Source organism: Orcinus orca, chromosome 18, assembly GCF_937001465.1.
Source record: "Orcinus orca chromosome 18, mOrcOrc1.1, whole genome shotgun sequence".
NCBI lineage: Eukaryota > Metazoa > Chordata > Mammalia > Artiodactyla > Delphinidae > Orcinus > Orcinus orca.
The window spans coordinates 29,453,988-29,742,345 of record NC_064576.1 but is presented as its reverse complement, the minus strand read 5'-3'; the positions used below and the strand labels follow the sequence as shown (position 1 = coordinate 29,742,345).

At 39.8% G+C, this 288,358-nt stretch overlaps 1 protein-coding gene and 2 pseudogenes across 8 annotated transcripts; 2 read left to right on the top strand and 1 right to left on the bottom strand.

Annotated features, from left to right (window-relative positions):
* Positions 1-34,545: 34,545 nt before the first annotated feature.
* LOC125961995 (protein FAM204A-like) lies at positions 34,546-35,107 on the bottom strand (annotated as a pseudogene).
* An 18,985-nt stretch (positions 35,108-54,092) lies between these two features.
* Positions 54,093-189,511, top strand: LMO7 (LIM domain 7). 8 transcript variants are annotated; one of them, XM_049700959.1, is made up of 32 exons: positions 54,093-54,163; positions 67,987-68,056; positions 92,972-93,078; positions 128,358-128,388; positions 129,175-129,288; positions 133,406-133,604; positions 137,856-138,108; positions 138,501-138,743; positions 139,078-139,356; positions 139,628-139,828; positions 140,680-141,399; positions 142,376-142,405; positions 150,504-150,621; positions 152,713-152,855; positions 154,155-154,581; positions 156,228-156,536; positions 165,633-165,747; positions 166,806-166,967; positions 167,747-167,934; positions 169,172-169,232; positions 170,912-170,968; positions 172,821-172,846; positions 173,740-173,844; positions 174,818-174,910; positions 175,324-175,577; positions 176,488-176,553; positions 178,653-178,705; positions 180,823-181,036; positions 183,886-184,164; positions 186,073-186,181; positions 187,292-187,394; positions 188,751-189,511. In XM_049700959.1, the coding sequence occupies exons 7-32, from the start codon at positions 137,894-137,896 to the stop codon at positions 188,771-188,773; spliced, it is 4,593 nt and encodes a 1,530-aa protein (XP_049556916.1). In that variant the 5' UTR covers positions 54,093-54,163; positions 67,987-68,056; positions 92,972-93,078; positions 128,358-128,388; positions 129,175-129,288; positions 133,406-133,604; positions 137,856-137,893; the 3' UTR covers positions 188,774-189,511. The 8 variants fall into 8 exon arrangements, with proteins under 8 accessions (XP_049556916.1, XP_033269920.2, XP_012393894.3 ...); XM_033414029.2 differs by lacking the exon at positions 139,628-139,828 and having other exon boundaries at positions 138,498-138,743; XM_012538440.3 differs by lacking the exons at positions 138,501-138,743; positions 139,628-139,828 and having other exon boundaries at positions 167,828-167,934.
* Positions 189,512-194,976: 5,465 nt separating this feature from the next.
* Positions 194,977-202,222, top strand: LOC125961891 (WD repeat and SOCS box-containing protein 1-like; annotated as a pseudogene).
* The last annotated feature ends 86,136 nt before the right edge of the window (positions 202,223-288,358 follow it).

Here is a 288,358-nt window from a genome sequence, read left to right as displayed (position 1 = left end):
CATAAAGCCGAGAAGCGCAGGTTTCCAAAAGAGCATCATTCAGAAATGAGGGGAAAAGGGAAGCTGAAACTTTTTGTCTTTTTTTATGCAAGCGATTTTCTCTTAATGTGATTTAAAAAAATTATTCCTGGGCTTCCCTGGTGGTGCAGTGGTGAGAGTCCGCCTGCCGATGCAGGGGACGCGGGTTCGTGCCCGGTCCGGGAGGATCCCACATGCCGCGGAGTGGCTGGGCCCGTGAGCCATGGCCGCCGAGCCTGCGTGTCCGGAGCCTGTGCTCCGCAACGGGAGAGGCCAGAACAGTGAGAGGCCTGCGTACCGCAAAAAAAAAAAAAAAAAAAAAAAAAAAAAAAGTTAAAAAATTATTCCTCCTAGCTGTCATATGGATTAAGTGATAGCTCTCTTTTCATAAATAGAATTTTTTATTCTGTAAGTTTCAGGTGGACAGCATTATAATTCGACATCTGTATACACTGCAAAGTGATCGGCAGCACAAGTCTAGTTACCATCTGTTAAATATAATTTCTTTACAGATGAGAAAAGAGCAGCTCAGAGAAGTAGAGTTTCTTTCCCAGCACTGCTGATACTGTTAGAACAAGTGTTTGAAGTTATATTTTTCTATCAGAAGAACTCAAGCTCTCAACCATTTCATTCACCTTCCTCTGTTTCTCTTCCTCTTTTATGACTGTACCTGCTTTTTTGGCACATACACGCTGTGTTGTACTGTTCCATATGTCTGCCTCTGTCTCTCTTTTTTTCTTATTTCACAATTAAAAAGCATAAGAAAGTGCTTAGACTTACTATAAGTGTGATGTAAATTCACACTAAGATGTAAGTAGATACTGTTGAATAACTTCCTGCCGTTGGGATGAGACGGGCCTAGAGACAGCATGTGTGTGTGCGTGTGTGTGTATTGAGGAAGGGGAGGCTTGGGCACGGGCTTTGGTGGTTCTTCCTGGGGCTCGTCCTGGCAGGGAAGAGACAGTCCCAGGGCAGCATGGGGATAAGTGTGAACGTGTTGGAGAGCATATCTCTGGGGAGATGGGAGAAGCATTTGGAGGCTCTTAGAGAAGGTCCTTCTGGAGCTGGACCAGAAAGATGATGGAACACAGTGTGCAGGGCACTTGAGTTGGGTAGCGGTGTCACTGGCATGAGCAAGGGCCTCTTGGATTGCTCTGTTGGCAGGACAGAGAAGCTCATAGTCTACTTAGCGTGGAAGGTGCTTATTTGAAGGTAGTGAGAATTTCAAGCCCAAATTGTGGATAAAGAAGTTAATTTTTTTTTTTCCTGTGAATGTCATGTCAGGTGATGTTGGAACCCATGGGACAGAATGGGACGGTAGAGGGGAAAGACCATATCACCTAGAAGATCAAGGTGCTTGCCTTGGGAGTCAGTGTCTTTTGTTAAGAGGAAAGGAAGAGCAAAGAGAAGTTGTGGTCCAAATGTAAGGCAGAAAACTAGGAGGATGTTAGGGACCCTAAGGGAAGTGTTGGTTCCGTGAAAGGTAGAAAGGAAGAGGATGGTCAGCAGTGTTCAGTACTAAAAGAAGTGATCAAGGGAAAAGAAAATGGAAAAAGGCCATTGAATTTGGCAAGAGACGTCTCTCACTTGTTGAAAATAGAGCTTTGGCTTGTTAGTGTGAGAGCCAAACGAAGCCTCAGGAAATCCTGCTGGGAAGTCTCAGTATAGGCGTGCGAGTGCCCTGAGAGAAGAGGTAAGGAGAGCTATTCAAGAAATCTAGATTCTCTTTACTTGTGTTAACAAACGCACTCCTTACCCCCAGCTTACATATACTAAATGTTCAAACCGTTCATACTTACGGGCAGTACACTCTAGGACAACAGGTCCGAAGGCATCATTGTCTCTACATGAAGTACTAAAGTTGAAGCATACTGTTCTCTTTTGGACATCTGTGCCCTTCACGTGATGAAGATCATTTTAATCTCCTGAATTTATTTCCTGTTTCCTTAGCAGGGAAAATGTCTCTTTTGTCCTGAGGGTTTTTAGCTGATGATAACTTGGTAAAGTTACTTTGTTTACGGTATTTAGAATAAGTATATCTTTTTTTTTTAACATCTTTATTGGAGTATAATTGCTTTACAATGGTGTGTTAGTTGCTGCTGTATAGCACATATATCCCCATACCCCCTCCCTCTTGTGTCTCCCTCCCACACTCCCTATCCCACCCCTCTAGGTGGTCACAAAGCACTGAGCTGATCTCCTTGTGCAATGCGGCTGCTTCCCACTAGCTATCTGTTTTACATTTGGTAGTAAATGTAAAATAGATATTTGGTAGTTATTTTGGTAGATATTTGGTAGATATTTTACATTTGGTAGTGTATATATATCCATGCCACTCTCTCACTTCGTCCCAGCTTACCTTTCCCGCTCCCTGTGTCCTCAAGTCCATTCTCTACATCTGCGTCTTTTATTCCTGTCCTGCCCCTAGGTTCATGAGAACCTTTTTTATTAAAATTTTTAGATTCCATAAATATGTGTTAGCATACGGTATTTGTTTCTGTCTTTCTGACTTACTTCACTTTGTATGACAGTCTCTAGGTCCATTCACCTCACTGCAAATAACTCTATTTCGTTTCTTTTTATGGATGAGTAATATTCCATTGTATATATGTGCCACATCTTCTTTATCCATAGAATAAATATAAATAGTTTTGATTTAGTGACTCTAAGAAGCTTAAGGTCATATTAACCAGAAAACAGATGGTAATAAAACGTTTAAAACTTTTAAATATCGATACACATCGTTGCCATGAAGGTGTACATTTTTGGCCTGTTGGGTCTGTTTCTTTTCTGTGTTTAGCGTGGTATAGTGGCGAGAGTGGCAGGGTTTGAGGTAGTACTTCATAGGCATAGCTCGTACATGGCAGGTCCCAGAGTAAAAGGTGTGACATGGACAAGACACGTAGCATCCCTAGGCCTAAATTCTCACTGTAAAGTGAGGGTTGCAAGGTGGTGATAAGGTTTAAAAAGAAAAGAAATTTGGGAGACGTGTAGGTTACTCAACAAAGTGTCCATGTTAGTAGTAGTATTCTACTTGCATCTGTATACAATCAGAAAACAGATGATTAATTGATGACTTTTTTGGTTTTCCCTAGAATGGCTAATTTTTATGGATGTGTGTGTACGTGAGCGCATGTGTGCCTGTGTGTGTGTGAATCTCAAAATGCACTTAGATAACTTGCTGTGTATTCTAACCTCTGGTTTTCAAACATGGGTCTTTATTAAGTTCCTCTGTATTGTTCTTAAGCTGTGATAAAAAATCCTTTCATTTATAAGGACTTGAAGTTAGAATGAACAACTGCCTTATGAGTAGTGAATTCTGTTTCTTTTTTTTGTTTGTTTTTACTTTTTTTTTTTGGCTGTGCTGCACAGCCTGCGGGATCCCAGTTCCCCACCTAGGGATCGAACCCTGGTGGGTTTGGCAGTGAAAGTACAGAGTCCCAACCACTGGACCACAGAGAATTCCCTGAATTCTCTTTCTTGATGATACTTCTGTCATCATCATCTCTCTAGGGACCCTCAAGTTCATTTTAGCACATCTTTGCTATTGATTCTTTCCTGTCAATGGACCTACAGTATAAATCTAAGGGTAGTCGACCTGCCTGAGACCTTTTAAGTTGAAGGAAGAGAATTCCATATTTTTTTTTTTTTGAGAATTCCATATTTATTGCACTGTTGAAAACACTGCCATATATTCTGTCCTCACTGCTGCCTTCCGTTCAGCTACTAGTTTCAGATCAGAGAGAAGGGTATGTAGATTATGTGCGTTAAGATTCTTTTCACATAAATTGTTTTTTTTCCAAGTCTCTATGCATTACTGTTATTTCAGTTATTCTTTGTTCTTCATGCGTCTTTTTTATCCTTTAAGTTACTTTTCATGTTTTGTGTGTGTCTTTGAATCATCTCATTAATTTCGCTTTTCTGCTGTATTCAGTTTGGAAGAGGCAATTGTAAGATCCTTCCAATAAAGACACTTTTTGATGTCATCCTAAAAATGAGCCTAATGAGCTATTTTAGAAAAGAGAAGCTTTTACCGTTTCCACGAAGAAAGGAAATGCATTTTTAGGTGTTTTATTCAAAGGATAACATTATACAACTGCTTGTTTTTAAGCCAATTTGCAAACATATTTAGACTTGGAAAATGCTTGCAAGTCCTGAAAGGTATCACTTGCCAAATAGCTGATCCTTTTGAAATTTGGCCTTACTTCTGGGAAAAGAATGTGGTTGACAGCACACTGCAATGTGCAGTAATCCTTTTTGTGTAAGGAAATGAATCTTCTTGGCTTGATAAACTCCAGATGAGTTTCTGGCTCTTTGATTATTACCAAGTCATTTAAAATTAAGGTTTCATTATTCAGTTTAGGTACAGCCACCGTCTCTGTGCTTGTAATGGCCAATGTGATGTTAAAATCCTTTGCACAACTGAAGCATTTTGGGGAGAAATTACATTTGGGTGGGCCATTTTGGGGCACAAGCTTATGATGTGCCTTAAGGAGATCGAGTTGAAGACCCATAGGAAGTTCTGCTGGTGTCATAAAGGAGAATTTTCTTGGAAGCCCACCTAAATGTTTCTACTTAACTTTTCATCAGTCAACCTTTTCTGCAAAATAGTCTGAAAAATGTAGCTGGACACGTAACTGCTCCCAACAATATGGCGGTTTCATTACTAAGGAGGAAGAGGTTGACAATGAAATCTCTGCCATACTTATTTTCTGATTGTTCCTTTTTTTGTACCATTTTGCTTTATTATGATTGAAATCTAGTGTCTTAGCTCTTTGAAGATATTATAATTTTTTTTTCCCCTTTACTCCCTGCATTGTCTGTGTCTTCCAAGCTCCTTTTCTGTTTTTTCCCTTTTGGCTTTGGTCTCTTTTAAATTGGAAGTTTCTCTTAAACCTCTGATGATCATTGTCTAACTGCTCTTTAGGTTTTCTGTCAGTTTCTGTATATGGGGCCATGTTCCTCACTACCCTCCCTACCCGGAGGACCCGTTGCCTCTAGACTCTGATTCTTTTCTGGAGGAACTTGCCTGCTTTGGTTCTGCACTATGCCTTTGCATGTCCTGAAGTTGGAATTTCCTCCATTCTGTTTGGTTGGGTACCACTCCTCCATCTACTTTCCACGTCCAAATGTTTGTTCACAGTTTTCTTCTACTGTTGTCTCTTTTTGAATTCCCTTTGTCTTTGTGGATTAATGCCTTAAATTTCTGTGCTGTCATTTTGGTGAGGTTTTGGGAGGCAATGGAGAGAAATGTGTAGCCAGTTCATTGTGTTCAAGCAGAAGTCCAGTGTGTGTGTGTGTGTGTGTGTGTGTGTGTGTGTGTGTGTGTGTCTACAATAGAATAAAAGAGTAGAAAAATGTGGGTTGAATGACGGTTATAATTATTGCCTAGGTGAATTTCATACTAGTAAAATAAATGCCACCTTATATAAATTTTTAAAGAATCCTATCTTATTGTAAAATTAAATTGAGGGGGCTTGTATAAATCTTAAATACATACACTGTAATGAGGCAAAATTTAAATCACAAATAAAGGGATAGTGAATGCAGGACAAGCAGAAAATGAGCATAAGAAAGAAACTAAAGCCACAGATGAGTTGCAGTTTCTGCTATGTTTTCTAATACCTGTGCTAGTAATAGGTCATAAACTTCATCTTTGTAGCAGTTAGTTCAGTTCAGAGACAGAATCTTGACCCCATCCGTGCCTTTCACAGCCTGGCTTTTATGCACACTCTTTCACTCACCTCTGAGGAAACTTGGCCCTTCAAGGGAAAAAAAGGAAGTTGACATGAGTATCTAGGTTCTAGTCACTTCAAATAACTGCATCCTACAAAGAAGAGGACAGAAGATCAGAGAGCCTGAGTAACCTGCCCAAGGAAGAGCAAGCCATACCTCCAATCCTGGCTTCAGTCCTGCTGTCCTGTCTGCGACATCACAGTTGCTTCCAGTGACACCCCTTCTGTGAATGTTTCCCTAAATGAGAACGGCACTTCACTTGTTATAATTAGTTGTTTGTCTTTGCTACAAGCTTCTTCCTCTTTTTATACCAAAGATTTAATATTTATTTTATTTGTTCCCAGTTTTTTTTTTTTTTTTTTTTTGCGGTACGCGGGCCTCTCACTGTTGTGGCCTCTCCCATTGCGGAGCACAGGCTCCGGACGCGCAGGCCCAGCGGCCATGGCTCACGGGCCCAGCCACTCCGTGGGTGGGATCCTCCCGGACCGGGGCACGAACCCGTGTCCCCTGCATCGGCAGGCGGACTCCCAACCATTGCGCCACCAGGGAAGCCCTGTTCCTAGTTTTATTGAGATATAATTAACATATAACTTTGTATTACTTTAAAGAGCACAACACAATGATTTAAGTATATTTTATGAAATGATCAACACAGTAAGTTTAGTTAACATCCATCACCTCACATAGGTACAGATATTTTTTCTTGTGCGGAGAACTTTGAGATCTACTGTCTTAGCAACTTTCAAATATACAAAACAGTATTGTTAAGTGTAGTCACCATGCTGTACACTATGCTGCAAGCTTCTTGAGAGGAGTTGCCAAACCACCTAGGGCCCAAGTACAGTACCTGGACCCTTAAGGATGGCTCAGTAGAATTTTCTTGAAAGAAAAAAGTGTTGAATAAATTTAGTGCTTTGCACATAATACTGGTACTATAAATCCTTACTGAATGAGACCTGCGACTTGGTGACTTAGACGTGTAACCTCTGGAGGAAAAATGCTGGGGCAGAGAAGGAAAGCTATCAGTACCACTGGAAACAGTGTGTAATGGTGCTGGTATTTTGTGGTTAAAGGGAGTGTACTCCAAGTCTCTGATGACAGAGCCCAATAAATAGTTTTCTGTTACTCTAGTGAATTTACACCTGTAATTCTGGCATCGTTAGTCAATAAATAATTCACAACTTGACCTGAGGATTATTAGAGATGTTTATAAAATACTCTATAAAACATAAACTTAGATTAGATTTTACTAATCACATAATGCACAGTGATCTTAAAGTTAGCAAATAAATAATTTAAATTCATTTTGTACTTTTTCTTTTCTTTGCAACCATGGTGGGTCTCTCTATGGCGAATGTAATAGAATCATAAGACAACACAGGATCCTGGGGTTTTTTTTTTTTTTCATATGAAAAATACCCCTTTCTCATTTTTATCATTAATACACTATCCTCTACCCTTTCCCCAAAGAAGAAATTTGGAATGTATATCAGGATCCTAAGCAGGAAACAGACCACAACTCACATGATTCAAAGAAGGCAAGGTCTTACAAATGTGTACAAAGAGGTAAGGGAACCAATAAGAAACAAATCTGGGGCCATTGAGGAGGACAGGCAGGTTTGAGTTTTAGTTGTGAAGTTTCTTGAGAGGCAGTGGGAAGGAACAGGGGAAAATAATACCCTGATCGTTCTGTTATTCTTTGTCACCTACATCTGACACTTCTCGTTGGACAAATCCAGTCAGAGGCCAGTTGGCTAAATAACCAAGATGATGCAGTCCTCAGGGGGGACAGGAGGGGGGTGTAATCAGATCGGGGTGGGGGGGAGCTAGAGAATAGATTGGGGTGGAGGTGAGAGCAAACAAACTAACCAGCATAGATTTCACCTATTCCCATCTCTTTCTTTTTGTGTAGCCCAATTTTAGGTCTGGACTGAGAATTTTCCTTGTAGGATTTTGATCTTAAGGGTCCTCGTTGAACATTATTATTATACATTCCAGTCTCATTACTCAGGATCTTGGTCTACCGTTGTTTCTTCTTTTTTCATCTCAAGATCTCTGATACATGCTTAGATACACTTATTTCTCAAATATTTTCCTTAGGTCCTATTTTGGGTAAAAACGTTTCTGAAGCTTTGCATATCTGGAAATGTCTTTCTGTTACCTCATGGATGAATGATTCTTGTCTGGCTAGAGTTTTAGATTGCAGGCTTCATACTTCTGAAGTCTGTAGAGATGTTCCACAGGCCTCTCATTTCTAATGTGGTCGGGGAGAAGTTTTTGTAACTAGTTCTTATCTGGAAGCTTGTTATATTTTTTCGTGTAATATTTTGATCAGAAAATATCAGATTTTATTCAACTCAGTGAAATTTTATTCCATTTGTTTAATTATCACTTCCATCTTTAGTCACCTCCTTTTGTTGGTATTTAGGTCTCCAACAGCTCTCCCAGAAGTCTACTCATGATCTCTGTTTGTAATTTTGCTCTGTGGCAGACATTTCTTTGAGGCCTCTGCTCTTGGGAGTGCTGACGTTTCAATTCACCAGCTAATTTTTTTAGCTCATGGATTATACATTTTTTAGGTTACAAAAAGGATGGTTATTATTTTTTGGTGTTGACTTGAATTTCCTGAAGTGCTCGTTTTTTGCTCAGGTTGTCATCTGAGCCTGGCGGTAGCTCTGTTTCATTAGGAGTTGGGAAGATTTTTCTTGTTTATTCTTCCTTTGGCTGCTGGGCCCCCGTAGATATGTAGTTATTTTGCCTTGTCTCCTCATTGCAGTTCAGGTCCAGCTTCTGGGCTTCCTTGTATGATGGAGGCTTGGTGGTTTCTATCCACGTGGTGGGCAATGAATCTGTTGATGGGTCCTTGGTCTGTCTATCTTGAGACACCAGCAAGAAACTCCTGTGCTCTTACGTGTTTTTATGCTCTTCTACCCTTGTCTGGATACTTCCCTGTCTGCTCTCATCCCGGGGCCTGTGGAAATTGACCGTGTTCCCTTAAGGATTCAGGTCTGTCTGTGGGTCACTTCTCCCTGGGAGCCACTCTGGTCAGAGGTTTACCCTGGGGTCTTCCACTTTTGGTCCCCCAATTCTCTCATGCTGAAGGGGAGACAGTCCTGCAACAACTCCTTGTTTACTTGTTGGGGGCCCGGTATCTTGCCTGGAGCTGTGGGTCCAGGGGAAATGTATGGCTTAGATTTGAAGTTAGGAGAGGGAAAAAGGCTGTACATATTTAATATGCTACCATCTCCACTGTATTTAAAAATCTCTTGAGCTTCCCTGGTGGCGCAGTGGTTGAAAGTCCGCCTGCCGATGCAGGGGACACGGGTTCGTGCCCCGGTCCGGGAAGATCCCACATGCCGCAGAGCGCCTGGGCCCATGAGCCATGGCCGCTGAACCTGTGCGTCCGGAGCCTGTGCTCCGCAACGGGAGAGGCCACAACAGTGAGAGGCCACAACAGTGAGAGGCCCGTGTACGGCCAAAAAAAAAAAAAAAAAAAATCTCTTAGGCTTTCTATAGATACATTATTAATATTTATCATGTTTTTGACCATCTATTCAGCAATTCAGAGTGGTTATTCACCTTTGCAGTATGTTTAAAAGTTTAACTTCAGAGTGTTTTAGTGCATAAAGATGTTTTTGCATTTCAAAATCTGGACTGTAACATTTTCTCTTAAATTATGACTTTGGAGTAAATGCAGGCAGATTTTGTATACTAACTGGTTGTCATAGTTATGGTTTCAGAGATGCCATGTTTAGCCTGTGGTTAGTAGACTTTAGAACGTTTGTAGTCAGTGGAGAGAAATCCTAGACAACAATTTTCATTTGGATGTAAAATCTGTGGCTCTTGGAAAGGTTGCATCAATTCTGTTGGCTATGAAAAAGCTTAGTTCAGGTCTGGCACACTGGCAGCCTTTCTAAGGGCTGCCCTGTGAAGAAGGTTAGACTTTAGGACCCTTCTTTCCCTTCCCTTCTTGAGGGAGATTTGATATGATTGTTTCAAATTACTCTTCTGTCACCTTTTGTGAGAAAAACAAACTCGTCCTGTGCTGATTTCAAATAGTATTGGTAGGCAGGTATAATTTTATATTTAAAAAAAAAAGTAAAATTAACATCCAATTCATAGGAGCTCATCATTGGGGATAGAAATTATTACTAAAGTTTTTGTCACCCACAAGTAACCTTGATTATTAAGTGCCATTTAAAAATAAACATTAGTGAGCTTCAGTTTTGTCTTAAATTTTTCATGGTCATTATATTTTGTTCCTTTAGTACATTTTTCTGTTCTATTTTGAACCATTTAAGAATGGGCCCATTTTAGGGAGGGACTGATTAAAAATTCATTTCTTCTTGCATTTTTTTTTTTTTTTTTTTTTTTTGGTGGTACGCAGGCCTCTCACTGTTGTGGCCTCTCCCGCCTCAGAGCACAGGCTCCGGACGCACAGGCTCAGTGGACATGGCTCACGGGCCTAGCCGCTCCGCCGCATGTGGGATCTTCCCGGACCGGGGCACGAACCCGCATCCCCTGCATCGGCAGGTGGACTCTCAACCACTGCGCCACCAGGGAAGCCCTTGCATTTTATTTTGGCATTTCATAAGTTTCCAGGAGAATCCAGGAATATATCCATTCTCTTTAGATTTTCAAATTGTAGTTAATAGTTTGTAATATTCTTATAAAAAACTTTATGTATTTACTGAAAAAATGTTTATCGAACACTTACTGTGTTCCACGTGATATAATTAATGGGACACAGCAACAAACAAGTAGGTATAAGTCCCTAGCCTCGTGGGGCTTACTTACATTTTGGTGGGGGAGATAAAAAATAAACGAGCTGACGTTGTATTAAAGTTTTGTTTATTGCTCCATTTTAGTCTGTTTTTTGCTCATTGTAGTTTATCCTTTCTAAAAAGAAAATTTTAAATCCCACCACACTATCCAGAGGTATGTGTACCTTATTGATCGTTTTCAAGAACCAATTTTGATTTTATTTACTTCTAATTTTGGTATGCATGCAGGGGATGGGATTCCTATTTCATTGTTTCTGCCCTTCTCTTTAATATCAATCTTACTTCTTGTTTCTTGGCTTTCTTGCTTTTCCAACTTCTTAAATTCCCAGCTCATGGGGCACGGTGCCTTCAGTTATTGCCCTGGGAGACCGAGTGATTGCTGTCTTACCCCTTTTCTAGTCTCAGGGTCTTGTCTTTACTACTTTTGCTTTGCTTCAGAGCTGTCTGCTTGCCAGTGGGAGAGGGGCACCTCGGTCTCCCGAGGTTGTCGAGTTAACCACATGCTGTGCCATGAGGAGAAGGTACCTTTGTTTCCTAAATATTATTCCATTCGTTTGTCATGATTCCTTAGAAACCCATTCCCTGGAGTTTTCGAAATTTTATTTGAGTCTCCCTCCTGAGTAGTAGAAGAGATGCCTTATGCCTCGTCAGGATTTTCAGGTGTGGAGCAGGGTTGGCTGATAACAGGTACTTTGTCAATGGAATTTAGAATGTCAGTAAGGGAGTATGGGGTCTCCAGGAGCGCAGTTAGTTAATAATGCAAGGCCACAGATAGTTTTGCAAACTTGTATTTTGATGTTTAGTCTTCTCACTGTTTACTTCAAATCCCTTATTCTAAGAAGTTTTGATTATTCTCTCCAGCAGTAATTCTTCCTCCTACATGTTATTCTCCTACTTTATTTTTACCTCTAGTGTAGATAGCCATATCTTTTAGCGTTTTTTTAAATTGAGTATAGCAAAATGAGTAAGTTATACATATATATTATATATTCCTATATAATATATATATTCTTTTTCAGATTCTTTTCCCTTATAGGTTATTACAAAAAATTGAGTAGAGTTCCCTGTGCTATATAGTAGGTCCTTGTAGGTTATCTATTTTACATACAGTAGTGTGTATATGTTAATCCCAAACTCCTACTTTATCCCTCCCCCCCACCCCTTTCCCCTTCGGTAACCATAAGTTTGTTTTTTATGTCTGTGAGTCTGTTTTGTACATAAGTTCATTTGTATTTTTTTAAGATTCCACGTGTAACTTATTTCATTTGATATTTGGCTTTCTCTGGCTTAACTTCACTTAGTGTGATAATCTCTAGGTCCAATGGCTGAGTAATATTCCATCGTGTGTGTGTGTGTGTGTGTATATATATATATATATCTATATATCTCACATCTTCTTTATCCATTCATCTGTTGATAGACATATAGGTTGCTTCCATGTCTTGAGATAGCCATCTCTTTTAAAATAGTGATTTTTGCTTGGCTTCCTCTCCCGTCCTAATGTGGGAACACTTGAAGGGCTGAGGCCCTGTTTTTTTCATCTTTGTGTTTCCCATAATACTGTGTGTGTGTGTATATATATACATATATATATAGTATGTGCCAAAAAAAGGCTGAGGTGTTATTAAATTAAATATTGTCACATACTAGTTTTAGACAGAAAAGGTAGCTTCTTGACATTGGATGGCCAAGAATAAAATTCATGTACATGAATTTTACATGTGCTTTGTAAACTGCTAAGTGAGACCATGAGAAAGTGACTGAACTGCTCTGTGCTTTAGTTTTCTTATTGCAAAACGGTAGTCAAACCTGCTTCATGGGGTTTGGAGGATGAAATGACACAAGTACAAAGCTATTTCAACTGGAGTTTTTAAGGAATGCAGAAGACATGGACACCAGAAGTAACGAAAAGGGTCAAATTCCAGAAAAGGTAACTAAGACACTGGGAGCACACAAAGGGATAAACAGTGACTCTGAACCAGGACTGACTTCCAACCCCTGCCTCCTGTTTCTAGTTTCCCTTTGTCCGCTTGCTGGGGAGTCCAGGAGGCATGAAAGATGCCCCTGTGCCAGCACTGTCACGTTCAGAGTGCGTCTGTGCCCTGTCTCCTTCTGTGCTTTATTTTTATTTTATTTATATTTTAGCAACTTTATTGAGCTATAATTTACATCCCATAAAATCCTGTGCTTTATTAAAGATTCTTAAGCATCCCCCCTACCCTATGAAATTGTTGTCACTACATAGGGTTACCTTTACAGCTGAACAATCTTTTTTTTTTTTTAAATGGGTGTGCTTTACTACTAGAAATTGTAAATTACAAATGTTTTGTATGTGGAATTTATAACCTTAGATTCTCATTTACCTGCCAATTTAAATTTTCTTCTTTGGGTTTTCAAATTCTTTTTTTACGTGACAAGTAATGCGTTTAACTGAATGGCTACTCAAGCCTGACCTTAACTCACCCTTAATCATGTGTTAAACTAAATTTCTTAATGTTCCCAGAGTTCCTCTCTGTGGTACTCATGGAATTTTTAGAAACTGATCATTTCACAAGGACTGTAATTTTCAGCTGCTTTTTGGCTTTCTCATTTATCTTTACATACTTGAAGTATTAGACAGTTTTTTACAGTTACCCCGAGGAGGTAATGATTAACCCCTGAAGGAGGACTGTGTGAGCAAAGATGTTGATTTCAGTGTCCCAGGTTCTCATCTCTCATATTGATGCTAGGGAAGAGTGGCAGATGAAGTTCCCATTTTACAGGTGAGAAAACTGAAGCACACTTAAGAACTTAATACACAGCTTCCAAATGGTGGAACTGAGGGCCTCTGATTTTAATCCTAATATCATTTGTGGATTGAGAATATTTTCCTGTGGATTATTCTAGTTAATTAAAAGTAGAAGTAAAGTTTTTAAATATTCAATTTTAACTCACTGAGTATTGTTGATTTCCTGGTATGTGCCTAGGAAAAAGAAGACCAATACATCCCTATGAGGAAAGCAGCTGGCCTTGGGGAATAAAACCAAGCCCTGACCCTGTTCACAGAGGAGGGGACCTCTTATTAATTCCCTTTAATTATCCCACCAAACTTTTATTCCTTTTGGACGTTTTCTGACTTTGATTAATGCTGAGAGTTTAAAGGAGCACTTGTAGCATCCTTAAGCTAAATAATGTCTTTGAAGGGACCAACACACTGAGTTTCTCATTTGCTTTTAAGGCTGATGGTAACTGAGATGACTTGTTATGTAGGGGACAAGAATATTGATGATTGCTAGTGAGCTTTTGAGATGTCCTTCATGACTGTGTATATAATTTACCTGATCATAGCAAAGGTAATAAATCTGTTTTAATCGCTAAGTATAAGACTTCTATATCTAAGGATTTTCTCTGAGATATCTGTATTTTAAATTTAGATTTGTAAAATATTTAGTCATACTTTTTTTAAAAGTTCAGGCATAATTTTTTTTTTTTGCGGTACACGGGCCTCTCACTGCTGTGGCCTCTCCCGTTGCGGAGCACAGGCTTCGGATGCGCAAGGCTCAGTAGCCATGGCTCACGGGCCCAGCCGCTCCGCGGCATGTGGGATCTTCCCGGACCGGGGCACGAACCCGTGTCCCCTGCATCGGCAGGTGGACTCTCAACCACTGCGCCACCAGGAAAGCCCTCTGGCATAATTTTTATTCCTTTTCATATCACATGCTTCTTTAATCCATATAATTTTAAATAAAATTTTGAATTAAGATTTTGAAGTTTTAATATGTTTTAAGCTATCAGTTTAAGAAATATGAATTTAAAACAGTATACATAATAATACTGAAGTTACTAAAATAAAGTGCTGATGTTTTTATTTACCTCCCTGGGTTAATGTTTTAGTAGGGCTAGTCCTACCAGTTTTAGCATGGTTGGGGTCAAATGCTAACTGTAAAGTAAAATGGGTTTAGATTTACCTTTAATTGTCTTTAAGCTAATCATTTACAAATTGTTATGCTGAGGAACACAGGATAAAGACATTGCATTCTGTTGAAAGGTAAAAACAACAACAAAAATTCTTCTTCCTGGGGTGTAATGCAAAAAAGTAACATAAAATTCATTGTACTACAACTTTAGTTATTGCTTATTTTGTCTTTAAGAATCAAAATAGTACTTCTAAATGCTTAAATAAAACCTTCTTAAGTTTCAAAATCTTGTGATGAATCAGTACTGATGGTGAATACTGGTATATTTTAGTTTGGGGGCCATTTCTGGTTTTTATGTCCGATGTTTAAGATACAAAACACTTATGTATTGCTTCTCATAAAATTAGAAACATTTACGTGAATATGATTTTTTATATAAAATAAGTCAAGTAATATAATGACTAGGGAATAATTAATATTAGTAATTAATATCTTTGTCTTCATGTATTCCATCTAGAACTTAACATTTACCAAATGAAAAGTTTGATTTTCTTTTTACCAACTGCAAGGTACATGTGGAATCCAATGACAGGGTTGATTTTAATTTAGATAACTCCTGGTCCTTGAAAGGATATTTCTAAATATCTTTGGAAGGCAACAATAGATATATGTGTTTCTGCTCATAGTTTTTTGGGAAAAAAAATTTATGTTTCATGGTTGAAATTGATAGCTGAAAAATTTTGTTTTCAATTAGAAAAAGCATTTATGTACTGCTTTTGTGTTTAGTTATTTTAAAAATCTGAAAGTAATTGATGATTTAATTCTTACTGAATTATATACAACTGATAGATAAAATGTGGTTTATCTCCTTTGAAAATATACGTCTGTTCTTTAGGTTTGACTATTTCCTACACATTTTTAAAAATCTAGTCTTCTTTCTAGAAATTCCCTTGATTTTCTTCCCTATGTCAAGATGCTTTTATCAGTGCTTTTTTTCTGTGATATTTTCTCTTTGCTCTGCAGTGGTGACTCTGATTTTTTTCTCGGTTTTTATATTTGGTAAATGGGATTTGGGGATAGACAAAGGTGAATGTAGGAAGTCTGTCGATAAATATTCTTTTTTTTTTTGATGTTGGGGGTAGGAGTTTATTAATTAATTAATTAATTTTTGCTGTGTTGGGTCTTCGTTTCTGTGAGAGGGCTTTCTCTAGTTGTGGAGAGCCGGGGCCGCTCTTCATCGCGGTGCGCGGGCCTCTCACTATCGCGGTCTCTCTTGTTGCGGAGCACAGGCTTCAGACGCACAGGCTTCAGACGCGCAGGCTCAGTAGTTGTGGCTCACGGGCCTAGTTGCTCTGCGGCATGTGGGATCCTCCCAGACCAGCGCTCGAACCCGTGTCCCCTGCATTAGCAGGCAGATTCTCAACCACTGCGTCACCAGGGAAGCCCCGATAAATATTCTTAAATATTGCTTTTAAATCTAAAATATTGCTTCAATTTAAACTTTACTATTCCAGTTGGCTAAGAGAACACAGGAATGTGACCTCTTCTCAAGCTGGGCTTCTTGCTCACCGTGGACATAACAAAGAAATGTTTTCTAGTCCTTTAAGTACACTTTTATATATATCCAAACATTCAGAAATATGTTACATGGATTATGCCTTTCTTGATCTCATCATCGCCGTTTTTTACACATTCTGCATTCATAGTACAAAATCTGTAGCCAACATGGTAAGTCTTTCTGTAGCCAACATGGTAAGTCTTATTTACATGACTATTCTTTGGGGCCCTAAAGCTGGTAAAAATGAACTTTCTCTTGCTGAATTTAAATTAGCACAATGGCAGAGGGTCAGATATGTGTATGGAATAAAATTGTTTTAGTATTTTTTACTTTTTTTTTTTTTTTTTTTTTTGCGGTACGCGGGCTTCTCACTGTTGTGGCCTCTCCCGTTGTGGAGCACAGGCTCTGGACGTGCAGGCTCAGCGGCCGTGTCTCACGGGCCCAGCCGCTCCGCGGCATGTGGGATCTTCCCAGACCGGGGCACGAACCCGTGCCCCCTGCATCGGCAGGCAGACTCTCAACAACTGCGCCACCAGGGAAGCCCGTATTTTTTACTTTTGAGGAAATAAAATGGCTACTCTGAATTATACTAAATGCTTCATAGTAGTTTAAAATTTTCTTTCATGCTCTTATCCTTCAGTGGAATAACCTATTAGATATTTTAGTAATTTCTTTAGAAATTTACAGCTTTCAGAAAACTTTCAATTTTTTGATTGAGGTAAATTTTAGAAGCAATTAGAGTTCAGAAAGAAATATGTTCTGATAGTTTCCTTTTTTCTGTAGTATAATAATTGTTTTTTTTAAATATATTCTGCATGTTTAGAAGTAGTCATTTATTTTATAAACTTTATATGAGAAAAGATCAGATTTACTTTTGGATTCTTATTTTGTAAGTTAATAGAATTTTAGTCTGAGTGGAGTAATTAACTTGATAGATTTCTAATTCAAGGGGCAATTTGTATCTACTTGGCCTACATTTTATATGTTTTGTAACTATTCATTGTTGAAGGCTAATGTTGTTAATAAAGTAGGGATTTTTACAAGCTTTGGTAGTTACTCAATTAAATGTATATTTTCTATTTAAGATCCTATTTTCTGCGTTATGAAAAGAAAATTGTGAGAGGATAGTTAAATGATATATCATAAAGTATTAGGATTTTTTCCCAATAATTTTTGGTGTAAGAATATTCTAGTGTGTTTCTGATATCAGTTGGAGTCAAAGCAAGCTTTTGTTTTTAATTTGGTAATGTCTTGGGGGGTTATTTGTATTGATATAAACCATGCTTACAACTTACACCGAAATGCCTTTTAAAAATTGACAATAAACTGGTTTCTATTTGGCAGACGGATATTATGGTGACTGTTTAATTTTGTAATTGTAATCTTTTTTTGAAAATGAAGTTTTCCCATTTCTTAATTCTTTGTGTCAGGATTTTGAAACTTTAAAAAGTGGAAATCTTCCTAAAGTGTTTTCATTACTGCTCCATTAGCTCTAGGATGAGGCATTTAATATTCTTGATCACTTAGAATGGTGTAGAGTTGCTGCTGCCCTGGGACCTTACTGTGTTCCTAAGGCTATTCCAGCCTTCTGCAGGGATGGAAAGGCAGCACACTGGTGCTTTCATTCTCTCCCTGTATTCACATCCATTCATATCCAGTAAGTAGTCCTAGGCTGGTAAGAGAGGACTCACGTGTAGGCTGTTTAACTTACCAGGTCTGGGGACTGTTCCCCTCTGCGTCTGCCCTCCTTGACAAGCAAGAGTGTGATACAGATTGGTTCCAGCACCGCAGGCCCCCATACCCAAATCCACGCACGCTCAAGGCCCTTGTATAAAGCGGCCTGGTACGATTAGCCCTTTGTGACCTGACTTGTCACTCTGCTGCTGGTCCCTCCCATTTTCTTCCTTCTTCAGTATTTCTCACTGTTTACTTTGTAAACTTAATCTGAAAAACATAGCCAATCAGAGTGCTTTTTCATTTCTCTATGAGAGCTAGACCATCTTAGCTCTTCGCCTGTCATCTTAGAATTTTTTCCTGGTCACCCAACATGGTTACTGGGTATTTTGAATGTTATTTCTCCACCATCAGAAATGATTCCTGTCACCCATCACATCTGTCCCCAAATTCCTTTTCTTCACTTTATTTGAATGTTGAGAGGTCTGAAATACTTAGGTAATTGAGATTCTACTATAAAGGAGAACCTCCTAATAATTTTGATGTTGGGAAGTAGGATGAATAACTTGCTTATATCCTAGTAGGCCAGGTTGTCAACCCATGTGTTGATATTTCTAACTGGGAGAATGATTGAATTTACTTCATTAGATTAGTATCTATTAAGGAGTGTGTGTGTGTGTGTGTGTGTGTGTGTGTGTGTGTGTGTGTGTGTGTGTGTGTGTGTATTCAGTGCATGAGTGAAATTCTGGGCCTTATTCTGGGGATACAGAAATGAGTAGCCTACATTATATTTCTTGGTTTAGTTGTCTGATAAGTGTCATCAGGCAGATAGGCAGAGGGAGCTATGGGGGAGGATAGAGCACACCAGAATCAGACTGTAGGGGAAAGATTAGGAAATGCTTTCCAAAGAGGCAATACTTAATCAGAGTTGTGGCCATGGGTAGGTGTTAGCTGGAATACGTGAAACTGAAAGGCTTTTCTTCTAAGGAGAGGGAACAGGGTGTGCAGCACATGAGAGAGAGTGGCGTGCTCAGGGAATTCGCTGAAGGTTGGGGTAGCTGGAGCTTCCAGGGGCAGCTGGACTCCAGAGGGAACCATCTAAGGTAGCAGTTTTCAAAGTGTGGGTTGAGACCCCTGTGAGATCCTTTTATTTATAAAACAATACTAAGATTTCATTTGCCCCTTTCACCCTAATTCTCTCAAGAGTATGCTAAGAATTTTCTAGATGCTGCCCTGTGTATGATGATATCATTGTTCTCTTGTTTAACAGGATGTGTGCTTGTGGATTCTTGTGCTTTAAAAAAATTTCTCACTTTAAATTTCTAAAACAGTAAATATTGATAGATAAGCCCACATAAACAAACGTTCTTTGGGGCCTTCAGTAATTTTTAAGAGTGTAAAGGGATCCAAAAATCAGAGAATGCCCTTTTAAAGAGTTTGGATTTTATCTTGAGTGTGGTAGGGAGTCATCAGGTAACTTTTGCAAGAGTGTGACGTGTTCAGTGTTCTTAGAGAGCAGGGGTGCTGATAGAAACACAAAGTGCATAGGGGCCAGCCTGAGGCAGAGAGACTGTTCAACAGCTATTGCTGTCATTCCGGAGAGATGTGAGGGTTTGAGCTACTTTTGGTGGGATAGACATGGTGGTGCAAATGGGGAGACCAAAAAGGGGGTAGAATCAGTGGCTCTGGGAGGGTTTGGCTGTGAGGAAGAAGTTCAGCTCACTCCCAGGTTTTTGATGTGGGATGCTGGCAGCCAGTGGTATGATAAACTGAGTGGACAGGTTTGTTTGTTTTTCTTCTCCCCAGCATTTTATAGGTATGTTCCTCTGTTTTCTGGCTTCTGTTGCCTCTGATGAGAAGTAAGCTGGAATTCAAATCATTGTACTCCTGTAAGCAAAGTGTCACTTTTCTCAACTTGCTTTCAGGATTTTCTGGTTATACTTAGTTTTTAGCAGTTTGATTCTGACGTGTCAAGGAATTATTTTCTTTGAATTTATCCTGCTTGGTATTTGCTTATCTTTTTTTTTTTTTTTTTTTTTTTTTTGCGGTACGCGGGCCTCTCACTGCTGTGGCCTCTCCCGTTGTGGAGCACAGGCTCCGGACGCGCAGGCCTAGCGGCCATGGCCCACGGGCCCAAGCTGCTCCGCGGCATGTGGGATCCTCCCAGACCGGGGCACGAACGCTTGTCCCCTGCATCGGCAGACGGACTCTCAACCACTGCGTCACCAGGGAAGCCCCTGCTTATCTTCTTGAATCACCAAATAGGTTTTCCAATTTTTGAGGAAAGTTTGGCCATTATTTTATCAGATTATGTTTTCCTGCCATTCTTTTTTTCTGGGACATCAATGACAGTTGTTATGCTATTATGTTGGACATTTTAACAGTGTCCCTCATGTCTCTAAGATTCACTTTTTTCAACCCTCTATCTTTCTTTTCTTCAGATTGAGTAATTTGCATTGATCTATCTTCAGCATATCTTCAGTATCTTCAAAGGGTTCGCTGACTCTTTCCTTTATCATCTTCCTTCTGCTGTTAATCTCGTCCAGTGAAGTTTTTATTTCAGAAATTTTATTTTTCACTTCTTGAATTTTAATTTGTTTTTTGTTGCTACTGTTATTCAGTTTTATAGTTTATGTTTCTCTGCTGAGATTGTCTTTCATTATTAGCATTTTTCCTCTCTATACCCGAGTATTGTACCTAAAATGCTTGCTAATTAGAACATCTGAAACATCTTAGGATCTCCCTTGATTGACTTTTCCCTTGGGAATGAGATCCTGTTTCCTGGTTCTTTTATGTCAACTTATTTGGACAGTATCCTGGACGTTATAAATGATGAGTTGTGGGAACTCACAATTCTGTTACATTTTGCCAAGAAGTGGTATTTTTATTTATTTTTTTGGTTTTGTTTTTGGTTAAAGCAGGTACTTCATTTGCCTGGATTCAAACTGTAAATTCTGTTTTACCTGTGGTGGTGGCAGCTTAAGTCTCAGTTCAGCTCTTTTCCCCTTAGTCTGGTGCTTGGAATCTGCCTGCACATCTGTGGTTTGGGGGCCTTCAGAGATCTGGGAGGAGTTTGTTTTGTTTTGTTTTTTTGCGGTACGCGGGCCTCTCACTGCTGTGGCCTCTCCCGTTGCGGAGCACAGGCTCCGGACGCGCAGGCTCAGTGGTCATAGCTCATGGGCCCAGCCGCTCCGCGGCATGTGGGATCTTCCCGGACCGGGGCACGAACCTGTGTCCCCTGCATTGGCAGGCGGACTCTCAACCACTGCGCCACCAGGGAAGCCCTTGCGAGGAGTTTTTATGCTTCCTTTCTCTAACTCTCTCTGGCCTGGAATTTCCCTCTCATCTTCTGGTGACTGTGGTTTTCCTGGGCTCCGTTCTCTAGTTCTGAAGCCCAGTGAGACTGTGAGATTTCTACCAGAATTTTAGCCACTTGCATGGTACAGACTGGGGCCTGTCCTCATCTAGCGTAGTTCGTTCATTCTTTCACATGTCAACTCACCTCCAGGCATTGCTTGTTTTCATTTCTTCCTCCAGGGCCTTCAGAAATTTTCTCTTTTTTTTTTAATATATTAATCCTAGGTTTATAGTTCTTATCTGTGTGAGAGTTGGCCTGATAGGAGTTATTTGGCCGTCCCAGAGGTGGAATTATGGTATTGTATTGGTATTATTTACCAAGAAAGAGAGATTATAGAAAGACAGTCTAATTAAGTGGGAGGTGAGAGGAGCAGGATGGATTTGATTCTGGTCGTGCTGAGTATGATGTTAACCAAAGTAGAGTTACCCACCAAGTGGTAGTTATGGAAGTGTGACACTTAGGGGTGTGGTTTGGGCTGGAGGTACAGATGTAGGACTTCTAAACATGCCAGTGATGACCGAGATCATGAGAGTGGATGAGCAAGGAGGAATGTTTTGAACCAGAGGACTGACCTGAATTCATACCTCTGGGGAACAGCCGTGTTTAAGAGGTAGGAATAGGATGAGGAACCCAGGAAGGAGATTCAAAGTGGAAGTGGAGTACAGTGGACCCTTGAACAACATGAGTTGGAATTGCACGGGTCCACTTATACACGGATTTTTTTTTGTCATCGATTGTGCACTACAGTACTACATGATCCGCCGGCCATTTGTTGAATTCGTGGAACTGTGTATACAGAGGGTCAACTGTAAAGTTATACTCGGATTTTCAACTGCCTGGAGGGCACCCCTAATCCCCTAATTGATCAAAAAGTCAACTGTAATTTGTAAGGGAAAGTTGTTAAAGAAACCAAGCTCGTGATCCGCAGTTCTTAACCTGGGATCTCTTGACCCATTTGGTTCAGGATTAAGTTTCAGGGGGTTTCTGAACTCTCTGCAGCGTGTGTATGTGTAGGATTTTTCTGGAGAAAGGGTTCATACCATTCATCAGATTTCCAGGAAGGTTTGTGACCTACAAATAGTTAAATGTTGAAATAAACAGTATCAAAACAACCCAGTCAAAAAATGGGCAGAAGACCTAGACATTTTTGTAAAGAAGACATACAGGTGACCAAAAAGCACACGAAAAGATGCTCAGCATCGCTAATTGGTAGAGAAATGCAAATCAACACTACCATCTAACTAGTGTGAGGTACCATCTCACACTAGTTAGAATGGCTATCATTAAAAAGTTAACAAATAATAAATGCTGGAGAGGGTGTGGAGAAAAGGGAACCCTTCTACACTGTTGGTGGGAATGTAAGTTGGTGCAGACACTATGGAAAACAGAATGGAGGTTCCTCAGAAAACTAAAAATAGAATTACCATATGATCCAGCAATCCCACTCCTGGGCATATATCCAGACAAAACTATAATTCAAAAATATACATGCACCCCTATGTTCATAGCAACACTATTCACAATAGCCAAGACATGGAAACAACCTAAATGTCCATTGACAGATGAATGGATAAAGAAGATGTGGTGCATATATACAATGGAATATTACTCAGTCATAAAAAAGAACCAAATAATGCCATTTACAGCAACATGGATGGAACTAGAGATTATCATACTAAGCGAAATAAGTCAGAAAGAGAAAGACAAACACCACATGATATCACTTATATGTGGAATCTAAAATATGACACAGATGAACCTATCTATGAAACAGAAACAGACTCACAGTCAGAGAACAGACTTGTGATTGCCAGGGGAGAGGGGGGTGGGGAACAGATGGATTGGGAGTTTGGGGTTAGTAGATGCAAGCTATTACATATAGAATGGATAAGCAACAAAGTCCTACTGTATGGCACAGGGAATTATGTTTAATGTCCTGGGATAAACCATAATGGAAAAGAATATACATAAGAATGTATATATGTGTGTAACTGAATCACTTTGCTGTACAGCAGAAATCAACACAATATTGTAAATCAACTATACTCCAATGAAAAATAAATTAAAAAATAAACAGTGTCAAATTAAAGTTCAGAAAAATGACTGGAGAGTGTCTATTTAATCTACAAATTTGGAGCTCACTAGTGGCTGAGAGCGATTTCAGGGTGCAGGTGGAAGACAAATTAGACTTCACTGAGCAGTGAATCGGAGATGAAGATGCAGAGCTAAGGGCAGGGAGTATAAAATTCTCCTGCAGGAAGTGTGGATGGTAAGCGGAGGAGAGATTGCCTGATAGAGGGGAGTAAGATTAAGAAAAGCCTAGCAATGCCCCGCCTGGCCTCATGTGTCGCAGGGCCCTTGCCACACTATCCCCTTTGTGCTTATGTCCTGAGATTTTTAGTTTGTGAAAGCTGCTCTGCTGTCAAACTCTGGAGACTGCTTGTGTGGGCCGGCATGCCCGCACTCATAGCTTTTGATCCCAAAGATGTTACGAGCGCCATGATGATGACAATTTATTTTTCTCTTTAGTTTGGTGTTCTTCCCCTATAGCACATTTTATTTTACTCTGCATATAGTAAAGGCTTAATGTCAGTGGCGTCAGTTTCAGGATATGGGATAGGGCCATGATCCGGTGGAAACAGTGGTCCCAGTGCCAAGGGTGTAGAGAACATCTCTGGTGCATGGTTTCCCTTACAGCTCTCCATGGATGCTCTCAGGTCTCTGGGGGGATTCCAGGTTGCTATGTATGAAGGTTTCCCTGTCGTAAGCCCTTAGAATAGGGAAAGGCTTTCAAAACGTTGTCCAGGAGAAGTAGGGAAGTATGGAATATATCCCCCCCGCCCATGCTCCTTTCCCCCCACCTTTGGACTTCTTTTCTTAAGAGAGAAGTGTGATTAGATGGGAAGACACTAGGCTGAACTATTATGGGAATCAGAAAAGTAGGCTGAACTAGGGAAACTGAGATTTTGTAGCTTTCTGAACTCATCCTGATATCCTTCAATTAAAGGAAATCTGCAGAATACCTATTGTGGCTCATGCCTATTGCTTGTTGTATTTTCTGTCGCTGAGAAGTAGAACACTTTCCAGCCTGCCTGTGTCCCCTCCTCACCCGAGCCAGCTACCTTAACACCAATTCTTGTTACTTCCAGCCCTAATGAAGCCGTGCAGTGTCACTGTACTTCTAATATCAGATAATGGTGAAAATAATTGATCAAAGATTAGATGAGAGCTAATTCTCCAGCAACATTCAATTCTTTTTTTTTTTAAATTAATTAATTTATTTAGTTAGTTTTTGGCTGTGCTGCAGGGCATGTGGGACCTTAGTTCCCCAACCAGGGATCGAACCTGTGCCCCCTGCCTTGGAAGCGTGGAGTCTTAACCACTGGACCACCAGGGAAGTTTCTCAACATTCAATTCTTATACTAGAAACTTGTTAAGAAATGAATCTATAGTTGGATAAATTTGTGGTAAAGACATTTTGGACCTTGCCCTTCTTAGACTCTTAGATAAAGAATAAAATATATCAAATCAGTTTAGAAGTTCCAGCTCCAGAGCCAACGCACTGCCCTCCTCACCTCTGTGAAAGCTGTGTATCACCTTGAGTTGTCACTGCTTGGTGAGAAAGTGCAGGGCAAGTGCGCACAGAAAGTGGAAAAAGTATTCACAGGGCTTCTGAGAAGCCTGAATGCTTTGGATAATCTGCATATTCTGTTCACTGCTTAATTTCTAAAAGTACAAATGGAAACGTAGTATACACACTATTCCGTTCCATGATTTTGGTACTTAACAGGATAGCTCGACTGCCCTTATATATTGGCACATAAAGGGCTTTAAAATTTTTTTGACAGTTGCAAAATCTAATATTTGTAATTACTGTATTTTATTGAGTGGATGAACTAGAATTTATTTAACCTGTCCCCTTTTGACAGATACTTAATTTTTTTCTGATTTTTATAATTATAAGCAACGCTTTTGCGAATGACATCGGGCATACGTCATTTTGCGTGTGTGCGGTTATAACTGTAGGATGAGTCCCAGCAGCTGAATTGTTGTTTTCCTCTCTAGAGGGTCTGCCAGTTTACACTCCCACCAGCCACGTAGGAGAGGGTCTGTTAACCCCTATTCTTATTCTTTGTCAGAAAGATGAAGATGGTATCTTGTAGTTTTGATTTTGTATTAATCTTATTTATGAGATTGACCATCTCTTAATATGTTTAAGGGTAATTTGTTTCTTTTCTGTTAACTATATTGCTTCCTCCTTTTTGTAAGAGCTCTTTATTTATTAAGGAAATTGGCTCTGTCTAGGATGTGAGCTGCAAGAGTTTTTATTGTGTGTGTGTGTGTGTGTGTGTGTGTGCACGTTGGTTTGTGTTTTGACTGTTTTCCTATGAAGAAACTATCTTAGTACGTAGTTGAGTTTATTAATCTTTTCTTTTGTGGTTTCTGGGTTTTGTATCATAGGGACCTTTCTCATTCCTAGAGTACCAAAATCTCCTAGTTTCTTTAGGTTATTTTGTAGATTCATCTTTTATACTTTAAAATCATTGATCTATCAGGAATTAGCTTACTCTAAGGCATGAGCTATGGATCTAACTTTCTTTTTCCCTCAGATGGCTACCCAGGTGAATTCACCTCTTTTTTTTTTTTAATGTGATCTACCTATGGCAGACATTACAAGTTGTCTATCTGATATCCATTCTTCTCTCGTCACCCTTTGAACAGTGACATTTATGAGAATGTTAGTAAATCCAGATGAAAAGATTTGTCTTCTTAGACACCCTTGTGCTGAGAGTGTCCATGTGTCACAGGTGACTATAGGGTGGAGCTTCCAGGAGAGCTATTGCCTGGGTGACAAAGAGGGACAGGCTGATAGCATAACCCTTTGGTTTTATCCTTTCCCTCTTTTCCTGCCTAGGTGAGGGTAGAAGGTACAGATGGCCAGCATTTGTAGGCCATCAGGGAAATGATCGTGGATTACACTTTGAGGATGGATACTAAGAACTTTACAGAAAAATGTAACTGAAATAAAACACTTGTGGAAAAAATTCCAATCTCTGGCAGCAGAAGTCAGAGTGCTTCTGTGTATGTGTATGTTGGCAAACTCAAAGCAGAGGGTGAGGGCTTACCTGGTGGCGCAGTGGTTCAGAGTCCGCCTGCCGATGCAGGGGACATGGGTTCGTGCCCCAGTCCGGGAAGATCCCACATGCCGCGGAGCAGCTGGGCCCGTGAGCCATGGCCGCTGAGCCTGCGCATCCGGAGCTTGTGCTCCGCAATGGGAGAGGCTCTCACAACAGTGAGAGGCCCGCGTACAGAAAAAAAAAAAAAAAGCAGAGGGTGAAATACAATGGAAGAATGCAACTAAACAGAAGGACCGACTTCTTAGCTTTTATTCATAATATATTGGCCTTCCCCAAATTGGACACAAGAATTGGGGTATTCACAAAACTACAATGAAATATGAAGGCATCTCAAATCAAATGTGTTGTTTTTCTCACTGGGTTGTAGCCTGGTTTTTGAAAGGTAGAGAAAATCTGCTCAAAGGATGTCATCTATTTGGTTTCAGCTTACAGACAATATCCTGATTAGAGTAATGAAATAAATAGTACCCAATATTTAAAAACTAGAGATTGAATTATAAAGGAAATACAAGTAATAATTTATTGAAATTACTGGATCGAATCTGCCAGCAACAGCAAATAGTTGTGGCGAATATATGGTTTCAGAGTCAATTTCAACTCCCCATCCCTGCTGTTTATAATTTTATTTTCAGGTTAGATTATAACAGAAGAATGTTCAAACATATTTGTACCCTGTATTTCCTTTCAGTTAAAGTCTTTTCTAAACCAGATTTGAGTTAGGTTCCACAGTTGTAAAACAAATGTTTTCATGAAACAATGTTTAAACAGATTTATTTAGGAAATTGAGCTTTATTTTTTTTAAGGTTGATACATCCTCCCCCCCCTCAATCTTAGCATTTGTTTCAGTTCCAAAAATAAACTTAAACAGACTTTTTTGGAATACATCCTCTCCTCTATGGTGTTGATGGAAGTCTGAACCAACGAGACAAATCCGGAGACATCTCTGTCGCTAGAGGCAAGCTCTGGAGGCGGTGGGTGAGCTTTCTCAGAGGGAGCTCTGTGTCTAAATGTTACCCAACCACTCATTGCTGGAATGCTATTCTTTAAACAAAGAATGAGTTATTCACTTAGCTGAAGAAGGTGGTCAATGAGACATGATGCTTGTAACAGAAAATTGAAGAACATTTTTTAAAAAAATTTATTTTTGGCTGTGTTTGGTCTTCGTTGCTGTACGCGGTCTTTAGTTGCAGCGAGTGGGTGCTACTCTTCGTTGCGGTGCATGGGTTTCTCATTGCGGTGGCTCATCTTTGTTGTGGAGCATGGGCTCTAGGCGTGCAGGCTTCAGTAGTTGTGGCATGCAGGCTCGGTAGTTGTGGCTCGCAGGCTCTAGAGCACAGGTTCAGTAGTTGTGGCGCGTGGGCTTAGTTGCTCCGCAGCATGTGGGATCTTCCCGGACCAGGGATTGAACCCATGTCCCCTGCATTGGCAGGCAGATTCTTAACCCCTGTGCCACCAGGGAGAACATTTTATCAATTGTCTCCCTCTTCGTAAATGTCTCCTCCTTGTGAAACACACACACACACACACACACACACACACACACACACACACACACACACAGATGTCATTTACACGGTGCCTCTTCGAAGAAGCAAAGTAATAATTAAAATACAGGGGAAAATTTAGAAAGTTTCCCCTGAAACTACATATATTTTTAGAAGATTGCAAATATAAAATGTAGCCACCTTCTTGTTTAAAGCATCCTTAGCATTCTCTGTGGAGCAGAGTAGACCATCCGTAAATGTTAATGGAATGGATGAATAAAATTACGCTGCCAAGTACAGCATATTAATTATGTGACTTTCTCCAGACTGAATATTTGACTGACTTGATGAAACAGTGACTGTGGCTACTCACTGATCTCTGTGATTGCTAACGGAATTATAGTTAACAGAAACAGATTTTTCAGAGCTTACCCTGCTGCATCTAAGTTGTACACAGAGAAGCCAAGCGCTGGAAGCTGGTTTCTTTACATTAATATGGTTACCTTCTCAGTGTCTTTGACTGTAGGGGGGCCGTGAACCTGAGGCAGTGTAGCAGGTAATGTAACACCAGGGCGGGGGAGCAAGAATTTGTGAGGTGTTGATTCTCTTGAATTCCGTGAATGTCCCTCTCTTTGTATCAATCCACACCTGAAGATTAGGTTTGTTCTCCTCTGGATAAAACATTCCTTATTTAATGCATTCCACAGCAGCTACCAACTGAATGTGAAACTTAAACCTTGTTTCACTAGCTAACAAAGATGAGAAGACATTGCATTATTAAAGCTTTTAGCCAATAAGAGGGGTGTTAGGTACGTAAGTTGAAGACAACCTCGCCCCCTTCGTTGTTTTTAAAACAGAAACAACTATTCAGGGGTAATACTCTTCTGTAATAAGGTGGCAATTCTTTGATGATTACACCTAAGGCCTTTTTCAAGGTCTTTTAACCTATGAAGTGTTTAAAATTGTAAATTGAACCTATTACTTTCAGTCTACAATTGAAGCTTTTAATACGAAAGCTATGAAGTTTTACTTTTGGATCAAATTCTGGTAGCTCAGCTTTTATTTTGTGCCCAAGATAAGAGCAACCTATCTTTCTTTTTTAGAGAGGTTTTTAAGGCTTTGTTTATGGTATAGAATGAGCCCAAGTATTTTTTTTTCCTGGATTGTTTTCCATGATTTTGTTTAATTCAGAAGTGACATAGCTATAATCCTACCTACATTAAACACTAATAAAACCTGCATATTTGGAGGAATGGCCTGGACACTGGTGGGAGATATAGACCTCGGCAAGTCCTCTACAAAAATCTACACTAATACTTTTGACTAATTAGAGATTAATTTACTTAATGGTTCTTTAAAATTGCAGTTCTTTTCTGGGAGAATTAACAATTATCATCCAATTTTACCAGTATCTGCAATCAGAGTTTGACTCACTGGGGATATGTTTTGTATTGAAGTGTATAAGCTGCTTTATATTTAGATACTCATTCAATAAATAGGAGTACCTACTATGGGCTAGTGACTTTGTAGGTATTTGGGATATATTAGTGAAGAAACCAGACAAACATACAGAATAACTGTAAGTGTTAAGTTTATTACATAATTCAGCCAAATTTACTGACTTTACTGAAACTCTTATAGTAGAAGTCAGCTAGATTTCTTGAAAGCCTGAGCGAACTTTCTGGCCAACCCAATAGGCTGTGCATTTATCCCTGCAACCTTAGTTTTTAAGGAATATTTTCTAATGGGGCTCCGCAGAGCAGAGTTTCCATGGTGACCTTTGGAAGATGGGGTGGGGATGAGATTTATAGACTAGTGTGTATGGCTCTTCAGTGATGCTCAGAATCTTCTGCCCCCCACACCCCTTTTTTTATTAGACCAGCTCTACGCCTATTCGTTTACACATGGGAATTCAGTATACTATTTCTTTAAAAAGGAGCGATCTACTTTCGGTTATAAATGGAGTGGGTGAGTGTTGGAAAACGGAGAATTATCTTTTTGTTTGAAATTTGCCTTAGACAACAGTGGTTTAGATATTCTATGATTAACCTTTGTTGCCATATTATTCTGTGTTCATCTATGAATTTAACTACTTTCTTGTCTTTCCAGCTTGGTAAAACTGTTCAGGACACTAAACAGATGATTATCTGAAATCCACAGCTCTCTTAGATGAAAGTTTGGAAAAGACCTTATACATAATCTGGCATTTGATCATGTTTTTTCTGCTCACTCCCTCAGATGAAGAAATGATGAGAGGGTATTTGTATCAGCTTTTGCCATGATCATGCTGTGTAACAACTTTAAAGTGTAGTCTTTGGACCACCTGCATCAAAATAATCTAGAATGCTTTTTTTTTTTTTTATAAATTTATTTAGTTATTCTTGGCTGTGTCGGGTCTTCGTTTCTGTGCGCGGGCTTTCTCCAGTTGCAGGGGCCACTCTTCATCGCGGTGCGCAGGCTTCTCATTGCAGTGGCTTCACTTGTTGCGGAGCACAGGCTCTACACGCGCAGGCTCGGTAGTTGTGCCTCACGGGCCTAGCTGCTCCGAGGCATGTGGGATCTTCCCAGACCAGGGCTCGAACGCGTGTCCCCTACATTGGCAGGCAGATTCCTAACCACTGCGCCACCAGGGAAACCCTAGAACGCTTTTTAAAGCTACAGATTCCCAGCTCCCAGCCTGGACCCACTGACTCAAGTTTAAGTATCACTATCTTAAACCTCATTTCATATCAGCTCAGAGAATGGCAACATTTCTGACAGCTGTTTCACATCACGTGTCTCATACCTTTTTTTAAAATTGAGGTATAATTTACAGTGAAATTCACCCTTGGTAGTGAATTGAGATCTGACAAAACGCAGACAGTTGTGTGACTGCCACCTCGATCAAGTTACAGCAGTTTCATCCCCCCGCCCCCCTCCCCCAAATTTCCTTGTGCACCTTTTGTAGAAGATCCTTCCTTTTTTACCCCCTGTCCCTGGCAACCGCTGATCTGTTTTCTGTCCTTGAAGGTCCTTGTGGTTTTGTCATTTTGAGAATATCATATAAATGGAATCATACTATTGTAGCCTTCTTTCACTTAGCGTAATGCATCTGAGACTCATTCATGTTTGTATCAGTACTTCATTCCTTTTCATCACTGAGTGGTATTCCTGGAACAGATGTACCTCAGTTTATCAATTCCCATTTGAAGTATATTTGGGTTGCTTTTAGTTTTGGGCAATTATGAAGCCACTGTGAACATTCATGACAGGCTTTTTATTTCACTTGAGTAAATGGTGAGGCATGGGATTGATGGGTCTTCTTGTAAGTGTCTGTTTAACTTTATCAGAAATGGACAGACTTTTCCACATTGAGTCTTTCTCTTTATTACGCAAGTGATGTTGAGCATTTTTTGTGTGCTTAGTTGCCATTCGTATACCTTCTTTGATGAAGTGTTTGTTCAGATAATTTGCCCATCTTTTAAATTGGGTTATTTGTTTTCTAGAGTTCTGTATTCTGGATGCAAGTGGTTTATCATTGTGTTTTGCAGAAATTCTCCCAGTGGTTTGATTTTTTTTTTAGTGTCTTTCAAAGAGTAGAATTTGTGTCCCAGCACTAATTATTGTCATCCTTATTTAATGCAATCATGTATTTCTGTTTTTCTTCACAGATTCCTATTCAGCTGTGCCATTCTTCTCTAGTACTTTTAAGCCCACAAACATATCAAATATATCCACTGGCAGTATGGCGTAGTGGGAAAGAGTATTTTCTGTGTATCCAAATTTTGTCACTTTGACATTTCATAGTCATTTTTTTCTTTTTACAATTTTTGTCATCCAAGGCAGAAAGTCTTATGGGAAGGGCATAGGAGTTGGCCAAACTTCTTACGAAAATTTGGTTCAGTAAGAGAAAAAAATAGAGGCTTAGCAATTCTGTAACTTAGCTAGAGAGTGTCAGAGCCTGAATGGGGCAGCAGGTGTCTGACCCAAAGCTTGTGCTTGTTACTATGCACTGTCCATTCTTCACTAACCATTTTACTCTTCTTTGTCCGTTTCAGTAAAGAGCCTTAGTTTTTTCCTCTTATGTATTGTGATGTACAGTTTACAGAGAGCTTTGGTTGACAGCTATTGAGTAATCTTAGAGGCCCCTTCAAGGTTGGATCATCTATGACATTGTGATTTATCGGATTAATTCTGGTAAATTCCACCCATCTTCAGCTATTTGTAAGTTATTGCGTAAAAGCAGTGATATTGGAAAATTTAAGCATGTTTTCTGTAACTTTCCAGTTCGTTAGCCCACAGGTAATTTTCCCAGAGCTTGTTAGATTATGAAAAAAGGTTTTGCCTTTGAGTATCCTTTGGTTTAGATTTTCCACGGAATTTGCCTCCATTTCATTTTGCATAGATTTACTAAACGTCCTGTAAATGCAGACTTGAACTTGGAGTAACCTGCGTTTGCAGTTTCTGTGAACCCCGCTGGCCGCTGGGAACTAGGCTGCCACACCACAGATTTATGTTCTTTCCCCCTTCTGGCTAGAGTTGACTCGTGTTTGTGTAAAGTTGAAGGAAACTAAAGCCTCATCCCACGCTATTGTCTTCCAAAAGCACGCCAAAGAAAGAGACCAATTAAAAGAAGAAAGCCTGGCAATGCATTTTAATCTTCTGCCTGTTCTGGGTGGCCTGCAGGCTCTGTGGAGGAGAGGAAGCAGTAGAGCCTGTGGAACATTTACTTGGATTTGTCCTATGGAAACTAACTCAGAACTCAGCTGCTCAGGGTTTGCACCGAAACAGCTCACAAAGAACATGTTGAAATGAAAGCCATGCTTTCCGGCCGACCTTTGAGTGCAAAGCTCTGTGAGGCCTGCAGTGGTGGCTGACAGACACAAACATTCAACAGTGAGAGAAGTTGGAGGAAGCCTGCATACAGAGGAAGTATCTACGGGTTGTGACAAATGACAAAAAAATGATACAATTTAGTAGCAAGTTTGACGGTCCTTTATTCAAGGGAAGATAATTCATGGATGGGGGGGAGTACTGTTTCTGAGGGATTTGGGCAAAAGCGAGTTGACAGAGCCTTCGAGGCAGCAACATGGACATTGCATGATTGACCAGGAGGCCAGGAGTATCCTGGGAAGGCTAACAGGTCTAGCGTTTTCTAGCGTGAGGTGAGCCGAGCTGGAAGATTGGGGTCCGTGTATGTTAGGTGTCCTTGGCAGTTTTCCGTGAGTGTAGGCTGACTTAGGTTTGTGATGTGGGCCGGTCCACTGGAGTGGCCTCCATTTTTTTTTTTTTTTTTTTGCGGTACGCGGGCCTCTCACTGTTGCGGCCTCTCCCGTTGCGGAGCACAGGCTCCGGACGCGTAGGCTCAGCGGCCATGGCTCATGGGCCCAGCCGCTCCGTGGCATGTAGGATCTTCCCAGACCGGGGCACGAATCCGTGTCCCCTGCATCGGCAGGCAGACTCTCAACCACTGCACACCAGGGAAGCCCTTGGCCTCCATTTTTTATCAGCTGTAATTATGTATATGAAATAAGGGGTGATGAAGAGGGAGAAAGTGGCTACTTCAGTTATATCAATTTACTGCGAAAGGAGGCCCCGGCATCCAAGATTTCCCTCTTACCTTTTTTTTTTTTACCCCCTCCCCCCCCCCTTTTTTTTTACAAGGGGTAAAATATGTTGACACTGGCTTTGTGAGAGGGGGCTTAGCTATGACAGACTAATGGAATGTGTGCAGAAGTGTCTCTAGGCAAGGTTTGTGGAAACAACACCCGAAAATAAATCCTTACAGTGAAAAAACTGGCGGAACATTAGGAGAAAGCGGATTACACGTGCAATTGGTCATCCCATGGGGAATGAGAGACCCTCTACAGGGTCTGCCTGCATGAAGGCTGTTCTCCCTGTTCTGGACTTGTTATTAGTGACTCTTTCCAGAATGTGTTTCTATAAAGTGACTACCGGTTATATGGAAGGGCTAAACCATGACTGTATTAGCATTTGTTTGGTCAGAAATATTCGGCTGTCATGTGAGATTGAAGTCTTAAGTCACTGGAATAAAGGATGCGTAACTGTTTGAAGGAAAAGGACTTGGGAAAGGTCCAGAACACAGTACGAGTAATTTGGGAGAAAGCTGTGGTAGGGGATAGCACTTCTGGGCCACCAGAGGGCAGCATGCATTCAACAACTATTTTCTGAAGTCTGCATTTTCAAAGTACCACTGAGGACTGTGTGAAAGGGGGGCAGACCCTGGAGTGAAGTCAACTTTGTACTGATTTTATGCTCATCCCATCCACCTTGGATAACTCCAGCAATATGTCATTTTTTGGTCTCTCCATCTTTTTCTTTCTCCCCAAGCAGAGTTATTCCACAGCTTTCAGTATATATCTCTATGTAGCACTTACTATATTTTTCTTTTTTTACTGAAATATTTTATTTGAAGGAACATAAAAATTAATTGCTTTTACCATGCGATTGTGAAGAATTAACTGCACCTTCCCAATAAAAATTTAATCGTTACTTTTATAACATTGAAGTAATTAAAGTCATTTACAAAGACAATATCAATTGAGACTCATCCAGTTATAACTAATCCGTTATAAACAAATAGCAATCTTAAAATTTCAGAATAAGTATCATTAAACTGAATTCGAATATAGGAAGCTCATTGGCTATGCTATAACAAATAGATGAAAACTAAAATGGATTTTACACTCTAGGGATATATAAGTGTTACACATTCTAATTTCTTATACAGATAACAGAAAACTTCATTTCATTATTGTAAGCTCTCAAAATTTACGCTTATTTTTTCTACTTCTGTCAATTTCCTGACACATTTAACACAAGCATGGAAATCTTTTCAGTAAATTGAGCATGTGCACCTCACACATGTAGTGAAGGTTACTGGCCAAGTGACATATGTCTCATATTGTTCGAGTTTCCGATCTATTCTTTGCTTCAGACCCCCATACAAGTTTATTCTTTTCTCAAGCAACCTGTGAATTTGCAGTATCTTTTTTGGCTTTTACAGAGTTGGGGCTTTCAGCGGCTCTGATAGTTTTACAATAAGCTCTCCTGTGGCCATTTGGTTGCTGAGTTCTCAGCTTTCTCCATTTTGCAGTTGTCCACAGCCTGGTCTATGCTCTTGAAGGCCTGACTTATCATTTCTTTTTCTTTTTTCAAACCTATCCCTGACTCCAAAATACTGAATACGTTCCTTCCACTGGGCTTTATTTAAAGATTGTTTCTGACAAGGTGCCCCTTCATTCTTCGATTTATCTTTTCTGGAGAGTTTCTTTCCACCCCGCTTCCGCTTCCCAGGCTTGAGGTCAGGGTTTCATGTTTGGAATGCTTTTTATGCAATTCTTGAAATTTGTTCCACATATTTAAGGGAATTCCAGAAAGGCACACTTCGTGTGCATTTACATGTGGCTCTGTTTCAGTTTTTGGTCTATCTAAGAGAAATCTGAGATTTGTTTCTCTCATTATCTGACCTTTCTCTTCCTGTGGGTTCAGGCTTCATCGGCAGAGTTCAGTGCAACATCACGTAGGCCAGGAGGAAGCAGCCCACGCCCTGTCTTTTCCTGAAGTTCAAGTCTTTAAGAGAGTAGCTCTTAGAAAGGCACTCCTTCTCCTGCTGGCTGCACACCTGGAAGCCTGCAGGTTCTGGGGCAGAGCCTCACTATAATCCCAATGTGGGAGGAATCCCCTCCTGGGCATAACACTCAACGGCCAGGTCCCAGGTAGGATTTCTAGCCTGTTGACATTTTCATGCACTGTAAGTGTTTTCCAGGATTCACTGATTATAAACATAGTCCATTTTCTCAATGGGAAGCATCCTTACCCCCTCACTTTGGTGGGACAGAAAACCCCTTTCCCACCAAAGAGCTTGGGAAGGTGCTGAGCTGCCCCTTCCAAGGAAAATATGGACCTGGCTGGGGTCTTCTCTGGCCTAATCTGCCCGTGCTGGGCCTCCTGGCAGATCCTCTGGAACTGTCACCAGGAGCCCAAGCCCATATTTAATTTTGTGTTAGGCTTTATGGGCAATGGATCTTTGTTAGGACTGCTCAACTCTCTCTGCCCATTGTAGTGAGAGATCTCATTGCAATCGATTGGAGTTTGGGTTCCAATAAACTTTTATTTATAAAAACAGTTGGCGGGCCTGGGTTTGGCCCATAGGCCCTAGTTTGCCCACCCCTGGTTTAAGATGTGGTTTCCAATAAATTAGGTTAATAAATTATTTTGTCTCCCATGTTGCTTTAACATAGTACCAAGCAAATGCATAAAGTACATTGATTTTGTTGAATATACTCTGATGTACTTTGAACGTTCTTTGTTCAGTGATGAAGAGTTATTTCCAATGGCTGAATAATAATTATAGCTACTTTTTCTGGTAATGCTTCAATGAAGTTCTCAGAAAATACGTAAGGGATCGTCTGTGTGTTGTATTTGTAAATATTTAATTTACAGTTAAAAACTGGAGATTTGATTTTAGTAAATGAAAAATTTTGATAAGTGCCTTTGGAGTGTATAGTCTAAGCAAAACTGAAAGGTTTTCCTAAACCAAACTGTGTCCGAGAAGAATGTTTTTAAAAAGCTTTAAAAAAATTAGTTTTGCTTCAGGTAATGTGAATATAGCCAAAATATCTCTCTGTTTATAGACAAGTGGCTTAATGTTTGAAGTATTATTCATCCCGTCAGTCTCCTGGGTGTGTGTTGAGTAGACGATGTTTTTTCAGTGTAGTTTCAAAATGCAGGATGGTTTATCATAAGAAAAAAATGCAGGATCTGTGTGGTCTTGGCTTGACTTAGAGTCACAGGTTACTGACTGTTAAATGTAATACGGAAATGTTTAAATCACACCGAGGTCTTCCCTGTAGCCGCCTAACCTCTTGTATCCTTACTGTCAGTCAGCCTTTGTCCCACCAAGATGGAAGAGCTTCGGTCATGGTGCTCAACGCTTGGCTTCTTGGTCCAGTGACCTGCTTCCTCCCAGAGCTTTCCACTCTGTCCCCTGGAACAATTTTATGGTGAACACTCCAACATTTACCCCTCCCCTAAACCTTCTCTTTACCTCTTTGCCTTAAGAGAAAGCCAGTCCTCCTTTTTTCCTGTTGCCTTCTCCAGTGGAGTTTGCCATCTCTCGCCCACCTCAGGGCTGGAAGAAGTGACCACTTCCAGAGAGTTAGCCTGAAATGTTCACACAGCAGTATCTATGTCTTAGACCAGTTGGTTAGACTGTCCAATATCCTTCTTCCTCACTGCTTGCTGACCTCTGACCTCTCACTTGCTCCTTTTTATTCAGTGAAGACTTGAGCACCTGACTCATGCATCCCTCCTGCTCTGACCTGCCATCACCCTGGGTAACACAATGTAGACCGGAAGGGTGCATCAGGTTCTCTCACTTCCCAATCCACGATATCCTTTCCTACTCCAGCCACTTTCTTTGACGCCCTAATCCTGGATTTAGTTATTTCCTGGAAGGGCTGCACTTCTGCATTATTAAATCCCAGCATCTGGGCTTCCCGGGTGGTGCAGTGGTTGAGAGTCCGCCTGCCGGTGCAGGGGACACGGGTTTGTGCCCCGGTCCGGGAAGATCCCACATGCCGCGGAGCGGCTGGGCCCATGAACCATGGCTGCTGAGCCTGTGCGTCCGGAGCCTGTGCTCTGCAACGGGAGAGGCCACAACAGTGAGGGGCCCACGTACTGAAAAAAAAAAAAAAAAAAATCGCAGCATCTTACTCAGCAGCTTCAACTAAACATGCTTAGTCAAAGCCCCTTTACTTTCTTTCTTCTTACCAGCTGCCTGTCTCTACTTCCCTCCCTGCTTAGTGTAGTCTGCACGGTCTAACACTAAGCCACTTTCTTGAGATTGTCTTCAAACTGGCTCTCTTGTCCTCTCGCATCTACCTGGGAAAACCCAACTGCTGACGGCCTGCTCAGGTAGTCTTGATCTGCACGAACTCCAGGTTGCCCCGACCCTACTTGTGTGGAGCGGGTCGCAACAGATCCCAGCTAGTTTCAGAATCCTTGGTCTACTCAGTGTCTCTTAATTAAGAGGTTATTTACCCAGGACCTGCAGGAGGGCTGCAGTTCCCTCAGTTCTTTTCTAGTTATCTCCGGATCCTTCACGCATGTGTACAGCTATTCATGTTCCTTCTGGGTTATCCAGTCCAGTTTTAGCTCTTTCAACCTGAAGCATCACTTCATACCAGTTATCAGATGGCTCTGCCTTCTCCCACAGCGTCTTCCTGGAGGTCTAACTCCAGGAAGATTTAACTCATTCCATCAAGACTTTTGTAGAAGGCAGATAAGACCAGTCACCTTCAGTCTTCTTTTATTTTATTTTTTATTTTATTTTATTTTTTTTAACATCTTTATTGGAGTATAATTGCTTTTCAATGGTGTGTTAGTTTCGGCTTTATAACAAAGTGAATCAGTTATACACATACATATGTTCCCATATCTCTTCCCTCTTGCGTCTCCCTCCCTCCCACCCTCCCTATCCTACCCCTCTAGGTGGTCACAAAGCACCGAGCTGATCTCCCTGTGCTATGCGGCTGCTTCCCACTAGCTATCTGTTTTACGTTTGGTAGTGTATATATGTCCATGCCTCTCTCTCGCTTTGTCACAGCTTACCCTTCCCCCTCCCCATATCCTCAAGTCCATTCTCTAGTAGGTCTGTGTCTTTATTCCTGTCTTACCCCTAGGTTCTTCTTGACATTTTTTTTTCTTAAATTCCATATATATGTGTTAGCATACGGTATTTGTCTTTCTCTTTCTGACTTACTTCACTCACCTTCAGTCTTATTTCGACTTTAGACTTTGACTGGATGCAATTCAGAAGCATCTTGCCTTGTGTAGACAGGCTAGAGTTCGTAAGGCACTGTGCATATACTCTTGTGTACATTAGTCTGCTCATTTTGAGGATTAAGAGTATGTTGTTATAGAAGCTGTAACTTGGCTTGATTTCTCACGTTGAGATGTGGGGAAGTGGCATGGAAGTGTATGGTTCTCCCCAGTCCACGACTCTCGTGATCATTTTGGGTCAAGTGTGTGGGTAGGTGTGTGACCTTTTGTTGTAATGCAGTTACCACAGTGGCCTGGAGCATCAGCTTAGGGTTCAAAAAATAACAGCATTCGTGGCATAAACGGTGATCATTGTCACCAGTGAAAGCACTTATTAAACAACCACATTTTGAAAACTGTCCAAATGTAGTTGAATAACGAATGCAGGCGGTTTTAAGTCTTTTTGTTCTGCACTGACGTTTGTTCTATTATTAGCCTCTTTCTGGAATATGGCTTTCGTGGTGTGGCCATTAAGGAATTCATCAAAATTTCATGTGGCCTGCATGGGTCTCCATTGTCTGTGGCTGCCATCTGGCTCTGCTTTAGGTGCGGCGATCATTATTTCATGCGGCACTCAGGGTCCCCGTCCCTGCCGATACCCAATCTGTTTTCCTTCTCCTCCGGCTTTTCTGTCTTCTGACTTCATTCTCTGTTCCAGGATGTAGGACGTCTGTCATTATTCTCTGTTAGGGGAGGAAAATATTAGTTCACGCTGGTTTTCGGCTTTTCCTTTTCCCCCAAGACATTAGTTAGGGCTTTCATGTGCTGCCAGAACCTCTCAGGTGTTTTTCCCCAGTGTAGGTACCATCTGTCTGATCCAGGACTCTTGTTCCTGGATCACGGCCTGAGAGGTAGGGAGGCTGGTTTGCTCTCCCATCCCCTCCCACTTTCTGCTGCTGCCTTTTCTTTTTCTTGAGCTGTGTTCTTTTAGTCTCTGAATCTGAATTAAATCTTCTCTGTATATCTCACACAGCGGTTTCTCTTTTTCTCCTTTTGGTCTTTAGGAGAAGTGAATTAAGTTTTTTTTTTCTTACAGATGTTTGTTGTTGTGTATGTTACGCAGTGGGGGAGGGCAGGAGAAGATGTGTAACCTTGACGGAGGTTCCTGAGCTCCAGAAAGTTTCAGTGTTGGACAGAAGAGCAGACACGGCCACTTGATGGTGACATAAGGCAGAACGGGGTGTCTACTGAACTAGTGGCTCAGAAAATCCGTCTCACAGAAGATGTAGAGGGAGAAGGACTCTTTTGGGGGCAGTGGTGTTCGGGGAAAACAGTGGAGGGGTACACTTTGAGATGTTGAGATGGAGGGGTGAAGGCCCTGGAGGATACTGATTGCTTGTGTTTACACAGAATCAAGGAATCACGTGTGAGAATCCAGGGGTGAAAGACCAGGAGGGAGGGAGGGAAGCCTTACCCTAAGGACAAATGGACCTTTGGAAGATTTTGAGCAGTGGTTTTTGATTTTTAAGGAATGATAGGTAGCCTTTGAAGTACAGAGTAGAAAAGGGAGATTAAGGCAAGGTGATCAGTAGGTTGTTGAAATGTTACATCTGCCAGAGGAGAAGCCGAGAACTGGGGTGGAGAGAATGACGTGGATTTGGAGGGACAGGAAGGTTCATGCTCGTGTTTTGAGTCTGGGCAGCTGGGAGGGTGTTGGTATCATGACTTCAGTAGAGAAGTGGGGTGTGGCGGTTCAGTCCTGGGTGAGAGAGTGAGGCCTGTCTTACCTGTGGGCTCTGTGGTGATGTCTGGGTGCTCAAGAGGAGATGCTCAGCAGGGAGGTGTGAATATGAGGCTGGAGGGGCGCTTCAGGGGAAGGACAAGGGTTGCAAGTTCAGGGCTACCTGCTTGGCGTTTGTAATTGAATGAGCAGAGTTTAGAAGGTGGAGGAAGGCCACTGAGCAGGTGAACTGAAGAATTTGGAGGGCGTGGTTGGCAGGTTAAGCTTCACGGTTTGGAGGAGGGTGAAGTAATTACCCTGGAGAAGTTTTCCGGACTAACCCATACCCTCCTGCCTTGCACAAATTCTGTCACACCCAGCTGCCCTCTGCCAGGGATCCTTCTCGGTTTTGCCTGAACATTCAGACGCATCTTCAGTTTGTTGTGCTTGGTTGCCTGTCCGTATTATCTCCCTTTTAAAGCATAGTTCTAGGCTTGGAGAGCAGAATCCACGTATAAACCTAAGCCTCATAGAACCCAGATCTGTGAGCTTCCCTGATGCTTTACTGGATGAGAGAGAAATCATCCACGGTCCTGAGAGGAATCTTAGAAGTCTCACCCATATGTTCGAACATTTTTTATAACAGGAGTTTACTTTGTGCAAAAATGCAGATCATTCCACATCGGAGAATTTTATTATGGTAGAAAGTTGTTCCATGTAGTTGGGTCCCAGGTCTACCATTTAAACAGACTGTATATCTTAACGTGCAAATTTTCTACAGAAGTCTCAAAATCTATTGTGTGTTTCAAAATCAATTTGGTGGAAACACATCAAAAGCTCTTATAGAATGAATAAAGGAGACAGATTAGTGGTGTTTATATTAATTTTTTTCAGCCGTATTGAGGTATAATTGACAAATCAAACTGTAAGATATTTCTCTTTTTTGTTTTCATCAAATGTTGCTTGGTGATATGTTCTTAAGCTATTTTGTTGAATTTTTTAAAAAATGTACTTGGATCTAGCCGTGAAAACTAGGAAACAGTGATTCCCTAACTGAGGTATTAAACTGCAGCTTATACCTCTGCAGTACCAGGAAGTTGCCAGTAGGTGGTAGCAGAGAGCAGGAACTGATTTCCTGTTCGGTTTCTTTCGATTTCCAATAGAGAACCAAAGAAAGCATTTAGACTTGTGAGCTGTAGTGATGATTTACTCCAAATTCTTTTTCTTATAAGGAAATCAAGACTCACAGAGCTCTAGATACCTAACACTAAAACAGTGTTTATCGGAGACCATTCTTAGCAAAACTCCGTAAGGGTACTTCTGGAAAAGTTGAACTTCAGGTGTCTGTCTAGGCTGTTTGAATCAGGCTCGCTTAGAGAAAGGCCTGGGACCTGTATTGTTTTACAGGCGCCACAAGTGATTCTTTTACACGCTAAATTCTGAGTCAACGAGTGAGAGTCCTTCCTACAGGGCAGGATTTATGCTGGGCCTTCAGAATGCAATGAAAATCCCTGCGGATTTTCAAACTGACATGCCTGCGGGGCCAGCCAGGTGGTGAGCTGGGGCGAGGAAGGGTGGGTGTAGCAGATGGGAGGGTAGGGTCTGTGGCTCTCTGCGGAGTGTGTTCTCCCCAGGGCCGCCCATCACTACCTCAGGGCAGCCAGTTGTGGCTTTTGAGGTAATGCATGCCCAGCGTTGGCAGACCATTTCTTTTCTTAAAGAGAAGCTGGTAACCCAGATCTTTGCTCCCTCTTGCCCAACATTGTGCATGGGCCAAACAAAACGTGTTCAGGTTGGAGTCAACCTGTCGGCTGTGACAGCCCCTTCAAGGACTTAGGCCAGTAGGGGAGCCACGAAGGCGAGTACACATGTGCCTGCGGTGATGTGAATGTCACGGGCAGCCAGGAGTTGAAGGTGCAGAGGGAGAAGAGGGAGCCCTCAGCACTGCATGAGGGGGTCAGGCACACATCCTGACATTGAGCTCTCAAGGTCTGCGATACATATATATATTTTTTTTGGCGGGGGGGAAACAATCTCATCCATTTTGTATGGGCAGAGTCTTCCTTCTGTTATCCTAAGATGGAACATCCATATCAATCTTTTCACATGTCACTATACCAGGATACAGTTGTCCCTTGGTATCTGTGGGGGAATTGGTTCCAGGACCTCTTGGGGACACCAAAATCCGGGGATGCTCATGTCCCTCAAATAAAATGCCCTAGTGCAGTCGGCCCTCCGTATTCGTGGGTTCCACATTCCCAACACTCAGTACAGAGGGCTGACTGTGGTGCTGAAGAAGTTACTCTCAGTCCTTCCGTTTTTATAGTCTTGAAACAAAATTAAAATTATTACTAAATTAAATTATTACTGACATTATTACTAAAAACTAAAATTATTACTCAGCCAAGGATATTTTAAACTAATAATTAGACGTGTTATGGAGCCCTGAACAATATCTACTTTTGAGATAAATAATCTGGAAACTTTGTTGATCTATTAAGGCCCTAGAAAGAACCTAGGGGAAACTTTGTTCCTACAAGTCGTTTGAGGAAAACTGATTTCTGAACGATTCTGTTGTGGGGATGGTAATTAATTCACAACAGGAGCTAATGTGGAGGTGCTATGGCCCTCTGTGTCCCATCTTACCTGTGTTTTCTGTTTTGAGACCATATACGTAAAGTGAGCTATAAAAAAAGGCCATAACTGCACTTGAGAAAACTTAGGGTTGTAGAATTGTTTAGAGATAATGCAAAGATGACACATTTAAAAGTAAAAAGATAGATGCAAGTATATAAAAGGAAATATCATGATTAAAACATTTCTGTATGTGAGGTAGTGGGCTGGAAGTTTCACTTTGCAAATTTAGACCTATTCCTATGAAATTATAAATAAGTTTTTTAGGGGGATAGGCGTTTAGGAGATAGTAAACAAATTAATAGCTTAACATATATTGAACTTCCTTTGTGTATGGGGTATGAGATGGTATTGAACGCCTTTTAAAAAGTCTTCTTTATTGAACTTGAATAAAATGCACAAATTTTTAACTGTGCAATTCATTGAGCTTTTTTAGAACATGTTTATTGAGATACAATTCACAGACCATACAGTTCACCCTTTTGAAGCGTACAGTTCATTGGGCTTTAGTGTATTCGCAGGATTGTGCAACCCTCACCCCAGCCTAATGTCAAAACGTTTTCGTCACGCCCGGAGACACCCTATACCCATTAGCACTCACCCATTCTTCCCTTCCCTTAGTCCCTGGCAACCACTAATCTACTCTCTGTTGCTATGGTTTTGCCTTCTCCGGGCATGTCACAGAAATGAATCATAATATGCAGTCCTCTGTGCCTGGTTTCTTTCACTTAGCCTCATGTTTTCTAGGTTTGTCCATGATGTAGATGTATCAGTACTTCATTCCATTTTATGGCTGAATGATATTCCATTGTATGGTTATACCATCTTCTGTTTATTCATTCATCAGTTGATGGATTGATGGGTTATTTTCAGGTTTTTGGCTAACACAATACTGCTATGAAAACTCATACACAGGTTTTTGTGTGAACATGTGTTTTTATTTCTCTTGGGCATGTACCTAGGAATAGGAGTGTAATTATCTCTTTGCTTCCTAGAAATTCACTGTTGAATGGAAGGAAGGCTGACGACTGTGTACCAGAAGGACGACATTGTTAGCTTGCAGTAGGAATCCATCAAGAATCATTTAGGCAGCTCCTGTGTCACAGGTCGCCTCAAGTTCGTCCCATAATGCCAAGCTTACACTGGAGAGTAAAGCATATCCTAGGGGTGTGACTATCCATTTGAAGTTCATGTAAAATAAGTAGTGACTGTCACCTGTAATACAGATACACTATTTCCCACGATGAATGTTTCCCACAGTGATGACTCTCAGTAATTCACCGGGAGGTAAACAGGTTAATTGCTGAGACTTGCTAATGTGTGTGTGTGACATTTCTGCACGAAACAATGATGTCTCTTGAGAACCAATGATTATATTAAGCATTTGAACTCTACTTAAACTATCCTGATAATGGATATTCACGTCTACATGTGCCTTGTGTGCTATTTGTTTAAAAAAACTCCTTGATCGAGGAGCAAACAATAATTTATGTGCTAGACTAGGCTTTTGGTGGACTTTTTTTCCTTTGCAGTATTTTACCTGTTGTCTGCAGCAGCATAAATTTGGAGTCTGAACTTGTATTTATAGACAACATGTACTTTATACTTTATTCTTTAGAAGTAGTTTTGTGATCCTTCGCAGAACAAAGTATAGCTGTAGAGCTCGAGCACATTTTTGTGTGTGATGTTTCTGGTGAATTTAACTAGCTGCCAGTAGGGTTCAGGTTGTCTTGGATTTCGTATGTAGATGAAACCTGGTACGTACATTGTCAGCCCTGGAGCACATCGTTCTTCCCTTGGTTTTATATAGTTCTTTCCAGATGTGGCTTATTAATAGTTGAGGTTCAGCAAAAATAATCGGAGACTCTAAGCTAAAAGTTAGTATCAGGAAGTGGCCACTTCTTCTGGACCAGAAATTATGTTTAAACTCATTCTTTCCCCCCGCCCCCCAAATATCTGAGTGTAGCTGGCATTTGGCCTAATGATGATTAAGAATTTGGAGGGTTTATAAAGACAGTTGGCTTTTAATTATCCAGAACACACTGGGAGCTGTGTACTTTGCTGTTAGTCTTCCCTTCCCGGCTGCGTGAAGACTTGGGAGCCTTCCCAAGAGAAGGGGAAGTGGGGAGGTGTAATTTACACTAGCCGCTAAGACCAAGGGCTTACCATGGGCAGTGGGGTAGAAAATGTTTAGATTTTTGACCACTATGAGACTTTCGGATTCCATTTAGAATTCAGTGATCTGTGCAATTCTAATACCACGATTTTGGAAGACTGTGCGTTGGCTTTGGGTTTGCTATCAAGTGATATTAGCATTGGCAAAAATAGTCCTGGTATATGCCGGGATATTATGTAGTACAATGCCAAGTCTTAAGAGAGGCCAGTGACTTGAGAATTATGTCACTTAAAGCAATGCTGAGTATACAATATAAGTTAACGAAGAACATGCTGTAATTCAGAGGCTTAACCACATTTTAGAGAGATGCCTAGGCTTAAAATGCCATTTTGACCACATATTTCAAAACAGGGTTATTAGACTTTTAAAGAGGAATTTCCAAGAATTGCTTCGTCTTTTTATATTCCTAGCGCCAAGCACCGTGCCAGGTACGTGCATAGCAATTGCCATTACGTGATTTTTGAATGAGTGAATAACCAAATACTTTCTTAGTATCTTAGTTAAAATTAAGAAAGATTATTTAAATGGAAAATTGAATTCCAATGTATTCTTCGGTCTGGAAAAAATTTATGTAGCAAATCAGTGGTGAAATGCTCTCAACTGAGGTTTTCATCTAAGAATATTCCCTTTTAAAAAGGTATATCACTAGAGTGATATGTTTCCATAGACTCTTGTATGTGTTTGTTCTTGAGCTAGTGACAAGACTAGGGTGAGTGATTTTGGGGAACTGAGGCAGGTTCTTCTTCTAAAACACAACCAATCTCCACCCTCCCTACCCCCCATACACTTGAAATTTAACCAGCAGTTTTGCTTTTTGGGGGGTCTTGTTCTTTCTTGCTTCAAATACTTGTAGTGCAAATATTCATCAGAAGAGTAATTAGATTTAACATAAGTGACAAGTACGTGTAAGCCGTATTTCAACCAATGAGAAGTTGGGTAAGACAGTCCTGCCCTTGAGAGTATGCAGAATAGGCTGGGATGGCTGGGAATAGGTTCCTAATTACATTGTCAAGTTCACTCAGCGCTTCCATAGACACTCTCACTGGATGCTCACTGCCTGTTATGTAGGGACTGACCTAGGTCTCAACTCAAGCAAGCATAGTTTTACTCAGTTTCCTCATGTCTAGATGGGGTAAGAGTATCCACCACACAGGGTTGCTGTGAAGATTAAGGGAGATCGTGCACGAAGTAAACAGAGTAAGGGTTAGCTGTCAATCCTGGAACCCCTTTTCTAGCTGAGAAGACTGAGGCCTGGGGAAATTGGGAGACTTCATTATACAAAGGAGTCTGAGACTCCATCTCAGCTTCTCTGACTTCAAATTTTTATTAGTTTAAAAAGGCCACTACCCAGACTCCCAGGTATTGAAACCAAACTTATGGTTACCAAAGGAGATACGTCGGGGGTGGGGTGGGGGGAGAGCTTGGGATGAACATACACACACTACTATGTATAAAATAGGTAACCAACAAAGACCTACTGTATATAGCACAGGGAACTCTACTCAATATTCTGCAATAACCTATATGGGAAAAATATCTGAAAAAGAATGCATACATGTATTCAATATATGTATACTGAATCACTTTGCTGTACACCTGAAACTAACACAACATTGTAAATCAACTGTACTCCAATAAAATTAAAAAAAATAAGATTAAAAGGATAGAGCCCCACCCTTTTTGGAAGAATTGGTTTCTCTAAAATTGTGAATAACCTTTTCAGTAATTTTACTCTGGGCAAGGAAAGAGCTAGAAGGTAGACTTTTTATATTTAAATTATGTTTAGTTTTTACCTAATATTTTCGACTGTGTGCCACAGTCCTTGCATTATAGGTTTTTAGTATGTGTGACCAATGAGATTTGTCAAAGTTATTGAATCTTGAATAATGTATACGTCTCATGGAATTCATCATAAAAATTGGACCTGTTTTGCGGCATCATGGGATGCTGCAAAAAATGAAGTTTGGTGGAAGAAAGGAGAGAAGGGTGTTTTTAATTCTTTGGTGGCTTCTTAGAGACTGAAAACACGACAGCTCCTTGATGTGTGCCGGCCTGGGGGGGAGTCTCTCTGTGGAAACCATGGCCTATAAGGGCTCTCTCGTTGGAAGGTGGGATATACTAGGTTATGTTTCTGAATGAAAATGTTAAAGCAGACCCATTGTTTGTGAATTGCTTCCTGATGTGGTTCCTGTGTTCCCCAGTGCTTTCTGAGGGCAAATATTCCTTGGGGTTTTTTTTTTTTTTTTTTGGCATGACTTTGGTTGAAGTGATTGGCATGATGATCTCCTGTGTGTATCTTAAATGTCCTGATGAAGTAGCTGATCAGTCAATTAGTAACTTAATTTGGAATCAACTATGAGCCCAGTTGAAGCTCATCATCTAGTTTTTTGGCAGCAAACATCCCTTTCCCTCTTTTTTTTTTTTTTTTTTTTTTTGTGGTACGCGGGCCTCTCACTGTTGTGGCTTCTCCTGTTGCGGAGCACAGGCTCCAGACGCGCAGGCTCAGCGGCCATGGCTCAAGGGCCCAGCCACTCTGCGGCATGTGGGATCTTCCCAGACCGGGGCACGAACCTGTGTCCCTTGCATCAGCAGGCGGACTCCCAACCACTGCGCCACCAGGGAAGCCCCCTTTCCCTCTTTTAAAACAAGCTCAAATGGGCACTGTGTTTTTGCACTGTGATTCACACAGAAGTATGGTGGAGAGTGCTTTTGGGATTCGAAACATCTTTTAAATGGCTGCTTAAAAGGAACTGAAAAATTTAAACGAGATGAGGGCCTGCTGACTTGCATTAGTGAGTGTTTTGCTGATAACAGTCTGGTATAAAGCGGTCTTTGAAAAGTTCCCAGAATGTTTGGGGTTTAGGTCATGTGGTTTCTTGGCCAGAATTGGAGCTGAGATGTGAAGTTTTAGAGAAACTTGTTGCTTAGATTGGTGGGAAATCTCCTCCAGTGAGAGGATTTAAATAAAGCTGTGAACCAAACAGTAAAGGGTATGAAGATAATTCCCATTGATATATTAAGTTAATATATTTCATAACAAAAGAAATGGGTTTTTTTGAAATTTGCCAACTTGGCACTTATTGAGGGTGTATTCGGTTGGTAGGTATTTTATTCCACAACATATGCCCTTTGAAAGCTTTGTATCAAGGGCTTCTTTGGAGGCTGCAGGTGGTAGGACGGGTTTGACGGCAGTGTTTGTGCGGTGTGTACTTTTGGCGCGCTGCTCCGCCCTTAACTTGCTCAGGGGGAGTAATTATAACTTCACAGGAAGCATCTCACCCAAGAGCCTCACACTTGGCCCTGTTGCTTCTTAGCTTCTTTCCAACAAGATGGCTGCTCAGCACGCAGGGACACATGGCTGGAAGATGCAGTGGCCTCGACTACAGTGTGTAGTCTTTTTTTTTTTTTTTACTTTTCTTTTTGAAGATATCAAATATTTTCAAATATCATTTGTGGGCTGTGAAGTAGATATGGCAAATACTTCTTTCCCTTTGAAAATCAGGGGACTGAGCAGTAACTTAATAGAAGTGTGTAGAGTGAGATGGGTCCAGGATCAAACCCCAGATGAAATCTGATGTACATCTTAGGTTATTTCAAGTGGTACTGATTTTATTCAACTGCATTAGGAAAATATGGAAAGGGACAAGGAAGAGGGAAGAAAACAAGTTTTTACAGAAGGCAAGGTGTGGCCGTTTGACGACATAGTGATTACTCCTGTTTGTGTTGACTTTTGATAACTCAGTGGGAAACACGTGGTCTCTATTTAGTTCCTGTGAATCACAGCCTCATTACATAAAATGTATCACACCTCAAATAGCTTGCTAATGAGTGAGGTTGAAAATTATTGAAAATCACAATGAGTAATTGTTAGATTAGAACTACCAAACAATTTTTCTTTCAAAATTCTGGAATTTCTTTTAGCGTACTGAATTCTTCAAATACAGATGCATTCACATTTTAAAGTATGATTTCATTTTTTTGAACAAAACAGCCTTCACTCTATTTTGAGGTCCTTTCTAGATCTCTATAATTTTTTTTTTTTTTTTTTACAGTTTCCAGGATATGGAAGGTAGTCTAGTGGAGTTTTATAATGTAACTCAGTTTCTTCCTTTTAAGTAAAAGATGTTACTTCTGGCAACATGGACTTTCTCTTTGCTAAGATGAAACTTTCATTTTCATTCTACAGAGGGATAGTAATAGCTAATTGTGCTAACATTTGTGAATGCTTTTTCTGAATCAGGCAAGTGCTGAGGGCTTCATATGCAGTATCCCATTTAATACTCTGTGCAGCCCTGTGACGTAGGTACTACATCTCTGTTGCATCCCTGAGAAAACAAAGAGGTTAAGCACCCTGTCCAGGGTTATAGGTAGGAAATAGTGCGGCAGGGATTCACAGGCTCTAGAGCCCCACCCTGGCCTCACCTGGCCATGGTAGGTGCCGTGCTCTGTGTTGCTGTGTGTTTCTTAAGGAACGTGGCCCAGGCAGCTGCTATAGACTGAAAATCCCTGCTATGAATTTATGTTCTCTTTTTAGTTTAAAACTCTTGGGAAAACTTTTTTGTTTTAATTTCTTAGGAGAGGTCTTAGATGAGTTTATATTTATATGGATATATAAATTGCTAATTAAAAATTTTAATTTTTAATTAATCAGATAGTTTTCCTTGTTGAGCTTGAGGTAGATAGTATATACAGTATATATATAGTATATACAGTATGAACTGATAGTATATACAGTATGAACATTTTGTAATGTTCATGAAAATGTCAAGAGAAATGCTGAAACCATTAACAGATGAGTTTTCATTTTATTAGCATTTAGAATGCCACTTTATCACACACACACACACACATACACACACACAGTCATTATGTGTTAAGACACAAGTCTGTTTTTTTTCAGGAACATTGAAAAAAAGTTAATTCAACATTTTTTATTTACAGAGTTACCTTTTTAATACCCTTAACAGTGGAGGATTATTTTTGAAGGCACATTGCATGGTAAAATACATTAATTTAAATTAAAAAAGTCTAAACACAGATGGAAGACAACTTAATTTTTTTTTTTTAGTTTAGAAACACTTTGTGTCTGATGCATTTGAAACATTCTCTTACTGAGTGCTTGTAAAATGCTGTAGGTTTTTGGTATCTGTTCCATGTGGATGATTCTATAACTTTCTAGAAAGTTAAACTTTCTGAACCTCAACCTTCGTACTAGTGAAAGGGGGAATAATAAGGATTATTAAACTTGAGGATGTGTGCATTTCATAGATGAGAAAAATTACCTACATGAAAACTGGTGTCCTTCTCTTCCTTTATCCTTTAAATGTAGGAGACACAGGAAATTGACCTAAATCTGATGAACTATAAATTAAATATATAAAAATATAAATTAATATATTTTAAAAAATATATATTAATATATTTATAATTAATATATTTTTAAAAACATTCAAAAGAAGTCAAAACATTCTTTTGAATGTTTTTAAAAATATATTAATTTATATATCTATTGCACAAGAAACACCTGTGGTTACTACAGAATATACATAAGCAAAAAAATACTAAAATCAGCTATAATTCTACCACTTAGAAATAATTACTGTTAATATAGTTATTCTATATTTATTTATATAATGCATACTTATATATGCATATTTATATAATGCATAGAGTTATAGAAATTGGGATCATACTCCATGTACTTTTTGACAAATTGCTTTATAATTAATATGTTCAGTGTTCTCTACAAGTGATAAATCTACTTTTCTGACATGAATTGTAATTTCATGAAGTTTTCTGTTTTATGGTTATATTATAATTTATCTGATTTCTTATTGTTGAGCATTCAGGGTGTTTTAAGTTGTTGCTATTATGTGTAATGCTGTGAAGCAGTTCTTCTACTGATGTCTCTGAGTTCTTGTCCTGTTGACTTAATATAAATTCCTAGATCTGCACATAGTGTGCCCAAGAGAATGTGTGTTTAAGATGTCAGACACGGGCTTCCCTGGTGGCGCAGTGGTTGAGAGTCTGCCTGCTGATGCAGGGGACACGGGTTCATGCCCTGGTCCGGGAAGATCCCACATGCCACGGAGCAGCTGGGCCCGTGAGCCATGGCCGCTGAGCCTGCGCGTCCGGAGCCTCTGCTCCGCAGCGGGAGAGGCCACAACAGTGAGAGGCCTGCGTACCGGAAAAAAAAAAAAAAAAAAAAAAGAGATGTCAGACACATTTTACAAATTGCCTTCAGCAATGGTAGTGTCATTTTATATTATCTTCAGTAGTGTACAGAGCATGCCAGATTCCCATGTCTTCAAAATATAGACTATCACTTAAGAATCTGTTTAGTTTTTACATTCTGTCTTTGTAAATACAGTATAAATGGAGTCTGGTCTTATATCATCATTATTTAGATTTTGATAAGTGTATAGGTACAAGAGTGCATTCATATTTTGACATATGGAGGGAGGTGGTCTGAAATCCGCTACATACGATGATTTTGCCTTTCTGTAGTCTTTTTGGAGAAATGAACCATTCTGGATAGTTGGGTTTTCTAAATATCTCTCTCTATTCCATTATTTCTACTTTGTTAATATTCTGAATCTAACTCAGCTTTTTTGTCTATATGGTGCAGAGGTATTCTTTTTTTTTTAACTTAAAAAAATATTTATTTATTTTTGGCTGTGTTGAGTCTTCGTTGCTGCGCGTGGGCTTTCTCTAGTTGCAGCGAGCGGGGGCTACTCTTCGTTGCTGTGGGCAGGCTTCTCATTGCGGTGGCTTCTGTTGCAGAGCACGGGCTCTAGGCACACGGGCTTAAGTAGTCGTGGCACACAGGCTCAGTAGTTGTGGCTCATGGGCTCTAGAGCGCAGGCTCAGTAGTTGTGGCGCCTGGGCTTAGTTGCTCCGCGGCATGTGCAACTAAGCAGCCCTTAGTTGCTCCAGGGCTCTAACCCATGTCCCCTGCATTGGCAGGTCGATTCTCAACCACTGCGCCACCAGGGAAGCCCCCAGAGGTATTCTTTTGAGGGCTAATTCTTGTGATGTGTTGTCAGCGTGTTACTTGAAGGTTGATGTGTGTATTGAGGTTAAGCATATACCTCTGCGAGCTACCCTCAGGTACCTGATTGCACTGCATCTTGGCCATTATAAGCTAATAAGTCGGTGATATTTACCCTGTTTCAGATGAGCAGACTGGGGTTCATGGAAGCTATTCAACTTGCTTAAGGTCACACAGCTACTAGATAATGAAAGTGGGATTTGAATATATTTTTGTCTGACTTGCGCCCTTTCTCCTTCCATTTCGTCACTTGCTACACTGCCTCTCAACTGGCCCATCCAGTGCTGTTGACTGTCACTCTTTACTGCTCTCCATGTGTCTGTGGGGTCACAGCCCTTCTTCCTTCTAACTCACTGCTTCTAATCTACCTTGATTTGGGAACGTAATCCCTAGATTGTTTCAGTGGTGGGTAATTGAGTATTGGTGGCTCTGAGTGGCTTTCCTAATGACTAGAGAGAATGGGCTTTGACATCTGCTTTGGCCGTTCCTGGGACTTTTTCATGCTTTTTAGCTTTGGGTAGGAGTTCCCAGATAAATGAGATGCTACTGTGTTTTCACTAGCTGGGATTAGTGCTCACCTTGAGTTTGTTTTGGATTTATTTGGGGAAAATTCAAGAGAGTTTGTGCTGCATAGGTTACCTGGGATAATACATGGGCCACTCAAGGTTATCCCTGAAGGAATATACCATTCCATTTGGATGTTTTACTGAACTCTTAAACTCTGTGTTTTACTTACGTGGCTGTGAGCTCCTTGCATTTTTTTTTTAGATCTACACCCAGTATCCAAGTAAGTGCATGTAACGGAGACACTCAGCAGATGTTTAATTCATGCAGCAACATAGCCCTTCTGTAGATTAATGACCTTTGTAGGAAAGGATCTGCTACTTCTTCCTGCTTTTGAGTGTGTCACCTCCTGACACAGGTTCCTGTCCCTGTTTATAGAACCAGCTTATGAGAAACCAACTTTAATTCTAGAAATAGCCATTGTTTTGTCAGTGACCCATTATTATGTGTACCTGTGGCACTGTTGGGTGTTGTGGAAAAGATGCAGAAGACATACAGGGGCTCTAGGTGGACGGTAAAGGTCAGAGTGGTGAGTAAGGACAGCAGGAGCTTTGTAGCTCACCTAGGGTTTAAGATTAGTGACTTCCCAATCAGGTTTCCGAGATCAGATTTCTCCCTGAAGTGGCAGGTGGAGCAAGGCCTCTGCTTATGGGTGGTGGGTCCATCTCTAGGGCGGCTGCTGTCCCAGCTGTTGTGGTACACCTGTCCACACCCTTGGCTGGGGACTCAGTCCCAGGGTATTCCTGGAGCACCTTTTCCCTACATGGCCTCCATTTTCTCTGCTACTCTTGTCCCTATGGAATCCACTTTCCTCCCAACCACTCCACCGTCAGAAGACAGAGGAAGACAGAACTGGTAGACATTTTTTCAGCAGTTTCACTAAGAACATTGGTGGCGGTAATGGTAGATGGGCTGTTCATATGTAAAAGCCTTAAGTGGGGAATTGTCTGTTTAGAGTGTGTACCATCTTCCCTCTCTGTCTTTTCTCTCTCAATGTCAGGATTTAATCTTTTTCTTCCTATTGCAGTAAATAGCTCTTTACACAAATCAGGGCCATTTCATGAATATGTTTAGGGAGAGTCATGCCCTCTGCTATTTAGCTTTGTAATGAAACTTGAGGAATTTAAGGGTGGAATTGAAATTAATGATGTGCGTATACAGTTGGTATTTCAAGGTTTATATCTTAATCTGGTTTTATTTACTCTTAGTAGAGTAGATTGCCCATAGGGCTTCTTTTTTAAATAGAAAATATGCTCGAAATTAAGCTTCTAACTTTTGTTTACCCTCCATAAAATGGTTGCGTCATAGAAACCACTTGTTGTGGGTTTTTCTGTTTAGATTTGTTCATACTAAAATGGTTAACATTCTCTTTATAACATAGAACAGTGCATAGAATTTCCTGTATGGAACAACTTTTGGTGATACATGCACGTTCTCCAAGTATGATATTAGATGCATGTTAATTAATCTGATACTGGATTTGACTTGTGTATAATCCCTGATTTAGAGAAAACTAATACCCAAATATGTCTTTCAGGCAGTGACAGAGAAGAATTTTGAGACAAAGGATTTTCGAGCCTCCCTGGAGAATGGCGTTCTGTTGTGTGAGTAAGTATTTAAAGCATTAAAAAAATAATTCAAAAGCAAAGGGGCGTGTGTGTGCGTGTGTGCGTGCGCGCGTGTGCGTGCGCGCGCCTGTTATGAGGTGTCTTCATCCACCCCCACCCCACATGGCCACCACAGTCACTGATATGTCTTCTTGGTAACAAGTGAGATTTGATCCCTGCAAATTGACACCCTGACAGTACCAGACAGTAGGAAGGGGTTATCGGTCTCTGTATCTAAAGATAACATTGGTGAAATATATATTATTTTAAATTAGTAAACAAGAAAGATTCTGTTATTGATTGATGGGCCAGTAGGGGTGGGTGGTTGAGAAGCAAGCCCTATCACATAGCACCAGCTCTCACTTGCTGTGGAAATTCTAATGTATGGAGTTGCCTGGTGTAGAAGTTAATATAAAGCTTGTTTCCTTCGTCAGTAAACAGTGATGATTGTAGAACAAATTTAGGCTGTAGCAAGTATTTCTTTGAACCTTTAAGTGGAGTCATTACATTACCACAATCAATTTGAGTCACAGGCCAGCCATTCATTCAATTAATATGATATTACTGAGAATCACATCTGAGGCTTTGGTTATCCTAAGTCAGATAGGCTTGTGCCACGATTGATGGTGTGGGACCTACAGTGTATGTTTAGTGTGATGTTTTGTTCCCCACTGGTTGCAGAGTACAGTTAGCCGGGTGGTGACCTTTGGGGGTGAGGGGCAGACAGTCTATGGAACAGAAGAATGCAGTCCTGGGTGAGGGTCCAGGTTGCAGACGTGAGCAAATAAAGTATAAGAATGTACTTGTGTATGTACCCACATTTTTGAAACCACTTAAGTATTCCAATCTAGACACTTATCACATAAGTATTTATGGAATCTGTCCACAAGCAACCACTGGGAGTGTATGTGCTCATACTTAGATGATTTTGATTATCCTTTTAAAGGAAGGTTGTTTGCAGCAAAGATCCGGAGTCAGAGGGCTTAGGTTTGATTCCTTGCTTCATACTTTTGGACATTTGAGCAAGTGACTTAACATCTGAGCCTTATTTTCTCATCTGTAAAGTGGAGATCAGGGTATCTGATCTGCCTAATTCACAAAGGTGCAAAGTTCTATAATACGTATATTAAGGTTTCCATAAACTATCAAACTTTGTATGAATACAAGTTGTTGCTAGGAAGACGGCCATGAAGATAAGTCTTTATCTCATCCGTTCTGTTGATAGGTGTTCACACTTCTTTGTCTTAGAGCAGTGTTATTAAGTCGAATCATATGAAGTGTTGATATTCAACTACGTGTGACCTACAGAAATGTCAATTTCATGTGATTCTACCAATATGTAGTAGGACAGGCATATGAATAAGGGTCACAAGTAAAGTTTAAGGGATGTTTCTTGTCCTTTTCTGATGCCACGTTCAGAGTTGTTGTTGCCAAATAGTGTTTAAACTAATATTAGTAGGTCACGTGGCTAGCTCAATTGGTCACTGATAGGAAATTATCTTGGTTTGCAAATTATATGTTTTATATAGTCTAATGTGTTCAGAAGATGGGGGGAAAAATGGTTGTTAGACACATGTGATCTGAAAAGAACCTTAGCTATGAGTGTAGACTATTTAGAGCTTTGATGCAAATAACTTTGATGTCAGTTTTAAGTCCCATAAGTCAGGATAGGAGTTAGGTGGGCTTATGTAGGCAGTGGGCCTGTGGAGCACAGAGTTGTTTTTAGACATATGAAAGCATGCAACCCAAATAGGTGATCTTTTTAAGAACTCACTTTGTGGTTATATAGTTCCAGTGATGAACTATTACTCAAAATAGTTGTAGGGATCCCCCTTTTGGGGACATAGCCTCCATAACTAGGTCATTAAACATACTTGAGAGTGACACTTAGTGTTTTATTTAAAACGCAATTTATGCAGCAGCCTAAATTACTTGAGGTGATTTCCAAAAACTATATCCAACCTGAGTATATTGTTACCAGGAGGATATTCAGAGTTGATAAAAAACTGTTTTGATCACAGGCAGTACTGTTAGATTAAATATTATAAGTTCTACCTTAATGGTCACAGCAAACATTTAGATGCATGTTTAGAGATATATTAGTTTTTTTTAAATGTCATTTAAATTCACAACTTCCAGAAGCTCATTCTTAGATTGTTTCCTTATTGAAATAACACCAATTTGGGGTTTTGTGCATTACCACCTAAGTCTAATCAATCTATTTAGTACCCAGTATTCTTTATTTTTAGTTTTTAAATTTATTTATCTTTGGCTGTGTTGGGTCTTTGTCCGCTGCGCGCGGACTTTCTCTAGTTGGGGTGAGTGGGGGCTACTCTTCGTTGCGGTGCGCGGGCTTCTCGTTGCAGAGCACAGGCTCTAGGCGCATGGGCTTCAGTAGTTGTGGCATGCAGGCTCAGTAGTTGTGGTTCACAGGCTCTAAAGCTCAGGCTCAGTAGTTGTGGCGCACGGGCTTAGTTGCTCCGCAGCATGTGGGATCTTCCCGGACCAGGGCTTGAACCCATGTCCTCTGCATCGGCAGGCGAATTCTTAACCACTGCACCACCAGGGAAGTCCACCCAGTATTCTTTAAATGAATGTTTCCCAAAAGTAGTGTCAGTAAATATTAAGCTGTGGTAATCAGTAATTTTAGTTTATTATGGGATCCCAAAGTACCGCATGATGTTTGTATTAAAAAAATTTCTTAATGGTGAATTGCATTATTTTTAGCCACTGGTTAATGAAGGCATTTTAATCTAATAGATGTAGTGTTGGAAAAAAGTCCAGGTAACTATATTCTGTGTAAATTTATAGCTAAAGAAAAGCCTAGCTGGTTGGTCTACAAAATGATTAAGCATCATTGTTTGATCACATATGCCTGAGTAGTTATTATGTCTAAGAGGAAAGCAAAACCTGCTGTTCAGAAGCCTGGTATTGTAAACCCTGACTTTTAAATTAGTGGTAAATATAGTAAGCTGTCTGTCTTCGAGAATATCTTGCCCATCTGAGATCTCAAGTTTTAGCTGACTTATGACTTAAAAATAAATTCAGATTTTATAATATTCTATAGGAAAAGGCTGACTTCTCTTTGGTTCACTGCCATAAAAATGACCAATTCTTGTGAAATATAGGGTCTGCTTATTGCCTTTTAAAAATCTCTAGGCATCCTAGTTCATTATCACCATTAAACAGTTTTCTTATTATTTTATTTAGTAATTTCAGCAGTCTTTTATGCTTTAGTAGGAGTTTATCCTTTTTGAACTGGCATTCTGGAATATCAAAGTCAAGAGTTGGAGGAAATGAGCTGATTATAGCTTTTCCCAACTGGCACTATACTGACATTTCAGATAGTTTAAATTGGGTGTAAACGCACTGAGGTTTCAGACAAGATACACATCTGAATAATGAGGGTAGTTATGTGCATTTATTGCCTTTTAATCTGAAGTTAGTATCTGCTGTAAATCATTTTAGTATCATTTAGTTTGATTGACTGTGGGATCCAATCAGTTGAGGGCTAAAGAATACTCCCCCAGTTAAAGTCTGTTGTAGTAATTATTTTACTGTATACCTTAGACATGCAGTCTCTCTTGGCTTTATTAAACAGTGAAATGTGAACGAAATCTAATTTGGTTTTTTTTTCTAATTAGTAAAAGGATTGACAGGAGTCTATAAGGTGATTTCAACTCCTGGTTATAATTTTCTGTGAATTTTATTAATAGTATTCATTCATCTGTCTCCTATCTTCAGTGTTTATTAGGGTTCCTGAAGACTCCCTTACTATATATTTAAAAATATAAGAGATTTGCCACTACATAAGTATCTGCAGTCCTCTCTTGCTCTGTGGTTCTGCAGAATTATATCTCTTTAAATATATTTAGTTGGAGCATATCCAGCTAGTGATTAGTAATTTCATAGTTACTCATCATATGATAGCAATCTTGGAAATATTTAAATGGAAACATTGTTTATTATCTTTATGAAGTAAGAAGATGTATTTGAAGTTAATCTTATTGGGTGTGTCTCTGGTTAGTCAGTCAGTACTTCCCATCCCTGGAATAATGCCAAGTCTTTGCTCTGTCCCAAGTCAGCCATGCAGACGTTTATGCCTTTTTGAACTCACAGCTCACATTTTTGAGGAAACTCTTCTCACACTGGCACCAGGCCTTCCTTTCCATGGCTTGCAGCTTGGAAAGAGTGGAGCAAATAAACATTCACCTACTGGTTTGAGAAAACCTGTTTCTATTTATATCTGCTATGTGAATACTATACTGTCTTCCTGAAACGACTGTAGTATTTTGTTAAAGGTGCATTCAAAAAAAGAAAAAAATTATTAAAAAATACTCCTGTTAATTTACTATGGGATACTCGAGTGATTGTTTTAAGACATCAGACAAGATAGAGACCTTGCCACTTCTCATTCATGCGAGAGGGCTCTGTCCTTTGTTAGAGTTGGAGACTTTCACACACTGAGTGACAGCGACATCAGTGGATTCTTGGGGCTTCTATGCAGAGCTCCGTGTAAAGCTCAGAGGTCCTTCTGTAAGGATGAAGGCTTTTTTCTTAGAGCTCTTACTGGTTTTGAATTTCCTGAGGACAGGTGCGTTCATACAGCTCACCAGCACTAGCAATTGACCCTGATCCCATATTATAGCCATTTAAAATTTAAGTAATAAGAACTATTTTTCTTCACTTAAAGTGGTACAGACTTTGAAGTTTCTATATTATTTGATAATCCAGTAGTTTGCAAAGATGCACGTGTTCAAGTTCATAGAGATAATTAAAATTTTTAAAACTGCTTTCTCTTCATGGCAGTGTTTTATGGTTGCCATCTGTATGCTGTCTTTTTAACCTTCACAGTCAATTTTTTCTGTAATTTTATATCCACATATAGCAAAACGTCATTTTTTTAAAAGTAGTTTTTCAAGTTGAAGGTCAGCTTGGCAAACATCAATTAAAAAATTCACTTCTGTAATGGTAGTCATGTTATACATACAGACTCATTGCAAATTTTGCAGAGGTTTTTTTTTACATTGTGGCCTCAGACTTGAAGGTAGAAAGCTTTGGTCCTGTCTCATGAACTTGCTGGTACCATCTACAGGGCTTTCTCATCCTAAATATAAATTACTAAGAGGAAGGCACACAACATTTCAGTGCTAGGGTCTCTGAGGAAAAAAAAATGAGAATGATGTTCTACTAAAAATAAATAGGAGTAATGTATGTGCTAAATGTGTGTAATATAAACAATTTATATTAAAGTTGATCAGAAAAAAGTTATTTTTGAAGTAGTTTCTTGATGTCATGAAGCCTCTCAGGTAGGTAATGGAAAACCACGTGTTGGCCAGGAAATGGTGAAAGTATAGGAATTCTAGTCGGTGCAATGAGAATTAAGAAAGGGAAATAAATATTGCAAAAGGACAAATATATAATGATATCACATAAATTAAAAGTAGAGTAATTGCCTTATGAGAGACTTAATCTCTAGAATTTTTACTTACCAACAATCATCAGTCAGAAAGTCAGATGAGATCTAAGGGATAAAAGGCAATAGTGAAAAAGTTTAGAGCACAGTTTACTGTTTACTTGAGAGAAATGTGTGAGACTTATATTTTGTATGTTGAAATGTAATGGTAAACTATATGACTTAAGAAATGGAATGAAAAACTGTATTTCCAATAGTTGTCAATTTGTTTATAATTTTAAGCCAATACCCATGTTAAATCTAGTCAGACTTTTCTTAGAATAAATAGGATTTTAACATTCACAGGGAAGAATAAACAGGTGAGAAGAGGAAAAATCCTAAAATTAAAAATTTCTGTGGAATGATACTGTCTCAATATTAGAACAAATGACAGACTTGAGAAAGCACAGTAATTAAAAAATTATGGATTGCTTTATAAATGTACATATTAATGTAATTGGAAGGTCCAAAATACATTCTTATGCATAGGAAGTTGTGATAAAGGACAGATGAGAGAATGGAGAAGAGATGAGTCACTCGATTATTTGTATTGGGGTACATAATTGGCTAAGAAAATTAATTTACAAACTCAGCATATACCACAACTCAACATCAAAAAAACAAACAACCGGGCTTCCCTGGTGGTGCAGTGGTTGAGAGTCCACCTGCCGATGCAGGGGACACGGGTTCGTGCCCCGGTCCAGGAAGATCCCACAGGCCGTGGAGTGGCTGGGCCCTTGAGCCATGGCCGCTGAGCCTGTGCGTCTGGAGCCTGTACTCCGCAGCGGGAGAGGCCACAACAGTGAGAGGCCCGCGTACCGCAAAAAAACAAAACAAACAAACAAATGAAAACAACAACCTGATAAAAAAATGGACAAAGGACCTGAATAGACATTTTTCCAAAGAAGAGAGGCAGATGGCCAATAGACACATGCTTAACATCACTAATCATCAGCGAAATGCAAATCAAAATCTCAGTAAGATACTATCTCACACCTGTCAGAATGACTATTATCAAAAAGACAACAAATAACAAGCGTTGGCGAGGATGTGGAGAAAAGGGAACCCTCGTGCACTGTTGGGGGGAATGTAAATTGGTGCAGCCACTATGGAGAACAGTATGGAGCTTCCTCTAAAAATTAAGAATAGAATTACCATTTAATCCAGCAATTCCACTTCTGGTTATTTTCCCCAAGAAAACGAAAACACTAATTCAAAAAGATATGTGCACCCCTAAGTTCATTGCATCATTATTTACAGTAGCCAAGATATGGAAGCAACCTAAGCACCCATTAAGAGATGAAGGGATGAAGAGGAGGTGGTATATACGCGCAGTAGAATATGACTCTGCCATAAAAAGAATGAAATCTTGCCATTTGTGACAACATAGGTGGAATTAGAGGGTATTATGCTAAGTGAAATGTCAGACAGAGAAAGACAAATACCATGATTCACGTAAATATGGAATCTAAAAACAAAAACAAGTGAACACATACAAAAAAACCAGAAACACAGTCATAGAGAACAAATAGGTGGTTGCCAGAGCGGGGGGATGGGAAATAAGTGAAATAGATGAGAGAGGTTGAGAGGTACAAACTTCAGTTATAAAATAAATGAATCACGGGAGTATAGTCAATAATATTGTAATATCTTTGTATGGTGACAGATGGTAACTAGATTTATCATGGTGATCATTTTGTAATGTATAGAAATATTGGATCATTATGTTATGTACCTGGAACTAACATAGTGTTGTAGGTCAGTTATGCTTCAGTAAAAAAAAACCCAAACCCAAACCTTACGTATACTAGAATATAGCCTGGATTAAAATAATAAAAAACTGAGAAAATAAAATAGAAGAATTAAAAAAATTTTGGAGGCAGTTTAAGATTCTAAGCTTTGAAGGAATAGAAAAAACCCAGAAAAAATAGACTTGAAGTTTTATGAAATAGATAACTCTGGCAAATAACATTCTGGGAAAAATATTTTAAGCAGAATTGGCTTAAATATTATCTGGAGTTCAAATAAACTGGTAAGGTACACGTTTGAAAATCTCAATAGACAAATGAGCAAAGGATGTGACCAAATACTTCATAAATGAAGAAATACTACTGGAAATAAATAGTAAAATCTCTACCTTCAATAGTAAGAAATAATTATGTTAAAATCAGATACGATTTTTAAATTGAACTAGTAGATAATTTAAAATCTGTTAAAAAAAATGATGGCCGTGTTATGGCAAAGTAGTCTATGATATTCTCAAAATGACCAGTTGAGTATAAGCTGGTACAGTGCTGAACAGCAATTTGGCAGTATCTATCAAGTAATTATATGCTAGTTTATTTATTAATATAAACATATATTTATTTATCATAAAGGTTATAAGACTTTCCCCAATAATTCTTTTGTTTTGGACTCTAAGAAAAGACTACAAAATGGGAAAAAGGTATGCATAAAGCCTCTTCATAGTGGAAAATATTAAAAAGAGCTTAACTATCTAACATGTGATACATAAAACATTGGTAAAATTTTTTATATCCCTTTCAAGCAGTGCTTATAAAGCCTGCAGCACTAGGGAGATCACGCAGTAGGGCTGACAGGCAGAGGGAAACAGTGTCGCTGTTTTATCATACCATGAGGTAGACACAGGAATGATACCAGCTGATGCAAAAGTAAATTGGTTCATATTGCCAGGTTCCTTTCCAGACAAGTACCAAGAGCTTGTCACTGATGGTTTTATTTCTAGAAATAGAATATAAGAAATGATAAGGAGCATGGTTAAAGATATACATATAGACATGCATCCAAGCATTTTTACAGTGGCAAAAGTTGGGAAGAACCTAAGTTCGACTGTGAGAATCCTCTGATTTATATGAAGGGATGGAGCAGAAGTTGCGATGTTACTTAGTAGTAAAGAGCAGAACCAGGACAGGAAACCAGAGTCCTCCTGCTAACACGTATGGCTATCGATGTTGTATTGGGAAATGTCCTGTTACTCAGCAAGATCCATTAGTGCCATAATTGATGTTGCCTAGAATAAGAGGACTCTGCTGTCAGACCACTTGAGCTTTGCTGGACTCACTGGAGGATGCTTCAGGCATAACAGTGAAGCTAAACGGAAAGTCCTATCATCATGAAATGATGATTATCAATGCATTGGTACTGACTTGTTGCCGCTTCACTTACTTTCCCATCTTAGCATGTCTTGTTAACCATTTATTTGTGTTGTATCCTAATTCAGCAGTATTCAAAATTACTGCCACAGGAATTCTAGAAATCAAACTTACATGAATTTTACTACCAGTCTTTAAAAATATCAATACTGAAGTAATCATAAAATTCTGTATTGAATGTTTTTTTTTTAGAAGATGTTGGGGGTAGGAGTTTAGTAATTAATTAATTTAGTTTTGCTGTGTTGCATCTTCGTTTCTGTGCGAGGGCTTTCTCTAGTTGTGGCAAGCGGGGGCCACTCTTCATCGCCATGCGCGGGCCTCTCACTATGGCGGCCTCTCTTGTTGCGGAGCACAGGCCCCAGACGCGCAGGCTCAGTAGTTGTGGCTCACGGGCCTAGTTGCTGCGCGGCATGTGGGATCCTCCCAGACCAGGGCTCGAACCCGTGTCTCCTGCATTAGCAGGCAGATTCTCAACCACTGCGCCACCAGGGAAGCCCCTTGAATGTTTTTAAACTTTAAAATTTTAAATTACATATGCTTATTACTTTTTCCATGGATGTGTGATCACTACTCAAGATGGTTTTTATTTTTAAAATATTACAACTTATGAATTTAGCTGTAGATAATTAATTAAAAATATTAGTAAAACATGTACTTATGATAACCATTCTAAATTAATATATCTGGTAGAGAGCTTACTCTCTCTTTTTTCAAAAAATATTTATTTACTTATTATTTATTTATTTATTTATTTAGGCTGCGCCGGGTCCTTGTTGTGGCCCTTGGGATCTTTGTTGGGGATGCGGGCTTCTTAGTTGCGGCATGCACGCGGGATCTAGTTCCCCGACCAGGCATCGAACCTGGGTCCCCTGCATTGGAAGCGTGGAGTATTACCCACTGGACCACCAGGGAGGTCCCTAGAGAGCTTACTCTCTTGATCAGCATTTGACAATCAAGAGAGAACACTGAAGATTGACTTGTTTGGTAACAAAAAATGACAAAGGGGAATAGCACAAAATCATGTCTAGCATTTGAGTGAAACTAAAAAAGTTCTTCTAAATTTATTTCTACAAAGAAGATAGAGATTTTGAATCATTCACAGAAAAATTTCTGCGTTAGAAGTTAGTGGGTTTATAAAATATTTGATGTGCCAGATCCTTCGATAAGTGCTAGGAGATGTGTTTGGAATGAGAGAACATCCTTGCACTTAGCACCTTCACTGGCTGGTTGCTCTGTGGCTGGTCCCAGTGCAGTGCTCTGTCTTTACTTGACATCTGTTTGTTGAGCAGAGTCTGCATCTCAAAGAAACCTAGACAAATGATTGTGTCGAGTAACAGATAAAACAAGGCATTGCTCCTTAATTTGTAAGGAAATGTGTAATATCTTTAGTATATCTTTTAAACAAATATTTAGCTTACTGACAGGAAAAGTTTGACTAATGTGGGGATATATGTTTAGAAAATGCAGCCGAAAGAAAGATATTAAAAATATGTATGTGTGAATGACTAACCAAATACTTATAGGTGAAAAAGTTCACTCTCATTGCATTGATATACTCTTTGATGTCAGTCTTTGTGGTACATTTGGAAAAAATCTTTGGAAATAGGAAGTCAAAAGATGTCTCTCGATTTTCTACGTCTGCTGAAGAGCTTTCTGATAAAGGGGAAATGAGATTTGGCATTTGGAACTAGTTCCTGGAGACCAAGAGACAGAGCATCACATTCTAGTTCTCATTAAAGCCTTTTATAACTGAGCCAGACGCCATATTGAGCTCTATGTGCAGTTTTCTTGGAGTGTTGCCTCTGACTTATATTTAAAGTCAGGTCACATTCACTGGTGACGAGATTTCTGAACAGAGACAACTTCCTAGCATCTGTTATGTAACTCAACTCCCTTGGAGGGAGGGGCAATACATTTTGGGGAGGAGAAGAAGAGGAAATAGATAAAACTGGAGGAAAGAGATTGGGGGGGGGTTGTAGTCCTTTTTGCGGAAGTGCTCTACCATGGGAGATAGCAAGTGACTAGGTGTTTCCTGTTCTGGTTTTCATCTTACTAAAAGAGCACACCCCTGGTATGCTAGCAAAGCACATGGCCATGAGGGAAAGCTTGGGAGAGTCGAGGTATGATTCTATATAGGATTAGAGGGGTGGGGCAAAGGGATGCAGGCAGATAAAGTGGTCCCTTGACTGCCTCTAGTTCCTTGTGTACAGAGGTATCTGGAAAGTTAGCATGTTATATGGTTCTTAAACAGAGCCAGTGACCTGAAGCCAGTGTTGCCTTTAGGAATTCCACATGTGTAATTGAAGAATACTTATTATGCAAAGAAGTTCCATTTGTAAAAGAGAGTAGTATCTCTCTTGTGTGGCACTTGTATTTTATTTGACATAAGACTATGCCCTATTCCTTTAGATAGACTTAAATTTCACAGAATTTTAGATTTTATGAAACCTGTTTTTCTCCCCAGAAGAAACATCCTAGTCTTTCTTTAATTGTATCTGAAAATAATTACTCATGATTCATAATCAGATTGGATGTTCACTATTTGCCAAAACTATATGAGCATTTTCTCCATATTCTAGTGCTTAGAACTGATACCATTTTAACAGTTGACAAAATAAAACAGCATTTTCCTCTAGTGACACTGCTTTTTTTAGAGGGTAGTTTGCATGTTATCCAGAGTGTTGTTTTTCCTTGTGGTTATTTCCATGTTTGTACACATACGAGGAGGTTCAGGAATGGATGCCAATCCATTGGGTGTATGTTGCTTCTAAGTAATAGCTCTGAAACTTTCTGATGAGGGAGGAGTCCATTAACTCACTATTGGGAGATGTCATTTATCTGTGCTGTTTGCTTTACCTCTATCCCTTGCCTCCTTTGGCTGACTTAATTGAGAGTAGGCTGTGTTATTATCCATTCCAGAAACTGTATTAAAAAAAAATTCTCGGGCTTCCCTGGTGGCGCAGTGGTTGAGAGTCTGCCTGCTGATGCAGGGGACACGGGTTCGTGCCTTGGCCCGGGAAGATCCCACATGCCGCGGAGCGGCTGGGCTCGTGAGCCATGGCCACTGAGCCTGCGCGTCCGGAGGCTGTGCTCCGCAGCGGGAGAGGCCACAACAGTGAGAGGCCCAAGTACCGCAAAAAAAAAAAAAAAAAAATTCTCTATTACTAACGCTGTAGTACAAAAATGGTAAGCGAAGTAAACAGATAAATTGAATGATCTGGCCAAAGTTACCGGTGACTCAAGTGGGTGGAGGCGGAATTTATGACACACTTCCTTTAATAAGGACAACTGATGTCAGATTTCCCTGACATTTTATAAGATGCCCCAGCTCATATTGGTGTCTAACTTTTTTTTTTTTTTTTTTTTTTGCGGTACGCGGGCCCCTCCCGCTGCGGAGCACGGGCCCAGGCGCTCCGCGGCATGTGGGATCCTCCCGGACCGGGGCACGAACCCGTGTCCCCTGCATCGGCAGGCGGACTCTCAACCACTGCGCCACCAGGGAAACCCCTATGTCTAACTTTTAATATCACAGAAAGATTACATTTTAAGGTTCAAGTTCCGTAGGAAAGTCACTGTCAAACTAGTGGTCAACAACTGCTATGAATTTCTTGGTTGACGCTATGTTAGAATTATGTTTCTGTTAAGTAATGTTTCAGTTATTTGTACTATGCGTTGCAAGAAGCCACCAGTAATAGAATTCAAGAAATACTTGCTTAATAGGGAACAACTAGAACAATTAAATTGGAAATGTCATTTCTTATAAACCTGCTCAATTCTTTGCTAGCTCTTCAGCTAGTGCTTAAAGAAAAATATTGTGACCATGAGGGAGAAAGCCTTCCTTCCTACGTGATTTTCAGTGCACAAATAAGAAATTAGGAGTCAAAGAGTAACAGTTCTTGGAAATGCTTAAAGTCGAGGGGTGGTTCTGTCATCTATGTTATCTAAAGATCTTTGTGTGAAGAAACTATGAAAACAGAAAAACAGCTTTTGTTCACCAGACTAAACCTTCATAAGCCACTGTTTGGTAATTTTGAATCCTGTTAACAACATTCTGAAGCTTATTAAATTGAGACTTTTGTCTTCTTTATTTTTAGCACACTCAAGTGTATATATAAATCTCTGGAATGTTGAAGGAGTGACATTCCACAAGTGTCAGATTTTTTTTTTTTTCTGTTGCCCATTGTGAAGGGGAGACCAGTAGATTAAGAATGTTTGATTCTTTCTGCTATATTTGCTTTCCTTTTGGAACTCTGTTACAGAATAAAGAATTGTTTTTTTGTGGAAGCATCACTGAATAGGAAAATCATTGTTTCAAATTATAGTTTTCTGGCAGTGATTAATGATTAATTAATGAGGCTAGCTTTACTAGAAAAACATTATTATAATATTAAATTTCTACATGGCTTGGCACTATTATCAGTGCACAGCAACAAAAATATAGAATTCACCATAATCTAGATTTAGAACCAAAAATTGTACTCTTAAGTTTCAGGTGTCAAAGCTGGGCTCTAAAAGTGTTTTAGAATCTAGAGACTTACAAATATCCTTGCAGATTCTGTAATAACAACATAAACTTTTGTTCAGTGTTAGATTCTGAAGTGACTGTTAGCCTATTTTGGGGAGTTCTGGTGCATTTAAATTTTTACCCCGTCATTCCGCAGTGATAACAAAGCAGTCATAGAGTTGAATGAGTTACCAATGGGAAATAGTTGTTATTTGGATGAGTTCCACTGCACCCTTTAAATATGGCAAAGAAAAAAAATATGGTTTGAATCTACCTTTTTAAAACATGGATCAGTTTGAGAAAAAAAAATCAGTAAAAATGATTAATAGAAAAAAGTATTCTTAGGTTGAAGAGAACTATGTTACAATGAAAGAGATTCTTAAACTAACTGTTGAAACAGAATCAAATATTACCTTACTTTAACAAATGTGGAACTATTTTTAAAGGACATGTCTTTGAATGTAGAAGTGTGTCTGTATGTTCTAAGAGGCCCGTGTCACTGTTGTTGGCATTGCTGGTCTCTGTTTCTTGACTTATTTTCTTAGTTGTTTGCTTTCTGTTGGGCTCTTGGACCTGAAGAAAATATTGGGATGGATGAATGACATGTATGATTTTTGAGGATGTTAAAAAGAACACTAAACTAATATTGGCATTCTTGTAACTGTATATGTTGTTTCTTTATTTACTTTCAGTTTGATTAATAAGCTTAAACCTGGTGTCATTAAGAAGATCAATAGACTGTCCACACCAATAGCAGGTTTGGTAAGTAATAAATTATCTTCAAAATTATACTTGTTTCTGAAATGTAAAAAGATGGGCATAAACACGTTCTCTTATCTGGAATTATCATAGATATTAGGTTTGGGGTCTTTTTTTCTCAAGAAAAGTATTTCTTGTGATCTTGTCCTTATATCTTTAGTTCCTCCTTCTGTTTCCATTCTGCCTAGAGGCTTTTATTCTATTTATTTAATTTTTTGTTTGTTTTGCTTCTTGTGCCCTCAAACTGCCTATATCCCCCCTTTTGGCCCATTTCTTCCACAAATTGCATTTGTTTAGGATCACGGTCTTTCCGAAACTCAGCCCTCCGTGTATTGGTTGCTAGTTGACCACAGTTTATGGAAACTGGCCAAAGCTGATGAGTTGTTACATTTCAGGTGCTTCGTGCTTATACATTGCCCTTGCTCAGCATGCAGGTTTTGGAGTGTATTTGCAACATACTTAAGACCTGTCACCTCTTTTGGTTTCCTACCAACATCCTGTGTGATGTTGGGCAAGTCTCTGTCTTCTACTTTGCCTCAGTAACCTTTTCCATAAGATGACTATGGATGACTCTCTAGATTCATTCTAGCTTTAAATCCGGAGTTTTGTGTATGAAAAACACCCCATACTATCATTATATAGATTCTCTGCTGTATCAAGACCCTAGAGAGATCAATAATAATGTGGGACCATATCTTTGGAAATAAATAATTTATAATTACAAATGATGGATAATTTTCAAAATGTTAGCATTCCCGGGGCTCCCCTGGTGGCGTAGTGGTTGAGAGTCCGCCTGCCGATGCGGGGGACACGGTTCGTGCCCCGGTCTGGGAAGATCCCACATGCCGCAGAGTGGCTGGGCCTGTGAGCCATGGCCGCCGAGCCTGCGCGTCCGGAGCCTGTGCTCCGCAACGGGAGAGGCCACAGCAGTGAGAGGCCCGTGTACCGCAAAAAAAAAAAAAAAAGTTAGCATTCCCTAAGAATCAAGGCTGATGATGGGAGTCAGGTAAAAAATTAATTTTACAAAACACTCAAGTTTAAGACAGCTAATAACTGGAATGTAAATAAAATATTGTTAATATTTTATCTTTGGAATAGTCAAGCTGCTTATAATACATTCAGGAACCTTCTGTTTGGCCATGCATGTGTTTGCAGGTATTAAAGGCATGACGGATTAAAGGTAGCAGTACTAAAATTTCTGGGTTTGCAGCTGGCATGAAGGTGTCATCAGAATTTTGACAGGAATAAGTTGGTGGCAGAGTGTTTATTATTAGAAAATACCTGTCTAGGAGAGGAGGAAAGAAGAGTTTTTACAGTTTTCTCTTTGAAAGATCAGAAAATTACTATTTTCTTTTGAAATATAGAATGCAGTGGACCCTTGAGCAAAGCGAGAGTTAGGAGCACCAACCTCCTGCGCACTTGAAAATCTGTGTGTAACTTCTGACTCCCCCCCCAAACTTAACTGCTAATAGCTTACTATTGACCAGAAGCCTTATTGATAACATAAATAGTCGATTAACCCATATTTTGTATGTTATATGTATTATCAATATATACTGTATTGTTATAATAAAGTAAGTTAGATAAAAGAAAGTGTTAAGAAAATCCTAAGGAAGAGAAAATACATTTACAGTACTGTACTGTATTTATTGAAACCATAAGTTTACATTGTCTGTTTACAAGATGAATCATCTGTCTGTCAATACCAACATCAATATTGTCTCATATGATACAAAACACTATAGCTGTTATACATATTACTGACATTAGTCATAAAATTGAAAAGGTAATGTGAAAAAGAAATTCATATTTATTTAAAGGTATAATGATTCATGCATTGTTAACAAAGAAACAACACTATGATTGCTTCATGGTTACCAAGCCTATACACTAATAAATGAACCATTATATGATTTTTGTGGCGTACAGTATTACAGTCATATTTATAATACAGTATTAGAAACATTGTTACATTGAAAAACCCACTTACCCGTGATGATAGTCCGATATGCAGTTTCTCCAATCATGAGAGAGAGAGAGGCATATTGTACTGTAATGTAATTCCTTGAAAGCAAAGTTATAAAACAGTAAGAAAACTAACAAATAATTTTATATTAAATATCACTCACCTTATGCCTGTGTAAAGGTATCTACATATATTTCATGCATTCACGATATATACTAACTTTTTCTTAATTTTTTCGATATTTCTAGGCTACATGGTTCATCTGTGAGTTTTTTCAAATTGTCACAAATCTCCAAAAAATTTTCCAATATATTTCTTGAAAAAATATCTACGTATAAATGGACCTGTGCAGTTCAAACTTTTATTGTTCAAGGGTCAACTGTCTATATATAAAGTTCCAGAGCAGTTGGGCTCAAATATTAATTCCTTCCTTCTTACCAAGTTACATCTGTTCTATTTCTGTCATGACTAAGCAGCTGACATGATATTTTTATTGGTCTCAAACTTGGTTGGGTAAAAAACTTTCGTATATATGCATGTATTGTAATGTACATATATGTATGAATTACTTCTAGCAATATAGGAGTCAGAGGTGTTATTTAAGGAATAAAGTTAAAGAACTTTTGTTTTTGAAGTCTTCCTAGGAAGAAACATTCAATTTAATAGAATAAATATGTTTTATATGAAAATAACTTTTACGAAATAACTTCTGTGACAATGAAAAGTATGAATTGTATTGAAAGTACTCTGTTTTTTCAGATGGCTTGAGTTATTCTCAGTGTTATAGGTTGAATTGTGTCCTGCCCCTCAAAAAAATGATACAATGCAGGCATACCTCAATTTATTGTGCTTCGCTTTAGTGCACTTTGCAGATACTGCATTTTTTATAAATTGAAGGTTTGTGGCAACCCTGCATCGAACAAGTTTTATCAGTGCCATTTTTCTAACAGCATTTTTTCACCCCATGTCTCTGGGTCATATTTGGGTAATTCTTGCAGTATTTCAAACTTTTTCATTATTATTATATTCGTTGTGGTGATCCATGACCAGTGTTCTCTGATGTTACTTCTATGACTCTCTGAAGGCTCAGATGATGGTTAGTATGTTTTAGCAATACAGTATTTGTTAATTAAGGTATGTGTGTTGCTTTATTAGACATAATGCTACTGCACACTTGATAGACTACAGTTAGTATAAACATAACTTTTATATGCACTGGGTGACAAAAAGAAAATTCACGTGACTTGCTTTATGGCGGTGGTCTGGAACCCAACCCACAGTATCTCTGAGGTATGCCTATATACCGAAGTCCTAAACTGCAGTACCTCAGAATGTGATCTTATTTGGGAAGAGGGTTGTCACATGGAGTATGGGAACAGAGGTCATAATGGAGTATGATCTAATATGATTGGCATCCTTATAAGAAGATGGCCTTATGAAGGCAGGTACACACAGGAAGAAAGCCATGTGACAACTGAGAATTGGCGTGATGCGTCCACAGGCCAAGGAGGAGCAGAGATTGCCAGCAAACCACCAGAAACTGGAAGAGGCAAGGAAGGATTCTTCTACAGGTTTCATGGGAGCATGGCTTTGTGCATACCTTGATGTTGGACTTCTTGTCTCCAGAACTGTGAGACAATACATCTCTGTTGCTTTAAGCCACTTGGTTTGTGGTACTTTGTCATGGCAGCCCTCGGAAACTAATACAGATAGGTAAATGTTTTAGTTAATACTTGCCTTTTAAAAAACTTTTTATTTTGAAATGTAGATTCAGAGGAAGTTGCAAAAAAAGCAGTACACGGAGTTCCTCTGTGCCTTTCACCCCAGTTTCCCGCATTGTAACATCTCGTATAACTCTGGTACAATATTGAAACCAGGAATTCACACTGGTACATTCAAAGACTTTAATCAGATCCACCAGTTTTACATGTAGTTAATGGTAACAAAGAGCAAAGATGCTTTCAAGCTAAGTGAGATGAAGAGTGTTTTATTGTAAGGATTTTCCAGAGGACTCTCGTTAATCTAGTGCTCAGGCATAAACATGGCAGCTGCGTTCAACATGATTACTTTTTTCTGTCCCATTTCTAACAGGAAATGGCATCCCTTAGTTGCATTTCCCAAGAGAGGAATCTGAATGGATCAGATTACCTTTTCTTTTTTTTTTGTTAAATTGGAGTATAGTTGATTTACAATGTTGTGTAATGTTGTGTTAGTTTCAGCTGTACAGCAAAGTGAATCAGTTATACATACACATACATCCACTCCTTTTCAGATTCTTTTCCCATATAGGTTGTTACAGAATATTGAGTAGATTTCCCTGTGCTATACAGTAGGTCCTTATTAGTTATCTATTTTATATATAGTAGGGTATATATGATAATCCCAATCTCCTAATTTATCCCTTCCCCCCAGGTTTCCCCTTTGCTAACCATAAGTTTGATTTTGAGATCTGTGAGTCTGAGATTACCTTTTTCTTTCCAGGCTACAGATCTCGTGGGTCAGTGGCCAGCTAGTAGGTGAGTTCCTTAAGGGAGAGAGTGGTCTTGGCTGACTGGGCTGTGGTCAGGGGTATTCATTTCCTTTAGTTTGTTGAGTTCTGGGGTGTGAGTTGAAGTGGTTTCACGAATGAAGTTTGTGTGGGGTAGATACCAAGTTAGGTCAAATACAGCAATAATTACACAATTTCTGTGTAAGGGTTTGTTAAGCTATGTGAGTGTAATGCTCCAGGCCCCCTCTTGCATTCCTCCCTTTTTTACTCTCTTCTTCAGTGATGACTTTTATCTGTTTCATGTCCACTCCCATGTGTATTTAGCTTTGAAGCCAAGGCTGTGGATTTACCCATGGCAGATGGACCTGTGTGAAACACTTGGAATATCCCCTGAGCAATGACAACACAAAGGGAGATGTTAAGATGATTCAGAAGTATATTGAATGCTTTGTTTAAAACATTCATATGATTATATGATTATTTTTTTCTTTAGGAAGGCAGTAATCATGTTCTCATAGATCTTCTAGAGATACAGCTTTCCTTGCTTGATTGAGTTTTGTAAAGAAATACATTTTCCCCTATCCTTTAAATTCTTTTTGTTCTTTATAAAGCCATGCTTAAAAATTCTAACGCAAGAGTTTGAGTCTTCCAAAAGTTAGCTGGTGTTAAATGTGGGTATGTTCAAATCATTGAAACTCAAAACCAAAACTTTGAGAATTAAAAAACTCAACCTCAAAACAGACCCCTGAGAAACAGGCAAGATATTCTGATGGTGAAAAGAGCCGTTGAACCAGAATATTATTTACCATCTGCATTAATGTGCATGAGATACAATATGTGTAGAAAACATCAAGGAAGTTATTAACCGTAAGACTTATAGTCATCTTGGACCCCTAATGGTCTATTTGTATTTTCTAAAGCAAGGTTTCTCAACCTTGGCACTATTGACATTTTGGACTGGATAATTCTTTGTTGCGGGAGTCTGTCCTGTGCATTGTAGAACGTTGAGGAGCATCCCTGGCCTCTACTCAATAGATGCAAGTAGCACTGTGCCCTCCATCCCCGCCTTGTGACAACTAAAAATGTCTCCTGACATTGCCAATAACCCCTATGGCATAAAATCATCCCTGGTTGAGAACCACTGAGCTAAAGAATCAAGAAAGTAAACCCTACCCTTTTATATGGGCTAGTTTGCTGACTGACTACAGATTTGATTGTTCTCATGCTTGGCATTTCAATTGCGATTTCCCTTTGAAAAGCAATGGTATCCTAGAAAATTTAGTTTGAATCATTTGTTTGTTTGAATGTTTGTGTCTGTCGGTGGGCTTAGTAGAAAAATCCTTGGTATATCCGGACTTGCATGAAAAATATGGGCTCAATTTGAACATCTTTGCTCTAAAGTGTTATTCTTTCAGATTCCTTTAAGAGTGGAATGTGTAAGGTTGACTACAGAGGCTGGGAAAGTTGTCTCCTCATTCAGGAATGCTGTAGAATGCAGGAAATGGGCAAAGATGCCAGCTAGCTTAAGCTGTTAGATGTGTCATTTTCTCCTGCCTTCATAATGGTTATTTTAAGAAATAAAGCAAGTCTATGGGTCTGCCATTTTTCAGAAGGTTATTAGTGGTCAGTGTTCTTGTACCTGTGTAAAATTACTTCTGATTCATTCATCTTCACTCACCTATACACTTGCGTGTCAGCAAAGTAGTGCAACCTAGTCTATGCCAAGGTCACTGTTGAAACATCTAGTTGTTCCCTTCCGCTGTAGTAGAAAATTCACCTGAGGAATCAGCTATAAAATTTAAATATTCTGATACAGGTTTTATCATGCACTTTTCTGAAAACTACTCCTAAGCAATGACTATATTTATCCCATTAAAAATTTTTTTTTAGTAAAATAAGCCCAGGGGTTGGGAGAGGGGAGGTTTGTGAAACGCTGAGTTTGCGAGTTCTTTCTACAAGTAAAATCAAAATGTGAGACCTCAAGACAGACTGTTTTCAGGAGAAAAAAAACTTTCTTCTGTTTCCTTTCTCTTCCAAGTTGAAATAATGTAAGAAGTACAAATATAATTACTAGTTTCATTCAAGGGTGGTACTTTTCTGGGTAAGAGGCAGGAATGAATTTTGTATGGTTGAAGAGAAAGTACTCAAGGAATATTAGAATGTGGCTTGGATGAGCAGCCAGTATGAATATATGCCTTGCTTGAAAGAGTGGTGATTGAGAGTTGCTCTGTACTAGGTCAAACCCAATGTGTGTCTCAGAGGGAATATCTCTCTAGTTGGTAATAAGCAAGATGCATTTGTGAAAATATTTGGATGTTAATATATGCAAAACACTGATAACAAGCTGCGGCATGAGAAGAGAGGGGAAAATGGTGTACAGCTAGTTTAAAATAACCATTTAATGGTAAGATCAGTAGTGTCTATTTTCTGGTCTTTTTTTTTTTTCCGCGGTACGCGGGCCTCTCACTGTTGTGGTCTCTCCCGTTGCGGAGCACAGGCTCCGGACGCGCAGGCTCAACGGCCATGGCTCACGGGCCCAGCCGCTCCGCGGCATGTGGGATCTTCCCGGACCGGGGCAAGAACCCGTGTCCCCTGCATCGGCAGGTGGACTCTCAACCACTGCGCCACCAGGGAAGCCCTATTTTCTGGTCTTGAATTTTATTGCTGACTTCGTAGATTTGTTGAAGGAGATCTTCCACCTAGTAAATTTGGGAGAGGCTTCCACCAAGCAAATTCTTTTTGATTCACTCATCCTTGCCAATTCGATTATTTAGCCAATAAGAGCAGGATTTTCGTACTGAGCTGATTCTGACTGCCCTGCCCCCCATCTTTAGATGGATGGGGGTCAACATGGAGGTCCCCTCCCATAACCCTACTCTTGCCTCAACTCTTAGTTTTCATGTTCTTGATTTCCTCACAGTTGATAAATAACAAAGGCTAAATGTTTCTATAAATTACCATTTCTCACCTCTTACTGTATTGGAATAATTTCATATATGTTGGGTCAGACCTTGGAGTTTTGAGTTAAAAGATTTTTTTCTTTTCTTTCATTTCCTAATGAGACAGTGAAGGTTAAAGTATATCAATACACTTGATTAAAACTGCTCCGTCTTGGTCTCATGATTAAAACTCTATTAAAGAAATGTTTTTATTACAAAGGGAAGGTGAACCACTGTTACAAGCTGTGTAACACTAGCATTTAAACTATTCTTATTTTACTAGCATGCCAATCTCATTATTTTCTTTGAAAACAAAACACCAATAAGACAAATACGGAGTACTTTTTCTTACTTCTTAATAAAGACATAGAAGAGTACTATAATGTTACCAAGTGTACTATTGCACTGGTGTAAGAAATCATAGCATAAAAGTTAGCCAGTACTAAAAAAAAAAGATCACTTTGTGCATTTGAAATGACATTTTCCATGGTTGTATTTTAATGTAAATAACTTTTTTCTAATGTATCTTTTATTGGAATTTCTGTGGATCACCATCTGTACTTTGAAATGGTTTGGGGTTATCCAGTAATCAAGTCTGAGGAAACAGACTGATGTGCATTGGATGTCTTCAAGGTAACAAATATTAGATATTAAATATCCAAATGCCTTAATACCTCCATGTAAATGGCATATAAATAAGTCAATGATGACTGAGTTATTTATATAAAGTATTTTTAGGAGATCTCCTCAAGTTTTCTTGTCACCCTATTTTTCTCCAACTCTCAACTGAAATTAAGTATCACCAAGAGTAGAAACTTAGAAACTTAGTGTCAACGTTGAAATTGGTTACAATGCCCTTATAATGATGCAGCACTGTAAATCAGGAAACTCCGGTTTTATTTCTAGCCATAATCTCTTAGTCATGGCATTGGCACAAGTTTAGGAACACTTCCCTATGGTTTCAAAACTTACTCGTTTTTAAATCTAAGATGAACATTTATGTGCCAACTTTCAGCCTTGAGGGCAACTTTTTTCAAAACATTAATGAGGGCTTCCCTGGTGGCGCAGTGGTTGAGAGTCCACCTGCGGATGCAGGGGACACGGGTTCGTGCCCCGGTCTGGGAAGATCCCACATGCCGCGGAGTGGCTGGGCCCGTGGGCCATGGCCGCTGGGCCTGCGCGTCCGGAGCCTGTGCTCCGCGGCGGGAGAGGCCACAACAGTGAGAGGCCCGCGTACCGCAAAAAAAAAAAAAAAAAAAAAATTGATTCAGAGTAAGATTATGTCATACATGACAGTTTTATTCAGATACAAAGACACTTTGAACAATCTCTCTTTAGGCATCTTTTTGATGTAGAAATTGGAAATGGAAGAGCAGATGACGTTAATATGAAATAGAACCCAGGTGTAAGACTGGTGTCAGGGCATTGGTTGCTTGATGGGGTTTAGGCCCATGACTATCCCTCCTTTCCTAAAAATACTGAACACCTACTCTGTGCCAGGTACTGTTCTAAGAACTTGGGACACAACCACAAGTAAGGCAGAGAACGTTGCTCCCTAATGGAACATAGGCAGTAAGTCGATAATAACCTGTCAGGTGCCAATGATTACTGTGAAGAATCTATAATACCTTGCCAATTACCTTAATTATACTGAAAAAATAAAGTGAATGGGTAGAGAATGATTGAGTGCATGCATGAGAAGTGTTACGGAGAAGGGGCTCAGGAGTATCTTATTTCAGGGGCTGGCGTTTGATCAGGGACCTGAATGAAAGGAAGGAGTGGGAAGATATGAGGATGGGTGGGAGTTTTCCATAGAGAAGGAAAAGAGGGGTGGGGTCAAGGCAGGATCAAACCGGACCATTAAGGAGGACTCTGTGTCTGGAACTGAGTGAGGCAAAGAGGTAGGCCAGCAAGGTTGTATAAGGCTTTGTGGGCTTTGGTGAGTAGACTGCATTTTACCCTAAGCCACTGGGGATGAGAAGCTGTTGGGGACTTTTGAGAGTAATTTAATTTGTCGTTAGAAATTATTGGTTGTCTGTGATAAAGGATGCACATATTTGTGAATACACTGAAACCCATTGATTTGTGCCCTTCGGATGAATTGTATAGTATGTGCATTAATGTCTCAATAAAACTTAAAAAGAGATCATAGATTGGTGTTTGAAGAGTGGACTGAAGGAAACTGAGAAGCAGGAAAGTCAGTTAAGGAACAGCTTCAGTAATTGTGATGATTCATTTTATGTGTCAACCTGTGCTATGGGGTGTCCAGATATTTGGTCAGACATTATTATATTATCCTAGGTGTGTCTGTGAGGGTGTTTTGGATGAGATTAACATTTGAATTGGTAGACTGAGTAAAGCAGATTGCCCTTTCTATTGAGAGTGGGCCTCATCTAATCAGTTGAAGGCCTGCCTAGAACAAAAAGTTCAACCTTCCTGTGAGTAAGAGGAAGCTACTCCTGCCTCAGTGCATGAGCTAGGACATTGGTCTTTTCCTGCCTTCAGACAGACCAGAACTGAAACATTGGCTCTTCTTGAGTTTCAAGGCTGCTAGCTTTTGAACTTGTAGTTATACCATCCCACTGACTCTCCTGGTTCTCAGGCTCTGCCCACGAACTGGAACTATGCCATCAGCTCTCCTGGGTGTCCAGCTTATAGATGGGCAGATTGTGGGACTTAGCCTCCATAACTGTGGACTTAGCCTCCATGATTGTATGAGTCAATTCCTTTTTATAAATCTCCTTTATATATGTATCCTGTTGGTTCTGTTTTTGACTAATACAGTAGTTCAGGCAAGAGAATGTGGTGGCAATATTGGGAATGGTGAGAAGCTGTCAGAGTTTCCAAATGTTTTGATGGAAAAAGTGTGTAGGATTTACTTATGGGTTGATAGAGAAGCCAGGGTTTTTGTATTAGTAGTTTATTGACATAATACATATGGAGCAGAGGGTTGGTGGAGGGGAGGGGAGAATCAAGAGACCCTGTGGAGGATGAGGCGATTTGCATAAGGTGGCAGATTTGCAAATGTCCAAAAAAGTGGTCAATGTTGATTTTAGATGTTATTCCCTAACAACATCATGGAAAAGATGATTAAAGGGATGGTTTGTGATTATTTAACAAGAAGGAAAATAATCACTAGAAGCCAGCCTTGTCCACCACAAATGCTCTAAAGCAACAGATCACTGGGCTGGTCCCATGGAGAGTCCAGGAGACCTACTAGAGGTCATGAAATGGCCCACAATGGATTTTGCTTGACTCACACAGGTTTTGCTTGTCTTCAAAATTTAAATCAACATTTGCATACCCTCATATTTTAGATAAAATCTTCATCTCTAGCTTTGCAATGAATCTGGTAACAGCAGGGCTGTATTCCCCCAAGGCAACCATTATATGGGGTGTCCCATAGACAGGATGGGAGCCTCTGGTTTCTTTGTTCTCTTTTGCCATCTCTTTGACATTATGCCCGTTTTATTCATTTGTATTTGATTTGTTCATATGTCCATCCTTGGCCTTAATTCCTGTAATGTGTCTGTTGTTGTAGCCTTGGTAGTTGAGATGGAAAAGCGGACCAGAATAATGTCTGTAGGCGAAATCTTAAATAATTGAGAAAAAATGCTCAGTTTTAAGGACCTGAATGTAAATCCATGTAAACTTGGAGAGAGGTTTCTGGCAGTTTGCCTTAGGGCTTGTACTTGCCCTAATTTTATTTAAAAAAAAAAAAAAAAGGTGGGATGAAAACATGGGAAATTTACTTAGTCTAGTTTATAGATGTTGGAGCAATCACGCATAGCTCATGTACTGGATATCAAAAACTGAAACTAAAAACGATCCGAATGGGCCTCAGTCTCCAAAAGGATATTCATCAGGAATATATTTCTACTGTATTCTACTGAAAAAAAATCAATCACATGAATTCTGTGATTTTATATTGGCTACAAATGGAATCATGCATTTTATGCCTTTTTCTGTGATACCTCACTAATAGCATCACATGACATTCAATTCAGATTCTTTATATCCACCTTATTTTTATTCTAAATTGGACTAGCTTCCTGGTCTGTTAAAACTAACAGGTCTTCTTCCTATGAACTGTGATGTCAATTCATAGGAGGTGACTACGCCACTGTATGTGAGCTCAGCTGACGGTATAATATAGATGCCACAATACAAAGTACCTGTGGTCTGCAACAAGAGAAGTTGGGTAAATTCTCTCCATTTACTGATTACTTACTATATGCTAGAAACTGTGCCAATCACGTATCTATTTCCTCATTCCATCCTCACAATCACCCCATTATCCTCATTTTACAAGATGACCATTATTAATTACCTTTACAGTGATGGTTTTTTGTGATAATTAACCACACTTGGAGTCCTGTCTTGAGTTACAGATGCTTCACTCTGAGAAGGCAATAGCACACAGGAACCTGTCTTTTTTTTTTTTTTTTGCGGTACGCAGGCCTCTCACTGTTGCGGCCTCTCCCGTTGCGGAGCACAGGCTCCCGATGCGCAGGCTCAGCGGCCATGGCTCATGGGCCCAGCCGCTCCGCGGCATGTGGGATCTTCCCGGACCGGGGCACGAAGCTGTGTCCCCTGCATCGGCAGGCGGACTCTCAACCACTGCGCCACCAGGGAAGCCCCAGGAACCTGTTTTTAAGGAGGCTTGGTAGCTGTAGGCAGAACATCTCCCAAAGATGTTCACACTCTAGCCCATTGAACCTGTGGATATGTTGCAAGGCAAGGGGGGCTTAGGTTGCAGGTGGAATTCGGGTTGGAGGAGAGGAGCCTGGATTAGCCAGGGGGGCCCAGTATAATCACAAGGGTCCTGATAAGTGGAAGAGGGAGCGAGAACCAGATAGATGGTAGTGGAACAGAGACTCAGCCCGATGCTGCTGGTTTTGAAGGTGGAGCGAAAGAAGCCTCAGGAAGGAAGAGAAAATCGATTTTCTTCCAGAGCCTCCAGAAGGAATAAAGCCCTGCCGACGCCTTGATTTTAACCCAGCGAGACTGATGTTGGACTTCTGACCTCCAGAAGTGTAAAATCATAAACTTATCTTGTGTTAAGCCACTAAACTGTAATTTGTGACAGCAGAAATGGGAAATTAATACAGTGGTTAAGAGCACACACTTGAGTTGAACTGTTTGGTTTGAATCCTAGCTTCACTACTTACTGGGTGACCTTAGGCAAGTCACATACCTCTTAGGCCTCAGTTTCACCGTGTGTGAAATGGGAACAGTTAGACTTTGTAAGCTGCTTTTCATGGGAAGTTGAGATTATTGGGAAAATTAGCTATTCTATGGAGAGCCAGTTGGGATAATAAGAGAATGGAAAAATGTCACATGAACGACCAGAGATGTTGAGGAAACCAGGAGAAGCTGTGAGGTGGGGGAAACACATGGAGTGTACGAAGTAGGAAAGCTCAGGGGCTCTCCTGTGGGAGAAAGATGAGATTCATTTTGCATTAAGTAGGCAGGGATAGGATCAATATTTTATAATTACAGTGAGAAGTCTTTGGACTTTTTTTTTTTTAAATTAATTTATTTATTTTTGGCTGTGTTGGGTCTTCATTTCTGTGCAAGGGCTCTCTCTAGTTGCGGGGAGCGGGGCCCACTCTTTATCGCGGTGCGCGGGCCTCTCACTATCGCAGCCTCTCTTGTTGTGGAACACAGGCTCCAGACACGCAGGCTCAGTAGTTGTGGCGCACGGGCCTAGTTGCTCTGCGGCATGTGGGATCCTCCCAGACCAGGGCTCGAACCCGTGTCCCCTGCATTAGCAGGCAGATTCTCAACCACTGCACCACCAGGGAAGCCCCTTTGGACTTTTTTGACATAGAAATGACTAAAAGTGAGTCAGCCTCATAAAGCAAGGAGTCCCTGGGGTTGGAAAGACTTACAAAAGGGCTGATGATCCAGACATATTACCTGTAAAAGAGTCTCTGAAGGGGGTGGGGTGGGGGCACTGAAGGAACACGAATTCCCAACCATCTCCAAAGTTTTACTGTGTAGTTTTCCTTCATTAAACATGCTTTATTGATTCATAAGACATGCATTTTAGCATCATTATGACACGCTGATCTAAGCAATTACATGTTTCACTTTGGAACATACAACATGGATAATTTGAGGACAGAACTTTGTTTTCTTTTCTTCCCATTTTGTCCCGTCCCCCCACCTCTGGCAACCAACCAATCTGTTCTCTGACAGAACTTCTTAAGAATCTATGTTGGCACCTTTTTTTTCTTTTTTTAACAGAGTAGGTAAGTTTTAGAATTACTTCCTTTCTGATGTAAAGTTTAATAGAAATAATATGTAAGACCGTACCTGACTTCATGCTGCAGTTTGACAAAGGCTGTTATGGCTCCTGTGTAGTTAATTGTAACCCGAGTTGATTAAGCATGTCAATAACTAGCCTTTTGTTGTTGTTGTTGTTTTTAACATCTTTATTGGAGTATAATTGCTTTACAATGTTGTGTTAGTTTCTGCTGTATCACTAAGTGAATCAGCTATACGTATACATATATCCCCATATCTCCTCCCCCTTGCGTCTCCCTCCCACCCTCCCTATCCCACCCCTCTAGGTGGTCACAAAGCACCGAGCTGAGCTCCCTGTGCTATGCAGCTGCTTCCCACTAGCTATCAGTTTTACATTTGATAGTGTATATATGTCCATGCCACTCTCTCACTTCATCCTGGAGTGAGGTGGATGGACCTAGAGTCTGTCATACAGAGTGAAGTAAGTCAGAAAGAGGAAGAAAAAAAAAAAAAGGTTCTGAAGAACCTAGGGGCAGGACAGGAAGAAGGAAGCAGGTGTAGAGAATAACTAGCCTTTTACGGGAGCGCTCAGCCCTCCATCCCTCTGACCTGCTGCTGCCCTAACCTGCCAGCTCTCAGTCTCTCTCTCTTGGTCTGGCTTTGCTCTTGCCCCGCCAGACAGTGCTGGGGCAAAATCAAACCGCCAAGCTGCTGGCACAGTTATCATGTATAAGCCCCAGGCCCTCCGTGTCACCTGGCGATTCCTTTTAAGCATTTCTGGTTGGGTCCTATTTTCACATGTGACAGAACTTTACTGCTCTCCTTGTCCTCAATTCCTTTCTTACCGGCAAGTGACCGAGCCTTTTTCTTTGTAGAGAAGTAAGCACCCAAGGACAACTTAAAGACGAGCTGCTTATTTTCTTCACAAATAAGGATGGAAGTCGAATCTCTTGTGTGTTTACCTACATATTAGAATCACAGATTGTAGGTGTGCTACTTCACAGCTTACATTTATTAACTAAGCCGTAAAACAGGATGAACTTTCCAAAACAAAAAGAGCTAGGGCTAGCTGATCAAAACTGTGCCTAAGCTGCTTTCTTAATGGAAATGGTATACTTAAAAGGCAAATTTGGATATATTGTCATTGTTGCTTGGGAGTTGCTTTAAAATCATTTTGAATGACCACAATTAGTGTATCATAAGAATGGAATTCAATTCACTTTTAGTCATGGTCCAATGTGAGCTCTATAATACCTAGGTGTTTCGTGTTTACGCTAACGAGAAATACTGCTTTAGTTCATATTTGGAAAGAGTGTCCTTATTTTGTTATTTGTCAGAGAACTTGTCTACAAAGACTCTAATCACCTGCAGGAGTATCTTAGGATGCGCATTGCGATTCAGTAGGTCTGGGGTGGAGCTGCAGCTTCTGCATTTCTGACAGTTCCCAGGTGATGCCAGTGCTGATGGTGTGTGGACCACACGTTGAGTAGCAAGAGGCTAGGTCAGCTGTTCTCCAGTTTGACCCCCATCAGCATCGCCTGAGCGGCAGTACTGCGTGCCCCTTTGGTCATTCTGATGTGGCTGACAGGAGACTGTCACTCTAAAGCATGGACTTAGTTTCTCCGCCTCCAGCAGTGCTTACACCCTCTTGCTTGCTGGCACGTACCTGCTAACTTTCTGGCACTGTCAATTCCCGAGGCAGAGGAAATAGGGGCCATGTCATTAATAGAAAAGGAGTTGAGGTCACCAAGCCTCTTGGCCTTAGGATAAATTGACCGGCACCATCCTGTCCTCATGTTCAGAGGAATTGGATAACAGGCTCTTTTGAAAATGGAAGAATCTTGCTTAAAGTAGGCATAGAGCTGTACTGGGAAAAAAGGTCAGACTGAGCATGGGAAGATCGCTTGGTTCATTGATGGGAAACACTGCCAAGTGACGCCATTCTGGGAGCTTTGGTTTAAGATGTTGCTGGTATGGCCCTCAGGTCACAGGCCTGAGCACAGCTTCACTCTTCTTTAGAATTAGTTAGGATTTTCATCTTATTCAGGAATTCTGTAATAAATCTCTTTATTAGTCTTGTCTTTATTTAAAGAACCCATTTTTGTGTATGACAGCTCTTGACCCTGTACACTCAGGAAATTTCTGCAGAGGTGGGTCTAACTGGTTTGATCTTAAGAGCAGACAGTTCCCCATCTGTTGTGGCATTAAGGTTTCGTGATTCAAAGTATTCCCTCTACATGTTGGAAGTCATCACACTTGAAATTTTATCATTAATGATACTTAAAGGGGCTTCCCTGGTGGCGCAGTGGTTGAGAGTCCGCCTGCCTATGCAGGGGACAGGGGTTTGTGCCCCGGTCCGGGAAGATCCCACATACCGCGGAGCCGCTGGGCCCGTGAGCTATGGCCGCTGAGCCTGCGCATCCGGAGCCTGTGCTCCTCAACGGGAGAGGCCACAACAGTGAGAGGCCCACGTACTGCAAAAAAAGAAAAAAAAAGATACTTAAATAACAAAAGGTCCTCTAAGTAAGAATAAAAGTGGCTTTGGGCAGGTGAGAGCCTAGGGAGGTGGAGTATACACTTTAATGAGGATTTAGACTTTGTGTAACAAAATGATTCAGCATGTAAGAGAAAATAGTTTGTTGAGAGTAATGCAATAACACATCATTGTATACATACGTGTCAATCCCGATATCCCAATTCATCACACCACCACCACCCCCCCCTGCTGCTTTCCCCCCTTGGTGTCCATATGTTTGTTTCTTTATATCTGTGTCTCAATTTCTGCCCTGCAAACCAGTTCATCTGTACCATTTTTCTAGGTTCCACATATATGCGTTAATATACGATATTTGTTTTTCTCTTTCTGATTTACTTCACTCTGTATGACAGTCTCTAGATCCATCCACGTCTCAACAAATGACCCAATTTCGTTCCTTTGTATGACTAATATTCCATTGTATATATGTACCACACCTGCTTTATCCATTCGTCTGTCAATGGGCATTTAGGTTGCTCCCATGACCTGGCTATTATAAATAGTGCGGCAATGAACATTGGGGTGCATGTGCCTTTTTGAATTATGCTTTTCTCTGGGTATATGCCCAGTAGTGGGATTGCTGGGTCATATGGTAATTCTATTTTTAGTTTTCTAAGGAACCTCCATACTGTTCTCCATAGTGGCTGTATCAATTTACATTCCCACCAACAGTGCAAGAGGGTTCCCTTTTCTCCGCACCCTCTCCAGCATTTGTTGTTTGTAGATTTTCTGATGATGCCCATTCTAACTGGTGTGAGGTGATACCTCATTGTAGTTTTGATTTGCATTTCTCTAATAATTAGTGATGTTGAGCAGCTTTTCATGTGCTTCTTGGCCATCTGTATGTCTTCTTTGGAGAAATGTCTATTTAGGTCTTCTGCCCATTTTTGGATTGGGTTGTTTGAATATTGAGCTGCATGAGCTTTTTATATATTTTGGAGAGTAATCCTTTGTCCGTTGATTCGTTAAGCAAATATTTTCTCCCATTCTGAGGGTTGTCTTTTCGTCTTGTTTATGGTTTCCTTTGCTGTGCAAAAGCTTTGAGGTTTCATTAGGTCCCATTTGTTTATTTTTGTTTTTATTTCCATTACTCTAGGAGGTGGATCAAAAAATATCTTGCTGTGATTTATGTCAAAGAGTGTTCTTCCTATGTTTGACTCTAAGAGTTTTATAGTGTCCGGTCTTACCTTACATATAGGTCACTAATCCATTTTGAATTTATTTTTGTGTATGGTGTTAGGGAGTGTTCTAATTTCATTCTTTTATATGTAGCTGTCCAGTTTTCTCAGCACCACTTATTGAAGAGACTGTCTTTTCTCCATTGTATATCCTTGCCTCCTTTGTCATAGATTAGCTGACCATAGGTGCATGGGTTTATCTCTTGGCTTTCTGTCCTGTTCCATTGATCTATATTTCTGTTTTAGTGCCAGTACCATATTGTCTTGATTACTGTAGCTTTGTAATATAGTCTGAAGTCAGCGAGTCTGATTGCTCCAAGCTCCACTTTTTTCCCTCAAGACTTCTTTGGCTATTCAGGGTCTTTTGTGTCTCCATACAAATTTTAACATTTTTTTGTTCTAGTTCTGTAAAAAATGCCATTGGTAATTTGATAGGGATTGCATTGAATCTGTAGATTGCTTTGGGTAGTAGAGTCATTTTCACAATATTGATTCTTCCAATCCAAGAACATGGTTTATCTCTCCATCTGTTGGTACCATCTTTACTTTCTTTCATCAGTGTCTTATAGTTTTCTGCATACAGGTCTTTTGTCTCCCTAGATAAATTTACTCCTAGGTATTTTATTCTTTTTGTTGCAGTGGTAAATGGGAGTGTTTCCTTAATTTTTCTTTCAGATTTTTCATCATTAGTTTATAAGAATGCTAGAGATTTCTGTGAATTAATTTTGTATCCTGCAACTTTACCAAATTCATTGATTAGCTCTAGTAGTTTTCAGGTGGCATCTTTAGGATTCTCTATGTATAGTATCATGTCATCTGCAAACAGTGACAGTTTTACTTCTTTTCCAATTTGTATTTCTTTTAATTCTTTTTCTTCTCTGATTCCCGTGGCTAGGACTTCCAAAACTATGTTGAATAATAGTGGCGGGAATGGACATCATTGTCTTGTTCCTGATCTTAGAGGAAATGCTTTCAGTTTTTCACCATTAAAAATGATGTTTGCTGTGGGTTTGTCCTATATGGCCTTTATTATGTTGAGGTAAGTTCCCTCTATGCCCACTTTCTGGAGAGTTTTTATCACAAATGGGTGTTGAATTTTGTCAAAAGCTTTTTCTGCATCTATTGAGATGATCATATGGTTTTTCTTCTTCAGTTTGTCAATATGGTGTATCACATTGATTGGTTTGCATATATTGAAGAATCCTTGCATGCCTGGGTTAAATCCCACTTGATCATGATGTATGATCCTTTTAATGTGTTGTTGGATTCTGTATGCTAGTATTTTATTCAGGATTTTTGCATCTATATTCATCAGTGATATTGGCCTGTAATTTTCCTTTTTTGTAGTATCTTTGTCTGGTTTTGGTATCAGGGTGATGGTGGCCTCATAGAATGAGTTGGGGAGTGTTCCTTCCTCTGCAATTTTTTGGAAGAGTTTGAGAAGGATGGGTGTTAGGTCTTCTCTAAATGTTTGATAGAATTCACCTGTGAAGACATCTGGTCCTGGACTTTTGTTTGTTGGAAGATTTTCTTTATTTTTTTTAATTTTTATTTTTTTGTGGTACGTGGACCTCTCGCTGCTGTCGCCTCTCCCGCCGCGGAGCATCCGGACGCTCAGGCTCAGTGGCCATGGCCCATGGGCCCAGCTGCTCCGCGGCATGCGGGATCCTCCCCAACCGGGGCACGAACCTGTGTCCCCTGCATCGGCAGGCGGACTCTCAACCACTGTGCCACCAGGGAAGCCCTGTTGGAAGATTTTTAATCACAGTTTCAGTTTCATTACTTGTGATTGGTCTGTTCATACTTTCTATTTCTTCCTGGTTCAGTTTTGGAAGGTTATACCTTTCTAAGAATATTTCCATTTCTTCCAGGTTGTCCATTTTATTGGCATAGAGTTGTTTGTAGTAGTCCCTTAGGATGCTTTGTATTTCTGCGGTGTCTGTTGTAACTTCTCCTTTTTCATTTTTATTTTTATTGATAATTTTATTGATTTGAGTCCTCTCCCTCTTTTTCTTGGTGAGACTGGCTAATGATTTATCAATTTCGTTTATCTTCTCAAAGAACCAGCTGTTAGTTTTATTGATCTTTGCTATTGTTTTCTTTGTTTCTGTTTCATTCATTTCTGCTCTGATCTTTATGATTTCTTTCCTTCTGCTAACTTTGGGTTTTGTTTGTTCTTCTTTCTCTTGTTCCTTTAGGTGTAAATCTAGATCGTTTATTTGAGATTTTTCTTCTTTCTTGAGGTAGACTTTTATAGTTATAAACTTCCCTCTTACAACTGCTTTTGCTACATCCCATAGGTTTTGGGTTGCCGTGTTTTCATTGTCATTTGTCTCTAGGTGTTTTTTGATTTCCTCTTTGATTTCTTCAGTGATCTCTTAGTTATTTAGTAATGTATTGTTTAGCCTCCATGTGTTTTTGTTTTTTACATTTTTTTCCCTGTCATTGATTTCTAATCTCATAGCATTGTGGTCAGAAAAGATGCTTGATATGATTTCAAGTTTCTTAAATTTACTGAGGCTTGATTTGTGACCCAAAATGTGATCTATCCTGGAGAATGTTCTGGGCACACTTGAGAAGAAAGTGTCATCTGCTGTTTTTGGATGGAATGTTCTATAAATATCAGTTAAATCTGTCTGGTCTATTGTGTCATTTAAAGCTTCTGTTTCCTTATTTATTTTCATTTTGGATGATCTGTCCATTGGTGTAAGTGAGGTGTTAAAGTCCCCTCCTATTATTGTGTTACTATCCATTTCCCCTTTTATATCTGTTAGCAGTTGCCTTATGTATTGAGGTGCTCCTATGTTGGGTGCATATATATTTATAATTGTTACATCTTCTTCTTGGATTGATCCTTGATCATTATGTAATGTCGTTGTCTCTTGTAACATTCTTTATTTTAAAGTCTATTTTATCTGATGTGAGTACTGCTACTGCAGCTTTCTTTTGATTTCCATTTTCATGGAATATCTTTTTCTATCCTCTCACTTTCAGTCTGTATGTGTCCCTAGGTCTGAAGTGGGTCTCTTGTAGACAGCATATATACGGGTCTTGTTTTTGTATCCATTCAGCCAGTCTGTACCTTTTGGTTGGAGCATTTAATCCATTCACTTTTAAGGTAATTATTGATATGTATGTTCCTATGACCATTTTCTTAATTGTTTTGGGTTTGTTTTTGTGGGCCCTTTTTTTCTCTTGTGTTTCCGACTTAGAGAAGTTCCTTTAGCATATGTTGTAGAGCTGGTTTGGTGGTGCTGAATTGTCTTAGCTTTTGCTTGTCTGTAAAGCTTTTGATTTCTCCATCGCATCTGAATGAGATCCTTGCCGGGTAGAGTAATCTTGGCTGTAAGTTCTTCCCTTTCATCGCTTTAAGTATATCATGCCACTCCCTTCTGGCTTGTAGAGTTTCTGCTGAGAAATCAGCTGTTAACCTTATGGGAGTTCCCTTGTATGTTATTTTTCGTTTTTCCCTTGCTGCTTTCAATAATTTTTCTTTGTCTTTAATTTTTGCCAATTTGATTATTATGTGTCTCAGCGTGTTTCTCCTTGGGTTTATCCTGTATGGGGCTCTCTGTGCTTCCTGGACTTGGGTGGCTATTTCCTTTCCCATGTGAGGGAAGTTTTTGACTATAATGTCTTCAAATATTTTGGCAGGTCCTTTCTCTCTCTCTTCTCCTTCTGGGACCCCTATAATGCAAATGTTGTTGAGTTTAATGTCGCAGAGGTCTCTTACGCTCTCTTCATTTCTTCTCATTCTTTTTTCTTTATTCTGTTCAGCAGCAGTGAGTTCCACCATTCTGTCTTCCAGGTCACTTATCCGTTCTTCTGCCTCAGTTATTCTGCTATTGATTCCTTCTAGTGTAGTTTTCATTTCAGTTATTGTATTGTTCATCTCTGTTTGTTCTTTATTTCTTCTAGGTCTTTCTTAAACATTTCTTGCATCTTCTCGATCGTTGCCTCCATTCTTTTTCCAAGGTCCTGGATCATCTTCACTATCATTATTCTGAATTCTTATTCTGGAAGGTTGTCTATCTCCACTTAATTTAGTTGTTTTTCTGGGGTTTTTTTCTTGTTCCTTCATCTGGTACATAGCCCTCTGCCTTTGCATCTTGTCTATCTTTCTGTGAATGTGGTTTTTGTTCCACAGGCTGCAGGATTGTAGTTCTTCTTGCTTCTGCTGTCTGCCCTCTGGTGGATGAGGCTATCTAAGAGGCTTGTGCAAGTTTCCTGATTAGAGGGACTGGTGGTGGGTAGAGCTGGCTGTTGCTCTGGTGGGCAGAGCTCAGTAAAACTTTAATCCTCTTGACTGCTGATGGGTGGGTCTGGGTTCCCTCCCTGTTTGACGTGAGGTGACCCAGCACTGGAGCCTGCAGGCTTTTTGGTGGGACCCATGGCAGGCTCTGGGAGGGCTCAGGCCAATGAGTACCTTCCAGAACTTCTGCCACCAGTGTCCCCCTCCCCACGGTGAGCCACAGCCACCCCCTGCCTCTGCAGGAGACCCTCCAACACCAGCAGGTAGATCTGGTTCAGTCTCCCCTGGGTTCACTGCTGCTTCCCCTGGGTCCCGATGTGCACACTACTTTGTGTGTGCCCTCCAAGAGTGGAGTCTCTGTTTCCCGAAGTCCTGTCAGAGTCCTGCAATCAAATCCCGCTAGCCTTCAAAGTCTGATTCTCTAGGAATTCCTCCTCCCGTTGCCGGACCCCCAGGTTCAGAGGCCTGACGTGGGGCTCAGAACCTTCACTCCAGTGGGTGGACTTCTGTGGTGTAAGTGTTCTCCAGTTTGTGAGTCACCCACCTGGCAGTTATGGGATTTGATTTTATTGTGATTGTGCCCCTCGTACCATCTCATTGTGGCTTCTCCTTTGTCTTTGGATGTGGGGTATCCTTTTTGGTGAGTTCCAGCGTCTTCCTGTCCTTGACTGTTCAGCAGTTAGTTGTGATTCTGGTGTTCTCGCAAGAGGGAGTGAGAGCACGTCCTTCTGCTCCGCCCTCTTGGTTCAGGCTCTGTTCTTTGTTGTACAAGTATTGTAGCCAGCTTCTAAAGTGGTCCCAGTGATTCTCACGTGATAGTCACTCCCTTATACCTATAAATTGTACCTAATTAACTAGATGCTCTAGCTGAAATGATTTCCTGGTGGAGTGTTAATGTGCTTCCTGGCTTCCTCTTGAGGATTATAGTAAAATGCGAAAGGTGAAGTGACAGGTAGAATAGTAAACACAAGGGGTCACAGGAATTGCTGGTTTGGGGAATTATCAGTCTCTTTATGTTAATAAATGATTAATTTTTTTCTGAAAAATATCAAGAGAATTGAGAAATGGGTTTTTGGCAGAGATCAAATTCAGAGCGCTTGCAGGAAAACAAGATGGTCTAACGATGAAGCTGAGGGTGTGGTTGTACAATTGCTTAAGATCTTAGAAAGATACAAAGTGGTACCTTGGAAATCTGTCTGGTCTAGCAATAGGGCTTCTAAGAAGCTTAAGGGTGGTGTCTCTCAGTCTTCTCAGCACATGAAGAGAAGGGCTTGTCTTGAAGGAATTTGTGGTTGTGGCTTTTGTCTAAGGGAGTGAAGTCCAATAAGATTCACAGAAGACATATGGTATTTTTGAGGGAATTGTATTTGCAGAAACTTTGAGGGAATCGTATTTGCAGAAACTTTGTAAACTTAGACTGAAAGGGAAAGAGGATTACAAAATAAAAAGACCTTTAGTCCTCCAAACTTCTTCAGCCAGGAAGCAGACTGAGAAAGGTACACATCTGCAAACACAAGCTACTTTCCAAGGAAATGGAAAGATAATTTTTAAGGCAGAGCCAAGTGTCCGGAGAGTGAAGCAGAAAACCATGAAGGAGGTGTTCCCTGGCCTTGAATCCTAATGAAGGACCTGCCAACCTATGCTTTGCAGGACTTCAGAATCAGTGACCTTTCCTTTCTGCACACATTGAACTGGAGTGTGTCTATTGGTTACCCTACACCTGTCCCACCATTGTATGTCGGGTGTATGGGGCAGGTAACTTGTTGCTTCAGTTCACTGGCACTCAAGTTGAGAGAGCTATTCAAGGGCTGTTTCTAAGGCACCACACCTGAGGAGCCTACTGCTCCTCAGACTGAATGCCTTCCATTGAGCTGTTCAACTTTTGACTTAAGTTCCTTTAATCTTTGACCTCTGTTCAAAATGAATAAAATGAATCATGGATGGCAGCTTTCAGCTAGGTAGTTCGCGCTGCCTTTTACTGATAGTACGTACACTAGACTAACATCCTACTGCTACAAACAGGTTTTCTTTAAATGTCCCTGAGCTCCCTAACAGCATTGTTTTTCTCTGCCATACATTTGCTTCCCCTTTCCCTAAGTCCTCTCACACACCAAGAACCCAAACTGTTGAATTTAGCCTCTTCACCTTACTTCATTTCCCTTTCCATCATTCCCTCCCACGTTGCCATCGCAGCCTGCCTTTTCTTCCTGTGGAGATGAGCTTCCCAGCATGGGAAAAGGGTAACTGCCTCTCTCCACGTGGCAGAGAGGACCCTCGCGGCCACCTGTTAGGGAGTGAGGTGAGGTTTCAGGGGCCCTGAGCCGCTCACCCCTCAGATGTGGCGTTGCCAGCAGGTGTGAGGGGACCAGCCTGTGCTGGCATGTGAGGAGGCCATTCTCTTGCCTGAGAACCTAACAACGTGGAAGGTGAAGAGTCGCATGGCATCTGCACAAGCTCAAGCCCATAAAGGATTTTCTTTTTTGAAGTGGAGTAAAGATAGAAGCTCCAGCTAATTTTGCTCACCCAGTGTGTCTCTACTATTGTCAGTGTTGGTGCAGCTGTTGACGTGAATGAAGAGCCTTGGTTTGTGAATGGAGGATTTGGGTTTTGAAGTTAGACAGGAGGGCAACCTAGATTTTCACGTTGTGGAGGCCCTTCCTGAGGCAGGTGCAGGGCATGAGTAACGACCACACCTCAGCTCTGCGGCTCAGCCAATGATCACTGGGCTTCTCCTGGGTCCTACAGTGTGGTTTCCCTGTCTGTCAGGAGCCGGGTTAGCAACCAAACCCAGATTCCAGGTGTGGTATTCCACAGTCGTTCTGTAATTTGTAATCATAGAAACAGAATGTTCCTCCTCTTCTTTCTTCCCTGCCAACAGTTTCTGGGTGGGTGAATGTCAGTAGCTGGAGTTATTTTTAAAGAGGAGAGGTGAGGCTTGTCGTGCAAAGCTGGGAAGAGGGCGTTTGTTTGCAGAGCAGAGCTGACATCCAAGGGTAGATTACTGCTCAGTGGCCAGGCACTTGTCCTATAACAGGTAATGTTTAACGTGTCAGTCACAAAGATCACAGGAACAGCATATGCCTGGCATAAGAGAGCACTGCCGTTTATGCTCTGGAAAACTGAAAGGCTATACGTGCACATGTATTAATATTATTTTTTTTTACGTACATGAGTGGCTTGGTCTTGCTTCCTCCTTTTTTGCTGGCTGTAATTGGACTTTGAAGCTTGGAAGTTATATCATAAAAATTGGTAACCTTTGTCTGAGAGAGAGCTCGGCTAAGCAATCACTTTCCACTTCTTTTCACAGGATAATATAAACGTGTTTTTGAAAGCTTGTGAACAGATTGGATTGAAAGAAGCCCAGCTTTTCCATCCTGGGGATCTACAGGATTTATCAAATCGAGTCACTGTCAAGTAAGTTTCACTGGTTTGTTACATGTTTTTTTAAACTTAGGGCTTGTGGCTTAAGTGTAAATAATTTCTGAGAGCTCTGATTACAGGAAAATTGTCCCTCCATCTTCCTCTGTTTGCATTCCAAAACAGACCATTTAAGAAATAGTTTAGGGATTGTGAGTGTGAAGCTGTCTGTAACTGAGACCATGGTATCTTATTATTTTAGATTCCTGTATTAGCCAAAATGGTGGTTTATATTTTAATGCTTGTCCAACATCATAGTGTTTGGTTGCTAATGGTGAGGATGCTCATTATATTTATAAAGAAAATGGAGAAGGTTATATTTTAGCTTACAGAGTAAAAATTATTTGATATTAAGACATGATTGCTAACATAAAAATGAGAGTGGGACAGTGATAAAAGAGACTTAATATTTGGAAAGCAGCGGTGCTTGGGACCAACATGTACCGCTAATGACTTTTGTCAACTGGCTGATTTCTAAAAATGAACTGTTTTTCACTCTTTTAATAGTATGGATGAGAAAGTGAAAGTGGGGGGTGTGTGTGAAAACATGTGCGCAGGTGTTTGTGTTGTGTTTTAGATGGAAAATGCTGTTTGTGTTTGAGTATATGGTTTCAGGAAATCTGGTTTTAAACTCTTGTAAGATTTTTCTCTTATAAATCTAAATTTGCTTTCAGTGAATCAGAATAAACTCATGTTACCAGCTCAGTGTGACAGGAAAATGATTTAATTTTGTAATAATGACTTCCTCCTTATCATGGCTCTTAAACATAATTAGCATTTTTCCATTGGAAAAAAATAAACACCTTATTCTATCTATAGAAATAATAGAAATGAAAAAATTAGCTTTTACCAATTCAAAGACTAAGTTTGAAGAGTTAATATCTCTGTTGTAATAGCTTTAAAGTCATTAAAAAATGACTGTAAAATCTTAAATATGGTCAAGATTTTTTTCTAAAGAAGAATAACCCTGTCTATAAATATTTTTTATAGTAAACATTGTCTTTAGCCATATAACCTAAAAACCTGGGTAGGATTAATCTTTTAAAAGCAATGATATATTTTTAAATGAACAAGCCATTTCATATCTATATGCTTCTAGTTCTGTTGAACAAGCATTTCTAAACGACACAGCAGTGATACGTGCATAGCAGGGATGGGTCTGTTAGCATTTCTGATTAATTGGAAGATTGTTGAGAGATGCTAAGTTTCATCACCAAAATGGCATGTTTACTTCTGCAGTATTCGAGGTCATGTTTAATTTCCATGAAAAATAACTATGGATGAATTTATTTTTCCTAATCAGCATTCTCTCATATGACCTATCTGATGGGCAAAGAAATTTTTAACTTTCAAAGTATTTTTCTTCAGTTGTTGCTGTCTATTAAGAAGAAATGTCTTTTCCCCTTAAAATCATACTGTTTTGAAACTCTGTAGCCGATGTTCAAGGAGGTTATGAACTTAATAAAACATGTTTGTTGGCTTCTAATAACAAGAGTGCCCTGAGTGAAACTTGCCTGGAGCCTGTTTCATGAGACACTGGGTCTAAAGTGTTCAGGAAAAATCAGTATCTGGGCTCAGCCTTCAATGAAATTAAGTTAGTGACAAACCGAAACCGGGAAGTCACGTAGTTACAGCCGTAGTAGGAAGTATGCAGAACAACTTGTTTCAGTGGAAACCACAAGTCCATAAAAGCAAGATGTGTCCAAGCAGTCCTAGTGAGAACATCTGCATGAGGACCTCGACACTCTTAATTAAGAGCATCGCCCCGACAGCTCTGTCTTGTTGGACCAAAGAGCACAGGGGTCGATCGTGGGACTGCTGCAAAGGAAGTGGAGGGTGGAGAGTGACAAAGCTGGCAGACAGCTTCTTTAAATGGTTGGCCAGAGCTCCTCTGCCCTGAGATAGCATTTTTTTTTTTTTAAAATTATTTATTTATTTATTTTTGGCTGCATTGGGTCTTCACTGCTGCGCGCAGGCTTTCTCTAGTTGCGGCGAGCAGGGGCTACTCTTCGTTACGGTGCGCAGGCTTCTTATTGCGGTGGTTTCTCTTGTTGCGGAGCACGGGCTGTAGAGCGCGGGCTTCAGTAGTTGTAGCACGTGGGCTTCAGTAGTTGTGGCTTGCGGGCTTCAGTAGTTGTGGCACGCGGGCTTCAGTAGTTGTGGCACGTGGGCTTCAGTAGTTGTGGCTCGCGGGCTCTAGAGCGCAGGCTCAGTAGTTGTGGCGTAGGGGCTTAAGTTGCTCCGCGGCATGTGGGATCTTCCCGGACCAGGGCTCGAACCCGTGTCCCCTGCATTGGTGGGCAGATTCTTAACCACTGCGCCACAGGGAAGCCCTGAGATGGCATTTTTATAGAAGGAAGGGAAAATGTGAAGGAAAGCAAATAATTCCTTACGAAATAGTAATGCATTTCTCTTTAGTTTCAGTTCTTATGTAACGTGGAGGCTTCTGTAGGTCAAAGATCTTGTCCTATATTTATTGTAGATTAAAAGCCTTGGTGTTGGTTAGGCTGGTGGTTCTCAACTGGGGGCATTTGGCAACGTCTGGAGATACTTTTGGTTGTTATAGCTGGGATGGGGGTGCTACCGCCATCCTGGGGGTCAGGGGTGCTGCCAAATACCCTTCAGTTCAAAAGGGTATTTAGTGGCCTCCGTAACAAAGAATTTCTCATCGCAAATATCAGTAGTGCTGAGGTTGAGAGGCCTTGACTTCAAATTTTTAGATTTCCACTCTGCCAGCAAGATAATTGTGTGGAAGGGAGGATACTGACATAAATTTTCAGCTGAAGTGTGACTTTTTACTTACTAATATAATAACATGTATTTCTGTGTTAGTATGTTTGTTCATTTTACAGAAAGGCTCATTGTATTTGGAGCGTGCAGTAAGGTGTGAGTACTTGGACATTACTGTGCCCATCCATGTACATTAAAATTAGTAAAAGTTAAAAAAAAAAAAAAAAAAAAAAAAGCTCAGGGGTCTTCCCTGGTGGCACAGTGGTTGAGAGTCCGCCTGCCGATGCAGGGGACATGGGTTTGTGCCCCGGTCCGGGAAGATCCCACATGCCGCGGAGTGGCTGGGCCCGTGAGCCATGGCCGCGGAGCCTGCGTGGCCGGAGCCTGTGCTCCGCAATGGGAGAGGCCACAACAGTGAGAGGCCTGCATACCGGAAAAAAAAAAAAAATTAGCAGAAGTGTGGCAAACTATTTATTATTTTAAATGCTCTATCAAAATTCAACCCCTAAGATACTGCATTAACAGTTCACAGACCTGTTGTTGGTCTTCCTGCACATGTAATCTAAGATACACGTTTGCAGAACATACTGAGAGCAAAGAACTACATGTTGGCAAATGTGAGGTGTTTTTTTTTGTTAGTGGACGACAGTCCACTATCTATGTTATTAAAAGCATAGATGACACACAGAGCCTAGGAGAGTTGTGTGTGGTGAGAATGAGTGGCAAGAGCAGAAGCAATTAATATAAAGACCCACTGCTGTTGAATCACTTCACTAATCCAGACCCTAAGTACAAATCTTATTTTCCAGTAGTTTGAGATTTACCATTTACTTGGTAACAATTTTCGCTAGTCAAACAAGCTAGGGTACTCTTTATATTTCTGTAATTATACATATTAATTTTCTAACTGAATTATTTTATTTGAAGGAAGTAATAGTTTGAACTTTTCCAAATATGTTTGAATTATTCCACTTATTTTGGGACTACATATATGCAAAAGTCAGTTGATACTTTTAATTTTGACATTCCTGACTTTGATGGACAGGGTGTATCTTTACTCCTTTTCTTCCCGAAAGGGTAGTAAGCAAACTGGGGACTTAGCCTCCATGAATGGTAGATTGAGATTGAACCTATCCTAGTTGAGATGTTTACTGAGGCCATGAAATTTAGCTTCTGCACCAATGATTAACTGCACCGTATTATTAACCATTTACCAAATATCCATACTGAGCTTAGAAACACACACAATCTGCAGAGAAGAGGGGGTATGACTCCCACAGGGCCATCTCTGCACACTTTCTCTAAAAGGCCTGTGGGAGAGCAACCACAGCACACTGCAGAGCTCCTGCAGCAAGTGTCATGGGCTTTGGTGGCATCTGGTCATTAAGAGGCACAGAACAATGACTCGTTGTGGAAAGCAACTCAACAGAGCAGCCCAGACGTCCTGTATTGGAGGATTGAAGTTGACAGAAAGGTAGAGTTGAACATTAAAGGTTTTAATTTTGTGTCTAGCATTTTGACTCAGACTAAGTCCTGCATTTAAACCATTGCTCTAAACCAAATTATATATTGAAATTTTTAAGCTGAGAATTTGAACAGATTATAAACATGTTTTCTCTTTCCACCCCCTTACCATTCCAATCCAGTTTTTCGCACTTCCTTAGATACATTCTGTTCATAATACAATTATAGGATGGCGATGCTTTTGAACACAATATTTGTCATGCAAAGAAAAAGTATTTTTTAGTGTACACTTACTCTTTTGTTATTTACGATATTAATATTTTAGTTCTAAAATGTGACTTGAAATATTATTGACTGAGTTTTTTTAAAAGGTCTGTTTATCAAATGGAGGGTGGAGAAATCAAGAATCTGGTATTTTTACATGTACTAGTTACCAAAGGAACAGTAGTTGGAAGCGAAATTAATGTTCACGTATTTCCCTTGTGAAAATAAAGGAGGCTCAAAATGATATTTTAAGGATTTAGCTGATCTCTAAAGCTTCAAAAGGTGCTTGATTTTGCAGCAATACTGTAAAGTCATGTCTTAGGAATTAAGTTCCCAGATGGCTCTCTTTTACAGTCTGCCAAATTTGACTTGAGATATGAATGTGTATGTGTATTTTTTTAAGGTTGTTATTCATGTAAGTAAAAATATACCTACTTTGAATTGGATAATTTTCAACTTTCTCTCATTTAAACCTGATTATACTACTTTTTTTTTCCAGATGTGTCTTTCAAATGAGTTTCTCAATGTCTTAATCTGTTTAAAAAAAACGAAAAGGAAAAAAGCAACCTTAATGATATCCAAACTTGGATCTGTAACTTGAGTATGGGGAGTTCCACCTGTCAATTCATGTTGCTATTTTAAAATGTTCCCTCCCTTCCTACCAAGTAATTAGAACAGAATAAAAGAGAAAGGAAGTTTACTGCATCACATATATCTCTATCCCATTCATTCTCTGGTGTTAGGTAGTTACTGAAAGGGGGACATTAATTCTTTTGGGTTGCCGAAGTCCTGTTTAAGGCCAGCAGCAAAAATATATGGTCACATCTTTCAAATGATCTTTAATGGCAAAGTTTGAATTTCTAAGAGTCTGCTCAACTGCAGAGAAGGTGGTGGGATATGAGCTGCAGGGACAAACTGTAGAATAACTAGCAGTTTTACCTGGCATTTATTTCTCTCCATTTCTAGTTCTTAATTTATTTCTTCGATAGATCGACACTTTCTGGATGCCAAGTCTCCTTCCTCAGCTCCCCACTCCCTCAAATCCAAAGAGCCATGGGGTCTGATTTTGTCTTGGTTTGCTGGGTGAGACTTCATGTTATAGACTTTTATGGCCAGGATCTTTATCTACAAAAGTAACGCATCCTAAATTCATTGCTCCAAAGAATCTCATCTTGATTAGCAGTTGTCATGAATCAGTTCATGGGAAGGTGGTAGAATTTGCTTCGCCTATCAGATAGCATTTGTTTTATAACGTGGTCCTTCAAAGGGTTAAACCAAAGAGATATTTTTGTTGAAGAGATTCTTTTTTCACCTAATTATCTGTAGGGCTGCCTATCTTGAATTAATCAAACTTTGACAGTTACATGCACTGTAATATCTGTAGTCCTGTCAGTCATTTTTGAAAATGAGAGCTTCACCGGTCGCTGGAGATGTTAAGCATTGTTTTTCCCTGAATTTCATGCTATATTCTGGTCTGATTTAACTGATTGTTTGAGTGAAGGGTGTACATGGGAGGTGCGTGTGCTTACATCTGTTTCTGGAGCTACAGAGTAGAAAGTGGCAGTTAATCCAGCTATGGGGAAATTTTGGTTTCATTCACTTGCCAATCATACAGCAAGCATTGATTCAGCATCTTCTCTGTGGCCGGTACTTATACAGGCATAAAGAAGATGGAGTCCTGCCGTTAGAGGGGTTCACATTATAATTGAGGAAATGTCCTCATAAGTTAAGTTAGAATACGTTGTGTTAAATGCACAGGGCTCTCTGGGACTATAGAGATGAACAGTCATTTCAGCTTTTTAATCAGGAAACACTTCTGATTGAAGGTGACGTTGGTCTCTCTTCTGGGCTTTCAAAGCATTTCTTGTTTTTACCTACATCTAATTTTTCCCTAGACTTGAAGCTATCTGAGGGCAGAGATAATGCATTTAATCTCCTCCTGACACCTTAGGTGTTAAATACTTATTTGAAAATCAGATTTTAATTATGAAGATATGGAAATCTTAAAACCAGGCTTCGAAGATGAGAACTGAATATTTCTTTGCTAAGTGCTCCTATCTTTCTTCCTCATCTTTCAAAATTGCAAAGCAGATCTGGGAAAGCAGTCACTAAACTTTTGGTTTGCTGGGTGAGACTTTTACTTATCATTTCAGAATATTGCAACACAATCTGAAACTTATACAGTTTAAAAGAAGAATGTGTGTTTCCTCTCAGTTGTGTGGGTAAAACTAAAATTGGAATGTTGGGCCATGTACTTTCCAAAGTATTTGGTGGAAGTTTTAATCCTTATGCTGATATCCAATGATAAATGCTAGTATTGTTTTAACTGACATTTGAGGGATGTTTTTCCATGCTTATATTTATATGAAGTTTTAGAAACATTTTAATGTTCTCATACCATCACCAATCTAAATGTATGCTTAAGGCTTGGGTGGAAAGGTATAGTTGTTACGTAGGTAGTTGGAATATCTTGTAGAAGCTCAAGGGCAAGGGACAGAAAATTTTAAAAGCAGGAATCAAGAGTGGAGGTAACTTAACGGGAAGTCATTAAAGTTACTTTAATAAGTTTTACCAACAAGTTTACAGTAAGCCTTGTTTCTTCCAAAGTCAAGCTATCTGCCTTGGTACCTCTTACCTTTGCCTAGCATTAAACACCAAAGCCAATTTGAAAAAAGTCACAAATTGCCTTTGACTTTGGCATGATAAAAACTATTTGAAGAATATGAGCGCACAGAAACATGAAGATTTCTTAGCAGTTCGTTTGAATTGTTTCTAGTATACCCCAGGCTGGGTTTCTTTCTCACCCAGGATGGAATAGAATTTCAGTTGATGTGCATCAATTGTCATGAATAGACGATCATCCTAACAATAGCAGGGACTTTAGGTGCCTGACATGGGTTTAATCCCATCCCATTCAGTCACCTGGTGTCTGAATGGCCTTAGACAGGTTAGTTTTCCTCCCTGTGATCACTTGACTGCTCAGTGAACAAGAGAGATGGAATGGCTAATATCCTGGAGCTTAGCAAATAATACCATTTGGGGGATAGCCCTACCCCGCAAGGATATTGTACGGATTTTCATAAAGTCATGTATGTAAAGTGTATAGTGCTTGACATATAGTAGTGCTCAATAAGTGGTACTGAATTATCAATTGTGATCATTTATTTTATTTTTTTTAACATCTTTATTGGAGTATAATTGCTTTACAATGGTGTGTTAGTTTCTGCTTTATAACAAAGTGAATCAGCTGTACATATACATATGTCCAGATTCTTGACCCTATGAAGTGAAGATATGTGTGCTCTGTAGAAGAACATGGAGGGAAAAATTTGGCCCCCAGCTACTTAAATTGTGATGATTGGCTATAGGCTCTTTGTTTTTTTATGAGAATTTTAGCCATTTTAGACTTATCTCTTCTTTCAATTAGGAGCAGATATTAAAACAGATGTTTTTCTGACATGTATGTTTAGTCAGCTTTTTACAGTGTATCTGTTTCATTAGAATAGCAAAGCTGGAAACCAGAGAACATATATCTAAGTTATTTACTCTTCCTCCTGTTTATGTGGGACCAACATAATTTTATTAACTTTTTGAGACCTCAATTTTCTGTGTATTTTATGAAATGTTAGAAATATTGTAGTTTGATTTGGATTTATTTCCTTAAAAAGTTTCTATTTCCATATTTAAAAAAGCAAAAAAAAAAAAAAGACATGAAACCACAAGCAGTCCACAACACAAATCCAAATTCAAAACTTTACTTTGGTGATTGGTTTAATTCTTTCATCCCATTTTTCCTCTTCTGTGAAAATTCTTATCGTTTTGGTCATTAGGAGAGGAGAGGTGGTTATCCTTTGGATAGGCAAGATCAGATCAGATGCTGTTCTCTAAAAGGCTTTTGTAGGCCTTATGAATTTTTTTTGGGGGGGGGCGGATAGGTGTTCATAATGTTTACAGAATTCAAATGCACACTGCAGCTATGTTGTCCCCCAGACAGAAAACTTAGCTGCTCCTTTTGGATATCTCCCATCTGTGCTGTCCATCAAAAGGCTACTGTACTGATAGCATAAAGGTCTTGATTATATTCTCTAAAATATTTGTAGTTTTAACTCTGGACATGAACAATCATAACTAGCAATAGGCACTGTTTGTGAGGTCATAAGCCTTGGTTCTTATTTACTTCCAGTTGTACGTGGTGAAACACATCAAGAAACTAGGAAGTATACTTTCATGTTGATGCTTTGACATAACATTATAGCTTGGTTCTTTTAAAATGAAGAGACTCGCTATCAAATGTTGAATAGGTATAAAAGTTGTATATTGATCATTTATTGGTTATTTTAAAGAGTCTAGGTTAGTGGAGTAGTTATATTTTAGGGGTAATTGCCCTGGTATAATTTGTCATGCTGAGCAGCCATCCCAGGTGGGATTGGCTGCTGATGGACTGATTCTCCATTTTTCAGAGACATACCTTCTGCGTATCCCTACTGAACTGAGAGGCAGGGTGATGGTCACTTTTTCTTAAGAGCTTAAAAGCATTGCTTCAGATACTACTGACCAAAATATACACAGTAAACTTAAGAAAACATGCTCCAAAAGTGTTACTGAGAAACCTTTAATTTTAAGGAAAAGTGTACACCTGCTGTATAAATTAAGGATACTTGCCACATTAAATGCATATGATAGTGTAATAAAATTCCATTCAAAAATAAGTAGGTTAAAAACATACTTGAATGAACACACTTCAGGTAAGCCAGTTTTTCTTAAGTTAAAAAAGGAAAAAGTGGGGGATCTTGGTGGCCTGGAAAAAGCAGCTGCTTTGAATTAAGCTCTGTTTGCATTAACCACCATAAATTTAAGAAGGGTTTGTGCTGTGTATTTTGAGCACTTTGGGGAGAAATCCCTAGATATCAAGTATCACTGTTATTACATTTCACCATTTCATTACATTATAATAACATTGATGGCTGCTAGACTTTGTAAAATGCTTTTGTTCTGTATTTTTTCTTTCACTTTTACTGAGATAAACGGAAATAATCTTCAAAAGAATCTATGTCTGGGTAGACAATTTGGCTGACATGTTACTAGGCTTCTTTTGACTTAATATTGAGAAGAAAAATTCTCTGCTAAGTGGGGAGCTCAGACTTTATTTTGTGTATAATGTGTATTCATCTCAAAAGTGTGCAGTAGAGCACATACGTGTACACACACTAAGAACATATGTGAAAATTTGTAAAAGGCTTCAAAGAGTGAGGCACCAGACCCTGAGGGTCCCTAGATCCTTTTTTATTTTAGTGAAGAATTCATTTCACCAGAAGGGCTTGGTCCCTGTCTTGGAGGAGAAATAGGAATAGTATGATTAAATATTGGTGTCTAAAGCATGCCCATCCCAGATTAAGAAATAGAGCTCTATGTCCTTTCTCATATTTTTCATTCTCTTTTTCATTCTGCTTACAAGAAAGAGTCAGGGTAAAAAATTCCCGTAAAGACTGATATCCATTGATGTAAGCCTTGAGCTGCTAGAGCCAGAGATTACTGCTGCTGGGGTATCTAGAAGCAGCACAGTCCTGATGGGCTGAAGAGGGAGGGTGGACAGGTACATGAGGCTTAGCCTAGGGGTACTGAGTTCTCTCATCTGTACACCTTTTATCTTGTGGCTTGTCAGCCGCAGCCATTGAATATTTAATATGTGCTGTGTGCAGACCCTGAATCCTGGGTGGGTAGAAGAGAAAAAAAACCTACTCTTTCTCTACCTTGTTCTTAAAACCATAAATGGGGAAGATGAAAAAAGCATTCTTCAGTCTTAATGTTTGCTTTTGTGTCTTAAAGAGCATTGCAGTGATTTACAGTTTACAACTCTAAGGGAACGATGGATTTGGACTGATGAATATCAACTAGGTGAGGGCATCACTGTACTACAGTGTCAGGAATATTTCATAACTACTCCATCAGGTTTAGACACCTGACAGACAGCTAGCTATCTGTCAGGTGTTTTACATTAGTTATTTCTAACCTAGTAACAGCCCAGCCAGCCATTTTGCTTCCAATGCATGAAATGAAGGGAGTCAGAGAGAAGAGTAACTTGTTTAGCTTATCTTGGGCAAATAACAGAGCTAGGATTTAAATTCAGGGGGTGTCTTAGCCTTCAAAGCTTGGATTGCTTCCACTGTATTGTCTAAACAGACTTGAACAGACTTTAAAAACTTGCTAATATTCTTTCTAGTGCTATGGGACTGAAATTGTCTGAGTTGCTGCTTAACCAGGCCAGCTATAGCCCAGATGGATTTGTGTGTATGACTGATATTACCTCATTTGATACATGGCCAATATCTTTATATTATAATTAAAATTTCCCCCTAGTTTGTGAGCTAAGTAACTTCAAATAGATACAATATTACTATGTGCCATTAAATCTAAGATCAGTGCTTTTAAGATCTCCTTATTTTAGAAATGTTAAATAGACACATGTGTACCTTAGAATAGAAGAAGTATGCTACATGTGTGGTCTTTTCTCCCTGTCTAGTAAATAGAGTATTTGGATTTTATTGATATGCACACAAAAAGGCCTTTGTAGGTTTTATGACCTTTACACAGATAGTTATGAATGTTCAGTTGTATTTGCCATTCTAATGGAACATTCCTGTTAGAGGCTGTGGATTGTAAAACCTTACTAATCTAAATTGCTCAGGATCATACTACCACACTTTGACCTTTACAGCATTGGCATGAAACGTATATTTAAAAACAGAACTGGCAGGAAATTATTCTAAATAAGTTATTAATTTACCAATTTTTGATGCTTCATTTTACTTGTTAAAACCAAACCAAAAAACTCTCCAGAAAGTGGGCATAGAGGGAACCTACCTCAACATAATAAAGCCCATATAGGACAAAACCACAGCCAACATTATTCTCAGTGGTGAAGAAATGAAAGCATTTCCTCTAAGATCAGGAACAAGACAAGGATGTCCACTCCCGCCACTATTATTCAACATAGTTTTGGAAGTCCTAGCCATGGCAATCAGAGAAGAAAAAGAATTAAAAGGAATACAAATTGGAAAAGAAGTAAAACTGTCACTGTTTGCAGATGACATGATACTATACATAGAGAATCCTAAAGATGCCACCTGAAAACTACTAGAGCTAATCAATGAATTTGGTAAAGTTGCAGGATACAAATTAATGCACAGAAATCTCTTGCATTCCTATATCCTAATGATGAAAAATCTGAAAGAGAAATTAAGGAAACACTCCCATTTACCATTGCAACAAAAAGAATAAAATACCTAGGAATAAATTTACCTAGGGAGACAAAAGACCTGTATGCAGAAAACTATAAGACACTATGAAAGAAATTAAAGATGGTACCAACAGATGGAGAGATAAACCATGTTCTTGGATTGGAAGAATCAATATTGTGAAAATGACTCTACTACCCAAAGCAATCTACAGATTCAATGCAATCCCTATCAAAGTACCAATGGCATTTTTCACAGAACTAGAACAAAAAATCTTAAAATTTGTTTGGAGACACAAAAGACCCGAATAGCCAAAGCAATCTTGAGGAAAAAAAAAACAGAGCTTGAGGAATCAGACTGCCTGACTTCAGACTATACTACAAAGGTACAGTAATCAAGACAGTATGGTACTGGCACAAAAACAGAAATATAGATCAATGGAACAGGATAGAAAGCCCAGAGATAAACCCACACACCTATGGTCAACTAATCTGTGACAAAGGAGGCAAGGATATACAATGGAGAAAAGACAGTCTCTTCAGTAAGTGGTGCTGGGAAAACTGGACAGCTACATGTAAAAGAATGATATTAGAACACTCCCTAACACCATCCACAAAAGTAAACTCAAAATGGATTAAAGGCCTAAAAGTAAGACCCGACACTATAAAACTCTTAGAGGAAAACATAAGAAGAACACCCTTGGGCATAAATCACAGCAAGATATTTTTTGATCCACCTCCTAGAGTAATGGAAATAAAAACAAAAATAAACAAATGGAAACTAATGAAAGTTAAAAGCTTTTGCACATCAAAGGAAACCATAAACAAGACGAAAAGACAGCCCTCAGAATGGGAGAAAATATTTGCAAATGAATCAATGGACAAAGGATTACTCTCCAATATATATAAACAGCTCAAGCAACTCAATATCAATAAAACAAACAACCCAATCAAAAAATGGGCAGAAGACCTAAATAGACATTTCTCCAAAGAAGACATACAGATGGCCAAAAAACACATGAAAAGCTGCTCAGCATCACTAATTATTAGACAAGTGCAAGTCAAAACTACAATGAGGTATCACCTCTCACCAGTTAGAATGGGCATCATCAGAAAATCTACAAACAACAAATGCTGGAGAGCATGTGGAGAAAAGGGAACCCTCTTGCACTGTTGGGGGGAATATAAATTGATACAGCCACTATGGAGAACAGTATGGAGGTTCCTTAAAAAACTAAAAATAGAATTACCATATGACCCAGCAATCCCACTACTGGGCATATACCCAGAGAAAACCATAATTCAAAAAGACACACGCACCCCAATGTTCATTGCGACACTGTGTACAATAGCCAGGTCATGGAAGCAACCTAAGTGTCCATCGACAGAGGAATGGATAAAGAAGATGTGATACATATACACAATGGCATATTACTCTGCCATAAAAAGGAACGAAATTGGGTCATTTGTAGAGACGTGGATGGACCTAGAGACTGTCATACAGAGTGAAGTAAGTCAGAAAGAGAAAAACAAATATCGTATATTAACGCATATTTTTGGAATCTAGAAAAATGGTACAGAGGAACCGGTTTGCAAGGCAGAAATAGAGACACAGATGTAGAGAATAAGCATATGGACACCAAGGGAGGAAAGGGGGGTGAGATGAATTGGGAGATTGGGATTAACATATATACACTACTATGTATAAAATAGACAACTAATGAGAACCTGCTATATGGCACAGGGAACTCCACTTCACTGTACAGTAGAAACTAGCACAACATTGTAAAAGAACTATACCCCAATAAAAGATAAAATAAAATAAAATACACAGAATCACAAGAGAAACCAATTACATTGAAACATGGTTGTCAAAATAGTTCTGAAACACAAATATGAAATATAATACTGTGTTTTTATTAATGTATTAAATTTTAAAATACAAACAAATTAAAAATAAATTTATCCTTAAAAACTTAAAAAAATTAAAAATTAACTTATCTTAAAAAAAAACGACTAAACCATGACTCCCTCCTCCAAACATCCTTGGCTGGGAATAAATGCTTATAAATTATTTATATATATACATATAATATAAATATATATATATAATATTTTCATTTCAGTTTAGGTTATTGTGTATTAAATCTTATGTAGAACCTTAATGCTTGATAATTTGAAGTCCTGTCTGAAAGCTCAAACTAAAAGCAAGAAGATAAATTATAGTCATATTACCTAGCTTATTGAATTAAAGAAGAAGAATTACTTCAGTACATCACTGCAAGTCCTGCTATCAGTGTAGCCATTGGAGGGTTTGAAACAGGTGGTAAGTACAAAGCACCAAGTGTAACAGTAAATAACACTGTCTAATTTCGGTAAGATGAAACTCCTGGGGGATCAGATAGTGACTCAGAAAAGCAAAGTCCAAGAAATGACTCAAGCACAGAGACACTTTAAGAATTCCTTTACTAAGACTTATGACAAGTGGAGTGATCACTTCTTCTACCAAGTCATTAGAAGTTATTTCTTGCTAGTTGTTGAATGTAAATCTTTCATTCATAGGAAAAAATATTAAACTTTTATGTTGTGAATGTGATGTTTTTAGAAAGCCAAAGATAGTTGAAACTAACAGTAGCCTAAGATACATGTATAAGAGAAGAATACAAAGAAGGAAAAATTTCCTTTTAAATAACTAGTGGGATGGGTTAGATGCAGTAATAGAAAACACTTGTTTTAAGGCTGTTGAATATGTAAAAGGAGGAAAAGTACTGCTTTTGAGAGACGGAGTGGAGGAGAGTGGAAAGAAAGTAACATTTGAATGCTTTGCTTAATGCCTTGTATAATCTTACACCCTCTTTGTTAGAAAGAGTGGCTGCTTGAGTATACAGGTATGGAAGCTGAGAGGTTTGGCCTCTCACTCAAGGTCATGTGCCTAGCACAAGTGGGAACCCTCATTAGGACTCCAAACCCAGTTTCTCTCCATTATAATAATTCTGCTTTCAAGTGTATCCTAACGAAAGACAGGAAGGTCAAACAAAGGAATTTTGAACGTGTATCTGTCAGACACGAGCTCCATGAAGTTGGTTGGATAGGAGGGAAGTTTTGGAGATACAGAAGAATTTGTAATTTCTAGAAGCTGTGGGTGAGAAATTACCCAGACTTTACTGAGAGTGAGAGTGCTTTAAACAAGTGCTTCTCAAACTTCAATGTGCACGTAAAACACCTTGGGCTCTGATTCAAATGCAGATTCTGATTCATTAGGTCTGGACAGGGCTGGGATTCTGTATTTCTAGCAAGCTCCCAGGCTGTGCCAGTGAGCACCACGCTCTGAGTTACATGTATTTAGGCAATTAATGGTAGTGATCGCATACTGGAGTGAGGGTTTAATAAAGATATTGGGGCAGATGTAAGGCTTTAGTGTGGATCTGGAAGGTAAGTTGGATTTGAGTGAGGTGGGAGAATACTACAGGAAGACTGGCACATCCAGAGGCACAGAGGTGAGAAGTTCTAATCAATCATTTTAGAGAGCCCTTTAGATGCAAAGCAATGAGTAAAGTTAAGTAAGATCTCCGCTCTTGAGGCCTGAACTTATTTGCGGAGAAGGGTATGTATGCAAGGCATGAGTTTCTAGTCTAGGTTGGCAGATTAGAGGCAGGATAACAGGTAGGTTGGGACCTGCTTGAGTGGTACCTCGAGTATCCTGGCTGGGGGTGTTTGAGCTATCTCTTAGGTAGTGGGATTACTACCGAAAGCTTGGTTCAGAAGGTTACAATGTTAAAATCAGAGATTTAGAAAGGTGGGGTAATGAAGTGGTATATAAAATGGATTGACTGAGAACTAGCTTGGAGGCTGGGACAGGTGTTGGGAAGTGGTTGCAGTTCATGGGTGTTTTGATAAGGATGCAAACTGAAAGCAGTAAAAATGTAAAAGAGGAGAAGATATTTGAAGTAGACATGATGGGGGTTGATTAGAATGAAAGAGCAAGAAGGGCCAGCTTTTGAGCTTGTGCAACTATTAGCAGAAACGGGAAAGGTAGCCAATTTGGGGGCAAGATAGAAATGAGGTCTTAACACACCGCACTGGATATGACAGTAGAGTATCCAAATGGAAATGTAGGAGTTGTTAATGCATCTAATCAGAAATTATGGTCTTTTTTCCTTCTTTTAAATGCCAACAAAAAGAAGGGATTATTATTTGAGTCCCAAATCTCTTTTCTGTAGCGCCTTCTGGAAGTGTTAGGCCGGATTTCTTGTCCTAGGAACTATGCTTTCGGAGTAAGGGCAGTGGGAATGTCATGCCCTCACAGGAAACACTGTGGGCTTGGCCTCTGGGCTCAGGTGGATATTCAGATCAGTTTAGCGAATCCAACATCACTGTGTGTCCTAGCCTTGGGGTCCTTAAATCATAAATACCCCTGTTTGCGTGGTAGCCACCATCTGGCCAGTGTTGGCCGTACTAACCCCACTCACTTGCTTTGTATTTTCTCCTACAACCTGAGAAAAGTTGTCCCTTGTCTTTCTTGTCAACATCTTTTAAATCTAAACTCTGTGTCTCTTGTCAGCAACTGTTCCAGACAAGAATATGTACAACTCCCCATAGAATAGACCATTTCAACCACATTGTGTCCAAATTCGTACAACAAAATGGACTTATCTCCTTGTTTTTTCTCCCACCCATGAAAACCTTACTCCCAAACAACAGCATTAAAAAACAAAACTATGGAGTCTGCAAAACATCTCATTCAGCCTGACGGAATTTTATAAACCAAAACTGCTTCCACTTCTGTTCATCAAGGTTGGAAAAATAACAGTATTTTAGGGCAGGTGTAACACCAGGGAATTTGATTCAATAACTAGATGGATGGATAAATGAATGAGTTTAACAAATATTTATTGTGTTCTTACTCTGTGCATGGCACTGTTCTAGGGATTGGGGATCCAGTTTTGTGGTGAAAAGGACAAAGCCTTGCCATTCTTAGGCATAAACTCTACTAGGGAGGACAATAATGAATAAAAATATAAAATGTTGGGAGGTGGTGATAGGACTCTGAAACAAAATAAATCAGGGGTGGAGAGAGCACGTCAGGAAGGTTCGTTTTGATATGATATTTTAAGCATAGTTTTAGATAAAATTCTACATTCAGTAGATTTTAAAGGTACTAATAAAACTAGCTATTGGGATTAATGTTACATTTTATTAGAATCATAAAGAGTTTTGGTAAACTTTTCTCCTAAAACAAGCTCACTGATTTGAAGCTTTAGTGTATTTTAAAGTGAAGCATCAGAAAGGAGGCCCATTAACCTCTGAAGGTCGGGCTGCAGGTTGGGGTGCGTCTGCACACGAGGCTTCCCCTCCTCTGCACCTGACTCCCACCTGGCAGCCTGCTGGCTGGCAGGGCTTGTGTCTTTGCATTTAGGTTTCACCCTCGCAAATGAATTAAGGGTTCAGTTTTTGTTTTAAGATTTTATATGGTTTGAATTCAAGGAAGCTTGCTTTGATCAGATAATTAACTACTTATGGTATTTTGACTCCTGCTTTTCATAAAAGATTTCGTATTTTTCTGTTAGTCTCAAGTCTCATGTGTGTACTTGAATCATGTATTCCCACTCATGAGCCCATCGTGGCTCCCACTTACCCACAGGTCAAGTCCAAGCACACTTGAGACTTTAATGGAGTTCTACTGTCTAATCATGTGTGGCTTATTTACTTGCATTTTTATTTCCCTTCTACGCAAGCTTTGTCAACCAGTCGGGCCAGCCTCTTCCCCTGGACAGCCATTCTTACAGGCCAGGCACCATCTTGCCTCATCCAGGAAGCCCTTCCTCCCTCACTAAGAGAGGAAGCCAGATGCCTGGTTATTAGTCCCAGGCGGCCAGTGCTGACTGTGGTCTTTGCTCATTTCCCTTACCCTCTCTGTCCTTCCATTTCTTTACCTGCGAAATAGAGGACAACACTAGTACCTACTGCACAGGGACCATTGTGAGGATTAAATGAGTAAAGGTGAAGAGCTTAGATGCCTGACACATGGCACACATCCATTATACGCTGGCCGTTAACTACTATTGATGCTTTACGTAAAATTTTAGACTACTGTGTTCTCTAAATATGGTGTGTATGATCTACATGATAGCTTTTTTTATTTCCTACTCCATTTTTTTTTTACCTTCATGGTAGATTTTTAAACTCCTAACTTTTAATATATCTCGAGCTAGATTGAATTATAACGTATTTGGTGATTGACGATCAGGTAGGAACAGGAACCCTATGGAGGGAGCAAAGAACACTTAGGGACGGTCCTTGTCTATTGCCCTTGTCTACTTAGAGGAAATGCTCGAGAGGAGGGGATGGACCCAAGGTGCTGAGAGAAAGTACTGCTGAGTTGCTGCCGTTTTTCTTTCTTGACTGTCTTAGATATGAGTTAATTTACAAATTTTCTCATACTAATTTCTTTTTTGTTATGGTAAGAACACTTAACATGAGATCTATCCTCTTGACAGATCATTAGGTACACAAGCCAGTGTTAACTATAGGCATAATGTATCAGCAGATCTCTAGACTTATTCATCTTTTATAGCTGACACTACATACCCACTGAAAAGCAATTCCCAGATTCCCCTTCCCCTGGTCCCTGGCAACCACCATGCTATCGTCTGTCTCTATGTCTGTTGGCTATTCTGGATAATCTCATTTAAGAGGAACCATGTCCTTCTGTGGCTAGCTTATTTCGCTTGGTATAATGTCCTCCAGGTTCATACATGTTGTTGCAGAGGGCAGGATTTCCACTTCCAGGTGTATATCCATAAGAATTGAAGCCAGGATCTTGAGGAGCTCTCTGCACCCCCATGTTCATTGCAGCATTATTCACAATAGTCAAGATATGGAAACAACCTAAATGTTCATCGATGGATGAATAGATAAAGAAAATATGAGACATTACATGCTATGTACAATATTATTCTGTCTCATAGTAATCTTAATTCTGTATGTTTTCCTCAGTTTAAAACCTTAGTCTCCAATGCCCAGTAATATCTCATTTAATAAGATGCAGTAGAGATGACTTTGTGGTTAAAAATTGTAGGTGATTTTTTTTTAAAATAAATTTATTTATTTATTTATTTATTTTTGGCTGTGTTGGGTCTTTGTTTCTGTGTGCCGGCAAGTGGGGGCTACTTTTCATTGCGGTGTGTGGACTTCTCATTGCAGTGGCTTGTCTTTGTTGCGGAGCATGGGCTCTAGGCACATGGGCTCAGTAGTTGTAGCTTGCGGGCTCTAGAGCACAGGCTCTGTAGTTGTGGCGCACGGGCTTAGTTGCTCCGCGGCATGTGGGATCTTCCCGGACCAGGGCTTGAACCTGTGTCCCTTGCATTGCCAGGCAGATTCTTAACCACTGCGCCAGTAGGTGAGTCTTAAGAAAGGATTGTAAGGGTGTGTTTCTTAAATGAACTAAGCAATATGATTTTACCCTTGGGGTAATAAGGCAGAAGGGAAAATAAAGGATCTGTCCATATAAGGAGATAGAGGAGGGAGAAAGAGCTGTGTATATGGAGAAAGGAGAGGTGTGGCAGAGGGACAAGAGTGACTCCCTCTGCCAGAAGAGAAAAGTGTGACCCAGGTGACATTCCTGTAGACTCAGTCTGTGCAACAAACAATAATAGGAAAGGAAGGACCTCTACTCTTACCCTTATGTGTGAAGAGGATAGTTTTTCTTAAGAAATGTAAGACTACAGATCTAGGGATAACTGATGATCTCTCCACAGTCCTTGGATTTTTTTTTTTTTTTGCGATACGCGGGCCTCTCACTGTTGTGGCCTCTCCCGTTGTGGAGCACAGGCTCCGGACGCGCAGGCTCAGCGGCCATGGCTCACGGGCCCAGCCGCTCCGCAGCATGTGGGATCTTCCCGGACCGGGGCACGAACCCGTGTCCCCTGCATCGGCAGGTGGACCCTCAACCACTGCGCCACCAGGGAAGCCCTGTCCTTGGATATTTTGATTACTATGATAACAACTATAAGCAATTGGATTTATTTTATATAAACAGAAAATATCCAACAGTGTTCTTAGGATGAAAAAGTTGAAAGCAAAAATAATTGAATAGCCCACTAACGATTTATTCTTGCTTTAATCTTCTATTATTAGGAATGATTGTTTTTACTCTTTCCTTAAAGACTTATAAGTGGATAATTTGTCCTCTTAATTTGACTAACAGTTGTGTTAAAGAAAACTATGAAAGTAAGAAGGGCATTATCTCACCAAGAAGTTAGTAGTAAATCATTTTGCTAAAGGTCTCAAGTCTTACTAGTTCATTCATAAAACAGAATGATGCAATCAGGAAGAACTTACCTTAGTAAACTTTTACACTTCTATGTATTCATTTCCCTCCCGAATACACTGTTCACGATTCTCTTCATCCTCCCTCACTCCTAAGTAAATAATTTGACAGTCTGGTGTTTGATCCCTTTTTTGTGTTCTATTGAAAGTTTAAGACAAAATTTGGGGTTACATTATTTGAAAGGTTGTTTTTTATCATGTCTGAGAATTGCTTTCAGGGAATGACTTTGAAAACTTATTAATTTTCTGCTATCAATTAACTCACTTGTGGTTTCAAAAGCATTTTTAATTTCATAAGCCTTTAAAAATTGGCATATAGTTATGAGGAGATAAATACTGTATTCAAAAGTTGTCAGCCTTCAACTCTAGAGCACGTTTATCCCACAATCGTAATGAAGGTAATACATGGGAACATTTATTTATATTAGTTCAAAATGCTTAGTCACATCATGCAGTTGATGTGAGTGTTCACTGTTTTATTTGAACTTACCAGAAAAGCTCTCTAGGGAGTCTCTCTGCTGCCTTTTATATCAACTTAAAAATTGTGGTGGGAATATTCCTTTATAAGAGGTAAGAATCAGACTATCGGAGCTGGAAGGTACTAAAGAGACAGCTCCATCCAGTGCAGTCCTCCTTTCACATGAGAGGGAAAATGTGGCCCAGAAGAGGTCAAAATGCTATTCCAAGGCCACTCGTGAGCCAAGACATGTATCCTGACTTAAGTCCCACCTTCTGGTTTGGGTGTAGTTATTTCCCCCCGTGTCTTATGCCCAGCTTAGCCAGGGCAGCAGAAGACTTGAACAAGAATAACATTTAATTTCACCTGGCTTTAACCTTTTCTTATTTCAGTGAGTGACTGTCTATAATATTGATACTTTGTCTACATTTTAGTTTATTATTCTACTTCAGATTTAGTAACTTGAATAAGATAAGGGCTATACTTAAATTTCAAAGGCAACCACCTTCTTTATTCAGTAGACCTGAATATGTTCACATTATTTCACATTTTAGAATATAAAGAAGGAAATTTACCAATGGCAATTTAATTGGTCTGTGCAACCGCTATCCACTTTTCTTTATCCATGTTTTGTACCTGTTTTCAACAAGTTGGTCTGTGTTGGTGTTTGTTAGTGGTGCCTTACAACCCTAATATACACAACTATTTTTATGTAAGCTACTTTGGTGTTATAATTTTGTGTGTAGGATTTTCTGATAACGTGGTCTTAGATTCATGCTCATTTAATCTTTCACCAGATGCATTATTCCAGTGTTACCTAATCCAGACTTTCTTCTTAACTGGGGAAAACAAATTAGAGATTAGGTAATACAAAAATAGGTCTAGGCCAGTTTCTCACCAATTATCCTTTTTCAGAGATATATAACAGGAATGTATGATATTATGAGGAAATTATAAGATGACTGTAACAAAATTAACTTACTTTAACTTTCTGAATAGCATTCATTCCTTTAAAGCTGACAGTGGTTGGCTTTTCAGAAAACTTATAGGAGAAATCATTTCTGTCCTTCTTGAAACATTGTGTTCTGTGGACATGGTAGGTGTGTTTCTATGTTTGGGTGTTCTCTTCTGGATCCCATGGAGTGTTGGTACTTTTGGAGTGTTAAGCAGTGAACTCAGTGATCTTCCCTGTCCTTTAGATCCCTGGACCAAGACATCCTAAGTGACAGCTTAGTGAACAGCGACAGCAGCGAATCGAGTGCATTTTTATGGTGCTCTCTTAAGCCCACGCAAGCCCAGGGAAACACATTGAAGTTTTTCAGTCAACACCTGAAAATCATTGGCAGCAGTTCCAGGCTTTTCACTTAACTCTGAGTTTCTTTGTGCTTTTTATTGTTTGTTTTTAATTCTAGTTGGGTAAGGCTAGAGGAATTATGTTTCAGTTTAACTTCCTTTTTCAGAGAAGTAGCTAAAGGAGTTGAAGCTGTAGCTTCGGTTAAGCTGTAGTTTTAACTTTGGTATGTTTCTAGGGCACTGACTCTCAATCATTTGCATGCATCAGAGTCACCCGGAGGACTCACTAAGACCCAGATTCCTGGACTCCTAACCCCAGAGTTGCTGGTTCAGGAGGTATGGAGTAGGGTCTGAGGGTTTTTATTTCTAACAAGTTCTGTGGTACTGTGGATACTATGGTCTGGAGACCGTGGTTTGAGAACCTCTGTTTTAGGGGATAAATCAATGGGAACTACTCAAAGAGAAGGTATGTGACATTATTATCCTAAGAATATTTTTACTTCATCTTGTATAGATATTCAGCAAAACCCTCAGTACAGTTGACCTTTGAACAACATAGGTTTAAACTTGTGAGGGTCCACTTACACGTGGACTTTGTTCACTAAATACGTACCATGGTATTACATGTTCAGCACTGTTCAAAGGTCAACTGTAAGTGAATAATGTTTGTGGAAAGAAAATAATCCTCAAAGGTCCTTTGGAGGTAGTGAGACAAATACACAAAATGTATTTTATTAACGTCAGTAATGGATATAAGTGGATGAATAATGGTATGGCTCTATATTTGCATGAGTGATTGGGACTCTAAAGGGATGGTGTATCAGGGACTTGGCAATGTCCTATGGGAGTTTCCTGGAAATTGACATTTAAGAGTTAAATGTGTGACAGATTCTGGGCATTTTAGGCTGAAGGAATGGAATATATAGCTCTGGAGTGAGAGTAAACAGGTCCTGTTGTGTTAGACTTGTTTGATTAAAGTCAGAATAGAGTGGGATGCAACAGGAAATGGCTGAAAGACGGAAATGGGAATGTAACTAAAATTAAGTTCAAGATAAAGCATGGGGAGCCCTATGATTTAGTGGGGATGAGAGGGAGTAAATGGCCCCTTAAAAATGATTCTAGATGATTGGTAGCATAGATTTTTAGAAGAGGCTGAAGATTAATCTCTTCTTTCTGGTAATATTTTAGTGCCTATATTTTAAGTACTTAGCCAGAGATGAACAATATTCTGTTTCTAATTCATGGAGTTCACAGTCCAGTGGGAGAGACTAGGAAGATAATTTAATGGAATGCTTTAAAAGCACTCTGTGCGGCGCACCCATGGGCTCCCATGAGAGAGGCCTCTAGAAGGTAGGAAGGCTTCAGAGGCTGGTGACATTTGAGTTTAATCTGAAAGGATGAACAGTTCAAAAGTGGGGGAGAACAGTCAAGAGCCTTCTAGGAAGAGAAAAGTTCCTGTTGTCTCTTATGTGGAGGTGGGAGAGATCAGGGCTGTTGAGAGAGTTCTAGAGCTGTTTTATAGAAAGAGTGTTGGGTTTATGCTGGGGCAGGTCAAGAAACGAGGTGACCGAGAGTGGGCAGATGATGAATGTGAATGCTATGTTTTGAACTTTACTTGAGGGAAATAAACCATAAGAGGTAAGAATGTCAAGATAGGAGACTTGGGGCTTCCCTGGTAGCACAGTGGTTAAGAATCCACCTGCCAATGCAAGGGGACACGGGTTCGAGCCCTGGTCGGGAAGACCCCACATGCCGCGGAGCAACTAAGCCTGTGCACCACAACTACTGAGCCCGTGTGCCACAACTGCTGAAGCCCGCGTGCCTAGAGCCCATGCTCCGCAACAAGAGAAGACACTGCAATGAGAAGCCCCAGCACCACAACGAAGAGTAGCCCCCGCTCACTGCAGCCAGAGAAAGCCCGCGCGCAGCAGCAAAAACCCAACGCGGCCCAAAATAAAAATTAAAAATAAATAAATTTATTAAGAAAAAACGATAGGAGACATGGAGAGGATTCCATTTTAGGACGATTGTTCAGGAATCTCTGGGGAGGAGGAGGACCAGGGGGAAGACCGAAGACAGGAAATACATCTGAAAAAGAAGCAAGGAATTCCAGAGAGATTTAGGGACTAGAATTGATAGGACTTGTTTGGTGGGGAAGTGAGTGTTCGAGGGAGATGTTGTTTGGCTTAGGCCTTAGTTTTCTGACTCTGAAATTTGGGGCCCTTCACCAGTGCAGCGCGTGTGGAAGGATGAACAGGCTCGGGGATTAGACGATGCATGCACTTACGAAGACTTATTCAATTTAAATTCTGAACTGGTGATAGTGGGAATATAAAGGGCATATCTGAGAAAAGTTGCCTGGGAAGTATTATTTGAATTTGGTTTAGATTAAATATGGTGAAGGGGAGAAAGAAGAAGAAAAAACTCATTCGATTCATTAGTCTTGGAAGTTTCAAAAAGGTATTCACAGAAAATGGGAAAATTGAAATCGATTGCAAGAAAGGTAAACTACTCTGAAGGACATCGGGATCGAATGTGTATTGAACTTGAAAGTTAATTGAAGAAGGCGGTGTTATATTAATCTGAATTTGAAAACCAATTATGTTATTCCTTTGAAGCATGTCCATTCTTTCTCAATGACTTATACAGAGTGATTGGTGATACTTTGATAAGATTCTGAAATTTGAAGCATTATATGGAAGGCTAAGAAGGAAGTGGCACATCTATGGAAGGTGGTACATGTAAATGGAGATTTTTAAATGATCCGTGGTGTTAACTCTCTAATGAAAGACAGGCAGCTTTATACAAATTGCAAGGGAGATAAGTCATAGTATGTTTTTAATTTAATAGTTGGTCATTCTTGGAGAGTGAGTCAACTCCTCAGACTTCATTTACTACTCATGAGACTGGTTTTGGTTTCAGCTAATTTTAGGCCCATGGAAACTTGAGTATACTTTATGAAGAGGAATTAATTAAATTCTTAGATCCTCTAAAACAGTGGTTCTCAACATCGGACAATTTTGTGCCCCAGGGGATATTTGGTGACGTCTGGAGACATTTCTGATTGTCTTGACTAGGGTGAGGAGAGGTGTCTAGTGAATAAGGCCAGGAGTCTGTTTAACATCCTGCAATGCACAGGGTAATCCCCCGCAATGAAGAATTGTAAGGTTCAAATGGTAATATTGTCAAGAAACTCTGTTCTAAATATATATTGCCCCTATGAACCTTTGGATTAAATATAGTTGTGAAAAATTTGATGTTTTTTTAAAAAACACTAAGATAAGAGAGGCTAATCTAGAACAGGCAAAATTTAGGACTAAAAATGATTTATGAAAAACTTGGGCTAGGGATTTTTTTGAGGAGGCCGTGGTGCTGATTTTTCCCATGGTGGAATTAAAATTTTGAAACAAGTCTCACTTATAGGCAAGGGAGAATAATGTGCTTAAAAGCAATATGGAGACTTCTGAATGTGTAGCATGAATCAATAGTTTGGTATGCACTACTTTGTCAATACAGCTTTGTACTATTCACACATAGCACATTTAATATAAACTACAGCTAAGGAATTGGTGTAATGATATAATAACTTACTACTAATAATTTACACCTTATGCTTTCATGTTCGTCAGAAAGAAAATAAATATTTACATGCTAGGCACTTTAAATATATTTTGTCTAATTTTCACAAACCTAAAGGTAGATTTAGCTTTCTTTTTTTTTTTTTTAGATTAGAAAATGTACCTTCAGGAGACTAACCAAAATGTTTTCCCAGTTAATCTTGTTTGTGTTTAATTTATAATCTTTTTATTTATATTCGATGGGTACTTGCCTTAAAGAAACTATACTCATAAAGGCTTAGCAGTGATAAGAACAGGTAATCTCTGCCTTGCGTTTCTCTCACTACGAGAATTATTGCGATGTATTTCATTTACTTAGAAGGAAGTCCTTTAAAAAATGCTTTGGCAAGTTTCCATCTGCAGAATCCCATAACGGGTTGTATGTGCAAGATAGTACAGTACAAATCTAAATTTTGCCAGAAAAGGTAGGGGGGAACTTCTGCCATTGTCTTTGGGAGACAGATTTAGGCAGGAAATTATTGTTGCCATAGATAGGTTTTGAACCAACACTTGGAGAGAATGTTGAGAGACATTTATACTTCTCAAGGATATTACAGACAATTATTTTTCAGGATTAAGAAAGAAGTAAATTATTAAAAATATATTAAGGTAGAAAGAGTGACTGCACTAATACTAAAACAGGGTTTTAGTCCATAGCTCTTAGTGTATGGCAAGTACGGATCACATCAAGTCTTAATAGTTTTGTGACCTTGGGGAAGTTTTTAAGCCTTTGGAGTCCCAATTTCCTAATCTGTAAATCATTAGATTGTTGTGTGGATTAAAGGAGATAATAATGCAATACGGTCAACGTAATGATTAATATAAAGTGCTTAATAAAGGTAATTATTATTAATATACATGATACAATTAAGCGTAAAGTGGACTTAAACAGGACGCAATTGGGAAATACTTCATCGATACCAGAATTCCTTAAGATTTTAGTAACTGTTCTGCCAAAAACTATGAGAAAGTGAATTTTTCAAAGTATAAGTAAAACGGATCTCTTGTTGTAGGGCTTTTCACAACTTCAATTTTCTGTTATGTGTTAAGGAGAAAATATGCAACACTTTGTGAAAAGTTTTGACCTTAAGCCCCATTCAATCTGCCAGTTTCTCATGCTTCGTGGTACACAGTTTGACAAATACGGACTTGGAAAATTCCTCACCTGGCACATTATTATTCCAATATCATGATGCTAAAGACTAGAAGATTTATACCTATAGTCGAATTTCTTGTTGGCTTTGCTAAGTGTGGACTCAGAAGTCTGGAAGGGCACCTGAGCCATCTAGCTCAGTATTCTCCCAAATTGTATGTTTAGGAACATCGGTGGTTTTGACGAGATTTTTGTTGATGTTAATACTTCTTTCTTTTTCTTCTTTGAGGAGAAGTAATTAGTAATTGAGTGAGTGTGTATTACATGTGTGTAAGATATTATAAGGGTTAAGAAAAGAATACAGGGCTTCCCTGGTGGCGCAGTGGTTGAGAGTCCGCCTGCTGATGCAAGGGACGCGGGTTCGTGCCCCGGTCCGGGAAGATCCCACATGCCGCGGAGCGGCTGGGCCCGTGAGCCATGGCCACTGAGCCTGTGCGTCCGGAGCCTGTGCTCCGCAACGGGAGAGGCCACAACAGTGAGAGGCCCACGTACAGCAAAAGAAAAAGAAAGAAAGAAAAAAAGAAAAGAATACAGCAGTAATTCCTCAGCGCTCATCCTCATTCCCCTCTAAACAACATTTTTGACTGGTCCCTCCGTCTCGCTCTCCTTCCCTCCGGCGTGCCACTCCCATCACATTGGCTGGTCCTTCTGTGTCTGCCTTGCTGGTTTCTCCTCCACCTCTTAGCCCTTATGTGTTGGGTTTCCCAGCCCTCAATCCCTAGACCTCTTCTCTATCTACACTTATTTTCTAAGGGGGTGTCATGGTAGCTTCATGACTTTACACTTAATCTCTATGCTGACAACTCCCCAGATTATATCTCCAACCTAGATTTCTAGCTTGAACATCCTACTTGTATGTCTAATTACCAGTCACTTCACATTTCTACTTTGTCATGTGTCTCAAACTTCCCACGTCTAAAACCAAGCCCACTCTTCCCATTGCTGCTGCTACCTGGCATTGTTACCTACAGAAGTAAAATGATGGGTAGGCCTGTAATTGACACTCCCTGTAGTCTCTCCCCAGTATATTTTATATAATTGAAGGTCATAACTCCATTTAGTACACGGAGCATATATCATGGATATTAAATTCTGTATTCAGGAATTGTCTGTTTCTGGGTTACCATCTAACAGGGGATATACATGTGTGAGTCTCAAATTGTGAAATCAGTTTTATGTAATAGCAAACATACTCCAAAAAGTAGAAAAGAAGATTTGCAAAAAGTCTGTGGTTGAGAGAGAAACAAAACCCACTTTTCAGCTCCTGCAGCAGCTCCTCAGGTTCATTATTTAAGTGGAACTGTGTGCCGGTGTCTTCGAATGCATGTGGGTTTGTTTTTTCCTTTCTCTTTAAGTGAAACTTAGCTATTCTTAGTACTGTGTGGGTGGGGTGTGAAATTTAATAAGAAATGATTTTTAACGAGAGGGTACTTACTCATTTGTCATGTTTGGAATAAGCATTATGTTCCTAGGGCAAAAACTGTTGAATTTCCAAGAGTTTTGTCTCACATAGGTAAGTACAGAAATCATCGTTTATCAATTTTTGCTCACTAATTATCTCCAGATTTGGTATTATTTTCTCAAGTGCCATTTTTACAATTTCCAGTCAGGTAGAGCTGCATTTTGTAGCAATGGCAGATTAAAAGCTATGAGTCACATGTGTCTCACATTACTGGCAGATTGTCAAATGGAATACAGTTTCATTTTTAGGGATGAAGGTGGGAGGAAAGGAAGAATTTCAACTTCATTTTTTAAAATGCAGCTTACTTTTTGAGTGCAGTATTCCAAGAATTCGTCTTTAACTTTTATCCACACATTTCTTCCTCCTTCTATTTGCCAGTCATTAGAGAAAGGTTTGCTCTATTTTATGTAATGCAATGGAAGAGCTTCCATGAATAATGTCTGTTAATAGAAAAAGGAGCCGTTACCTGATAGATTCCTAAATTCCTTCTTCACTTTCTGCATTTGGAATAAAAACAGGCCCTTCCCTCAGAGACAGTAGCGTCAGAAATTATTATGTCACTATGCTTCTTAAAATTTCACTCAGTATCCTGAGCAACCCTTTCCTCCCATTTGGAGGCAGACTGTCTTGTCTCTTATAGAAAACGATGCCGCGGCTGTAATGAGAAGGGCATCTGCTTTGAATGGTCTCAACCGTCTCCCCTGGCCACACACATGCCTCCTCCCTAACCTCATGCATACCTGACAGATTGAAAGCAGATACGGTCCACACACTTTTTTCTACTGGTGACCGCTTATGAAATCATGATCTAGGACCTCATTTCTTGACATTTTTTAAAAAGTTGTGAACAGGTGGCCAGACTACATAAGCAGCAACTGGAGGGCAGGGATTACTTAGTGGCTTGGAGGAGGACCAAGTATTGTGTGAGCCCAGCTTCTCTAATGTCAACCCAGTTTCCCAAGCAGCACATCCCGGTCAGCTGAAGCCACCCAGGGCAGGGCAGGGCAGGGCAGGGCAGGGCTAGAACTGACTCTGGAAGGGTTGGGTCCATGCTCTACTCTGGAAGTAGCCTCAGGAAGTGGATGCTTGGGGACATAATCACCCAGTGAGTTGCAGTTGTTCTGAGGAACAAAGGTAAAAGCTTATTTGAGACCAAGAAAAGGGGATGATCGGGGCTGTAGGATTAGGGATAGAAAGAGGGGTGAGTGTGTATGGCAGGGAGGAGACCCGGTGGGGTAGGAAGTTATACTTGAGTCTCTTATTGAACTCCAGATTCCTTGTAGCCAGAGAAGCTTGGGATAGTGGCAGGTGGTACCACATGTCTCATCTCTCCTGTTAGAATGTAGGGAGTCTTCCCCCGTGGTATCTGGAGCAAAGATATTCCCACTCTATCAGAAATTCCAGCATGAGTTTTTCATCACACGCTTCCTTGTATGATGCTTCAGTAAGACAACTGTATTTGATCTTAACCGAGGTTGGATTGGGCAGGGTGTGGGCTGGGATTTAGGGAGGAAGGATGATTTTGGAGCATGGAGAATTCAGTGCTAGGGGATTTTGATCTTAGGGCAGAACATGACAAGATTGAGCTTACGGTGCTGTCAGTGAAGAAGTTGGTACCTTGAGGAAAAGGTGTATCAAGATATGGAAGAAGAAGAAAAAAAAAGTGTGGAGGAAGAACATAAAGAGAGAACTGGGAGTCGGTTTCAAGCTCTGTGAAGCTTTATCTTATTGGGGGGGAGTTTTCCTCCAACTCTTTGTCCTTGATCTGCGGGACTGGCTCTGTGAGTGGCTTTAGGTGACTTATATAAGAACATTGGAAGCTGGGCAGCTCTTAGCCAGGCCTGTGGTTGACTCCAGGGGTACAGTCATGAGTCAGGTGTGGTTCCAGCTCTCTGCTGTCCACCAGGAGAGACTCTATGAGAGGCTGAGGTGGGTGCATGCATGTGGGCCCAGGGTTAGCTCTTTGGATAAACAGAACGTTTTTGGAAATATTTTTGATGACGCCCTAGAATACAGCTGGCCGCACCAAGCTATAATAAAACTAGAATCTCATCCTTTAACACTCTGTTCCCAAACTATGCTGTCAGATAGGAGAGAGATAGACTTTGGCAATGTAGGCACATTTTTTTTCTCTCAGATTTTGAGCTTTTGGAAAATTGAAGGGTGTTGGCCTAGGCAGTCCCTGGTAGATAAAGGGTGGGTGAGGAGGGCTGGCTTGGGGCCAACATGGATGTTTGGCCAACAAGGGTCATACCACACTAGTTTGCCTTGCTCTTTGTTTGACCTTATTCTAGAAACAATTTCTTGTTCAAAGCCTTTCAGAGAAAGAGGGAAAGGAAAGAAGGACATGAAAGAGTGTCTTGAATTGTGCTTCACAGAAATGTCTCTTCTAGGGGGAAAATACTATGTGTGGGGAGACTTGCCTGTCCTCTCGCCACTTCCCTTCCACCATACTGTGTGGTTGAGATGGGTAATTGGAGGATAGTCTTGAAGTGTCTCCTTTACTTGATCTGCTTGGGTTCAGTACTTTTCAAATGTCTATCTTAAGCCCAGTGAAATGGGTATGTGGTTTCCAGGTGAGACTGTGGAGGCAAAGAGTTAGATAAGCATTGCCACATTCTCACAGCTCCCAAAAGTGGAGCCAGAAATCACACCCAGGAGGTCTGACTCCAGAGCCTGCCCTCCTAGCCACGCTGCTGCCTTGGGGAAGAATGGGCTCTCCCGATGAGAGCCAGAGCGTCCACATGGATTTTATTTCCCTGGTCCTTTCCTTAGAGATGGTACTCTTTGATGGAGGATTTGTACGAGTATTTTAAAACCGCTTTGAATAAAGAAAGGATCAGACCTAGAGTTTCCTGGCTCTAAGTATACCTTGAAGTTAGGATAAGGTGGTTACTGATGGATCTTGTTCACTGATGGGCTTACTTGAGGGTTTATGGCTCTTTTCTTCCTGGCCTCTGGCAGAAAGTTTAGAGCTCTGTGATGAGCACATGTTTTCTGGTCCTTCGTCAGGTAGTGAAGAATTACCAGAGCTATTCCATTAACAGAGTGGAAGATGATATCTATGTCATACTTGCTATTTCTTGAATATTAATATTTAAATTGGTGTGTAATACACAGAGAAGGCTAGCAACATATTCAACATAGTCATTTTTTCAAACTATTAATGTTTCATCTCTGTCCCTTTTTATGGTAAATTTGGGTTTCAAGGAAGGTTTGGATTCTTTGGACTTTGTCTCTCAGAGCTCTGCTGGGAAGCTTTTTTATCCCAGAGACCATCACTTAATCTTTGTACTCAGCACTTTGAAGCTGCCGTTTGTTTTTGAACCTGTGCCTTTTCTGGGTTATTGATCTATGATTATAAAGAATTCCTTTTATTGCAATTTTAAAGAAAATAGCTTTAAAAAAGAAGCCCAGTTATGAGTATCAATACAGTTGGAGTCAAAACTGGATGTTTTAAGTAAGCTAATGTAATTTAACTGTCCTTTGACGTCACATAGGAATCTCCTGAGCTTTTATCATTTCAGGATTTCTTTTGCTGACTTACATTTCTGTAAGCTAAATAAATGTGTTCAGATTAGTATTGGTGAGCATCTGTGTGCCATGCACTGTGCTAGGCATTTTTTAAAAAAATTATGGAAATAATTAATTTAGAAAACTCCAGGAACTCAGAGGTTTTGTTTTGGTTTTTGTGGCTTTTGGCCACGCTGAGTGGCATGTGATCTTAGTTCCCCGACCAGGGATCGAATCCACGCCCCCTGCGTTGGAAGCATGGAGTCTTAACCACTGGACCACCAGGGAAGTCCCATGTGCTAGGCATTTTTAATAAAATATTTTAACGTACTTGTCAGGTGGTAGACCCTGTCTTAAGACACTTGGGATATGGCAGTAAATAAAATCACAAAAATTCCTTCTGGATTATGAAGAGACAGATAATAAACGAATGCATGCAGTTGATGGTTATAAATACAAAAATAAAGCAGGGATGACAGATGGGGAGTGTCAGGCAGGCTGGTTGCAAGTTAAATATTGGGGTCCAGCATGGCGTCACTAAGAAGCCTGTGTGGGTAGCTTGGTAAAGAAGTTGGGCCCTGCCCTCACATAGCTTACAGTCTAATGATAACTGCTGCTTGGTGAGCACTTACCATGAGGCTAGGGACTCTGCTAAATACCTGTGTACTTTTCTTATGATGTCCTGGAATAAGGGCCATTATTTGCAGTTTCTCCAGAAGGAGATGGAAGCTTCAAGAGTTAAGTAAATTGCCGAAATGAACATAGCTAGTGGGACCTACATCTGACCCAAAGACCATGCTTTTGAACAGGGAATTATACCATGTCAACTGTTGAAATATCTGTTGTAAGGGAATTAGCCTATTTGTAGATCAGACTGTCTTATTTTGGGTTCTGATGGGTTAGGCAATATCTTGGATGGCTCACAGAGAGACTGATGCCATGAGTTTCTCCTCTGCCCTCATGCTTGCTCTATTTGGAAGGCCTTGGGGTTGTGCCCTGTGGCCACAGCAGGGAAAGGAGCCGCCTGGTTACTGACTGGCATACAATGAGATGTGTTTGTTGTGTGTCAGAAGTTGACCTCTATTGACTCCAGCAAATCATTGACTACTTGAATTCCTGGCATTACATTTCAGTGATAGAACAGCAATTTGGCTGGCATGTGTGTCACTGTGTTCAAGAGCATGTTATAAATGCTCATATTCAGAAGGGATTGTGAAATGAGGGAAAGGTTGTAGTGCCAAGGTCACTGCTTATTGTGGGTGTTTATTCCAAAAAGGCCATACCTGGTGTTTACAATTATTGCTTTATCATAATACAAAGTAAATGAGTGTGTTGGATTAGAAACCTTTAGAGAGGGCTGTGGAAAGGAGGTCAGGGGTTCAAGACAGCTCTGTTCCTCTTTCGGCCCTCAGTGTACTTATGAGAAAAGTGGGGTGGTTTGCATTGACTGTTAAGAGTGTGGTGATTTTCAGCCTAATGTATCCTTTTCATTGAGTATTGATGGTTCTTTGTGCTTTGGTTAATGTCTGAAGTGTGTTTGTTGGTCATTAATATAAAAAGAGGCTATATATTTTATCACCTTTTTTTTTTTTTTGCCCATGCTGTGTGACTTGCGGGATCTCAGTTCCCTGACCAGGGATTGAACCCAGGCCATGGCAGTGAAAGTGCTGAATCCTAACCACTAGACCACCAGGGAATTCCCAATATAACTCTTATTTTTTTAAATTGTCAGTTTCTAGTGATTTTTTCCCCCCACTTCTTTGAAAAATGTTGATTTTGTTTTTACAAGATGATTTTCTTTTTTACTTAAGAGATAAGCCATGATTTAAGTACTTGGGCTGTAAAATTTATTTGCTTTTTTGAAGTATGTATCTTTTTCTATATGTGTATTTTAAGTGTACAATTCACAGACTTTAGAGATGGAACTCACTTAAATAGCCAGCTTACAGATCAAAATATAAGAAATTTTCAGCGCCCTAGAAGCCCCTCACCTTTTTCCAGTCACTTCCATCCTCCCCCACCAGGGTGAACAGTATCCTGACTCCTAACATCATATCTTTGTTATGCCTGTTTTTGTTCTCGACTTGAATGAATAAGACAGTCTGTGCTCTGTTTGGCTTCCTTTACTTCCCATTGTTTGTCAGATTGAACCATATAGCTGCAGGTTGTTTGTTCTCATTGCTATGGAATATTGCATTGTGTGGATATTCCATAATTTATCCATTCTACTGTTAAAGACATAGATGTAGCTCCAGTTTATTCTATTATGAATTGTGCTTCTGTAAAGGTTCTCATGTGACTTTTGGTGAGCATCTGTAAGCATTTCTGTTGGGTATATATCGAGGAGTGGAAGTACTAGGTCACAGAATATGCATATACTGTATATTCAGCTTGAATAGTTGCTACCGAATGTATTAAAGTAGTTGTACCAATTTACATTTCCACAGTAGGGTGAGAGTTTGTGGATTTTACTTTTGTTATGCTGTTTTGGGGGTAGGTGAGAGGCAAATGTTCTTAAGTTCATTTCAGTTCATGTTTATCTTATGGGAAGGAATGGTTGTAGCTGTCTTCATGGATTCTTTGAAAGTGAAGTTAAATGTTTGTCTCCGTTTGTGTGCTCATTCTCTCCCCCTTTTCTTTGTCTCCCTGTATATATATGTTATATATGTGTGTTTTATATGTCTTACACACATGATGTGTGTGTATACATATATATTTTCTTATAAAGGTACTACTTATGACTCTTAGACTGAAAAGCGACCTTGGAGGTCATCTAGCTCAGGCTCCTGCATCTCTCTGAATTAGCAATGATCCTGCTTAAGTCTCTGATGGAAAGCACCAATAGTTTAGGGTCATCCATCGCTTTGTTAATTAGCTTATGTTTTTTCGTCTTCAACGTTGCGGTGACATCTGCCTCTTTAACTTTTCCCACAAATGTCATGCCCTTTTACAGGTGGGGGGAAAACCCATGATGCTTATAACAGAGTGAAATCTCTTTAGGCAGAGATTCATGGCTATGTTTTAAACTGCACTTTTCAACATCTGCAGGGTTTGGTCTCTGAGCAATTTTCTCTGGGGAACTTGAGTGAAAAATCCCTCACGCAAAGTGGAAAAGAAAACTCAGGGCAAAATTACTTTTGTTTTTTCCTATTTAAGGTTTTTTTCCCCCATTTCCTGATTTTTTTTTCTGCCGTGAGCACGCATCGATTTTTTCCCCCTTTTGATTGGGTTTAAACATTGTTTAAAATGAAAACTTATAAATGCATATAACACATTTAAAAAATCAGACTGGGGCTTCCCTGGTGGCGCAGTGGTTGAGAGTCCGCCTGCTGATGCAGGGGACACGGGTTCGTGCCCCGGTCCGGGAAGATCCCACATGCCGCGGAGCAGCTGGGCCCGTGAGCCATGGCCGCTGAGCCTGCGCGTCCGGAGCCTGTGATCTGCAACGGGAGAGGCCACAACAGTGAGAGGCCCGCGTACCGCAAAAAAAAAAAAAAAAAAAAAAAAATCAGACTGTAATGAATAAAGTAATGAAAAAAGACAACCTTGCTTTTTATAGAAAACTGATAATTATATTTCATGAAATCAATGAATATGGAAAAATCCTTCTGATGGATAATATACTGACTAAGGTTTCTGAACTTCCAGGTGGTATTAATATTCATAGAAATTTAGAATACAAATGAGTTTTTTCTAGTTAATAATTAACAATTTTAAGGTTCATAGATATTACTAATGGATATTTTCTTTTTTCTTTACAGGCAAGAAGAGACTGATAGGAGAGTGAAAAATGTAAGATATATTTAATGGGACATTATAAATGGTTTTTTACTTACGTGTTCTGTGAAAAGGTAGTGGGACCTAAAAATATCTGATATATTCTCTGTCCTTTTTCTAAGTTTTGCTAGAAACAAATTCTAATTGTGTTTAAATATGGTTGAAATATGTATTTTCTGACCTCATAGTATAAGAAGGTGGGTTAAATCTAGGGAGTGGGTCATTACATGTTAGTAATGTGGTAAAGGCAAATGAATAGGCTATAGGATTTTTAGGAGAGCAAGTCAGAAACCACCAAAATCAGACTTTAAGGAAAAACACTAAATGTTTAAGGACTCTGGGCAATTGCCCAATGTAGGCTTATATCTATAATATTCTGCATATTAGAAGAATTTCTAAAAATGTGACAGCTTTATTGAAAAACATAAGAGCTCAATATCATTATTAGGGAAGCTGAGAATTTTTGATTTTAAGTGTGCAGTCTGTAAGATTGTTGGAAAACTATTACTTTAAACGTTTAATTTATGTTTTCTTACTGTAAATTTTTTCCTTCTTCATGTGTACCGGTAGAGTATAAATACCTGTTGGGGTCTAGGCTTTTGCTCTGAGAATGTGCTCAGAGATGGAAATCTAAGAAGAATTAACATTTTTAGTGACCCTTCTCCTTTACATAATTTAAAAGAAAATCTACTTTTCAACCATAGATACTGTCTTTTATCTAGAGTGCTCACTTGCATTTGAGCTTGCCATTAGTTACTAAATAGACTGATCTTGTTGTTTCATGGAATTTTTTTTTTAAAGGTTTTGATAACTTTGTACTGGCTGGGAAGAAAAGCACAAAGTAACCCCTACTATAATGGTCCCTATCTTAATTTGAAAGCATTTGAGAATCTTTTAGGGCAAGCTCTGACTAAGGTAAGGAAACTCTATCTATATGAGACAACTACTCTAACTAGTACTACTTCTCATCTTCCCCTTTCCCCTTCGTCTCTTTTTTCCACATGCCCTCTGCCTTCTTCTCCTCCCTCTATGATATATGGCGGCTCTGATTGGGATGGGTGGAGAGGATTGTTACTCATTTGCTGGCTTTGTAAGTATTTCAGAGCAGTTTCCAGGGTATATGATCTAGGTATACGTATTTGTTTCTTAATTTTAGGTAACTCAACAAAATACTAATTTACTTTCTTTCTTAGGCACTTTATATAACCTAACTCTTTCTATATTCATTATGAACTTAACCTGTAATAGAGAGGTGCTTCAGGGCTATTAAAATATATGGAAGTTACTCGTTTCTTTATCTTACTGTCTTGCCATGAGTCATTATATCTCAAGTGCCAGCACTGACCAGAGTTGGCCAAATCTTCACTCATAATATTCAGATGGGAAAATTAACTTCACTGTGGGGGTATTTATGCAGGAGAATCTGCTGTGTGCAGAAGAAAATATGTCATCAAAAGAATATATGGTCATCTAATTAATATTAGTTGCTTGCTGGGTCTTGATGATGATTAATCAGGCATTTAACATTAGTCTCTGGCACATTGTAAGGATGTAATAAATGCTAGTTACTATAATTGGAAGATAGAAATTTTAGGATGAAAACGATCACTTTGCCTTGTAACTACTCTGATCTCTAAATAGTTTTGCCTGAACCCAGCCACATACATTATAGGGAGATGGGATTATAGTCTAGAAGGTTAGGGTATTCCTTCTGGATTTTTATTTTCTAATTGTAAAGAGTTGATAATACCCTATTTAAATTCCTTAAAACAGTTAATTCAGATAACAGTTGAGATAATACCATGCACAAGCATTGTACTAGTTGTTGAGAAAACACTCATACAAGGCTGATGACCCTTCCTTACAGCACAACCCTCTGATGTAGACAGATGAACAGGTAGGTCAGTGCAATGGAGGAGGGCAAGGCTCTGAAGGATGAATGTGGCAGGGATTTGAGCAAGGGCAAAGCCTTGCCTTACAGGTATTTCAGCTAAGAAAACAGCCAGTTAAAAATAACATAGGACTTTGGCTCTTGCATTAGTGTTCTCATTACAGCCTTTGGTTCTTTTTATGGCAGTCTGACTCAGGTTGAATCATCCTAGTAGAGTGTTTGTGCTGGGAATGCTTTATTCGAGGCTGCTTCCTATCACCAGTATCAAAATCAGAGTAGATGAAAAAGAATTTTCAGGGACTTCCGTGGTGGCGCAGTGGTTAAGAATCTGCCTGCCAGTGCAGGGGACACGGGTTCGAGCCCTGGTCTGGGAAGATCCTGCATGCTGCAGAGCAACTAAGCCCGTGCGCCACAACTACTGAGCCTGTGCTCTAGAGCCCGTGGGCCACAACTACTGAGCCCGCATGCCACAACTACCGAAGCCCGTGTGCTTAGAGCCCATGCTCTGCAACAAGAGAAGCCACCGCAATGAGAAGCCCATGCACCACAACAAAGAGGAGCCCCCGCTCGCCACAGCTAGAGAAAGCCCACACAGCCATATGACCCATGCAGAAGACCCAATGCAGCCGTAAATAAATAAATTTATAAAAAAAAAAAAATTTTCATAGGTAAAACTATAGTTGTGGTTCCGTTCCATTATTGTGGAGTGTGGAGAGCCATAAGAGGTGCGTGAATATATGAGCTGTTTTGCATCTGTTCTGTTAAAATCAAAATCATTGTGTTCATCAGACTTTTCTCCCTTAACTAGATAACGCTTAATGGCCAATCCAAAATATATATTAAAAAAAATACTTGCAGTAAGCTGTTGACCCTTAGTCATCCTATAAGTTGTAGGTGACTCATTTTAGGTGACTTGTCAGAGTAAAGTCCTTGGTGGGGGTTTGGGGGAGGAACCAGGCAACGGGGCCAAACTTAGGTTCTTTTATAACCACGGTGGCACATCATCATTATCTTTAACACTTACGAGGCCAAAAATCGTCTCCTTGAGTTGAACTCTAAGGCTTCAACAAGTGTGTGTCTAAGAAACCTGGTAAATCTAAAGATTTACTTAGAATTTTAAAACCTATATTTTTTAAGAAGTATTTTGGTGGTACCAGCACTAAGCCCAGCTTCCCTACCCGCTTGGAAATAGGGTACAAAGCAGGCACTTTCATTTTCATGCTAGGATGTCAACTCTAATTCCAGGGTGTGTGTGGCGTCCAAAATATATGAAATCTCACATAAGTCTACTAGACCCTACTGGCACTTAAACATTTGTCAAACAATTCAACCACGAATTAACATCCAGTCTTAGCCAAAAGTATCCCTGAGACAGCTGCTAATTATTCATTGTAAACATTCTTTCTTCAGCTTTTTATGATATCTTGAGAATGTTCCTAATTAAAAGTTGAAAGAATAGTACAACAAATACCCACCTGTGTTCCATCGGATTTAATCATTAAACATGTCCCATATTGGCTTTATTTATGTATCCATCTGTGTTTTAATTAATCATTTCAAGGTAAATTGCAGACAACTCACCCCTAAATACTCAGCATGCATCTCTTAACAGTAAGAATATTCTTCCATATACCTGTGATGTCTACTAGACCAAAGAACAGTCATGAATTCCACATTAGTTAATATCCAGTCTATATTCAGAACATCCCAATTGTCTCCCAACTCTCTTTCATAGCTTTTTTTCTGAATAATGATTTAATGAAAGTTGACATATTACATTTGGTTGTTAAAGAACCTAGGAGTTCCTGGGGCTTCCCTGGTGGTGCAGTGGTTAAGAATCCTCCTGTCAACACAGGGGACACAGGTTCGATCCCTGGTCCGGGAAGATCCCACACGCTGTGGAGCAGCTAAGCCTGCGTGCCGCAACTACTGAGCCCGCGTGCCGCAACTACTGAGCCCGCGTGCTGCAACTACTGGAGCCCGCGTGCTGCAACTACTGGAACCCGCGTGCCTAGAGCCATTGCTCCGCAACAAGAGAAGCCACCACAATAAGAAGCCCGTGCACCTCAACTAGAGAAAGCCCGCACACAGCAACGAAGACCCAAAGCATCCAAAAATAAATAAAATTAAAGGAAAAAAAAAAAGGAAAACCCTCTGCTTTAAAAAAAAAAAAAAAAGAACCTAGGAATTCCTATCTCTGTATTAGTATCATCACCTGAAAGTAACATTTCTGATTTTTACTATAGTAACAAAATTACCTTCACCATATTAAAAAAAATTATAGTTACTAGCTATTCATTGAGTACTATGTATTAGAACTATGCTAAAGGCTTTAAAAATTCTACTTACATGCTAATTTTAAAAAGTCCAGTTGTATTTTGCTATTAACTTTCCTAGAGGAATGTTAGTTAAAAATGCTTATTTTAGTAAGTTCTATATGATTTACAAACCTATGGTTAATAACATTTACATATTTCTATATAGCTGTTATATGAGCTAAACAAGTATTTCATTTAGACCCAGGGAAAATGTTTTATATTCAACAAACAAGTCTACTTTCCTTGGTTCACATCTAGGTTTTGAGTGAAAATAAATGAATTTGTGAAGTGTACGCCTGCTATTCTTGCCCCTCTCTCTTTTAAAACTTTTCTTTCTGTTAAAGAACTTTGTTATGGCTTTTTTGTTTATTTAATAAAAATGAGCCCTAATATTTCCTGGAGGTAGGCTGAATATAATCTTATTAACTTTTCTCCTTTTGGATATCAAAATTAAGGTTGGCTTTTCTCATTGCCTCCTTTCATGTTTATTGCCAGAAAACTGTAGATAATAATTGATTTTAGCCTTTGAATGTTACTCTATTAGCTTTTCTTTTATTAAAATGTTCCCCCTTATTATTACCTTATTAAATAATATTGAATACCTCCATATAGTCACATGAGTGCCAAGTATTAGTTGTGGGAAAACATTTACAGATGTATTTTCTGATTTTTATCAGATTTTTTCTGATATTTAATGGGGCAGTCTCATTGCCTCACCTATCAAATGCAGCACAACTTGAACTATTGCAAATCAATAAGCGATAACTGATTACATTTTTGGAAGTTTATGCTAACTTACAAGTCTTTAAAATATGTTCTTCAGGCACTTGAAGAGTCCAGCTTCCTGAAGAGGAGTGGCAGAGACAGTGGTTACGGTGATATCTGGTGCGCTGAGCGTGGAGAATTTCTTGCTCCTCCAGGCAACTATAAGAGAGAAGATTCATTTGAAAGCTTGGACTCTTTGGGGTCTAGGTCATTCACAAGCTGCTCCTCTGATATCACGTTGAGGGGGGCACGTGAAGGTGAGTTACGTTTTGGACTGGACGGTTTATTTTTATTTCTTTGTGTATTGAGAGAAAGTTGGGAATTGGAGAGAGTAGAAAAATGGAGTGAAACTATTGAGGCAAAAATTTCGTCAAGAAGTATATTTTTGTAGAGATGGAAATATAATTGGGGGTGTCTTTTCTTTCCTTCTTTCCTTCCTCCCTCCCTCCCTCCCTCCCTTCCTTCCTTCTCTCTGTCTCTCTTTCTGTCTCTCTGTCTCTCTTGTTCCTTCCTCACTATATTGCCACTAGAGGGGTGATAGTTTCACTTCTTTTAATCTTCTGTTTTTAGAGGAGTTTGGGGAAGAGACAGTTAACTATGACCTGTTTTATCAGCGATAATCTATCCTAATTCTTTTCTTTCCAGATTCGGGTTTAATAATCTCTGCCTCTGAGGCCTAGTAACTGATATATCTAAACATAAAAAAGAAAGTAAATAAGATTCTATAAAAGTCTGTTCTAGCTCCTGAATAAGCTTTCTTTCCTTTTCTTACTTTTCTGCAAAAGATAAAAAAAAAAAAAAACTTCTAAGAAAAAACAGGAAAATATTTTAATAATTATCTCTACCTAAGAAAAGAAATGATTGATATCTGTCATGATAGAATATTATGCTAAACTTTGATTAAGTAACAACACTGGCATTGTGTTAGAAAACATCTTTTGCGTCTGTCAGGGTCAGAGTAAACCCAGGACAAGTGTGAAAGGAACGTGTTAATGAAAGTTTCTGTTGTGGGAAGGAACTTTCTTTCAAAATCCCAATATTGTGGTCAAATCTGTTATTTAAATGCAGGTCTTTTTCCCCTGGCTATTGGGTGGTGTCAGAAATTTCTGACTGTATGCCTCTAGCAATTCAAATTGACTAGATTGAAACCACAAGTGAAGTTTCTTGAACTATTTCTGTGCTTCCACCATCAGCATGAAAAATTGAGAGTTCTGGTTGTGAGTTTTTGCCAGATTGTTAGAGAGTTTACTTTGCTTGTTTATTTTGATGATTATTCTTTATTTTAAGTGTTTTTCCTAATGTTTTTTTTTTTTTGCGGCCTAATGTTTTTATTATAAAAAATTTCAAACATCAGCAAAGTTGGAAGAATTTTACATGAATACCCATGTGCCTGCCACCTAGTTTTACCATAACATTTTACTGTGCTTGCTTTATCACATACCAAGCTCTCATTCTCTATGCAGTAATTATCCATCTTATTTTCTGAGGCACTTCAGAGAACATTACACTTGTCCTAAATGCTTCAGCATGCAATCATTAGCTAGAATTCAACCTTTATTTGCTGTTGTTCTTTTTTTGTTTTGTTTTGTTTTGTTTTTTGGGGTTTTTTTGCGGTACGTGGGCCTCTCACCGTTGTGGCCTCTCCCGTTGCGGAGCACAGGCTCCGGACGAGCAGGCTCAGCGGCCATGGCTCACGGGTCCCAGCTGCTCCACGGCATGTAGGATCTTCCCGGACCGGGGCACGAACCCGTGTTCCCTATATCAGCAGGCGGACTCTCAACCACTGCGCCACCAGGGAAGCCCTATTTGCTGTTGTTCTTTTAATGTAAATTTACATAAAAGCAATGTACAATGAATTTGTTTTTCAAAAATAGAATGAATCCACAAATATTATAACAAAACCCCAAATTCCTTAGCTTTTTGAGTAGTCGTGGCATTTAAGCGTTTAAAAAGTGAATGGCTATTTGCGTTAACCTTTATAATTACTGCTGTATTTGTTGGCTGTTTGCTGTCTAGCTTTAATGTTTTCATAGCCCAGATGACTCTTATAATAGTTTTAAGGAAGTGAATGAGTTCATAATTCATCTGAGTGATTAAAGCTGTAAAAGCAGAGGTTGAAATTCTCAACCCACTACATTACTTTGTCCTGACTGAAGAACCTAACACATGTGATGTTTGAATTCATATCTGACCAACAGAAATAAAAGGGACCCGTATTGAAGGCATGTGGGAGTATACAGACTCCAGTCAGTTCAAATGCACTGATCCAGTGGTGTGACTTGAAGCACTGTCCTCAGATACTTGTTGGGTTGGGTTCCTGGCCCTTGTGAGGAAAAGCAGAGGGTTACTGTCACGCTGCTTCCTGATCTTGGGAAAGGAGTTGCAGACCATGTTTGAAGAGGGTGGAAGTGAAGACTTGGTAATTACAACTAAGGGAAAAAAAAAAGAAAATCCTGGGGGCCACCAGGATGATAAAACATTTTTGTGATCAGTATGTTGAAATTCTGCTACCTACCAGGTTGTAATCCCAAATTGATGATCAATATAATACTGATGTTAAGATAATATTTTTAGGTTAACAGAATTGCAAAGTCATATTCCTTAGTTTTATATGAAGCCTCTGTTGACTGGAAAAAAAAAAAAAGCAAAAACACAATCTAAAGGTTGAGAATTATGTTTTATTCAGCAGACTTGCTGAGGACTTAAGCCCAGAAGACAGTGTCTCAGATAGTTCTGAGGGACTACTCTGAAGAGGTGAGGGTGGAGCCGGGGTAAATAGGAGTCTTTGTAAAACAAAACAAACAAAAAAACAAACAAAAAACAACTCACTCAGGTAGTCAGAACATCAAAAGATTACTGTTAATTAAAGAAAAGCCAGACATCTCAAGTTAATGAATTTCAAGCTTTCCTATGTATGGAAAGATGAAAGAGTCTGGGCTCACTGAAATCATTCCTTTGACATGCACCTTAACTATATGGGGCGAGTAGCCTGCTTTTCTCCATCCTGAATCCCCTCAGGGTGCACAGTCGGGGACAGGTGCAGTGGCTGCTGGCTGGCTGGCCGCAATATCCTTTGTTTACTGATATGGCTGGTGGCATTTTTCATCCATATCTCTTACCAGATCAAGAATATTTGCCTACTCTGCAGCATACTGTGCTGGACTAAAAAAAAAAAAAAAAAAGTAGCTTTAAAAATTCCGAAGTAGAAGGATCTTTTGTACAAATTTCACATGTACAAGATTTTAGCAAGAATCCTTGACATTTCTCTCTTATTTTCAAAAAATGTACTAATTTAGGAGGCAGTAAAAACAAAGCGCGAGATTATTGACTATTAATCCTTCTGGTCATAGCTGCTATACTTCCTCCTTTCTTTCCATGACTCTCCTTTCCCTGTTCCTATCTCAAGGTCTCCTAGCTGTGTGTTCAACTGCTTCCTGTAGCCTCCTCTCTGTTACTACTGTAGACTCCTGCCAGGCACGGTGGAGGGGACGAGACTGCCTTTGGCTCAGGTTTACCCTGCAGGTGTGCTCCTGCCTAGAGCCCACAGCTCCCAGGTCCTCAGGTACCGTGCACAGCCAGCCTCTGAGAGCTCCGGCGGGAAGCATGCGACATTTGCAAAGTTTCTTAACAAATACACAGAGGCAGGAAGAAAAGGGCAGAATGGGAGGCAGCTGAAGCTTATATCTATCGTATCTATATCGTATCTATTGTGATGTTTTGTACCCTCATTTCTTCCCATGTATTTAAAAGAACAAAGTGACTTTTTTTTTTTTTGAGAACAGATTAGTGTTTGTATCTGTCTGACCTTGAGGTGTATCAAAGTATATTCTTTCAAATTTGTGTGTAAATGATGTTGAGTCAAAATACAAGGTTCCCAATATTTCCGTGACCACCATCAGAAAAAGCCTCGAGTTCTGTGTTCTCTTACTATTTTGGGGGGACATTAGAAGTCATTTGGTCCAACCTCATGTGTAATGTGTGATTCTTGCTCATAGGGGTCTCACAAGGATCTATCAAACTTCTTTGTGCTTTTTGCATCTCTTTCTTTGTCTTCCCTTGTCTCTCGCCTCACAGAAATTTTGGGTGACTGCATGATTTATTTTAAATGACTGAGTTTCCCTCGAACTACATTCAGATCTCGTTTTAGCCACCTTTGACTTGATTGCTAGATTTTATTCACATGTATTCCATCAACAAATTTTATGACAAATCGTTAGGGCAAGGAAGACTGGGAAGAAAAGGGGTTCAGCCATAAACCGGGACTTTTTCTGCTTAGAATGTGCAACAGTGAAAGAATGTACTGCATGCATCTCCAGTATGCAAAGCAAGTTCCTCCTGATGGGTCTTATCACAACTTCATGACAAATTTCTAAAAATATTCCCTGCAGTTAGCAGTAGAGCACTGGGTTTCCAAGGGAAAGACAAAAGCAGGCATGCTGTGTGGGTTTCAGTTGGACGAGTAATCTGGAGAGTAAAGCAAATTCTTGTGCCTTTTTTTTTTTTAATAGGTTGTGAAAGTGACACAGATTCTGAATTTACATTCAAAATGCAGGACCATAATAAAGATGATATGTCATATCGAAGGATTTCGGCTATTGAACCAAAGTCCGCTTTACCATTTAATCGCTTTTTACCCAACAAGGGTAGACAGCCATCCTATGTGCCGGCGCCCTTAAGGAAGAAAAAGCTGGACAAAAATGAGGATAACAGAAGAAGCTGGACAAGCCCAGTCTGCATAGAAGCCGATGGAACATTTCCAAGGTACTGGGATGCGAGCTGATTGTTGAATTTTAAAATTCAGTCTGCTTTGTGAATTTGCCAGGATATTTAAATTTGGTAAAAAGGAATGGTCCTTAAAATGTATTTCACAGATAACATAGAACTTCATTAATGAAGTATTTCTTTTACTTACCTATATTTTTAGTCATCCGTATCTTGAAGAGATTTCTTCCGTTTTAGAATGTCAGCGTATGATTTGCCGGTTCTTTTTTTAGATGCATGCCTTTAGCTCACTGGTTATCTTTCAGCTTCCTGGATGACTTACGTTGTTCATTGTGAGCTCTGCTGTGTTACTTTCTTCCATTATTTTTTTTCTGTGTTGACTGAGCTCAGTGGACACAAAAAGAATCCTTTTATTCCCATCAAATCAGCAGAGCAAAGCATGATTTTTCGAATCCAGATTCCTATCAGAAGGAGGTGTATGGTTCTGAAAGTGGATCAGACTCGGAGGAGGAACGGAGGTTGCCGGATATAGTTTTGGATGACTTAGCCAACCGTAGATTCCAAATGAAAAAGAGGCCCGAGGGTTTCATCTCGAAAAGCATCTCTCCCAAGTCTTGTGCACCAGTCTTTTCTCCTGCTGACCCATTAGCCACTGAGCTATACAGAATGACGAGGTCAGAAAAATTTCTCTTGGATTGGAATGTCTATTATGCTCTTGATTTTTAATATGTAAAGTAACACCCCAGATGGTTTGCAATTTGTCTCTCTCTTTTAACACATTTTGTAGTTGTCTTTGGCCCTTCTGTATCAAGCTCTTCTCTAATTAAAATGAGATGCTATTATAATGCCTTAACTTTGTTGTAGGAGCTGGAATGATGAGACTGATGAGAATGGGAACTAATTGGCTGCATTCACAGTGTAAACTTTGTGAGACAGAAAGCATGCCTCTTGTGTTCTGTGTCACAAATTGCTCACGCGGTGTCTTAACTGGTTGGATGTTTTGAACAGTAACGAGAGGAGAACTTGGGGCACAAACGTGGAGAACTGGCCAACAGTACCAGAAACTTCAGACTCCTCTTGTTATTTGGAAGAGGCAGAAGAAAAGACAAGCATACCCAACACTGTAAGGGATGATCTTTATGTGCGAAAGCTAAGCCCAATCATGCCAAGCCCAGGGAATGCTTTTGATCAGTTTCTTCCCAAATGCTGGATCCCAGAAGATGTGAACTGGAAACGAATAAAAAGGGAAACTTATAAACCATGGTATAAAGAATTTCAGGGCTTCAGGTTTGTCTCTGTGCATGTTTCTTTTATTCTGGTGTCCGCTCAGTACCCTGGCTGGGTACATTCTATGTGTACTTTTCATGAGAGAGGTTAATTTCCCTTCAACATCTGTAGAATTGCTAACTGAAAAAAACTACTGTCTAAATTTAAACTTTAGGATCTGGATCGTAAAAAGTCCTCTCCATAGCCAGAGCTTGACATTATTTTTAGTCGCATCGTTCTCCAATTCTTTGTCTTCTTTTCTCTTTCCTTTCACTATGTCACTCCACGGTAGAGGGAATTCAGACTCTGACGATGAGGATTCAGGCTCTGACAGAAGCTCCGCCATTTTTAGTAGAATACAAAAAGCAGATCATAGGCTAGACAGCAACTGTCAAAGATGTTCACTCTTGCTGGAACTGGCTAAGAAATGGACCAGAAACTCCCGGGACACCCATGCAGCCAGGAGAACTAGTGGTGCTTCAGATGAGCCCAGGTGTACCTGCCTGCATGAGCCCGCCTGCTTGGAGTCTGGCCTGTGACGCCTGTGCCAGCTTCTGCTGCTACTTTAACCTCTGACCATGACGTGCTGAGTCATGAACACTTAGGCACTTAATGTTTAGTTATAAAAGCATAACGTATGACATCGTGCTTTCTGTACAAGCATGTGAGCTTGAAATTCTATAGGATTAAATATTCTTTAGCACAATCACGTACAAGAGAGTATATAGTTACATGTGGCATAGACAGTTCTTGGGAAAACCGTTTTGAAAAGGCTTTTTAGGCAGTTGACCTAATTTTACAGTTGTGCTATGTGTGGAGCTGTGGAGAAAGGAAATAACTTATAGACAGACACTGGGACAGGCGAGACTGGTGGGAAAATGCAAAGAGAAGATTCATAGGCGTCTTTAATAAAGCTTCAGAGCATTTTATTTAATCTGCTGACCACCTGTGCCTGTTGCATAAAGTGCTTGTTGCTCAGCTCTTGAAGATCACTGCTGCTTCTCTGGGAGGGGACTTAGGTCGTTGTGGCCCATGGGATGAGGAAGGGGTGGAAGGGAACACTGTGTGTATCAGGGAGCTTCACTCTCTTCCTGTTCTGGCCCCATCACTTGGCCTCAGTGGTGCCCACTGAGAGATACACTCTGCTCTTATTCCTTTAAATGGTATCCAGGAAAGTCATGGATTACGGCATTAAATGCTGGTCTTTCTTCCCAGCAAGAGTCCCTCCCATAGCCCCCCAAAATAATTCACCCACAGTGACTGGCTAGTTGGTCTGCTACCTAATTACCTTTTCTCCCCAAATTTAATAAGATTCTCCCTTCCTTTTTCTTTTCTATGCTTCAGTCAGTTTTTATTACTTCAGGCCCTCCAGACATATTCTGATGACATCTTGTCTTCTGAAACACATATCAAAATTGATCCCACTGCTGGCCCAAGGCTCATAACACGCAGAAAGAATCTCTCTTATGCACCAGGATATAGACCAGATGACCTGGAGATGCCAGCCCTGGATCCTGACTTAGAGAATGATGATTTCTTTGTCAGAAAGACTGGGGCTTTCCATGCAAACCCATGTGTTCTTCGGGCTTTCGAAGACTTAAGAAGGCTTTCTGGGCAAGACGATCCTGTAGAGCAAGATATAATACTGCAGTGTAGGGAAGGTGAACTTGTACTTCCAGACCTAGAAAAAGATGATATGATTGTTCGCCGCATTCCAGCACAGAAGAAAGAGGTGCCTCTGTCGGGAGCCCCAGATAGATACCAGCCAGTCCCTTTCCCCGAACCCTGGACTCTTCCTCCGGAAATTCAAGCAAAATTTCTCTGTGTACTTGAAAGGACATGCCCACCTAAAGAAAAAAGTAATAGCTGTAGAGTGTTAGTTCCTTCCTGGAGGCAGAAGAAAGATGACATGTTGGCTCGTAAGATCCAATCTTGGAAGCTGGGAACTACTGTGCCTCCAGTCAAGTTCACCCCTGGTCCCTGCAGCGAGGCCGACTTACAGAAGTGGGAGTCCATCCGGGAGGCCAGCAGGCTTAGACACAGGAAGCGGCTGATGGTGGAGAGGTCAGAGTGTGTTTCTGCAAGGATTTGCTTGTCATGGATGGTCTTGTGTGACTTTTCTTGTGTGAGAAAGTGGCATCGTATTGCCCAGCTCTGCATGTCATGAGCCATTTGGAAGCTTCCTGTAAAACATTGATTTTGCTTTGAGAAACCTTTAGTCTTTGTGTGGAAAAAGTGCAATTCCATATTTGCACATCTCAACATCCCCTCTCTGAGACCTGTTTAAGAAGGTGTATACACAAATGTTGCCCTTGGCCTTAAGGATGACTATGATACTATTCTGCCACATTGACGTTTCACGAAAATGTTTTCCAATTGTATTTACAGACTTTTATTCTCACGTCCAGGCATTTCTGAAACAGTCTGGTTGTTTGGTTTTCCATGTTTCTCATATTTCGGAGTACATGATTTTTGTGTAAAAATTTCCCTTAAAATATGGCATTGCAAGTTTCATTTAACTTGATTTTGATTTTGACCTAGACTTCTTGGACTATCGATGTGTGACTTTTTAAATTTATGGTTTAAAGTTCAGTGCAAACATTATTAAAATGCATGAATGTTATTTGCTGTCTGCTACACTTTACATGTATGTAATTATGGCCATTTTGATAATGAGTCTGCATTTATGTGTTATGCAACTTGCTGTTTTCATGACTGTTCAGTTTGTTGAACTTTGGGATTGACAAATATTGGGTTAAATGAAATTAGTAGATCTAAATCTAACTTATTAGTTCCTGGCAACAGGAAGCTTTTTTAAAAATGGGTTTGTTGGTTCAGAGGGAATCAGGAAATTCTTTATCTTAATCTGAATTCCTTGAGATATGAGATCAATGAGATTTTGAGACATGATCAAGAATGTGACTGAAGAAACAACCTTTTGAGATTTGTCCATCTCTAGTTCAACTCTTAAAGATGCTGATTTAGAAACTAACACAACTAGAAAAAATGACTTTTAATTTTTGGTTTTCTGATTTCTTAGACTCTTTCAAAAGATTTATGGTGAGAACGGGTAAGTTTTGTGGTTCACAGTAAAAAAAAAAATCTGCATTTTCTTTGTCCTTTTTGTAATACATCCTTGCACTTCTATCCTGGCATGCCACTAAATGGGGGTGCTCTGTGCTGTGCATGAGACTTAAAAAATGGGAAATCTTTCTTAATTCTGCAACCAAATGGTAATATTTCTGTCTGAGTGCCCAGTGCATGAAGTCCTATAGGACAGCAACAGTTTGTTTTATTAGAAGTCGAAAATTCAGGCCCTTTTTTTTTTTTTTTCCTTAAGGAGTTGATTAAAAGTCACAAAAACACGTGCCTGAGATTAGGTGTATTTATTTTGGTATCTGATTGCTGCATAGACCAAACCTCTCATTTCTGGATGTTGAAGCCCAAATAACTATGTTTTAGAATATCTATGATGGAAAGAGAGTATTAGCGTTTACTTTGAGGTTGGAATGCATGCAGTTGGCATTATCTGTGTACTCTCAGTTCAAGGGGAGCTCTGTTAGTTGGGATGGTGAGTGGCATTAGTCTTCCCTTAGTAGGATTTGGAAACACTTTCAAGATTCCTGATTAGGGTAAAATTTTATAACATGGCTGTATTATAAAGGCAAATCAGACTTCCAAAACTGCAAAAAAATTAAAATATTGGTAGTTTCCAATATAGCTGCAAGAACTATATTTAGAACTAATTCCCAGTTTTTGTCTACATTGGTCCTCTGTATCTGAGGATGCAGATCCTGGAACCAATCCCCCTCGGTTACGGAGGGGCGACTGTCCTGTTGTTTAATTCTAGTCACCTGGTAGACATAAAATATGATAAAAATAATTTTCTGGAAGTATTTTCCCTTTCTAGAATAACTGAGTTAAAATAAATACTTCTTTACTTTTAGTACACACTAACTATGTAGACTTAGTCATTCTTAGTGCAGAATAACCAGCTGGCTACATCTTAATATTTTATATCAAACTTTCTGTAACTTTGTGGACCTAACTGCTAATACTTTTTGATCAAGAAGAAAACTTAAGTATGTCAAATATTTTGATCTGCCTAAGCCTTTTCATCTCTAAGGTTCTCTAATTTTAAATTAATTAATTAATTAAATAATTTTTGGCTGCGTTGGGTCCTCGCTGCTACGCACAGGCCTTCTCCAGCTATGGCGAGGGGGCGGGGCCCCTCCTCATTGTGGTGTGCCGGCCTCTCATTGCTGTGGCTTCTCCTGTTGCGGAGCACGGGCTCTAGGGTTGCGTGAGCTGCAGCAGTTGTGGCTCGCGGGCTCAGTAGTTGTGGCTCGCGGGCTCTGGAGCGCAGGCTCAGTAGTTGTGGTGCACGGGTCTACCTGCTCCCGGCATGTGGGATCTTCCCGGACCAGGGCTCGAACCCGTGTACCCTGTTTGGCAGGCGGATTCTTAACCACTGTGCCACCAGGGAAGTCCCAGGTTCTCTGATTTTGACAGCTTTGGATAATTTTGATAATGTGGAGATCTTGGAAGGTACTAAAAATTACTATTTAAAGCAATATAGCCATTCTAGATGTCAAAGATGTAAAGGAGCGATGGGCGACTAATTTCAAGTACTTCTCAGCCATTGATTTTAAAAATCAGGCTCCCAGCATGCTTTAAGTGTGCCTTGCAAAGGCACATTATCTCCTATCCAGTTTCTCATGTGTGCTTAAAGCGTTTCCATCAGGGAAGGGGAACAAGGCAATTTTTAGCATGACACTTAAGCATCTGCTAATCTCAGTTCGTCATGGGAAAGCTGTTTTAACTTGATAAACAAATCTTTGCAGTATCAAACATTTTGAATGATAAGTTTCAGAGGAATTTTCTTTGGTAAATAAGGCTTTATGATGTAAGCAGGTTGTTTTTCTTGACGAGGATACATATACACTGAGTACAAGTGCTTCACGCGAATGTAAACCTGTACAGCTATTCCAATGGCTCTACCTGTTCCCTCTCAGGAACACACTGTATGACTGGGTTAAGGAAAGAAGAGAAAAACCCAAATGCTGAGGCTCAGCAAGCTAAGGGTTTTCCTGGGCCAGAGCCAGCAGCAGCAAATGCCTTCTGTAGACCGTTTCAAGATTGCTGCTTGCATAGTACACTATTTGTTTTAAAGGCTGTTCCCCATGCCGTTTACTGCCAAGGTAACACAAATAAAGCAAGGTTGTCTGTAAATGCAGACTGATGAATAATGCATGACTTGTCAAATAATGGAAAGTAATACAGATATATCTTCAGAAAACTGAAGTGCATTTTAGACCACTTGCAATTAAAATATATTATTTGGGATTAAAAAAAATTCTCTCAATTACCAGTGTTTTTCTTAAATTGATCTGCAGTGAAAACAAAAAAAGATTTAAATTGGATTGAGTATAGACATTTAATCTAGAATTCATCTCATGTTTATAAACATGTTTGTAAATGATTATAAACATGAAACAAGTGATATTTCTGGGTGGTATTCCTCTGGATATCGTGTATGTTGTCAAGCTTGGAACACTTACCTGGAAAAATCACTATTGCTCAACATCCTGTGATGGAAAAATAACTGCCTATAACATGAATGCTTTCTTTTTGGTAAGAACCAGGTTAAAGAGAAATGTGCCTCACCTTTTGCAGGCTTCGATTGTTCATTTCTGGCTTGCTTTTTATTTGGCATTTAATACTTCTCACTTTATTTTTAGTAAGATGCTTTGTATGTGGCAGTCATTTTCTCACATGTGCTTTTGTGTTGCATGATTTGTCTTATGGTCCTGTGACATTTGAAAATTTGGTTATGATGCCTCTTGGCAGAAGCTGTTAATGACAAAGAATTTGTAATGATATATAGCTATAATTTTGTAATATGATTAAGCCATTGAGTCTACTGCCAGTAGCAACAGGAAATGAACATTGATTCAAGGTGAAGTTGTAATCAAAGACAACTAAGACACGTATATTTTACTTGTGGGGTTTTGGCCAAAAAATTCTGTAGAACTCTAAGACACGTAAGACAACAAGAAGGAAGGAAAAACAAAGTTGATGTGAGTTGCTTTCTGAAGATTTTGCCCCCAAGGGACATTCAGCAATGTTTGTAGACATTTTTGATTGTCACATTGGGTGGGTTGAGGGGAGCGTTGCTACTGGTATTTAGTGCTTTTATAGCCAAAGATACTGCTAAATGTCCTACAGTACACAAGATTGCCCCCTACAATAGATAATTTTGGGGCCCCAAAATGTCAATAATGCAGCTATAGAGAAACACTGATTTAGACTCTAAACCTATAAAGGAAAAGTCTCTTATGTTATCTTATCATTATAATTTATGGTAATTCTAAAGCCTCTTACCCTGGTTTTAGCATTAATTACTCTTCAGAGAATTCCTACAACACCTAATGGAAATATATTTAGAGGTGCATAAATAGGTATATTCTTATCTTCTCTTGAAAGGTGGGGACCCCAAACTTAGCATCATGGAATTTCTGTTTGCCATATAAGGTTATCGGTGATTTTATATTTAGGAAATTTTGCTACATGTTGTTCCTTTTTGATCCCTTAGTTCCTAGATATTCATCTATAAATTTCCTGAGATTGTGTTCTAAAAAAATATCGTAACACTAGTCCCTGCACTGTGGGAAAAGAAAATAAGATTTTAGTGATCTTGTTTTATAATCTACTCCCTTTTTCTTAAACTTCCCCTTCTTTCTCTCTTCACCCTACATGCTATTTAAAAAAATTCTATTCAACTGAAAATACAACATAATAGACCTGTAGTTTTTTGGAAAAATCCAAATGCAGTTTTAAATTGGAGCTTTTGCAAATAAGGAAATACAAGGGTAAATGAACTGCAAGGGAATTATTTGCTAGTAAATAGTATCTCAGTTTGCAGAGGTAGACAGGTAGGTGTTATGTGCATTTTAGAGATGTGGAGAGAGAAACAGATGCCACAGCTTTCCCAAGGACCTGCAGCTCCTGAGTTGCTAGAATCAGACTAGGGTTTCGTACAATGAGGTAATCCATGGAGACTGCTCGGCGGTTGTTGTTGGCACACAGTAAGCCCTCAGAAGTTTAATATTATGCTGTTAACTCTGATAAGGAAGGAAAGAATTCTTCATGATCTGGCTGAAAGACTCTTACACTCAAAAAGTTCTCGATTTTATCAGTGTGGCCTGGGGTGACCTCTCTAATTTGAAACTGCTTTGGGAGTTAGTTTTCAGTAGATCTCTAATGAGCATATTTGCCTTAATAAGAATAGTTGGTGTATAGCACCAGATGGTTATTGAAATGCCATCAACATAACCTGACCCATTATTTCTCCTAATGACTCCTTCCTGGCTTAGCAGACAAGGAACTGAGGCTGAGAAAAGTTAAGTGGTGTTAGGTGGGGGTGAAAATTGGTGCCTCTGCTGGGTCTTACTTCCTGTCTCATTCTGGTGCCTGGCTCAACCTGTATGGAATGTGCCAGGCTTTCTAGAGGTAACTTTATCGATCCCAGGGAACACAAGGGGCTCATATTCCTGCCTTCCACAGGGACTTGTCTACTCTAGCCGTTGTTTGACTTACTTTGTTCATATTGGGGGGACCTCCTGTGTGCCAGGCTCTGTGCTTTGGGCTCCCCGGAGGGTGATGCAGCCTTTGCCCATGGTGATACCATGTTTTCTGAAAAGACACATGTTAAGGTTTCATAGTGCAGGAGGGTGAGGGCTGAAAGGGTCTGGGCCAGTTGAGACTGTCCAGCCTTCCTCCCACCAAAAGATTACTTAAAATATTTACATTTCCAATTTTGTTCTGGAATTTATGTAACCTCATGTGTTGGGCATCCACATTCCCCTCGTACCTTCGTCCTGAAAAAATTTTCTTTTTAGTGAGTCTGTTATTGTATTAGTTCATATAGCCTTATTCTTTGCAGTTATGACTTGAGTTTATATTCTCAAATCATATGATGATTTTTATATAGTCATACCTAGTTAATTATATATGATGTTAACAGCTCAATATATAATTTCATATATGTACTCATATATGTAATTCCTTAATATTCTTGAATAAATCCTATAAAGCTTTCTATATAAAACTTTGGGGAGGAGCCACAATTTCTTACAAAATTAGAAACATTTCATAGCTAGTTTATTTTGCATGATTAAATATGCTAAATCATACCTCATTCTTACCACAGATGTTAAATGAGTGTGTCCTGCATGCCCTGTTAATGTGTATTCCTTCCAGGCAGCATGTGAACTTGTGAGGGTGGAAAGCTAAACATGCATGCATGCTTGCACACTACATATGACATAATGCTGAGTGTTAAGTGCCACAAGAATGGTATAACTAAAGCATCGCTTTTTGCAGGAAGACTTTATCAAGGTGGGAGAAGATTATCTAGGTCATTAGGACATTTACGAGCACCTACCGGGGCTGGGCACTCTTTTTAGGCACTGGTGATAAAGCAGCAAACAAGTCAGACAAAATTCATGCTGTATAATCTTACAGGGCGAGGCAGGTGATGTGTAAATAACCATACAATTCAGATGGTGATAAATGCTATGGAGAAAACGAGGGATAATGTGAGTCAGGGGAGAGGGGCATTAGCTCGTCTTGTAGGGTGGTCAGGGGAGGAAACCCCCGAGGTAACATTTAAGCAGCTGACGGGAAGTGAGAGATAAACGATGTGCATATTCGGTTGAAGAGCATTCCAGGCAGATTAAGAGCAGGGAGGAAAGAGGTTGGGCCTGAGCAGGGAAGCCAGTTGGCTGGAACAGTGTGTGTGAAGGGGAGCTCAGTGGGGACAAGAGCAGAGAGGTAGGCAAGGGGCCAGGTAGTGTCAGACATTGAAGGTCTTGGAAGAACCTGCTTTTAACTCAGGTGAGATGAGAAGAAACTGGTGGGTGCTGAGTGGAGTCCTGTCACGACCTGAGTGCAATTTCAAAAAGGTCCTTCTGGCTGCTATGTTGAGAATACGCTGTTGTGCAGAAAGTGGTGGAAGCAGGGAGACTGATTATTTTAATAATCCGGGCAGGAGATAGGAGGGCCTGGATCAGGATGGCAGTGGTGGAGGTGGTGAGGAGTGGTTGCCCCTAGATATATTTAGAAGGTAGAGGGACAGGATTTCCTGATGGGATCAGTTATGTATAAGAGAATGAGGAATCTGGCATGACTTAAAGATCTTTGGCCCAGGGCTTCCCTGGTGGCGCAGTGGTTGAGAGTCCGCCTGCCGATGCAGGGGACACGGGTGCGTGCCCCGGTCCGGGAAGATCCCACATGCCGCGGAGCGGCTGGGCCCGTGAGCCATGGCCGCTGAGCCTGCGCGTCTGGAGCCTGTGCTCTGCAACGGGAGAGGCCACAGCGGTGAGAGGCCCGCATACCGCAAAAAAAAACAAAAACAAACAAACAAAAAAAGATCTTTGGCCCATAATACGAAAGGATGGAGTTGGCTTTTGTTGAGATGAGGAAGATGTGAGACCATGTTTTTGGTCTGTCAAGTTAAGTTTGAGTTGCCCATGAGACTTCTAAGCAGAGAATGAACAGGAAGTTGCATGCACCCAACCAGACTATAGTCTTGCAGGGATCCTGAGGAATGAGTGGCATTTAAAAAGGCATATATACTGGTGAAGGGTTTCTAAGTTGGAGGGAAGAGTTCAGGGGAGACCTTTACTGGATTTGGAGCCTGGGTGATAATTTAAGAAGCTTTTAAAAAAGTCTAGGTAAGAGTTGACTGTGCTCTGATCTAGGGTGTTGGCAATAGAAATGGAAAGAAAAAGACACTGAATAAGAGGACTTGATAACTAGGGAGAAGGGAGAGAGAAAGGTGAAAAATGGTTCTTCGGTTTCAAATGTGGGTAATTGGGGGCAGGTAGCATCACTGATAAGAGGAAAAGCAGGTTTGGAGACAAAATTGAGTTTGGCTACATCAACAATAATCATGTGTTCAGTAAGTTACCATTTACAAAATCCTTTCTAGGTATTATTTCCATTATCCTTTTACGGTGGCCGTGCAGAGATGTTTATTTAACGAGCAATTGGAATTGACTCAGACTGGGCCTAGGCCGTGGATTTGGGGGAGTCATTTACATAGAGAATGTAATTGAATTCCTGAGCTGGCTAAGGGCAAGCATGTTATTAAAAAAATGTGGTGATGGCAAAGTCTTGGGGAAGGCAGACTTAGGGGCTCAAGAAAGAGAGGGAGAGTTACTTAAATAACTAAAAGTGGAGTCAGTTACAGTGAAATACAAATTTAGAAAGATTGGTAGGAAAGAAGATTTTGGGCACCCCACGTTTGAAAGCTCTGTGTCTCTCTCTTCTTCTCTCGTTCCTCCTAGCTGCTACTCAGTATTCAGATCTGACACCTCTCTTTCCTGGAGGCCTCCCTCAGTCTCCCTTCTCTGGTGTAGCTCACCATACCCTTCTGTGTGCGTGTACAGCACACGTGCCTCATGGGCGGCACCCCACTCTCCTCAAACTACCCTAACTTGAACTCTTTGACACCTAACCCGCAGTACGTCCTCACGGCAGGGGTCACACATGGACAAAACGAAAGCTGCCTTAACAAAAAAGAGGATTATAATAGAGGTTATATTGTAACTGGCTATTGGAAACCACCTGTGGTCTTTGAGACCAAGCCCAGTGCAGTAGTGGGGCGGATGTTATAGAATCTTTGAGAAGCAGTGGCACATTTATTCCTGGTATTGAACTTGAGGAGAAAATATCAGGTAATCGTTAAATTATTTAATAAGTGCTCAGAAAAGGCAGCCAAACCTTAAAAGATTATCTCTGGGGGAGATAGAAAAATAAAGACAGGTGATTCTAGGGACTAATAATTATTTTTTTCCTAAAGTAATCTTTTTCTGCATCGACTACCTAAATATGAACATTGGATTATTTTTTCAGACTTGTTCAGGGTTCATTTAGCCATTTTGTGAAAGAATTCACGCTTGACTTGAGTGCTAGGCTCTTGTTTCTGCGTTTTGGAAAAACACCATTTATCTCTGTAGTGCTATTTCTGTGATATTATCACGAAAGCATCTAGGTAGTACTGCAGAATTTTAGATGGAATTTCCAAATATAAGCCCAACCTTCCAGTTTTACCTTAAATCCGGTCACATGAACCTTGGTTACCATGGGTATTTTTGTCGTAGGAGCAAGTCCATGAGTGATGTCAGCGCAGAGGATGCTCAGAACTTGCGTCAGCTGCGTTACGAGGAGATGCAGAAAATAAAGTCACAGTTAAAAGAACAAGATCAGAAATGGCAGGATGTGAGTATTATTTTTATTGGGAGATGGGGAGGCAGGGAGGATGTATTTGTTTGACTCTTCCTTCTTTAAAAAGAGAGTCAGTATACTCAAGGGACGATTTTCCTTGCTATTCCAGATTTCAGTTCTGTAGAAAATGTGATGTTTTAACCATTTTGGTCTATTACTGCTACATATCTTAAAGGCCATTGTGTAAAACGGAAGCTGTTTGTCTTCTAATATTTTCTGTGAGTTCTCAAAAATGAGAAGCTGCTTCTGTGCAGTATAGGTAACTTGTTTACTTGCTTTGGTGGTTGAACTTGGCGTATGACTGTTACCGATGCTCATGAAAGGAAACACTTTGCTCAAGGTTTAGGGAGAACAGGGGAGCAGAGGGTCCAGCCCAGAGACTGGGTATCAGCAGGGAGAGAGGAAAGGGTTCTTAGAGTTACTAGAGGAGGTTTGGGGAGAAATACGAATTATAACTCAGTAATATTTTGGTTGAAAAAGCAGTTATCTAATGTGAATCAAAATTAGGTGTTTTTACAGCAATGACATTTGGATAAAGATTTAACCTTTAGTTTTGTCCCCGGCAGAAGGGAACTCTACCCTTTTAAAAAGCGTTAATTGTTTTACACCAAAGGAGTGTAAAGAAATACGATAGATAAACTACACAGAGCAGACCCAAAGAAGTCTGAGGACAACCTTTTGGTAAGAGGGTTGAGTGGTAGCATAAACAAAAGGGCTAGAGATAGTAAATCTTAATTTTCCAAGGAGTTAAAGATTACATAATACAGATGAAACCTCTGCCTTGGCCATGTTTCTAAATTCCAGTTCCTCTTTTATTTGGGAACGCATTTTAATTGTCAAGAAACAGAAATTCAGTGTCAGTTTGCCAAAATGCATGATGACTGAGGCTGAAAATGAGAGGTATGGAGGGTTTATCCCTTAGGTTAAGTCAGACGAAAATTCACGCTGGTTACCTTGTAGGACTAATGTGCACTGCTTTTGTTCTTTCTGAAAATAGTTCATATGGATTTCAGGCTGTTTTTTGAAGCAGGAATGGCCCTGTCTGCTCCCAAAGGGTATAAACCACACCTACTTTATGTGCCCTGGGGATGAGGTTCCTCTCAGTTTGAGAAGCTTACATGAGCTTCTGTTGGGGCTGCAGTGCCACTAGGAAGCATGGGATTTCTCTGTTTTGATGACATAGAAAAGTTGGTACCATCCAAACTGTCTTAACCCCTGGGTGTCAGAACCAGCTTAGGCTGCTAGGACTAATTTTAAAGGAGAATTAGGTTGATTGTCCTGGGGTCACCCAGCTAGGTGAGACTTAGGTTCCTGGATGTATGGAAAGCAGATGTCCACTTGTTCCCGTGTAATCCTCCTTACTGCCCTGTCTTTATGAGGAGTTGACCCGCTTTGAAATCACATACTTGAGGCTGGCTTCCCCATTAAAGCCTTTCCAAACTCCGCCTTCCCCTGCCTGGGATAGAAGTGATCACTTTCTCCTTTGGATCCCTGCTCTCTCACACAATCCTATCACACTCATTGTTGAACTTTATTTACCTGTCTGTCTTTCCCTCTAGACTGAGAGTTCCTTGAGGGGAAGTGCACCTTATTCATCTGTGTTTGTGGCCCCCTTGTCTCAAAGTAGGGATTGAACTCAGTATTTGTTAAATGTATGCTTCTAAGTTTAGCCATTTTACAATCGCGTTTCTCTTCCAGTCTGACTAGTGAAACATGTCATTTTGTGTAAGAGCCAGATTATTGGAGTGAGATGGAAATGAATTTGAAACGGTTCCTGATCTTCTCTGACCTGGCATCTAATTACAAGCGTTTAGCATTCTTTGTGAAATGGGCAAGTGAGGCAGGCTACCTGGGAAAACAAAAATGGGGCCTATCTTATTAGGTCAGGGCTTTTAGACAGATACATGAGATAAAAGGCTTGGTACAGAAACGCTGGCTATAAAAAGCAAAATTAGAGCACCTTGGCATCAAAGTTGTAGTGAATAGTTTCAGCGATGTAATGGGATCCTCTGGCACGCTCTCACTGCTGGAGAGGGTGTGTAGAAATTCAGGTGTGCCTGTGCTGATGTGATTTTCTTCTGTCAGGACCTTGCAAAATGGAAAGATCGTCGGAAAAGCTACACTTCAGATTTGCAGAAGAAAAAAGAAGAGAGGGAAGAGATTGAGAAGCAGTCGCTTGAGAAGTCTGAGAGAAGATCTAAGACATTTAACGAAATGCTGCAGGACAGGTAATGAGGCTGAATGCATCTCAGGGTTGGAGATACCAGTGTTAGAAATAGATATTTTGTGTAAGTGTAGTGGGATGTACATGTGCACCAATATTAAACTGTCATTAAATGTGCATAACCTTCGAGCATTTTGCTCTGCAGTGAAAAAGCAGAGTATTGCTGTAATAAGTAGTGACTTGGATTAATGAAAGAAATGAGTCCTTAAGGGTGGTGTACGTAATTTCTTCATTTTACATTGTATATTCACATGCAGGATTGGCTATATATGCAGAAAATAAACAACTTTTTCTCCTTTTAAAGTAAATTTAGGAATGGAATGGTCGGATAAAACCAGCTCTTACTCTTAACTAAATTGTGTAAAAGTATAGCAAAGTTCTTTTTCATGTCTTCGTGGTGCAATTAAAACTGTATTTTTAAAGGAAGACTATATAAACATCAGTGTGAGGGTTTATTTTTTTTCATTGCAGCATAACAGGATAAAGGTCCAATTTTTACTTGCCTGTGGAGCAGTTACTATGTGAAACCTTGAGATATTTACAGGTCAGGGAGAAGGCAAATAGTCTTTAAGGATAATGTCAAAAAGGAAATGTGCTGTCAGGTGAAATTAAGCAAAGCTCCTTTGTCCCCTAGAAGCCAGTGGTAAACACAGTTTCATTCACTTAAACGCAATGCAGTTGGCTTGAGAGGTACTCCTTACTAAATGGTAGCCGTGAGACTGTTTCATCAGCCTCTCTATAGACAGGAATGGTGACTTTTAATCTGCAATAATTTTCCATGGAAATTCTATCAAGCTGTGTGAAATTATAGACTAACTTGATCTTAATGAAAGTCTGAGTCTTTTGTGGTCTTCTGTTTTTACGACGCTATTATAAATTGTGTACAAGAAAACTCTCAACCCTGTTAAGAAATCCACATCTTTGGAGGGTTCACATTGGTCGTCAATTAGTTATCGTTATAGTGTGTTAATTTTGGAAGCGTTATACACTTGTGGATGAAATTTTGAATAATCCCTTATTATAGTTTTCTTATTATAGTTTCTTTACAATTGCATATACTTCAGGGACTTTTTTTTAACCTCTTTAAGAAAAAAAAGTCAAGCTCTTAATCTTTCTTAGTGTGACATTAAAAAATTTGCATGTATTTATTCCCACATTCTCTTAATATTGTGTTATGATATGAAGTCAGTAGTCTTTTTGTTCCCACCCATTTTTTTATGTTAATGACCAAAATAACATCTGTCTCTCCACCTCTGTGTGTCAAATGCCTAACTTTGTGGTTTTGGCGTTTCTTTCTGCTAAGGGAATCCCCAAATCAGATGTCTACAGTGACATCGAGGAGGAAACTGTATTCTTCTGATGATGGAGTGGATGAAGAAAAACTTCCCCCTATGCTGACTATGTCAGAAGTAAGTTCCCAGAGTGAGAGAGTAGAAGAGAAGGGAACCACTTATCCGATGGAAATTCCTAAGCAAGATTCTACAGCTTTTGCAAAAAGGGAGGCTACTATCACAGCTGAAATTCAGCTTCCTTCGAAAAGCCCCGTGGAAGAACAACGCCCAGCCTCTTTGTCTTCTCAGCATTCACGACAAATGGAGTCAACTCGAGTTTCAGCTGCTCTCCCTAGAAGTTACCAGAAAACTGATGCGGCCAGGTTAACGTCTGTGGTCACACCGAGACCTTTTGGATCTCAGTCAAGGGGAATCTCATCACTCCCGAGATCCTACACGGTAAACGTGTTTCTACTTCACTTAGTCTGTTCGCCAGCGCAAAATACCGGTGAACTTGTGCAGAGGTTTGAGTTACAGATACTTGATGGGTAAAATGTATATAACTTGTATATAAAGCAATTGTATTTTTACCAATTTAGATTCAATAGACATTTAATGCTTAAAATATAGCAACGATGCAGAACTGATTAAACTTTAAATTCAATGAAAGTCGAGCTGATACATTTTAAAAAATAAGTAATCTACATTCTAAGGCAGAGCATTTATTTTTTAGTGTCATATTTTCTCAAATATATCTTTTGTAAAGTATTAGGTTGCACTGTATGAAGTTGCCAATAGTCAGTTCTTTTTGACCTACAAAACAGCAATTTCATGTGGTTTAACCTAAATATTTTCAGGTGATTATGCACAAAGTTCTATTTTTCCTGATTTCCCACTTCATTAGAACTTGATATATTTGATTATAGTTATTAAAATGTATCTCATGGTTCAAAAAATACATATTTTTATTGGGGTTTTAAAGGATATAGACTCATTTGCCCTGAGAATGAAGCAGGGCTGAAAGTGAGTGTATTATTTTGAATTATTTAAAAGGAAGCAATACAGCCTTGAGCACATTGGTGTTCAAATTCCTTTTACCTCTGCCAATGAGGAATGCTAAAATTCAAAAATAGAAAAAATTTGATTAAAAAAATTCAAGATGAGGGAAGCCTGCCTAAACTAGCCAGAAAAACCGCTGACCATTATATTAAGTAAATACAGGCATATTTGACAACATAAAAATTAAATTTATATGGTAGACACCATTAATGTAGTCCAAAAGACAATTTATATAGGCTCAGAAAAATATTAGTAAAATGTATTTTATATATAGGTTTACTATCCCTGAGATTTAAAATGCAAATTGATAAGGAAAGATAAACAGTAGAAAAGTGAATATAGAAATGAATAGTTCAAGGGAGAGGGAATTTAAATGGTTGGTAACATAAAGTACATAGAAGCATGTTCAGTCTCATTAGAGCAAGAATGAGGGGTACAACTTTTCACCCATGAGATTGACAAAGATTTAAAACATTCAAAACGTCTAGTGTTGGCAAGGATGCAGGGACAGAGACATTCTTATACATTACTTTGGGAGTGCATTGCTACAATTTTTAAAGATATATATATATATATAAATTATATTTTCTACTACATACATAAAATATTCTTTCGTCCGGCAAGTCTACTTTTGGGAATCTGTGCTATAAAAATATTCTGGTTATAAAGAGATGTGCAATATTTTTGGTACACTTTAAATGACATTGAATGCATATCAAATGAATAAATTGTAGAGATCCATAGTGTGAAGTATTCAATTGATCTAGTTTAGATTTCTGTCTGTTGACCTGGAGTGATGTGGATGGTCAAAGCAAGTTTCAGAGGTCTGTTTATAAAATAAACACTTTTGTAAAAAATAACTACTCCTACCACTTCATATGTACGGATCTGTTAGTGTGAAACCATGCGCCAAGCTTTTAGTAGGAGTTACTTTGCTGAGGGAGGTATATATTACTTTCATTACTTTAAAGTATTAATTTAATGTATATGCTTTTTAAATAGAAATCTAACAGAATACGAAGTTTAAAATGATGTTTCCTATTTAGATGGATGATTCTTGGAAGTATAATGGAGACGTAGAAGGCATTAAGAGAACCCAAAGCAGTTCGGTCAGCATCTCTGTGCAAAGACCTGACACGAGCCAGCTTGCGTCCAGGTCATCCAGCGAAACAGAGGCATCAGCACCCAGAGAAAGTGTGATGAGGCTGCTCTCTCCTACACCCACCTTCTCATCTCCTTCCCAGGGCCAGGCTGCCACTTCGAAAGACACGTTATCTTCAACATCTAGCCCTGATTTAACGTCTGAGCTTGGAGAAGGGAGAAGCTCACCACGGACAGAGGTCTCAAGATCACAGGTGGGTTTGGGAAGGCTTTTCAATCACCTGCTGCCCAGAAACATAAGTAATAAAATCAGGAAACCACGTTTCTAACCTCTAGGCACTACAGTCTGGGCTGATAATGTAGAAATGACATTGCATTTTATTTGTAACAGATCTTGGCGGAAGTAGATCTCTTCCAACTCTGAGTTGATGGATCCAGATGACCCTTGTGATATGGGTGTATGGAGACTTTTTGGACCAGTCTCCCTGGAGTTGGCTGGCTTTGCTCTCTACTCCCCGTTTCAGCAGCTGTTGCCTTGCACCGTTAGCACTCAGTAGTCCGGGTTTGGGTGCAGGAGTCACTCAGGAGGTTTTAGATGCAGGTCTAATAGAAAATGGGCAATAAAAGCCCCTTCTCAGGGAAGTGAACTGACCACAAGGAGAAACTGGTACACATGAGAGGGGAACTTCTTTCTCTACCATATGAAAAATCCTAGTGACTTTCAATACTAATTTGTACTTTGGGAAGCCTAGAATTTTGTACCACTCCTTTTCTTTTAAGGGGAATATTGAGGCTTAGTTACAGTATGACAATTGCGTTCTTTAACATTTGGAGTCCAAATAAAATATACCATCAGATGAAGAAGGACTGGGGGCATTTGTAGTTTTTCCTACTTAAAATCCCACAGATGACTTTAAGAGAATTATTAGGTAATGAATGTTCTTTTAGTTATGTTTTACACATAGGCTAAAGAGTTGTTGCTTGTCTAGAGAAGAGAAAGAAACTTTTCTCTTTTAGAGAAAAACCTTCATAAGCAATTTGATAGTTGTATGAACCCCTTAGTGTGGAGATGCTTTTATGGTTCTGTGGCTTAGTCCAGCATTTTCTGATGCCTTACTAAAGTGTATTTTTTTCCCAAGGCACAACATCAAGTATGTAACTTGGCCCAAGTTATATTAATGAAATATCTTTGTGTAAAATATGATACAGCATATTTTAGTATCGTTAGTTTTTATTAGTACAGGAAAGCTTTACAAGTTTAAAGTAAGCTTTTTTTCGTTGTGATTATGAAGTACTCTGTGCTTGAGAAAACTTGGAAATGCAGGAAAACATACATAATAAAAATGACTTGGTAATCCCATCATTTAGAGATATTCTGTAGCATTTAGATATATTTCTTTCAGTTTTCCCATGTATATTTACAAACATATCTAAATCCAGTCTCTCCAGGTTGCTAAAATCATTGGTTGTAAATTATTTTTTTAACTTCACTTTTAAAGAATTGGGAATACGTAATTAGCATCATCAGTCTCAGTGGATGAGGACTGTAGCCTCTGTTATGCTTGGGGAACATAAGGTACCATGGATGAATAATAAAGAGAGAAGCAAGGTGTCTTTTGTTTTATGGACTTGCCTGTTTGCCTTCGCCTTTTCAAACAGCAAATCCCACGAAACAGCCTGATTATTGTACTGTGTGCTCAGTGGTGGTAACTCCTTCAGGGTGGCAGTTGACTAGCTGCATCAGTGGATTAAGAAAAAGAGGGTGTGGGTGTGGCTTCCAGGTTAGAGCAGTTCAGAGGAATGTGAGTTAACATGGTGTGGTTTCAGGTTTTATCATTAGTGGATTTATGCTCTTTAGTCACCCAACTTGGAATGCTACCGGGCAAAATTAGGCTTGACTTAATAAGTGGAGCAATTGGAATTCTTGAACGAATGTATATATCGTACGGTGACTTGCCTATCCCTGAGATGCTTGGTGTGTCCACGTCTGCACTCTGAGGAAAGTAGCTTATGTAGCATCACCCTGCTCTTGTCACTGAGAAGGAGCTGACTGACTTGGGAAAAGGGCTGGGAATGCACAAAACAGCCTAGGACCAGTATGGCCAGGGCATACGCAACACTCCTCCAAACTACCTAGTCCTAGGAGTTCAGAAAAATAAAACATGGTGTCTGGCTGAACATCTAGATGTCTTTCTCTCTCTCTTTTTTTTTTTTTTTTTTGGTACGCGGGCCTCTCACTCTTGTGGCCTCTCCCGTTGCGGAGCGCAGGCTCAGCGGCCATGGCTCACGGGTCCAGCCGCTCCACAGCATGTGGGATCTTCCCGGACCGGAGCACGAACCCGTGTCCCCTGCATCGGCAGGCGGACTCTCAACCACTGCGCCACCAGAGAAGCCCGATGTCGTTCTCTTTTAATTGAAGCGTACTTGATTTACAATATTATATTAGTTTCAGGTAGACGTCTTGGTAGCTTTGTAGAAGAGTGTTCTTCAGGTCCTCTTCCTTACTCACACTTGTGCTGGCAGTGTCCTTTCATTTCTTCCTACAGCATCTCCCTTGATGTTGTTACCCTTTTCTATCCCTGCTTCCGCTCCCCTAATTCCAGCCCTTTCCCTCATCCGTGCAAACACTTAGTAAATAGTCACGTCTTTGTGCGTTCTACACAAGGCTGGCACCAGATTAATCTGCATGATGCCGGGCTGGACTGGGTAATTTCTCTGCTTCAAAGCCCCCAGTGGCATGCTGTGGTCTGTTCAGTGAAGTTCAGAGCACGCAGGGGAACACCGAGGTCTCTCATGACTGTTCCCAAACTCCCTTTGTAGTGCCGAAACGGCTAATGTTTACTGAGTAGCTGCTATGCCGACCAGGCTTCGCAAGGCATTGTTTTATTTAATCCTCACAGTGACCCTCTTATTGCTGTTTTGTAGCCATGAAAATGGAGGCATGAAGTGGTCATGTTACTTGCCCAAGGCCATGCAGCATAGCGAGTGGTGGAGTCAGGATTTGAACTCAGTTAGTTTGTCTCAAGATTGCCTTCACTGCCCTGTGTTGTGAGAAAGAGAGCGGAAGTAGGTGATATCTAGCCACATGAGTCTGCTTGATATTTCTGGAACATACCCTATACTTTCATGAACACATCATATATATTTTTACTCTTATTGTTGCCCTATTTAAAAATGTTCATTTCACCCATCTCTGTGTTTTGAAGTTCTCCTGTTCCTTCAAAGCACAGGAGGCTCGGTTCCTTCATGGATCAAGAGATCGCCTCCCCCCTTGTTGGAACTGAACTTCCTACCCTTGCAAGTTTCATTCACTGAATGCTTCCTTTTCCATATGTTCGTTTCTCCTTCTCTGGTATTGTTTATACCCTCCATAGCCTTTACCCATAGTTGGCACTTAAGTACTTATTGACTTGAATTACATTCAAGGCCTTGATTACTAGACTGAAGTATGAACTTGATTCAGCAGGTAATTTAGGTCTTTATAGGTTCTTTAAGATTAAGGAGTGTTTTAGGAATGTGAGCACTGTGATGCTATATAGAATTATTTGAAGGAGGCGAAATCTGGGGGCAGAGATGGGCTAGGAGCCTCTCACAGAATTGTGGTAAGAAGGGAGTTCATGGCATAAAGAAGCAAAGACTTAATGAGGGAAGAGCTTAAATGACCTCGTTTAAAATCTGCCCAGGAGTTTCTTTCTCACCTCCATTGCTAGTCTGGAGTTCTGTTTCTCTCTCTTCCCTTTTCTCACAGACTTCTCTTATGGTACTGCTTCTTTTCCAGCCTCCCCTGCCAGACTGGGCTGCCAGGGCAATTCTTGGGGCACCCGAACAAGGGGAGGCAGTGGGACTCCCAGAGTCCTCCGTCCCGCTCCAGCTGCCTCACAGATGTGGCTTTTCCCCCAAATTGGTGTTGCATACAGGGTTTTGTTTTGTCTTGTCCAAGCCTTCTGCACCCAAATCTCATCCAAATCCACATTTCAGGACCTTTGCCCCAGATTTTTAAATCAGAACCCAGAAATAGGATGATACATGTGGAAGGAAGGAAGATTTTTACACTTCCTAATGCCCAAGTCTACGAGAGTACCTCTTTTAAGAGTACCCAGGGTTTACCTTATCACATCTACCTCCTGTGCATTTTACCTGCTTGTCAGCTTCACTAGACCCCTACCCTATCTAAGGGTAGGAAGCAAGCCTGTTGTGCTCACTGTTAGTACGGTGCCTGGATCTGTAATTATACGTCGAATGCTGACCGAGTTCCATTAGCTTTAGAGCTACATGTGTGAGAGTTAAATAGGATTTTCTTTAGTTGGTCTGGAAACTGCCTAACCAGCATATATTACCATGTATCACATTGTTTCCATGGGAAAAAGAAGATAATTACTGGGCATCAACCATGTGGCTTGGCACCTTTTAAAATGTTTCACTTAATTCTCTCAATAACCTAGCAAAGTAGGTGGTATTATACTCACTTTCACCAGTGAAATACTTGAGAGTTGAAAGTTATGTAACACACCCTAGGCTAGTTAAATGCTTAGGCCACATTTGCAACTTCTCCGACCCCAATTTATTTTGAAATGTGACATGCTTAAATTTGAGAACTGCCTTAAGACACCAAATGTTGACTTAATTTAACTTGGCCATGTCTCTAGAATTTTAGAGCCAATATGGACTGAAATATCTTCTGGTTCATAAAGAGAAAATCATTCTTAAAATTATTTTGAGGAAAGGTAGATATTTATCAAAACTTACCCGAACTGAATCTAATTCTGAGGTGCAGACTTCAAACTCTACCCAGCAGGCAATAAGGAGCTACCAGCAATTTTAAAACAGGGTATGATATAATAATTGGTGTTTTCTATAACTAAAGTTCTGGCAGATGTGAGCAAGATGGGGGGAAAGAAGTGCTGGAGGCAAGAGAGCCAGTTAGGAGGTGACCCACAGCAATTTAGAGGGGAAACCGTGACCTGAGTTCAGATGAGAGCCTGAAGGAGAATGGAAGGATGGGATGGCTCTGGATGGATTTATGGCTTGTGGACTTGCTGACACTTTATTAAGTGCATGTGTGTGGTGGTGCTTGGGAGACCATTGTGTAGAGGTTGTGTGGGGAGCACTTAGGGGAAGGAAGGGGAAAGAGGCCCAGAAAGAACCTGATGTTTCTAGCTTGGGTATCTGGTTAGACAGTGATGTGATTAACCAACATGTGAAAAGCAAGAGGTGGAAGAGCAGGTTTGGGGGGGGAAGATAATGAATTTAATTCTGAGTATGTTGGGCGTAGATAGTTGATGACAATGCATGAGGTTGACTCAGGAAAACATGTGGTCAGGAAGGTGGGAGACTGACTAGGGGTGAAGAAGAGCAACAAAGAGAAAATAGAATAAAGAGGAGCACACTAATGAAGCTGAGAGGTGGCCAGAGGGATAGAGGAAAAAGGCAGGAGAAAGTGGAATAATGGGTGACTTGGAAGACCGTTTCCCGTAAGCAAGAATAGTTCGTAGTGCCTGATGGCATGAGGGCCGAAGATGGATTTGGTAGGTAAGAGCTAAGCTGGGGAATGGGTTGACTCAAGTGGTAGAGCTGGAAACACCACCTGCTTCTTTGGAACGGATAATGGAGAGGGGAAACAAGTAGGTATAGACGCATCTTTGGTGAAGGAGAGTAGCTCCAGTGCCAGAGCTGCACCATGAGTTGAGGGCTACTCACTATGTTCTCGTTCCACTAAGACCCTGAAAAAAGAAACTAAAGAGCCGTGTAACAAAAATCAAAGATTATATATTTCCTCTGTTATTTGTGATTTTACAGCCTGAATCTACTTTCAGTGTTATTTGGTTTTATCAACTTAAGTAGGCTTTCTTTAAGGGAACATGTTTATCTAATTGAAAAAGTTTGAGGAGAATGGCCATCTGATTGACCCTGTTGTTTATTGATTCCCATCTGTGTTGATACGAGAATCTTAATTCATCAGATCTCATAAAAATAAATCTTACCATTGCTATGCCAGATCACCATGTCATTATTTTAAAATCTCAGATTTAAGTGTATATTTCTGTTTAAATTGTACCTAAATTGAGGGAAGTTATTTTTATTTTAGATGCTGATATGTTGGTAACTGTATTTTATCTTTCCCAGAATAGGCAACTGTAACCACTTGGGATAGTTCTTTATCAGTCATCAAGAATCTAGATTTCTCCCAATAATTTATATTCCTGGTTCCATCCAGTTCAAAAGGAAATTCCCACAGTGTCATCTTCTGAAACATGGACCCTTTGTAGAATACTCACATGGCATATATCTTGCAAAGAAAAATAAGGAAGTAGAAATCCTAATCATTGTTGAATAGTTTATGCTTGACTATAATTATAGATATATTCACCTGCAAAAAGTCTCAAGGATAATTTAATTCAAGAACCCAGGATTCCACAGAGATGCCAGAGAGACTGTCATGGTGGGGAGGCCATGCAAGAGGGGCCTCTGGGGCCCTTTCCCTGAACTGCCACCACCTACTTTAATCCTTTCTGTGATGTGGGAGGGAGATGGTCTGCATTGGAAGATAGGGTTTTGAAAACAGAAAGCTTTAAAATTAATGTCATTGTGAGAGAAAATTCTCTGGAAGACTCAGTGACATGCCTGAGGCCACCTGGCCATTGACAGAAATAGTCCTGTAAGTGCTCACATGGTTCTCTCTCCTTTGCCTGTGTGCACTCCCAGGACCCACGTAACAGGCTGCCAGGCTGTAGCCACAGTAAGGCTGACCTCCTCTATTAACTATTTCAGAGAGGTGGTTATTTGCCTTTTTATTATGTTCAAGTAGAGATTTATCTCCAAGGTAAGAGCAGTCCTTTGGAGGACAGTTCTTCTGGTCTAATACAATTGTGACACTCTGCCATCTAGAGCTTAAGCTCATTCTCTTTTATCCTATGTTTGGTGGAAAAGGGTAATGTTCACTTGCTCTCTCCCACAAAGTATTCTTTATTGTAGTTTGAAACTATTTATTAAAACTCCATCCTGTCTCTTATTCTTCAAGATAAAAAAACCTCAATTAGTGTCTTGGAATTTCTAACCCATCATTTGTCTCTGTGCCCTTATATAGCAATAGATTCTGCACTCTAATTGGCTTTAGGTCAGAATTTGGCGGGGGGAGTAGAGTGGGGTAAAAGTGGTGAAGACGACTGTTTATTTTCATTGAGTCATCTCTAATTTAAGTGTGTGGTGGTTTTGGTTAAGGAGTAGAACTAACCAGTAATTTTTTCTATTCATAGCAGAGTTTTGATATACTCTGGAGATTGGTATCCAGCAGGCTGATCATTAATGACTGTTCTCACCATCTACATCTGGGTTCCCATATTTCAACTGCTTTACATGATGTCTGATGGAAACGTTTCTATATTATTAGCTACAAGTTTTTTCTTAAAAAATTCCATACCCACTTTGAAGAGTCAGTAATTGTTTCTTGAGAGCAAGGACCATGCCTAATTCGTCTTCATTTCCCAAGTGTTTTATGCAGAATAGATGCACAATAAATGTATGTTGAACAAATGAGCAAGTGTGTATTGTTACAACACTAATTGCTCATATCCATACAATACAGTAAGTTCTTGATCCTTTATTCAATGCCTTCCTTGTCTTCTAATTCTTATATAATATCACAGTGTTTCTTAGAATATAGTCACTTAGATTTCAAACTTGTTCTAAAGGTAGAAAAACTCATGAATTGCCCTGTTGGTCCTAGGTCTGGACTTAACTGCTAAATTAAAATAGAGGAGTTATAGGCCTTTTTCTGGAAAATAAAGTGGCTTTAGGAAGAATTTTTCTTTTTAAACATTTAAGTCTAAGTTCTTGATAATTATGAATCAAAGAACTGGAAACACTAGTCTGGGAAACACATGCTGAATTTTATGTCTGCTGTTTACCCAAAACAAAAAATGTAAATTATGGAAGTTAATTAAAATTTTCACAGACCTAGTATACTATAGTGTAAAACTTAAAATATTTGTTTTGGAAAATGGCCTAAGAAAGTCCTTGAAACTGAGAATTTGTGGCTGTGGACTGTAGGGATGGAGATGAAAATAGAGGTCTGCCTGTTGTCCAAGTTCTGGGGCCTGCGGGCTGTTGTTACTTCAAGGAGGTTGTGGCCTGGAGCTCATGGTGTCTCAGTGGGGCCCTCTTGGCATCTTACAGGTGGTTCCTCAGGCATGACCCAGTTCTGCATTTTGTAGCAAATGTAGCAGCTCTGCCTTTACCGCTCGACCTTCACGCAGCAGTAGGACAAGCAAAAATGCCTTGCCAAACTTTCAGATACCCATTCGGGGGTGGTACCAGTCCTAGATGAGTGATTCTGGTAGCTGAATTTTGTGTCTATGAACCCCTCAAAATTATTTGGCTAAATATATTGAATGTTGGAGGTAGTTTAAGTATTGTGACATTTTAAAAATAAATGATTTAAATCTTTTTTTGCATTTTCAAAGATGCCATTTTATTGCAATGTATTTGAGATATGTGTAAATTTTAAAGGTACAGCATGTTAATTTGATACACTTACATATTGTTATGTGACTGCTGTTGTAGTGATAATTAACATCTCTCACATTACATAATTATCCTTTCTTTTTAGTGGTTGGAAGTTCTAGTCTCTTAGCAAATTTCATTATAATAAGATATTGCTTGTACTCACAGTACTGTGTATTAGATCTCTAGGGCTCATTTACTATTCACTGGAAGTTTGTACCCTTAAACAACATCTGCCCTGTCCCCTCACACCCATCCCCTGGTAACCACCACTTTACTCTGTTTTATGAGTTTGGCTTTTAGACTACACGTATAAGTGATATCATACGTACTTGTCTTCCTCTGTCTGACTTACCTCACTTAGCATAATGTGCTCAAGGTTCATCCATGTTGTCACAGATGGCAGGATGTCCTTTTTCTCATGGCTGAATTCCATTGTGTGTGTGTGTGTGTGTATACACACACACACACACACACACACACACACACCCCCACATCTCACTCAGCTTCATTCCTGGGTTATAAAAAATGGTCTGTAACTTAGACCCAACTGTATGGTGGGCAAAAGCCTAAACTTTATCAATATAAATCAACTGATTTATAGTATGCACGTGAAGAAAAATATCTATGGATATGACGATTTCCCTGATTTTAGCAGCAAAATAATAAACTCAGAGATATTTATGTAAGTGAAGGTTTTACCAAACCCAAGGGGAAAAGAATGAAGCTTCCGGTTTATCATGAAATAATTCAAGTGTACCTCGCGTGCAGCCTCCCTTCTTTCACGGATAGACTTTCCTCCACGTGGGTGCCAGGGACACTTGATCCCACCGTTTCATGTTTGTTTTCAGGATCAGTTCAGTGATATGAGAATCAGCATAAACCAGACGCCTGGGAACAGCCTTGACTTTGGATTTACAGTAAAATGGGATTTTTCCAGGATCTTCGTAGCATCAGTCGAACCAGGTAAATCATAGATTGAGCTCTCCTGAAGTTTCTTCTCCTTTGTTGTCCTGTGCTGTTCAAAAAGCCCGCAGAGAAATTAGTTTATTTGATAGAGGAAGAGAAAACACATGTGAAAAATGCAGCAGTAAAGTGAAGAGGCGCATCCTCTTCCCAGAGGCTGATAGTTGGAGTTACAAATTACATATTGTTTGATCTTGCCTCGTTAATTTTAGTTTTGAAGAGTCGTAATTCTGTGACTTTTACAGACTTCAATTATCAAAACTTTAGGCTTAATATTTGGAAATACTAACAAACGACGCTAAATTGAAGAGCCAGAAAGAACTTTCCCTGATCATTTGTGTTTGTGATGGATACATAGGTGCTATATAATCAATATTTTCGGAGCGTCCTAATGTATCTATTGCCCAAGGACTCCTGAGGATGCTTTGGGACTTTTACAAAAGCACTGCCCCTCCTCCACCAAATCAAGCCCAGAAACTCTTAGCAAAATATTACAAGACCTAAAATTAAAACGAAAGCTATTGTATTTATGAGGAGTTCCTCATTTACATCTTTTAGCTATATAAAAATGCATGTGAACTTTGGTTATTTCTTTGAAATTTCAAGGCTGCTTTAATTAGATAATGGTAAGTAGTAATTTTAAGCCATTTTAAGCGGCTCTGTTTTTTTCTCCATTCTAGAGTGCATCTGGCTTTGGAAGCTCAGCTAAAGCGGAATATATATTTCACATTTTTAATTTAAAAATAATTTAAAATTTTCTTCCTTGGGGGTTAATAAAGAAATTTTATTGAACAGATGGGTTTATCATTTCCCTTTAAACGTTAAGGAAGATACATTCTATAGGATTAAAAAATGCCTTTGGTTGCTTTGTAATGTTGTAGCTACTCAAATATTTGATAACTTTAAGAAATTTTGTGACTCATCTGCACCTGAAAAGAATATGAGAAGTGATTAGGTGAGATTAAGAAGTCATTTTTTCTCTTAATTTAAATAAGCAGTGACTAGTAGGACATGTTTTTATTTTTTATTGGTAGTTTAATTTATTTTGCTTTATTTAGGTAGCCCAGCAGAATTTTCTCAGCTACAGGTAGATGATGAAATTATTGCTATCAACAACACTAAGTTTTCACATAAGGACACAAAAGAGTGGGAGGAAACCATGGCTAATGCTCAGGAAACTGGAAACCTAGTAATGGATATCAGGCGCTATGGAAAGTCTGGTGAGTTGGTTATACCACCGTGTTTGGCTTTCTAAATTGGGAACTGGTCTTTGGCAAGTGGTTATAACAGCTCGCTTCAATAACGTTTTCTTCTCTCTTCGTTTCACTTTTTTATTTTTTGGCTTAAAGATGTTTTGTGGTTATGTCGAGGCAAGTCTTGAATGATGCTTCTTTGGATGTTCTGTCTGAAAGCTTTTCACTAGCAAATTTACTGAATTCTGCATTATTTATTGACTGATTTATATGCTGGACTGGCTTTGAATGCACATATCAGCTGAAGGCTCTTGTAATTATATCTGCATTTGGAAGTCATATGATGATGTTGAATATTAAGAATTACACCATGGTTTCACTTCCTCTACAGCATCATGACTGTAACTGGTATAAGAGAGAGCACAGTAAGTCAATATCCCAGTTGTTCACTCGCGAAGAACTTTCGATGTACATTTCATTATTGTGTTGCTTAATTGTTGAGGTTAGATGGGGAAGGGCGTTAAGCCTTCCAGACCTACCAACTTATGATATCAAAATATAGTACCCAGTCCTGGTTTACAGGAAGATTCAGCAAATTTGCCAGTCTTTTCACTATTAACATGCTCTAACCCTCTGTTTTTGGAAGGTGATCTGTTGGTAAAAGGCCTAAACTCTTCATTTCTTTCACACACTATCTGACTTGTTTGTCTTCTGTGTGTGTATTTTGTATATGTACATTCAGTACTTCGTTCTTTCAACTTCAACATTTACGTGTACTCATTTCTTGATCTTCGTGTACCAATCAGACTGGGGCAAAGACCAGCCTTCCCTGCCATTTACACGGCATAAAACCCTCAATCTCACCAGTATGGCTACCAAAATTATAGGTTCACCTGAAACAAAGTGGATTGATGCAACTTCTGGAATTTACAGCTCAGACAAATCTTCAAATCTATCAATAACAGCTGATTTCTCAGAAAGCCTTCAGAATTCTGTAAGTATTTCGAGAAGTGGGAGTATTTGGGTAGAGCAGAGCAACTATAGGAAGTGTGTTTGTGGGGGGAAAGAATCTGCTTTCTTTGAACAATTTTGATGCTGTTTTAAAAACAGATAATTGAATAAGGTAATTTATAGTAATGAGAATAAAATATATTTTTGAAAATCGTAAGGCACTACTCATTAATAATTTAGAGTAATAGTTATATAATGAAAAAAATCAAAAGACCCCATAGTGATGTTTTGTAGGGTTTTTTTTTTAAACATACATTTATTTATTTATTATTTATTTATTTATTTATGGCTGTGTCAGGTCTTAGTTGCAGCGGGTGGGCTCTTTGTTGCAGCGCGTGGGTTCTGTAGTTGTGATGGGCAGGTTCAGTTGCCCCGTGGCATGTGGGATCTTAGTAACCTGACCAGGGATCGAACCCACATCCCCTGCACTAGAAGGTGGATTCTTAACCACTGGACCACCAGGAAAGTCCCTGCAGGTGTTTCTTACCAATCCTTCATCATTATACCCCTCTCTCAGATCTTTGTGAATGTGAAGTAGTTAATTATGTAAAATTATACACTATAACTTTTCTATGCTTTCCTTAGTCTTTACTGGTAAAATAGATATAGTAATTGTGTGCAGTTTTAAAACCTCATGAAGCAGTTTTAGTCCTTGTGTGGATGAATGTGATGGGTAGATTTACATATGTGGTTAAGAGATACAGAGTTACATTAATTGATTTAAAATAATTATAATGTAGAAAATTTCTAATTATCAAAGTAATAGTTAAATTTAAATTTGCAAATAAATGTGTTTATATTGACTCCCTAGATATAATGGCTGTTATCCCAAGATGCTCCCTTTCATGTAATAAGGAGATCCTGCTACCTTGTATAAGAAAAGTTTAAATGTTAGAGAATCCTATATGACTGTGTTGCTTACTCATAAATATAAACCGAATGGACCAATGATTATTTGGCCCATCATGTTTCTTGGAAAATTAATGACTGATTGAACTTAAAGCTATTCATGCTTACAGTTGGTCATTAATTCTTCCACAAATATTGAAGAACAGTGAAAAAATTATGTTTCTATTATATGTAAAAGGCTGTAAAGAATATATTAATACTGTGAAAAATTCATGTCATTAGAAGATATTTTCACTAATGAGAAATGCATTATTTAAGCTTGAAGTCCAACTGGAGAGAATGTTGTTAACTGGCATTTTTATCCTTTCTAGAATACTGAATCAAAGGAAATTAATGGAATTCGTGATGAAAGCAATACTTTTGAATCAAAAGGTAAACATTACCATAACAGCTTACATTTATAATATAGGAGAAGTCATTGCACTCAAGTTCTGCTACTATAAAAATTAATATCTGTGAGTGAAAGCAAAACTGATCTACTGCAAGTTGAAACTCAGAGGTTAGCGCATAGATCCAATTGCAGCCAGGTGGAAGGGCATTCAGTTCCAGTGTTGAATAGTCCAGGAACTGCAAACAAAGCTTTGGCAGCCTGTCCAGGAGCTTTGAGTGCCTGTGTGTCTAATCCAAATAAGAAAGACTGGTTTTCCCGAGGCCATCAGCCTTCCCGCTATGGTGTGCTGGCAAAGGGAATCTTAGTTAAATACGAGGTTTCCTTTCTCCCTTTTATGTTGTGAAAGGGACAAGCCTGGAAGCAGCTAGTAATAAGGAAATGCCAGTGGCAGTAACAGTTGTTAGCAGAAGTGCCCATCTGTAATGAAAAAGCAGACATAGCATCTAGGGAAATTTTGCATTATGGAGTCATCACTCCCTTCCTTCTGCTGTCTATCTACAAATAATTGAGCTACCACATGCTGTGTGCTATAGCTTAGGCACACAAAATAAATAAGAAAGATCTGGTCCACATAGGCAGGGAAAGAAACCCAAAGAGGATGAAGCTTCTCTTAGCATGAAACTAGACTGCCAGGCACAGGTCTGGGTTTTCTCAGTGGTTTGGTGGTTTTGAATCTGCATTTGTCAGTTCATAATACCTTACGTCAAAATCAAACCAAATTTATAAATTTCCCTTCCTTTATTGATTATTTATGTATCTAATTTCTGATAATTATGTGACTATATTTTAATTGTTTGATATTGCATTCTTTGACTGCTTTTCTCTTCATGATATTTTAATCTAAGATGTGCGGGTCCCGTTCTGTCTGTGTCTCAGCAGAGCACTTGTTAGTGACTATGGGGTGATACACAGGCCCTGTCATTTGAGGGTTTTGTTTAGATAAGTAAATATCAACTAGTGTCAAATAATAATTACATTTACATTTTATGAATAAACTGAAGTATAATAATCATTTGCCATAATCTTGTGACAGATCTGTAGAAGTCAGAATATTTTCTTTTTTATCTGATTGAACTCTATTTGCTTTATGTAAAGTTAGGGGCTATAAGATCTTGGAAACTAGGGCAAAATAGTCTAGTTAGAAGAATATTTTAATTTTAGCATTTGGGTTTTTTTTAGAATTGTTCTCTGGATATTTATTTTCTTGTCCTCCTCCCCATTATTTTTAGTTCCTTTTTTACTTGCTAGTACTATGAAAAATCTTAGTTACAAACAATTCTTCCTGTACTAGAAAAGATTTTGAATTGATTAACCTAAGCAAAAACATTTTAATTTCCACTTCCCTAAAGGGGTGTAATCTAGCACGGAAGATGTTACTTCAGCTACTTTGAAACTGTGATGCTACCTGCTAAAATGTATTAATCAAAATATTAGTTCCTTTTACTAATTTGAATGTAGTATAGACTACTAAAACTATGTGTGTCTTTGTGCATTGAAATAATCCCTATCTTCTACGGCAATCAGTTTTATCATTTTAAAAATAATATTGCTCCAGAATGGAAAGATGTATCAAGTATCGTTTAGTTTTCCAGTGGTGAGAGAGTAAAATGAATGACATGGTATTGATGTGTTTTTTTTTGTGTTTGTATTTTTCAACTAGCCTCTGAACCTATTTCTTTGAAAAACTTAAAAAGGCGATCACAATTTTTTGAACAAGGTAAACTGCCAAGCTAACAATTCATGTACTTTCATGGAATTGTTCCCACTCTCCACTCTTTTCCTGATAGTCTGTGGTGCTGGGCACTGAGCCTCTTCTATTTGGCCATCATTATGACCAAGCAACATAACCCATTTCCATTCTTTCCCTAGGGTCATCAGGCTTTTCTTACAGTTCATGGGTCTACCTCTGTGGTAATGGGTCTTTGTGTGTCCTTTGTATACCTCTGAAGTTTTTGGTTTTTTTTTAATTAAAAACATTGAGATGCTGTTTAAACACACACTACTTGCCACTGGGTGACAGTAAGAAATGAGGAATTTCATTTATGCCTTACTGCTTCCTACAAATTGCATAATAGTAGATTACACCAACATACAATTGGCCAACTTTTAGAGTCAAATTTGGGTTTTGGAAAATGCTCTGAATAAAGAACAGAGTTGTTGATTGCTATTGGGATGATGGCTTTGGAGTGTTAATAGGACCGCTCTGTAAATTTGGTCACATCTGTAAACAAGTACATTTTGAGATTCTCTTTGTTGGTGTAGTCGGGCAGTGCTGCGTTACAATGTGCCGTGCATGTGGCATTTCCTCCCCTTTCACGTTTGTCTAATGCTCTGTCTCATGAATGCAGTTTGAACTCTGTGCTTTGCAGTCAAGAGCTTAAAAGTAATATCCAACATTTGAGATGCAATGGCACAGTCAGTAGGGGGTGTGCTGTTGGTGTCTAAAATGTTATTATTTCTTACTTTTAAGATTATCAAAAATATTTCCAAACTTGCCTTATAACATGGTACTTACTGGATTTGTGTATTTTGTGTTAATCTATTCGTAGTCTTTTTTGGTGAATTAAGATTTCTTTTTGACCGTAAATAGAAGTAGCTTACCAGCTCTGCATGTACAAGGGTCCATTTGTGTCAGTGTCCTTTGTGTTTTTGATAATTTTTGTTCAACTCTTGTTATTCTATGGTAATTTAATTGAAACTGTGTGATACGCCTAGCTCAAATTGGCTAAAATAAAGCAATTCCTTTTCTTTCTCCATTTTCACGCACTTTTCTTCAACAGACTATTTTAGGGAAGAATATTTTCTTAAATCTCAAAGCAGTTTTCTTAAAAATTTGATTGTGTAAGTGAATAATTTATTTGACAGCTGAGGTTTCAGGAAAATTTAAAAATACAGCACGATAGTGTTTTTTATGAAATTTGCTTACATGTTTATAATCATTGTACTACATACAGGCACACACAATTATGTAGGCCCCATAAGAATAAAAAGAATAACGTTCTGCCCATAGGGTTACACATGAAGTCTGAATATTTTGTGTTTCAAATAATAGGAGTGGAAAGGGAAATGTTTCTTGAATATGTTTGTTGGTGGCTTATTTCAGAAAAGTAGCTCCTTAGCAATAAGGCCTGAAAAATGTGACTTACACCTGTCACAATGTAATTGAATAGCAGCAAGTAAAAAAATTGGGTTTGGTAGATGTTGTAATATTTGAAATTCAATTTTTCTTCTATTAGGCCAAGTTATGAGAATACTATCCACTTTATTAATAAAAGAACCCTGAACCCTTAGAAATAAGTACACCAGTATCTCAGCTCTGGCACCTAGAGATAAGATGAAACTTTGGCATCCACTGTTTCTCTTCTTTTTACTGACTTTGAATTTGGAAGATGAGTAACAAACAGATGGAACTAAAGAGAGAAATGTACTGTTGTTTGAAAAAACTGATGTCACTTAGTATATTGGCATAGAGACAGTTAGTGATACAACTTTCTGAAAGGAATTATTTCATAGAAATGAAGATTTATATTGTTTTCTTTTTCTTTCCTTGCCCACGTGCTGTAATATAGGAAGTTCCGATTCTGTGGTGCCTGACGTAAGTAGTATTCATTTGGTTTTGGAATAAACAAGGAGGCCTGGGTGGGACTGAATTAGCACACAGTAGCATCGCTTACCGTTATTTTAAGCTGCATGAGAGTTTATCCAGGAGTATCTTTCCAAGATAAAGAGACCTATTTTTTTTTTAATTGAAGTATAGTTGATTTACAATGTTGTGTTAGTTTCTGGTGTACAACAAAGTGATTCAGTTTTATTTTTATATATATATATATATATATATATATATACACACACACACACACATATTGTTTTTCATATTTTTTCCATTATGGTTTATAACAGGATATTGGATATATCAGTAGTTCCCTGTGCTATACAATGGGACCTTGTTGTTTATCCATTCTATATAAAATAGTTTTCATCTGCTCATCCCAAACTCCCAATACAACCCTCCCCTGCCCCTTGCCCCTTTCCCCCTTGGCAACCACGAGTCTGTTCTCCATGTTTGTGAGTCTCTGTTTCTGTTTCGTAGATAAGTTCATTGTGTAAGAGACCTATTTTGATATATAAAGCCCACCCTCCTTTAGTACAGCGTAGGCCAAGGGTGATATGAATAATTTATGTATGCAAAAGTACTTCGGTAGGGCTTCCCTGGTGGTGCAGTGGTTGAGAGTCCACCTGCCGATGCAGGGGACACGGGTTCGTGCCCCGGTCCGGGATGATCCCACATGCCGTGGAGCGGCTGGGCCCGTGAGCCATGGCCGCTGAGCCTGCGCGTCCAGAGCCTGTGCTCCGCAGCGGGAGAGGCCACAACAGTGAGAGGCCCGCGTACCGCAAAAAAAAAAAAAAAAAAAAAAAAAAAGTGCTTCAGTAGATGACTTAATGAAGTAACATATTCTGCTTTGCACCTTTTCTCTTGTAACTCGGCAGCTTCCAGTCCCGACCATCAGTGCCCCGAGTCGCTGGACGTGGGATCAGGAAGGGGAGCGGAAGCGGCAGGAGAGGTGGCAGAAAGAGCAGGACCGCCTGCTGCAGGTAAAGCAGGGTAGTGTGGGTCAGCAGGAACACAGTTTGCTTTAACAGCTTTTCCTGCTCAGTGTCAACCTACATTAAGAAGCAACTTAAAAAAAATTAAAAGCCAATAACCTCATAATTAGCAAATCTTTTGATATGTAGCACATTTTTAAAAAATAAATAAATTTATTTATTTATTTATGGCTGCGATGGGTCTTCGTTGCTGCGCACGGGCTTTCTCTAGTTGCGGCGAGCGGGGGCCACTTCTTTGTCGCAGTGCGCGGGCTTCTCGTTGCGGTGGCTTCTCTTGTTGCAGAGCACGGGGTCTAGGCGTGCGGGCTTCAGTATTTGTGGCATGTGGGCTCAGTAGTTGTGGCTTGCGGGCTCTAGAGCGCAGGCTCAGTAGTTGTGGCGCAGGGGCTTAGTCACTCCGTGGCATGTGGGATCTTCCCGGACCAGGGCTCGAACCCGTGTCCCCTGCATTGGCAGGCGTATTCTTAACCACTGCGCCACCAGGGAAGCCCCTGTAACACATTTTTTATGAAATACTTTACCATTTTGAAAATTTCCAGAGTCCTCCTTTTAAAATTATTTATTAGACCCTTTGTATATTTTTAGAGTGTATGGCACCATCGTTTCATGGATTTTCCTATGCATGAGAGGTGTAGAGATTTGTCAGGACCTCCACCTGCATAAACTGTGTGCTTGGTCCATTGCGCCGTAATTCAGTGCCCCTTCCAGTTAGCTAGGGGCGTCGATGAATTACAGCCACAGTAAAGAGTGGACATGGGTTCAATTCTGAATGTCTGCCCTTTCCCAAGTCTGTATTTTAGCTCAGTATAAGCTATGATCTACTTTAGGGGTGCAAATCTGATTGGTTAAACCAATATCTCTGTCTTTAAAGATGGAGGTCGAGGGTAGAACTGGCAAAATGGAAATGAGAGATTAACATCATTAACCTATTAACTAATTAATATGCCATCTCATCTTGTAGGAAAAATATCAACGTGAACAGGAGAAGCTAAGGGAAGAGTGGCAGAGGGCTAAGCAGGAGGCTGAGAGAGAGAATTCCAAGTACTTGAATGAGGTAGTGTTGGCCCACGCCCTCTTCTAACTTCTCTACCTTGTTGGTGAAATTCGCTGTAAGCTGGAAGCTACCCCGTTTCACCTGGCTTTTGTCACACATTCACCTGTGTAGTTCTCTGAAAATACCAGGCTCTGGTTTGTCAATTTCACTGTGACGTTTCAGCCTTTCTCCTAGCTTCTCTGTTGTATCACTAAATAATCCTATCGCTAGGCTTGAAGTGCATCTTCCTCTTCTGTGTTACAGCTCCACCACCCATGTGTGATTTTTGTTAGTGATAAAACTTTTAACGTTATTTCAAGTGGAATTCTGGGCCAACTACAATAAGTATCATTTAAAACTGAATATAGACGTATCTGTGCATAGTACAGAAATGCACAGATTCAGATGGGTTTCTTTTCTCCCTGGTCACGTAGGAGCTAATGGTCCTAAACTCAAACAGCATTTCTCTGACCACACGGGAGCCTGCTGTGGCCACCCGGGGCGAAGAGTCCAAGGCACCTGACAGCGAAGGAACCCCGGCAGAGGAGGAAACGAGGCAGCAGCAGCAGCAAGAGAAAGACCAGGAGCAGAAGCGGCGCCAGGCAGAGGCAGAGGCAGAGGCAGACGAGCAGAAGCGCCAGGCGGAGAGAGAGAGGGAAACTTCTATCCAAATATACCAGTACAGAAGGTCTGTCCCCACGGCCGAAGGGCACGTGTGCTTTTTCAGTTGATCTGACTTGGGTGCCTCTGAAGTGGGGAATGGATACAGCTAACTGGTCCCCCTGCTCCCTGCTATCCATCCTCCACGCAGGGCCACACAAGCAGAGGTGAACCTTTTTCACTGTCAGTGATCCTGTCACCTAACTTCCCTCCTCAAAGTTCCCACATGGCTCCCTGTCACGTTACAACATCATCCAGAGTCCTCGCCGTGGCCCCGATGGCTTGAATGAATTGCATCTCGGCCTTCTTGTCCACCCGGCTTCCAACCACTCTTCCCCTCACTTGGTCTCTTACAGTCACACTGGCCTCCTTTTCCTTCCATGAAAATGTCCGACTGACTCTGCCCCGGGACTTTTGCATTTTCTAGTCCCTGTACCTGGAGAAGACTTCCCTCACATGTCTGTGTGGCTTACTCATTTTCTTTAAGTCTCTGCTCCAATGTCACCTTCTCAGATTTTGCAGAATACCTCATCAGAAACACGTCTCTTCCCCCCACCCTTTCTCTCTAGTGTGCACTCGCCTGCTTTACATTATGCATTTATTTGCTTGTCTGTTAACCTGCCCCATCCCACTAAAATGTATTATGAGGCCAGTAAGTTTGTTTTGATGGCTTCGGTAGCCCAGCCCTGGAATAGTACCAGAACATAGCAGGCACTCAGTGTATGTTTGTGGAATGAATGAATTGCAAATGTCTGTTGGCGGTAGTAGGTCTGTTTTCTGTAGGGATGGATTGAAATACTTCTGTATGTTTAGTTTTCAACTCAGAGACCATTCTCATAAAGAGGCTGGAATAACATTACTTTGATATCCATTTCTTAAACTCTGGGCAGGCATTAAAGTCTAATACTTTGAGCATAAACTCTTTTTCCATCTTTTAGGCCGGTTGATTCCTATGACATACCAAAGAGAGAAGAAGAATCTTCAGGTTTGCTTCCTAGTGACAGGTGTGTAGCACTTTAATTGTAATTTGGTTGGAGTAATTGACCTCTGAAGAATATTTGAGGTCTTGCCTAGATGTTTCGTAGGACTGCTTTAGCGCCTGCTCTTTTGTGGGATACAAAGATATCCTGCTGGTTGATGTTTGTATCAACTGGCTTTTGCCGTGTAACCAACTGCCCCTAAACTTAGTGACTTGACTTACGATTTCGTGGGTCAGCATTTTAGACTAAACTCAACTGGTGGTTCTTTTAATTGATTGGGTCCCTAGTGCATCTACCACCAGTTTACTAAGCAATTCTGCTTTGGGGAGTTGACTGGCCGTCAGCAGGGACAGTGAGAACAACTAAGCCATGTGTCTTTCAACATCCAGCAAGCCAGTGCAGTCTTCTGTACATGGTGGCTGGACAGAGAAAAGAGAGAGAATTAAAGAGAGAAAGCGTGCGAGGCACCTTGCAGTCTAAGGTCTGACCTGGTGCACCATTGCTTCTGCCACATTCTGTTATCTAAAGTCACAAGGCCAGCGCAAGTTCACGGAGAGGAGAAAAACCCTCTCTCTTTGTGGGAGGAGCCACAGTGCAAGGGTAATGGACACAGAATAAGACTTGTGTTCATTTTTGCGATCTACCTGAAGCTTTATTTTAAAGAAGTTATAAGCAATGGCATAAGCTTACCAAAAGTTCCATGCGGACATCTGAAATGATAATTGTAGCCTTCCTCTTAGTTTGATTAGAACTACTAGTCAGTTTCAGGGAATGAAGATAGGATTTCAGATACCTGAAAAGTTATATATTTCCTAAAACATTAAATTTAATATTTTAAGAGAATTTTAAAAATGCTTTGCACTCTTGAAATCACTAAGGACTTCTGAAAAGTCTATGTATATATCCAGTGTATGACGATTAATCTGTGTTTTCACAGCTAAAATTTCTCCTTTAGGAAGTTCACCTTAGAAATAAGGAAGGACTCATCTCTATAGGCAATCAGGATGACTAAATAGGGCTCAGAGTAGATAGGGAAAAGAAAAACAACATACATAAAGGTACTAATGGGCTGACATTAAGCTAGACAAAAAATTCTAGTGATGGATAACCTTATTTATAGTGAATGTTTCTGGGTAACTTTAGATCATTAAAATGTGTATCTCTCTTTTTTAAAGCTATGATTTATTTATATATAGAGAAATAAGCTTGATGTATGTGGTTCATTACCTTGAGAAAATAAGTAGATTTTAGGGAAAGGAAACTTAAGGAATCCTGGAAAGTATGAAACGCTCGTAGGTAGTTGTGATAAAGCATGCCCTAGAGGCATTAAGGAGCGTAGCTAGGCATCATGCATTAAAAATATTTTCTTCTACCTTAATACAAATGAAACCATTCATGGATGTTGCTAACAGTTGTGATATATTGTGTGTTACATATAATTATATGTTGTATTGATATATTATAAATGTCTGCATATACCTATGTATGACAACGTATATTATTATTATATAATATATTATTATTCATTATTATTACTAGTATTTGAAGTTATTGTGCCTAGGAGAGTGAGAAAGAGATGAGCATGGATTGGTATATGGCCCCAAGGTTTAGGCCTTTTCAGAAGTTGCCTATGCCAGTGTGCTCCAGTACCTCTTTGGAATGCTAGGATAACATTTGGTGAGCTGCTGTTTCAGAGTAGGACCCTAATGCCCCCAAAGATGACTTCTTGACCCTCGGGCAGCATGAAGGAGGTGCTGACAGTCTGATGTTAGGTGATCTGATGACAGATGCTTTGTACAGCCTGGGAAGATTGATGTCTGGAAGAGAAGAGAGTCAAAGTATTCAAGCTGGTCAGAAAATCATAGGCTTTAACTGACATCAACTTGGAGAGGATTTTCACATGCTTCTGTTCCTAGCATCAGGCTCTTTTCTCTTTAGAGATGTCTTGTTTTCTGCTAGTTTGTGCAACATGAAAAATGCCTTCATATGAAAATACATATGGCTCTCAACAGACATGGGAAATAAATCAGCTGCTTTAAAAAGTAATCTTTTGGGGGTTCTTACTTCATAAATATGAAAAGGATGTTCTTAATGAGATGTATGTAATCTGTTCTGTGTTTTAGGAATAAATCCAAATCCACTACTGAACTGGATGATTACCCCACAAACAAAAATGGTAAATGTGAATTTTTTTCAGAATTCTTCTGCGCAATTGCTTAGTTATGCTATCACACCCTATGATCAGTATTTTTAAGGTCAAGGTATTTCAGGTTGATTAAGATTACATATTTAAAATACAACAGATTTTTAGCACCCCTTCCCATTTGTGTATAAGAACAAAATTATCTTGTGCTTAATTTAGCTTTATTTTATGATGGAGGGAGTACTGCAAGATTAAAATGATTATAAATAGCTAAGGAAATCTGTGGAAATTTTGCAAAGTGATGCTGATACGGTTTTGTATAGTGAATTTCATCTTGCCTCCAAAGAATTGGGACAGAAAAGTTTTCTGCAGAGTACCAGGGAAATTGTATATAAACCCGAAATTGCATATAAACCTGAAATTGGACATTTAAATGACAAGATTCAAAAAATTCAAAATGGGGCTTCCCTGGTGGCGCAGTCGTTGAGAGTCCACCTGCCGATGCAGGGGACGCGGGTTCGTGCCCCGGTCCGGGAAGATCCCACATGCCGTGGAGCGGCTGGGCCTGTGAGCCATGAAAAAAAATTTACAGCCCTCTGTGAACAAAACAACATCCACAGGCCCCAATGGTCTGATGGCAGCTCTGGTTAAAGCTTGTAGAATTTACAGTTTCTAATAGGTTCTGTAATCACCCCTTTCCCCTTAACACAGAGGACCTTCCATCGTCTGGTCCTAGTTTAACTTTCCAGCATATTTTGCTGTTTTCCCCATTAGGGGCCCTTAACTATAACCAAATTGTTCTCTCTCTCATTTTCCAACTTATCAGATGCTTTCTGATCTAGTTCCTCTGCTCTCACCTGTTTGGATTTCCAGTTTCTTCTCCCCTGAATTTGCCCCTAAGCACCATTAAAATTAAAGTTTAAGTACTTGAATCTGCCATGAAACATTTTTAACCTGCAGTGATCATATTCTCTCTTGAACGTAAACACGGGACCTGTTAGTAATAACAAGTGTGACTCTCAGAAATAGTTTTGTTAATATTTGTGACTAGTGTTATTAATCTGGCTATTTTTCTATGTATGTTTTCTCCCCTTTACTAACTGTAAGCTCTTGTATAGCACACGGTAGACGTTATTAAATATCTTATTGAAAAACTTGGCTATGCCAGTAAGGCATCTTTAAAATAGAAAACATTTTATTCCAAATCTGACCAAATTGATAAGCTGTGTGCATACACCAGTGTAAACATAGGCGTGTATAAGAAACCTTTGGTGGCCTTGTTCATTGCTTACTGGAAGATAAACTAAGGCAGAATGAATTTTGAAAGAAAGACAATAGCAGTGAATCTGGAGAGCAAAAGAAAATAAATCCTTAGATGAAATTTTCTAATCCAAATGGAGATGGGGAGGATACATCAAAGTTAGGGATGTTTTACCCATATCAGGAATTAATCAGCAAATCCAAGGAGACAACGCCTTCAGGATAAAACCTGACTTAATTGTCACTCATCCAAATTATAGTTCTGTCAGTTCCTTTACAGGAGATACAAGTCTGATAACATTCCTTGCTTATCATTTGGATTACTTGGCTAGTTTTCAATTTCACAAAAGCCATTTCGGTCATTGAATATGCTCTCATTCCTATGATTTGGTCATGACTTATTCTGTGACTTATACCGTGAAGACTCGAGCCATGTTAGCTGGAGATGCATGCGTTTCTGTCTTCGCTCTCTCTGCAGGGGGAGTGTACGTTTTTTGAAAGAACAGAGTGCCCTGTTCCCTTGCAGAGTTGTCACAGCAAGCATTCAGTGAGCAGGTGCTTGATTGATTTTAATTTAGGAAGGAAGGAAATAGTGGAAGAGAAACTTTCTAGATGAGCAGTTTGTAATGTAATACTGCTGAAATCAAGGCTGGTTGTCTCCTTTTTAGGCAGCCCTCTGGAATGCCTCTGGGTGTGGAATTGGAATTTCTAGGGACAGGAGACTGTTCCTTTATGTTCTGAGGCAGCAGTCTCATTGAGAATTGATAATGTGAGCATATGTGCCCAATGTCACTTTTTTTTTTTTTTTTTGCTCCACTGTATTTGGAGATTTATCCACTATGCCTTTTTTTAATGTGCTAATCCCAGAGCTTTTGATGTTTTTAATTTAGGAAGCAATAGATATTTAGACCGAACTGGGAGCAGTAGCTCATCGCAGAAAAGCTCCAAGAAGGAACAAGTCCCATCAGGAGCGGAGTTGGAGAGACAGCAAATCCTTCAAGAAATGAGGAAGAGAACGTCCCTTTATGATGACAACAGCTGGATCCGACAGCGCAGTTCCAGTGTCAATAAAGAGCCTATTTGTCTGCCTGGGATTATGAGAAGGTGAGAGACATCTTCGGAATTATTTCTCCTTCTGTACTGAGGTGCAGATATTTAATTTCTAGACGTGCTGGCTGCTTTGGACAGAAGAGATGTCATCATTTCTTTTCTTATGTAAGATTTAGTGGGGGAAAGAGAAGGAGAGCAGATGTCATTGGGCACTTGTCACAGAGCACTGATTAGTGCCAGACACGTGCCAGGTGCTTTGTCTACATCATCTCACTTAATCTGGAAGGAATGTCTTGAGGCAGGGGTAGTAATTCTGCTTTTCCATACGAAGAAGCTGTGACTAGAGCAAGCAATGCGCTCGGACAAAACCACACGGCTAATAGGTTGCCAGGCTGCCTGTGGAGCTCTGATGTGTGATTCAGGTACTTAAATAATTGATGTGCTCTTAGTGCTTCCGTGGATGACGCTGAACCACAAAAAAAAAAAAATTAAACCTCTGTTTATAATGAGACAGTGGTTAGATTGGAATCATGAAAGTAGTGTTCACAAAGTGTGGACACCTAATTTTTGTAACTTAAAGGAAAATACAGAGATATCAATTAATTGGAGATGAGAGGATGAACTAAACAGATGTATCCTGGGTAAGTGAATACTGAAGCTACTTCTATTTAGTATTTCCACAGCTGACCAACTGAGGAAAATTACTGACAACACATTACAGACCAAGGGCTAATTACCTCAATGTAAAAGTAACTCTTGAAAATCAGTAAATAAACCCTGACAACTTTGTAGAAACATAGACAAGTGATATGAGCAGATAGTTCATAGAAAAAGAAACAAAGTCAGTAAGCATATGACAGATCAACACTTCTCCTAAAACAACAGTGGTATGCCTCGCTGGTGGGATTTGTAGAGTTAAAAGGTTGATTAAATCTAGTATTGATTAAATTAACTTAAATCTAGTATGGATTGAATCTAGTATTGATTAAATCTAGTATTGACAATTGTATAAGGAAACAGGAATTCTTGTTCCCAACCGGGTGGGCAGTGTTTTCAGTGTTTAATAAGCAAAAGTTTTTGCGTATACCCCGTGAGCACTTGAGTTTCTGACACTTTATCTTCTGGGTATATTTGGATAAGTATGCAAAGATAGTATTGGCAGTAGCAAAAAAGAGAAATAATCAGAATATGTACAAATAAGAGTGTACTTGGTGCTCATTAAATAAATAGTGGCACCCTGATAAGTAGAATACTATACCACTATTAAAGAGTGAAAGAGACATCACTCCATAATATGCCACCTCAACAGTGAGTGGGTTAAAATAACAATCACTACTCTCAAAATTCTGAGCGTTGGCCGGGCAGGTCTTTGCATGTATTGGTTGGGGCACTTGGCAGCTGTAGTCATTTAGAGCTGCGGTTGGCAATTTGTTTTGCACGCAGGACCAGATTGTAAATAATTTAGGCTTGGTAGGCCACCCAAGTCTGCGTCATGTATTTTTTGTTGTTTTTTTTAATGACTGTTTGAAAAGATAAAATACCCTTAGCTCATGCATTTTTCGTATCCTGGCAGTGGGCTATAACTTGCTGACCTCTGATACTCCACTGAGAGCTCAGCTGGAGCTATTGGTTGGGAGCTGCTGTTCTCCAAATAGGCCTCCCCACATAGCTGCTTGGGTTGCCTCATAACCTGGCACCTGGATTTAAAGAGGAAACCTTGCAAGAGGTATAAGCCCTAATGTGCAAGTGCTTATCAAACCTCCATTTGTCTCATGCCTGCTAATGTCCCATTGACCAACATGTCGCATGGCTAAGCCCAGAATCAGTGGGAGGGGACCACACAAGGATGTGGATACCAGGAAGATGATTCACCGGGGGCCACCAAAGTACCTTCTATCACCTGAACTGACATGAAGATAGTTCTAAGAAAATGTATATTACATGCAATAAAGCAAGTTATGAAGAATATGAGTTGTAGAATAATCCCATTTGTTTAAGCATGTTAAACATATGAACACATTACATATGTATGTAGACGTGGTTATCCGTACACATGTAAATTTGTATATGTATGTAAATATATACTTGCATGTGTGAGGAAAGAGTCTAGAAGGATACACAGTCAACAGTGGTTACCTCTGGGGATTAGGGCAGGTAAATTGTAAGTAAAAGTGTATATACCCAGCTGGATTGCTTGGGTCTTTCTCATCATGATGATATAATACTTTTGTAATTTGAAAAAAATACATATTTCAAACTTGGGATAAGAGAGAAAGTTTTAAAAGTCATAACAACAAAATTGACCAGGTAGGAAAAAACCCTCATAATTTGGAGTCAATCTTTGTAGGTCAGAATTAATGTCAAGTACATAACGATCTTATTTACAAAGCAGAAATAGAGACACAGACATAGAGAACAAACGTATGGATACCAAAGGGGAAGGGGATGTGGAATGAATTGGGAGACTGAGACTGACATATAAACACAATTGATACTGTGTATAAAATAGATAACTAATGAGAACCTACTGTATAGCACAGGGAACGCTTGCTCTGTAGTGACCAAAATGGGAAGGAAATCCAAAAAAGAGGGGATATATGCATACGTATAGCTGATTCACATTGCTGTACAGTAGAAACTAACACAACATTGTAAAGCAACTCTACTCCAATAAAAATTTAAAAAATTAAAAAAAATAAATGAAGGTTAATTGAATATGAAACATCATGATGCCTTTGACGAAAAGGAACTTTAGCTGTTAAAGGTAATTTTATATGTAACTGGCCTTGTCAGATTCATACCTGCTTATAAAATACATGGATATTTTAATGACTGTAATGGTGTTAAGTGGATTTCTAGTTGAATGTGTTCTATAACTTGGATGAACCCTTTCCGTGTTTCAGAGGTGAATCTCTAGATAACCTGGATTCCCCGAGAGCCAGTTCTTGGCGACAGTCCCCTTGGCTCAACCAGCCTTCAGGAGTCTATGCCACTTCCTCTGTCCAAGACTTCAGTCGCCCCCCACCTCAGCTGCTGTCCACTTCGAACCGTGCCTACATGCGGAACCCCTCCTCCGGCGTACCCCCTCCCTCAGCGGGTTCCGGGAAGACCACCACCCCGTCCCCCATACTGCGCAGCCATTCCCCTGCGGTTCCGCAGCCCGGCTGCCAGCCACGCAACAGGTGAGGCCCTTTGGGTTTTCCCTCTTCTTCCCTTCGTCTCAAGGGGTTGTTTTTCATTAAAAATTTCCCAAAATCTTGTCCAAGATTTCCAATGAAAAAAGAAAAACAAGCCTTTTTGAGTGTGTCAGTTTCAGTGTTCCTTTCCCAAATCAGTTCCTTGCTATCTTTCCATGCCAACCCAAGGGCATTTATGGATGTCTTATGAAGCCATTGGAGGCCTTTAAAATGTTGACTTCACTGCCACTGCCTCGTTTACTTGGGCCTGTGGTCAGTGTCTTAGATGCAGACGGACCTGAACAGTTCTCACTCTGGAATCATAAAAATATACAGTAGCTCAAGAATGCATGACAAATTGATGAGTAAAAGCAGTATTGTAAAATGTTTGACTGTTTTGATGAGACTGTAATATAAAATCATTTTATAGGAACTGAGTATGAAAGGAAAGCATTATAACCCAGACCCATCGTCTGTGGAACTTTGAACAAGCTGGCTTAAAAAATCCTTAAGTTAGATATGGCATTTTGCGTTTTTGATTTCCAAGACCATTGCTTGTCTCTTATCTGGTTTTCCAACATCTTACTCAGACTACATCAACTGAATTCTGCAGGTCATATGCTGCGGGAACTGTGTGAGAGTTATAATGGTGGGTCTTGGCACTTGCCTTTTGGTATGGGTTAAAGCTCAGATTATCAGCCTGTGTTGGGGTGCTATACCTGTGTAGCTTCTCCACAGATCACTGATGCTTCACAAAGCCACATACAGCAGTGTTTCTGTTGAGACCTGAAGGGAGTGCTACTGGCCTATGCTACTTTTCATCACTATTGAAATACTGAAAAGTAGAAACACAATGATTAATATTGGGATTTTTTTTTAAGCTATCAACTAAAGGATTTCATTCGGAGAAGAGATTTTTATCTAGCTAAAAATGTTGCTTGTGTCAGGATTTATAAAATGTGTATCAGGGAGCTTAAATTAAGAGAAGAAGAGATGAGGATTTTTGGTAAATTTGGAGGGAAGATAGGGACTGCAGAGTCGGGGAGAAGCCAGAGGAGAGAGTACCTGTTTCCTTACTGAGAACCCTGCCCTCAGAAAGCAGAAAGGAGACGGGGCTGTGGACTTCTCTGCCCTGAAAAGGTCTCTAACTAGAGCACGTGGTGCTCTAACGTGAGGCACTCAACAGCTATGCCCTTTCCAATGTCACTGAAGTGCTGTGCCAGTCCAGTGGGATGCAAAGATAAGAAGTAGCCTTCACCTTTCGGCCTTGGAGAAGAGATAAGCCTTGTAAATAAAGCGAAGTAGAAACTTGCCTTACCTATCTAAATGGTAGCTGTCAGGCAGTTTTCATGTCATTCTCCGCAGAGGCAGCCCTGTAAACCAGAGGTACAGTCAGGAAAGCACTGATACTTCTGTTGACCTAGAATATCGGGTGAATGAGAAAGAGGTTGAGAAAATAAGGTTGAGGCGGTAGGTTGACTAGACTTGCAACACCTCTCCGAAGCGGGGCTGCTCTTTCAGTGTTCGATGAGCAGAAGACCTGATTAGAGCTGTGCCTTGGAGGGTTTACCTGGCAAGATGATGTCGGCTGCATTAGAGGAGGGGGGACTGTTGCCGAGTACAGATGTGGTCTGAGGGTGATAGCATCGGGAAGTGCAGCATGGACTGATTACACAGAAATCCTTCATGTATGTGACTAGGTGTCAAGGGTTCCAGAGCCGTCGTGGAGGTCCATCAAGGTACAGTATAATCAAGGCATACTTTGGTTGGCTGGTGAACGTTTTCCTGCCACAGGTTTATAAAATAAAGAGTTTCGTAAACTATGATTCACGTTAATACCAGAGTGTGATTTTTAGATAAGAGCTTTGAGCTACTCGGATGAAAGCCACCCTTCCATTCTCGTTCTACGTCTAGGTCGGTCAGTGGGAAGCGCATGTGCTCCTATTGTCATAACATTCTGGGCAAAGGAGCCGCCATGATCATCGAGTCCCTGGGTCTTTGTTATCATTTGCATTGTTTTAAGGTGAGACTGAGCCAGACAGCCTGCAGGCCCGCATTGCTTTGCTTGGAGAGAGCATGGCTTCTTGCAGCGCTGGGTGTGGACCTGCCACTAACAAGCTAGGTGCTGCCTCTGTTGGTCTGTGCTGCACTTTGAATCACAAATGGCCTGCTACTGCTACTAGGTTCTCAAACCTTGAACCTGGCTTCAAAACTTAAAGCCGGAAGCACTATGCACTTCCTATTTCCAATCTAAGATTCTATAAGTAAAATTTACCGTGCGTAAATGCTTTCTCTGACATGCTGCCACGGTTATTAACAGCATGGGGACATGAATTATAACAGTGTCCAAACCCTAGCTTTGAATAGGGAGAGTATGAAAGGAAAAATAATGTATTTTTACAGTTGCACAGTCTGCTTGTACCTCAGGGGCTCTTGCACATAAGAAAGAAGTAGGGCTCTATGACTCCCTTAGTTTGCAGTATGTCTTTAGAGACACATCTGTTTGATTCTTGAACTTGCGTTGGGCCAGAGAGAGAGATTCCGGTGGTTGATCCTGGAGTCCTTTAGAGCTCAGCTTGTTTAAGCTTGTCTATCTCTGGCTTGGGTTGTTCCTAGGCATAGCAGAATGAGTCAAAATTATTAGTGTTTGAGCACAGGGAACCAAAATACCCAGCCTTGAAGGGAAAGCACTGTGAGTGAACCTCACCGGATTGGTGCTGGGGGGAATGCCTGTGGTGACCCACCCCAGGGCAGAGAGCCGGACACCCAGTCTTGGTGCCCTTCACCCGTTCCTTCCTGTGGTGCTTTATCCTCTCCATTCCGCGGGGAGAAAGGAAGATGCAATTTCTTTAAACCAATCAACGAATCATTTCTATTCTTTTGGTATATTTAGAATGATATCTTGGCTCTTTAAATTGGCTTTATGTATTCTTTAATGTCTCATCTGGCAGGTTTCCTTTTCATCTAATTATCTTTGGGCCCTTTTTTTTTTTCCTTTGCTGAAATGTATCTAAGAGCTTAGTAGCTGCATTTTGCTCAATTTTTTTTTTTTTTTTTTCTGGGAGTGCCCCAAGCTTTCTTGAGCTAAGTGTGGACGTTTCCTGTTTTTGCTTTTTTTTTGTTTGTCTCCCAGTGTGTGGCCTGTGATCGTGACCTCGGAGGCTCTTCCTCAGGAGCCGAAGTCAGAATCCGAAACAACCAACTGTATTGCAACGACTGCTATCTCAGATTCAAATGTAAGAGAGCAAATCAGGGAGAAAATTTCTTGTCTTTTACGGAGACCACGGGTTCCCATGCATTTCCCTGAACCTACCACCAGCTCCCCTTCAAGCTCCCTGCCCCAGAGCTCCAGGCTTCAGGAATCTCAGAGTATCCCCTTCAAAGAGGGTCCGGTGAGCGGGTCAGTGGGTCAGTGCTCAGGATTCCAGCCGCACAAGGGTGGGTGTAGGACCAAGGAACCAGAGAGGGATGCGTGCCAGGAGTCAGGACCGTGTGCTGTGCAGTCTGCTGAGTCTGGAGAAACTTCTGATGACTCAAGCATAAAAACCAACCAAGACCAACAGTCAAAATGAATCTTCTGTGTAGACTCTCATCAGTTTCTTGGCTAAGAAACTCTCATCATTTTAGCTGATTTCTATTATTTACTAATGGGATCTGATTATGTGATTTAGAATATGACCAACTTTAAAAACTGTGGTTTAAAAAGGTAATAAAGAATAGTCAGCGTATGCTTTGTTACTCTATAATCATATGCTATCAAATTATACAATAATTTAAGCATTAGTTCTGATGACGTAGTGTTTCAGTGTCATTCTTGGAAAAATTGCGTTTTTCGAAAACTTCACATGCTATTCTGTGTCTAAGCCTGTTTTTGCCTGTAAGTGTGTTATAAACATAGGGTAGCGTAAGTAGATCGCATATCGTTTATAGCTACATAAAGACAACCATTCCTCCTTTTTATATTTTGAGCCTTGATGCTGGTAACATGTGTTTCTTCCTTATTGTGAAAGGGTGTTTGTTACAAGTGGTATCAGCCAAACCATATGCTTTTGAGCTCTGAGGTATTTATATGGCCTTTATGTGAAGAGTGCTTTGGAAATGGCTTCAGCCCAGTCAACTCTCTCTTATCTGTCACCGTGTTTTGAGCCTTCTCACCCCGTTGGTCCAGACCTTTCCTGGATGCCAGCACTGAGGTGGGAGAGTGTCAAGGCTGGGCATGGAATGGGGAGGGAGTGTGTGTATGTGTGTGAGCTTTTCTCTCTTTAGTCAAAATTCCAAAGCCAAATATAATTGATTTTTGGAATCATCATGGAAAAATTGCCCATGCCTTTTCTCTCCTCCAGTACAAATAATAGAGAGTTGAGTGTAACTTGTTTCTATATCAGCAGTTAATTTTTACTCCATTTTTTTTGCAAAGAAAGACTTGTAGAACCCAGAGGTGTGATTTGCCCAGCTTTATCCTGAGTAACAGGGTAACTCTTTCTACCTCATGGGGTCATTCTCTGAACGATTCCTGCTATGTATCCCAGGTGGCGATATTCGAGTGTTTCTGAATCTAAGCGCTTTTCTTTCTTCTCTCCTTGCCTGATCAGCTGGACGGCCAACCGCCATGTGATGTAAGCCTCCACACGAAAGCACTGTTGCAGATAGAAGAAGAGGTGGTTGCTGCTGGTATAGATCTATAAATACACGTTGTATGTCCTTTTGCTCTCTTTTTTAAAAAGAATAATACTTTTTCTGGCCTCTTTAGATTACATCAGAGCATTATAGTCTTGGTAGAACCTGTATTTTTGTTGTTTATTTATAAGAAGGTAATTATGTGTGGGGAAAAGTGCAGTATTTCCTTTTTGAATTCAGCATTATAAAAGCACAGGGGAAAAATAAGAACTTCAAAATATTTTTTTGATGCTGATAATGATCTAGTTTGACTTTCTAATGGTGTTTTGAGGAGGGTTATTTTATTGTTTTTTTTTTTTAAGTTTTGGAAACATTATTTGAAATAGTTAATATAAATATGTAATTGCATTTGCTCTGTTTATTATAATGTATTCTAAATTAATGCAGAACAATACGGAAAATTTCACTAAAATCCACCCCCAAATTTGCTTTCTGTATCCTTCTTTTCATTTATGTAATATTATTAAATTTTTTTTAGCTTATATGACATTTTACTTGCTTGATGAGGGGAGCTCTATTTTCTTCACCAGAATTGTCACTAAGCAATTCCCAGTAGAAATTGCTTCTTTTCATTCATGGAAAATCATCATGGTTTGTATGCCAGAAGTTTTCTCCAGAAACTAGTGAGCCTTTCTGTTCAACTGCATTTGTAAATAAACTTGCTGATGCATTTAAAGAGTGGTTCTTTTTCTTCTGTGTGCGTCTGTGTTTGTCTACCTTCCAAGCCTTTTAATTATGTTTCAGTGTGTGGCTTTTCTTGATACTATGTTTTATTTAGCATATTTACTGAGGAATAAATTGACATACAATAAAATGCACATATTTAAACTGTACAGTGACAGGTTTTGACATGTGTATATACCTATGAAACTATGACTGCAATCTTGATATCATTTTTCCTGAAAAATTTTAACAAGAAACTTTATTTTTGATGGAAAGTTGTTTTTGAATGCAATACGTTTTTATGGTGAGAGGTGAAGTGAATGGTGAATTGTTGGATGATATGCATAGAATCTTTACATATTCTTTTACTTCCTCAGTGATAAGTTTAGAAAATCTATAGGATAAAAAAAATCTATAATGTTTTAGAAATCTGGAGTGAGAGTGCAAGAACGCAAGACTTTAGCATGTTTTGAGCAAAAATATAAGCTTGCTTGAATCCTTTATAATAAGGAAACTGGAGTGGTTAATTCTAGGATATGAGAACTGTACTGGGATAGGTTAGAAGTATATAAGAAGCTGTAATGTGGGAGAACATAAAAAATTTAGTTCCAGTTTTTATTTTTGTTTAGTATTCTTTATTTCTGATTATTAGAGTAATGTGTGTTTTTTGATGAAAATTTATCAAGTACCAAAAGCGTAGGGAATATAATTCTCAATTCCAAACTTCAAAGACAAGAGCTCTGTGTTTAAACTCAATCCATACACAGTTATTTATCCTGTGTTCCTAGTTAACATTGGCTTGTGAATTTTTCCATGTTCTTAAAACCATTTCTATATATTTTTATTAATGGTTGCATAACACTCCATTGTTTGGTGCTGTTAATACTTACCTGATAGTTCCTCTACTGCGTGCATCTCAATTGTTTCTAATATTTAACACTTTTTAAACAAATAGATTTTATTCTCTTTAAAGTGATATAAGTTACTTTTATTTTTTCCCCATTATTTTTATCTTTTATTGGAATAAAATTGCTTTACAATGTTGTGTTAGTTTCTGCTGTACAATGAAGTGAGTCAGCTATATGTATACCTGTATACCCTCCCTCTTGGACCTCCCTCCCCCCTCCCCCTCCCATCTAGGTCACCACAGAGCACCGAGCTGAGCTCCCTGTGATATATATAACATGGTTATATATACTATATGTATGCATATACTTCTAGTATAAAGTCTGTGATGGACTCTCCATGATCATATCTATTTCTTTATATTATTTTCATAGACATGAGATTATTGGCTCAGAGGTTATGCATCTTAAGGCTGTCACGATGCATATTGCCACAGTGGTTTCCAGAAAGATGCTACCAACTTAGACTCCCACTAGCACCACACAGGAATTTCCGTTGCCTTGTTCTCTGCCTGACATATAGTAGCCCTCAGTATGCAGTAGCTGAATAAATCAATAAATAAACCACTGCTCCAATTTCTGTCTTGTTAATTCTGCTTGTTCCTACCTCTAGTACAAGCTTTATTTCTTACCTCACAGTTTTAGTTTTCTCATCCAACATCTCTACTGATCAGTACTCCTTTTCATCTAAATCCTGTGTCTTTTCATCTTAACCTTGTATACTGTTTTTCTTCTTCTCTGTACATTCTTATGACTTTTTTCCTCATCTCTCATATTATCTTGTTAAGTGATAATAATTTTGTTAGTACAAGTTGTTAGGACAGCTTTCAGAGATTTTCTTCTGAGACACCGGTGTTATAGCACCTTTGTATATGCCCATGAGAATTTGTAACTTCATTTAGGAACAAGGAAAGATTCAGTCATTCAACATTCTTTATTCAAGCGGTATGCGCCAGGCATAGTTTTAGGCACTGTAGATAGGGCAATGAAGAAATACAAAGTCTTGTCTCTTACTGGGCTTAGATTTCCAGTTGGGGGAGACAGTGATAAACGCAATAAAATGTAACATGCATGTGGAGATAAGGGTGTTGAAGCACAAATGAGCGGGGCGAGGAGGCTCCATGAGTGTTGGAAGTGAAAGTTCCGTGGTGCCTTTTTATATGGGTTGTAGAGACATCCTGTCTGATATTTGAGCCAAAGCCTGAAGGATTGAGGGAGCAGACCTTACAGATATCGGAGGGGAATGCATTCCGGATATAGAGAATAGCAAGTTCAAGTGTCCTGAGGCAGGAGAATATTTGGTGTGCTCAGAAAGCGACCATGTGGTTAGGACGGATCAAGTGAGAGTGATGTGAGCAAGGAGGTGTGGGCAGGAAGACGCAGGTCTGCTGAGCAGGACGGAGACATTGGAGGGTTGAGCTGAGGAGTGAAATGAACTGACTTACGTTTTAAAATGACTGCAGACCACCACATAAACAATAGGTTGCAGAAGAGTAAAGGTAAAAGCAGGGAGGCGAGTTCGTAATCTATTGAAATTGTCCAGGTGAAAGATGTTCTCTTCACCAGGGCGGGAGCAGGGGAGGTGATGAGGAAGGAGGTGACAGATTACACAGTGTGCATATGTATCTCGAAGATGAAGTGACAGAATTTGGTGATGGGTTGGATGTAGCATAAGAGGAAGGGAAGAGTCCAAGTCTCAAGTGTTGTCTTAAGGAGCTGAACATGGAACCACCACTTTCTAAAATGGATAAGGTGGTAGGTGGAGCCCAGTTGGGGTTGGTGGGGCAGGGAGATCAGGGTTTGGATTTTAAACATGGTAAGGTCTGAACAGTATTAGATAAACTAAATGACAGTGTCGAGTGGGCAGCTGGCTGTGCAAATCTGGAGTTCAAGGCAGAAGTCCAGGCTGGGGACGTAAGTGTAGGGTCATCAGTATATGGATGGAATTTAAGCTGAGAATCAAGAGGATATCACCTGGATTCTGACTGTAATTAGAGCAAAGAATATCTCAGAAGGACCAATTCCTGGGGTCCTCCAGCATTGGAGATCAGAGATGCAGAGGCAGGAGAAGAACCCACATACCGGTGTTCTGGAAATCAAGTCAACAGCATATTTCAAGGAGGAAGGGACCTGCTGTGTCAAAGGCTACCCAGTGATGCAGTAAGATGAGAACCCAGTCGATGACTGGAGATCATGTACATTTTGGTGTTGGTGGATTGACCACCTCAGATGTTCAGTTGGGCGGTCTTTCACGTACACAGCACCCAGCCCAATTTCCAGTGCCTAGCAACCTCTGAATGTCCTGATGTGTTGTCTACCCAGTGAGATGAACTGAGGGAGAGCTTGGAAAGCCATCTCCAGGCCACGTTCTGTCCGTACCGCCTGCCCCGCGCCCATGATATATTAGGAATCAGAGCTGCACTTCCCAGTGTGCTATGAGTGAGTTCCCTTGACACGTGTGCTGCTTCCCCTTCACCACTTGCCCTGTAGTTTTGGGGGACTCTCGGAATGTCCTGGAAACAGAGGTACTGGGGTTAGAGTGCACAGCCTGCTTCCAGAGGCAGAGACAGCCAGCTGGGTTCTGTTCTGCCGTGTTCTGAGACGCAAACTTTGGGTCTCTCGGCTGAGGCCCCGGACTTGGTCGCTCTGCCTTACTTCAAGCTACAGACAAGCTTTGGTCCTTAAATTATGATTCACAGTTGAGTTTCATGGTAGTTGATTGAAATTCTGTACCCTCCCACCCCCGGAGTCTAGCATTGCCAGTGGTAGATCTCAGTGTTAAGGCTTTTCATCACTTTCAATGTCTCCATGTATGCTTTGTGGGAAGCAGGGAGAGGCCAAGTCAGAAACTGCCGTCTAGGGGCCATATATTTTTTTAATTAATTAATTTTTGGCTGCATTGGGTCTTCATTGCTGTGCACAGGCTTTCTCTAGTTATGGTGAGCGGGGACTACTCTTCTTTGTGGTGTGCGTGTTTCTCATTATGGTGGCTTCTCGTTGCGGAGCACGGGCTCTAGGCGCACCGGCTTCAGTAGTTGTGGCACGCCGGCTCAGTAGTTGTGGCTCGCGGGCTCTGGAGCGCAGGTTCAGTAGCTGTGGCGCATGGGCTTAGTTGCTCCGCAGCACATGGGATCTTCCTGGACCAGGGCTCGAACCCGTGTCCCCTGCATTGGCAGGCAGATTCTTAACCACTGTGCCACCAGGGAAGTCCTAGATGCCATATTAAGACATAAGAAAGTTCTACGTTTTAAAATTTCGTAAATATTCTTTAAAGTTACCCTTTATAATCTCGACTTAAAGAGGCAGTAGGTACATGTGTATTCTCTAGCCTTTCATTTGTTTTGTTTACACATGAGAATTATCTGTGTGTGTATGGGGAGGAATAATCAGAGTGCTGGGTCCATTGGGAATCTTTACAAGAGGGAGGGATCAAAAAATATCACCGTCATTTCTGCTGGCACACTTCCTGCTTCCTCCTACTTGAATTGAGCTTAGCAATTGAGTAGCCAAGAGAAGAGCTCTCTGTCCTCTGTGTTTGTGGGAGAACGACATGCGGGGAGAAGACGGCACATGGCCTGTGGACAGGCAGCTTCCTTGGACAAGGCCAAGGAAGGATTGAGGGGCCAGGCCATTTGTGAGTGGCTAATTCTAACATCCAGTCTGTCCCAAAGAGGTAGTGGGGAGGAGTGAGTGAGTGAGAGGAGTAGAAGGAAGAGATGATTTCTTCAATATTTTTGAGAAATCAAAAGTTTTTATTTTATGGGTAGGCATGACTGGTAGAGGAGGGAAGAGGATGCTTTTATCCCCTGTAGTCATTAAAACCCGGAGCCTCTGCAGTGCTAGATTCAGAAAGGAAAGTAGCATGAAAATTAAATTTGTTCTATTCAAGAATGTAATCTAGGCATTTTATTCAATACTTAATTTTCATTTCTATCACGGTGTGAGAAGTAGCAAAAAAAAAAAAAAGAAGAAAGAAAGAAAGAAACTAGCTGGGTTCCAAGGAATAGGCCTGGAATAAAAACTACTGCCTGATTGTTAGTTGAGAGACATCTCTAATAGTGTATATGCCAGGGCTGGGAGTTTACTCATTTTATTTACTGCTCTAACATCAATCCTTGCAATCTGGAAGAGGTGTTAAGGTATGCTAATGCAAGTCCCAGTTTATACCAGTAAAAATGGCATAAAAAGAATTTGAACTGTTTGTAGTGAGGTGGATGGACCTAGAGTCTGTCATACAGAGTGAAGTAAGTCAGAAAGAGAAAAACAAATACCGTCTGCTAACATATATATGGAATCTAAAAAAAAAGCGGTTCTAATGAACGTAGGAGCAGGACAGGAATAAAGATGCAGATGTAGAGAATGGACTTGAGGACACGGGGAGGGGGAAGGGTAAGCTGGGACGAAGTGAGAGAGTGGCATGGACATATATACACTACCAAATGTAAAATAGACAGCTAGTGGGAAGCAGCCGCGTAACACAGGGAGATCAGCTTGGTGATTTGTGACCACCTAGAGGGGTGGGATAGGGAGGGTGGGAGGGAGATGCAAGAGGGAGGAGATATGGGGATATATGTATACATATAGCTGAATCACTTTGTTATACAGCAGAAACTAATGCAATATTGTGAAGCAATTATACTCCAATAAAGACGTTAAAAAATGGCATTTAAAAACCCTAGTATGTGTTTAAAATCCATGTGTACAGGACAGGAAAAAAGCAATTTTCAGATTAATGTCATAAAACATGGAGGGAATATTTGATGAATACAAAGCAATCCTTATTCTCATGGAGGGGAAAGGCACATACCCAAAGGATTCTAGTGCCTGGTAGTAAAGACCAGGGCTATGAGAGAAATCCAGTGTGTGAGAATCCATGAGACATTTACATTTACATTTACTCAGTTGTGAAGCAACTTCACAGCCAAGTTGATATTTGAACTACATCTTTAAGAGCAGACATAATCTTAGCAGATAGAGCATGCAGAAGGAACAAAATACCATTTCTGAGTTGGGATCAAATCCCCAGAGGTGCCTCCCTTACGTTGTACTCGATCAAAAGCATACACACTTGGGCCTCTTTCGCAGAGGAATGAGGAGATCCCTAGTTACACTATGTGGGATCATGTCTCCATGGAGTGGTGAAGATCTGACGTAGGGTGGTGAGACCGCAAAAAGGAATAAGTCAATGGATGAGAGATCATGACTCAAAGACATGACACGACCTAAAGAGAAGCAAAAGAATAACTGTAGGACCCCAAGCCTGGGTAGTGTAGAGACTGATATTGTTGAAAAAGGAAATGAGTTCTGTTTTGGACATGCCACAGTACTACAGGGTTGACATACATAGAGAAGAAGTAGGTGAAGGTAGCTGGAAATAGGGGTTTGGGTTTAACTAGAAAGAAATGACATCCATTAGAGTTGGTTCATTTGCAAGCTCAAATTGATTTAGATATAAGTTTATTTCCTCACCTGAGAGAAAGTCGAGAAGGTCAGTTCATCCAGCAGTTTAATAATGTCATCAAACACCCCTATCATTCATCTCGGGCTGTTTGGCCATCACAACGCTGGCTGCTCCTAAGGCTGCTTATTACCACGGTTGCAAGATGGAAGACAGGCTCCATGCTTCTTTTTTCATATTCACTGGAAGAGATGCTGAGCCCTCATTGCTCTTCAGCGTATAAGGGACCTTTTCCAGAAGCCATTGGCCAAACTTCTGTCTTCTCATAGGCCAGCCTTGGGTTATTTGCCCAGTTTTGAACCAGGGGGCCCCCTTAAGTGAGAATCACCTGGTGATGCTGACTGATGGGAGTTTGGTGGAGTAAATGTTGGGGGTTAACCACAACATTTACCATAGTTAGCCTTTATGAATTCTCTTAAAAATTGCATACTTGCATCAATATGATGTGAGACCCTGTCTTTCAAAATTAGAACCTTGTAAGTCCGCGAGTTTCTTAAGGAACAATATAGAGAGCACAGGGGAGAGGACGAGAATATTTCCTCTGTCGTACCCACCAAGGATCATGTGAGAGAGTACTTGAGAAAATTTGTTCTGTTCAAGCAATCATGAAGAGATCATGGTGGTGATGAGGTGAAAAATTGGTAACCTGGATAATTTGTAAATACTTGTGACTACTTTATGAATATAAAGTGTGAAAAATAGTCTCATACTTTTTCAGGTTTTTTCTGTAAAAATTCATGAAAGGGAATGGTGGGTTCAATGCTCATCTTCTTATGATTAAATTTGAAACTTAAGATTGTGGGTTTTAGGAACTGTAATCCCATGAGATCGTTTAATACATTTAGGTGACCCAGTAATTCTCTTGATGATTCTGTTTGACAATTCTGTGTGAAGCTCTTTAATGCTTACACCGTAAAGATCCTCAAAGCTCGTCATGGAGAGTATTTTTCAACACCAGTTTTATAACACAATCCTGTGAAAGATTATCAAAACTCCTTGCTGTTAAAATTAGATTGGGGAAAATAGGATTTATTGAAAATTCCATAGGAGAGACCTATTAGAATCAGGAAAAGGACGGAGCAGTGCTTTGTAGGTTACATCCAGGCTTTTAACTCACATATTTTTGTGTGCTACTTGCTGTTACTTAAATTTTTTTTTTTATATTTTTGATAGCTAAAGTGCTTTGTTAGATCTGTAATGAATTCATTGTCACAGACCTGCATGGGAAGCGTTGGTCTGCCTGTTGCCATTTCAGGCTAAATAGAGAGTTCTTCTTACATTTGTCAGAAGCTCATTTGCCCTTTCAACCTGTTCTACGGCAGCAGGAAAACATCCATCACAGATGGCCAAGAGAGCTCCTGGGTCAAGCTTGCAAGTCCTCTGTGTTCTTAAATCCATTTCTACCTCCAAATCAGACTAGCTTCCTGGGAGCCCTTAGTCGTAAAATACTGACTTTGTGTCAGTTTCAAGTTCGGATGTATAATGAGGTTTAGGATATCCATGTTGCCTTCTTTCTGAATACATTTAAGTTCTAGGATCAGGAATATAGCTCACAGCTGAAGAGGAGGCCAATGGAAGTGCAGAGAGAAACCAAGAAAGAGCCTCTCCCTGACCTGAGTTCACCTTAACAAGTCTTTATTGAGTATTCATTGTGTGCCAGGTGTATTAGGGACACGGTACAAGTGTGGTATTTTCATACTATAAAATAACTATGAATTCAGCTATGAAAATTAACATTTTTATAATTAAACTTATTTACAAACAATTTTATCGTCAAAATTAATATATACTTAGAGCCCCATTCCACCTGAAGGCAAGAAAACTCAAATCTAATCTTGCCCATTTCTTCTCTCCAGCTTTTTCAGATTTAAGTCCAATCAAATCAGGATATTCCCTAACCCCTCTTCTGCCCCACAGTTGTTATCTGACCTTGGCTTGGTTTACATGGTGACAGAGTCATGGCCCCGTGGTGGACCTGTGGAAGCACCTTGTTCTATGCACCTCGTTGCTATGCCAGTGATCACTGCAGCACCTAGCATCCTGTCTGGTCTTTCTACCTGGTTAGCCCTTCACGATGGCATCCACTGGGGTGTCAACTTTCCCACCTGATCCATGGCTTGAAGGACCATGCAGCACAGGTCACCCAGTGTTCAGCTTCAGCCCTCATCCCTTCATCTCAGGCAGGTCATCTCTTTGGGTCAACAGGTCTGCTCTGTCAGCCAAAGGTCCTCTCTGCCCCTAGATCCTGAATCAAATCTGCAAAGTCCCTCTTTCACATAAGGAAACATACAGCTTCCAGGGATTAGGATGGGAACATTATTTGGCATACCACAGTCACTTTGATATTTACCAACTAAAACCAGGAGTTAGTATTCTCCCCTTTTGCCACTATTTAAAAAGAGATTAGGATGATTCTGACTAAAAATGTTAAAGTTTTTTCTCAAATAATATTTATAAATGTGTGCTCATCACTAAAAGGTGTAATAAAATGACATTTGTTGGCTCAGTAGGCTTAATTTTCAGTGGGATAGTGGTGGTTCCAGTGACCTCTGCGTTGCCCGTTTTGCCTCATTTCTTTGGGAGCAGTCTCTACAATGATGGGCAAGATGATCCATTGTGCTGTATGAAGAACATATTAGAAAATTTATTTGTATGTGTTTTTATATTTGAAAAGAAACATTTTAAGCATTTCTGGTATTTCATAGAAGGGTTGGCACAGACACGCTTGTCGTTATGGCTGTGTTAGTCACGTGTAGTGCAGAACGCATAGTGTAGTACGTAGATGTCCTGAGGGCTGAATGAGCACCCCACCCCGCAATGGTTTCTTCATTTGGCATGTTGTGATATATTACAATTTATTTATGTCATCACTTTGCAAGCAAGATTTTTAGAAACATGAGGAACATGAAGAAGAACATCTACAATTTTTCCAGTGATGCTTAAAGTCAAGTAAGATTTAATCTCTCCTTGACATACTACATACAGTAATAAATGTTTACAAGCATCTTTTGAGCTTACATAATAGCAGATGCATATAATGGCAAATCCCCTTGCTCTTCTTACCGAGGTTAAAATGGCTGAAATAAAATACTGGAAATAACATGGAAACTGACACAAGTATATACCTTTGTCAGCAAATATTGCTGGAAGAGGCACAGAAAACATCACCGAAGTAGAGAAGAAACAAGAATGAGAACAAATAATTCGGTGTGAGACGTTTGCTCCATAATACAGGTGTCTCCATCGTATCTCAGCTTATGGTATTTGCTAAATTGTTTCAATGATGAAATACAAAAAGAACTATTTATGAGCCATTAAAATGTTTTAGGAGACTGATACTCAACAGTAAGTTACTTCTTTATTAAAAACAAGGGACTTCCCTGGTGGTACAGTGGTTAAGAATCCGCCTGCCAATGCAGGGGACACGGGTTCGAGCCCTGGTCTGGGAAAATCCCACGTGCCGTGGAGCAACTAAGACCGTACGCCACAACTACTGAGCCTGCGCTCTAGAGCCCACGAGCCACAGCTACTGAAGCCCGAGTGCCTAGACCCGGTGTACCGCAACAAAGAGTAGTCCCTACTCGCCGCAACTAGAGAAAGCCCGCGTGCAGTAACGAAGACACAATGCAGCCAAAAATAAATAAATAAATAAATAAATTTAAAAACAATTTATGGTAAAACTGGGTACATTTACCCATTGATGGAATGACTATTTTGGAATAAAAAAGAGATTCCAGAATATAGTTACAGAGTCTTTATAATATTACTATATTATTTTTACTGCATCATTTATTGCAAGTTTTAGTCTCAAATTGTAGTCAGAAATTAGCAAATGTGGTTCATTTTATAAAAAACAGGATTTTTTTTCAGCTTTATTGAGGTATAATTGACGCATAAAATTGCCAGATATTTAAAGTATACAACGGGCTGATTTGATACACATGTACATTGTGAAAGGATTTCCCCCATGGAGTCAATTAACACCTCCATCACCTCACACAGTTATCCTTTTTATTTGGTGAGAACATTTAAGTTCTACTCCCTTAGCAAATCTCAACTATACAATACAGTGTTATCAACTATAGTCACTATATTATACATTAGATCCTCAGACCTTACTCATCTTATAATTGAAATTTTATACCCTTTTACCAACATCTCCCTATTTCCTCCACCCACAGCCCTGGGCAACCACTTTTCTACTCTTTAAAAACAAGATCTTGCTCCAGTGTCTCGTCGGCAGTCGGTTGAGTGGAGGGAAGCGTCTTGGTCCGTAGGCGCGAGGAAGGGAACAGCATCTATTGTCTGTGTTTGACTCTGTAGTTTGCTCCTAGGCCTCCCGGAGCTTTCCCGGGGCGGTCAGCAGAAAACGCCGCGACCGCCCCGCCCCTCCCCTCCGTCCCCGGGACCGGGAGGGACCCAGCCCGCGTCACGCCTCATCGCGCCCCCGGAATCAGACGGTGCCCCATAGATGGCCAGCTTTCCCCTGATGGTCAACGAGTAAGAGATCGTGAGATCACGTACTACAGGTGAACTCTTAGCTCCTGCAGCTCCTTTTGACAAGAAATGTGGTCGTGAAAATTGGACTGTTGCTTTTGCCTTAAGAACTTTCTCTTGCATGGCACCAAGAATATCACCAATTCAAGCAGTTTAAGATTGTCAGGACAAAACAGTGATGGTGGTCAAAAAAATAAGCCTCGTGAACATATTATAGACTGTGGCGATATAGTCTGGAGTCTTGCTTTTGGATCTTCAGTTCCAGAAAAACAGAGTCGCTGTGTAAACATAGAATGGCATCGATTCAGATTTGGACAAGATCAGCTACTCCTTGCCACAGGGTTAAACAATGGGTGTATCAAAATATGGGATGTATATACAGGAAAACTCCTCCTTAACTTGGTAGGTCATACTGAAGTGGTCAGAGATTTAACTTTTGCTCCAGATGGGAGCTTGATCCTGGTGTCAGCTTCAAGAGACAAAATTCTGAGAGTGTGGGACCTGAAAGATGACGGAAACATGATGAAAGTATTGAGGGGCCATCAGAACTGGGTGTACAGCTGTGCATTCTCTCCTGACTCTTCTATGCTGTGTTCAGTGGGAGCCAGTAAGGCAGTTTTCCTTTGGAATATGGATAAATATACCATGATACGGAAACTAGAAGGACATCACCATGATGTTGTAGCTTGTGACTTTTCTCCTGATGGAGCATTACTGGCTGTGGCCTCTTACGATACTCGAGTTTATATCGGGGATCCACACACTGGAGACATTCTGATGGAATTTGGGCACCTGTTTTCCCCACCCACTCCAATATTTGCTGGAGGAGCAAATGACCGATGGGTACGATCTGTCTCGTTTAGTCATGATTGACTGCATGTTGCAAGCCTTGCTGATGATAAAATGGTGAGGTTCTGGAAGATTGATGAGGATTATCCGGTACAAGTTACACCTTTGAGCAATGGTCTTTGCTGTGCCTTTTCTACTGATGGCAGTGTTTTAGCCGCTGGGACACATGATGGAAGTGTGTATTTTGGGGCCACTCCAAGGCAAGTCCCTAGCCTTCAACATTTATGTCGCATATCAATCCGAAGAGTGATGCCCACCCAAGAAGTCCAGGAGCTGCCGATTCCTTCCAAAGTTTTAGAGTTCCTCTCCTACCGTGTTTAGAGGATGCTGTCTTCCCTAGTATTGGGGACTGACAACACACTTTACACAAACCTCAAGCTTTACTGACTTCAAGGTTTAGGAGATTTATTTAATTTGATACATTCTTGTATTGCATTTTCATCAGTTGAGCTTTTAAAATATTATTTATAGACCTTAGGAGAAATATTTCTGAACATATCAAATGTAAATATTTTTCTAAAATGTAACTGTGAGAACATATACATACATGTATATATTTCGATATAAGCTGCTGTGTGTTGAATGGACCCTTTTGCTTTTCTAATTTTTAGTTCCAACATGTATACATTGCTTCGGTAGAGCCACAATATGTATCTTTGCTGTAAAGTGGAAGGAATGTTTTCATTCTGGGACACTGAGTTAGGTAGTAAATACTGACTTAAGAAAGCTGAATGCCTCATAACAAAATGTGTATTTGGTTGGGGGGTGGTCAGACAACTGACCTTCAAGTAAAACAGCTTTTGTCTAGGGAAGGATTTTGTTTTCCTTAGGAGTGGCAGCTGAGAGGTAGAATTTGAATGTGACATTATTAAATGAAAAGTAGCTAGGATATAACCAGGAAGAAAGGGTGTCTTTTTTTTTTTTTTTCCTAACTACTGCTTGTGGGCCTTAATTTTGGAAAGCAGCTGGCTACTTTCACCCTTGTGGTATAAATAAAGTATTATAATAAATTTTAGTCAATTTGAAAAATCTGTCTACTGCATTATTGCTAAATATTTTGTTGTTTCTACTAAGGGACAATTATTTTATGACTGTAGTGGGTATTTTTGCTTTTTGTTTATTTTTTACACATATCCTATGTTTCTGCAGGGGATAATATTGGTGACTTGCCAAAGAGAAGCAATACAATTAGTATATCTGTTTTTGCCTTCTGTTATTTATCTTACCTGCAGATATTAAGAATGTATGCATTATGTAAAATGCTTGATTATATATTTTTGTTAAGCTTTTTTTTTTTGCGGTACGCGGGCCTCTCACTGTTGTGGCCTCTCCCGTTGCGGGGCACAGGCTCCAGACACGCAGGCCCAGCGGCCATGGCTCACGGGCCCAGCCGCTCTGCGGCATGTGGGATCTTCCCGGACCGGGGCATGAACCCGTGTCCCCTGCATCGGCAGGCGGACTCAACCACTGCGCCACCAGGGAAGCCCCTTGTTGAGCTTTTTAATTAAAGACTTGTAAAAAAAAAACAAAACAAAACAGAACAAGATCTTTACTAGAATAAAATAACATTTTGTAATGAGATAGGGAATGACCATGAAAATATTTTTTTGCTACACTTGATGACAACAACGTTTGATGGCTTTGTTTTCATTACTTTGGCAGTGGTTGAAGATATTCTGCAGATTTTCCTTTGCCAAAAAAAAAAAAAAGGGGGGGTTTCAGATTTGTTGACCTTTTCCCAAGGTGGCTGCCTGTAGTTTTCCTAGTAGATATTTAAAATACAAAAACAAGCTTAATAATCTTCTTGTACAATAAAGGTGATAAAAACAAATACAATGCATAACCCCTTTTGAAAGAAACATGCTATGAGAGAACAGTTTGAAAATTAAATGTGTAAAAAGTTTCCATTATTATATGGTTTTGTTGCCAAAAAAAACCCTAAATATTACACACATTTCTCATCAGAAACTAAAATGTTTAACAGTATTTTCAAGTGATATATTTTTAGCAGAATTTGAACCAATTTGTTTAAATATACACAAAAGGCAGAGGACTCAGTGAGTGAAAGTAGTGGGATGGAAATTAACTAGCTCATCTTTTTTTTTTTTTTTTTTTTTTGCTGTGGCTGGGCCCGTAGGCCATGGCCGCTGAGCCTGCGCGTCTGGAGCCTGTGCTCCGCAGCGGGAGGGGCCACAACAGTGAGAGGCCCGAGTACCGCAAAAAAAAAAAAAAAAATATATATATATATATATATATATATATATATATTTTTTTTTTTTTTTTTTTCCGCTGTGTTGGGTCTTTGTTTCTGTGCGAGGGCTTTCTCTAGTTGCAGTGAGCAAGGGCCACTCTGTCGCGGCCTCTCATTGCGGAGCACAGGCTCCAGACGCACAGGCTCAGTAGCTGTGGCGCACGAGCCTGGTTGCTCCGCGGCACGTGGGATCCTCCCAGACTAGGACTCGAACCCGTGTCCCCTGCATTGGCAGGCAGAGTCTCAACCACTGCGCCACCAGGGAAGCCCCAAGCTCATCTTCAACAAAACGTCTGCCTAAATGGTAGATGCCATTGAGCAATGAGTAGCTGCTTAGTGTGACTCAGTAAACCAGCCAAGGTCAAACTCCTTCCACCTGTCCCTTTGTGCCAGCCATGCACACCAAGGATGCCTGTACATTAGTCCACAACAAAATCTTCCAATCTTTGTATCACCAATCAAGATATTTTGTAAGATCAGAATATTCAGTCATATTGTGTTCATAAAAATATCTAGAAAAATAAACATTTTGAGGGAGGAAAGGCTTTATTTTTGTGCAGCAACGAAGACCCAACGCAGCCAAAACTAGCTAAATTTATTTAAAAATAAATAAAATAAAATAAACATGTTTACAGTTCTGGCAACTAAAACCGAAAGAAGTAAAGTATCTCAGACCAGAACTGGAACTTAGGTCTTGTCCCGTTTGGGGTTTTCCCATCTTAAATCTTTTTTTTTAAAACATCTTTATTGGAGTGTAACTGCTTTACAATGCTGTGTTAGTTTCTGCTGTATAACAAAGTGAATCAGTTATACATATACATATCCCCATATCTCCTCCCTCTTGCATCTCCCTCCCACCCTCCCTATCCCACCCCTCTAGGTGGTCACAAAGCACCCATCTCCCTGTGCTATGTGGCTGCTTCCCACTAGCTATCTATTTTACATTGAATGTATTTTTAAAATTACTCCAGGTGAAGGGAATTGCACTAAAACACACATCTGTTGGAGAATTGGAGCATTAGCAGTGGGACTCACTCTATTGTTTGGTTATAATACACATGGGGTAGAAACTTGAACTTTCAGAGACACAAATCTCCCTGTGAAAAGCCTTTAGTGATCAAATAAAGCACTCAGTCTCATCCTGAATTTTGCATTTTTCCATTAAGAGCTGTATTTACTTGTCCCCCAACTTGTTGATGGTTGGATCCAAGTGTTCTAAATATTTTGTATCACCTTCATGGCAATTAGCACTTAGAATGAGGGGCAGGACGCTGTGACGGTTAAAACAGTGCTGAGTCACAGGGTCTGTGGCTCCCTGCTTACCAGAGGTGTAACCTTGAGTGACTTACTTTCCCTCTCCGTACCTCAGTTATGTGTAAAACAAAGTTAATATGAGTATTACTAATAATCTATATCTCATGAGCTTCTTGTGACCAAGAACAGTCCCAAGTCAATTCACGTAATGCCCTTAGGAAAGTGGCTTTTGCCAATAGAAACAGATAATGCACGTTAGCTCTTCAGCTGAATGGCAAACGCTGAGTGTTGGAAGAAAGAATAAATAATCAATCTTCTAAAAACTCGATTTCGGCTTTTGAGATGATACAGGGTTGACACAATTTTAGAAAATCAACAATAAATAACAGCTGAGAGTGCAACTATGTTCCTAATTCCCCATTTCTTTGGAAGGATTTACTTGCAGCGTTCCTTTTACGTATTTTTAACAATAGGTGGCAGTGTTGGCACAAGATGGGGAAAAAAAATCCACCAGGTTTTTTTGTTTTGTTTTTTTCCTTTCCCCTTCATGTTTGATAACTTTCTGATTAGTTTTTAAATCACCGATCAGTCCAGTATTAGCAGTCTGTGCACACCCCAATGCTAAGTCCAACAGGAGAGCGGCTGAAGGATTAACAGGAAATTTAAATGATTATTGCTTCATAAGGAGAAAATCCGGGCTGTTGCCATGTGGAGAATCTAGGTCCTTATTTCTCTATCAGATGATTACACCCTATTTTAGGGCTTTTTTTTCTGCGCGGGAGTAGATTTAGGAACGCTTCAGCTCACTAACCGGCGGCCTGGAGACTGTCCCGGATTGCGCTGCCCGCTTAGAGAAGCTGTCCTGTCTCAGGCATCTCCACATTTCCTCAGCTAATGAGCCACCTACAATCTGCCTGGGGGATTTCGTTGCAACGATTACTGACTCTCTTTGTGGGAGAGGCGAGTGACTGCCAAGACATTTGGGTCTTGCCTTTAAAAATTACCAATAAAAATTCTCTTATTGTTTTAAGATTTTTCACCTGGAGTTTCTCTGAGAAGGGTGAAGGTAGATTATCACCTGTTAAAATGGAAAAAAAAAAAAAGCAACTGACACAACTGGGCAAAGGCATGGGGCCCACAGAAAGATGAGGATTCCTCTTCCTCCTTTGAATTGGATTTTTACAATGTTAATTGAGCCCAAAGATTTCCCATCAGGCAGATGAACTCTTTGATGGATTTGGGCATATATCTCTGTCTTTATATCCACACACACACACAATTTTTATTCATTCAACCCACAAATATGTTTTGATTGCCCACTATGAGCTAGGCATTGTTTACTGAAAAGCAATATATGACCTAAAAGGTGAGAATTGTTTTATTTGGTGGACAAAATTGAGGACTTAACCCTGGATGGCAGCCTCTCAGATAGCTCTGAGGGATTTCTCTGAAGAGGTCAGGGAGGAGCCAGGGTTACAGAAGTGTTGCCACAAAAACCAAGTAGTCAGAACATCAGAAGATTGTGAGCTCCCTGGTGGCCTAGACGTTAGGATTCTGGGCTTTCACTGCCATGGTGGCCTGGGTTCAATCCCTGGTCAGGGAACTGAGATCCTGCAAGACGTGCAGCATGACCAAAAAAAAGAAAAAAAAAAGCAAGATTACTGTTAATTGAAGGAAAACCAGACATCTTAAGTTAATGAATTTAGTGCTTTTCTCTGGATGGGAAGATGCAAGCGTCTGGGCTCACTGAAATCATCCCTTTGATATGCACCCTAACTACTAGGGCCAGTAGCCTGCTTTTTTCCATCCAGAATCCCCTCCGGGTGCACAACTGGTGGTGACTGCAGTGGCTGCTTGCTTGATGGCCACAACATCCTCTGTTTATCGATGTGGCAGGTGACATTTTTCATCCACAGCACTGATATCAACAATGCAGATAAAGCAGCGAACGAGACACATGTCAGCCCTCTGTGGCGCTTATATTATCCTACACACAAAGGTGGCAGGTGGTATATTATCCTACACACAAAGGTGGCAGGTGGTAAGTGCTGTGAAATAAGTGGTGTGAAGTGATAGAGAGAGATGGGAAATGAAGGGGATTCTATTTTAGATAGGGTGGCCAGGAAAGGACTCCTGAGTGTGGTGACGTCTGAGCAAGCACCTGAATTACCATAGCTTGTTCCTGTCTCCCCCAAATTCATTATGTTAAATCCTAATGCCCGACGTCATGATATTTGGAGATGGGGCCTTTGGGAGGTAATTATGTCGTGAGAGTGGAGCCCCCCACGAATGGAATTAATGCCCTTATAAAAGAGACTCCGTAGAGATCCCTTGTCTTTTCTACCATGTGAGGACACAGTGAAAAGACGGCCATGTAAGAACCAGGAAGTGGGTCCTCCCCAGACACCAAATCTACTAGCACCTTGATCTTGGATTTCTCAGCTTCCAGAACTGTGAACAATAAGTTTCTGTTGACTAGAAGTCACCAGCCTATGTTATTCTGTTATAGCAGCTCGAGCAGCTAAGACATGAATGAAGTGAGGGAGTGAAACAGGCAACGTTCTGGGGTAAGACTATTCCAGAGGAAAGGGCATATAAATGCTCTGAGGAAACTGGGTGATAAGGCACTGAGACAATCAGGGGCAGATGCAGACTGATGGGGTCTGAAGCTTATGAAAATTAGCCACCCGCTTTAAGAGAGAATATAAAATTAGATACAAAAGTGAATATGTGAATAAAAATCCCAAGAAATGACAAAATTGTAAAAGTTGACAAATTGTGTAAGCATCAAAGTCCAATAAAGACATTTATACTCATTAACTGCCCGCCACACCTATGAAATAGTTTTTTCCTGTAGTTTTGGCTACATACTCTTTGATTACTTCTTCATACGACTCTGGTGGTATAATATATTTTTATAGAGATAATAGATAATTTAGTCTTTAACATCATTGAGCAGAATATTATTGACAGTTTATAAATTTCTTTTTGGTTCTTTTTGGTTATGCCATGTAAATTTTCAAGATTCTCAGAGTTGAAAAAATCTCAAAAATTTCTTTGAAATATGAACTTTAAGATTTGGAAGAATTTTCCACAGAGAAAATTCTGGTTTTGTTCATTTCCACTATGAATACTTTAAAAACTGGTTGCTGTGGAACCACATTCATATCTCGTTTGACTTTTGCCCTCCTGTCTTCACACCCCGACACTGGAGGATGGGTCAGCGTGGAGAGGGCCGGGCATTTCCTGGAAGCCCTTCGTGAACCACAGCAACTACCACGCACAGAAGTGACTGCAAGCCGCAGGGATACACCTCACACAGATCACATGCCCTGGGATCTACCTCCCCTTAGCCAGACCCCAAATGCCCACGGCCACGCCACTGCCCTCTGACAAGAGGGGAGATGTATCAGAGGGAAATTAGGACTGGAAAGGAGACAGAGGCCTTAACTGATTGGGGTTGAACGATTTTTCTTTTGCAAGCTTTACAAATCTTATGACTACATTGACACATTACTGTACAAGTAAGGGCCCTGAACCTTAAGCTTCATAAACTCCATGGAAAACCCACCTCTCCTAGAATGCGAAGATATCTCTGCCCTACCCTTAGTTCGTTGAAGGGAAAGGAGGTCCAGCAGTGTGGGATTTGTCTGGGAGAATACCTTAATATAACAGAATTGCAAAACATACCCAATAAGCCATGGCAGACAGATTTCCCATCTTGGGCAGTTGTATTTCCCCAAACAGGGGTGACATGAGACCATGGGATGAACACGGCAGAGTCTGGGATGGTGACTTTATTGGATGTCTGGTGGTGAAGAGTGAAGGGGAGGTGGGTTTGGTAGTTTCACTGATAAGTTACTAGTCATTTTAATTTTGAAATATTTTTTAAAATATGTAAATCCCATCTATAAATTATGCTGATTTCACGTGAAGTTTTGCACAGGCTCAGCGGCCATGGCTCATGGGCCCAGCTGCTCCGCGCCATGTGGGATCCTCCCGGATCGGGGCACGAACCCGCATCCCCTGCATCGGGAGGCGGACTCTCAACCACTGTGCCACCAGGGAAGCCCGCATGTGAAGTTTTAGGCTAAAACAATCTTCCAGAAGAACTTCTCCCTTGCAGTGGCCTGCTGTAGGGACAGCACGATAGCCTTTTCACAGTTAGGGCTTCCTCAGTAGGAAATTTAGGGAAATGTATTCAGACTAAATGTTCCATCCTGTAGTGGCCTATGATCCCTCATTTACCAATGTGACACTCCTGACAACACTAGAGCTGATGGTCTTTCTTTATAGTTTCGGTTATTCACACGATCTATTTGTATGGTTAAGCAGTACAGCACAGAGGTTAAGGGTGCAATCTTTGGCACCAAAAGTCACAGTTGTTATGAGCATCAGCTGAATTAATTTTGGGCGTTAGTCATTGGTTGGCACAAAGTAATATAGTGCATGTCAGCTGCTTGACTGATTTCTCCGGGAGACTTCTCCTCAAGCTCTTCCCTTTGCCTCATCAGTCCTCACTGATTAGACCAATCATTGGCATTCATGGTGCCACTTCTGGAACATGTCAGAAGGCCCGACTAATCAGGATGGGACCTGCCACCAGGCCTTATGAGGGCCATGGTCTAGCCTGGTCATATTTTTTAAGTTGTCTTAAAGCAGAAACTTTGCCTTCCAAATAAAATCTTATAAAATGCAGCTTTTCAGGTTGAACCACAGATGGGGGACACAGAAGCCCACCTCTTTGCCCTATATTACTACCCCTCCCTTCCAGAGCCCTGGGAACCCTCCAAAATCTTATTGTTTCATAGAACACAGTTTGGAAACCCTAAAAATCAGCAAATTCTCTTTCCTAAATGTCAAAAGAAAAGGCAGATATTTTTCTAAATATAGCCATGACTCCTTGTCATGTTAATGGGGCCAGGCTTACTGAGGGCTGTTTATCCGCCTGTAAATCCAGAGTCGTGATCTTGTGTCTCAACCAAACCTTCTAACCAAACTGTTGAGTGGACTGACTTGCGTTCCTTTTCTGGTTCCTGCTCTGTGTATTTTATGGTTTGGGGGTGGACAATGGCAGGAAGAAAACTGAGGGTTAGCTGTTTCCATTTTAGATTCAAGTAACATTTATTGAACATCTAGATATCATGCCATGAACGCTCATTGTTAACCTGTAAAGTATGTTTTCAGATGAATAAAGTGAGCTCAGAGAGGTGAAGTGCTTCCCTCACCTCAGAACCATAATGACTTAGAAGCATTTCTTAAAAAGTTGTATATTTTATACCGACAGTCCAGTGTGATGTGAAAATGGTAACAACTTGCATTTATTTGAAGCTTTATTATGTGCAAAATTCTCTGACTTTTGAAAATTTTGACATGTGGTTCTCGAATATAGTTTCTTTCCCCCCAGTTATTGGTCTCAAACTAGGCGTAGATTAAAGACTGAAACCTCACAACTAGGTTGGGACTAGAATCCACTGTCTCTTTTGTTTTTAATAGATCTTTATTGGAGTACAATTGCTTCACAATACTGTGTTAGTTTCTGTTGCACAACAAAGCAAATCAGCCACATGCATACACAGGTCCCCATATCCCCTCCCTCTTGAGCCTCCCTCCCACCCTCCCTATCCCACCCCTGTAGGTGGTCACAAAGCACCGAGCAGATCTCCCTGTGCTATGCGGCTGCTTCCCACCAGCTATCTACTTTACATTCAGTAGTGCATATATGTCAATGCTACTCTCACTTCGCCCCAGCTTCGCCCTCCCACCCCATGCCCTCAAGTCCATTTTCTATGTCTACCTCTTTATTCCTGCCTGCAACTAGGTTCATCAGTACCATTTTTTGTTTTTTTTTTAGATTCCATATATATGTGTTAGCATATGGTATTTGTTTTTCTCTTTCTGACTTACTTCACTCTGTAAAAATCACACACCTGGTGCCAGGACTTACTGAAGCTCAGGTTCTTTATGTCTCAGCGCAGAAGTTATTCAGCGAGAGGCAAAGTGATAGGTAAGAAGTAGATTTATTGAGAGAGACAGAGTGTGGGCCATCTCTGAAGGTGAGAGGGCGGCCCCGAACTATGCGGAGGTTAATTTTTTTTTTTTTTTTTTTGCGGTACGCGGGCCTCTCACTGCTGTGGCCTCTCCTGTTGTGGAGCACAGGCTCCGGACGCGCAGGCCCAGCGGCCATGGCTCACGGGCCCAGGCGCTCCGCAGCATGTGGGATCTTCCCGGACCAGGGCACGAACCCGTGTGCCCTGTATCGGCAGGCGGACTCTCAACCACTACGCCACCAGGGAAGCCCGCGGCGGTTAATTTTTATGGGCGGGGTATTTTAATGGACTAATGAGTGGGAGGATTATTCCAACTATTTTGGGGAAGGGGCGGGGATTTCCAGGAATTGGGCCACCGCCCACTTTTTGGCCTTTTATGGTTGGCCTTGGAACTGTCATGGCGGTGCTTGTGGGTGTGGTCTTTAGCATATGCTAATTTATTACAATGAGCACATAATGAGGCTCAAGGTCTCCTGGAAGTTGAATCTTCTGCCATCTTGGGCCCAATTGGTTGTAAATCAGTTTTTGCGTACCCTCACGTGCTACGTCATTCTTTTAAAGGTTGTGCCCTGCCCCCTTCCCTTATGTTTGAAGACCAGAGAGCAAGAAGAGATACAGTTCAGATTCCAACCAGTTCATCTGGCTACGAGCCCAGCGTATCACCCAGGTGAGAGGGCTGTCATCCCTTCTATCCTATCCTGACCAGTTTACTGGTAGAAAATGTTTTTGGTGATTCTAAGTCAGGATTTTCTTTTTTCTTTTTTTTTTTCCTTTTGCGGTATGCAGGCCTCTCACTGTTGTGGCCTCTCCCATTGCAGAGCACAGGCTCCGGACGCGCAGGCTCAGCGGCCATGGCTCACGGGCCCAGGCGCTCCGCGGCACGTGGGATCTTCCCGGACGGGGTCACGAGCCCGTGTCCCCTGCATCGGCAGGTGGACTCTCAACCACTGCGCCACCAGGGAAGCCCAGAATTTTCTTGATATGCTTTGACTTGGCTGCTTCTGCCCCTGGGAGTCTAGCCCCACCTGAAGCACTGCAGACTTCCTTTTTTTTTTTTTTTTAACAACAATCGTGCCTGACTCCATGGAAGGTTAGCCAGGTGGCCGGAGGGCCTGGCAACTTAAACCCCTTTATTACCAAAGGAGAATAGCCTTATTGCCTAAGAGAGGTGAAGCGAAGGGAGACCACTATGTTGTATTCATTAAACGTCCAGCTTAAACTTCCCTCAGCCCTCTCCAGCCCTGCGGTGGATAGAAAAAAACATGGAGAGGAGTGACGAGACCTGGATTCCAATTCTGCCTTTTAGTACTTAGTGACCTTGGGGAGGTCGCTTTACCTCTGCAGCCTCTGGTTTCTAGGTAAAGAATAAAATGAGGTATTTTGCCTCATACCTGAAGTGGGCTTATCTTACCACGAGGGGGCAGGCAAATACAACCCGTGAAGTTCTTGCATATCTCTCACACGCAGGAGTATACAATGAAAAGTTATAATACAAATAAATTTGTAGGAGTTTAAAAAAATTGTACAATAATATACGGATTTTATGATAGGGTGTTTGAGGACTCTCAACTGTAGTTACACCTTCCATGTTGTTTGGGTTTAGTTGCCTGTATTGTACGTTGCAGTAATGGCTAGCATTTATTGAGTGCTTGCTGTGTGCAAGGTGCTATGTTGTACATGTTACCTGTAATCCACACAACAAACTGTGCAAGGTGGGCATTATTCATGCTTTACCCAGAAGGACCCTAAATCTCAGCAAGGTTAGGTGGCTTGCCCAAGGTCAAGCAGCCAGCAACTGGCAAAGCTAGGATTCGGATGTAGGTCTGATTTCCCCTCAGCCAGACCCTGCCTTTATGCCCACAGTTAACCTCCTTCCACAGCTGCATGAGTGTGTGCACGTGGCCTGATCCATCCAGCCCTGCAGTCATCCAGAGGCACAGTGATGTCATGGAAATATTCAATATTTCTCTCTTTGAATGAGTGACTCTGATTTCATAAAACCACAGAAATCGCTAGTATAGAAAAGGTTAAATTATGACATTGCTGGAACATCATTGGATTCACCTGTTCTGTTTCCATCGGTCCCACAGAGCTCCGAGGCCCACACTCCACATTCCCACACAGCCTGATCCCTGGAGGCCTTCCTTCTCCAGCTCCCCTCCTGTCCTCTCTCCCTGTGGTGCCCAACAGGAGGAGACAGCTTGTGGCTCTGTACGCTCTCTGTTGGGATCCTATAGAGGCAAATGCTGAAGGATTCATTACACAGTCTTCCATCAGCCATCAATGTCCTCCTTCCGGCCCTCCTCTCTCACCTTAGCTTAGGACCTGCTACTTCCAACTATGCAAATCAATGTATGTTTCCTAAAACCACCCAGCATTTCAGATACCTTTTCTCTTACTTGCTCGCTATCGGGGTTTTGTGTGTGTGTGTGTGTGTGTGTGTTTTCATTTTAACATCAATTTCAGAATGTCTGCTTCCAAATGCTTTCCTTGCGTATCACTACTCCACCCTGAACATGGCTTTGCTTAGCTTTCAGTTTCCGTTTTGTTAATTTTGTCACCTTGTACGTTGCTTCTCAGATCTCCCCGTTCATGAGTTGGTAGTATATTTCTAACTGCACTGTAAGTTCCTTGAAATCGCTGGAATTTGATTTCTCTCAGGATTTCACTGAGTGTTAATAATAATGAATACTGAGCTGGATTCCATCCCTTATCCTCATTTATGAGGCAGGGATTAGGGTGCATCATTTCAGTAGCTCAGGGGGTCATCAGTATGCCCGCTGGGGGATATTTACGAGCACCTATAATGTTCCCAAGTCTGTGTTTTGTGCTTTAAGCCATGGTCTGGTATCATTTACTCAAAAACCCAGTGAGGTAGCCACCATTATCGTTCCTGGTTAACAAATGACATCTCTCATGGTCAGTAGTCTTGTCCAGAGGCAGAGTGCTGACCGGGGCAGGATTTGAATCCAGGCAATCTGACTCCGAAGGTCACGCCTTTAACCACTGCTCTATCTGCCTCATATCCAGACTTTGGTCCCGTTTGGCCTTCAGAGCCGAGTTGTGAGAGGGCGGACAGGAACGATGATGGCAAGAATGATGAAAGCGGAACAGGGTAGCTGGTGGAAGTCTCTATTCCACAGTGTGACTCTCCCTGTGATCCCGAACATCTTGAGTGAACTCTACTAAAATTCATGAAACGTTTGAGACCAGAGTTCTTGCAGAAACCCTGGGAAGAGGCAAAGTAGCTTGACAAGATTCAGGCATCATGGTGAGAATGCTGATTTTATCTAGATCTCTGAAAGAAGTGGGCACCTCAGCTGAACAAAAATTACTATTTTGGCACTAGTCTCTAAAACAAAAACAAACCAAACAACAAGAAATATGTATCACCTTGAACTAAAATGACTCAACAAGAGGCCACATCTCTGTCAAGTGAGAAAGTTCCCAGCTGATCGTCACTAGGCTTCCAGCACTGCTGCTGGGTCACTGTGGGGACCGCAGTGCAGTCAAGAGGGGAAAAGCAAAGGCTCCCTTACCCTTTCTTTTGTTTCTTTGCATCTGTTACAGTTGCTGCAGAATAGCAATCCCATCACTCAGAATGGCTCCAAGTCCCTTACTCATTTGTTAGTATTGGTGTTAACATTGAAAATATTGAACACCTGGACTGGCCCAGGCGGCGACCCTCAGAACAGATGATAATTATAAACAACTCCTGTAGGTAGGTGGTGTCAATTAAATATTAGATATGGTGAGCCTAGACATTGGCTTTACTGTTTCTCTGATTGCAGGCGAACAAGGAGGAGGTGGTAAAATTAGCTCTTGCCTGGACTTCAGGCGGCAGAGAAGGTTGGGACTGGCTGTCGCCATCGGCGACTCTGGTGGGTGTTCAGGAAAATACTAGGGGGTGATGAAATTTTACGTGGCATCGCGAGACAGAAGGTCAGGTAAGTGGTACCCAAACCTGGCTGATTACTGGCGTTACTTTGTGAGGTAAAAAATATACAGATCCCAGGTTTTGCTTAAGGCCTGTTGAACTTTTAGCCACAGGGCTACATTCATAAAATAAAAATTCCCCAGGTAATTTCTGATAATCAGTTTGATCAATAACTTATTGGAGGGAACATTCCATTATTGTTATTTATTTTTTCTTGAGACGCCTCCCTTATTTCCTGATTGAGATCCAGAACTCTTTCTCTGGTTACGAAGGTCAATTATCTGAGCAAAGTGATATGTGGATAGGGCATTCAGAAGGATTTATGCCATCCGTGTGTGTGTGTGTGTGTGTGTGTGTGTGTGTGTGTGTGTGTGTGCATATAATGCATTTGAAATATGACTTTTAGTCTATAATTAAGCCCAATGAAAATGTGATATTTTAAGCCTTGGTTTCATTATATGTAAAATAATAATGATTATAATAAAAATGATGATCTATGTAAACCATCTCAATGGCATCGGTTGTGCATCTCTGCCTAGTACATGGCTGTTGCAGGTAGAGTTTTGCTAATCCCACAATCAGCCTCAGGGTTTTTTTTGTTTTGTTTTCTTCTAGGTTAAGAGAGTTATGATTTCTTCTCTCCCTAAACTTTTAGTCTCTCATAGACTTCCCAATGATAGAAAAAGACTAGTACAATTCCCTTAATGACAGTTGCCCTTTTCTCAGGTTTTCTAATGTAGGGAAGCAGTTTTTGAGTCAATAGATTGGCCAGTGGGAAGTCTATGCTGAAATCAACATCATGCCTATAAGTTTGCTTGAGGATTACTTCAATAAACTCTGGGAAAGAAAACCCTTTCTGCAGAAGAATCGATCATACTTACCTGGCTTGGAGCCAGTTCCGAAACAAAGGGCTATCTCACTGGGTATAGTACTGTTTCTAAACTAAGTGATACAGAATGTTCTTCATTGTCAGAAAGTGATAAAAATAAATATGGTGATTAGATACACATTATGTTTATCAGGAACTCCAAAGCAGAAAAACCATTGTTGGAAATTCTGTGATCACTATAAAAATAAACTCAAAATAAATTAAAGAATTCAAAGCTGCAATTCTCAATCAGGTGTCTCTAAACTAAATAATGAATGGGGAAAGAGACTTTTAATTAAAAAATTCTAATAAAAGGCATATGTCCTCCACGCAAAGACCAAATTGGTGGCTATTTCTTGGGAAACAAAACTTTTAAAGATTGGGCACATAAAGGTATAAATGGAAATAATAAATGTAGAAAGGTTAAAAATGGTGAAAAGTTTGCTTCAAGGTGTTCATTATTCAAAAAGAAACTGGGTTCCTTGGATCTAATTGCATTTTATGATAGACTTGAGCATATCATTGAGGATAGTGGACCCCAACTTCTTAAATGCCCCAAGCTCATTTTTTCCCCGATACACTCAGCACAATATTATTTGTAAATTTATCTTATAGTAATTGTGGTGATTCATAATTACAAGACCACAATAAATAGCTTTTCATATACGTGGTATTTCATAAATGAGAGCAGCACATATAAACTATATAAGATTTTAAAAAAGTAGCAGCTATATGTGCAAGAAATGTATGTCATCTACAGACAATGTTTGAGGACATACACTTGAAAATATAGATTCTTCCACCCCTCTTTGTATTAGCTCTCCAAATCTCTAGGTGATCCACGGTCCACATATTTGGGATCACTAATTTATCGAGCGAAAACAAGAACAGTGCATGGTTTAAACTCTCCCTCAGATACACTGTCTTGAAGGACTTTTGCCTGAAATGTATTCTTTCCTACTTCTGTCTGTGCTGACCACCATTCACATCTGGTGGTACCCATCTTGCTGACTGTGATCCTTGGCAATTTTAGCCTGTGTCTCAACAATATGGTGTGGGACTAGAAAAAAAGAACTAAGGGAGAGCGTCCAGATTCTAGCGCTGGGTTGGGACTTGGGGTTAATCATTTTGACTCCCTTTTTATATGCAACATAAAGACTCCAATGCTCCTGTTATTAACCCAGCTCACAGGGGACCTAGAGGAATAAAGTTAATATGAAGGAACAATCTGAAAGCTTTGGCTGAAGGGTATTATTTAAGCCACTGGAGAAAACTGTCCAATTATGGATAAGAAAGTAGTACGGATGTGAACTTGTGGGTTTTTTCCATTTACGTAAATTAGTGGTAAGAGGTCTAGAACATACAATTTTCTTACGTATATTTTATTCCTTCACTAGTAGATAGAAATAAAGGCGCCCAGCCAGCAAGAGAAAGTTGGGAACAGTGGGGCTGAAATGGCTATTCTTGTTATTTTCCCTTCCCGGGAGCTAGCTTCATGCAGTCTTGCTTCAGGGTCTGGCTGAACCTCCCAGGGCATTGCAATGCCTAATACTCAGTGCAGTATAAAGATTCTTTGGAAGTTTTTTAGATGAATGCATAATAACTTTTCATACATTCACAATACCTCTTATTCCTTGAATTCACAAGGGAGAAACACTAATCATGGCAATATTAAGTACTGTAATGAGCGCAAGGTAGCATATGGGCCCTGGGGTAAACAATTTCCGTACTGTTGATGTACTTATTTGCTTTTCCTGTAAAACGTCCACGACCTGAACCATTGCTGCAGAATACAAATACAGGTTTTCAATCTAAGCCACACATTAAGATTCTTTCTTGAAAAGAATCCGAGTGTTCTCTGGAAAGACAAAGGAAGGCTAATTAGTATCTTGGGCCCTGGAAACCAGTGTTTTGCAGTATAAGTGAGTTTTTGAGGATGGATCCTCTATAAAGAACGCCACAACTTCTATCAAGACACCACCAATATGATTTCATTTGCAGATGCTTCTATTTAGAGTTCAATATCTGCCTGGCATTCTGTTGTATATTATCACATCATGAAGGTATTGAGGTATGATTTCTTGTCTTCAAAGAAACACATAATATTTACAATATTCATATGATTCCTGAGAGTTCACAGAAGACATATAAACATATAAGATGCAAACTTAAATGCCTCAGGGGCCAGGCAGATAGCGTCAATGTGTGGTGCTGCCTGGTATAAGACAGTAGGGTGTGGTGGGGACTGTGGCCAACTGGGAGATGCATTACCCTCAAGTTCAAAGTCACATTTAAAGAAAACTGCTCTGCTATTCAAATGAAACATATACGTGGGCTACATTTACCCTGTTGACTTCTTTTCAGATACGCACAATCTCTTTTGAGCCTCTAGCAACTGTTCAAAGTTGACTCTAGACGCCATTTTGCAAAAGAGGAAACAGAGGCTCTGTGAGGTAAAAGTCTTGGGCAAAGTAACTCAGCGAGTAACTGGGAAAGCAAGAATAAGAAATTGAAGTTCTGTGGACCCAAGCCCAGTTATTTTTGTAAAAAACTAGTAGAGTAGGAAGGGGCAGAAATTGCTATTTCCTTTGAGATTTACTCACTCTTCTCATATCTAACTCATCATCCAAGGGCTCCTCCACTGATTTGGGTTGCCCTTTCCCCATATTTTTGTACAACATTAAAGAACACAGTATGTGTGTGTAATATCCTCTAGTCAACATGCTTCTGATTTGTCAGAAGTCTCTGGGCTGCTTTCAATACATTGATTTGCTCTCCAAAGACAAGAAGAAATTGCTGAGAACATAGCTTGATGCAAAAGGTTGCTGCTGTCATCGGAGCAGGCTGGTCAATCCAGGGTGGACCCAATGCAGAGCTGCAGACCTCAGTAGGGCTGACTGTGTAGGATGCCTCAGAGCATGGGTACACATCACAGACATGAAGAGCTATCCTTATAGCCGGTTCAGGTGGCAAAATATAGGCTTCAGAGTCAGAAAGAGTTGGGTACAAAGCATCTTGTCCTGGGTGGCCAGGGCAATCTAATTAAACCTTCACTATCACTTTTGTTGTTTGAAAATGGAGGAGACAATTATCGTGGGGCTACATAGGTGAATGTATTTGGAACAGGCGTTGGGCAGTTGTTACTGAATACTAGATGCTCAGTAAATGCTGGTTCTCCTCTCTCCCTCTTCCTTTCCCCTGGCTTCATGCCCAGTGGAGGAGGCTTAGGCCACGCTGGTAAAATGAGAAGTTGGGAGATGTGCTTTGGGAGCTGGAACACCACAGTCCTCATTGCCACGACCCATACAGTGTTGACAGGGATAATATCTGCCTTGGGGTGCTCCAAATACTTTGTCACTCTTAAGGGACAGTGAGTAGGAAGTAAGTTATGGAAAGTGAAGTAGAATTTCTGTAAACTGCTGGTGCAAAATCTCTGACAGGGTCACATGCAGATTAGCATAATTTTTGTTCTATTTTTGTCCTGTGAGATACTTATTTGAGTTTCATTGTGCCCATTGTGTGGCTTTTGTTCTGAGGCTATGGGTTTAATTATTTAGTTATTTATGAGTGCATCTGGGCATAAATGCCACAGTTTTATTTCAGTGACAAATTTATGGTCAGTGAATTTTAGTAATGAATGAATAAATTATTTCTCTTTCATAAATGCCCCTGCAGTTTGTGATTTCCGTGGCAATTCATAATACTTAAGAAAGGTTCTTTATTAGTTGAAAAAGCCAATGCTAATGGAATCAGGAAAGGAGAGATTTTAAATTGCTTTAATTAACTGTGTTAATTAATATCCAGCATGTGTAAGATATTGAACTGGCTTTGGTTGGCTCGATTAGAATTTAGTTGCTTAAAATCTGTCTAATATATAAATGTTCTTTGTTAAAGGACATTCTAATTCTTTTGTGAAGTAAATGGCAGGAATAAAAGGATTTCCTTTTCTGTAATCTTTGATTCCTGGTATGTTATTGAAATAATGAAATTACTGAAATTTGCCAAAAAAAAAAAAGATCAGCCCATGTAAACAAATCCACATCTTGGCTTTGTAATAAAGAAAGCCTTAAAGCCACATTGTGATGTGATTTGAAGGAATTAGGGAAGCTTATGACTGATTGCGTATTTCAAATCTTTTTCAAGAAGAGTCAACACAAAGAAATTTAAATAAACCCTATTCTCCACAAATCACTGCACTAGATGGACTGGGGCAAGAAAAAAAAAAGATGAAGAAGGCTAATCCCTGCTCCTATGGAGCACACAACTGAGTGAAGGTGGGAGACTCGCAGTTACTCAAATGAGGAGCTGGGAAGAGTGTTTGAAGAAGAAGGAGATGCTGAGTATGGTTTCTGTGCAGAAGGCACAGACTGTTAATCCTTGAGGATAGTGAATGCCCTATTTTTAGAGCCTCCTAGGCTTAGCATATGTTTCCTCAATGGAAAACATCAAGACTCATTCCTGATTTTTCTTTTTCTTCACACTCACATCCATTTCATCAACAATTCCCATCAGCTTCACATTCAAAATATGTATCGAATCTACACACTTCTTATCACTTCTACCAATACCACATAGTCCAAACCCCTGTGCAGATTTCCTGTTTCATCTAACTCTTCCCAGGGCCTGGAGAGAGTTAGCAAGTGCAAACGCCCTGGGCCCTGGATATTGCCTCCGCTGGAATAATTTCCCTTTAGATATTCTCAGGACTCATTTGCTACCTCATTCAGGTTTCTGATCAAATGGTACCTCCTCAAAGAGACTTACCTGACTACCCTATCTAAAATAACCTCTTGCTATGTACTTGTCTGACTTTTAAAAAATCATGGTACCTGTATCAGTCAGGGTTTAAGCACAGAATTACATATATATATTATATATTATATAGATATAATATATATATATAATATATATATTATATATTATATAGATATAATATATATATAGTATTTGCATCTGGTCAGGAGGGGAAGACGGATGTGGAGTGGGGAGATCAAGAGTTGGCTGGAACCCACAAACATGACCTGGAACCCCATGGGGATGGACATTTTTTTTTTTTTTTTTTTGCCACTGGCCTTGCTGACAAGGGTATCCTGCAGAAGCCAAGGCACTTCATCAGGGAGCTAAACACACGCACCTGGCCCAGGAGTCACTGGCTCAGGTGTTAAAGAAGCTGCAGGAGGATAGGGAAAGGCAGTCCAGCTACTGCTCTATGCCCCTGGGGTATCTCAGCAGATCAGCAACAATGGGTGTGAGCTACAAATAGGCAGCTGCTTCCCTCTGCTCTCTACATCTCCCGGAATCTTCCTGTGGTCTAATCAGAAAGACACAAGAAACGGAATTCTAGCAAATGTAATTCAGCCCAGCCAGACTGACATGTTACAAAGCCATCACGGTATCTATAGTACCTAACATTGTGCTATATATTTATTTGCTCCATGAAAGCAATTATTTTTTTCTTCTCAACAGAGCAGATTCAGATATGTGATTTGTAACAGAATCTTTCTAGATTGTTACCTAATTTCCATATATCTCCCCCATCAGCCTCTTGCTACTGTCTAAAATAATATTACTGATTCTTTCCTTGGTGTTATTAAGAATTCGTCACCAATTTGACAATGTTCAGATGACCTCCTCATTGTCACAATGTGACAATTTTGTGCTAAGTGTCTAACAAATACTTCATTTAGTTAGTCCTCACAACAACTCTGAAAGTAGATGTTATTATCTCCATTTTACAGATAAGGAAACTGAGGCTTGGGGAGGTTAGTACCCCAGTGAGGTCACATAGTTAGTAACAGAGCCCTGCAGGATTTGAACCCAGGTCTCATTGATTGAGAAGTTTGTTCTATTAAACTCTATATGTGGGTAATTATAGTATAAATGTTGGACTAATTGAGATCACTGTTATCCTGTTGAGAAGTGGGAATCAGCCACTGGTGTCTGGGTCTAGTATTCTACAGTGTGAGGCAGGATGAGAACCTGCTGGTCATTGCATTGTATTGATCTAAAGCTAAAGTAGTTAAAACCAAACGGGTGGCAAAATCCAGAAGATGGACTAATGTAACACATGTGATCAAATAAAATCAATAAAAATGGTTCAAAGGATTGGTCCCTGACAGGAATTATTGATTTAAGCGGGAACAAGTTAATATGGATTTGACAGCAAATCTAGGTTCTAGGCAGCCCTTAATGAATGGACTCTTGGATGATGGGTAGAAATTGCACATCTTCAATATCTATGTTTTTCCTCTCTTTTCCAGGCACATAGCTGAGCTCCATTTCCCAGATCCTTAGCAGTGACTCTGGGGCCATTTGACCAAGTTCTGCCTAATGGAATATGGGTAAAGTGAAGCCTGTCACTTCCCTGCCTGACTCATAAAAAGCTCTATGCATGACCCTCATCTCTTCTTTCTGTACTGCCGTATCCTCAGAAGTCACTTTATTTTTAAAAAATTTTAAAAAATAAATTTATTTATTTGTTTATTTTTGGCTGCATTGGGTCTTTGTTGCTGTGCACGGGCTTTCTCTAGTTGTGGTGAGCGGGGGCTACTCTTCGTTGTGGTGCGCGGGCTTCTCATTGTGGTGGCGTCTCTTGTTGTGGAGCACGGGCTCTAGGTGCTCGGGCTTCAGTAGTTGTGGCACGCGGGCTCAGTAGTTGTGGCACACGGGCTCTAGAGCACAGGCTCAGTAGTTGTGGTGCACGGGCTTAGTTGCTCTGCGGTGTGTGGGATCTTCCTGAACCAGGGCTCAAACCCATGTCCCCTGCATTGGCAGGCAGATTCTTAACCACTGAGCTACAAGGGAAGCCCCAGAAGTCACTTTAAAGTAAATGTACTTTAAGAATAAAGGAGTCTGGAAGCCTGGGTCCCCTTATTATTCACTGCTTCTCGCTCTCCACTCTTCACCCTGCCTCACTGACTTACGTTGGACTGTGGCATGAGAGAGAAATAAATCTTTGTTGAGTTAAGCCACTGAGAACGTGGACTTTTGGTTATATAAGCCACTGTTATTTATTCTGTAAGAAGAGCATGCCCAATGGCTCAAGCTCACTTCTCCTTGAAGTATCAGTGCTGCTACTGGATTTTCTGCCTGTTCTTTCCTATTACTTTCAATAGCAGAACTCAAAGGTGTCCAAGCGCCTAATGATAATCAGACCTTAGATGCCAGAACCAGGAGCTAAAGCACAGGCTCCCTGAGTCTAGGTCAAAGCAAAGCTCATAGTCAGCATTTGTGTCTGCTTGGGTCCTTGAAAAAAATAGCAGGCCTTTGATGGGAAAGAGGATTGTAAATTCTGAGAGGTTGCAAATCACGTCACATAAGATTTCATAACTTGGGCTTCCCTGGTGGCGCAGTGGTTGAGAGTCCGCCAGCCGATGCAGGGGACATGGGTTCGTGCCCCGGTCCGGGAAGATCCCACGTGCCACGGAGCAGCTGGGCCCATGAGCCATGGCCTCTGAGCCTGCGCGTCTGGAGCCTGTGCTCCGCAATGGGAGAGGCCACAGCAGTAAGAGGCCCATGTACCGCGAAAAAAAAAAAAAAAAAAAGATTTCATATCTTGTGTTGAACTATGCTGGTGGGTGAAGAATTGATGAGATAGAAAGGAGGGAACTTTTGTACTTTTGGAAAAGAACGGCCACAATAAATGTGGTGTATAAAATGAGTGGACCCTGAGACACAAGTACAGACAATGGAAGAACTAAATTGTGAGTTGAAAGATCAAAAGAAAGCAGTGAATAGATAAAAGGAAAGGAATAGGTAAAGAGATGCTTTGAAGGAAATAAAACAAAGTTGGTGACGATAAGCATTAAAGATGGGAGGGAGGTGAGTCAAAGATAACCTAAAAGTTTCAAGGCTTGAAGATTTGGGAAAATAAATGGTAGTGCCATTGGCAGTGACAGCAAATATTTGGAAGAGGCATAGTTTTTTTATTGCCATTTAGTTGACCTACGATGTTGGTTTCAGGTGTACAACATAGTGGTTTGATATTTCTATACATTACCAAATGATCTCCACAATAAGTTAGAAACCATCTGTCACCATACAGTTGCTATTACAATATTGGTGACACTATCCCCTATCCTGTACATTACATCTCCATGACTTATTTATTGCATGAACGAAAGTTTGTACCTCTTAATCCCCTTCACCTATTTTGTTCATTTCCCCACCCCCTTCTCCTCTGGCAGCCACCAGTTTGTTCTCTGTATCTCTAACCCTGTTTCTGTTTTGTTTGTTTTGGTTTTTAGATTCCACGTATAAGTGAAATCATACTGTAATTGTCTTTCTCTGTCTGACTTATTTCACTTAGCGTAATAATTTCTAAATCCATCCATGTTGTTGGCAAGCTTTCATTCTTTTTAAAGACTGAGTAATATTCCTTTGCATATATTTACCACATCTTCTTTATCCATTAATCTATCCTTGGACACTTAGGCTGCTTCCATATCTTGGCTATTGCAAATAATGCTGCAATGAACATATGGGTTCATATATCTTTTTGAATTAGCATTTTTGTTTTCTTCAGGTATTTACCCAGGTATGGAATTTCTGGATTGTATAATAGTTCTAGTTTTAATTTTTGGGGGAAACTTTATACTGTTTTCCATAGTGGCTGCACCAATTTACTATCCCACCAACAGTGCAAGAAGGGGTCCCCTTTCTTTACATCCTCACCAACACTTTTGTTGTCTTTTGATGATGGCCATCTGAAAGGTGTGAGGTGATGTCTCATTGTGTTTTTGATTTGCATTTCCCTGAGGCTTATTGATATTGGAGCATCTTTTCATGTGTCTGTTGGTCATCTGTACGTCTTCTTTGGAAAATGTATATTCAGGTCCTCTGCCCATTTTTTACTTGGATTTTAACCCTTCGGGTTTTCAAAGCCAGACACTGGGCTCGTCTTCCCTGTGCAGCACCCCCAGGCTGGGGAGCTCGATGTGGGAATCAGATTCCTGGCTCCTTTAGGAGAACTCTGCAGTTGTGATTTTCCTCCCACTTTTGGGTCACCTTGCTGGGGGCGGGGGTCCAGACTAGATGCCCCTTTTGTTGTTACTCCTTCTTTATATCTTTTGTTATGGAAAATCCTTTCTGCTAGTCTTCAAGTCACTCTCAAATATAGCTGTTCTGTAAGCAGTTGTAACTTGGTGTGTCCGTGGGAGGAGGTAGCCTCAGGATATTCCTGCACCACCATTTTGTTCCAGATTCCAGGAGAAGAATAATTTTTGATGGAAATGTGATGATTTTTTTGTGTGTGTGTATGTAGAGTTTCAGTGACTGAGACATTTAGAAATGTCCAGCAAGCAGTTGATAAATTACTTTCTAATCAGGCTGACTTTTCTTTTTCTTTCAAGTATAGTAAAAACTAGGCTTCTGATCATTGGAGTCTTTTTTTTTTTTTTTTCCAAAACTGAAGTTAAACTAATACTTTCCAGGCATTTGATATATACCTTATGATGGTGACAATGCTTAATAACTCCATCATTTTGCTGCTGTCTCTTGTTCTATTTCCCTTCCCACCACAATAATTGAGGCTTCTATACTTTGCCCACACTGCTAATGTATTTATAAAGCATGGCCCTGCTGTTCTTTCATGCCCTTGCTAGTTGCAATGTATTTTGTGACGTGGCCTTTTGACTTGGCCTGTGCCTGTGTCAAATTGTCTTATACACGTCCTTGATCTTTTGCCCTGCTAACATTTTACACACTATTACATTTCAGGGTTTGGAATCTTTAATCATGCAGTAAACACTGATGCTGCATTAATTTTAAATTCAAGAGATTGAAAAAGAGGGAGATTGAAAAGGAGGTCAACTTGGATCTAGAGATTGACTGAATTTCTCTAGGAGGCAGAGCACCTTAAAAGCCTGCATTTCAACCAGATGATTTATGAGTGACCTGTGTGGCTGATATTCAAAGAAAGAAATTACTGCTTTGGAGGTGAGAGCCAAGATAGTGCCTCACTGCTGGTCAGTTTCTCATCATCTTTGGAGAATAAAGGTAGAGAATATCGGGGACTGTTTGGACCAGAAGAACCTGGTTGGTTAGGACCCCACTGGGTCTCCAGATTATGCCAGGAGAATGGGAATGTGTTCTGTGAGGAGACAGTGCTTTTTCATCTCCCTACATATAGCAGAAATATTTGGAAACAACTCCATCCTCTCCCTGAACTCAATTTCACTGGCCTTACTGCTCAGTGCTTTTTTTTCTTCAATGTCTTTCACATGAACAGTGCAGATCCAACAGAACCAACTGTCACTGACTTTGGTGATTGTCAGCAAGGGGGGGGTAAATGTCTCTTTGATGGGTGTTTTGATGTGCTTGTTTAAATGTGCCCTCTGTCCACTGATGCTTGTGGAATGACCTCTTGTTGTCTCAAAGGCTGGCCTCTCTTATTTCTGCATGGGAGGTAGAAGTGTGTTCTTCCTCCCACCCATTTCAAGTCTTGTCAAAGCAGACATCGAGATGAATATTTGCCCTTTCCTCCCTTCTCAGGCCAGCTCTGCAAACTAGTAACATTATTGACATGAAGTGTATAGATATAAAAACAAAGAGATAAAATGATACTTAGTACTAATGAGCATAGGGTAGAATAATATATGTCTGCAATATGACTTGAGCTGTGCACAAACAAATGCACAATGATATTTTTCAGATTAACAGTGGACAGAGGGCATGTCAGAATAAATTGGGGGACTCTTCTTCAAATATACTTACCAAGGATACATCTCCTCTGTGACAAGCAATGACAGATGAGACAGCTAGAAATGCACTGTGTATATGACCAGCATAGAGGAGAAAAAAGTTGAGCACCAAATCCTGTGTGATTGATTAGAATAAGATAAGAAAATCTTTGTTCAGGTTGCAGTCTTTATTGATAGCAGATCAGAATCTGAGTATGAAAATCAGACCAAATATACTTGTAGAATTCAACATTTCTATGTATATGGACTTAGAATTAGATTAGGCCTCTTTATGCCTCAGGTTTAATAAGATTAGAAAATCATGTTGCAATTTTGCATGTTTAGATGAGAAAGGATAGTAATACTTACCATGTGGCTCAAAATCCTCATTTCACGGAGGAGAGTTCTGAGGCCTAGAGAAATCATGATTGTCCATGGTCACAGTGGTGTAATGGCAAAAACTTAGGCTTTGGAGACACAACAGTCTGAGCTTGATTTCTTGACTTCCATTTGACCTTGAGCAAGTTTCTTAACTTTGCTTAGTCTTAGTACCCTGATTTGTAAAATCAAGATGTTAATCCCTGTCATTCAAGTTTATTGGAAAAAATAAATAAGCTAAAATCTCCAAAACAGTTATAGGCATGTAGTAGGCTCTGAACAAAGGGAGACTGCTAGTATTATTATATATGCTGAGAGAAGACAGATTTGGGAATAGAATCTATATCAACATTGTAGGATACAGCTTTTGTTTTTCTACCTCATAGAGCTCATAAATCAAGTTTCTATCAATGAAAACTAGCACTTATGGAGAGTTTGCAAACACTTTCACATCTGCTACTCATGACTAAATGGAGGGGCCAGTATTACAATCCAGCTATAGGGAACATTGACTTTTAACTTTAGGTTAAATGACTTGCTCAATAATGCTAATAAGGAATAGAGTTGGGACTGAGTCCAAACTCGGGTCTTCCCCTACCCTGAACCATTCCAGATTTGCTCCTTTATAATCGATGTTTCATGGCTTGCCATTTCCTCCATTCCCTAATTAAAGTGCTGTATCAGTGCTCCACAAACATACTCTATTTCTTATTTTATATATATACTTGAAGTGGTAACATAACTGGTATATTGAATTAGTTGAACACTATAGGGTGCAAGTAGAAAACAATTTTATCTCATTATCTCAAACATTGTGGACATTTCACTCCTGTAACTAGGATAAAATCTCTGCCAGCCACTGATGTTTCCAGGCAATCTTAGATAATAAAATTTCAATTGACCTTCCAGCCATGATGGTAATTGGTACTTGACTAGCTCTAGCAACGTAAACAACTATAAATCTAGGCAAAAATATATGGAACAGCTGTTTTCAGATGATGGACGACAGGCAGCAATGGACTGTAATCCCTAGAAAAGGAAAACACATGATCCTTATGATTACCCCAGATTTTTGACTGAAGGCACTTTGAGACCATGGCACAGGAATTTGAAACCCTAGCAAAGTATGACAGTCTCACTGAATGGAGTAGCCAGAGTTTGGGGCTGCTGAGGCTGGATTTGTAGGAATGGATATCTGAAAGAAGGCAGCTGGTCAGAAAATAAGCTTCAGAAATCTGCCTAGGGGTCCCCTCGAATCGTTGGCCAAATACTAATCGGCATGTACAGGGAGAGACACGGCAAGGCTTGACAGCAAGCAGCTACTTAGGGAGCTGTGAGCTGACCTGAGATTTTTGAGATCACAGAGTTCAAGGGAGCATTAGAATTCTGACCAACCAAAGTAGAGAGGTCTTGCTGAAACTTCAAGTGTTCAATTGAAACCCCATAAAGGCCACATCTCAGATGTTGGGCTACTCTGGCCTTAGAGAAGGAAGCAGGAAAGTGTGCCTTATACCTGTAGAAAAAAAATGATCAATGGAAGCAGACCCAGAGATGGCAGAGATATTGGAATTAGCAGGAAAGAACTTGAACAGCTATTATAAATATATTCAATAACTTAAAGGAAAATATTGTCATACTTAGTGATGAACAGATGGATAATTTCAGTAGAGAAATTGGAATTATAAAACAAGAAGCAAATGAAGCATTAGAACTGAAAAAAAAAAAAGGAAATGAAAAATTCACTGGACTAGCTTAACAGAAGATTGAACACTTTAGAAGAAAATATCAGTAAACTATCCAAATTGAATGACAGGAAAAGAGCCTGAGAGAAGGAACAGTCTCAGAGATCTGTGAGGCAACATTAATCGGTCTAACTTATGTGTAACTGGAGTTCCCAGAAGAAGCAAGAGTGAGACTGAGGCAGAAAAACAAGAATGAAATAATTAGCAAAAATTTTAAATTTGATCTTTAAATTTTGGAACAGGGGAAGGAAGTTCACTCTTAAAACTTCTTTTCAAAATTGTACTGGATGTATTAGAACTAGTAAGTGAATTTAGAAAGGTTGTAGGATTCAAGATCAATATACAAAGACAATTGCATCTCTATATACAAGCAAGAAATAATTGGAAAATGAAATTAAAGGTCAATTCTATTGTCAATAGCATCAAAAAATATAAAATACATAGGAATAAATTTAACGGAAGAAGTGTAAGACCACTATACAAAACACCAAAAAAGATTGCAAAAAGGAATAAAAGACCTAAATTCATGGTGAAATATACCATTTATGGATCGCAAGATTTAATATTGTTAAGAAATCATTTCTTTCCAAATTGTTCTATAGATTCAGACAATGACAATTGAAATCCAAGCAGTTTTTAAAAAATAGAAACTGACAAGCTGATTTATATGGAAATGCCAAGGACTTAGAATAGCCGAAACAATTTGAAAGATAAAGAACTTAGACTACTTGATTTCAAGATTTACCTTAAATTATTATAATCAAACATTATTATTGATGTAAGGGTAGACAAATAGGCCAATAGGATGGAATAAAAGAGTCCATAAATAGACCCACAGGTTTATGTTGTTATGGTTTTAAAGATGACTACAAATTCTTAGATACACCTCCCATCAGGATGTGGGGATCCCTTGAATCTAGATGGGACTGCGACTACTTTGTCCAAAAGAATATGATGGAAATGAAACTGTATAATTCCTGAGAGTAAGTTGTAGGAGGCAAAACACCTTCTGCCAGGTTCTCTTGGGACACTCCTTCTGTGGGAAGCCAGGCTTATGTAAAAAGTTTGACTACCCTGTGGCTACTATGCTGGAGAGGTCATGTGTAGATATTTTGATTGACACTCTCAGCTGAGCCCCTGGCAGCCAGCCAGCATGCCAGTCATGTGAATGAGCCATATTTGACCCTGAGCCTAACAGAACCTTCAGAATTCTACAGCCCCATGCAACACCTAAGCGTATCCACATGAGAAGCTCCATGAACAAACTCCAGCAGAGCCTTTCTCAGATTGCTGACCCATAAAATAGCAAAGTAAAATCCTTGTTCTAAGCCAGTCATTCTGGTGGTAGTTTGTTATGCAGCAAAAGTAATTGGATAATTTAGTGGGTAAATGAGACTCCTTTCAAGAAATGGTGCAAGGAAAACTGGATATCTGTATGGAAAAAAAGAACTTCAACACATACTTTGTACTATACATAAGACAGTTCAAATTGGAGGATCGACTCAAATGAAAGAACAAAATATGTAGAGCTTCTAGATAAACACATCAAACTATATTTATGTAATGGAATATACTCAGCAACAAGGAAGAAAAATAACTCACTGATACATGCAACATCAGGGATGTATCTCAACAACATTACCTTGAGTAAAATAAGCCAGATGTGAAAGAGTACGTATTATGTGAATTTATTTATATAAAGTTCTAGGACAGGTAATCTACAGTGATATTGAACAGTAGTTGCCTCTGCAGAAGGGATGAAATTCTGGCACTGGTTCCCTCTGTTTATGGCAGGTCCCTAACACTGATTATTTTTCTTTTAGGTGCTTTTGTGACTTCCACAGAAACACTCCTGCTGGGGCTCTCTAATTGTAATTGTCATGATTTGAGTCTCAGCCTTTGTATATGCAGTGACCCATCTCATGCTGAGTCTCTCTTTAGGGTTCCATCATACATTCAGGGCATCTCCTGAGTAAAGTTTACTTAAAGCAGCTCCAGGTCAGCTTTCTTCCCCATGTGGTCCACATCTCACCAATGAAAATGCTCAGAAATATTTGTCCCACCAAGAACTGCAGTTTGTTCCCAGTGCAGGGCTTTCGTCTTTAGCCATGGGCTTCAGCTTCTTGCCTCAGGCCTTTTCAAGCATGGTTCTGACATCAGTCTTGGACCCCAGATATGCCAGGCAGTCAAGGTCAACTGCTCTGAGCCATTCACCAGATGCTTCTCTTACTTGCCCTCTTCCCCTCCTCTATGATGGGAAGAGAAAATATTATAGCCCTCTAGAACTGGCCGCAGTAATTCTGCTTTGCAATCCCTTTAAACCTCAATCCTTTTATATCCTCAAGAGGGTTGCTGAGCGATTCACGGCAACACTGATTTATTATCATTTGCTTTGGAAGCTCTGCAGAGGTGGTGTTGCCCTACACTTTGTAATGTAGGGTACTTAGTACCTATTGTTTACTTTCTCCAATTTTAGACTGAGGCAGAAATGGTCGAATTTTAACTTCTTATTACAGAAAGGGGGCATTTCAAAGCCCTGGGAGCTGACCTTTAGCTGACATTTTTGGCTTTGCAAAGCAGAGCACTTTTACTAAATTATTAGCTGCAGAAAATCTGTCAGAAGATTCAGTTTGTCCACAATTAACATTAATGTCAAGTGTGACAGCTATTTTTGTGATGATTTCAGCGGTGAAAATTCTCTTGTCTCACTAGTGTTCCTGCCACCTACAAATTTAAAAAAGCTCACTCTTAATGGGCCTCAGTTAGTTCTTGTGCCCTGTTGAATAATTCTATGTTCTCACTTTATAATTTTATTTTAAAATAAAAGTCACTACATTTGAGGGTGACCTACAAGATGGTGAAGGAGTAAGACGTGGAGATCACCTTCCTCCCCACAAATACATCAAAAATACATTTACATGTGGAACAACTGCTACAGAACACCTACTGAACGCTGGCAGAAGACCTCAGACTTCCAAAAAGGCAAGAAAATCCCCATGAAACTGGGTAGGGCAAAAGAAAAAAAAGAAGAAAAAGAGACAAAGCAATAGGGATGGGACCTGCACCTCTGGGAGGGAGCTATGAAGGAGGAAAAGTTTTCACACACTAGGAAGCCCCCTCACTGGCGGGGATGGTGCGGGGAGCTTCGGAGACACGGAGGAGAGCACAGCAACAGCGGCGCAGAGGGCAAAGTGGAGAGATTCCTGCACAGAAGATGGGTGCTGACCAGCACTCACCAGCCTGAGGCGCTTGTCTGCTCACCTGCTGGGGCAGGTGGGTGCTGGGACCTGAGGCTTGGGCTTCAGAGATCAAACCCCAGGGAGAGGACTGGGTTGGCTGTGTGAAGACAGACTGAAGGGGGCTAGTGCACCAGAGCTAGCTGGGAGGGAGTCCTGGAAAGTGTGGACCTGCCGGAGAGGAAAGAGACCATTGTTTCAGGGTGCAAGAGGAGAGGGAATTCCTGCTCTGTGTGCCCATAGATGGCAGAGCACCGCCTAAGCAAGCTCCAGAGACAGGCACAAGCTGTGGCTATCATCTTGGATCCCAGAGGCAGGCATGGACTGCTACCACTGCCATCACTGCCACCACAGGTCCTGTGTGCAAGCACAGATCACTACCCACACCCTCCCAGGAGCCTTTGCAGCACACCACTTCCAGGGTCCTGTGATCCAGGGCCAGCTTCCCCGGGAGAACACACGGCGTGCCTCAGGCTGTTGGAATGTCACGCCGGCCTCTACTGCTGCAGACACTCCCTGCATCCCAATTATGACTACCGTACCCTTCCCTCTCCTCAGCCTGAGTGGGCAAGAGAGCCCTAATCAGCTGCTGCTTTAACCCCCTCCTGTCTGGTGGGGAACAGATGCCTGAGGGCGACCTACATGCAGAGGTGGGGCCAATCCAAAGCTGAACCCCAGGAGCTGTGCAAAGAAGAGAAAGGGAAATTTCTCTGCACAGCCTCAGAAGCAGTGCATTAAATCCCTGCAATCAGCTTGGTAAACCCTGCATCTGTGGAATACCTGACTAGACAATGAGTGTTCCCAAAACTGAGGTAGTGGACTTTGGGGGCAACTGTGGACTTGGGGTTTGCTTTCTGTGTTTGATTTGTTTTGAGTTTTATGTTTATCTTAGTTTAGTTTTTAGTGTTTGTTTTCACTTGTGGGTTTGTTTATTGGTTTGGTGCTCTCTTCCTTTCTCTTTTCCCTTTTCTCCCTCTTTTTGTGAGTGTGCGTATGTTTCTTTGTGTGACTTTGTTTCGTTTTGCTTTTACCCTTTGTCTTGGGGTTCTGTCTGTTCGTTTTTTCTTTTATTTTTTTCTTCCTTTTCTTCTGTGCCATGTGGCTGGCAGGGTCTAGGTACTCTGGCCAAATGTTGGGCCTGAGCCTCCAAGGTGGGAGAGCCAAGTCCAGGATTTTGGACAACCAGAGACCTCCTGGCCCCATGTAGTATTAATCAGTGAGAGCTCTCCCAGAGATCTCCATCTCAACACTAAGACCCAACACCACCTAATGGACAGCAAGCTCCAGTGCTGGATGCACCATGCCAAACAACTAGCAAACCAGGAACACAATCCCACCCATTAACAGACAGGCTGCCTAAACTCAAACTAAGGTCACAGACACCCCAAAACACACCACCAGATGCAGTCCTGCCGACCAAAGGGACAAAATCCAGCCCCACCCACCAGAACACAGGCACCAGTCCTCGCCCACCAGGAAGGCTACACAAGCCACCGAATTAACCTCACCCACTGGGGGCAGACACCAGAAGTAAAAGGGACTATGAACCTGCAGCCTGCAAAAAGGAGACCCAAAAGTTAAACAAAATGGGAAGACAGAGTAATATGCAGCAGATGAAAAAGCAAGGTAAAAACCCACCAGACCAAACAAATGAAGAGGAAATAGGCAGTCTACCTGAAAAAGAATTCAGAGTAATGATAGTAGACATGATCCAAAGTCTCAGAAATAGAATGGAGAAAATACAAGAAATGTTTAACAAGGACCTAGAAGAACTAAAGAGCAAACAAACAATGATGAACAACACAATAAATGAAATAAAAACTACGCTAGAAGGAATCAGTAGCAGAATAAGTGAGGCAGAAGAACGGATTATTTACCTGGAAGATAGAATAGTGGAAATAACTGCCACAGAGCAGAATAAAAAAAAAAAAGAATGAAAAGGATTGAGGACAGTCTCAGAGACTTCTGGGACAACATTAAACACACCAACATTCGAATTATAGGGGTCCCAGAAGAAGAATAGAGAAAGGGTCTGAGAAAATATTTGAAGAGATTGTAGTCAAAAACTTCCTTAATATGGGAAAGGAAATAGTCAATCAAGTCCAGGAAGGGCAGAGAGTCCCATACAGGAAAAACCCAAGGATAAAAATGCCAAGACACATATTAATCGAATGATCAAAAATTAAATATGAAGAAAAATGTTAAAAGCAGCAAGTGAAAAGCAACAAATAACATACAAGGCAATCCCCATGAGGTTAATAGCTGATCTTTCAGCAGAAACTCTGCAAGCCAGAAGGGAGTGGCAGGACATATTTAAAGTGATGAAAGGGAAAAACCTACAACCAATATTACTCTGCCCAGCAAGGATCTCATTCAGATTTGACAGAGAAATTAAAATCTTTACGGACAAGCAAAGTTTAGAGTATTCAGCACCACCAAACCAGCTTCACAACAAATGCTAAAGGAACTTCTCTAGGCAGGAAGCACAAGAGAAGGAAAAGGCCTACAAAACCAAACCCAAAACAATTAAGAAAATGGTAATAGGAACATACATATCGATAATTACCTTAAACGTGAGTGGATTAAATGCTCCAACAAAAAGGAACAGACTGGCTGGATAGACACAAAAACACGACCCATATATATGCTGTCTACAAGAGACCTGCTTCAGACCTAGGGACACACACAGACTGAAAGTGAGGGGATGGAAAAAGATATTCCATGCAAATGGAAATCAAAAGAAAGCTGGAGTAGCAATTCTCATATCAGACAAAATAGACTTTAAAATGAAGACTGTTACAAGAGACAAAGGACACTACATAATGATCAAGGGATCAATCCAAGAAGAAGATATAACAATTGTAAATATTTACGCACCCAACATAGGAGCACCTCAATACATAAGGCAAATACTAACAGCCACAAAAGGGGAAGTCGACAGTAACACAATCATAGTAGGGGACTTAACACCCCACTTTCACCAATGGACAGATCATCCAAAATGAAAATAAATAAGGAAACACAAGCTTTAAATGACACATTAGACCAGATGGACTTAATTGATATTTATAGGACATTCCATCCAAAAAAAGAGAATACACTTTCTTCTCTAGTGCTCAAGGGACATTCACCAGGATAGATCATATCTTGGGTCACAAATCAAGCCTCAGTAAATTTACAAAAATTGAAATCGGGATTCTCTGGTGGCACAGTGGTTAAGGATCCACCTGCCAATGCAGGGGATGTGGGTTCGAGACCTGGTCTGGGACGATCCCACATGCCGCAGAGCAACTAAGCCCGTGTGCCACAACTACGGAGCCGGTGCTCTAGAGCCCACAAGCCACAACTACTGAGCCCGTGTGCCATAACTACTGAAGGCCGCATGCCTAGAGCCCGTGCTCCACAACGGAAGCCACTGCAATGAGAAGCCTGCACACTGCAACGAAGAGTAGCCCCTGCTCACCACAGCCAGAGAAAAGCCCGTGCACATCAACAGAGACCCAATGCAGCCAAAAATAAAATAAATAAAATTTAATAAATTAATTTTAAAAAAAGAAAGTTGAATTCATATCAAGTATATTTCTTGACCACAATGCTATGGGATTAGATATCAGTTACAGGAAAAGTTGTAAAAATTACAAACACATGGAGGCTAAACAATACACTACTAAATAACCAAGAGATCACTGAAGAAATCAAAGGGGAAATAAAAAAATACCTAGAAGCAAATGACAATGAAAACATGAGACCCAAAACCTATGGGATGCAGCAAAAGCAGTTCTAAGAGGGAAGTTTATAGCAATACAATCCTACCTTAAGAAACAAGAAAAATCTCAAATAAGCAACTTAACATTACACCTAAAGCAGTTACAGAAAGAAGAAGAACAACAACAAAAAACCAAAGTTAGCAGAAGGAAAGAAATCATAAAAATCAGATAAGAAATACATGAAAAAGAAATGAAGGAAACAGTAGCAAAGATCAATAAAACTAAAAGCTGGTTCTTTGAGAAGATAAACAAAATTGATAAAGCACTAGCCAGACTCATCAGGAGAAAAAGGGAGAAGACTCAAATCAACAGAATTAGAAATGGAAAAGGAGAAGTAACAATTGACACTGTAGAAATACAAAGGATTGTGAGAGACTACTACAAGCAACTTTATGCCCATAAAATAGACAACCTGGAAGAAATGGACAATTCTTAGAAAAGTACAACCTTCCAAGACTGAACCAGGAAGAAATAGAAAATATGAACAGACCAATCACAAGCACTGAAATTGAAACTGTGATTAAAAATCTTGCAACACACAAAAGCCTAGGACCAGATGGCTTCACAGGTAAATTCTATCAAACATTCAGAGAAGAGCTAACACCTATCCTTTGCAAACTCTTCCAAAATACAGCAGAGGGAGGAACACCCCCAAACTCATTCTGTGAGGCCACCATCACCTTGATACCAAAACCAGACAGAGATATCACACAAAAAGAGAACTACAGGCCAATATCACTGATGAACATAGATGCAAAAATCCTCAGCAAAATACTAGCAAACAGAATCCAACAGCACATTTAAAGGATCATACACCATGATCAAGTGGGGTTTATCCCAGGAATGCAAGTATTCTTCAATATATGCAAGTCAATGTGATGCACCATATTAATGAACTGAAGGTTAAAAACCATATGATCATCTCAATAGATGCAGAAAAAGCTTTTGACAAAATTCAACACCCGTTTATGATAAAAACTCTCTAGAAAATGGGCATAGAGGGAACCTACCTCAACATAATAAAGGCCATATATGGCAAACCCACAGCCAACATCATTGTCAATGGTAAAAAGCTGAAAGATCAGGAACAAGACAAGTGTTCCTCTAAGATCAGGAACAAGACAAGTGTGCCCACTCTCACAACTATTATTCAACATAGGTTTGGAAGTTTCAGACACAACAATCAGAAGAAAAAGAAATAAAAGGAATCCAAATTGGAAAAGAAGTAAAACTATCAGTATTTGCAGATGACATGATGCTATACATACAGAATCCTAAAGATGCTACCAGAAAACATAAGAGCTAATCAATGAATTTGGTAAAGTAGCAGGATACAAAATTAATGCACAGAAATCTCTTGCATTCCTATACACTAATAATGAAAAATCTGAAAGAGAAATTAAGGAAACCCTCCCATTTACCACTGCAACAAAAAGAATAAAATACCTAGGAATTAACCTACATAAGGAGACAAAAGTCCTGTATTGAGAAAACTATAAGACACTGATGAAAGAAATCAAAGATGATAAAAACAGATGGAGAGATAGACCATGTTCTTTCAGTCGGAAGAATCAACATTGTGTAAATGACTATACCACCCAAAGCAATCTACAGATTCAATGCAATCCCTATCAAACTACCAATGGCATTTTTCACAGAATTAGAACAAAATATTATATAAGTTGAATGGAAACACAAAAGATCCTGAATAGCGAAAGCAATCTTGAGAAAGAAAACAAAGCTGGAGGCATCAGACTCCCTGACTTCAGACTATACTACGAAGCTACAGTAATCAAGATGGTATGGTACTGGCACAAAAAAATATAGATCAATATAGAAATCAATATAGAAATATAGATCAATAAAACAGGATAGAAATCCCAGAGATAAACCCATGCACCTATGGTCACCTTATCTTTGATAAAGGAGGCAAGAATATATAATGGAGAAAAGACAGCCTCTTCAATAAGTGGTACTGTGAAAACTGGACAGCTACATGTAAAAGAATAAATTAGAACACGCCCTAACACCATACAAAAAATAAACTCGAAATGGATTAAAGACCTAAATGTAAGGCCAGACACTATAAAACTCTCAGAGGAAAACATAGGCAGAACACTCTATGACATAAATCACGGCAAGATCCTTTTTGATCCACCTCCTAGAGAAATGGAAATAAAAACAAAAATAAACAAATGGGACCTGATGAAACTTAAAAGCTTTTGCACAGCAAAAACAGAAACCGTAAACAAGACAAAAAGACAACCCTCAGAATGGGAGAAAATATTTTCAAATGAAGCAACTGACAAAGGATTAATCTCCAAAATATACAAGCAGCTCATGCAGCTCAATATCAGAAAAACAAACAACCCAATCCAAAAATGGGCAGAAGACCTAAATAGACATTTCTCCAAATGAGATATACAGGTTGCCAACAAACACATGAAAGGATGCTCAACATCATTAATCATTAGAGAAATGCAAATCAAAACCACAATGACGTATCATCTCACACCAGTCAGAATGGCCATCATCAAAAAATTCACAAACAATAAATGCTGTAGAGGGTGTGGAGAAAAGGGAACCCTCTTGCACTGTTGGTGGGAATGTAGGGTGATACAGCCACTATGGAGAACACTACGGAGGTTCCTTAAAAAACTAAAAATAGAAATCCCATATGACCCAGCAATCCCGCTACTGGGCATATATGCTGAGAAACCATAATTCAAAAAGAGACATGTACCACAATGTTCATTGTGGCACCATTTACCATAGCCAGGACATAGAAGCAACCTAAGTGTCCATCGACAGATAAATGGATAAAGAAGATGTGTCATACATATACAATGGAATATTACTCAGCCATAAAAAGAAACTAAACTGAGTCATTTGTAGTGAGGTGGATGGACCTAGAGTCTGTCAGAAAGAGTGAAGTAAATCAGAAAGAGAAAAACAAATACTGTATGCTAACACATATATATGGAATATAAAAAAAAATGGTTCTGATGAACCTACTGGCAGGACAGGAATAAAGATGCAGACATAGAGAATGGACTTGTGGACACGGGTGGGAGGTGAAGCTGGGACGAAGTGAGAGAGTAGCATTGACATATATTCACTACCAAATGGAAAATAAATAGCTAGTGGGAAGCAGCTGCATAGTGCAGGGAGATCAGCTCTGTGCTTTGTGACCACCTAGAGGGTGGGATAGGGAGTGTGGGAGGGAGGATCAAGAGGGAGGGGATATGGAGATATATGTATACATATAGCTGATTCACTTTGTTATACAGCAGAAACTAACACAACATCATAAAGCAATCATACTCCAATAAAGATGTAAAAAAAACCAAAAGTCAATATATTTAATAGTATAATGGGATATGTCATAGTCTAATTGATTTTAAAAGAAATTTTAATTTTTTGTGTGTTTTTTAATTTTATTGAGGTATGATTGATATATCAAGAAATCCACACATTTGATGTATATATCTTGATGAATTTCGATATATGCATATACCTGTGATGTCGTCACCACGACCAAGGTACTAAACATATCCTTCACCTCCAAAAATGTCCTTGTGTTCGTGTGTGTGTGTGTGTGTGTGTGTGTGTGTGTGTTTTGTGATAAAACAATTACCATGAAATCTATCCTCATATTTAATGATGCATCATAATGCAATATCGTTAACTTTAGATACTATTGTTGTACAGCAGATCTATTTATTCAGATTTATTCATTTTTCATAGCTGAAAGTTTATACCTATTAATCATTCCCCAATAGCAATTGCTATTGGATCAGCAGTTTCTGTTGCAATGACAAGTATCTGGGACTGAAGTAACATGACCTCTTTTTTTTTTTTTGTGGTACGCGGGCCTCTCGCTGTTGGGGCCTCTCCCGTTGTGGAGCACAGGCTCCGGACGCGCAGGCTCAGTGGCCATGGCTCACAGGCCCAGCCGCTCTGCGGCATGTGGGATCTTCCCGGACCGCATGAACCTGCGTCCCCGCATCGGCAGGCGGACTCTCAACCACTGCACCACCAGGGAAGCCCAACATGACCTCTTTTTAACAAGTTTTGTCAAACAAGATGATATAGTAATGGTTTCCCCTGATAGAAATAGTAACCAGTGTGAAAAGCAAACCAGTACCCAAGAGTGTGTAGTGACTACTATGGTTTTCTTGGTGAAGAACAGATTTTTCTACTTGGAAGTTGAATTTCCTTCTTCTCTTCCTTGCTTTTGATCGCTCTCTAAATGCCATTTTTAGTTATAGAATTGCTTTTCTTGTAAGAAGATCCGGTGACTTCCACTTAAAGTTGTCATTTCCCTCCTTTCTTTTTGGTTTATCCAAAAGCAACAAGAAAAGAATGAGAAATGAAAACATAATATCTGTCTTCAGAAGAGACAGCATAAATTTGGGACAACAAGGTAGGTGATGAAGTATAACGATGGTGGCGATCACACAGAGGGATGGAAAGAATTAGAAGATATCCCTCTAGAGAGATCCCAGAAATCAGTGTGCTTTTCTAAGGTAGGGGCCTTAGAGGTGCAAAACTAAGACCCTTGCCAGGAAATTGGGAACAAGCTTCACTGACTGGCATAGTCGTTTTCCCTCTGCTTGGTTTTTTCCTCAGAAATGAAAAGCAAGGCCAAATGAGGAATTACACAAGTAATACAATTTTCAAGAAGCAGTCCACCCTTGTGGTGATGGGTGGACCTTCAGGGGTCTTTATATTATAAAAATTCCTACAACTGACAGTCTCTACAGCTAGGGAAAACTAAACTCCCAAAGAGCTCATGGATACTAGTATGGTATATTAGGAGCCATATCCTGGCTCCTACCCCACAATTATATGACCTCATTCATATAATTGGTTCATGAAACTTTACCACATTCAAATAATGAAAAATTAAAAAAAGAAATCTATATCTATATCTATATATAGAGAGAGTTATTACTAGAAAAAAGAAGGAATGAGAAACATATTTTGGATAATGAATTCTTACTAGAAATACATTGCAGGTGGAAATTGTAACCAGATATTTCACATTCATTAAAAAAATTAAGGAAGCAGTTGTTCTAATATAGAAAACAGACAAAGCAGAAATATGAGGTCAGGGAGAGGTAGTTAGAGAGTATGAGGAGATCACTGTGAGCTGGCAGATTTCAGGAGTCAAAGCACAAAAGAAATAGAATATAAACAAAACTACTCTAGAACTAAAGGCAAAACTATTAGCAGACAAACAGAGTCTAGACATTGATGAAAATACAATAAGGGGCCTGATAAAAATTGGCACACTGAAATGGAAGCAAAGAGTTTAAAAGGTTAGAGAAAAAATAATAGACAAAGGTGATATGTGTAATTGGTGTCCTAAGGAGGAAAAATGGAGATAATTATTCAGAAAAATGTTTAGAATATTTTATGGATAAAAGGAGAATCTACAGTTTGAAAGGGCATGCTATTTCCTAGGAACATTTGACATAGAATTATAAATACAAACTTCAAGTGAAAGAAAAATTTCAGTAAAACAAAAACAGTCCAGGTTCAGACTTCTTCACAGAAAAGAGTGGGCAGCACTTAATTTCATACCCAGCTAAAATATTTTTCCTGTATTAAGACAACAGACATTCATGAACATGTTAGAATGTAGGGAATTTTGAGTCCATGTATTATTTCAAAAACTACTTAAGGATAAGCCTTAGCCAATCAGGAGATAAGTGGTAAAATATAGAAAAATGGTGGTATATACTGAGTCTGTGTAATTGCACAAAAAAAATATGGGAATATGGCTATAGAACCCAACATAAATGTTCTAAACCCTGACAAATAGTGGAAAGAGATAAGGAGAGAGGAGAATGTTTATTATTATTTGGCTGGTTTTCTTATCTTTTACAGTGAAATGTTAAAAGATTAAGTAAAGCTGATAAAACAACTGATAGAGGCATACAAAGGGGGTAAGTGGCAGTGGGGTGGCCTCTCCTTATAAGAAAGAATATTTTATCACTCGTGGTATTATTGGAGCAGTGTGGTAATGATGATCAGACTGACTTGTAGTTGGTTTTATTATTATTTGAAAATTTTCTAAAGAACAATGCATGTTCTTCTTGCTAGCACCTGGCAGGAACTGCTCCTACAGACTCATCCTTGGTAATTCACTGGATAAAGGTACAATTAAATTTACCATGACAAAGGCAAACGCTAAAAAGATAATATCAGCTAGAGGGAGGCAAAGAGAAAGCAAAAATACATGTGCTAATTTCTCTTTGGCCAAAGTGCGGAATTATTTGGTACTGCAAAAAATACGCCCCTGTGAATCTGAGTAGGCGAGAATTTATTGAAAAAGAATCCCACAACACAAACCACAAAAGAATGATTTACAACCTATGATAATTCTAAAAAACTTCTATTCTTCAAAATACACAGAGGACTAAATGTATTATATAACGTTATAAATATGAATGTTATCACTAGGAAAAAACTCTTCCAAATTTTCAGAAAGAAATCAGATACAATACAAAATGGAAAACAATAGACCACACAGGAAAAGATCAAAAAAAAAAAAAAAAAAGAATATTTCTCTTAAGAAAATGAGAAGTTTCTTTCTCCACAAGCTGTCATGGCCTCTTTATCCATTTTTCTTATTTTGTTGTTTCTTGTCCTGCATGTCTTGCACGCAGAAGCCATGAAAAAATACACCTTTCTCTCTTGGAAAGGCTTGTAGTGGGGTGGGAGGTGTGCGGGCACTAGAGCAGAGAAACCCAGGCTTCTATAACCGTAACTATTATCAACCATCATTGATTGTCTATTACTTTGCCTACTTTTAGTTATGCCTGGGTTGGCGGGGAGGCGGGGAGTCCCAAACTCCGCCCATCAATTTCATTGGCTTCAGTCAGAGGTGAAAACCCTATTGATCTGTCCATGTGGACGCTTCCTTCTCTCTGTGTGAACTCTGCCTTTCAAAGAGAGCTTGCAAGTTTCAGCAGGGATCATGGGATCTGACTTGAAACGGAGAGCCAATGTTCAGAAGAAAGGAAGTTGCCTAAGCATGTTAAATGCATGTAAAAGACTATTTTGGGATTTGGAGATGGAAATCTTTCATCCCCTCCCTCTGCCGCAGCCTGGGCCTGCTGGCAGCATATCGTGACTGGCTGTGGGCAGAGAGCAAAGACCTTGGCTTTCCTATGGCTCCGCCTCTTCAAACTTCCCAGGAGGAAAAGAACCTTATTCAATACTGTAACAGATGAGCTCTTGAGTTCACCTCATTCCCTGCCGCCATCCATCCTCACACGACCAGCTTCTTTGCAGTGACGACTCTTGATTTTCGAAGTCCCAGTAATTTATTCGTGTTGCTCAAGCACTACTGTGACCCTACGTGGAAACAGCAGTTGTTATTACTGTTTGCTAATACATTTATCTCCAGTCCCGCGGCCATGCTGAGCTGGTGAAACAGATGCTTGCGAGGCTCTTTGCTTTTTGCCTCTCACGGAGATGAACCTGGCGGGAGTGCAAGGCCAGAGCAGCCAAGGGATAGCCTCAGGGTCCCTTCCCCAGCTGGCTTCCCAAATGGTGCAGGCAGACGGGGTGCAAAGCTACTCGTGAGCGCTAAGGACTGCAGGCTCGGCGCCACGCCCACGGCCCCTGCTCCTCTGTTTTGCCCAGGACAATGGGTGTGAGATGAGTTGTTAAAAACCATCCTGGCTTCCAGAGCCCATGGAGAGCTGCTGCCTTTCACTGTAATTACCCTTCACACCATTGCGCTGTTTAGCAGGGCCAGTTGGCTCTTTGGATGAAATTAGATTCCGAATATAAAGCCACGTGGGCATGAAATTATGTTCTGATTGGGCCATGGGATCGTAGTCCCGGCTACCTCTGTACCTCAGTCCGCTCCCCACACCCAACCAAGATGCTATTGATCTTCCCATGTTCTCGCTGGAGTCTGAGTTCAAACAGGCTCTAAGGGATAAGGTCACGTGGAGAAAGCTGAAAACCTTCATAAGATGAGCCCAGTGGGTAGTTACTGGGCTTGAATGCTTCCAAATATTTCTCTGCAGTGGACAATATTTCTTTTCAAATGACAGTGAATGCATTGTAAGCTTGGGTGAGGCAGTTGTGTCCTGTTTTTTTAATAGTTGTGATTAAAAGAAAAACTAGAAATTAAAAAAACAGATTAAGCAAATTTAAAAAATCAATTAGATGAGATTGGGTGTGTTCAGGGTGGTGTATACTACATGATTCCACTTACATGATGTATGTAAAATAGTTAAATTCATAGAATCAAAGAGTGAGTGGTGGTTGCTAGGGGCTGGCAATGTAGGAATCTGCTGTACAGTACTGTGTCTATAGTCAACAGTACGTACTGTCCACTTGAAAATTTAAGAGGGCGCATTTCACGTGTTCTTACTACAATAGAATAGAATAGAATAGAATAGAATAAAAATCGATCTAGGAGAAGTGCCAGGGGTACATTAAGAGAGAGGACATGAAGTCAAAGGTGACTTTTTCTGGAAGTGTTGGTCCCGCTGCTTTTTGGTGACTGAGGCCCGGATGTCAGCGTCGCATGGGTATGCTCTGCTTGTCATGTGTCAACGCAAGGAAGGTAAGGGTGATGCTGTCCTTTTCACCATTGTTTTCCCCTGACCCAGAGGCATTCAATGAGTATTTGTTGAAAGAACATGTCAGCGGAATTGCCCTCTGCTGAGGATAAAGAGCAGTCAATTATCTTCCCTAAAGATCCACGTGACCCTCATGGATTTCTTTTTTTTTTTTTTTTTTTTGCGGTACGCGGGCCTCTCACGGTTGTGGCCTCTCCCATTGCGGAGCACAGGCTCCGGATGCGCAGGCTCACCGGCCATGGCTTACGGGCCCAGCCGCTCCGCGGCATGTGGGATCTTCCCGGACCAGGGCACCTGCATCGGCAGGTGGACTCTCAACCACTGCGCCACCAGGGAAGCCCTCCTCATGGATTTCTGAGTCAGAAGGGGACGGAGGCTCTTTGTGTCAGGGAGAAGCAATGGCAGTAGCCCATTGATTTTCTGACTCCCCACATATGTGTGCAGAAGTTGGACTGACCTCTTCCCTCTAGACTGCCCAGAGTTCTTAGTCTACTCCACAGGAGGGGAAAACCCCAAGAAGATACCAGCTTTGCTAATAAGAAGAGGCTTGAGTCACCTTCGGTATGAGCTACTAACAGAAGAGATGCCCTCATATTTATACCCAGCTCTCTGCAGCAGTTCATTCATATGTGGAAATCAATTCATAAACTCAGTACTCCGAGTCAAGGCTTATATGAAAATGTGGACTTAGTAATAAAGGCCTGGGATTAAGAAGCAAATTCTCAACATGGATGCATGGGACAAGAACCATCTGAGAACTAGATAAGAATTTAGCCTAAAGCAGATTTAAAAAAATTTTTTTAAATTATCTTCAATTTCATAATAAGGAGAAATTATTAACTAGTATCAATTTTCCATGCCTTATAAAATTCATGTTTTATAACTATGAATAGTAAAATATAAATATCAAAGATGTGGACTCAGTTATTCTCAAGTCAACTCTGAGAACATCTGAGAATTAAATAAACCTCTCTAGGTTTTGTTACAAATACAGACACCTGAGTCTCATGAGGGCCTACAAGGTTCTGAGTGTGCCAAACTAGGTTAGCTGCTCTCCACAAGAATTTTGTCTTGAAACAGCTTCTTTCTGGCTTGGTGTGGTAACCATTGGTTTACAACTGGGTAGGGGTGGGAGAAGTAAAGGCAGTGCTGTAATGCTCAGATGTTATTTATCTGTAATTCTTTTTCTTTTTTTTTTGCGGTACGCGGGCCTCTCACTGTTGTGGCCTCTCCCGTTGCGGAGCACACGCTCCGGACGCGCAGGCTCAGCGGCCATGGCTCACGGGCCCAGCCGCTCCACGGCACGTGGGATCCTCCCGGACCGGGGCACGAACCCGCGTCCCCTGCATCGGCAGGCAGGCGGAGTCTCAACCACTGCGCCACCAGGGAAGCCCTATCTGTAATTCTTTAAGACTGATAGTGCCTTAATTATCATTTCTGGGAGGACATGGAGGGAGGGAGTTAGGTTGGGGTAGATGGGTCATTGCTCTTTCTCAGGGGAAATGATTTTGGAGGAGAGTTGGTGGAACGATTCTCCCTTGGCGTCTTTTACTCTATAATTTGGTCTGGATGGAGTCAATTGATGTCAACAACAATAATAACACCTGGTATTCATCGACTATCCACTTTGTTTTGTAGGGACTGTGTTAAGTGTTTTACATATATCACCACATTTTAAACCTTTAGTACAACCCTGTGAATTTAATAGCACTATGTCTATTAGGTGGATGGGAAAATCTAGGAGTAGTCAGAGAGAGGCTCTCCTGTGGAGGTACGGCTGGGAGGGGTGTGTGCAGGGACCTCAGCCGAGTAGGGAGAAGAAAGCAGAGACAAACTCTGTAAACCTCACCGGCCCTGAGGCTGCCCCTGACTGTGTGCCTCAGGCAGGTCTTCCCAGGCACCGTGTGTGTGTGCGTGTGCATGTGCGTGTGTGTGTGTGTAATGCCTCGTTGTGGTTTTAAGCACGTTTGAGCCAGTTGAGGATTCATTGTGAAGGCTAAATGGAGTGATGCCCAAGTAGAAATAAAGACTCGTGGGTATTTCCCACCTAGTTTGATAACTGTCAAATGAAAGGGATTCGTGCTGCCCACAGAAGTGCTAGAATAACAATCTGATAATAGTACTTGGCACTTGCTTCACAGAGTGGCACTCTTCCAGAATGATTCTCTGAAACCAGCAGGATAGCAATCTTCTTTTAAGTCCACATAGGGAAGACATGTCCTCAAAATAAGACTCTTCTGAAGTCAAGGACTAGGGGTTGAAGTGGCTACCAGCTTCACTTGCTCTTTAGCCAAGATGCCCAGGTTTGATTCCATAGTTGTTTCTTTTATATATTTTCTAAAATTTCATTGGGAAGGGAAGAAGGGAGAATAGTGAGGGATGTACAAAGCAGAAACAAACCCTGTTTTAGAGATGATATTATAGCAGTCCAATTTCTTTACAGCCTCACTGAAACAAATCAACGAAAACCCAAGAAAGTCTCTGTTTAACCAAAAAAAGTGTAACAAGGTGAAGAAAAGTTTATTTACCATAATTTCTCTTGGGGAAAGCACTTTGTTGTGTGTGTGTGTGGGAATTTCAGTGAATTGTTTGGGATAGAGAGTGAGACCGCAAGGATAAGCCCAGGAAAGAAAAGTTAGTCCCTTAACCACAAGATATAAGATGAGAAAGGAAATTTGTGTGCAAAATGGGTGGGGGGCAGGGGGGAAGAGCCAGAGCTGGGAGCTCCAGTGGCAGCCCAGTTGCAGGAGCTTTTGGGGAAAGAAAAATGTGTTTCATGAATCTCTAAGTTGGTTTTCGTCTGTGCTCCATCAACTCTCTCTTCTCAGCTTTGGCCCTTGGACTCCCAACAATAGTCTTCAGTGAAATGGACATTTCTCACTCTTCTTTTTAGGGGAGTATAAGTGGATACTTTTGATGAAATTTGAGGAGATGCCTTTCTGTGTTTGGGTCAAAGTTGGGTCGAGAGTGGGCATATACTGGGGCAGCTTGTGACAATAAATTACATTAAATAGTAACCTTCATATTTTTGTCATTTAGAATACTGTATTTTATATTTAGAGTATTTAATTTTGCCTTGCTTATGATTCTGTCTTTTCCATTTTGTGTGGTATCTCATATGGCTCTCTCCAAGAAGGCTAAGGTGGTTACTTACCTGTTGGCAGGTAATACCGTTTGTGGGTAATCTCTTGCCTTCTCTAATGAATTATATGTTTTGTGAATTTTTCAAAGCACAGTCCATGGCTTGGCAAGCTGTCAAAACAGTCCCCTATAGTGTGGAGATACCATTCCTGGAGAATTAGTTCTGGATGGAATTAGTTCTGAGTTGCAAAAATAAGATTACAGGAGAGAATGAATTGTTCATGGTGAGCGAAAAGAAATGCAAAGACAGATGGGAGTGAAGAGCTATTTGCCCCGCCTAGAGAGACTTTTGAAGATAATAGCCTTAACATTTATACAGCTCTTCATATTTTTTAAGTGCTTCCTGGTAATTGACTCATTAATCAGATATTAGCTGCAGGTCATTCAATGAATTAGCTGTTGATTTGGACTGAAAGCTGTGCATAATTTGGGAGACTAGGAACAAACATGATTCATTTTACATTTCTCAAAAATTTTGACTTTCTTGTGCTCATTGAGAGTTACTGTGTGTGTGTGTGAGTTCTGATTATGGATACCATATGTACTTATTATTGTATGAATTCACATTTATGTCGAATACTCATTTATAATTTGTTAGTTTGATCTTTGTAACATGTGTGGAGATAAGACTATGAGGGGAAACCCCAGTTGTTGGAGCTGTCATGGTGCCAGTCATCACTGAATGCCCTCCCCCAGCACAGGGGGACATGCTGGCATTGAGTGGTCAGTAAAACGCACAACCGAGACTCCTTCCTTCTCCAGATTGAACATTTGCTATCTTGCATGCACCAAATGATTGTAAGGAGATCAGGAGTAAATACAGTTTTTACTACAAGTAGATGCCTTATCTATTTGGCTATTTCTATACATCATAACTAGTTTATTTTCTCTAACCTGGAAATAAATTATGCATATACATATAAGGCTTAAGTTTATTTGGCACATTATGTCTAAATATCAAGACATTGTTATTTCCCACTAGTATTTCTGCATATGTGTTCTTCAACCAATAATTGCAAATAATTGAGGTCTAAGGGAAGCCATAGAACTTTGGAGTTGAGTTTTTCAGAAATTAATGGGGACTCCTTTGGCTTTGATGCTTGAATACGTTAATATCACTGAGTCTTGTTGATTTTCCTACAAAGGCTTTGAAACCGTGGTTATTTCTCCCAGCAGAGCCTCTACATTTCCTTCCTTCCTATAATCATGCACAGTCTCTGTGACCAGGTGGCCTGGATTTGAATCCTGCTTCTCCTATTCACTAGCTGTGTGACCTTGAGTAAGTTACTTTGCCTCTCTGATACTCTGTTTAGTCATCTGTAAAATAAGGAATAATTTATCTGCTGCCTTTAGTTGTTAGGAGGATTAAATGAGTAGATATTTATACTGTGCTGGTGCATTTACAGCACACATCTTCCTCGACTTAAGATGGAGTTACATCCAGATAAACCCAAGGTAAGTTGAAAATGTCCTAGGTCGAAAATGCATTTAATACACCCAACCTACTGAATATCAGAGATTAGCCGAGCCCACCTTAAATGTGCTCAGAACATTTACATTAGCCTACAGTTGGGCAAAATCATCTAACACAGAGCCTATTTTATAATAAAGTGTTGAATATCTCATGCAATCTATTGAATATTTTACTGAAAGGGAAAAACAGAATGGTGGTCTGGGTACAGAATAGTTGGTTATAAGTGTATCTGTTGTTTACTCCCGTGATCACGTGGCTGCCTAGGAGCTGTGGCTTGTTGCTGCTGCCCTGCATCATGAGAGAGTATCGTGCTACATCTCTCTGGCCTGGGAGAAGATCAAAATTCAAAATTCCAAGTACGGTTTCTACTAAATGTGTATTGCTTTTATTACCTACTTGGGTTCTTGGACTCTTTAATCAATAAAAATTGATGAGGCCAGACAAGAAATTCAGGCAAGGCTTTATTGGCACTGGTGCTGCAGGACGAGGGAGCGAAAACAAGTAACAGGTTTCCTTGCTCGCTCCTTAAGAGGGGGTGAGCTGGTCCCTTAAATGGCGTAAGGTTGTGGGCGCGTCCAGGCTGGAGGTGTGGCTAAGGCAGTCGGCCCAGCCCCTTGGTGCCGTGCACAGGGACCATGCGCAGTATGCACCTTGCTTTTGCTTCCGGCACCTCAGAAGCGGCTGCTGGGTTTTTGGTCTTTTTCTATCTTGTTACTTATAATTTGCCCCAGCTGCCTCTGCATGCAGTTATTTTTACTCCTTTATAGTTTCTTTACATTCTGTTGCTGGAGGAGACGTTTGTCCAGTCCTGCAAGCACCGCAGCCAAGGATCCCAGGGCCCGGGTCCCAGCGTGTCTCACCTTCACACCGTCGTAAAGTCGAAAAATCGTAAGTCGAACCATCCTAAGTCAGAGACTGTACTACATAAGTATTTGTTAAACCTATTAAAAATGTCACATTTAAAAATAAGTTGCTGAGTCAAACATAGAAGATACTCTATTAATGTTTGCTGAGTCTTTTTAAAATTCACATTTTAAAATACGTTGCGAAAAAATGAGTTTAGATTTCTTCACTTAAAAAAAAAAGAAAGAAAGAAATTACACTTTGCCGCTGGTAAACTTTAAGGAGCAAAAATTGGCTAAATTTGCACTACAAACAACTACTTTCTTTGAAAATGCCAGGGGTGTGAGGATTGGGCAAAGGGTGTTTGGTGGTGGCTCTGAACACTGTGGGTGAGTTGGCAAAAAACTAAAGACCTGGATTAGCTGTAGCTGCTCACTGAGGTTGTTGATTGGTGAGTTTGAGGCAGGGAGCTTGGGAGGTCTTGGCAAAGCTAATTTGGAGCTCTTCAGCTTTCCTCACACCCTATCTCAGTGCCCGCTAGCTGCTTAACCTCTCCATGGCTCAGCTGCTTCTTTTTTTTTTTTTTAACATCTTTATTGGAGTATAATTGCTTTACAATGGTGTGTTAGTTTCTGCTTTATAACAAAGTGAATCAGTTATACATATACATATGTTCCCATATCACTTCCCTCTTGCATCTCCCTCCCTCCCTCCCTATCCCACCCCTCTAGGTGGTCACAAAGCACCTAGCTGATCTCCTTGTGCTATGGGGCTGCTTCCCACTAGCTATCTATTTTACGTTTGGTAGTGTATATATGTCCCTGCCACTCTCTCACTTTGTCACAGCTTACCCTTCCCCCTCCCCATATCCTCAAGTCCATTCTCTAGTAGGTCTGTGTCTTTATTCCCGTCTTACCCCTAGGTACTTCATGACCTTTTTTTTTTTTCTTTTTTTAGATTCCATATATATGTGTTAGCATATGGTATTTGTTTTTCTCTTTCTGACTTACTTCACTCTGTATGACAGACTCTAGGTCCATCCACCTCACTACAAATAACTCAATTTCATTTCTTTTTATGGCTGAGTCATATTCCATTGTATATATGTGCCACATCTTCTTTATCCATTCATCTGTTGATGGACACTTAGGTTGCTTCCATGTCCTGGCTATTGTAAGTAGAGCTGCAGTGAACATTGTGGTACATGACTGGCTCAGCTTCTTTATTTGTAAAATGGAGAAAGTAATAATTGTTACTTACATCATAGGTTTGTCAAGAGGTACCAGCCTGGTCTAGACTATTCCTAGTCCTCTGAGAACCTCGCCTGTAAAAGTAGAATATATAAAACACTGATGTTCAGCTCAGGTTCAAATTTGTAGCATGTTTCCCCTTTGCTGCCCTTAAGATTAGCTTTCATGAGTGTGTAAGAACTGTGATCTGCCCTAGGGTAGAAGGTGAAGATTCCCAGTTTGATGAGTTCTAAAATATATCCATCACACCCAGTTCTTTTCTTCTCTCATTATCTTTTCTAGCTTGTAATCCTGTTATTCCCAGTAAAAGAGTCTGTTAAGATTAAATAATAATTGACTTGAGGGTCTATGTATCTATGGAGTTTTGAAAAATACATTAGTTCTCTCGCGGTATATGTTGTAAGAATCATTCATTCGTCCATAAACATTTATTGAGCGCCTACTGTGTGTCAGGAATCGTTCTAGCCAGATGTTATGATGGCGGTCTAAAGCCTTTGCTTTATGAATTACTCAAAAAGGAGAATAGATTCAAAAGACTACAGAATTCACTGGCAAATAGAGAAAGGTATCAGCATCGAATCACATTATTGTATTATTCTATAATAATTCTAGCCACAATAGGAATCATCACACCTGATTTTGATACTTTTCATGTTAGCATGGCAGCTGAGGGAAAAATAAAAAAGCCTTCTGAGATGACTTATTAAACTTAAATTATATTCTTGTTCCTGCTTTATCTCAGTTATAGTCATTTTTTTTCACTTGAATGCCTCTGGATAGTTCAATCATATTCTAAAGAATTACAAACTACAAAATTATGACTAAATCTTTATTGTCAGAACTCTTGGTCAGTTAAATGTTGTGGTTAATTGAGTTCTCTTGTTATAATGAAAGATTAAATTGATAATGCTAGTTTCAGACTTTCTGCTGCAAATCATTCAGCCTTATTTTTCTTTGCAGGTATAAGGAAAGTTGTTAAAATAGGTTTCTGGGGGTTGTTTTATTCTATATTATCTTGTTATATTTTTAACAGTGTGGCTTACTCAGTGTCTCATGGTTATACTTAAAAATTTCAGGTAGCATTTTAAAGCACTGAAAAGTGAGATAAGTGATGGATTAAATTTAACAATGACTTCAGGATATACCTGAGGAAAAAAGAGTCTGTGCGATTTAGTGGGACATGGATCAAATTTGGGGCCTGAAAGACCTAAATAGAAATTTTGGTCACCATTTACCATTTGTGTTAGTCTAGGGAATTTTACTGACTGGTCCTAAGTAGCCTCAGTTTCTTCATCTTAAAATATAAATAATAGGTTGTATCACATATTCTTTGATCACATGATGATCAAAAGAGATATTATGTATGGTGGGCCTGGATGCAACATTTATTCAGTGAATAGTGTGGGCATATGGTTTTTGCCTCCCTTTGCTTCTGGTTTATTTCGCTATTAATTACTCTTATAAAAGTATAAGTTTACTTTACTTCTTATGGTTTAAGAAGGTGGATTTGTCAATGTGTTTGTCTCCTTTTACTTTTTCCAGCGCTCACTAATATGATAGTAAGTGGGTGAAAAAAATACAAGGACAAATAGGAGAATAGACATCAGTGGGAATAGACATTTGAACATTTTTTTTTTTTTTTAGACAGAATAAGATAGAGGAAGATAATTGATGGAGAAGGGTGGAGAAAGTCACACCCTGAAATGTACACAGGAAAATACATTTTTTTAAAGAAATAAAAATTTTCCCTCCCCAGTTTAGAGAGGTTTGGGATTTGGAAGCTGGGGAAAGTAGAGAGTACATTGTTAAAAACAGGGGGTCTGGCTTTTGGCCAGCACACTTGGTGATTAGGGAAGGATGGGACAATAAATACTGTTTTTCTTTTTAAATTCAGTGCTATATAATATTTTTTTCCTATGTGCATGAATTAGGTTGATAAAAATTTAAAAAAAACATTGGGGACACACATGATTTCCAGGTAGGAGAGTTTCATCATTGTATGAAATTATATGATATAATTGGGGGCATATAAATATGCATGTGTGTACATACATATGTGTGGATATGACTTTATGGTCTTTGATAACAATATGGAAAGATATATACTAGGTTTTCAGGATGAATTTTGCTAGGGATGGGAAGTGACCTGTGTGAAGAGAAGGAATAAAAGAGGAGAAAACAATATTTGTTTAACAAACTCTATCCTTTTAAATTACAGAACTTCAAAAAATGGTAAACCACTGTAATCTCTTAGAAAAATCTAAACAATTTAGAAAGATAGTAGCCTTTTTTGTGTGTGCTTTGCTGAAATACATTTAATTTCCTCTAATAGGCATTATGCACAAATCTTTCTTTGCACTATTTCAGAAGTTAGCAGACTTCCATTATTCTATACAGAGAGTAAGGATTAACTGTATTGTTCTATTTCTGGTTTCATTCAAACTGATCACAGTTATTTTACGCAACCAAATTGTTATTCAAGGACTGGAGAAAAAAAGTAAAGCCCATGTATTCATGCTGTTTGAATGGGTTCTTAAAAGGAATTTTACTTGTTGGGAAATGTTACGAGTCAGAGATATGCTCCTGCCTTTATTCTCTTTTTACAAAAAGCAGAATTAGAAAATGAGCTTTGTCTCTTAGAAATTTTCTCAGTACCGATTTCTCTACCAAGTAAATGTCTTTTCATGATGATGTCAGAATTACTTGAAAACAATTCCCTCTTCTAGCATTTATCTAGTACTTATATGTTTTAGATGATGACTGTGTATATTATTATCTCCATTTTTATGAGGAAATTGTGGCTAAGAAAGGCTTAATAGTTTGCCTAAGGTCAGAGCAGTAATAGTGTCAAATTAAGAATCAAATCCAAAACTTGTGCTCTTTTTCCTGCCCTCTATGGCCGTAGAGGGCTACATTTAAAGATAGCATTAGTGATCCCTGACAGTTTTTTTCTGCAAGAGTGTTGGAGGAGGTCGTTGAGAGGATGTGAATGTTGGTTGACCCAAAAGCTGGACCAGGGCAATCAGAGGCTCCTCACCCTGTCTCCGTCCTTGGAATGTAGGCTCCATCCACTGTTCCCGCACTAGGAGTCGTTTCAAGGAAGAGGCTCGAGAGAGCAAAGTGTTGTTGAGACCATCTGGATGGTTTACTCCATTGAAACCAGTTAAGGCCTCTATAGAAACTCTTCCCCGCCCACCCCCCACCCCCCACCACTTAAATGGCCAAACATCCTGGCAGCTTTATTTGCAGGAAAATGAAAGTAGGAACTACATTGCATATAATAAAAAACAACTGCTAACACCAGTCTCGAAACATTTCCATTTATACCAGAGTAGGTATAATTTCTCTACCCTAATTTCCCTACCCTCTCTAGCATTCAATTTTCCCCAAACCACAGATCTAATTACAGGCATATACAGCAAGTTTCATGTTAAACAATGGAACCCTTTTTCTATTTTCACAATTTTTAACTCTACCAATTTAACAAAATCTAAGAAACAATCTTCACTTGAAGGCTTGGGCTGGAAAAATTATAAATATTTTTAATTTCAAGGTTTCTTTTCCAAGTCAATTTATAAATCCATTGAATTGGGGGGCATCATCGATTTAATTAAACTATTTCAGTTGAATAATTTTTTCATTTTTTGCCTTGTGTTACTTATATATTCAGACAGAAAATACTGATTCAGCACATAACACACGTTTGCATAATTTACTATGCACATGAGGGCAAAATGATGGACAAGACATATTCTACCCTCATTGATCTTAAATTCCAATGAAGGCTGACAATTATTCACATTAAGTTTGAAGAGCCCTTTGATAAAGGAAGAGTGGAGTAGATAGGAGTAAGCTATAGTAAGAAACACTATAGTCTGAGGGATGAAAAAAGACCAGAAGAAGTAATATATAAATTGTAATTAATAACTTGAATAGGTGTTGATGAAAAGGGCTGATGTTGGTAACGTCTGATTTCAGATGTTAGGAAATTGAAAATGTTCCAGGAAAAGGAAGTTAATTCCTAGAGAAAAGATATAATGTGGCTCATATTCCTGATAATATGGCGGCGTGATAAATTACAGGAAAATTTGGTGGCATAAACAACCATTTATTACACTCACAGATTTTGTGGATCAGAAAAATTTGACATATTTATGGCCTTTGATGCTGGCTGTTGACTTGGGACTCCAGTTTCTCTCTACGTGGGGCATTCCATGTATTTCTCTATATGGACCCTTTGGGGCTTTCTTACAACATGGTGGCTAGGTTCTACAGGTGAGTATCCTGAGAGAGATAGCGAGACACAGAGAGAGAGAGAGACATATGAACTCTTAAGATTCTGGCCGGTGGGTTGGGAGATCTATTCATCTTGTAGCTGCCTGAGACAAGCCTCGAAAGTTTTCTTGCTTGTTAAAACTGCCACCTACCAACCTGGAGTGGGCAGCCTCTTTCTTTGGTCTCTCCTTGCCCTCCTGTACACAGACCAGTTTCAGATTTCACCTGGGGAAGTCCCTTGAAGTTTTGAACCAATAAAGGGGGAGAGTGTTTCCTCCCTCAAACTGAATTCCTGAGCCTTCCTCATACACCATATACATATGAATATATTCAGTGCCACTGCAGAGCCATTAGCCTCTGGAGGTACTCCAGGTAGGAGACAGCTGGCCTTGCCCTAATGACTTCAAACCCTTTGGATGTACTTAGCTGAGCTTATTGTGAGGGAGATGGATTACAAAAGGTTCCTGGTACAGCTTTGTTCACTGAGACGAGGTAATTTGCCGAAAACAGAAAACGTACTTTAAGGCTATGTTGAAGCGTAAGTAAAGCAATAAAATTAGCCTCTAATGGCTGGAATTGCAACCAGGTATAGGGTAGGGGCAGGAACTCTTCTGAGGTGGAGGAGATTCGTGATGCTTGGTTTTGTTTGTTTTTTTGCGGTACGCGGGCCTCTCACTGTTGTGGCCTCTCCCGTTGCGGAGCACAGGCTCTGGACGTGCAGGCTCAGCGGCCGCCATGGCTCACGGGCCCAGCCGCTCCGTGGCATGTGGGATCTTCCCGGACCGGGGCACGAACCCGTGTCCCCTGCATCGGCAGGCGGACTCTCAACCACTGCGCCACCAGGGAAGCCCGATGATGCTTGTTTTTAAATCTCTTATTCAGTCCAGCCTTGTGCTGGGCACATAGTAGTTCTCTTGGTTGACATAGCATGTACTCAACAAACATGTTGCTTGGTCGATGCGGAGAAGAGCTGGCTTACTTTGTCACAATAAAGAAAACCACCATAGGCTTTGAAAGTAAGATCACAATCTAGGCTGGTAGCTCTCATTTATGGAGAACTCACCATGTGCCTGCCACCGTGCTGAGGATTTTACGTGGGATGATTCACTACTCTCAGAAGAACCTGCGAAGTTAGATATTATATTACCTCCTTTTTTGAGAATGATGTGTCAGTGGTGGAGCCAGGATATGGAGCTAGTGTTCTGGTGAGGTCTAGAAGACAATAGACTGAGAGAGAGGTGTAAAGCATTCTCACTCTACTTCTTGTTATATCACTCCAGCTCTCCTCTTCATCCTGAATATGGAATGAGGGCCCCCATACCCGGATCAGTGGTGTAGAAGACCCAGCTCATTTACACATCATTTGGATTTCCCTTTATAGAAAAATGTATGTGTCCAAGATGTATGCAAGGAATTGATAACTGTCTTTAGCTTGCTGGGCCATAAGTAATTCCTATGCCATGCTCTCTATTTTTAATGGCTAAATCACCATGTTCTCTGTCTGACCGTCATTCATTAGAGCTGTTGTTAACCTGACAGATCACCTGGTACTCATCCTAAATCATCTTCTCATTTAATTTCATCCCCTTTGTTATTCTTAATCCTTTCTGAAAAATATCTCACTCCTGATTTCTGGACTGATCCAAACTTCTCACTCTTTCCCTGTGGATTTTGTTTGTCCAACACACTTACTTCACTTTTGCTAGATTTCCTTATTAGCCAGCTCTTTCACTTCCTAAATTGTTTTGTGTTTTATTGTGATTGATTTCCAGTGTTTAACGTACTTATGGTTAGAAACTTTCTAGAACCAAATGCAGTATTTTCCAGTGTAGTGTGGAATGGGGTTGGGGAAAAAGCCTAAGTGTGCATCCTTCATTTCTCTCTTCTTCCTTAGGGACTGTTGGGGTTGAAGTCCTAATCCTTGGTATCTGTGAATGTGATCTTATTTGGCAATAGGGTCTTTGCAGATGTTATCCAGTTAAGATGATGCCATATAGGGCTTCCCTGGTGGCGCAGTGGTTGAGAGTCCGCCTGCCGATGCAGGGGACGCGGGTTCATGCCCCGGTCCGGGAAGATCCCACATGCCGCGGAGCGGCTGGGCCCATGAGCCATGGCCGCTGAGACTGTGCGTCTGGAGCCTGTGCTCCGCAGCGGGAGAGGCCACAACAGTGAGAGGCCCGCGTACTGCAAAAAATAAAAAATAAAAATAAAAAAAATAAAAAAGATGATGCCATACTGGATGGAGTAGGAGGGACTCTTAACCCAAAGTGATTGGTGTCCTTATATGAAGGGAAGACTCACAGAGAAAAACACACAGAGAGAATGCCCTGTGATGACAGGCAGAGATTGGAGTGATATGTCCACAAGCCAAGGAGCAGCAGGGATGGCTGGGAACCGCAGAAGCAAAGAGGAAGGCAAGGAACAGATTCTCCCCCTAGAGCCTTCAGAAAGAGCATGGCCTTATTGATTTCAGAATTCTAACTTCCAGAACTGTCAAGTAATAAATTTCTGTTATTTTAAGCCACACAGTTTGTGACAATTTGTTACGGCAGCCTGGGAAACTAATGCAGGGACTAAACCATTTCCTGATTTATTATCATCCTCATCTTAGTTGTAATAGCATCAGTATAATGGGCACCCAGTGTGTTCCTGGCACTGGGTTAAGTGTAAACATAATGTCATATCTGATTTAATCCTCATAGCCACTCTGATATTTTAGCGGTATTTTCCTTGATGTAGAGAATACATCAAGAGATTGAGAACTGATGAGGTTGAATCTATTCCAGTAAGAAGTGGACCTTAATATAAATTCTAATGGAGTTGACTCCAAAACCAGTACTTTGAACCACTCTACCATTCTGCCCTGCCCTGAGGCAGTGTGATCATTTTCTTTGTTTTCCTTCCCTCACTGATTTAACATTTTGTGGATTATGCACTCTGTAAGGTCCTCTGACTTCATTTTTTTAACAGGATGAAATCATTGTTTTTCTTTCCTCACATTCCATTCCATTTCAAGTATGTCTAACATCCTCTTCTCTTGTCATTACTGTTCACTTCCCTTCTTAAGAATGATTTTGGTCACTAGGAAAGGTACAGAATCAGATCAGGAGAAACATGATTTGTTTATGTCTCTGAGGAAGAGTACAGGTCAGAACAACTTCTCTGAAGCTTGTGGTTCAAGGAGATGTGTGTCTAGTTATTAGGACATAAATATGCTGGGTCTGCCTTTTCTTTAGGTTATAATTTGGTTAAAATTTATTCTTGTCTGTAACAAGGAGCAGTAAATGAAGATTCCTTGGCTTCATGCTCTGAGATAATGTTTTGAAAAGCTTCTAAAGTGACCCACCTTTTGGCATGGTTGAGAGAAAAGTCTGGAGAGGAGAGGCCCCTGAAACTGTTCTCCCTTCCATTTGGTTACTTGATTTATATTTTAAGACTTTATTCTTAGGTTTCATGTTAAAAAAATTTTGTAGTTTATCTTATTATCTATAGAGCACTTTCATATATATATATTTTTCATTTGACTCTCACAACACTCTTGAGATACAGACAAGACAGATACTATTATTCTCATTTTAGAGATGAGAAAATATACTTACAGATATGATGCGTTTTGCCTAAGGTCGTATAGACAGTAAATGGAAGTAGGATTAGACCGTGAGTATTATGGTTTCCAACATTCAGTTAAACTTTCATAAGTCAATGCAATTTAATGATAAAAATTAACATTTATATTGTGTATTTAATCTCATAATCCTCAAAACCACCTTATAAAGTGGATTTCTAAAATTGCTATTTCACAAACCCATGGTCGGAGACTTAAAAAAGAAACGTAAGAGGGTTGAATAAATTGCCCAAGGTCCCATGGGGTGTAATGGTACAGAGGATCTGAACCTGTCACAGAACACACATTCTTAGCTGTTTTACTGCACATCTTCCCCAAGTCAAGCATTTGTTCATGGGGAGGTCAGACCATGAAACGCTTTACTAAGTGATGATACACCAGGACAGTCAATCTCAGCCTGAAATTAAAGCCAGGATTTCAATTAGATAGGCAACTGGACGGGTAGTGTAATTTGAATTAAAAAGCATAAATTTCTTTGACACTGAAACTTTAGTTGGGTCCAAATACTCTTGGTTCCTAACTCACATAGTTTAAAACATCTCTATTGTGACATAGCATTTAAAGAACTTACTTGACTCTTAAAATGTGCACTCGTAGGCTTTCTTCCCCTCTTAGGATTTGTTCAGGTACCTTGATGAGACTTGGAAAGTTGAAATCCTTGAGTGATGACGGCTCTGTGCTGTTAGGTGACAGCTTTCAGGATCTGACAGACAATCCAGTTGGTTTAACGGCAATCAGACTGTTGAGAAGTTAAAACCACCTTCCAATCACATTGAGATCTGATGGGGAAGTTTGAAAAAAAAAATAGCTTGCAATAGTTATGTGTCTGACCACATTTTTTCCACAGTTAAATCTTAGAGATAAATATTTTTCCTTTTCAGAAAGCAGTGCTGGGTTAGGAACTTTACCTGGGTGTTGGATATTGAGCACATTTCTCTGGACTCATTAAAAAAATAAATAGAAGTCTTTTATTTAAGAGAGATGCTTGACAGAAAATCTTTGCACAATGACCATTGATTTATCAGCCTCTCTGCATAACACTTAGATTGGAAGATGTTGGAAGGTTTCCTTTAAATCATTCATTGAATGGCTTTAAAGTAAATTTAATTACTTTCACATGTACCATCTAATGAAATGTTCAGAGTAACTTTTCATTTTTCAGAGACAACTAATCTTAAATAATTTATTCATCTATAGAATCAGGCAAACGTCAAACTACTTACCAGGATATTGATAAAAATCTATTTTCTTCCTCAGTTTCAGCATATGTCAAAACCCAACATGAATTCAACACTGGAATAAGTGACTAGACTAATTCGTATTACATGCAGTTAAAAAGCCTAATGTTGAGAATGAGATATATAAAATTATATATATAAAACATTTTTTCTTTAAAACTTTAATGACTTAACTTTTAGAATGTTTGGTGCTTTATATTGGTTGTCCTAGAAACCTGCTGTCCACATGTACTGGACTGACTGAACATGTCTTAATGCATTGTTTCTGACAGTAGACTTCAGTGTAATCAAATGTGTTACAGCATCTATTCATACTGAAGAGTTTATCAACCATCACTGCATAGTGATGGATTTTCTGTGTCTATGTTTTGGTTCAGTCTACTTGTAGATAGAGGGCCAATTTAAATGAAGTGACACACCTTTGTATTTTATTAGTGATATTTTACAGCTGTAGAAAAACAAAAAACAAATTAAGATGTCATATTCTTCATGACAACAAAACTGGAACCATATTCTGACATTTCCTTGGGACCCCTTTTCTTGATGTAATTTTCCTATTCTGCTATATAAATTTTTCTAGGTCTTTCTTATGTAAAGCTAATCCGACATCACTTTTAGAGTTTAGTTTCCTCATCTAACATGGGAATCTCTAGTTGTCCAGGGTTATTCCTAGGATTCAATTGATACTGGAGGGCCTTAGTATTCTCTGGTAAGTGTTAGGAGAAAACTTTTGCCAAGGCTCTGGATTACTTGAGTTTGGACATTTCAACACAGTATATGCAATATTGGGGGTGCTTTTAAGGGACTGTAAGTGCTTACCCTAAAATGAGTTATTGCCATGCAAGCAGAGCTCACTAGAGATTCTAGGACCTTGGGCAAGGTGATTGCTTTACCTTTTAAGCCACATTCTCTATAAAATCTGTATAGCAGTAATAATTAAAAAAACCCTGTATTTGTCTCATAAAGATATCATGAGAATGAAATGATCTAGCAATATGCCTTGATATAGTAGGTGCTCAAGAAACTGTACCCTTGTTATTTGTCTGTTAGCTAAAGGGGCAGAGGGGAGAGGAGGAAGACTGAAGGTATCAGTTAACATTGTCTTCATCCTTTTCTGAGGACCCACTGCTCCTGGGACTGGAGGGCAGTTGAACATACATTCATGGGACAAGGACAGGGAGGAAATATAGCCAAATAGTAATTTATGAGTAGTCGAATTAGAAGTGATGTTTTGTTTCTTCTTTATACTTTTCTGTACTTCCTGCATTTTATACCATAAATGTTAGTTTTTTAATCCTAGAATTTGTTTTTAAAAAATAATGTAAAATTAATCTGCCCTTTGTAATTTTTTTTTCTGTTAATAGAGCTCCAGGAATCTTAGAATTGAGTCCCTTAGAGAGATTTTGCAGGATGGTAATTGCCATTAGTATTGCAATAAGATCCGAGATGTGAGCTACCCTTAGGAGGTGGAAACACAACTTAGGAGTCAGACCAACCTGAGCTGAGTCCAACCTGTGCAGTCTGGGGCATGTTACTTCACCTCTCTGAGTCTGTTTTCCAATCTGTAAAATGAGAGTGACAGCGTCTCTTTTGCCAGGTTGTCGTGAGGGTTAACTCAAATGAGAGTTCCTATGTAGTGTGCTTTACACAGCCTGACCCATAAAAGTATTCATATAACAGTGGCTATTATTATTTACTGAAAGATCATTGAAGGTCAAATTCCTCCTTTTCCTGGTGAAGCAAATGAAGTACATGGAAGTTACATGACTTTTCTGATATCTTCCAGGCAGCAAATGACAGAGCTTGGACTAGAAATCAGGTTTACTAACATGGGTAACAGGTGTTACTCTGTTCTGTTACTCTACTCTGACAGGTGTTCTCAAAATTTCTGTCATTGAGTACAATCTTCACAACATTTTCCATATCCACATAACACCTAGATATTATTTACTTACTATTTTTCTTTATAATTATTCTTTTTCACCTTAATAAATTTGTTTAGAAAGTGTGTGTCATTATTCTAAATATAAATTCAGTATCACTTTCAGCATCATAAACAAAAGGTAATTGTAAAATAAATTCATTACCACAAAACAATTTTATTATAGTTTAGCTAGATAGTGTTAGAAGCAAGTTCAATGCCAAAAAAGATAATAGCTTGGGAGAGAAATTTAAGGAGACTAGAGCACTTCATGACATCAAGGAGCTGGTGTCCTGGTAGGAAATGAGAAAGCAGAAAGATGAAAAGTCTTGGTACATAAGTGTAAGAGACTGGCCATCTGCACTTTGGGTTTTAGAACAGATCAGAATGGGTGAGAATAATGTACAAAGATTGATCAGGGAGTGAGTGAGTCCTTAACCAGAGTAAGATGTCATTTTTGTTTCAGAAACGTCTGAAACCATCATATTGCTACTCATCAGATTTCCTAAAAGGATCTTATTTGTTTAAGAACCTGCTTAGTTTATTCCACCTTCTTCCTCAGCCATCCATCCCACTTCCATGCTGTCTCTCACATCCTAAGATGGTTTGACATCAGCTGTTGCTGTTACTCTTATGCTAATGAATTGAACATGTATTTTGTAGCAAAGAGGCCATCCATTTTCAGTGACAGGTTGTAATGAACTGAGAGGGTTACACTATCAAATGCATTTTGATGGGAATGATGGGAGTGTCGCAGATACATCAGTCAAATAGCCAGAAATGGCCTTTTGCACGCTGGATAGGGATGTAAATAATGTGACCACAGGCAGAACAGATGGTGTAAGGCATGTTGGCAAGAAACCTTCTCTCCAGAGGTTAAGTTTCCAGAGTTGTCTTCAGCAACGTGTGAGTAATTGTTCTCTCAGTCAGTATTTTGGGAAAGTAATTAGTGAAGTACCCACATGAGAACAGCACTGTATTTCTAGGAATGAGGAAGAAGTGAAGGAGATCCTCCATATGACTAAGAAAGAAGCAGGGGGACCCCTCTCCTTCAATTTAAAAATCTTTCTTTCCTAATCTTGTCATTTCAGTTCTCTTCCTCATTTTTCCTTTATATATCTCTTTATATTTTTCTCTCTGATAGATTATCCTTTAATTTTTTAAGTACCTTAGCTCTGGCCCTTTCTAATTTCATCTTATTACTGTCTGCAAAAGGTCTCTGAAGGAGAAATTTCCACTTTGGGGAAAATAAAAAGGCTTAAGGAGATTGTAATCAAAGCCCATGAAATATATGAAAACGGTAAAGATAAAACAGGTCATCTGAAGTTCTAATATACCAGGAATAAGGTTTTTCTGTGAAGCTTAAAAATAGTAGATATAAGATGAAAAAAATGGATGATTGACATTTAAGGGCTCTATCCTGAGATTTTTCGAGAGTCTCTCAAATCATAAATATCAATGAAGTATAAATTTTCTGACGTAAAGTGCAAGAAAAGATACTGAACCATGTGTGCATTTTCTTTAGACTGTTAGAGTTCTTACATTATAAACTGCTACCAAACTCTGTAAAAGTGGATAGTTGGGTTGACTAATGATGTGAGGATGAGTGGTTTGATGAGTGGTTTGATAGACATGCAGTTTGGTCAGTAAGTAAGAAAACTATACAAACATTTCTGTGAGGCACTTGGCGGTAAATGCGTTGGTGAAGCTACTCAAACAATTTATAGTTTTATCTCTTACTTGATGGGTAATATTTCCCACTGGCTGTAACACTAGCCAAAACGTCATGAATTGCTTTCTTCCTATTTCTCCATAGATATATCATGGATATATTCACCTTACAGCTATGAGTACTGCTGAACTAGACATTCTCTAATTTATTCCAGAATTCTGTATTGTATAATGGGCCATATTGTACTTATGAGCCATCATTTTCTTAACCTTAAAATTCTATTAACAGCACTATCATTTGCCTTTCTTTTCAGAACTATTTTTTCTCAAGGAAATAAGTGTGTGTGTGTGTGTGTGTTTTCTGGGTCTGGAAGGTATTGGTGACCAGATGAATCTGAATTTCTCCACATACCCTTTATCTGCAGATGACATAATAGTATACCTTCAAAATTCTAGAGAATCAAGGTAAAATCAGACTCAAATAATAAAGGAATTCAGAATACTAGCAAGACATAAAATCAATATGCAAAAATCAATAGTGGATATGTACAACAATAATAACTAGTTAGAAGACATAATGGAAGAAAAAAATCCCATTTGCAACAGTGACAAAAAGGTAATTTATGTAAGAGTAGACTTAACAAACATTCACAACCTCTATGAAACACTCCTGAAAAATTCAAAAGTATGCTGGAATAAATGGAAAGACATCTTTTGTCCTTGGTTAGCATGTCTCAACATCATTAAGATGTCAGTTCTCTGTAAGATGACATCAATTTAATGTGATCTCAAAAAATATACCAAGAAGATTTTTTTTTCCTAGAGCTAAATGTGTTGATACTAAAGTTCATTAAAAATAACTTGCAGGAATAGCTAGGAAGACATTGAAAATCAAGATATATAATTAAATGTGTGTGGTACAGGTGCATAGGTAGACCACTGGAATGCAGGTTCCAGAAATAGAACCAACTTCGTGTGGAAATTAACTGTGTGCAAAGGTGATGTATTAAATCACTTGTGCAAAGATGAGCTTTTAAAATAAATGGTGTTAAGACAAATGAATACATGAAAAAGCATAAATCTATTTCTCATACAATATATAGGAATAAAGTCAAAATGTGGAGGAAGCGGTGAAGTTGAAAAATTATTTGGAAACCATTATTTTAAAAAGATTGATTCAAACAAAAATATGGGTGTTAAGCCTAGGGAGGAAGGCTTGAGAAGGAAAAGATATTTGCATAGTCTCATTTGTTTCCTCACACATTCCTTATGTTGCAGCTGTGCTGTGCAGAAACTGGACAGCACTGTGACCTGGTGATCAAAATTAACTACACTATTTAGTGGCAGGTGGATATCTTGTGCCTTTAGACCTACTACCCTGAGAACAACAAACATCACCTAGATGGTATTCAAGTCAGAGATGCTTAATTGACTCAGATGGAAATATTAGCAGGGCAACCCCACTTGAGTAACCCTCTGTAATATTCTGTATTCTTCCAAGACGTCCATGTCGTGAAAGACAAAGAAAGCCTAAGGAAATGTTCCAGATTGAAAGAAACTAAAGAGTAATGACAGCTGATTCTATATGTGATCCTGGGCTAGATCCTGCATTAGAGGAAAAATGTGCTATAAAGTACACTAGATAAAAGTATAGTATCAATGTTAAATTTCCTGAATTTTATAACCATACTCTGATTATGTAGGTTAATTTCTTTTAATTTTTAAGAAATACATGTTTAAGTATGAAGGGCAAAAAGGGGCATGATGTATGCACCACTTTCAAATTGTTTATAAAAGTAAACTATACACATATCTGTATTTATACACCTATCTATCATTTATCACTTATCTATCATTTATCTATCTATCTACCTATCATTTATCTATCTATCTAGAATGATAAAGAAAATGTGGCGAAGTGTTAAATTTGGTGAATCAGGATAAAAGTTAAACAAGATTTCGTCTTACTATTCTTATAACTTTTATGTAAGTTTGAAATTCTGTCAAAACAAAAAGTTAAAACACACATATATTAAATTTTAAGGAGTTTATGCCATGGTTATACTGTTGTGTTCTACCCAAGATAGAAAATAAGAAGGAAAAGGGAGGAAGCCTCCATTTTCTGAGAATATGCTGGGGTTTCAGGAGAGAGCAGAGGTAAACGTGTGTCACGGTTGTCCTTTGAAGTGTCCTTGAAACACCAAACCCAATTAAAATGACAAAGTGTATTAAAAAGGTGGTAATATAAAAACAAAAGGAGAAGAATGAGGAAATCACAGCATTAGGGTTCTGGAGGTTAGAAAGCATATGGTGGAGTGGTAACAGACTCAGCAGACTAGAGAAGGCTGCCAGCGAGGGAAACTTAGATGCAGGTAGGTTCATGCAACAGAACCCTAGAAAATCCCTAGAGTTGGTGGTATGAGATGCCACTGAAAGTGAGGGTCATGGGAACCACAGATAGGAAGGGGCTGAGTGTAGGAAGATTGGTTGCAGGTCTGCACACGAAGCTGTAGCCCCAGAAGCCCTATTCCACTCTGCAATGCTGGCTCACTGCTTCTCCCTTAACCCGAGCAGAAGACTGGTTGTCTGCCCTCTGGAGAGGCTGAGTCAAAGGAACTCAGGGCTCCGGGACTCCATTTACAGCTGGGCTCTGGGCAGTCACACTAACAGCAAGGGGGCCACTGACGGTCTGCACACTGAATGGTGATGACCTCATCCAACTTACTCCACTTGCCTCTGAGAAAGCAGGCAGCCATGTTTATGTAGTTAAGGCAGGGCATTGGGATTTTCTTCTGGGGAAGCAGACCAAATCAAGAAGAAAGACTTAGAGGTATTGAACATTAAATATTCTCAGGAAATGTTTCAGCCCAGTAATGCTGAAATGAAGGATGCCAATTGACAAGCCCTGACTACAGACACTTTTTAGGGCTTTATGGAGAGTTTCTAGTACACAGGATAGGACAAAACAGGCACAGTAAGGGATTCAGAGATAAAAAAGACACAAAGCTAAAGATAACCTCAGAAAAGTATCATTAATATCTTTAGGCAGAGAAAAGGAGACACTGTCTGCATGGAATAAGAAGGGTGACACAAAAAAGGAGCAGAAAAATGGCTTCCTGAAACTAAAAAGAAATAGCAGTTAAAAATTCAAGAAAAGTTTGGAAGACAAAGCTGATAAAATTCCCCCAAAAGTAGACTAAGAAGACAAAGAGGTGGAAAATAAGAAATAAAAGAAGATTAAAGGATCAGTATAAGGGGCCAAATATCCAAATAAGAAGAACTTCAGAAAGAGAGAGGAGGAAATAAGGGAGAAAATCAACAAATAAATAATTTAAAAAAATTTCCCGGAATCAAAAGACATGAATTTCCAGGCTGAGAAAATCACTTGAATGCCCAATGAATGCCTCCTTTCAAAAACGGGAAAAAAATCTATTTTTTTTCACATTATCATGAAATTTCAGAACATATTGACTAAAGGGAAGATCATAAATATTTCTAAATTAAAAAGGAGTAGTAAGTCAAAAAGAGAAAAACATCCTATATTAACACATATATGTGGAATCTAGATCTTATTTGCAAAACAGAAATAGAGACACAGACGTAGAGAACAAACATATGGACACCAAGGGGGGAAAGAGGCGGTGGGATGAATCGGGAGATTGGAATTGACATATATACACTAATGATACTATGTATAAAATAGATAGCTAATGAGAACCTTCTGTATAGCTCAGGGAACTCTACTCAGTGCTCTGTGGTGACCTAAATGGGAAGGAAATCCAAAAAAGAGGGGATATATGTACATGTATAGCGGATTCACTTTGCTGTGCAGTAGAAACTATGCAGTAGAAACTAACACAACATTGTAAAGCAACTATACTCCAATAAAAATTAATTAAAGAAAAGGAGTATATTCAATGGGTATAATTGAAAGTCACTGGATTCCTGAATAATATCACTGGCAGGTAGAATGCAATAAAGATGGACAAGTTCTTCATTGTAAAAATGGGCATAAAGTTGTGTTCTTTTTAGAGTAAAATGAGAAAAGCATGTAAAGTGTTAGCCTACCTGGCATACATTGGTTATTATTAGTAGATGGTGAGTAACTTGAAGATAAGAATCATGCTTTACTCAACTTGGGGTCTTCCAAGTGCCAACGAACCTGCAAGGCTGGGCATATGTTAATACCTACTATGTGTTTGTTGCATCCAGAGGGAAGCGTGCAATTGCACAGATGTGACTAATGGCCACAGGGAATTCCCAGAGAAGAGTAAAAGTGCTCCTTCCTGGTTTTATGTGGTAGACGAAGTAAGGACCCCCAGGCTGGAGCTCTTGTTTGTTTTGTGCACAGCCCTTGCAGAGAACCTTCATCATAGTTTCTGGTCAAAAGAGTAGCAGGAACTACTCTTTTGAATGGAAACCCCATATTTGTGGAGCTTTGCCTGTTGATGGTGGTAATGTACATAGAGCTTGTCAAGTTTGCTCTTTGCAGCTCCTGGAAGAAGAAGTATATGTATATTCACAAAGCAAACAGACTTAAGGAACAAATTATTTATATGGATAATTTGAAATGACCCTTCCTTCTACTCTGTGCACACACAGGATGATTAGTATTCAGTATCTTTCTGGCACTTCTGGTTAACATAAAAATGGAGGAAAAAGCAATAAGCTATATATATTTTAAAGGAGGAGATAACTTTTTTTTTATTACATATGACATGAAAATTAACTATTTTTAATAAGTTAATAAAATAACTTTTATCACAGATGACATGAAAAACTATTAGAAATAAAAAGATTTTGGTAAATATAAGATTCATGTATAAAATCCAGCAGCATTCCCTTATTCCAGAAACAACTTGTTAGAAAATATAATAAAAAATTATAACCCACAATAGAAAAATGCTTGGGAATAATAAGGAAACAATAGTAAATAATAAAACCCAGGAGGTTTTTAGTTTGATGTTAGCTGCCGCCTTTAGTTTTCAACCAGAGAGGGTGCCTTGCTGTGTGTGGAAGGCTACTCAGTGGTACCAAGCCGGGGTAGCTCTCAAAATCCCACTTCAAACGGTATCCTCACCAAAGAAGACATACAGATGGCTAAGAGGCACATGAAAAGATGCTCAACATCACTAATTATTAGAGAAATGCAAATCAAAACTATAATGAGGTATCACCTCACATCAGTCAGAATGGCCATCATCAAAAGATCTGCAAACAGTAAATGCTGGAAAGGGTGTGGAGAAAAGGGAATCCTTTTGCACTGTTGGTGGGAATGTAAATTGATACAGCCACTATGGAGAACAGTATGGAGGTTCCTTAAAAAACTAAAAATAGAACTACCATATGACCCAGCAATCCCACTCTGGGCATATACCGTGAGAAAACCATAATTCAAAAGGACAAATGTACCCCAGTGTTCATTGCAGCACTATTTACAATAGCCAGGTCATGGAAACAACCTAAATATCTAACGACAGGTGAATGGATAAAGAAGATGTGGCACATATATACAGTGAAATATTACTCAGCCATAAAAAGGAATGAAATTGGGTCATTTGTAGAGTTATGGATGGACCTAGAGACTGTCATACAGAGTGAAGTAAGCCAGAAAGAGAAAAACAAATATTGTATATTAACGCATATATGTGGAATCTAGAAAAATGGTACAGATGAACCTATTTGCAGGGCAGGAATAGAGACATAGACGTAGAGAACAGACACGTGGATGCGCGGGGAAGGGGAGGGTGGGACGAATTGGGAGATTAGATTGATATATATACACTGCCATGCATAAAATAGATAGCTAGGGGAACAAGCTATAAAGCACAGGAAGATCAGCTTGGTTCTCTGTGAAGATCTAGATGGGTGGGATGGGGGCGGGGTGGGAGGGAGGTCCAAGAGGGAAGGGGTATAGGTATACAGACAGCTGATCCACTTCACCGTATAGCAGAAACTAACACAACATTGTAAAGCAATAAAAAATGCTAAACAAACAAACAACAGACAAACAAACAGAAAACCAAAGGGCATCTTCAGAGAGGCAGCAAGCTGGTTGGTGAGAGCATATTCTGGAGGGAGGCTGCCTAGCTTTGAAGCCCAGCTTCAGGATGTAGTAGGCAAATCACTGCCAAGTTCTGCTCCTAATTGTCCCATCTGTTAAATGGGGTTAATAATTACCTGAATCTAATAAGGTTGTTGTGCATATAAATAAGTTAATACATATAAAACCCTTAAAACAGTGTCTGGTACATGGTAGTTTCCACAAAAATGTGAGCTGCCATGGGATTATCACTGTGTATTCTGCTCGACATCATCTACTGTGTGTTCCTACAGGACTTAGTTTCCGCTTAAGGCACTCCTTCAACAATTATAATGAAGTTAATCCCATTATCATTTTCTTCCAAAATGTAGATGGAACAGGGGAAAGGTAGATGGTTGCACAGCAAAGATGGGTCACACTCTAAGTTTCAAGAGTTTGAGGTATTTTTCTCCTAACTGTGCAATTCATCTTCTTACCTCATAGACCTCTGGGAAGATAACTATAAAAATTTCCTAATGGAGAGACATGCTACATGCCAGATGAGAAGATTTGATATCATGGATATTGTCAATTCTTCCCAAATTAATTTATACACTTAATTTTGGTGTGGTAAATGCTCCCTGCCCTTTTTTGCTAACTTAGCAAGCTAATTTTAAATTTTGATTGGAAGGATAAATGCAACAGAAAAGCCAAAAAGTATTTAAGAATAGAAGAAGAATAGTGATGGTGTTTGCTTTACTATAAACCAAATCAAATAATAAAGCTCTAGTAATGGAAGCAGCCTAGTGCTGGTACAGGACTGTCCAGTATGGTAGCCATAGCCACATGTAGCTATTTACATTTAAATTAATTAAAGCTAAATTAGATGAAAAATTCAGTTTTTAGTCATATCACGTTTCAGATGTTCAATAGCTACATATGACTACTACATAAGCAGTATAAATATAGACTATTTCCATCATTATAAGTGTTCTATTGGACAGTAGGACTCTAAAAACTAGTATAGGATAAAGGTGGAAATTCAAATAAATGGGTAAAAATGGACTTCTTTATTATAATGGGGGCAATTATTGATAGTTTTAGAAAAAATATTCAAATGGTATCATCACTTCATAGTATAAACAAAAATTTCAAATAGTTTAATGTTTTAAAATAAAGATGAAAAATAAGTATTAGAAGAAGAGAACATTAAAAAATTTCATGATTGAAAACATCTCTTAAGGAATAACAAATTATTCTGAAGCATAATGAAAAATAAAACAAGATTACATTAAAAAGAAAACTTTTATGTAAGAAAATATGGAGAAACTAAATAATAGGTGACAAATGGGAAAATTTTGCAACCTAATCGACAAATAAGGGCTATTTAAAGCACTCTTGGGGATTTAATTTTTTGAAAAAGGTAAAATTCAATATAAAAATGAGTAAAAGTACATTAAAACTCAATTCAAAAAAGAAGGAATGCCCTGAACACTCAACATATGAATGAGTAGTCAATTTCTCAAGTAAAAAAATGGAAATTAAAAACAATATTGAGATATGATTTTTTACCTGTTGTACTGTCACAGTTTAAGAAAGAGTAGACACAAAGCTTTCTTCACACTGTTGAATGGAATGGAGATGGGTACTTCATGTTTGGCAAGAAATTTGGCAAGAGTAGAAAAATTTTAAATGTGCCAACTTGTTGACCCAGAAACTCCACTTCACACAAAGATGTACTGTACTTGTATGTAAAAGGTTAATTGCAAGACTGCTTATAATTCACTCCAAGTGGAAACATAAATGTTTATCAAAAAGAAAATGATTAATTGTGGCATATATGTATGTATACTATATACTAGGTATATGTATATTATATCTGTGTATATATGTGTGTATATATATAACAAAAATACTACACAGCCATGAATACAGTGACATAGCTCTTTATGTTCCTGTATGTAGAAATGCCCTCAGTGTAGATTGAAGTAAAAAGAAAGAGTATTACTTATAAATAGATATTATACATTTTACAAATTTATAATATAATTACTTACAAATTATTTATAAATAAAATAATGAACATTATAGAGTATTACCCAACTTTTGTTAAAATATATGTTTGTGTATACACACACGCTCTCTCTCTGAAACGTGTATTTTTCACATGCTTAGAAATAAGTCTGGAAGACCTGAAACCATACTATTTATAATATGCTACTTTGAAAATAAAAATATCCATGTAATATAATAGGAGAGAAGATTTATTAGATATGAAGAAAATCTTCTGGCTAGCATGGGAAAGACAGTGTAAAAGTTTTCAGAAAATAACTCTGGTCAGGCTGAGGTCAGTATGATATAGTAGATAGATAAAATACTATGGAAGTCCACACGGAGACTCAATTAATTCCAACCTAAAGGAGACAGGACAGAGGAAGAGGTCACAGAGGATATTAGATATCTTGAAACAAAGAGTAGGATTTTATTGTTCCTCATTTTTCACATCAAAGAACCAAGGCACTAGAGGATTTTTGGAAGCTCTTAGCCCAAAGCCTGGCACATAGAGTGCTCAAGAAAAGAAGTGGGGTATTCTAGGTTGGTGGAACAAAATATGCAATACGGGTGTTATGAACATTATGGTTTGCATGGGGGAAATGTAATTGGATGCCTGGTACTTAGGATTTGTGCGAAAGCCTGGGAGGCAGGGAGGATGGAGAGGAGAAAGGACCATAGCAGGGTGTTGAAAGAGAGCTTGGGTTCAGAACATAGAGGGTGTTATATTGCTTGCTGTTGAGTTTAGACTGTATCCACTAAGCAATGGAGAGCTAGTCAAGGATTTTGAAGAGTGATGAAGTAAGATCAAACATGTATTCTGGAAAGACAACTTTGGTGGCAGGATGGGAGGTGATTTAGAGAAGGAGGAGACTACAAAGTCCTTAGTGTGTTATTGTGAGTGTTCGCATGATGCCATCTAGAACAAGGGGAGTGACAGTGGAATGTAGAGGTGAGGACCTGCAGAGGTAGTGTCTGCAGAAGCTATAAATGCATTCTATCCTTCTCATAGGATGGCTTGGCTACTCCCAAAATATTTCTTGACATCCTTCCCCGTTATGGCTTTTGCCTGTTGCCCTTCTGCCAGGTTTCTCTTTTACGAGCTGCCTGCCAACTGCGGAGGCTACAGTGGCTTTTTGAAATACCATAAAGCTTGGAAACACTATTGAATTAAACATTATTTAATTAGTGAGGTGCCCTTCCTAAAACATTTAGATCCTTTTTAGCCAGGAGAGCTAAATATCTAAGTGTAGAGTATAAATAGACTGTAACTGAAAAGGGTATGAAATAATTTATCTAATGGTTTAGGGCAGGTTTAAATTTAGTTTAATAGAAATTCATTGCTGACTGATTTTGATCAGTATTGTTCTTTCCTTTTTAAATAAAGGAAACAAAAGAGTACAAACAAAGGCCCCAAAGGTGACAGATGAGTTCCTTCTAGGAACACTGCTCCAGGAATCATACGGGGATAGATTTCCTTTCCTCTGAATTGTCTGTACTGTCTTGTGAACTTTGTTATTGAAGAATCTGGCCAGGGTGACTTTTTAATTTTCCTAAAAATGAATGTACATGTGGAGAGAAATTGAAGATTGCCTGGATGTTGGGACATTTTCATCTCTGGGAACCACCAGATCTTTAGCCCTTTAATAAGAAACCACTATGGCAATAGTTCCCACTGTAGTGACTGCCCCCCACAGTTATTGTGTTTATGGAGAGACTTCCTTGCACACAACCCTGGGCTAGGTGCTGGGTGAGGAAAGCCAAGAGACTTGAGACTCAGTCTGGGACCTGAAGAAGCTTGCAGTTTAGACAATGAAATAAGACTAACAAATGAGGAACAGTTAACTCAGTGTGAAACTGTCAGAGGAGTGGCTCTCCATACTTTTTACACAGCACTAAAGGTATGACATAGCCTTCAGTCTACATTTGGTTCTCACAGTGGATTGCTCAGCTAGTGTGAAACTGATCCTGGGCTGGAACTGCTGAAAGAGAGAATGCCTTACCTGGTCCAAAGTTGCATTAATCTTAAGGCATTCAGAAGATAGAAAGAAGGACTGATACAGTCCGAGAAGCCTTCAATGCAGAAGTGGCATGGAAGGATGGATGTGTCTGAATAACGAGGATATGAGGAACTTTACGTCCTCTTCCCTTTCAGGTCCGGGGATACAAATGCTGACGTGATGCTATTCAGGTCCTTAAAACAAAGCAAAATTCTGATAGGAGCAAAACACTTCAGTGATATTTCTCAACAAACATATCCTGAGAAACATATACTGACAGCTGCTGAGCCGAGCAGAAGGGCAGCAGAGATGTGAAAGACATGACTCTTGCCCTGGAAAATCTTCTTGGCTGAAGGTGGAGAAAGAGCTGACTAAGCATCTTTATATTTCCTGCAATTATTGGAAGACGACAACATCCTGTACCTCTGGCCAAAGGTCAGTCTCTCTGGGAGGCTGTTTTCTGTATCCAAGTGAAACTGGAATGAAACACATGGACTCTCAGTTAACCAGTCATTCAAGCTGGTTAATCACTCCAGGCTCATGTTACCCCTCTGGGTCTCCTTGAAAGGTCTGCTTGAACTTGGGCAAATGGCATTCAGGCTTTTATTTTGCTGACTTCAGTGACTCTGGGCTTGATGTCCTAGATTCTAAGAATGCTTATTTTTCTTCTTTTCAAAACCTAATCTTCCCAATATCCACTAAAGAACTAGAATGTTTTTTCAGATGTTATTTCAGAATAATGGTTGGAATATTTATTGATGTTTTGGATGACTTACATTTTAAAAATGTGCGCCAAAGGAAAAATACTTAAATTCATTTGAATGCTTAGTATTTACATGTTTAAAGGGATTCAGAATCACTATCATGTTTCTACAGTTGAATAAATGAAAAAAACCATTGTTATAAAGATTTGTTTAATTTCCATTCATAATTCAGCCATACTGTAATTCTAAAGTCATATTCATCATCTTCCCTCTATACTCTTTCCCCAGACTACTTCTGCTGCTTTCTACCCCATCTCTGCTCAAGGCATTAAATACCTTCCCTCTAATCAGGAAGAATCTGAACACTGGGGGCCCCTTTGGCTCCTCGCCTTCTTTCACCTCTGTGTCTGGTCATTGCTCAAATTCTATCTTGCCATGCTTCTTCCTGCACATCTGTTCTCTTCTATTATTTCAGTAATGAAACCCAGTTTTAAATTGGCTATGTGGTTATGCAAAATAAAGACTACATCTCCAGTGTTTCTGCGTCTTAGTTCTGAAAAATGAGATGTAAGTGGAAGTGCTATGCCACAACTTCTAGGAAGCTTCTTAAAAGAGAATATGAGTACCTTTTGCCGTACTTTTTTGTCCCTTCCTACTATGTACTTCCTGGTCAGAGCTCAAGCAGCCATTTTGAAATAAGAGGCAACATACTAAGGACAGTGGAGCAGCAACATAGGAGAGTGGTGACCTGCCAGTGGGGAGCTGTGTTCCCAGCCCCAGACTGCTTAAGTCTGAATTTCTTCCACATGAGAGAAAAATACACAGAAATCTGTTGCATTTCTATACACTAACAACAAAAGATCAGAAAGAGAAGTTTAGGAAACAATCCCACTTACCATTGCATCAAAAGGAATAAAATACCTAGGAATAAACCTACCTAGGAGGCAAAAGACCTGTACTCCAAAAACTATAAGATGCTGATGAAGAAATCAAAGATGACACAAACAGATGGAAAGATATACCATGTTCTTAGATTGGAAGAATCAGTGTTGTCAAGTTGATTATACTACCCAAGGCAATCTACAATTTCAACGCAATTCCTATTAAATTACCAATAGCACTTTTCACAGAACTAGAACAAAAAATTTTTAAATTTGTATGGAGACACAAAAGACCCTGAATAGCCAAGGCAATCTTGAGAAAGAAAAATGGAGCTGAAGGAATCAGGCTATCTGACTTCAGACTATACTACAAAGCTACAGTAATCATTTTTTTTTAAAACACTGTTTTGGGTTTTCTCTTATGAGTCAAACCTAATCCTGATTAATATACTTCCTTATGCTTCTGTCCTATTCTTGCCATGCTCACTCTTTGTTATCAATCTCACGGGAGACTAAACAACAACGTAATGTAGGCAGTGTAGTGAAAGGATTAGCAACACAGGTTTTAGAACAATTCTTGTTTTATTCTTTGCTCTGTATCTAGCTTTATCTTTCTGTGTCTCAGTTTTCTCATTGTTAAAGGGGAACCTCCTGAGTTTATTCATAGGAATGAATGAGATAATGCCTATGCAAGACTCATATGCATAATGTCTGGCAGTAAGTGCTCCATGAAGAGTAGCTTCACTTGATATTATCATCTTGTTTACTTTGACCAAATGGAGAGATCAAATGCCATTGGACATGATATACAGATTCAGTGATTTTCTAAAGAGTAACCTGCCATTCACACTCTTCTCAGCACAATACTTTTTATATCTATATCAAAATTTTATATTTGACATATTTATATTTACATTTAAAGGTGTCCAAATTTATAGGTCATATTAAATCACAGGGTTGCAGTGACCATGCTGTACATGTTGATATGACTATTTCTCAAAATATTTTTCAGGCATAATCTTTTATACCATCTTCTTTGGCAGTGGAGCCTTTTATACTCAAGTCTTTTATTATCTTCTATAATATTTACCACACCTACATTATTCTGCTTTTTGCCCTAGGTTTTCTTTATGCAAACATAAGCCTGGGAAAGAAAGTATTTTCCAGTCAATTTTGGTAGCTGCCTTATTTCCAGATTAAAATTTGGATATTCAATCAAGCACTTATGTCTAATCTCTCACTCCATTTTTTTTTCTTTTCAAGAATCCTTTAAAAATTAAAAAAATGATTTAATGTATTTATACCAATAGAGTTCATGACTGAAATCTGCAACATTTTTCAATAGTCTTATTCTTTACAGAAAAATGTTTTTTATTTTGTAGTACTTAGTACAAATTATAGATGCCTAGTCTATAACTGACCCAACAACTCTAGCAGATTTCCCCATTCCATTAGCCAAGTTCCCTTTTTTTCCTGCATTTCTCATGTCACTTCCTGAATCCTCCATACACATAGTTGCACAGAACTTGATCAAGTTACCCTCTTACTGAAAAGCTTTGGTTAACATAACTCTTTTCTCCTTGGCTGTCTCTGTATTACATTTTCTATTCTTCCAGACATATAACCACCAGCTCCATGAAACATGATACCTGCAGCCAAAAGTGAATTTCACTCTTCTGTCTTCCCTTATCAAAGGGGAAAAATCCCAATTCATATATTCTTTAGAATTATTATATTTGCCTCAAATTGTTCAACTTTCTTATTCATGATTGCCAAAACTGAACAGAAGTGGGCTAAGCTCCTCTTGACCTCTGCTATGATGAATGGTTTTTTGCCCCAAGGAAGGTGGTAGGAGAGGAGGTTAGAAAACCAGGACCCAAAGATATGAGCAGAGACAAAATTCATGAACGGCAAAATTGGAGGAGGCAGAGAATGAAACTGAAATTGGAGTTGACCCAAAGTTTAAATCATGTTGGATTAATGACCAAATGAGTCTGAAACAAGCAAAGTTGAAGGACCTTGACAGCGTGTCTTGGGAAATCACTTCAATTTCCATCCAAAGTCCCTGGCTTTCTGTTACGGGCTGGTAGTACCAGTGGAAGGTAGATGCTGGAATTGCTGGGTGGGAGAAGTAAAACAAGAAATCCATTAGGACAAATCAGCTCTGTATTTTTAAATGGCCTTAAAAAGTAATTTTCCATTTTTTTTTTTTTAAAAGCAGGTGGGTGGTATGACATTTTTAGAAGGAGAGGAAATTGTGTCACTAATTTGGATTATCTCCCAAATTGTGCCTCTTGGCCTTACTCTTTGGATTCTGGATCACATTCTATACGTGTTGGGTGGCCAGCAGCCTCTTCAGGCAATGACAAGGTAGAAGCAGGCTCAGCAGTGAGCTAGAAGTGGAAGCCCCATTGCTATGGAATGGTGGAAATATGCAGGGTTAGCATCCTGAATGTGGGATTTGAGCCAAGTGAGTTATTAGTATTTCTGCAAACTGCGAGTTCTGGATGTCCTTGCAGGGTTTTACTGTGTATTCAGTTGGAGAATTTTCATGGGCCATGGGGTGGGTTTCTACTGAAGGCAAGGCTGGTGGCTTTTGTGAGTGGACACCTTACCTCCTGGAAGCTTGTATTTTCTCCATCAATGTTGCAGTCTCCTAATGCTCCTAGATTGTAGTGGTAGAGTGAGTGTGTGTGTGTGTGTGTGTGTGTGTGTGTGTGTCTGCGCGTGCGCTTGTGTAACTCAACAGAGGATTCAAAGCAATTTGGATTCTCTCCCCAAAGTTCTTCCTTATCTCTCATTGAGACTCTTGTAATAGTCTTCTAATTGATATGCTTCTAGCTCCAGCCTTCCTTCCATCCCTGACATGCTTCCTGTGTATTGCTGGGAAATCTTTGTGAAACACAAAGCTAGTGGTTCTTCATTGCCTTGACTAACTTGGCCATGTATCTAAAGGTGACATTCACATACACGACTAGTGAACAGCAGTCTTTTTTTGTGTAGCCTGAGTAGGATAGATAGTCTGTAGATTTTATGTGCCAGTACAGAATAAGGTCAAAGTTCCTTGGTGGAAGGCATGGCCCTCCACTCCCTGGTTCCTCACTATATCTCTTGCCTTATACCCCCCATAACCCTTTGCTGTACTCATGCCCCTCTGCATGCACTTTACTCACACTCCAGATTGATTCTTGTCCATGCACCTTGCTCACACTACTGCCAGTGCCTGAAAAGTCCTCCTAACTCTACCCTGTTGAAAAACTCATCCTTCCAGACTCAGTCCAAATATTATGTTCTTAATGATCACTTTTCAGGCTCTTTTAAATGAGTGAATTAGCCACTCTCTTCTGTCTGCTTTAAGATTCCATGCATGTAATACTTGTTTTTATTGTAACACATATTTTTAATGCAAATGTTTCAGTGTAGTTTGTTATGTTTATTAGGTAAATAAAAAACTCCATTATGATTATTGTTTTATACAGACAGTATTCATTTAGGTTTACCCAGTTTTTACCTTTTTCTAAAGTTGCTTCTCCTTTCTCCCAGCATGTCCAGTCTTCCATTTGGGATCATTTTCCTTGTGCCTGAAAAACTCCTTTTACTATATTCTGTTGTATGGCTCATTAGTTATAAATTCTCTTAGTTTATGTTTCTCTGAAAATTTTAAAATTTCAATTTCATTCTTCACTTTTTTTGTGTGTGTATGGAAGTCCATGTTTTCTTTTAACACTTGGTGGCTTCTATTGCTTTTGTTTAGAAGTCAGCTCGCAGGGGTGAATTGCTGCTCCTTTTACAATTATATGTCAATTTTTACATATAACATCTTTATTAGAGTATAACTGCTTTACAATGGTGTGTTAGTTTCTGCTTCATAACAAAGTGAATCAGTTATACATATACATATATCTCCATATATCTTCCCCCTTGCATCTCCCTCCCTCCCACCCTCCCTATCCCACCCCTCTAGGTGGTCACAAAGCACCGAGCTGATCTTCCAGTGCTATGCGGCTGCCTCAGACTAGCTATCTATTTTACGTTTGGTAGTGTATATATGTCCATGCCACTCTCTCACATTGTCCCAGCTTACCCTTCTCCCTCCCCGTATCCTCAACTCCATTCTCTAGTAAGTCTGCATCTTTATTCCCATCTTGCCCCTAGGTTCTTCATGACCATTTTTTTTTTTTTTAGCTTCCCTATATATGTGTTAGCATACGGTATTTGTTTTTCTCTTTCTGACTTACTTCACTCTGTATGACAGACTCTAGGTCCATCCACCTAACTATAAATAACTCAATTTCCTTTCTTTTTATGGCTGAGTAATATTCCATTGTATATATGTGCCACATCTTCTTTATCCATTCATCTGTTGATGGACACTTCAGTTGCTTCCATGTCCTGGCTATTGTAAACAGAGCTGCAATGAACATTTTGGTACATGACTCTTTTAGAATTATGGTTTTCTCAGGGTATATGCCCAATAGTGGGATTGCTCGGTCATATGGTAGTTCTATTTTCAGTTTTTAAAGGAACGTCCATACTGTTTTCCATAGTGGTTGTATCAATTTACATTCCCACCAGCAGTCCAAGAGAGTTCCCTTTTCTCCACACCCTCTCCAACATTTATTGTTTGTAGATTTTTTGATGATGGCCATTGTGACCGGTGTGAGGTGATACCTCATTGTAGTTTTGACTTGCATTTCTCTAATGATTAATGATGTTGAGCATTCTTTCATGTGTCTGTTGGCAATCTGTATATCTTCTTTGGAGAAATGTCTGTTTAGGTCTTCTGCCCATCTTTGGATTCGGTTGTTTGTTTTTTTAATGTTGAGCTGCATGAGCTGCTTGTAAATTTTGGAGGTTAGTCCTTTGTCAGTTGCTTCATTTGCAAATATTTTCTCCCATTCTGAGAGTTATCTTTTCATCTTGTTTATGGTTTTCTTTGCTGTGCAAAAGCTCTTAAGTTTCATTAGGTCCCATTTGTTTATTTTTGTTTTTATTTCCATTTCTCTAGGAGGTGGGTCAAAAAGGATCTTGCTGTGATTTATGTCATAGAGTGTTCTGTCTATGTTTTCCTCTGGGAGTTTAATGGTGTCTGGCCTTACATTTAGGTCTTTAATCCATTTTGAGTTTATTTTTGTGTATGGTGTTAAGGAGTGTTCTAATTTCATTCTTTTACATGTAGCTGTCCAGTTTTCCCAACACCACTTTTTTTTTTTTTATTTTTTCTTTTTGCGGTACATGGGCCTCTCACTGTTGTGGCCTCTCCCATTGCGGAGCACAGGCTCCGGACGCGCAGGCTCAGCGGCCATGGCTCACGGGCCCAGCCGCTCTGCGGCATGTAGGATCTTCCCAGACCGGGGCACGAACCCTTGTCCCCTGCATCGGCAGGCAGACGCCCAACCACCGCGTCACCAGGGAAGCCCATCCCAGCACCACTTATTGAAGAGACTATCTTTTCTCCATTGTACATTCTTGCCACCTTTATCAAAGGTAATGTGATCATATGTGCATGGGTTTATCTCTGGGCTTTCTATCCTGTTCCATTGATCTATATTTCTGTTTTTGTGCCAGTACCATACTGTCTTGATTACTGTAGCTTTGTAGTGTAGTCTGAAGTCAGGGAGCCTGATTCCTCAGCCCTGTTTTTCTTTCTCAAGATTGATTTGGCTATTCGGGGTCTTTTGTGTTTCCATACAAATTGTGAAAAATTTTTTCTAGTTCTGTGAAAAATGCCAGTGGTAGTTTGATACGGATTGCATTGTATCTGTAGATTGCTTTGGGTAGTAGAGTCATTTTCACAATGTTGATTCTTCCAATCCAAGAACATGATATATATCTCCATCTGTTTGTATCATCTTTAATTTCTTTCATCAGTGTCATATAATTTTCTGCAAAAAGGTCTTTTGTCTCCTTAGGTATGTTTATTCCTAGATATTTTATTCTTTTTGTTGCAATGGTAAATGGGAGTGTTTTCTAAATTTCACTTTCAGATTTTTCATCATTAGTATATAGGAATGCAAGATATTTCTGTGCATTAACTTTGTATCCTGCTACTTTACCAAATTCATTGATTAGCTCTAGTAGTTTTCTGGTAGCATTGTTCGGATTCTCTATGTATAGTATCATGTCATCTACAAACAGTAACAGCTTTACTTCTTCTTTTCCGATTTGGATTCCTTTTATTTCTTTTTCTTCTCTGATTGCTGTGGCTAAAACTTCCAAAACTATGTTGAATAATAGTGGTGAGAGTGGGCAACCTTGTCTTATTCCTGACCTTAGTGGGAATGATTTCAGTTTTTCACCATTGAGGACGATGTTGGTTATGGGTTTGTCACATATGGCCTTTATTATGTTGAGGTAGGATCCCTCTATGCCTACTTTCTGGAGGGTTTTTATCGTAAATTGGTGTTGAATTTTGTCAAAAGCTTTCTCTGCATCTATTAAGATGATCATATGGTTTTTCTCCTTCAGTTTGTTAATATGGTATATCATGTTGATTGATTTGCGTATATTGAAGAATCCTTGCATTCCTGGTATAAACCCCACTTGATCATAGTGTATGATACTTTCAATGTGCTGTTGGATTCTGTTTGCTAGTATTTTGTTGAGGATTTTTGATTTTTGTTCATCAATGATATTGGCCTGTAGTTCTCTTTTTGTGTGACATCTTTGTCTGGTTTTGGTATCAGGGTGATTGTGGCCTTGTAGAATGAGTTTGGGAGTGTTCCTCCCTCTGCTATATTTTGGAAGCGTTTGAGAAGGATAGGTATTAACTCTTCTCTAAATGTTTGGTAGAATTCGCCTCTGAAGCCATGTGGTCCTGGGCTTTTGTTTGTTGGAAGATTTTTAATCACAGTTTCAATTGCAGTGCTAGTGATTGGTCTGTTCATATTTTCTATTTCTTCCTGGTCCAGTCTTGGAAAGTTGTGCATTTCTAAGAATGTGTCCATTTCTTTCAGGTTGTCCATTTTATTGGCATAGAGTTGCTTGTAGTAATCTCTCATGATCCTTTGTATTTCTGCAGTGTCAGTTGTTACTTTTCCTTTTTCATTTCTAAATCTGTTGATTTGAGTCTTCTCCCCTTTTTTCTTGATAAGTCTGGCTAATGGTTTATCAATTTTGTTTATCTTCTCAAAGAACCAGCTTTTAGTTTTATTGATCTTGCTATCGTTTCCTTCATTTCTTTTTCATTTATTTCTGATCTGATCTTTATGATTTCTTTCTTTCTGCTAACTTTGGGTTTTTTGGGTTCCTCTTTGTCTAATTGCTTTAGGTGTAAGGTTAGGTTGTTTATTTGAGATGTTTCTTGTTTCTTAAGGTGGGATTGTATTGCTATAAACTTCCCTCTTAGAACTGCTTTTTCTGCGTCCCATACGTTTCGGGTCATCGTGTTTTCATTGTCATTTGTTACTAGGTATTTTTTGATTTCCTCTTTGATTTCTTCAGTGATCTCTTGGTTATTAAGTTGTGTGTTGTTTAGCCTCCATGTGTTTGTATTTCTTACAGATTTTTTCCTGTAATTGATCTTTAGTTTCATAGCATTGTTGTCAGAAAAGATACTTGATACAATTTCAATTTTCTTAAATTTACCAAGGCTTGATTTGTAACCCAAGATATGATCTGTCCTGGAGAATGTTCCATGAGCACTTGAGAAGAATGTGTATTCTGTTGTTTTTGGATGGAATGTCCTATAAATATCAATTAAGTCCATCTTGTTTAATGTATCATTTAAAGCTTTTGTTTCCTTATTTATTTTCAGTTTGGATGATCTGTCCATGGGTGAAAGTGGGATGTTAAAGTCCCCTACTATGATTGTGTTACTGTCGATTTCCCCTTTTATGGCTGTTAGTATTTGCCTTATGTATTGAGGTGCTCCTATGTTGGGTGCATAAATATTTACAATTGTTACATCTTCTTCTTGGATTGATCCCTTGATCATTGTGTATTGTCCTTCTCTGTTTCTTGTAATAGTCTTTTTTTTTTTTTTTTTTTTGTGGTGTGCGGGCCTCTCACTGTTGCGGCCTCTCCTGTTGCGGAGCACAGGCTCCAGACGCGCATGCTCAGCGCCATGGGTCACGGGCCCGGCCGCTCTGCGGCATGTGGGATCTTCCTGTAGTCTTTGTTTTAAAGTCTATTTTGTCTGATATGAGAATTGCTACTCCACCTTTCTTTTGATTTCCATTTGCATGGACTATCTTTTTCCATTCCCTCACTTTCAGTCTGTATGTGTCCCTAGGTCTGAAGTGGGTCTCCTGTAGACAGCATATATATGGGTCTTGTTTTTGTATCCATTCAGGCAGTCTGTGTCTTTTGGTGGGAGCATTTAATCCATTTACGTTTAAGGTAATTATCGATATATATGTTCCTATTACCATTTTCTTAATTGTTTTGGGTTTATTATTGTAGGTCTTTTCCTTCTCTTGTGTTTCCTGCCTAGAGAAGTTCCTTTAATGTTTGTTGTAAAGCTGATTTGGTGGTGCTGAATTCTCTTAGCTTTTGCTTGCCTGTAAAGGTTTCAATTTCTCCGTCAAATTTGAATGAGATCCTTGCTGGGTAGAGTAACCTTGGTTGTAGGTTTTTCTCCTTCATCACTTTAAATATGTCCTGCCACTCCCTTCTGGCTTGTAGAATTTCTGCTGAAAGATCAGCTGTTAACCTTATGGGGATTCTCTTATGTGTTATTTGTTGCTTTCCCTTGCTGCTTTTAATATTTTTTCTTTGTATTTCGTTTTTGATAGTTTGATTAATATGTGTCTTGGCGTGTTTCTCCTTGGATTTATCCTGTATGGGACTCTCTGTGCTTCCTGGACTTGATTAACTATTTCCTTTCCCATATTAGGGAAGTTTTCAACTATTATCTCTTCAAATATTTTCTCAGTCCCTTTCTTTTTGTCTTCTTCTTCTGGGACCCCTATAATTCGAATGTTAGTACATTTAATGTTGTCCCAGAAGTCTCTGGGACTATCGTCAATTCTTTTCATTCTTTTTTCTTTATTTTGCTCTACAGTAGTTATTTCCACTATTTTATCTTCCAGGCCACTTATCCATTCTTCTGCCTCAGTTATTCTGCTATTGATCCCTTCTAGGGAATTTTTAATATCATTTATTGTGTTGTTTATCACTGTTTGTTTGCTCTTTAGTTCTTCTAGGTCCTTGTTAAACGTTTCTTGTATTTTCGCCATTAGTTCTTCTAGGTGTTTGTTAAACGTTTCTTGTATTTTCTCTATTCCTTTTCCGAGATTTTGGATCATGTTTACTGTCATTACTCTGAATTCTTTTTCAGGTAAACTGCCTATTTCCTCTTCATTTGTTAGGTCTGGTGGGTTTTTGCCTTGCTCCTTCATCTGCTGTGTGTTTCTCTGTCTTCTCATTTTGCTTAACTGTGTTTGGGGTCTCCTTTTCGCAGACTGCAGGTTCGTAGTTCCCATTGTGTTTGGTGTCTGTCCCCAGTGGCTAAGGTTGGTTCAGTGGGTTGTGCAGGCTTCCTGGTGGAGGGGACTAGTGCCTTTGTTCTGGTGGATGAGGCTGGATCTTGTCTTTCTGGTGGGCAGGTCCACATCTGGTGGTGTGTTTTGGGGTGTCTGTGGCCTTATTATGATTTTAAGCAGCCTCTGTGCTAATGGATGGGGTTTTGTTCGTATCTTGCTAGTTGTTTGGCATAGGATGTCCAGCACTGTAGCTTGCTGGTCGTTGAGTGGAGCTGGGTCTTGGCGTTGAGACGGAGATCTCTGGGAGATTTCGCCGTTTGATATTACGTGTACCTGGGAGGTCTCTTGTGGACCAGTGTCCTGAACTTGGCTCTCCCACTTCAGTGGCACAGCCCTGATGCCTGGCTGTAGCACCAAGAGCCTGTCGTCCACATGGCTCAGAATAAAAGGCAGGAAGAAAAGCAAGCAAGAAAGAAGAAGTTAAAATAAAATAAAATAGTTGTTAAAATAAAAAATAATTTTTATGAAAAAAAAATTTAAGTAGTTAAAAAAAAACCAAAAACAACAAGACAGACAGAACCCTAGGAAAAATGGTAAAAGCAAAGCTATACAGACAAAATCACACATGGAAGCATACACATACACACTCACAAAAAGAGAAAAAGGGAAAAAAATATATATATATCAGTGTTCCCAAAGTCCACCTCCTCAATTTGGGATGATTCGTTGTCTATTCAGGTATTCCAGAGTTGCAGGGTACATCAAGTTGATTGTGGAGATTTAATCCGCTGTCCCTGAGGCTGCTGGTAGAGATTTCCCTTTCTCTTTTTTGTTCACACAGCTCCTGGGGTTCAACTTTGGATTTGCTCCTGCCTCTGTGTGTAGGTCGCCTGAGGGCGTCTGTTCTTCGCTCAGACAGGACGGGTTAAAGTAGCAGCTGATTCGAGGACTCTGGCTCACTCGGGCCGGGGGGAGGGAGGGGTACGGATGCGGGGCAAGCCTGCGGTGGCAGAGGCTGGCGTGACGTTGCACCAGCCTGAGGTGCACCATGTGTTCTCCTGGGGAAGTTGTCCCTGGATCACGGGACCCTGGCAGTGGTGGGCTGCACAGGCTTCCAGGAGGGGAGGTGTGGATAGTGACCTGTGCTTGCACAGAGACTTCTTGGTGACTGCAGCAGCAGCCTTAGCATCTCATGCTGGTCTCTGGGGTTCGCACTGATAGCTGTGGCCCATGCCCGACTCTGGAGGTCCTTTAAGCAGCGCTGTTAATCCCCTTTCCTCACGCACCAGGAAACAAAGAGACAAGAAAAAGTCTTTTGCCTCTTCAGCAGCTCCAGACTTTTTCCCGGACTCCCTCCTGGCTAGCTGTGGTGCACTACCCCTTTTAGACTGTATTCACGCAGCCAACCCCAGTCCTCTCCCTGGGGTCCGACCGAGCCAGAGCCTCAGTTCCCAGCCCCCGCCCGCCCCGGCGGGTGAGCAGACAAGCCTCTCGGGCTGGTGAGTGCAGGTCAGCACCGATCCTCTGTGCGGGAATCTCTGCGCTTTGCCCTCCGCACCCCTGTTGCTGCGCTCTCCTCCGCAGCTCTGAAGCTTCCCCCCTACACCACCCACAGTCTCTGCCCATGAAGGGGCTTCTTAGTGTGTGGAAACCTTTCCTCCTTCACAGCTCCCTCCCACTGGTGCAGGTCCCTTTCCTATTCTTTTGTCTCTGTTTTTTCTTTTTTCTTTTGCCCTACCCAGGTACGTGGGGAGTTTCTTGCCTTTTGGGAGGTCTGAGGTCTTCTGCCAGCATTCAGTAGGTGTTCTGTAGGAGTTGCTCCACATGTAGATGTATTTCTGGTGTATTTGTGGGGAGGAAGGTGATCTCTGCATCTTACTCTTCCGCCATCTTGAAGCTCTCTCCATATGATCTGTTTTCTACTTCACTTATTCTCCTTTCAACTGTGTCTAATCTGCTATGAAACTTATTAACTATTATTATTTTTTTAAATGTTAGCATTTCTCTTTGGCTTTTATTTATTATTTCCATTTTACTACAGAAAATCCTTAGTCTTGTCTTTTATCTTCATGACTATGATAACTCTGTTTAAAGTCTTTATGTGATAGTTCTATTATTTGGGTATTCTGTGCATCTGTTTCTATTGTTTGTTTGTGTTTTTTTGTTTTACAGTCATATTGCTTTGTTTACTTGTGGGCTGGGCTATTTTCAATTGAATAATGGGTATTGTATCTAAAATTTTAAACTAATTTTGAAATGTAGTATAATGTTATCGTCTGCTAGAAATAATTTATATTTATTTCTGAAAAGAAAATTTAGCAACCTGCCTCTCAACTCCTCTTCTAGAATTGGCAGATACCCCTGGTGGAAATGTGGTCTCAAATACAAGACATGACACACTGGGTTTATTTCTTCTGCTACATAGTCTTCATTGACTGAGTACTCTTATGCCTTCAACTTTTTTTGGTCCAGAATTTCTAGTTATACTCAGTCAAAAGGTAGGTCTACTATTACCAGAAGTAGAAGTATGGATAATTAAGTTTAATACACTGGGAAGTTTGCACTATATCCTCACAACACTCTCTTCTTATTGATGAAGAAGGAACATGAGGAGACATTTGTGGACTATTACCAGCTCCACTCTTAACCAAATAATTTACCAACAATTTTTAAAAATGTAGTAGTAATTTTGATTATTACATCTGATAGGATGTCTGCATAAATATGAGTTAGTATATCTCTCCATTCTCTTATGTAGTCTCTCTTGCTATATATGTGTTACTGAGAATACTATATTTTGAATCCCAACCATAATAAAAAAGTTTTTGATGATTTATTAATGATATTTCTGTCTTAAAGTAATATTTGTGAATAAAAATGTTCTCCATAGGCACTCTCAGTAACTAGAAGTAAAGGAGGGTGTTTCAGCTGAGATTCATGTAGGCACATGAAATTAGTTGTCATACTCTTCCTAGAGCTCCTCTGTCTACTCTGGGAAAATACCACTTAACAGTCAAGAAGATCTCAGAGAAAAGACTCTAACATTTCCCTGACTTACTAGGGCCCTGAATATAATTGGGGTTTAGGAATATATAGACGTGGTTGAGGGATTGAGATGCTACCCACCAAAGCCATATAGCAAGGGGGGGCAACACAATTCTTGAGAGAAAAGTCATATGAGTGTGCAAAGAATCATAATAGAGTGGGCCAGAATGAGCAGGATTTCAAGTGCAGTTCAAGGTTATGGTTGACTGTGCTCTGGTGCAGCACTCCCAGATTGCTGTCTCACTGGTAGATATGATAAAGAGGTCTCTGGTGGACAGACGTTCATGTTTCTTTGCTGTGGGATTCTCCCTCTTCAAGGCTGAACATCTGAAGAAGGTGTTTTTTTTATGACTGAGAACCAGGTAAAAACTGGAGATGTGGCAGCAAGATGGTGGAAAGCCCAAGGTGTGAGCACTGGAGAGTGAAGATACTTCACTCCCCCAAGGACATTAGCGGTTCTAGGTAGAATATAGACTCTGCAGAGAGAAGCACTGCACAAGACCTGAGATAAGCAGAGCAATGATTAGACAATGGAGTAGAAACACAGGGAGAATTTTAGTCAAAAGAGACAGACTGCAGAGCTGAAGTTCAGGAACTTGCATTCTGTGTGAGATGCTGTTCTTCTTACCTGTTGGAGACTGTTATGGAGTAAATGTTTGTATCCCTCCAAATTAATGTGTTGAAACCCTACCCCACAGTGTGATGAGGTTAGGAGGTGAGGACATTGGGAAGGAATCAGGATTAGATGAGGTCTCAAGTATGGAACCCTCATGAATGGGATTAGTGCTCTCACAAGAGACATGAGAGGGC

What these genes read in the sequence shown, in the direction of transcription:
- LMO7 (XM_049700960.1), top strand. Translation starts at nt 92,379, where the DNA reads ATGATCACTGGGCTTCTCCTGGGTCCTACAGTGTGGTTTCCCTGTCTG. An exon ending in CTGATAGGAGAGTGAAAAAT is followed by an intron (nt 128,389 to 129,174) that starts GTAAGATATATT and finishes TTTTTTTTAAAG; the next exon opens with GTTTTGATAACTTTGTACTG. An exon ending in CAGAAAGCCTTCAGAATTCT is followed by an intron (nt 167,935 to 169,171) that starts GTAAGTATTTCG and finishes TATCCTTTCTAG; the next exon opens with AATACTGAATCAAAGGAAAT.